This window comes from Diadema antillarum, unplaced genomic scaffold (assembly GCF_040938485.1).
Source record: "Diadema antillarum isolate AM-2024a unplaced genomic scaffold, OU_Dant_1.0 seq00001774_RagTag, whole genome shotgun sequence".
Classification (NCBI taxonomy): Eukaryota; Metazoa; Echinodermata; class Echinoidea; order Diadematoida; family Diadematidae; genus Diadema; species Diadema antillarum.
In genome coordinates this window covers 209369-490119 of record NW_027272455.1, presented here as the reverse complement: position 1 = coordinate 490119, position 280751 = coordinate 209369, and the positions used below count along the sequence as shown (strand labels likewise).

Sequence of the window (280751 nt, the reverse complement as noted above, 5' to 3'; positions counted from 1 at the left end):
AAGGGGGGGGGGGGGAATGGTATTAGCATGATTTTCAGAGTATGCCATTTAATAGGGAAAAATATGAAAGGTGACAGTAAAGATAGGCCTACAGGCATTGGAGGCATAGAGCACCTTTGCCCCCCCCCCCCCCCCCAATAGCTCAGGGACCTTCTCCCTCTTGCGGAACTCCTATGTTTGGAAATGTTCTAGGATTTAGTCCAGGACCATGCTTGTTGAAGCTGCTGTTTTTGCTGCAGTTTCATGCAAACATTAACATGTGGTGAGATTCTGCACCAAGTGCCATATGTCATGTTGTAAGACGTTGTCAGTTTTGACTTACTAAAAAAAATTTTAATTGTCGCAGTTTGCGTACTTTGCATGGAGATTTTGAGGAAGGGTACGCAATTGTAAGCGACTGAGCAACAGCTCATTTCTGAAGTGGGACAGAGCAAGAGGTCTTTGAAATGTGTGATGTGATGCTTGCCCAAACTCCACCTCTTCATTTGTTTGTATTATAAGTGTCGCGTCTTGTATACTGAAACCAGCCAAAGCTGAAGCAGAAACTTCTCGGCTCTATTAGACCGAGATCACAAATGCTCCTTGCATACAGCAGTTACCCTTCAGGACGGGCACATGGTTACTATTATAGCGCACTATTTTATGTATTACAGCGTTGGCAATCACTTTGTACCGGTTTTGTGTACATGGTATGGGACCTTCTTGTTTGAATGTTGGGCATTGGACTCAGAGATTAGGAGTAGAACTCCATTGCCTTAGTTTGCACATGATTTCTCAAGAATTAAAGTCTGCAATGATGTGTGTGTTTGTGTGTATGTGTGTGTTTGCATGCGTGAGTGTGTGTGTGTGCGTGTATGTATCAGAGCAAGTGAGAAAGTAGAAAATCATTTTATCGTCATTTTCCTTACACTTTCCAGGCCCACTGTTGGACAATGAGATAAGTGATACTGCAGTGTACCAGTGCAACTTGCTTTTTGTTTTGTTTGATTGTTGTTGTTTTTAATAGAAAAAAAAACATATTACAATGAATTTGTTGGTTAACAAGACATTATTGCAGTGATTAGCACATAATCACAATCCTATAGAATAAATTTTGCAATGTTTTCATTTTTATGTTTGTTATTGTGTACGCTTGATTTTTTTACGAGATCTCTTTCACATTCAGCAGTCCTGCTGAGAGGTTATACAGACATAATGAGCATTTTGAGTAATTTGGAATGATTTTGTGAAACAATTCAAAACGGGTTGTAAGCGTTTTCAGTCTGTAGATACAAAGTAGTAAAGTGTGCTGGTACAGAGACCAGAAACAATGTGTACCTGGTACCATTTTGTCCATTACTGTACATACTCACGTTTAGTCCCACAAAGTTAATTGTAATGCTTTTGTTACTTCATAAGGGGAAATTGTTATAATTCTGGTTCGGCAGTTCTCTTTAAATGCTCTTCTATCAATGAAAGTGATGTGTCTTTTTTATCTTTCAGAAGAAAGTTATAATCACGCGCCATTAACTAGTTTATGAACCTCTGACTTTTGAGTTGTGCCTGTACTTGGACCGGATGTTTTTCATACCATCTCTCCCTTACCCCAAGTCTGTGAAAATAAGTACCCGAAAAACTGTTTTGATAAACGTGGCAACGTCTTCACCAAGAGTAGTGCTCACACAAAGATGCAACAAAGGATGAAAGAGATTGCAGTATTACGACTATGACGATGATGATGATGATGTCAATGACGATGACGATGATGATGATTATCATCATAATCATTATTGTTGTTGTTGTTGCCGTTATTACTGTTACCATCAACATCATCATTGATATTAGGACCATGTATTGTAATAGTGTGTGGATAGCATCGGTCTCCAAGAAGCGAAACTGAATAAAGGAAGTTTACCATCCATAGACCAATATTGCTGCCACAACTATAGCCTTCCATCATGCTCATAAAGTCCAACTCACAGTTGATTACGGAAGTGTTATTCCTTTCTCTGTAATATTCCATCATTCACTTTTGATGTCAATGTTTTCGTTGTCATTGATGGTAACGTTTTATGTTAAGGATTGTGAAGTGTGTAGGGCGTTTCTTTGTTCCAGACGAAGGAAAAAAGAATTGTGCCATCTTGTAAAAATGTGTCATGGATTTTGTTAGCATTTCTGTTGCATTGTGTAGGTGCAGGAGAATAAAAAAATCATACTGTAACATTTTCTCGTCTTAGAATGATGTAGCTACATGAGACAAAATGAAACATGTGCATATCCTTCACATGCATTATAACATGTACATTTTTCTCCCAAAGTGTATCCTACCTGTCATATCAAAAAATGATGTGCACACTTGATTCCTGTTATCCACAAAATGAATTTTTCTTTGTCTTGTGAGAATGTGTTGTGTGTTGCACTATTTTGCATCTTTCATTTTTAAAAATCATTTTGCACAGAGTATGTATCTAAGCAATTTGTATGACTGCTGGTCCCTAGCTAAACAATCAAAGATAAGATAAGAGGAAGAGTGTGTGTTGATGTGTAGCATTTTTATAGAAAAGGAAATGATATGCTGTAGCTCTCATTTCTTTTAGTGTGAAATTTCTGTGTTTTTACTCCGAGAGCTCTCTTCTTATTAGTATTTAGTGTGGTACAGTGTCGCCCTGTATGCTATTTTTGTTAAGCTCCGCTCTGCGAGCTCTTATATTGGTATTTTATGTGTCCTGGTGAGACAAAGGACCTTTTTGAAATTAAAAAAAAAAGAAAGGAGACAAATTCTATGACATAATGCATACATATTGAGGTATAAATAGGCAGTTTTTTTGACTGTCAATTAATCAGAAGACATTGAGATGAATCAATGATATATATACCATTGTGTGTAAAGTAGCTTGTGAGGTAGGATCGCAAGGAGTTGGTGTTATTTATTTTTTTAAGGACTCATAGCTGCAATAAGTATCTGTAAATACATACCTCATATTACTCATACACCAGACCCATTGTCAGCTGTAGTGAAAAATGATGAATACTGATTTTGGTTTTCCATTTCTTTCTTCTTTTTTTTTTCTTTTTTTTTGTTGCTTTATTTTGTGTTTTCATTTGACTCTCTGTACATAGTATTTATTACTGAAAGTTTTACAGAAGAACAAATCTGTAACCAGGGAAAGAGTTATTTTCTGGTCAAAAACAAAATGAAAACAAACATTATGAAAAGAAATGGATTAAGAAAAAATTGCAAATATATGTCATATGTATGTCCCAACTGAATGAATGGAATATACCGATGAGAAGTAATGTGCAGATTGGATCTCTATTTTTGGACATTTGGTGTTCCATGTTTCAGAGTGTCTGGCAAAAATGTATATTTGTTACTGTCTTTAAGAAATGTCTGCCACTGTTCATACAACCATCATATGTTACAATTCGAAATGATTTCATTGAAGATGTAGTCATCAATTGCCATTAGAATTAAATCTTCTGTTATATGTGGAAAATAATGCTACCTTGGGTGTGTATGCGTGGGTGAGATTCACAGTGAAACTCAGTGGACTTTGGATATTTAGAAAAGAGAGTGAGGTAAATAATTAGGAAAGAAATAAGGAGGACGCTGCAATTAATAGTGGAAGAGGATTTTAATATACACTGACCGTATATGTCAGATGGAAATAAAGTGAATGCAAGATGTTGTTTTTTACTGGACACATTGGGCAGCTTTAGATTTGTGACACAGACGTTTAATACGACGACTGCATTGGCTGTTCTCCTCTCCCCCTGCGTCATGTTGCAAAGTAGCTTTAGATTAAGCGAGGATGCAGCTTATAAATACAAAGTAAAGTATGGCGCCCCCATAGGATCATTGCGTCAAGTAGCTCTCTGCAATGTTGATTTGAGCAGACACAAAAAATGGCCCAGAACCGACCATGCCGACTCGGACTGCACAAGGTCAATTTTTAAAAGCGAATGTGTGCATGTGCAGAACAGGGTTTTTTTTCCTGTGAATGTCCACGTCTTGAAAATCTAAAGCTCCCTAATAATGAGACAATTGGTTTGTACACAACCTCTCATTTATGAGTTATATGCCGAGTGATACTATAAAAGTGGACATTTTTGTGGTGTGGAAGTTTTTCCATGTTTCGTGCCACGTGAAACTCGTGCAGAAGATAAAGATGCATGCATTTTTTGCTCATTTTTGTTTATTTATTTTTTCATTTGTAGTTTTGTGCATGATTGCTGGTCCTGCACGGTGAGTGGATTTGCTGTTGTAATGTGGACCAGTTACCTTTTACTGTAGTATGTGCTGCCAAATCCTTTAACTGCCGTGGCAGCAATGATCTGTTTGAAGTACCAGGTATCCACTCAATTGCTGTGACCGTCCACAAATTTCATCTTACTCAGCCAAGCATGAAAAAGTTAATTGCGCAAAAATTTCCACTTTTACAGTAGTGCACATGATTCATACCTTCACGTTCGTATCATAAGAGAATCAAAAGGACAAAGAAAGAAAGCATAAACCTAGAAAAAGTTGTGAAGAAGATATGTGGCCAATCACTTTGCTTAGGTGTGAAGAAATGTGTTTAAATGTACCACAAAGGTGGAAAGTTTTGCGATACAGAAAGTTTTTAACATTTTGCGGGAGATAAAACTAGTGCGAAAATATATATATATTTTTTTTTGCTTGTTGTATGTAATTCTAATTCATGTTTTAATTCCCCAAAATTAAAAACAAGCAAAATTCATCTTACCAGGCCAAACGCAAAAAATAAAAATCACTTGTGCAAAAATTTCCATTTTTTTAGTGTATGGATACCAAAGTAGAAAATGTAAAGGAAATGGTATAGTTGTCAGACAGAGTATAGTTGAATTTGCTGTTGAAATACTTTCTGCAATGTATTTACAGTAATCTGTATTTATCAATATGGCAATTTGAATACATAGCACTTGTCTCTTAGTACATATTTGTTTGTCTGTCATGAAAATCACTTCATAGGTTTTTGGGATTCAAGCTTGATATACCACCAAAGAATGTCACTGGGTACGATATAGTAAGGTTGAGTTCATTATGTTTGCATATGTTTGAGTCCATTGCTATGGATAGCAACTTTTTGATCTGTATGGCTCCATGCCGTAGGCGGAAGTCTTTGTGTATCGTGATTTATGTCATTGCCAAGATCCCTTGCTAGGGATTGTCATAGTTTGTATCTAGTGCTTTGTTTTGGCATTAACAGGATGTTTATAATAAATGTAAACAGATTGGAATATATTCTGATTGTACAGTGAGCCACAATTTCACATGTTCCATGTGAAAGATGTGAAGAATGAAATGTATGTAATATAGAAATATTGGTAGCAGAGAAGCAATAGATTGAATTCTTTTGAAAGGATGAATCTTTTTTTTTTTCCTCTCATTTTTTTGTAATTGTGTTGGGGAAAATCATGAGTTTTACCGCAAAACGGTATCAAGTTTGGTTGAAATAATGTTTCATGAAAAGGATACCCCCTTTTAGGGTCTGTTTGATGCTTTACCAAATATATAGTGTGCTAGCATTATCAGGTCTACTTCTTTTGCCTTGCTGATAAGGTAGGGCTTGCATGTTGTTTGGTAATACTGAAGCTGAATTTTCTCGTCAACAAGTGAACCTGGCAAGGTTTTCATTGTTCTGTATGTCATCCCTTGAAGATGACTCCTTCTCTCAGTTTAAAAATCAACTGATACCAATTTATCTGCTAGTTCTAATGCAGAAAAGAAACACATCACAAATATGATGCCATTGTACATTATAGGCAGTAGTCCATGAATTTGCGCCCTCTATCAGTCGCAGTTCCTGGCACATTTTGTTTGAAGCAACTTTTGATCACATCCTGATGTTGCTTGGTGTGAATGGTAACCCCTTGGCTGCTATGGATAGTGTAGACAGTAATTCTGTCCTCATTTATGCCAACAGACTACACACTAATTCTACCCATAGACACATAAACACACACACACACTCGCTTCTTCCCAAATACTGAGTTTGCACAAAGAGAATACCCGCATGGTATGGTAATCAGCAGCAGAGCTGGTTACAATGCTTAGGTCTTTTGACTGCAAAATTCACCTTCTGTAAACAGCAGTGCATGCAACAATCATTACATACTGTCTGTCAAGTGGCTATCAGATGAGCTCTTTTCTGAAAACCAAGTACAAAGGGCATGTTCCCAAGTGATACCAGTGAACAAATTGGCAAAGGGGGACTACTGCCTGTAATGCTGATAAGTTCTGTTCATTGGGCAAGAAATGACTTGTGGGGAACATGAATGTATTAATCAATATTTTGGTTTAATACTAGAAATGAAATGAGAGCCAGACATGGTATCTGCATAATGTATATTTTTTTTTGGTTCAAAAAATTTTTGTTTTCTGAAGTTGTGTATAACATTGCGGTAGTGATTTTACGATGGAGGAAGTAATAAATTTCATTCATATGTGTTCAAATGTTTCATCAAGTTGATCGTGTCAGTCTCTACTTGCTGTTATGTTGACTCGTGTGTGTGTACAGGAGAAACTCGATATAATGAACACTGCCATAACAAGATCGGCTATTACGAAATATTGCTATAACAAGATAAATTTAGTGAATTCCAAACAGAGAAAAACATAGCTAATCAAACCTGTTATAGCGAGGTAAAGCAAAATCTCTTCGGGTAAAGCTTTAGTTCGCCCGTGCGATCATGTTCCATGATTGTAAAGCTCGATGCGAAGAAAACTGTGTCTTGTACACGCGTATTTTCTTCAGAGCCTTCCACCTGTGTTTGGAGTATTGTGCGGCCAGCCCTATGCATACATGACATCATTATGACGTATAGCAGGTGTGAGGCAATCTGATGCTTTGATTGGCTTTCTACTAGGGAATCTCCCATCTTCACACACGCAGGCATAATATATGTACACTGTACTTACATAAATACAGAATGTGTCACATACACAACATAGCATTGTGCAGAACATGTTCGAGCTTTCCACACACAACACACACTTGGCATAACCACATACCAATCCACGGACAATCATGACACGCAAGCTATACATTTACAAATTCAAACATTCATTCAGAAACACATTCTTGATATTGGATTTCATCGACAAAAATTTTACCCATACAGTGAATAATTCTCTCACACACATTACCAGGTTATCAGTATTACCTGGTAATTGAAAGGTGATGGGTAGTCCCACATGTGCGAATTAATGTCTCACTGTTATGCTTTTTCATGCCTGCTGATATATCAAGATATCAGCAATAACGAGCAAAACGACTCAGGCCCGACCATCTCATTATTTCGAGTTTCCCCTGTATATGATGACTGGTAAGAATCTTGTGGTTAAAGAGAAAGTCTATGTTCACATATGCATTTCATCTTGTTTCTGGTTTGAATTGTGTTGGAGGTGTCCTTGGGCCATTGACTTCTACAATCATACAGCAACACAGCCATATCCATGGCACAGGGGTCATCTATGCATCATCAAAATCATTACACATGTTCATCAAAAGTCATGGAAAAACTGACAACTTTATTACAAATATTTCTGTTGTATCTTGACATGCAAAGCAGAACTCTTACAAAACGATTACATTCACAATCATTGCGCACAAATTAGGCATTTCCCTCCAGTTGCTACATTCAACAGCACAGTATATACAAATCCCACTGAAATTCCACCAATTAACAATGCACTGCACAATATCGACGATTCTTGCTATCAATGTCATGTTAAGTGTCTCCTGGGTACATAATCTTGCACGCTAAAAAGTATTCAATTATCATCACACAAAAAATGTGTTGACTTTTAGAGTGGATCGGGGGGACGTTATGGAATGTGACACTCATTGCAATTCATAGAAAGTTTGGCATTTCTCTTGGTAAACTTTACAGTACACTGTTCAAATTTCACGGACAAACATCAAGTAGAATTGGGCACTTTTTGTGCAAAAAGACCCAGTACCAAGGGAATACTATGGATGGAGTGAGAAAGGCTCGCCCAGCTTGGATATATTTGAGAATCCCTGTAACAAATTGTGTAGAGCTCTATCACTGATTTCTATGTACACACACAGCTGAAGAATCTCGCCTGGAGTCGACTGTTACAGGTGAGCATACGCTTCAATGCACATATTCACTACTGGGTGCTGTTGTGGTTCTCGAATATGCCCTAGTGGGCAGCAAATGACGATTAATTCAATCAGCCCACCCATGAATCCCCACGTTGCGAGGTCTTTTAGGATGAAAAGTCCCTGTAACAATTTTCTCTTCTTGGTCCTGGGTCTCCTTATAATTTTTAAAAGTCTCAAAGACTGATTTGTCCTGAGAAATCAGGCAAAAATATCAGTTGTCTTGTCCCCTAATGCTATTACCTTAAAGCAGACATTTAACATGTGCATGTCAATAGTATTTAATATACACAAGTTGCCTACACACCCAAGTTTTGCACCCTAGTCGGTATAGTAATGCTGCACTCACAGAGAGCTGGTTCGTGATGAGTTGTCCAACATGCTCATATTTACATCGTACTTTCAAGGGATCGTACAGTTTTGGTTGAGACCTAACTTCAGGTTTTTAAAAATTTTTGGTGAGACAATGAGAAACCTCTCATGAAATGTGAAAGAGCATGTCATTCCAAAAGAAATTCAACATTTGATGAAAATTGGTTTTGAAATATCCAAAACAGAGCGATCCGAATAAAAGGTGGGACCCACCTTTTATTAGATTGGTTGTTTTACTCTGTTTTTGGATATCTCAGCCATTCGAGAACCAATTTTCATCAAATAAACATTTAATTCCTTTTAGAATGGTATGCTCTACACTATTTGATAAGTGGTTTCTTGGTATGTTGCAAAAAAAATAAAAGCCTTATCCTCATCTCCACCAATACTATACTATCCCTTTAACAGATACAATAATTTTACAATTTTTTTTAGTTTGGTCCAACACCATATTCAGCTCATTTTCTAAAAGAATTCACATTCATTGCATCAGCTATAATTCAGCAGGAAATCAAGACAGGTCTATCAAAATATATTCTGGCTTTACTTTAATAAACTATGCTCTGACTTTACATTGCCACTACAGGATAATCTTAAAATGTCGATGATCAATATCATTCATGCCTCATACAGAAGCCTGAACTCAATCCCCAGGACTTGTGACTGACATTTCTATATCAAAATCTTGTGAATTGTACCCGATTGTTTTCTGCAACTCTTTTGAATACAATATGTACATGATCTGAGGTAACCGATCTGTAAGTTATAATCTGTATGTAAAGACTCATGTACATACTTTTACTGCTACCACACTACTACCCACAAACTAATTTGACCAATCGAGTCCCAGGAACAACTTTCCTCAGTTTTGGTGCTATTTCAGTCTTTTGCTTAAAATTACAAATATTCCTTGCTAGTGTTTGATAAGGTGGAGTAAACTCTCTTTCACTCAAGTCCTTTGTTGTTCATGTATAGCTGTTTGTTTTTATTGCAGAATTACCAAAATACTTCTCACTGCTAAACTGAAGATTACAATTTCTTATCTCTTTTTCAAATGGCACATTTTTGTAAATTTCTGTTTAAGTGTGCAGATTTCAATAGTTTCACTTTCTATGGGGTGAAATCAACAGGCCCAGATTTGATGCCAAGATGACATTTATCTGCAGCAAATTCTCCCAAAGCTTGATAGGTTAAGATGCAGAAGAGGCCCTGGGGTGGCTAAACTTTCCTCTTGTTGTTAACAGTGGCCCTACAAGGGGCTCTCACAAGTTGATGTAACTGCAGCATTGACTGTTACAATAAGCCTATCTCCATTAGTTGTTATTGTGTACAGAGCAAAATGTCCATCTAACTTTTCTGGAGACACACATTCCCTCAAATTTCCATTGTTAAGTTCGATTGAAATAAGTGAGTAAATTTTGGGATTTGACCCTCCTAAGAAATGACACATTATCCTTTCCCAAATATCACTCCATCATTACCTTGCTGAGAATGATTATGAGATGATTGAATCTGTCATATCATTCCCTTTGTAGTATCAATCAGCCATTTTCAAACATGTCAATCTTGTCAGTTCTATCTTTGGTCCTCCTCCTTGATTGCCGAGTTCTCCTCGTGGATGGCCCCTCCCCGTTACTTTCCGGGGAGGGGACAGGGTGAGGGGCGGGTGGGGCTGAGGCGGTGAGTGGGGTCTTGCCACCGCCGGGCTTGGGGCTCAGTCTGGGCGGAATGACAAACTTGATGGGCTTCTTGGCCGCTTCACGCTCCACAGGAGCCTCGACGAGATTCTGCACTTTGCCCTGGTGATCGGAAGAACTCTGACCATCTCCGGCCAACACTGGACCTTGTCCGCAAGCTGGCTTGGAGACATCATGGTCTTTCCTCTGAGATGCCTGCATCTGTTCGTCTCCTGCCATCTGCCCAGAGGTGCTTGCAACATCCCCTCCCTCCATATTAGCAACCCTGGCTTGAGCAGATGACACCTCATCCTTTGAGACGCTCGCCACTGACGGCACCACAAGGATGGGTCCCTGCAAAGTTTCACTCTTGTCACTGGCAGACCCTTGCTTCACACTACTTTCCGCTGTGCAGCCTCTATCCTTCTCAAAGATTTCATCATTCTTTCCACTAACTGTGCCATCGGAGTTTTCCCTTGCGTTCCTCTGAGGGTGAGCTCCAGCACCGTCCGTGCTCGCCACCTCAATTGGCATTTCCCCATCCTTTCTGGGACCATCTTCGTTGTTCTTCTGCTGATCGTCGGCACTCTGAATTCGACCTTTGACCCACCTCATGGGCTGGGGTCGGCCAACCTGACGGCTGGTCCCTTGGTCCAGCTGTCGGAAGCGGTCTCGAGCAAGGTCCCAGTTTTCACTGTTCCTCCTTCCCAGCACCTCCATACTGTCCATGGATTTGAGTCCACCAGCACCAAGGCCAGCCTTTTTGCCATGCAAGAATACTTGTATCTGGAGGAACAAAAACACAATGAGTCTCCTAGACTTCAAGCAATTACTATGGACTACACATCCCGCTAATTTTCAGGTAATTCTTCTACAGAACAAATGTTGATCAAATCAACCTTCTTTCCTGAGTGTTAATCTAAGTCTCTGGTATTCAGTGTAAGCCTGGAAGATGCATCTTACATTACATTTCCATTTCTTTTGAAGAGTTTATTGAGGTATAAATGGATTAAATCTTTCATATCAAACATTGCTTGCTTAGTAAGAGCAACTGTTGTGAGACAGACTGACTGCATATTAGTAGTGCTTTCTTAAGCCCATGTTTCTCCATTGCAACACAATAAGCCTCATGTAAGATCACTCCAATGTAAAACCTGTGCCAGTTTAATACATGAAAGCAAAGTTCACAGAAGTTTATGGAAGGATAAACCAAATGATAAAAAACATTACAGCTTTGGAAGTTATACATTGGTGTGTGAGCAGTTATGAGGCAAGCAAACGTCCATCATCACATCTCACAAAATGTCTACATGGCGGACTGTGAATTCTTTGCCGATCACCCAGGAACAAATAAACAAGTACCTTATGCCTTCTGATTTCTTGCTTAGAATTAAAGAAAGGATCAGGCACTGATCTTAAAGGCCCAGTAGCATGGGGATACTATGGAGTGGGAAGGGCAGCCTGGCTCAAATATATTCAAGAATCCCCGTAATGAATGGTATACTGCTTTATCACTGGTCTCTATGTTAGTACACACACAGAATCTCAACTGGAAATGACCGTTACCAATGAACATAAGCTTGATGCACATTTGCGGATGAGAGCTATTCATGGTTTTCGAATGTACCCTGGTGGACTGCGAATGAAGATCGATCCCTTGGGGCCGCCCATGTCTCCCCAGTCCCACACTATTTGATCTTCAAGGCTATGTTTTTCTTCTGCCCAAAGGTAAAAAATAAGGCAGCAAAATGGAACGAATGACCAATGGGAATAATCTCTGTATTTTAGACATACCGGTTCCTTGATCCCTGAGTCACCCGTGCCTAGAGAATCCCCTTCTTTCCATCCCATCTTTTTCAGCATCTTGTGGCCCATATTGGTGTCAGATATAGCTCTGAAAGAACAAACATACAAACAAAATAACTAAAAATCATATAGAGATAGCCATAGAAATCACCATCACACATCTTCACTACTAAACACTCTAATCACTGCTATCATAGTCATCATCATTAATGAGCTTTAGATCTGTGGTGCTAATGTTTCAAGCTTGCTAATATCTTTTCATTGTCACTCCAATGTTCATCATCATACTTCTCTTTCAAACCAGCATCACCATCATTTTCAGCCAAATGCTGCCATGCAAGTAGCCTGTAAGTCATCTAACATTGTGTGCATCTCAGCATAAAATACCAGTAATCAAAAAATGTACTTTCTCCCCTAATGTTTTGTGCCCTCAAAAAATGATACAAGCCCAACATTTAGGACACTGATGGTAGATGTTGCATTGACAGTCTCGTTATCCAAATGTAATGATCATCTCTCCTTCCACACCTGTTAACCGATGCCGGTAGGTCGTCAGGTTGGTATGGGTTGTCGCTGCCGACGGTGACGCGCCTCTCCTCTGCCCGGTCCTTGTACTCTGCGTTAGTTCGGTGGTGGTCCCTCGTCCCTCCACCGCCAGCTAGCATGTACTTCTTCTTCAGCTTGCGCAGCTCGCGCCGCCGCTGCTGTTCTTTGTCTCCCAGTCCAGCGGAGGTAGCTGAAATGTGATCACATTTGGATGAGGAAAACAACTGCAAAGAATCTATACTACTTCTACACTTTGATGTACTGGTACGTAATCTTATATGCCTTCTCTTTATCACAGTAACAAAAACATATTAAAATGTCTCAGCGGTATATAGACACCTCTTCCAAATTTCAGAGTCACACAACACCATCTTAAAGTTGGTGAAAAGAAATATTTCTTAATGCCATGTGACTTCAAGAAATAAGCATTTGACAGTAAAAAATGCTCACTACATTTGCCCACTCTTAAAGCTTCAAATGTGAACAGGGGTGTTTACCTTCCAACGACTGCTGTTGTCTAATCATGGCTTGGACCTGACCTGGTTCACACTCATCACATGTCTCACTGCCGCGGTGGATATGGATCCGAAGGGTGGTAGTGCCAAAGGTCAGGTAGTCTTTGTGGGAAAGGGGCTGGGGGTCACTCTTCACACGCGACTAAAGGCGAAGGTTTGCAGGGAGGAGAAGAGTGTAAAAAGACAAACATTTGCTCATGACTTTCTCAAGAAATGCTTCTTCATGCTGCAGAAATTTATGACGCAAGTATATTTGTAGCAGTACAAAAAATGTACACTCATCAGCAAACTGGCAATGCCTACACTTTACCTTACACAAACTGTTTCTTGTGTTAACTGAAGTCTGCTCCATCAGTTTCACAAGTTCAGACTACGACCAACAAAAACTGTGAGCCATTTCATATTCATGAAGGTTCTACTCCCATGATATATTTCTTTTGAAGCATGTGAGACAGTATCCATAAAAGCTGTTCTACTCCACTAACTTACACTCAGTATACACACACACACACACACAAACACACAAATGCATACACACCATCTGCTTAACACTTTGTGACTCCATGAAAAAGAAGCTGATTGGAAAGAAGATCATGACCCTAGCCATATTTGTCCATCCAAATGCAGCTTGATCAAATATACTCCATTTACAAACATACCACATCACATTCCCTAGTCATCACTACTTTCAAAGAATCATGGCATCAGTGAGTAACAAACACACATGCACACTGCATTTCTGATTCAAATGTTAAATGAAGAAAAAGGTCAATGCGGAGGGAAGGAACTTTCCACAAAGGTCTAATGAAGGATCTCACATTTTGAAAGTTGACAGATTTTGTAGAACAATTTCCCACCCCATATAAGCACAAAAATCTGTCTGAGGTACCCAAGTTGAAGAATGACACAACCTTCAATAATATACATGTACTCACAAAGAAAAAAAAAAACATTTCACAAGGCTATTATTCTTCTTTTTCTTTCTTTTTTTCTCAAAGAGTAAATGATACCATGCAATATGAATACATCAGTTCTTCGCCATCATTCTGCAATGACCTGCTTGATAAATAATTGTATCACTGTGTTGTTCATTCTCAGTTTCACTGTGCTCACTGCACAAAAAATATCCCACATGACTTACAAAAACCTGTACCAATGTTTATTTACTCAGCCCATCTTCTTTTATTTCTTTTTTCTCAAGAAGCTCAATCTACAACTGTAATCACTGTGAAACTTTTGTTTGTTTGTTCGTTTGTTTGTACAGTGCTGACATTTTCCAGATGGACTTTTGGTCATCTACGATACCTTTTGAGTGAGAGGCACTCCATTGAGCACTGTGCCGTTCTGACTGCCCAGGTCGGTGATGGTGTAGAACCCTTTCTCCTTGTCGTAGGCGATCTGTGCGTGCGTCTTGCTCACCCCGAGCTCCGGCACGAGCAGGATGTGGTTTGATCCTTCCCTGATAGAGGAACCAGAACGGGAACGGGAATGGGAACAGGAATAGGAACACAAATAAGAATAGCATGTTACAAACAAATTGATGTTTCCTACATGCTTTACAATGATTCATTTGACACACACACACACACACACACACACACACACACACACAAAACCCACATATTTACAGAGAGGTTAATGTAAAGACAAGTGTTATACAATTGCAAGTGCTTTATTTCTTTCAGCTGTCTCTATCACAATGAAAATAGATTGCTATTATGTTTCCATAATTTACCCTGATGCCAATAGACACCTTCTGCAGGGAGAGTCTTGGATTTTATTTGAATTTGACAATTTGACGTTTATATATAGTTGGACCCCTTTCACTAGCTTTCACAACACAGATAGTAGTATAATACACACAATTTTCTGATACAATTCAAGAATAAATACATATCTTTTTTTTTAATGGATAATATTAACATACATGTAGTTAATAATCCTAATTTATAGTTAAAGGTTTATTTTAGCATTATAGTTAACATGTGCTATTGAGGTAAAGAGTTGGATAGATCTATAAAAACTTCATTAATAGCTGCGCAGCACACACATTAGTTCTCATTTGTGTGAAGTAATACATTCCCCCTACCTGCCAATGGAACCTCCGGTGCATGTGACCACAGCCAATGATCCAAGCTTCATAGACTCAGATCGAACCACTATCATTCTAATGCAGGGGGGATAATCGACCTTCGTTGCTGTGTAATGAAACAAACAACAAACAGGAAGCCATGCTGATGATAGTGAACACAGGATAACAACCAAAACATTTACGCAACAAAGACATTACAGCCAAAGAAAATTACAATCCTCTTTCTTTTTCTTCCTCTACACATGAAGAAGGTCATTTTGATACACATTTGATTTGCATTTAACAAACCATATTGAGGTTTGTTGCTACATAATAAATAAACATAATAAATCTAGACAAGCTAGATGCTAAAACTTGTCCAGCACAGGTACATAAGTACCCAATGCCCCACAACAAATCACTTCTGTGATATATATACACACACACACACACATGCACACTTACTCACATTTTAACACCTTTAACACAGAAAGAAGGTAGAACAGACAAAAAATATTACATCCTTCTCAAATAAGCAGAAACAAACCTTGTCTTACTACTAGGCAATTGGACATTCAGAGCAGTTACATCTATCATATTGGTAAGCAGAATTTAGCAAGTAATGTATGTTGATGTATCAACCGTGTAACTTGGGGGGGGGGGGGAAACTCTTCTATTTCCAGCTGGTTGCACTTCATCAGACAAACCTTCAACACTCTGGACATCATCCTCATCGTCACCAATGACCATGGATTCCTCACTATCGTCTGACCACCCCTCCTCCCCATCTTCACCAGAGTCCATTCGACTCGACGACCGACTTTCAGAGGAGCTCTCAGAAAGTTCCCCCTCCTCCATTTCGGACTCGTCAGAGTCGAGGACGATAACGTCGGGCAGTTCTTCCCCATCGGCTCTCCTCTCCTCCTCCCCTGCCACCTTCTTCCGCTTCCTGCTCGACGAGGACTTTCTCCTTCGTCTGCGGCGATGCCTGGCCGGGTCTTCCTCGTCGACGATCTCCACAACGTCGTGCCCGTCCCCCCTCTCTTCACCTTCCTGGGGCTGGCTGCCGACATCATTTCCGTTCTCGGGATAGTCCTCCGTGGGGCTGGTGATGTCGATGACCTCGCAGGTTGCATCTGCCGAGGTCGACTGCCTTTCATTGGTTGCAGAGTGCTGCTTTGATGTGTCCGTGTGGTTCCAATTCCATGCCAACACAGGCAGAGGTAATTTGCAGGCAGTTGTTTGGATGCATTAAGCAGAGGATTGCCAGAGAATGTCCACAGAAATGTGGCATGGTGGAAATTGAGATTAAGAGAAAGAGAGAGCAACAGAGGAAACAGGAGAATGTATGCAGAGAAGAGAGAAGAAACTCTTTGTGAAATTAGGAGAAGAAGAGCCCAAGTAGGGTTCAGGAATAAAGAGAGACACATGGATTTCAGGATCAGACAGAAGAATGGGGACGGGGAGAAAGAGTGGAGTTAATTTGAAGGATAAGAAACAACTTAAAATATAAGGTCGCATGACTTGCAAGTAATGGACCAATGTGTCACATGCTGCAGGTATAATGAAATGGGGGGAGGGGTAGAATTAAAAGCATGAACACCTTACGGACACATCAGGTATTTTGCTGTACTTCTGCAAAAATCTTGACACTCACACTTCAAAAGTTCAAATTGAGCCTTCAGCACATGCAAAGATTGGTCCATTACTTTGTGCATCAAATAACTGAAAGTACCTGTAATCTGAGGGCTTGGGTGGTAGGAGTAGACTCCTGGTAAAAAGTTTGACTGGGTGCCCCACCCCGAAGACTCATTTAGAGACAGACTTGTTATGCCAGCAATAAGTTGCCCCTCCTGCAGAATGAGAATGCAAGAGACCAAACAGTCGTAAGACGCTAGATACTTCAGCTCTCTGCTCATTTTCTAATGCTTTGGTTTGCTTTCTATTTGTTTGTTGTTGTTTTTTCAAACAAGAGTGTTTCACAGTAAAAGATACATATATGTTGTAGAATTGTAGCAAAAGCAGAGAACTTGTTTCCATTTATTCTTTCAAACTGACTTTCCTTTCTGGTGTTTTTTCTATTCACTCCCTGAAGTTCAAAAGCACAGATACAATAATATACTGCATGGCAATTCATGGTTCTGATCTTGCAAACCATGTGAAACCAGAGCTGACCCCATACAAACACATATTGGTGAGACTATTTTTTTGGCACAACAGCTTACTGTGGCATAGCAAGTCTGTAATCCTGACTATCCCGTACTTGGTTTTGGAAGTCCAAGCAACAGCAAAAAAAAAAAAAAAAAAAAAAATTCAACTACACATCTGCAGCAATTTATTTCTTCTGCCTTCGTAGGGTTTACAAAACTAAACAACTGTAGAAATTACTGATGTAAAAAGGCAGACAGACAGACACACACACACACACGCACATATCAAATTACCACATAAAAAGTTGTCTCTTGAAATATTTGATATTTAGTACTGCACTTTCTGACAAATTTGGTTGAAAAAAGATTTCACATCTGATGTATATGACGAAAACAGTGTGCTCAAATCCTCAAACCAAAACAGGAGACACACATTGCAATGGTCCTAATACTTAACGTCACTGGGGTGACAAGACCTTGTATTTTGGTGAAAATTACTTTTTCAGATTAATGGTCAGGTAATCAGTTAAGTGATGTCCTGTCCAAATCCTAGCTGTCTTACCCCCAAAATGAAGCCACCACAGCATGTGAAAAGAAAGACTATCCCATTCGACGCAGTGCTTTGGCTGCCATGTTTTTTTGCTCTCATGATTATTTGACATTTTGTAGATATGAGGTCTTTTCGCCACAGTGACGATAAAGGCACTGTCAATTCAAACACCTGGCAAAGCATCTCGATACGAAATCACCACCACCAACCACGACAAAATAACAAATCTTGCTGCATAACTCACATCCTCTCTGTTCTGGTCACGGTTTTTTCTCCTTGACCGTTCCCCTCTATGTCTGTCCCTGTCCCTCCGGCCACCGCTGCCCACGTGGTTCCTCTGGGCCCCCGACCGGCCCACGACGACTTCAGGCATCTCGACCCTGGAATGGAACTGGTAAGACTGGGACTGCTCATCATAGTAGTAGTAGATCCCTCGGGCAGGATCATAGTAGAGATGATTGTTCTGTGGAAACGGCACAGAGAGACAAAGATGATTTGAAACTGGGAACATTCATAAGCAAAATTCTCAAATATAATAGATGATCCCATGGACAAACATGAATCCTGACAAGAAATAATGTATAGAAGATATAATAGAAGACTACATATTGGAAAGCTTGGCATAATCTACATATTTACTGCAAATCACTGATTTCATAGCCAAATCTTTTTTTTTTCTTCTACTATTACCTTATTCATTAGGTAATCACGGGTACTAAACGGTCATATAAATGTTCTTTGACAACTGCAGGGCTGCAGCTGATTTCATGAAAACTATTTTCCACTGCACTGCTCTAAATGACCTTACTATCAAACAAAGCTAACAACTGGCTTTTAGATCTGAAATATATCTCATACAGTCTATTCCTGTTATAACGAAGACAGTTACAACGAAAATCTTGTTACAACGAAGTAAAATTTCAAGTTCCAAAATGATCATCTACATATCTTTCTATACATTATTGTTTGGCTATTACAAAATTTTGATACAATGAAATAAAACTGCTGGTCCTGAGGACTTTGTTGTAACAGGAGTAGCCTGTATCACACTTACGGTACAGATCACAACCACGTGATATACATCTACAATATACTATGAATATGACTAAAGGCCTACTGAAGAATCACAGTAATGGCTGGGTGCACAGTGTAAGATCTTAGCAACAAAAAAAAATGCAAAGAATAGCATGTTGCCACCTACAGGGTCATAGTAGTAGCCAGAGTTGTAGTCATAGTACATGCCGCTGGCTTCATCTAAAACCACTCCAGAATGAGCGAGGGCAGCCTCCGCCGTGGCACGCACGCTGTCTGCTATTGACCTAGATGTTGAAGATGACGAATGCCCCTGTAGATAGAAAAGTACAAAGGATCTACTATGCATGACGGTTGTATTCAATTACTCAATAATAAATTACAAATTCTTGTTGTATGTTGGGTATATGCTAAACACTATATTGTTAGCTTGCCAAATAACATTTGTTGTTAAAAAAGCAGTAAAGACATTTTTACTTTACAGAAGACCCATTATTTCTTATGCCAATTACAGCAGTAATCTCTACAGAGGCTCAGTGGAAAACAGCAGTGACTCCACATCTTGACGTACCAGGTTTGAATCCACCAGGCAGCAGCTGGCCCTAGGCACGGCACATTATCATCACTGCCTGGTCCAACAAGAGGACTTGAAAGCTGTCTGCCACATGCTTGTTTGCTCATATGACTTTAATTGCACACCTACTGGTAAAATGAACCGAACCTAAACTCTAACTCAGAGTACCTAAAAATTTTCTAGTTCATCCTCCAATGGACAGTTTGCATAACACACATTTTCCAAAGCACTTCCTCAGACCAGGAGATTCTTGGAAGTCACAGCTTTTACCTGTGCACTACCTCTGGCTGCCCAATCCCTTGTGCCTGATGATGATGATGGTTGATTGGAAGCATTTGAACTCTCTCCAACCTGGTAGACCTCCGCCTGATTGGAAGCTTGCTCATCCTGGATGTGGATGCACTCTGGCTCTGTCTGGATGCCAATCTCTTGCGTTTCTACGGCAACCATACCTGCTCGCCGGAGGTTGTGCACTTCCTGATGCAGTTTGCCCACCTGAAGTGAATGTCACAATACCAGATATTATTGTTCATCAGGACACCAAGTATTGATCAGAAACAACAAACACCAAAAATGATCATGATGATGATAGTATTTACAATGATCATGATTATGATGATGTTAGTGATGATGATGATACTACTAAGTACAACTACAACCATCACTACTACTTCTACTACTACTGCTACTACTACAATTACGACCACTACTACTACTACTACTACTGCTATTAGTAGTAGTAGTAGTTTTACTATTATTACTACATAACATTGCACACACAAATAAAAATAACAAAATTCTAGAGGGCCTTGCTATCTATACAAAAGTGAAAATTTCCCCTCAAGCTGTCATTAGAATAGCAAGACTGCCTACCTGCTGTGTGAGGGCAGAGTTTGCCTTCTCCAGATCTTGCCGTAAGGTCTTCTCTCCCTCCAGCTGCTCTTTCAGCTCACTAATCCTCTGCCTTGCACCATCCAGTGTTGTCACGTCAGGGAGGGCTATCCGGTCGACGCTGGGCTCGTCTTGCGGTGGGTTTTGTGCCGGGGCATCCTCCATCCTTTCTGAATCTTCTCTCTCCCTAGCTTGTGCTTCCTCTGGGGCTGGCTCTGCATCCCTCATCTCCTCCTCCGGCACTATTCCACCTCTATCATGTGACTGCTCTGGTGGCACATCGGCATCTTTTCCCTCCTGTTCCATCTTCTCCTCACCCGCCTCTTGCTGAGGCTCAACGTCTGCTGCCGATGTAAGCCCACTCTGTTCTTCCCTGCATCCTTGACCACTTCCACTAGGCTCATTTACATCCCTTCCACCAGAATCCTCTTCATCATTCCCCGTCTCTGAGCACTGTTCTGGAGCAACATCACATTCATTGTCGACATTGTCACTAGCTTTATTCTGGTCAGCAGGGGTACTACCTTGGCCATCACTAGCCTTGTCCAGTTCAACACATTCATCACCAATAATTGGTGGATCATTCTTCCCTCCTCTGCCTTTCTCTTCCTCTTCGTCTGTTACATCTTCACACTGAGCATGACACAAAAATCATGAGTCAAAGATTCACTGAAAGTTATGATATGAGACATAAATTCATCCATCAGTCAGCAAACAAACAAAAACAAAACAAAAACATGATAAGGTATGTTCATACTTAAATCTAGTTCAGTTGTTAGAATCAAAGTGCGGAATAGTAAGAGCAGAGGTATGGATGCAAGTAAAAAAGTAACAAACTCCAATTTCAGGGAGCTCTGGAGAGAACAAACATGTACATGTAACAGCACATCACACAGGGATCACATTAAAATATCCCCCGTTGAAAGCTGTGAAATGATAGCTGGGCCGCTGATTGGCTGATCGCCCGGCCGTCCGCTTCCCTGCACAGCGCAGTGTGCGAGATTCACTACTCCATGGATCGGTGTGGTGTACACAATGCCTTGCACTCAACATGCATGCTTGCCTTCGTGTTACGTAGCGCTTATGGCGGCGACCTCGCTGAAGAGCTCCCGTCAGTACACAACGCTACACAAGCCATACAATATGGCGACCAATTTGCATTGTGGTGTTGAGCTTCTTATGTGTGTCGCTCCACACCCGTACATGTCGCTACCATACATATCGCATGTATTGATACACACACACCAACGAACACATCGAACAACTTCACAAATTCACACCTTAAAATCACGTAAAAATATGACTTATCGAATCTCAAACATAACGATAGCTTCACTGAATACATGTTTACACCGAAGGTGGAAAATATTTGGCCCAAAATCGAAAATTTGATGTAAATATGCCGAGTTTGGTATCAAACTGTTCGGCTGATAGCGCTGGAAATCGTCGCACACATATGCTATAACGTTGTGGGAAAATATGTAAATGACGAGAGTAAAGAGCCAATGATGATGCAGCTTTGGTGTAGCTCCCGATTCATGAATGAAAAATGACATCATTGTGATGCATGCGAGGGGAGAAGCGAATTGCACATGCACGGTGTTCAGGGCACGTCACAAGCCATGGTGGGGATATCCACTGCACTGGCACTGCATTCATCTCACAAGATATCAACAAGTGTCATTGGAAAGGTCATATCAGTGCATGGCCCCTAAATCACTGAATTGTATTCTTTATTGCAATGTTCACTGAAGAACAAGGAAAAAATATTCTTAGCCTAGTCCATGCTGAACTGAACAGTGAGTGTGCATGAAGGAAGCGCAGCATGATACAGTCACGACATCAGACACCAGAAATCAAACAAGCCAGTCCCACCTATTAACTATGGTGCTAGTGAACTCCTTGATAAATGATAGAATTTACAACACATGTATTGATCAGAAATTAGCATACTCCATCAAACATGATAACCTATACCTTATTCACATTCCTTCATTTGAACTGTTGTGCATAGATTTAATAACTGTATGCCTCAACGTACCTCTAAACTTGTCTCTTTTCCCGCGCCTTCGCCTTCTTCAGATTCATCCATTTTGGCTTCGGCTCACCTTCACTTCTTTACACGGTAGGTTATAGCTTTTTCTTACACTTGTACGTCCGAACAAGGCACGGAGATCGCTATCGCGCGGCTTCTTGTTCGTATATCGTTCGCATGCGGGAAACTGCATATCGCGCGCACACAATGGATCAGTCAGTGGAGCTGATTGTTCAGTGCTACATGCTATGCTTGTGGAGCTCACTGTCAACACAAGCTGGCGCTATTCTACGAAACGTACCGGTAGTGCCAATCGCGGAGCGAGCGCTGGAATAGAGATTACTGTATCGCAGTGAAATAGATTTACCGATCGTTACGTTATTTACACATTAGAGTATTTTTTTTTTTTAATATTTACTCCAGGGGCGTCACCAGCTTTTTTTCAAGGGGGGTGCGTTTTGACACTAAATTACTGGCAGCAACATCAGGTGAATGGCATAGCAATTAAATGCGAGCGAGCGAAGAGAGCGAGCTTGAAAATTTTGACATTTACAGTCCAGAAACTGCCATTTGGAGCCATATTTTTTCGCTTTGGAAATAAAGGAGGGGGGGGGGGCGCACCGGGCGCAACTGCCGGCAATTACTGGCAGCAACATCAGGAGAATTGCGTAACAATTAAATGCGAGCGAGCGAGCGAGCGAGCTTGAAAATTTTGACATTTTACAGTAAAAAACAAACAAACTGCCGTTTGTAGCTATATTTCTGCGCTTTAGAATTTAAGGGGGCGCATCGGGCGCAACTGCTGGCAAATACTGGCAGCAATATCAGGAGAGCATAATGATTACATTCGAGCGAGCGGAACGAGCGAGCTTGAAAATTTTACATTTTACAGTCCAAAAACTGCCGTTCTTAGCCATATTTATTTGCTTTGGAAATTAAGGGGGGCGCACCGGGCGCAACTGCTGGCAATTACTGGCAGCGACATCAGGTGAATGGCATAGCAATTAAATGCGAGCGAGCGAAGAGAGCGAGCTTGAAAATTTTGACATTTTACAGTCCAGAAACTGCCATTTGGAGCCATATTTTTTCGCTTTGGAAATAAAGGAGGGGGGGGGGGGGCGCACCGGGCGCAACTGCCGGCAATTACTGGCAGCAACATCAGGAGAATTGCGTAACAATTAAATGCGAGCGAGCGAGCGAGCGAGCGAGCTTGAAAATTTTGACATTTTACAGTAAAAAACAAACAAACTGCCGTTTGTAGCTATATTTCTTCGCTTTAGAATTTAAGGGGGCGCATCGGGCGCAACTGCTGGCAAATACTGGCAGCAATATCAGGAGAGCATAATGATTACATTCGAGCGAGCGGAACGAGCGAGCTTGAATATTTTACATTTTACAGTCCAAAAACTGCCTTTCTTAGCCATATTTTTTTTCGCTTTGGAAATTAAGGGGGGAGGGGCACCGGGCGGAACTGCTGGCAATTACTGGCAGCAACATCAGGTGAATTGCATAACAATTAAATGCGAGCGAGCGAAGAGAGCGAGCTTGAAAATTTTACATTTTACAGTCCAAAAATTGCCGTTCTTAGCCATATTTTTCCGCTTTGGAAATTAAGGGGGGGGGGGGGAGGGGGAGGGCGCACCGGGCGCAACTGCAGGCAATTACTGGCAGCAACATCAGAAGAATGGCATAAAGATTAAATGCGAGCGAACGGAGCGAGCGAGCTTGAAAATTTTGACATTTTACAGTCCCCAAACTGCCGTTTGTAGCTATATTTTTTCGCTTTGGAAATTAAGGGGGGGGGGGCGCACCAGGCGCAACTGCCGGCAATTACTGGCGGCAACTTCAGGGAGAATGGCATTACGACTAAATGCAAGCGAGAGGAGCGAGCGAGCTTGAAAATTTTGACATTTTACTGTCCAAAAACTGCCGTTTGCAGCTATATTTTTTTTTTTTCGCTTTGGAAATTAAAGGGGGGGGGGGAACGCCCGGTGCGCCCCTCCCCCTGGATCCGCCACTGGTAGTCAAGGGTGTGGGTTTATGTTCATGACTGGGGGAGGTATGACCAGCGAGGTGGCGTCGAAGTGACCAAGCGGGGAAAGGATGTCCAAAATCTGCACTTTAGAGCATCCCCTAAACTAATTGTGCGTGTTTGTTAGTGTGTGTGTATTGTATACATGGAAAAGTTAGGAATTAGCCCATGTCAAGTCTTTTTATTGGCAATGCAAGACATTTTCATATAGACTAGTATGTAAAGCAACACTGCAAAATCATTGATCTAGCTTTGATATAACGAAGCGTAAGGTACAAAGGTGTACATTCTACATCACATTGCGCAACATTGTAGCGACTCTTCGTTCGGATGTACTGAGTACACTGCAACACATCCTGCTTATATTATGCAGAATGCCAACCAGGAATCACAATCTTTTGTCGGGTCCGGGCTTTTTGAACAATGTTTCACACTATATACCTATTTAATTATGGTTAAAAGAAATCATAGAAAAATATCTTATTTCTGGATTACCCTTTCATTCAAAAGCAGTTTACTAACACTTGAACTACTATTTCGGTAAATCTTTTTTTTTTTTACCAGCGGATTGGCAGGGGGCGCACCCCCCCCCCCCCCTCCGTAGTTACGCCACTGCTTTTGGGTGAAATAATTGGACAGATTTCTTGAATTCTAACAAAAAGCAAGAAAATCTTTTCATCGCGGGAATTATGATTATGTGGGTTGGGGCAAATGGTGCGCTTGCCTTCCAATATTTTTATGGGGGCAACATTTGTTTTCTTTCAAAAGCAAGAAAATCTTCTCATTTCGGGAATTATCAATTATGGGGGGGGGGGGAACTAAAATATGCTTGCCCCTCCATGTTTTTTTCTTTTTTTTAATGAGGCTAAGGCTTGCTCTTGGGCTGGCAATATGGATTGGTCAGAAGTAACGTACATAGACCCTACATACTTGTAAGTAGCATACGTACATGCAAACGTGTATAAGTGCTCCGTATCGTACGGATGTACAGTACGGTCGATAAATAGTAAACACTGTAGAATACTAATAGATATTGTATAAAATTAGTGCTGCCAGAACCAGGGGTGCGAATTGCTTTTGCCGACGATTTTGTGTGTGTGTGTGTGTGTGTGTGTGTGTGTGTGTGTGTGTGTGTGTGTGTGTGTCCCTGGTGCAAAATATATATTTTTTTAAAATAGAAAAGAATAATTATTTAGCGTCCGGCGTTGAGGTCGCTCGCAGACTGATTTTTTTTTTTTTAAGGATCTGAAGGGGGGTGCGTTCGCACCCAACGCACCCCCCCTGGTGACGCCCATGTACTCCAAGGTCTTAATTGAACTGAGTTCAATAAAAATGCTAACAATGATAATATCAATAAGACACAAAAAGTGACAACACCAAACAGGCAAACAAAATCAAATCTACAACGGACTTAATTCGAATGATGAAACAATGATGGATGGATAAACAATATGAGGATTTTAATGTTGACTGCGTTCACTTTGTTCATCCTTTCTGGTTTTATTTTTCACTACTTGATATCTCTACACTCCTAAATCTGATATCATTTTCATATCTTGGTCATCTATCTAGAAAAACGTACACATCCAAATTCACTGAGGGAGCAAAATTGCCAAGAAGAAGAAAAATATATCATTGTAAACCTGAAAGCAACCAGAGGATACAGTATAACGCCAATAATGCATTATTGTCTATTTCTCTATTCAATCATCTTATATCCATATACAAGTTCAAGTTCAAGTTCGAATCTATTCGTTTTTCCACAATAAAGTAATATAAACATAAATCTCACTTTCTTGAGTGACAGAAACAATGCATGTAAATTTGTACAAAGAAAACAACAATAATGGGAAAAACTAACAGTGTCAATACATTGCAATTGTTGCAGAGGTAACGAAAATGAAAGAATTGTCAATATGCACTGTGTGAAAAAAAACGGGGGACCAACTAAAAAGACAATGCTTGTAGAGTGTGGGCCCCTCTTGTATTAAAAACTCGATGCAAAATTTGACTGAATATAGCAACAAAGCAGCACGAAAAGTTTTGCATGAAAAGTTTAGCAGCCCACTAAGAGACAGACGGACAAACAGTTATACACAAAACAATAACAAACAAAATAATGAGCATGAGACAAGACTGGGACAGCAACAAGACTAATTATAGGAAAGAAAATTGACTTGACGACACGATAGGAAACAAGACTATAGCGCGACGAAGAGGTAACAAAATAGACAGGAGTATGCAACAGAGACAACGATCCTCGAAGGTTTGAGGAAGAAAGTGAAGAAGAAGAAAAGAAGAATATACAACATACCCTTCAACTGCGAGGTATAAGTTAAAGAAGATCTTATCATAATCAAAGCTTAGGCAAAAGTAGCAATGATAAAAAGAACGGCAATAAAGATTTTGCGGACGGGTAACAAAATAAGCCTATGAACTAATCTGATTCTGGGGGGTCGTCATTATAGGATTGCAAAAGAAAAAACTTCAATCTCCTTTTAAAGGAGTATATAGAAGGAGCAGATTTTATATCGTGGTTATGGGAATTCCAATAATTAGGTCCAGTGTAAATGAATGTATTCTTTGCTAGAACCGTTCGAAGAAGTGGTAAATGAAACTCGTTAGAGTGTCGGGTGGGGTAATTATGGAATGATTGATTTTTTTTTGAACATAGAACCAAAGATAGGTGGCAATAAACTGTGAGTCATACATAATCATAAATTGGCTTAAGTTGTATACAAATAATTTGTTGATTTTTAGTAGCTTATTACAGTTAAACAATACATTTGTATGTGAATGAGTGGGAGAATTGGAAATGATACGAATGGCTTTCTTTTGCAGTAATAACACTCTATTCAGCAGCGTCTGATGAGTATTGCCCCAAGCTAAAATTCCATAATGAAGGTAAGGGAGTATCAAAGAGGAGTATAACACCAGTAATGTCTTTTCAAGAATATAAAATTTTAGTCTGTTCATAACACCTACATTGCGAGAAATGATTTTGCAAATATGATCAATATGTATTTTCCAAGAAAGTTTATTATCTACAAAAATACCAAGAAATTTAAAATATGACACACTTTCTAAATTACAATCATCCAGAATTATTTCTGAATTCAAAGAATCAACAGTATTGCTGAAAAGCATACATTTTGTTTTTTGAACATTCAATGACAACTTGTTGGCTCTGACCCAGTTGGTCACTTTTTTCAATTCTGTATGAACTTGTTGAACAAGAACATCGATATCGTTATGGGAAAAAAACACACCACTGGTGTCATCAGCATAGTGTATAAAGGAAAGTACCTCTGAAACAGAGGAAAAATCATTAATATATATTATGAATAACAGCGGCCCTAAAAGACTTCCCTGTGGAACACCACACTTAACATCTCTTATAACTGAATTATTATCTTTAATTGAAACATAGATTACCTACTCAATTACTCAAGTAGAAACCAACCAAAGTCAACATAATACTCCTTACTTGGATTCACGGATTAAATCATTCCCTGTCTTGGGCAATATCATTCTGATCTAAATCTACATAAATACTATTATAAGATCCATGCCTTAACAATCCACCCACTCATCCATCCATCCATCCATCTATCCATCCATCCATCCATCCATCCATCAATCCATCAATCCATCAATCCATCCATCCATCCATCCATCCATCCATCCAGCCATCCATCCATCCATCCATCCATCCATCCATCCATCAATCCATCAATCCATCAATCAATCAATCAATCAGTCAATCAATCAATCAATCAATCAATCAATCAATCAATCAATCAATCAATCAATCAATCAATCAAAATTTGGTCATCAACAGAGATGCATATTATCTAGATTATGTTTTGACAGTCATCAGTTAATTCATGTTCTTACATTGATTATTCTGTTTAACTCACATCTAATCTGTCAATCGACCTTGTCTTTCACCTACCTAAATGGTCTGTCTACTCTCTATCAATCTACATGTATACGGAAGAAAGCATGAATCCATGTATATATGTATGTATGCATGTATGTATGTATGTATGTATGTATGTATGTATGTATGTATGTATGTATGTATGTATGTATGTATGTGGGTATGTATATACATAATATCGCCGTCGGCATCCTTCCGTCTTCGTGAGACAATGGAGTAGTTCCGTAGAGATGGGAGGTCAGCGGCAACGGCAGGAGTGGTTGAACACTCCCACCCTCAAGTGGCAGTCCCTCTTGCATTTTTTGCAGACCAATGTTGATTGTTGTGTTGTTGAAGCAGTGCAACATCGACGTCTCCTCCTGGGAGAGCCTTGCTAAGGACCGGTCTTCCTGGCGCTTAACTGTGAAATCTGGCGTAAAGGTGGCTGATGCGAGAAATGCAGCTTTGGCTGAGAAGAGAAGAAGGCGGAAGCAGAGAGAGTGCCAGCCACAACAACAATCAACATACTAAATATATACATTATACATACATACTTATATCAGCCTGTTTTTTTGCATGTTTATCAATCTTTGTATCCATCTATTGATATCTATCTAAATCTATCTTTCTATCATCCATCCATCCATCCATCTATTTATCTATCAATCTCTCTCTCTATATATATATATGTATATGTATATAAACATTGTAGTTGTTCCGCGTATTGGCAATACTAGAACTAGCAATAATAAAGTCACAACAGAGGAATGCAGGGAATGCATTAATAGCCAATCTTGATTTAATGAATAATCCAAATTTTCGAGGATCCTTCCTCTTCTTCAGGGATGACAGCACTGTCATCCCTTTGTGTGCCGTGAGTTCCTGTTTGACACAGAAAAACCTCATAATGTTTTACACACTGCCCACAGTCCCTGGCACAGACAGATTTTAAGGGTTAATGCAGGAGACAGTCAATTTCAGGCTATCCTGTTATTGGAGGTTACTTTGCTGAGTAGGGTAATGGATAGTCAACATGAACCTGGCAAAGAGAAACATACATTGAACTAAGTAACCCATCTTCTACTTGATTTTGATGAATCTTTCACTGTTCTGTTTTATGAGAAAACTCTAGCTTTTACAGTCAACTTATTGTGTTGTTCAAAACTAATTGAAGTAAAAGTAATGACCAAGAGATTATGAGTATTTACAACACCTATGAGTCATATGCCATATGTCACATGTGAACTAACCCCAAAAGATCTGTCTTGGTGTGGTGACATTTGCTTGGTTATTGCATATTCTTAAATGAAAAAAAAAAAAAAAATGGAGGAATTCACTTCTTTTGCAGAGGTAAATGAAATAAAAAGACAGGTAGGATGTATTGTCCAGTGCAAAGAAAAACTTATGTCAAACTTTGATAAATGGTGAAAATTTACAGTTATATGGAATGATGGATGTTTCATCAAAGCCTCATATACTGTAATAGATTAAAAAGAAAGTTATGAGATGTTGAAAGATTCATGCATTTTCACAAAATGTGAAAATATATGCAAAGTGATGATATCATCACCTTTGAAATCTCCTATTCACTCACAAACAAGTCTTGATTACAGCTCCCTTTTAATTTGATCGAAATAAGCAAAGAAAATGGGAATCCTTTGCATCAATGAATGGTTGTATTGTAATAATCTAAAAACAACTGGGAAGAGGTTGTAATTGCTTTAAATTTTCTTTAAATTCCTGCTAGGTTTGAAATCTGATCCCTCATTCAGGATTATTTCATCTTGAAAAGTAGAAAAATTGGCCCCCTGTTTCCCCACTCCTCCCCCCCCCATGACTGAATAGTTGGATATAATGTACAATGTAGGACACTTGAACAAAATCTTTGTGGATACTTTTCATGATATGAGCAGAGATAGGGGGTTGCATTGAGCGGTGTCTTGGGTTTAGGGGTCTCAAAGGCAAAAGAAGCCTGCAAGAAGCCCTCACACACACACACACACACACACACACACACACACACACACACACACACACACACACACACACACACACACACACACACACACACACACACACACACACACACACACACACACACACACACACACATATGATATATGATATACACATATGTATATATTCATATCTATGTATTTACTTTACTGCATTCATGTAAGTATCATTTTATGGAGTGACATAATACTTTAATCACCAAACGCTGACAACTGTTACCTGGTATCTTACCTTCCCTTGAGGCCCAATATATGAATGACTTTCTCACTTTTAGTCTGTCATAGCACCAGTATCACTCATCATATTTTGCTTAAAAAACAAAAACAAAAACAAATTTGTTGCATTTGGTTATGATACATTTGGTAAAACACACACACACACACACACACACACACACACACACACACACACACACACAATATACCCCAAACAACCCTCTTCTCTCCAGTAAATTCTGAGTTAATCTAAATCATTATCATCCAAACCCTCACTTCATATCTCATTCACTTTCATAGAGAAATCTCAGTTCTAAAGTCTCAAAAAGAGAGATGAAAGATAAAAACCTCATAGATTCAGAAATTATGGATATTAGGAACCTTGTTTGTCCCTAGAATTCAAGAGAATTCTATCATAATCTCTGGGTAATTTGACATGCTGAGCCAAAGAGTAAAATGGCACTTCATTATATTTCCATTAGGTATCAAGGAAGGTGCATTTTATATGCTTGTTTGAGAAAAATAGAATGTGAAAATAACATCAAACAAAATCAAATCAAAATGTCAGGCAAGATGTTTTGTTCTAATTAAGAAAAATACAAGATTCAAAGATATTCACCGTGTAAAACAACACAAAAGCACACAACATGTGAACAAGGCAACATGGTGACAGGTAATACATAGGTCTCCGAAGGGCTTTAAATTCATGTTCTACCATTTGGAATTTGCTTGCTATACAATTGTACATCAAAAGGATCTGCCACGAAACTTGTCTGGCTGACACAATTTGCTAGGATTATGAGTTGTTTCAGAGTATTTTGAGATCAAAAGTGTACACTAATTTTGATCATAGTAGATGACTATTATTTATGCAGCACCCTCCCCTTTCAGTAGTGGGTAGGTAGAATGTTACCTGATGATCGATCATGCCCTAGCAATCATATTTCCCCAACAAGCTGCATGTGATCTAATTCTTACTCAGATCTACGGATGCTGCTATAGCTCCAATTTGTAATCAATTATACAACATTACGCAGCAGCCAAAATCAGATCTGCTGAGATTGCAATACTATCTAACATTTTCATATTTTTGTCCTTATCCAAATGAAATTGTGTTATCACGGCATTATTTCAAACAGTTTTTTTAATGCATACAACTGTATGTCGTCGCCTGCCTGACAGACAGGCCTTAGCATGAAATTTCACCGCGAAATTTAATTTTTTTTTGTGTCATAATTTGACAGAGTTTTGAAAGCTCTTTCATATGATGCTATCTTGTACCATCATTTTTATTTATTGTGTGTGTGTGTGTGATTTTTCAAGCCTGCTTGCCCTAGGGCTGTTCTGCTGGGCAGACGACGCAGTGTCCATTTTAGAGCAAAAATAGACAGTTTCTGCAGGTGTATGGAAACTATGTTTTACCTTTATAGGGGCATTCCCGACAATTTTCATAATTTCACATCATGGAGTACATAAATCAACAGCTCCATGTATAGATCTGTAGAATATTATTGTGGTCCTTAAGCAGAGAAATCAATACTCTGAAAATCCAAAAACAAATTATACTGAACAGGGATGATGACATAGGAGCCTCACATATTTCAGAAATGTAGCAATGTAATACCATTACAATACCATGTGCTTATTAAACAAGTTCAACTGTGTAGAATTTATGCATACTTTCTTCTTTTGCTCTGCTTCCTTGAGCCCCTACTCATGCATTCTTATAGTGAGACTGCCATGTCATCAGCCTTGTTCATTGTGATTTGTTATAAATTTTGAAAACATTCTTATTCCTCATCCCAATAACTATAAATTCTGAAACTCTGTACCCAGTATAACCAATTATTAGTTGCTAATATGTAAAAGTCTGAAAATCATCCGGAGGTCTCCTCTACGTCTCTTCTACGTCATCTCTAAATCAACCCAGTCATCTAAACACATCATTCACACACAGTGAGAGACGTGGCACAGAGCAGCCTTCACGTAACAAATGACAGAAACAATACTTTCCAATGATTTGTATAATTTCTACATATTTTATTCACATTTTTTTCTTTTGACTCCATCATTTCACTCAAGCAGTAATTACGAAATAATCTTTGAACGGAGAGTGAAACAGATCGTGTCGTGTGTGAAGAGGGTACAGGAAGAGAGGCAGAGAACATATGGATACATTATCACAGTCATGGGGACATCATTTTGATTGTTTACACACGGGGAATTCTTATAGACTCAAACATATGTTCATCACATACATCTCATATATCTAGCATTTAACTTGCCCAGGTTTACATGACTAGATTATCTAGGTGTGGGTGGAGAGAGAGAGAGGTTGAGAGAGGGAGTGGAAAATTTGATCGGCTCAGAGGGAATAATAAAAAAACAACAATGAAAAAAAACCCAATTTTACGCCATATTTTCACTGTGTCACTTAGGCATTCATTCCTTACAAATGAAAGTACTAACAAAAACTGTAGAATGTGAATGTCATAAAACTATTAAACCCTTCGTACAGGCTTGTCAAACTGTTTTATCTCCATGAAAGATGAAGCAAAAAATGGTGAAGCTTTATGTCCACATATAGATCACACTGTATGCTAATGATACTACAATATTAAGTACATCAATCTAATACAAGAGATAGCCAACTCATTTGTCCAGTTTGCTGAGAAAGACTGTCTCTTCAATTTTGCTTTGTATGAAAAAGAAGCTAACTGTTCACTGACCTATTCCGAAAGGATACAAGGAAAAAATTAATAAAAGAAAGAAAATAAAATGCAGTCATTGTTTAACTCATCTGGGTAACACAGTCGATTACGCTTGAGAAATGGCTGTGAAAGTGTGGTGCTTCCGATGGTAATGCTTTTTTGGGGGGATATTTCGCCCATATCCAGTCCTCTATCTGAGTCATCACTTTTTCAACAAGTACTTGAGAGAAGGACATGGCAGGCCTATGGCTAACTCAAAGGCATAGCTGAAGTGTTTCACTGTAAACAGAATAAAAGCATCCATTTTCCCTCTCAGCCGATCACATTTAACCACTCTGCAAAGAACAAACTAATTTTCATTCCTTTTTTTTTCTCCTCATATTAACTATTGTTGAAAAAAAACAACACATTTATATAAAAAAAGCAGATGCTTGAAGATCACATCCATCTATTCTTCATATTTAAATACACAACTGTGATAGACAGAATTTTGACATAACTCCTATCAAACCACAAACATACAGTTGTATATATATATGTATGTTATGTTTGAAAGAGAGCATGTATGTGTGTGTGTATGTGTGTAAGTGTATGGGTATGTTTATTTTTCTCCCACACCAAACCTCCCACTGTGTCCCTCTTCCACCTTTGATATAGAAAACAAACAATGTTAACAGATATAATGATTTCACCATACGCATTCATCTTCTTCTTCCTTTCTTTTTTGTTTTAAATACAAAAATGCACTGAATTACAGAGATAATGCAAATTTCATTCCAAGGTGATCCGATTCAAAACAGATCACAGAGATGTCAATTCACATGCTCTTTCACACTTTCTTTGTCGTTGTTGTTGTTTTTTATTTGTATCACAGAAGTGTACTTCTCATTAAAATGCAACTTTCAATTATTATCTACATCTCGAGTACAGCTACACAGGGCAATTGTCACACTTTACTTTGTCCTCTTTTCTCTTTAGTTTGCGCGAGCTAGGAAGTTCCGAGAAAGAATACAGATTTTCCTTTCTCATTTTTCTACAACTGCACAAAAGAAACGAAGCTGGTCTACAACGCAAAACCAAAATTGAAATTTAAAAAAAAAAAAAAAAAGGAGAAGAAAAGAATAAGAATTCTCGCTGGACAAGTTGAGTCCTTTCTCCTGGATGAAATCAAAAGTATACTGTGAAGAAGTTTTACAAAATGTACAATTCATATACTGCTCTTTACTCTCTCACAGAGGCCTTTGCTGAGGCAAAACACTTCGTATGCCACAAGTCGTGGTTTATTTTACATAAGTCAGTACCAGTAATTGATAGGTAAGCATCCTTCCCAGCTTGCTTCTCTCCTTTCAGTGGAATGATGATCTGTATATCACACAACTACAACACGAGGCAAGAATAATGAAGATTTGCAAGGAAGAAGGATATTACAGCAAAAAGAAAAAAATAATCAAATAAACTAAATAAATACAGTACATGAGGGATAGAGAGAGAAAAAAATAATGCCTCCGGCACCACTTCGTGGCGGAGGCATAAAAAAAAGCTAGTGAGACAGCCAAAGAAAAGAATGGAAATATAACAACTCTCTACAGATGCATCAGAACAAATTGATGATACAAAACAATATTTCTTCCATGGCATAATTCTCTCTCTCTGTTTTAAAAAGATTATTCTGTACATGCCTTGTGTTTCCACAAATTGGGATATCAACATTCACGATGCATACTCTCTCAACAATATTTTGTCTTATTTTTTTTTAAATTCTGACCTCATTGTTGAAATGGTGTGCTGTGTTTGCAAGGTGCGAGAAAAATTGCTTTGTTGTTTGCAAGAAAAGACAAAAAACAAAAACAAAATGGAAATGTACACATGTTGCATGAACAACTACCATGCTACAACCTTGCTTCACCTTGTTTCTGCATGTTGCCTAGTGACTGTCAACGGTGTGACGTCCAGTCGCAATACCTAGAATTACTTGTGAGTGTGGTACCAAGTAAACTATACATACAGCATTGCCATGAATTTGAATCTGAGGATTGTAATATGTTGTCACTCATAAAACAATCACTCTCTTCTCTCGATGAAAAATGTACACTTATATAAGGCAATTGTGGGTGACAACATATGTTATAAATACAATGCATTTAAGATTCAAGCAATGTCCTTCCCAGGAAAAAACAAAGTAAAAAAACAAAAACAAAAACAAAAAAGCCCCTCCCCCACCCCCCAAAAAAGAAAAATATGTTCCAAGCTCAAAGTCTTGGGCCATCCCAGCTTGCCAAACAAGCTGCAATGTAAGTCACCCTTACAAAATAACACCCCAGTGCTATACCCCTCTCTGATTTTATTAAATTAAGTGTGTGGTATACAAAATAACTATAATACATTTTGCACTGGTATTTAAAAAAAAAAAAAATCAAACATATGAACTTACACGACTCTTTTTACATTTTATTCAAATATGAAATTGCTTTTTTTCTTGCAAAAAACAAAGAAAATGAAAAAGAAAATACAATAACAATATTCCACCAGCTTCACACAATCAAACACAGGCAAATGTGAGATGGTATATAAAGCCCAGTCAACATAGATGATCATTTCTTTTTGCTGGGAGGAGGGGGTGGGGGTGGGAAGAAGAAAAGCCACTGTTTTTACAAAACACTGATCAAACATGCAGTCATAGATGTATGCATATGAAAGAGAAGGTATAGACCAATGTGCAAGTACAAGAACAGCTAGGGTCAAACTTGGAGCACGGGAGCTTTTGCTGTTGATATTGTGCCACAGTGAATAATACTCTCATGAATGTAGTCATCACTTGACAACATTAGGAACAGAAATGGCCTCACCGGGGTATTGAGTGTGACTTCTTATATAATGTGCTCGACATGTGATCACTTCCTCAGCAGAAGCTCAAATTAGGTGTGAAAGGAAAACTGGTAGGTGAGAAATTTCCCATATGGTTACACCATCCACACTACAGCCCGTTCTGTTCCCCCCCCCCCCCCCCACGTCACTGCCAGAGGTGCACTGACACTACCTGCCACAGGACAGCGTTGCGTGCCTTGAACAGTGGCCGTCGGCCAACGCCAGGCCCCCAGCCTAGCAATGCATATTTTTCTTATCACTGCGATGATACAGTGGCCTTCCAGTTAATCCAGAGAGGTGGCTGTGATTGCAAGATGCATCATATCAACAGAAATCTCTCTCATCATTTATCGGGCGAACATAACTTTACGTCGACTGCATGGTAGAAATACTCTACGGAAGAAAGCCAGTTCCTATTAACTTTTCTTTATTTTTGTCTGTGCCTTGACGGACAGAAATTACAGACGAGGATTAAATAGATTTAAACAACATTGCACATACTTATAGGTGTTGAAACACAATGCCATACTATGAGAGCTAATGTCCTCAGAGGGAATGGCATTTTTTGAAAGAAGGCATAAGGGGGAACATGCATATAAAAAAAAAAAAAGAATTACAGCGAGAAGATTACACACAGACATACAGACACACACAAATCTTTACTTCCTTTGGCGTGAAGGGTAATTGTGAAATATGCTGAGAGACAGAGAGAATTAGAGCTTTTAATACACTGACATCAACATATGCAACTTGGTCACAACAGTGCCATATGGAGCTATATTACACGGACTGGCTCCATTTGCAAACATCCCTCAAGACTCTTGTGAAGAAGGGATTCTTTTATCTTACACACATGGACTTTACACGGCCTCTCGAGGGTACAAAACAAACCAAAAGAAGCCTTGCAATGCACTGTATCGGAGAAATATGTATGTCGAAATGGATATGGATTTGGATGTTGATCATGCAAGTTCATCCTAATTTCACACTGTGTTGGTGATGCAACTGCAACAAGTGGTTTTAGTTTGCCCGTCGTGTGAGGCAGATGGGGGAATGGGATGTGAAATAGTGCTACACACGTGCCTATGTGTACTCTGAGAAGTGTTCACATTCTCTATAACTCCTGGAGATGTTGTAAAGCTCTACAATGGACTCTGTATTTAATCTAAACATGAGGTAACGATACAGAAGGTGAGGATTTCTGATTTTGAAATCACCAACAACATTCTTAGAAGAGCATGAAAGTATGCAAACTACGACTACTTAAAAAAAGGGACACAAAGAATAAGATAAGACACCTCAGTCATATGAAATCTTATCTGTTTTCACCATTTATGGTGTAAACACAAGAAGATGAGCTCTAAAGAAGTCAGATTAAAGTAACGCATAATCAGCTGAACGACATAAATGTTCACTCAAGAATATCATCACCACTTCACGGGAAAAACTTCATGTAGAAAACACCATTGAACAGTCATCTTGGTAGTACACACAACGTTTGTTATCATACACACTGAAATATAGTGAAAAAAAAAAAAACTCCGTTCACAAAGCCCATCATGGATGCACTTTTTGTCCTCTTTTTTCTTCTTCTCCTTCATCTTCTTCTTCTTCTTCAATTCTTCTTCTAATGCAGGCATATAAAACTTGGGTAGCAATAGGGAGACCCTTGTGTGTGTACATGTGGTAGAGACGGGCAGACAAACACTCAAACAGATGAGAGAGGACAGATCACATGTGGAGTATGCAACAGGAAAATAGTGACTGCTTGCACTTGTGGCCTCTCTTCCCATGCTATGTGATTCTCCTCCTCCTCCTCCTCCTCCTCCTCCTCCTTCTCTACGCATGGGTTTCTGCCTCTCATCAATGAACAGTGAACAGTGTTTTTTTTTTTCTCTCTCTCCTTCTCCCTCACCTCCCCCTGGTGGGCTAGGAACACGTTGTGAGACATCCGACGTCGCACGGATCACGATGAGCGACGACAAACTCGAAAAACAAACGGGGGACGGCGAAAGCATCCTGTTCTGCCAAAGTGTCTGGCTGGCTCGCAGAAACAGTCAAAGAGTCTGGAGAGAAGGGGGGAGGGGGTCGTGATACAGAGGACGTGGATGGTCGTTCCAGGACATCGAGGGGGGCATTGGGTGGTCGGCTACTTACGCCTTCCGAGGCCCTTCTTCTTTTTTCGCTTGAAGAAGCAACAGCACCTGCACGGGGGAAGAAGCATGTGTTGGAGAAGTCCAATTAGAACATGATCAAAAATTGTCACCACAAACAGAGGCCTAATCATATCTCATAATTAACATGGCATCTTGAAATGATCCAGTGGATTCACAACTTGGCAACAAATTGTTTTACTGCTACTCTACACTGCTACTTCACACTGCTACTTCAGATAACGGCATCAGGTACTACAATTCATAGTCTCTGAACCAGACTGCAGTGCCCCTTCATAAACTACCCAACCAGTCCACTAATTGGCTCACAGGACTGGGTATTCAAAAAAATTCTACCCTAAATATAGCAGGCATGTGTAAACCTTCCATTTGGCTTCAAGCATTACTGAATGAGACTGTCCCTTGAATAAACTGCCACATGTATTCCCCAGTCCTTACTGACAACCCCCTCCCAAAACCCTTGCTGGACAGTCTGGAGTTGGGTGGTAATCCACAAATGCTAATTGAATGATCAATCTACTGCAGAGGAACCCTTTTCTCATACTGTAAAAGTGGATGTTTTCGCGCTCGGCGGGGTAAGAAGAGTTTCGCGTGTTTTGAATTCCGCGGAATCAAGACATCAACTACTGGAACATATGGCAAACAAAAATATTCGCGTGCTTTTATTTTCACACTGGTTTCGGGTTGCGCGAAATGCGCGAAAATTTCAACACCACGAAAATTTCTACTTTTACAGTACCCTATAATAAGTCATAATAGGCATGGTCCAAGACCTGTTTTTCCCCCATATACAATACAACTCTACAGCTTAAAGCTCTCATTCTTCAACTGAAGTGAAAGGATGAAGAATGGCTGGAGAAAAACTGCTCATTCCTTTCGATACAAATCTCAAAATCTCACATCCCCTCCATACAGCTCTGTATATATCTGTTCATTGATATTGAGCTCCTATTATTTTACATTAATCGTTGACATTCAAAATATGCCATTGCTTAAGGCAGCACTTCATTTTCATGGTATGACTAACACAGTGACAATGCAAAGGTGATAATGAAAGACCAGAAAATTCTGTCCATAATTTGTCCACAAACGGATGCAAAGTTGTGGATAAGTCAGATTGAGATTAACAATAAGCCCATCCCCTCTTGGATGGGCCATGGCTACAGACTGCAGCCACCCAGTACTTACTTTGTGTCTTCTACCACCTCCACCTCGCCCGTGGGCGCGGTGATGGGTGCCTGCGAACCCTTGTTGAACTCGTCGGCTGCCACCTCCCCGTTGGTGGAGCTGATGACCTGGATGGAGCCTGGCTGGTTGCCTGTCCCTGGGGGCTCCAGTCCTCCCTGCCGCTGGCTCTCCACCCAGCCTTTTGTTCCCAACTGAAATGAAAGCAGCCAGAGGACAAACTAAAACATGTATTCAGCAGCAAAATATTACATAGCTGTAGAGAAAATGGACTGTTTGCTGCTAAGACTGACAATTAATGCTGTACATGTTTTTAATGCATTTCTTTTAATTGTGATGACATAATATCTACCCCACATATCTAAATCTTAAACTATCAAGAAATACAGTGTTTTTTTCTTCTCCACTGGTAATCTCTGATCAGTGAAGGAAGCAGTAACCACAATCAACACAACAGTACCCATCAACATCATAAACACTGACATCATTATCACCATCACCACCACCAAAACAACTACCATCATCATTAGAACAACCACCATCATCACCACCACCACCATCATCACTACCACCACCATCATTATATCCACCACCACCACCATCATAATCACCATCACCATTACCACTACAACAACCACCTGACAACCACCATCACCACCACCACCATCATCAACATCATCATTACCATCATCACCATTACCACCACCACCACCACAATACCAATCACCATGCATAGACCGAAACTTTAAATCCCAACTTACCCCTCGGACGCCATGTTTGTTGTCCTTGTCGTCTCTTCGGTTGTCTTTGGGCGGCGAAGTGGGTCCACCTTCTGTCGTGGAGCTTGGCACATGCGATATCTATGATAACGTCAAATGAAATGGCCAGAGTTTGATAATAGAGTACATCACAATCAGACTACCTAACCAGAGCAAACTTCCAGCGACATAACTTGATGTCATTGAAATTGATGGATTGCGATGTATTCTCTGCCTGGATTCTCTCATCTTACTTGCAAACATTGGTGCCCATTAATTCTCGCAAGGCCAACAAAATACCAAAACATTTACACAAATCTTCTCAAATCAGGTTTATTAGCCATTAAGGTAGAGTGGTAGACATGTATGACAAACATAATGTTTGCAATCAAACATATATACAAATGGAACCTTTTTATTAAAGAAAGATGAAAAGGTAACATTGAAGACACCTTAATTCCAAGACAAAAGGTAGGTGATGTGTAAGAGATGTCATTTATGTGACTACAGCATCTATTTTGAGATACTTTATGGAACACAATTTGGTTGACTGGTGTACCTATATTTGGATAGCCATAATTTCATTGATATTTGCTGTTCATGTTAATCAAATCTATATAAACTAAATTCTTCTCTGTTCTACTACTTTCATATAAGCTTAACTCCCTCATTAGTATGAATTGACATAAAATCTCAAAAGAAAGTTTATAGGCCTACCGTCTCTTTCCCGGTCCAATCAAACTCGGGCGATTTTGCGTATCCCTTCTTCTCGTAGAGGTCGGCGAAGAGTTTGCGCAAGTAGCTGTAGTCTGGTGTCTCAAAGAAGTCTAGTCTTCTGACGTACCTGAGATATGTAGCCATTTCCTCTGTAGAAAGTTTGAGAGGGAGACAGAATAAGGATGATCAAGGAATGTACTCATCTGAGAATGGACAATCACGCCAACAAATTAAGCAATGCACGAAATGAAGCTTAAAGGCACGGCACGGAAAGCACAACATTTCTTATATAGAGGTCCTGTGTGTGTGAGTTACAACCCACGCACGTACAAGATCCCACTTGGATCCCACACAAGTACCAATGTGTTTAAGCCCAGTAGGGCCCTGCATGGTAAAGATCCAGATCCAGATCTTGACAAGACAAATCATTTTGCTGGAGGCCAAACCATCCAAGATTATTTCATCAATATCCTCACCACCACATCTGACACTAAAAATCTCACAAGAACAAAGATATCCAATGTTTCTCGCTAGATATCCAATGTTTCTCGCTAGATGTGCAATGGTTTACGGAATTTAAATACTGAAACTGGAAAAATAAATCAATTTCTGTGAATTAAACCAAAAAAAAATTGTTTGTTTGCCTTGGAAAAAGACATGGTTTCTGCAGGTGCGATGGTAGGATCTGGCATTACACAGGCAAAACTAGTGATTCAGCCAAGAGTTTCATCAAATAATATCTTAACTCTCCCCTTCATATGTATTATTCATAGCACCCAAGTATGCACGATTACATAAATGTTATTTACATTTTTTTTCTCCAATTGTTACAGTCAGAGTGGTTAGGTTGGCGGGTGAGCCATCATGTGCTCATGCATATCTCACAATGTTTTTAGATCAATTACTGAAGGAGGGAAATGAAGGTACAGATATCAAATTCATCTTGATTTTCTTGATTTTCCTAACAGGACAAGAAAGCATGACACAAATTTCGACTATCACAATGGATGACATTAATAAGCCTGACCGCATCCCTGGTGGCCCCGCCCAAATGGGTCAACAAACCTGGATAATTCTCGCACAGAACTTCAATGGGCGTGGCCCTCTTTGTGTCCCCAATCTTCTGGTATCTCTCCTTCAACGTGTCAGCCTGGGGATGCAGAAACAGGGCGACACTTGTACATTAGTACCACTTAAATATATACAGTATATCAAGAAGCATTGCGTCACATGATACACGTATTGCCAAGCCATTCCTGTGTGTTTCGCACAGAAGCATGATGTTTCTATGCAGGCGTACATGTTAATACTTGATTAATTTTGTGCAACTCAGCACGCACTATTGTTGTACTTGTCCGATGTCTTTTGTCTATGTCTCTTCCTATGTACACATCTACATTTATAAGAATTACATCAATCTATAACGCACTTGACCACTGCTTTATGCAGTAACATTTTAATTTAACACATGCCCTGTCTGCTACTGATTTGACTGGGCAGGCCCACTGAACTAGGAAAGAAATTGTACAGTGTAAACAGCCCCTTTGATTCACATGCAGGTTAATGATAAAATGACACAAACAAAACATGATTATCTCTCTAGCCATACAAATTTTCACAATGAAGTACCGCTACACTCTGTAAACAGACCAGCCAGATTCGTTGCTTCCTTTCAAAGATAGGCCAGCCAGTTCATAAACATTGAGTGCACATGATAGGGGGGCATATCTGATCAAGTCAACACGTCAGTGCAGTCGGTGATATCATGCACCAATGTGCTGTAGTTGACTAGGGTGCATGGAGTAGCAAAATCCCCACATCAAAACTATTGCTTCATCTCTTCTTTTGCTCTCGAACATCAAAACCTTGCCAATTCTTCGCTTGATTCTTGTCACTCATCTAATGTACCATTTGTTTCTCGATCAAAAGGTTGCGGGTGGTGGGGCTGAGAATGCCAGTGATGGAAAAGGGTTGGGGGAAGTTGGGGGAAACAGTCGTGATGGTGGATCGAAATGAGAAACACTGGGTAATATACTTGAAGTTTATTAACTTCAATACCACTGGCAGCAAATGAGTGGTAAAATCATGCCAGAGCTCCATAAGCCTCGCACCAATGATCACACTACAGAGTGGGATCAATTCAATGCAGACAAGCTAAAAACAAATTACAGTCAACTCCGCGTAAGTCGATCTTTCACAGGACTGGTGACATTCGACTTCTGCGTAAGTCAAAGTAAATCAACTTATGAGCATTGTCATATCATAGAACGGGAACGCCATGTGACTCAATCTGATTCAGCTTGGCAGGATCACAGATTGCACTGCAGACACAACCATCCCTATTAATGCTTAAAAGTTCGTGTTGCAAATGCAAGAAGATGATTATTTCTCACTTTACTTTCATTACAAATAAGAGATGTTCATTAAAAAGAAAACATACTCGGAACCCCATAAAACTGAAATCCTCAGTTCCAGCTGTTTTACCTAAGAGCGTCGTTGTGCTATCGGCAGGCCCTTACCCTTAATCCTAAAAAGACTGGGGTATTTTGGAGGCTGGAAAAATTGGGGGAGGGGCCTAAAGCCCCCCCCCCCCCCCCCCCCCCCCCGAGCTCTTAGCTGTTGATTGTCTGATTGCAACCAAATCTAGTATACACACAGGTCATTATGTTTTCTACATGTATAGTCAAATTAATATAATTCCTCTTATCTTTACAGATATTCTTGATTAATTATGTATAGATGGAAATTTTTTTAATTTTTAAATATTCATGCGTCTAGAAATCCCTGATCAAGGTTATTATATGCAAAAAAGAAGGTGTTCATTGTCCAATTGTGTTATTTCATGTTTGAAATATGTGATACACTTGTACAAATTAGTAATTAATGTATATGCATATGACTAATTAAGTACACATCATGTTGGCAAATGGAATGTTTGGGTACTTTTTATTGTACATATCTTATCATGGAATGATCCAAAGCAAACTTGAATGACAGAAATCATAAACAAGCTCTAATAATCTAAACATAGCATAATCAAGAATATATGCAGTGTTTCTACAGTTTGCACTAGTTCCTTATGTATTTCTTCGTTTTTCATTTTTGATGTTACTTGTAAGTATTTCTTTGTTTTTTAGTCTAATGTATGTCACTGTTTTGTGATCTAGCAGAGTTATTTGTATTAACAAATGACATTAATATAGACTGAAAAGAATCCAATGAAAATATAGTTTGAAAACAGTATCTGCAATAAACAGTGTTTATTCCAGTTCCCATTGACTTTACACACAAACAAATGCAAAATATCAAATTTTTCTGGACATGCCACGTGAAAGTGTGACATAACTCTGTAATCATGTAAGCGGGGCATGCATATTTGGTATCGAGAGTTGCATAAAACTCTAGAGTGTAGAAAAAAGTCATGAAATAAAAGCATGAAATCTCTAAGCGTTATGAAATAATTGCAGTTTATGTTGGGGGGGGGGGGGGGGGGATCTTTTAAGGTAAGACCAGCCTTTTCAGGGTTAAAATAATCTACACCGTATGCTGTGCAGTACAGCATGCATTGTACGATGACACTGTATTGATGAACAGAACAGAAAGTGCCAGAGTATTCTTGTGATTAAAAGTAGTGACAAATGTTATTCTCAACGCTCATTGGATGTTTCAAATATGACAATACAGTGCATGTAATCATGTTGCACGTTAATTACTCTTATCTTCAAATCGTCTACACGATGTGAAGATTATTCCAAAGGTTCGTTAATCCATAAATGAAATAAGTTCTATTATTCCAAAGTTTTGTTTAACTCTAGAGGGTAGAAAAAAGTCATGAAATAAAAGCGTGAAATCTTTAAGCGTTACAAAATAATCGCAGTTCATGTTGGGGGGGGGGGGATCCTTTAAGGTAAGACCAGCCTTTTCAGGGTTAAAATAATCTACACCGTATGCTGTGCAGTACAGCATGCATTGTACGAGGACACTGTATTGATGAACAGAACAGAAAGTGCCGGAGTATTCATGTGATTAAAAAAAGTGACAATTCGTTATTCTCAACGCTCGTTGGATGTTTCAAATATGACAATACAGTGCATGTAATCAGGTTGCACGTTAATTACTCTTATCTTCAAATCGTCTACACGATGTGAAGATTATTTCAAAGGTTCGTTAATCCATAAATGAAATAAGGTCCATTATTCCAAAGTTTTGTTTATCCGAAAATGAAAAAGAAAAAAAGTTTGATTATACCGAAGGTCTTTAATCCGAAAACAAAGGTTTGTAATTCCGAACGTTCGTTAGTAGACATCTTCTTTTCATATTTGAACTAACGAGCCTTCAGAATAACGAGCCCAATTTTATTTTCGGATAAATGAACCCTCGGATTTTGGGTGTTTAAGGTATGAAAATACATGTGATCATGTCGCATGTTAATGAAACTTCACATCATTTACATGATGTGAAGAAAAGCAAATTAAATGGATGCGAAAAAAATACACATCTGTTAGTGCTAATGAGTCTCGGGAGTGCATGGCAGTGTCAGCGATATACGCACCTGCGTATATTTATTAGTTGCACCCCGACTTCTGGGGACCTATTTAGAAGAAAAAGAACAGGAAGAAAAATGAAATTGGTGCAGCATCGCTTACAGTTGTCATCCCGCAGGTTCATTAGTAAGCACCTTCTTTTCATTTTTGGAATAACGAACCATATCTATTTTTGGACTAACGAACCTTTGGAATAACTAACCCCATTTCACTTTCGAACGAACCTTTGGAATAAGAAACCATATTTCATTTTGGGATTAGCAAACTTTCGGAATAATGAACCTTTGCTATGATGCTGTAAAATTTCATGTTCGGCTTAACGAACCCCATTTCATTTTCTGATTAACATTTACACAGGTATAGGGAATGCATGTGTTTTGGAATAGCAAACCTTCAGAATAACGAACATCATTTATAACATGGTGCCTTCAACGCTGCATTTAGCTTACTTGCATCAATGAGAAATGAAAAAGTGTCTGTAATTACCTTTCATTAAGTGACAAATTGTTGGTTGACAAATTTTTGGTTGATAAATTGCTGATACTTATCATGTAACTATGGTGAAAGTTTTCATTGCATTTTACCCTTTCAATTTCTATTTCAAAGACTAAACTGTGCCCAACTGCAACAGATTAAAGATTTGAACCATGGATCACGCCATCTTTATTGCATCTCAATTTAATCATGTTGCCATTTAGTGCGATAAAACTTTAGCCCAAAGGACACAATAGAACTCAATAAAATAAGGAAAATGAGTTTTTCCAGCTGATGTACATCCCCTAAACACACGTCAAAAGCCGCCTGAAAATAATGGAATCGGAATGGTCTTGTCTTGTAGCTTCACTCACTCTTGGCTTATTATGGCTTTCCAAGAAAACTATCATGAGTGTATCAACAATGTTTACGTAGCAGTAGTCTTTGTGTGCACAGGTACGTATGAAGCTGCAAACATTCATGATTTGCTTCTATGCTTCTGCTGGCTTGCGTAAGCTTGGGCGAGCCTGTGGCAAGTCTGGAGACTAAGTTTTGTGTAAACAAAATGAATGCATGGTGCAGTTTAACAGTGATTCACTACACTTTGCGGCACAATAAGACTTGAATAGGTGTTGCAAATTTAATGATTTTTCTTTGAAATTGTCCTCAGAAACTGATTGACTTAGGTGATAAGTTGACTATCAAGAAAAATGGACTTGTATGGAGGAATAATACACGTAAGCCTATGCACAAAAATTGGACTTCACCATTAGCTTTGACTTCACTGATTATTCAACATTGTATGCGCAGTTGACTTACGTGGAGTTTACTGTAATGAAAACCCACACCAATGCGGACATATCCAAAACTACACCACTGGTTCAGCACTCCAAGGGACTGGCATATATCAAGTCTGCATGGTACAGCTCTTGCTCTGCATTACAGTTTACCTAAATACGGCAACCTCAATCTTTGCAATTTTGTTACCTCTGCCAAGGGAGGAGGTTATGTTTTCACCGGTGTTTGTTTGTTTGTCTGCATGCAAAATAACTCAAAAAGTTGTGAATGGATTTGGATGATACTTACAAGAAAGGTTGAGAATAACACAAGGAACAGATGATTAATTTTTGGTAGTGATCTGGGAATTTTTATGGCTTTTATGAAGGATTTTCCATATTTTGGCAGGTAGGGTCAATGAACTTGGAGTTCAAGTTTGCATATATGCACACTAAAGTGCATGCTCTAGTTTCTGCTAGGGTGAGGGACGCCGTGTAGCTGGAAGTTGATGACGTTTTACAATAGGCTTCTACATGTATATTGGGAAATCAGCACGCATACATGGGTGGAAACCACTGATATATAAATGGAAGAACAAGATCAATGGTAGAAATGAGCTGCTTGGTGGAGGTCTGTGCTCTCAGAGTGCTTCTCTGGGTTTCAAATGCACTGAGGTTGGCAGCTTTGTATTACACAAGATTAAAGACTGTAATCTCTGGTAACACTAGGGTATAAGTTATGGAACAAGACCACTTGAGTCTAAAATGGTATACCAATGATAATTCACACCAGAAGTTGATTCAAATCACAATTGAACACCCTCTTCTGGGTTTCTTCCCCCCCCCCCCATTTTTACATATGTATCAACAAAGGATGTTAGAGCTTAAGTTAGTGTAAATGTTTCCCCTACTAGTGAGGCCTGAAAAGGTATCAGGTATATCACATTATTCAACAAAAGGGCAAGATAATTGCTATTGACAAAACAGGATGAAATTTTTTTTGTTTATGCTTTTGTATTCATTGTACTATCTGAAGTATAACAAACCACATGCTACTATCAACCTAGCCATAACATGTTTCTTAACTGCTGACAGACAGGATGTGCTTGAAGTTGTCAGGGAATTGTCAAAAGTATTGTCCAGTCCTTTTAAGGCCATGTGATGGAGACATGAGCTCCATGGTAAGTGATCATTTTTCCTCTACAAAAATGTTAGTTTCTCTTAAATATTCTGCATAATCTTATACCCAAAGTCATATGAGAGTTTTTTTTTTTTTTCTGGGGGCGGGGGGAACGGACCAACACACAAACACATCGTTTGGCGGACTAAAATGATAAACCATGTTGCACACATTGAAAAAATAAATATGAAGAAAAAAAATATGAACACATGCATCTACAAACTCAATAATCTGAAGAAATGGATGGTACCATTAACGAGGGAATCCACCCAAAAAATAAATAAACTCAAAAAGAAAGACAAAAAAAAAATCCCTACAGAACATTTTAAACATGACAATAATCAGGAAAGAAATAAAGAAGATATGGCACTTTAAAATTTCACATTTTTTCAGAAAACATTTCCTGGTGGTAGGTAGGTTTATACTGGCTGGATTTAAACTTGTGTGGTATCTCTGTCATGACTCTGATGGAGAAATCATTATCTAACAACAGGATGTAATTCAGAATATTTTTATTTAACGCATATTGGAAGACAACTTCACCTTCAAATGCCTCTAAAAAATAAATACAGAATGACACAGGGAAGAATAACGGGATATACTTCCATTTCTCAACATCCAATCGTATGACTTGTTTACCTTGAAATATGACCCATGTTCTCCTGTTACCACCAAAATGCCACCATCATTTGAAATTTGGAGGGAAAACAGTTTGCTACATTTTCCGGCTCGTGCTTGACATTTGAGAAGTTGTGTATTTGACATTTGTAACATTTGCTGTTGTGATAGCTCTTCAGTCTGTGTTTTTATGCCGAAGAAAATGAATGGACTTGAAACCAGGGAAAGGCATGTGACAGAGATGGTAAATCCGGCATAAATATGATTCTGCAGGTACAGAGCGGTCTTCAGTGAAAGTAGTGACAGTCTACGGATGTTGTCATTAAGTTAGAAACCGAGAGTATTTGTCTTGCCCTGAGAGGCAAATTCAAGGAATTGTAATGTTTTCTTTATCTTTTTGTTGGGTTGAAAGCAAGATGCTGTTACCTTTAATCCCTGCCATGGTAAGCTGCCCCGTAGAAAGTACATGAACATGTGACCTAAGGCTTCTAAGTCATCCCGCCGACTTTGCTCTGTAGGAAGAAATAGAAAGAGACACAGACAGACAGACAGACAGACAGACAGACAGACAGACAGACAGAGAAAGATGGAGACAAGAGAAAAAGAACATCCACTTTAGAGACTTGCTGGACACACAAGGTAGCACTCAGCATAAACAGAGGCTGCGGGACGATTATAAACATGATGAGCTAAAAAATGAGCACGGTGGGGGAAGAGACCGGTCTTAGCTGCACACATCCCTCCTATCCCACATGTCTACATGATTTTCTAGCATCTTCTTCACAGGAGACTAATCAGTTCCCCCCTCCCCTTAACACTTCAGAATTGTATACAATAACAACAGCAAGGGCACTGTCATTCCTGACTGACTTTCAGTAAAATTCACATTAATCAGAGAACTTTAAAAAACATGAAAGAAAATGATTTAAAGGAAGACTTGTTGAACACACTAAACTAAATTATCATCATTTTGTAAGCACAGTGAACAGGCCATAATCGAATCTATCAAAGATACAATGCTGACATGTTCAAAACAGCTAAAGCCCATTGCATTGCCAGCAAGACAGCCAACTATGAATTCATAGTGTAGGTCCTGATTATCTTTCCTGTACTGTATACATTTGACCAATTGCCACATAGCATCTTCCCTGGCTATGTAAAATGACAGCTAATGTTACCATTTCCCAAAATGCCTGTTGTTGATGTACCAGCCTGACATCATGTGTATATGAATAACATCTCATGTTACCTTTTCCTGAATGAGTAGATGCTGACATGATACACATCAAATCTATGGCCAACATTGTGTATTGATTCTCATACATAGGAGGAACCCCTTCAGAATACTAGTTCTTTCTACCTTGCCTCATAACATGTAGATACCCATACAGTCAGTCTACTCCTCCCCCCCCCCCCCATGCCAGTTTTCATAACCTTTTCTAGTATAAAGCAAGCTAATGTTCAACTGTCCACCCAACCCTTTGACATATCATGGCATTTCTTAATACCCTTACCTAAATATGAGCTCATACATTGATCTGACCCTTTCTAAATGCCAAATCTTGTAACCTTTTTCGTACATGCCTGTTGCTCCTCATAAATTGGTCTACGGAAAACCCTCTCCAAATGCCCGTCCTTGATATTACCTTTGCCTAAATGCGTGTTGATACTCATATATCTGGCCGTGCCCGTCAGGCTCTTGTGCTCCCGGTAGGGTATATGCTTGTTGGTCTCGGGGTCAATGTACTCCTTGGCCAGGCCAAAGTCGATGATGTGGATGACGCCCTGTGTCTTGCTGGAGCTCCGGCCAATCAGGAAGTTCTCCGGCTTGACGTCGCGATAGATGAGGTGTTTCGTATGTACATATTCTATTCTGTGTAGCTGTGGAGACAATTGAGCAAGAGAGAGCGAGAGAGACACAAAGAGAGAGAGAGAGAGACAGACAGATATTATCAATGTGCAATATCTATACAATCTGATATATTGTGATACAATTTAAGATAACGACAAAAAAAAAAGAATTAAATTATTTGCAGAAGTGCTGCAGATGATCACAGTCCCCTAACAAATTGCAATAACTTGATACACATCACCAGATTCCCTCCATTAAAAAAAAACACCAAACAATAATAATACAAATATAACAATACACTGACTGAATGAAATATACACAAATTCTCAGCTTCAATTCATACTGCAAAATGTGAACTGTGATTTACTGTCTTTGAATATATACATGTATGATAAATCAATTCAACTAGGCAATGTAGACCATGTGTAGGTTTGTATTCATTTTTTGTGCATACTCGTCTTGCATTCAAGATGCCATGATAATCCAAAACCATCATCTTTAAGATTTGTCTGATAAAGCAACTATTGGAAATATGCCACCTGAATTCTCATAATACAAAAATGCATTGATTTACAGCAAATACAATGGGCTGCTAAAAATCAGAGGGACACTCTCCATAAATTTGGAAAGGTGGACAAAAACTTGCCAATCACAAGAGAATCATTTGTCAGGACTGGTGAGTATTAACCCATTGAGGAAGAGCTGATTTTTTTATCACACAATTCCCACAGACACCTGCCCAAGTATAATCAGGACTAGTCTTCATTGGGTTAATAAGACTCATGAGTATGCTGTGAAGTGAGAGTCTTGCAAACAGGAAAACTGTTGCAATTTAGAGATAGGAGGTGTGTGCTCACATTGTGTTTTTGAAGCTGGATGTGGGAGGGTAGCCATTATGGCTACTTGTGTACGTCAAACTGGGTGTGGTCGAAAATACATATAACTGGAATGACTGTTCGTTCGGTATGAAATCACAAAACATGACATGGAAAAAGTTTATGGGGTAGAAAATGACCAGCTTCATGACTGGAAGAATACAGCATGTGTTTGTCACACATACACATGGATTATGAAGACATATTTTTGTATTTTTCCCCTTGGAAAACATGATAGAAAAGAGCAAATAAAGAATCCCTTCTGAAGCTCCCAGTTCCTCTTGTTAGGACATAAACAGCTACTAGTGAAATATCAGAGGCTTTCACTGAGGTTGCTGGATTTGTCAACTTACGTTTATTATTTTTTTTGGAATTGACAAAGTGTTTTACGAAGTCCATCTCTGATGTGAGGTTTGATTTTGTAAACATAAATAATTGGGGGAAGGAGTAACGTTTAATGACATATACTATTCTAACAGCCTATTTCAAGATGGCATATCCCAGAAACGGGAAGAGATGTATTGCTACTTGTTCATCCAATCGGCTGACACTTACCAGTTGTATCGACAAGAGTAGGACTGTTTTGAGGGAGAATTGTCTGTTACAGAGATCAAAGAGATCTTCCAGGCTTGGTCCAAGGAGTTCCATGACCATGGCGTTGTACTTCCCACAGGGGCCAAAGTAATGCACTTGGGGGACACCTTCTGCAGATGGGAAGAAAAGGCGATGGCAAATAGATGAGTCTAGGATCTAGTTTTCCTCATTTTATTTGTATATGAAGAGTTCCTTTCCAAAAGGTGCTAAATCTACTTTTTATAGTATAAAAGGAGAAAAACATGGATTTATATTTCACATGCTTGTAAATGTTTTCATGCACTAACTTTATGTCCCACAAAAGTACCCCATACAGGACAAAGAAAATGTGTCTTGGAAAAATGTATGTGTCTACACAGATTTTTAAAGAATGGATATTGGGGGGGGGGGGGTTGTGGATTTAGCACCTTTGGGAACAACATTTTTAACAGTGATGAACAATGTGTAAATGGTGTTTTGTCTTTATAGTGGCAAGTTTTTGAGACTTTTGTGTATTTTTCTGGGATGATTTATTATCTCTACACATTCTCCTGTTTTCTCAATCTCTCAAAGAATGTATATGCATAGATATGAAACATTTCACAGCTAATAATCAAGTACTATGTGGGTCATCTGGAAAGCTCTATACAGGCAGGAAAGTTAGCCAGCCAGGCTTATACTCTAAGGTCAAAGTTTGGTCACCCAAGCACAAGTTTTTCTCATTGGATCCTACTGGATTTGGCACCTTTTGGAGCAAAACTAAGTTTTCATTGCTCAATATCTCTATTTTCTCACAAGAAATTTAGTACTTCAAAGAGTTTACTGTATTGGACTGCTAAAATTGAATATATCCTTTTGAAAAGGAACTCTTTACAATCTATCTATCTTTCTATCTGCTCTATATATTTTTCTTCTTTTTTAATCGTTTCTCATGAACTAGTTCATTCACCCAATGATGATATTCTCCTGCCTGTCCATGACTGGTTCAGTAGTTTATTGTACAGAAAAGTTGACAGATATGATACAAACAAACCACAAAGCTCAATCACAACAGAAACCAAAATTAACTGAAATATGAACAGAGGCAATGACACCAGCAACACATGAAATTGAGATCAACATAATATTTTTACTTTCTATGTGTTCAAATTGTGAATTCTAAATAATGAATCACGAAAGCTCTGTCATGTACACGTACTGGTTTTCATCAGAGGTTTTGGCCAAATAGTGTCAATTTGCTATGATGCTCACACAAGGTTGATGCACTGTACCAAACTGCCGATACTCCATTCATTAATTAACTGTGATGCTCTGACTAGTGGAATCAATAATACCTCACAAATATTTAAATTGTGATTAAAAAAAAAAGGGGGGGGGGATCAGATTTGTGCTTTTGATACCAATAAGACCTGATGATAGTTATCTCATTACTTTTGTTATTCTTACAGATGTTTTACTGGATAAAAAATAAAAGTGATATCTACAAGGACAAGAGCATGATATCTTAATTCAGAAGGCAAATAACCCACTATTTTCCTTTACCTCTCCAATGCCAAATTCCTTCTAAAAGAGTGACACACACACACACACACAGAGCTTTTGCATATACTCTACAAGTATCACAAATGTGATACTTATTCCCATTATCAATTTGGCCAATAACTATTACATCCTTCATTAATGGAATCCTGTACTGTGATTGGTCTACACAGCATCATGTGACCAAACATAATATTGCTTGATGTTGATGACCAATGTTGAAAAGAAAATGCCAAAGGAGAAAAATATGCTATATCATGATGTAACATTTATTGTATATCGCACCATACCATGAATATTACGTCATATTGATAAATGACAGATCAATGTTTTTTTTTTTTTCATTGACAGCATGTGTTAATGCTATGGGCATCCACCTCACAGACCACTGTGTAATTCACATCCATTGGGGTACACAGATTGTCAGCACTAGAGTATCCAAACATCTTCATTTCAACAAATTTACTATCTTTTTTATGATCAGTTGGAGGGACATAAAACATATAATTCATATCATGCACTGTCTTGGAGCCATGAGTGAAATCATGGATTCCTTGGTGAAAGAAAATGCATATTTTTCTTTGGGGCTGCATCCCTCTTGCCCCGTCAGAATCTACAATTTCAACGAGAGCCCCTCAGTGCATGGTACGTTGTATGTCTGTTTACTATGCACACAATTAATATTTCCTCTACCTGCTACATCATATTACAAATACTTCCTTTGACATCAGTTGGCATGCTAAGCGGATCAAATCAGGGATGAAAGATATTTAAACACACATACACAAATTCAATCCCAACAAATTGAACGCAAAATACTAATATTCTGATGTGTTTAACTCACAGCAATTCCATCGTGTTTCCCCCTCCTTACACTTATTTGCTAGAAATATGACTAAATACTTCAATTCGTGGGAAAATATTCATCAGCTGACATTTCCAAACAAGTCCTCTACCCATAAAGACTCGTATGGTGCATCAATTCTGCCAGGCCATCATGATTTCTCAGGAAAGCATCACTTGTCGAATTTACCCACTCTCGCTCGTCACACAGGCCCCTCCTCATAAAGTCCTCCATCAGAGCAACGCTACCTCCTCTCTAATCCATCCAGTGAATATCATTTACATTGAAATCTTGATTACACTCTGCTGTCTTGGGGTATTAATATTACTGTAACTCAGCCATGTATCACCATCTCCCAAACACACACACACACACACATGTACGTTTTATACACAAAAAGACAGACACACACATTCAGCACTGCTCATGATGCATTATATTGGTAAGCCTTTTTTGACGTGACCTCTCAGTAAGAAGGGATCGTTGGAAGGGACAGGGGCAGCTTTGCAACTGGGGAAATGGGTAGGGTGACCCATTTAGCATCTCTCTCTGGTTCTTAGGGCTCACTGTAGCTCACACTTTTTTTTCCTTACACCACAGGTAAACACTTGCAGTATAGATTGTCCAGTTCCTGCAGAGTTCTAGCACAGAAGATTTATTTTGAGAAAAACCGGCCACAGTTTGTTCAAAACAGGTGCTCTCACAAATTTCTTTTTTTTTTTTTGGTCTCTCTCAATAGTGTACCCTAAGGAAAAACATAAAAACAAATTTATACTCTGTTTTTCATATGCTTTTTAACATATCCTGTCCTTATGTGTGTTCTTTTTTATTCAATTCTTGCTCATATGCCTTTGGAAATTATGTCTTCATACCAATAACAGCTATAAGCAGTAAAACAAAAATGGAGTTTTGCAACATTTTCTGATACACTCCTTGAACCATGAGAGTTCAAGCTCTCATCCATACCCGAGTTTCTTGACATGTATTGGGCAAAAAAGTACAGTACCTCTCCATGGACTTCATCACGTTTAAGTTTTTAAAAGTGAAAGTATGGGTATTTCCTGGCTGTGTTCAAAGTCACTCACTGTGAAATAATGATTAAAGCTTGATCTGTGACCCATGATCAAACTCAGCATTTGCATTTCTTGTGCAAAGGTGAAATTTGGCCTAAAATGTTTCTTTTTGTGTGTGTAAAGTCAGCTGCTTTTCAAGTCACTGTAGTAATGACGTACCATGTGTGATTTCTTAATTCCTATCGTTCAGATGATCTAAAATAGTCGTTGTGGTACCTTGTGTTACACCTGTTTGTTTATTTTCTTAACTGGAAGGGAGTGTTAATATAAATAATTGAGCCAGTCACACTTACAGTGGAATTGCGCATTATTTACGGTGGTCATATAAACTGTGCAGATGTTCTGTGTTCACCCCAGACGATGGCACGGCACAAGGCGTCTGGCGTGAGGCTGGGGTGACTCTGAGGTAAAGATCGCGCTAGATAGCCTGGCTCGAGTCTAGCAAAACCTCCAAGAGTTATGAAGACTCGCGCTAAATGAGGAGACTTTAAACGGTCTCTGGGGGTGAACACGGCACACACTTCGGTGAACCGTGCTGTTTGTGGCGGAGTGCACATATGTGTGCACAAGAAACTGCTGCCTCTCTGGAGGAGAAAGGCTTGCCAACTGGTTTTCACAGAAACGTACGCCAACGTTGCGCTAGATAACTTGGGGACTCTTTAACGTGTGTCTCTCTCATCCCCTGCTGAGTTTGTATAAAAAATGCTCTTTTTCATCTGGCATGTCCTCTGGGTGTCCTCATGAGGTCCTCCTAGACAGGGGGACTCTAATCGAGGTACACATTGTACTAGCGAGATCTTCTCTGTCGTCTCAAATAGCCCTCAAAGTACAGCAATATGGTCTTGGAGACAGACTTCATATACACACCAGGCCCCGATGAACTCCTCAATAGCCCAACTGTGATGACTCACTGCACGAATGAGGTGATGGGCCGGCTGACAAACACTGATTGGCCGTGGTCAAACACAATGAGACTTGAGGAATGAGGACACTCATGACCATCCCCCTCTAAAGAAAAACAGTTTGTGCAACTGTCCAGAGCAAGTAACTCCCCCCCCCCCCCCCCCCCCCATCACATGTACACATCACACGTTTAGACAATATTTAGTCAACACATGGTTAATTCAATCCACGGTACATATTCCAAATAACCTCAGTCTACATACATTTCTGACTAAAATGTCAAACTGACAGTGCTCAGGCAAAAGCAGCACAAAAAAAAAAAAGGACAACTGCAGACCCCATGGGATTTCCCCTTGTATAGATACACATACTCAACTTCTCACATCATGAGAGTTAACATGTGACACTGATTTGATGAGATTTCCCTGTTATAGCAGAGTTAGCCAATGGAAATTCCAAGCCAGTCTCTACGGATGAGAGAAGTCAATACAATCTACAAACTAGAAATGGAATGGGAGGGTGGGGGACATTTTACTTGGGCAAGACAAATGTGTTTGGGGCCTTCTTCAACCGATGCTTACATCATATGACTCATTCTGCGCAAGCCTGAGGAAAAAAAAACCCACACAAACAAAGACCCCAAGAAAGATAGATAATTCCATTCCGCACGAATGTGACAGAGCACATGAATGTATCGCATCGCATAAAGAGCGACCCAAGCCCTCTGCTCTGTCGTCGGGGAGGGAGAAAGGAGACGAAAACCGGTCTCGGGCAATCATTGCACTCTGGAGATCAATAACTCAAACACAGAAGCGCACTGGCTGATGCACTTTGTGGTACCTCCACAACGGGAGGAGGGAAGCACCATTCAAGTCAACCATAGTCACGGTTAACCGGCGCTCTGTTCGTGAGGACCGAAAAACTTTGCAGAGGAATCACTCGGGTAATACGAACATACACAAAGTGCCGCCAGCTGGAATAGATTTCTCCTCTATCAAGTGAGACAAATCATGTAGACGTTCCATCGGTGTAATGCGGGCGCGAGTAAAGAACTGTAAGCAGCCGAGGATTTTATGTTGCGATTCTTGATCACAAAATCAATTACCGCTCACCCGCTTGTGCCGTCAAGCATACAAATGGACATTTCATGAATCAACTCCTCGACAGGGCGACTGTCCTCTTTAAATTCAGTACATCGAATTTATGAAGGAATAAACACATAGCATCATGCTTCACGTGACAATTCTCTAACACGATTTTTACAGTCACAATGCACACATTTTCAAGATGTAAGATAACACACCAAGCCAAACTGCTGATTGTGGTGGGAGAGGACAGGATTCTACAACATTATTACACACACAAAAAAAAAAAAGGAAAAATGAAGTAAAAATGATTACAGCTCATGATAACAACACAGAAAGATATGTCATGTACATGCAGTCTCTTCTCTTTTTCTTTAGATATCTACTTTTATCCCCTGGTTTCCATGACAGGTCTCTGTCTAATGATGGCTGATCGGCAACAGAGTCAGTTAATACTACAGACATCAACTTGGCATCTCTCCCTTAATACACACACACACACACACACACACACACACACACACACACACACACACACACAGGAAATGGTTTCTTACTTTTATTTAAAAAAAAATCTTGACTTCACACAGCATAGCACATACGACAGAGAAAGAGAAAAAAAGAAAGAAAAGAAAAGCAGGTGCCCTTGTACCTGCTGCTAATTTGCCTGTAATTTGTCTCCGTTTTCCCTCCTTTGCTATCCTTCTATGATAATATAAAATCGATGAGGACAGAGGTATACAGGGGGTACTTTAGCACCAAATAAATACTTCCTGTCCTAGTTGAATTTAAAATTAGCAATCATCGGTTGTTCCAAGCTGATGCTATTTCAGAGTTTTTTTTTTTTTTCTCTCTTTTTTTTTTTTAACTGCTGAGGCAAAGAAATCAAGAGAGGAAAACGGGGTCAATGAATAATGCAACACGATTTGCAGACACTTGTTATTTCCTTACCTACTCAAGAATGCAACTGTTGCACCTATTACCATAAAGCAATTTAAACATTGCCGCTCCGTATTTTCATCTTGGTCAAATGCATCACAATGCACAAACAGCTTGACTGGATGAGAATGATAGTAACATTGCACTCACAGTTTTATCAAAATGTGGTGGCATGACACTGATGGCTTTATAGCATGCAGTCAAAGAAAGCGTAAATGTCCTATCAGATTAATACAAGTAAACATGTTCATTATCATTAAAGACATTATCTATCATGTGCAGATGCAACAAAAACCAAGCTTTAGCACTTCAAAATAATTCTAAAATGTGAGTTAGGGATAGAAACAACCAATGTAAAAATTGTAATCAGTGTATAATCTTTGTTAAGTATTGATAAATATACAAAATGTGAATAATAGTATAATAAAATTGTTTCTAGAATAAACCATCTACAGTTATGGTTTATTGAGAAAAATAATATCTCGTTATATTTAGGCTTTATTGCAAAGTTTTTATACAGTTGGATGTTGTGTGATACAACTGACCTACACATATGCATCAAATGTGATAACTGGAGCATTTTCTTTTTTTTTAATCACTGCTCCCAATGGTAAACAATATCTTTAACATTTCAGATTTCTCGATTGTAAATGACTATCAATATGACTGGAAATATGAGCCAGATACATGAACTGATCAGGAAACAATTAATCCTGAATATGAATCAGGTTTTATAAGACATTATGAACATGATATCAACCTAATAATGAAGAAGATGATGATGAAGAAGTTGACAATGATAATGATAACAATGACAATAATGATGACAATAAATGAACTGATCGCCTGTCAAGAGCCATCCACATGTATCAAAAGTAGTCAAAGGGGTGAGTCCCGCTCACTTTTTTTCCCACAATATTCATTTGTCCCGCTCACAAAGGCATCTCACACATAATGCAGGCTATCATGATTACTTCAACAATAATGCTGATAATTCATGAGGAGAAAACCTGATGACAATACCCTGCTCTGATTTCCCCTATGAAACCCCTCGCTTCTCAAAATTGCCCCTCCAATGCTGTCTGTTTCGTCATGACCTCATCAGCTCTTTTGGCAATCCCATACCATTGCTGTCACATTACTACCAATGAATGCACCGACTTAAAAAAGCTGCATAGAGCTTCATTGTATTGTACAAACACGTACACACACTGTATGTGTACGACATGAAATACGTTGGGCTGTACTGTGACAATAGCAAACACCAGGACAAGACATGATCATCATTTTGTTTTTTCCCTTCTTCTCTCCCTCAACCCTGTTCTGGAAGAAATCATTACCACTAAAGATATGTGAGGAAGAGTTGAGGAAATGCACATCGATCCCAATCGCTGGAGGCAAAGCCTTGTTGCCAGGGAGCGCACCGTGGGAATTAATGGTATGATTAACAATATGCGTATCCTCAGGTGAAGATGCATAATTCTGACTGCGAAGACGCGCGCCACGATCTGCCACCCAAAACAAGAGCTCCTTCCAGGCCGCAATCCAGCACCTGCCACACACCACACTGGGGGTGCTTCAAGTATTCAAGCTGCACAAAAGCCTAGCAACCCAGATGTATATGAACTGAGTTTCAGAGGAGAGTTTACTTCTCTATGCAGTTGAGGTCTTGCGGATGCTTCTCCCCCCCTTTTTTTTTTGGGGGGGGGGGGGGTTGTCAACTCAAAAGAGAGTGGTTCACTGTAGAATAGAGTATCATAGTAATGATACATTCAAATGTGTAAAAAGAAATATTAGTTATTATTCCTGCATTCATGGTCTCGCTGCAACATCAAACCTTATATTTTTGACTCCATCATCACAAAGTGGTTGATAAAATCTCTACGTATTCAAAGTGACTGACAACTTTTGTTTCTCATGAATAATAATGCCAAAAAAAAAGAAGCTAGAATCATAAGCAATATCATAAGAAGGAACACTTCAAAAATCCATGCAATACTCTAATAAAAAAAAGTGACTAACAAAGTATTTTTGTTTCAAGATTATTAATTAAAAAAATGCAGATCATAACGGATATCATAAGAAGGAAAAATTACAAAATCTGTTTTGTTAGCCAGTGGAGAGTCTCAAACAGAAAAAGTAGCATGAGTGATAAATCTTGTTGTGAAAGTATGACAACACTGAACAAACACTAATAATGTGGCATTAGGCACGAGAAAATCAACCAGCATTTTTTTTTTCTTTAAAGGCAATTGGAAAATCCCTGTATAGCAAATGTACTAAAATTCATATAGTGGCAGTCCTCATCACGTCATCAACTGATACGTAGCTCTCATAGAGTAATGTATCATAATGTCTTCAAGTTTTACTCTCTTTCGAACAAACAAACAAACAAACAAACAAACAAATCATTTTTTTTTAAACAAAGAGTCCAAGTATTTTTAGGACAAGTTCTTTTCATATCTTCATACACAGAGTCAGTCAATAGTTTCGCATATCATGCACATATTCACCAAAAACATATCTGTGGTTATTGTGTAGCACCTATCTGGCACAGCAACTGAGAATATTTCAGAAGAGGCATCAAAATCATATGACCTACATATTGAGACAACTAAACTACTGGGTGTTTACTGGTTAGAATATCAGAAAACGATTATGTGGCAGGCAAACCGTCTATACTCTTTGTTCTTATGTACACAGTCTGTGGCAAGTTTCCAAGAATTTGTTCAAATTTTGCAAATCAGCAATGACAAAGAGTAAAAAAGAATACCATAAGCATCCAGTTAGTGTGCAAGTCTACATGTCGAGGAAGTGAGTGTTATAATATCTAAAGATACTCATCAGGTTGCATAGCAACGATCTATGATGATCATGTCCAGACATTTAATCTGATTAAGAGTCTGTAGATTCTATGTGTTCCACACATAACAATCCTTCATGTGCATCATGCTCAACTTCAGAGTAATCACGGGAAAGCTTCACACCCTTTGAATCCATGTGACTACTCCCTTCCCAGCTTTTGTCTGAAATGACAACCTTGTAGCAATGCTCAATGATGCTCTGATGTAATACCAACACAAAATGCTATTGGTGGGACTGACCTCATACTTAACCCCCCCCCCCCCCCCCCATCCCCATCATTGATGATATGCATGGCTTATTGACTATGTTGCATGAGTGGTGGTATTGTTGCACCACAGTAAATTATCCCAGTGAAAATGTCTGGAGGACACCATCATATAATACTGAAAACCCTTCACGTTTGGGAGTGCACTGACAGCAATATGCACCAAACAATAATTGCTGTATACAATCTACTTATCAAAAGAGCTGTGTAGATTACATAGACCTGGGGGTGTTTCATAAAGCTGTTCATAAAGTTACGAACGACTTACGAGTGACTGGTGATCAGTTCTTATGCTGTATTATGGAAATTCTGATAAGTATAGCACATCAGAACTGATCACCAGTCGCTCGTAAGTTGTTCGTAACTTTACGAACAGCTTTATGAAACAGGGCCCTGAATAGTAGGGGGACATGAGGGGACAGTACATTAGTTATTGAATTGAATTTAATTGAATAGATTAATATTCTGTGAGAAGTAAGTTTACTTGAGTACACCTCAAAAACACATGATTCATTGAGTCCTACAGAGTCCAGAATAACATCTACAACATCATCCTGGAAACTCCTATTGTTCATCAATCAATGATTTAACTAGAAATGTCGCTAAGGCGACTGGTATGCCTCCGCCATAATGCATGATTCTCCTAATAGGTCTACAGTACATGTGGACAATGTGTGATTACATTTTCACAAAATTGGCAAAATACTAAAGTGACAAGTTTGTCACAAATGTGTTGAATGTTCACCTTCCTTGACCTAGGTTTAATTGGATGAATAGGAGAGCATGTATTTGGGGATTTAAGGAGTTTAGCTTGACTTTGACCCATTCATAAGTTTATGCATTGAGTAATTTTCAAGGTATGGAGAAAAAGTGTAATTTCTGTATTGAAAAGTACATTGTTACCATTTTCATCTGGCTTTTGACCCTAAAATTCATAGGATAATCACTGTCAGGAAGAACATGCATAAACATGTAGAAAGAGTCAAAATAACTTGAGCCACTTCCGAGATATGGAGGAAAAAGTTAGTTCAGCACTTTCCCTTGATCTTTGACCGTTTGACCTTTGAGGCAAAAAAGAAAAAGAAAAAAAAAAGAAAGTTTCCAGAGAATCTCTATTAGGTTATACATGCATACACCAAGTGTAAAAAAAAAAAATAATCCTGCTGGCATTGCATAAATATGAGGAAAAACATAAAATTTTGAAGTGTTGCCCTTGACCTTTGACCCCTGACCTTTGACCCCATGAACCCCAAATTCTCTAGTTATAATTACTGCCAGTCAGTACATGTATATATACTATGTTCCATGAAGACACCTTGAACAATTTCCAAGTTATAGAGAAAAAAGTGAAGCTTTAATATTTTTATTTGACCTTTTGACCGTTGACCTCATGACACCAAACTCTCACCAGAGAATCTTAATTGGGTAATACATGTATACACTAAGTTTCAAGAAAATATCTTCAGGCCTTGCATAGATATGGTGGAAATAGTGACATTTTATGTATTTGACCTTGACCTTTTGACCTTTGACCTTGAGCATGTGTACCCAAAAGTTGATAGGCACAACTTCACCCCCCAATACACATACATGCCAAGTTTCATTTGGATACCCCAAAAGGTTTTTTAGTTACGCTGTCCACAAAATTCATTACGGGGGGATGGACGGAAGGACGGACGGACAACCCGAAAACATAATGCCTCCGGCACCACTTTGTGGCGGAGGCATGAAAATACTCAGCTTTCGTCACCACATTATAGCTTTAAATGAATTCGTGTTCTCAAACAGAAGCATGGCTCTGGCATGCTATTGGAATAAAAAAGGTTATCAACTAACTGTTGAAAAACAACCCCCAGAAAGAAACAACGACGACGACGACAACAACAACAACAAGAACGACCACAACAACAAACCCCATCCATAAAGAAAATTCATGTACAGACAAGATAAAAAGCAAGGACAGGAAAATTACATATAAAGACCAGTTTCAGCAATCACAATACTTTCATTACTGAATACTATAATCCTGCAAATCCCAAAGATACATTGCATCCATGTCTCTGTTGGTGCTTCTTGGTAAACAAAGTCATTAAAATGAATCTGCAGATTTTTGTTTCAAATATCTGGTTCAGTCAATCCTGAAAGACCATCATCAATTCAGAACAAAGTTCAGCTCATTTCCTCAAAGGAAGTGCTGTCACCCAACACTTTGCCGCATCTAAAAAAAACACTGAGCTTCTATGTTTAAATAACCTTTTCTTGTGTTGTTGGGAAACTCCCTTTCTTTAAATCAGAATATTTTGATTTTTTTTTTCAGAGCTCTACAATGTACCTCATTCATATATATGCACAAGAGCATACATCACATGATGAAGGGACAGCATATGGTCACTACAGTGACCAGTAGAAATCCAGGAAAGGGTTGCTGAAGCCATTAAACTAAAGGAGAATGAACCCAAATATATATTATGTGGATTGAGTGAATGCAGAAATATTAGTACAACACATCAGTGAAGTTTGAGCAAATTGGACAATCCGTTCAAAAGTTTGGAATTTTGAAAGTTCTGGTACTACAGTCTCTGGGTGAAGACTACTGCAAATTGTGATGTCACAGTTTGACAACAATATAAAGAGAATCCCATAAATTTTCATACAAAAATGAAAAGTACACATTTCTCCCACTTGTTAATGGCAAATGTTTAGGGTAATACAATTCCCTCTGCCTTCTGAGAGAGATAAGCCAAGTGCCTTTTCATTGTGCTAAAAGAAAAAAGAAAATATGTTAATTTCTCTTTATATCTTATTCATACAGTTGTCCAACTGTGACACCATAAATTGCCATAGTCTTCTTAATCAGCATCTGTGGTAACAAAACTAAAATAAAAAAAATACATAACTTTTGAGCAGATTGTCCTGTTTCCTCAAACTTCACTGATGTATTCTAATACTTCTAAATTCACTCAATCCACATATATTTGAGTATCATTCTCTTTTAACAGATTCTCATAGATGCCTACTTTATCTGAGATGACATGTTTTCTGATGAATTTGGAATATTCTTTTCTGCTAAAACTGTTTTTGTAAAAACACATGAAAAAAGAGAATTACGTGACTTCCGCATTTTGAGTCCAATTTTGGTGAAACTTACAAACCATGATTCTGTTGGTCTGATTGCATTCTATATATCAAAGCCAGCTTGAACACACTGTGCAGTTGTACTTTAAAACATCCAAGTGCAGCTGGTTGCCAGAGGAGGAAAATGCAAACTCAGGCAGGCTGGGCGAGGTCTTCCTCACTACGTGTGCATGATCTCTAGCTGGAGGAACCATCGGGTCATTCGACGGGCAAGTTCCTCTTCATAATCACAGGAAAAACAGACATCAACTCCTGGCATCTTCATCTTTCTTTATCTATTTCTTTATATAATATATAAATACACATCACACACACACCACGCATACACATACTCAAATCTGCAATTCAATTTGGACTGAGACACAAGCTTTATAGCCACCGTAGACAATCAAAACATGGTGATGCAATACAAAACAAAATAATAACGATGCCAACAAAAACAGAAACTAGGCCTACGGCTCCATTCACCTTCCTTCTCACAGAGTCATAAATATGCTCTAATTGCCACAGAAAATTGGCAAGTTATCACACGCTTTTGGAGCTCTCATGTTCACAGTTCTTACACTTTATAATGCTCATTACTTTTAGGACCCCAATGATGATACAATGTACCTACCTGAATCTAGGGCATTGTTTTACAAAGAGATGTACAGTGTGCGATTCTCGCATTGTACTGGTTAAAAAAGCTGAAGTTACTACGGCAATGGAAAGGCTGAAGTTACTACGGTAATGGAAAAATAACACACATCTGATAGGTTTGTCACATGGCTGCTGTATAACTGTAGCTGTTAGTTACAGCTGCTGCAAAAGCCATTATGATAAATGGCCCACTGACTACGAAATAGCAAATGCGTAAACAATTGGTCATTAACCCTGACTGTGCTTCATTTGCCAACTGGTACAAATGGTCTGGAAACCACTTGTTAATGAAGAGAGATTACCTAATCCCCCTAATCCCTATTGTGTCACCATGGCCTTCCTGTTGGACTGAAGCACATCACTACACCTGAAAGGGCTTGCTAACTCTACAACTAACCTTTAGGTCAAGTTTTGATCAAGGATTACTGAATGCTGATGTCGAAGTTTGGCTAGTTATGCTAAGTGGCTGAGCCCATATAAGGTTAAAGGGACGTGAACCACGGATTCGAGAGGGCGCTGTTGAATGGACCCATTCTCAAAGGCATAATTTACCATTTGCAGATGAAACAAAAACCCAGCATTAGTGCTTTAAAATAGTTCTAAAATGTGAGTTAGGGACAGGAACAACCACTGTAAAAATTTGAATCCGTATAATCGATGTTATTGTTAAATACACAAAATGCGAATAATAGTTATAAGAAAAATATTTCCAGACTAAACCATCTACAATTATGGTTTATTGAGAAAATACTGATATCTCCTTATCTTTTAGGCTTTATTGTGAAAATTTTATATGGTATGATGTCTTGTGATGCAACAGACCTACACATATGCATCAAATGTAATATCTTGACAATTTTTTAAATCACTGCTCCCAAAGGTAAACAGGACCTTTAAGTATCTATCATGTTTTGAACGTCCCAATAAATGCAATTCTACTCTGTATTGAAAATAATCAAAATAGTGTCACTCTCAGCTTGTTCTTGAATCCAAAGTCCATGTACCTTTAACAATATCTTTTCAATGATGCTTCTTGCTTACAACTACAGTAAAAACTAGAAATGTCGCTAAGGCGACTGGTATGCCTCCGCCATAATGCATGATTCTCCTAATAGGTCTATAGTACATGTAGACAATGTGTGATTACATTTTCACAAAATTGGCAAAATATTAAAATGACAAGTTTGTCACAAATATGTTGAATATTCACCTTCCTTGACCTATATTTGTAGGTTTAATTGGATGAATAGGAGAGCATGTATTTGGGTATTTAAGGACTTTAACTTGACTTTGACCCATTCATAAGTTTATAATGCATTGAGTAATTTTCAAGGTATGGAGAAAAGTGCAATTTCTGTATTGAAAAGTTCACTGTTACCATTTTCCTCTGGCCTTTGACCCTAAAATTCATAGGATAATCACTGTCAGGCACAACATGCATAAATTATGTAGTAAGTTTCAAGATAACTTGAGCCACTTCTGAGATATGGAGGAAAAAGTTAGTTCAGCACTTTCCCTTGATCTTTGACCTTTTGACCTTTGAGGCAAACAAAAAAAAAAAGAAGAAAAAAGAAAGTTTCCAGAGAATCTCCATTAGGTTATACATGCATACACCAAGTGTTAAAAAAAAATATGATAATCCTGCTGGCATTGCATAAATATGAGGGAAATAGTAAAATTTCGAAGTGTTGCCCTTGACCTTTGACCCCTGACCTTTGACCAATGAACCCTAAATTCTCTAGATAATCACTGCTAGTCAGTACATGTATATATACTATGTTCCATTAAAGATACCTTGAACAATTTCCAAGATACGGAGAAAAAAGTGAAGTTTTAATATTTTTACTTGACCTTTTGACCTTTGACCTCATGACCCCAAACTTTCACCAGAGAATCTTAATTGGGTAATACATGTATACACTAAGTTTCAAGAAAATATCTTCAAGCATTGCATAGTTATGGTGGAAATAGTGAAATTTTACGTATTTGACCTTGTCCTTTTGACCTTGAGCATGTGCACCTAAAAGTTGATAGGCACAACTTCACCCCCTAATACACAAACGTGCCAAGTTTCATTAGGATACCTCAAAAGGTTTTTTAGTTACACTGTCCACAAAATTCATTACAGACGGAAGGACGGACGGACTTATGGACGGACGGACAACCCGAAAACATAATGCCTCCGGCACCACTTCGTGGCGGAGGCATAAAAAAAATTATAAGACAGACGGGGAAAAAAAAATTGGGCGATGTTCCTTACCTGCTTGACCCAGCATCTTGTAAAACCTGTACTCAAGATGGAGCTGTGGTGCCCTGGACCTCATTGGTTCCTGTGCAAATAATGAAAGAGAAAAAAAGAAGAAGAAAAGATAATAAAGCACTACTTAACCTGTGATACAGCTTTACACAAATAATTGTACAACCTCACGTAACTCTTTTGAACGGGGAACAAGAAGACAGCCTCCATCAGAAACTCAAAGAAAAAGAAAATCATATCATGCTGCAGAAGACTGCTGAGAAGTGTGAAATTGCTCTCCCAGGGGGGGAATCATGCACTCATCCTCGGAGGGGGGGGGGGGGGGGGAAACATGTAGCTCAAGATTATGATTTATAACAATCATCTTACAGACAGGAAGGTTTCACTCTTTTGAGGTATTGTCTGGTCTGCTTTATTTTTCTTTTTTGTACTGAATGCAGCTAATTGTTCAAAATGTAATGCTGAAATACTCCGAGATAGGTACATGGCGCCTGTCCCCTAGGGTAGTGTCATATGTGTAGTATCCTGAAAATGCCAAGGACCAGTGAACTCCTCGAACATCTTTGATTGATGTTATGCAGCAGACTGAATTAATCAGCTACGGCAGCCACGGTTGCCGTGCCAGACAGTGGCAGAAGAAACAGATGGAAGACTGAAGCTCAAATCACACTGGACGTATGGCTTCTGGGTTCCCCCATGCACGGACAGACAATGTTATTCTCCCAGGTACATGTCATAATGATGCATAAGGTGGTTTCAACTCGATGACCAAATCAGCGACATCCATTATCTCATATGTCTCATTACTACATGGTCACAGCACCACTGCTGATGAAACAAACAAGATTTCTCCAGTGCACCAAGCCGGAAAGCACTGAAAATGTCAAGTACTTGCTCTATGAAATGATACATTGTTTCCCTGGACAAATACATTGTACATTATGAACCTAACACCAATTAGTACACTAAACTCACTGTCAAGACTTTGCATTACAGATATCCATACGAAAATGACAGTAATCGGAGGGGTATCCTTTTCCATATTCCAACACATAATTTGCAAATTCAACATATTATCAGCAGATATGCATCTCCCTGCTTATTGTCATTTCTTTTCTCTTTAATTTGATGTGTTGTTTAAGTCTGTGCTATACTTCATCCATTTAACAAGTGACCTTCAGGCACACGCTCCACTTTGACCTTTGATCTCTGATCTTGGGGGGGGGGGGGATAGCCAGCCTTAACTCTCTTGATTTTGTTGGGGGGGGGGTGGGATGGTATCACTGATCCTGGCACTTGATCAAATATCTTGACTTGTTTTTGGAATAATTTCACGAGGGATATGGTATTACAATCTGACTCATGACCTTTGACCTGGAGATGTCTAAGACCATTGTTGGTCCCTAAAGTATCAATTGTCACATTCAGTCACACACCAATGTTCTTCATCTTTCTCAATGATTTTTTATCATTTTTTAAACTACTCCTAAAAGCTGAAGTTGTACATCTTCAGATGCTAATGTTTACATGTGCCTTTAACAAATTCCGTAGAACCATCAGTTAAGTTCTCTGTGAAAATTTGTTTTAGTACCAGTTTTATCTAAATTCTTCAAACATTTCATTCATTTAATAATACAGGATTCACCTTGCCTGTTGCTTCATGTGTATCTGAAGGCTGAAAGGCTGAGCTGGAGTATCATCCAATAACAGCCTTTCCTATACCAGCGTGATTTGAATTTCCTGGTGTGTTTTTTTTTTTCTGTATACCATAGCATTTCAAAATTTGGACATATCCTTGAACATTACAACCTTTGATCTTGGGACTAATCATACACTACTGTACACACATACCCCAGATTTCAAATGTAGGAAGAGCGGGAGAGAGGTGAAGATTTCATTCTGAAAGACTGCTACATTATATGTAAAATTGGTGTGAAATTAATGACAGTCATCGTTTACATAGTCTGACATGCCCTCATTACACGTGCATATAAACAGAGATGCCAGTTCCATCAGTAGGTAGGACAAACCAGGACAGTTATGTGAGTATGAGGCCATTTGACTGCTAATGATTAATTCATGAGGCTGAGTTGGCAATGCGAATTCATTAGGTGAGTAAGCTGTGCATTATTCATGGACGCTTGACTCTCCCAATTTTCGAAACAAGTCCCCTGGACATAACATTATTGTTTTTCAGAGGATGGCAAAGATACTATGCAGGGTTCGAAATTAGCGATGGTCTGCTGGCCATTGGCCACCCGAAATCACGTCGGACAAGCTAAAAATCATAAAATTCTGAAGTTACTAGTCCGTCTGGCTAGCCAAAATATTGCTTCAGTGTCAAAATTGATTCTCAGTAGTCCGCCTGGCTAGTTAAAAATAAAAGTGAAGTGCGACCCCTGCTGTGGACAAACCAGCACTCCTGAATGGCATACTGTATACGCCGAATATTTCGTAAGAGTTTTATTCTCGCGAATTTCGCGAGTCAGGTGCTACTCATGAAATTAAAGACATATGCGAAAATATTAACTCTGATCCCGATGTGAATGTGACGTACGCATGTACACTTCTCCGTTTAGTACAGGACTCCATGATCGCAAATTTAACCACTCGCGAAATCGTTGGGAATTCCCGATTCGCAAAAATTTAGACTTGCGAAATATATGGCGTATAGGGCCTACAGTATAATATGATGTCGGTTTCATTCAGTTATTTTCTTAAATTACAAAGTTTTGTTGTACCGCATGTCTACAGAACATCACTATGCACGGATAGGTTGATCTACCAGGGGGGTGTTTCATAAAGCTGTTCGTAAAGTTACGAACATCTTACGAGCGACTGGTGATCAGTTCTTGTGCTGAATTATGGAAATTCTGATAAGTATAGCACATCAGAACTGATCACCAGTCGCTCGTAAGTTGTTCGTAACTTTACGAACAGCTTTATGAAACAGGGCCCTGGATGTGTGAATACATACACTTGCTAATGCAAATAATGGTATTGTAACCGTACATATGGAGAAGATCATATATGAAAAGCATTGCTGAGATCACATCTCCATGTCAACAGTACTCATATAGCCCATTTTACAGGGCAATCTGTGCAGAAGATTAATTTTAAATGAAATATTTACTGAGTATACATGGTATTTCAACAAAAGAACTGAATTAAACTTATGTTAAGTGTTTATGACACTTCACATACAAACAAAACATGTCAACATCCTCCATCTCACATGGCTCAGCAGAGTCAATCTGTCCATTTTTGTGTGTTGCGGCCATGAAAGTCTTGTATTAAATGTCCCTCTAGTGACTGCTACATTATGACGCTTTGCCCAGTGAGAGAAACTCATTAAAGACGCGCATGCAAAGAATAGTATTCCATCCTCAACACGAAGCCAAATGAGTTTTCTGTCGGACGACACAGGACCATCCCTTGCTGCAGAGATATTGTTTGGCATAGAAAGGAGAGATGAAATACGGGAAGGATAGATTTGATGAGGTTCTACCAATTTGAAAGATTAGTTTCTGATTCCATTGTGCCATATAAATGCTGGAGGTGAAATGGTGAATTAATCAGAATTACTTTTCCTGACATTTGTAAATATTTAGGGGTGACACTATCAGCAATTGGAACATTACTGCCACTCTTGGACTGTGAATTGATTTCTGCATTTTTTTTAAATATCCTGTACAATATGAAATTTCTACAACTGTGGAAATCATTTTTGAAAAAAAAAACAAACAAACTATGCTGTAATCTTTTAAAACATGTTAAATTGTTATGTCACAATGACCTAAAAATACAAGATTGTTGCAAAATCATGTGTAGTGCAGGGAACTAAATACCCGCTTGGTTCAGCTTTTTTGACATATCATGTGCATTAGTATGAAGTCGAATTGAAATATTCAGCAGTAAGTACTGTATACGCCATATTTTTCACAAGTCTAAATTTTTGTGAATCAGGAATTCCCAATGAATTCGTGAGTGGTTAAATTCGTGATCATGGAGTCTTGTACTGAATAGAGAAGTGTACACGCATGTACGTCGCATTCACATCCATCAGGATCAGAGTCAATGCGTGTCTATAATTTCGCGAATAGCACCTGACTCGCGAAATTCACGAAAAAAAAAACCTCGCGAAATATTCGGCATGTACAGTAATCACTCATATTTACCCCGCATAATATGTATAGGTCCTGCATGGAAATCAATGCCACATACATAGACAACCCAATCAACTGCATTCATTTCTTAGATGATGAATAACATTTTTGTTTTATAACATGAAAATAGTCTACTGTAAAAGAAAACAAAAAGAAAACAAAACAAAACCAAAAAGCAAATAAACAAATAAACTTCATATATCATGAATGGAGGCCACCTCAGTTGGCATGACCTCATCAATGATCACTGCAAAACCAGAACCATACTAAAATGAAACAAAGAACTAAAGAACAGTGTGACTGAATGAGCCTTTCAGCATGCAAATACACAACCCCTCCCCCCCCCCCCACACAAAAAAAACAACAACACAAATACCAGTCTCCTGTGAACAATGTGTTCAAAACACTGACAGCTTGCATGAGTTTCAGCTATACATCATCAGTGCAGAGAAAGTATCCTTGGAGGCCCAAATCCATCCCCTTGGCAGAGGAAAATCCATCAGTGGTGGTAACGCACCATAGGTGATGCACGAAGACCACATATAGGTCAAATTGCCCAGCAAGCACACAATGCTCTGTAGCCCTGGAACACACAGTAGTTGGGAGGTAATCACCTAATTATCCTTGGGATAACCCTTTACATGTACATTCATATAATGTAAATATACACACAGAGAAATACTCACACATAGACACACATAATACTCATTTATACACACTTACACTTTAATACTCACACCTCCCTGTTCACAGATAGTTATGTAACACTCATACACACACACACACACAAACACACACACACACACAAACATAACAACACAAACATCATACATGCATAATACTGACAGATAAACCATGTACACATACAAAATACCCATGGACATATTATGGTACTAAACAAACAAAAAAATAACAATAAACATGATGCCCACACACACAAATACCACAAGTGGATGATGCACACACACATAACACTAATACATACACACATTACACAAACACATACTACACAAACACAGGCACATAACACTTCTACAATACTGTACAAACGGACATTTTTGTGTGAATAATTTTTTGAGATCAGCAGTTTCAAGTTCAGTAGAATCAAAGAGATGAACAATTTCATATAATACATATAAATGAGAAGCAAAAATATTCATTACTGATTTCATTTTTGTGCTAGTTTCATGTGACATGAATTTCTGCTCTTCCAGTACTTGTATACGTATACATACAATGTATCGTTCACACAAACAGTGTTACACATACATTCACACTCCTGCTTCTAGATATCATTCTTCTCTTCTCCCTCAATAAGTGAGGGAATTTATCCACACGCGGAATATCAAAGCTTATTACCATTCTTGGCAATTGCTAGAATAAAATCCTTAAATGAAATCTTTCTACCACAAAACAGTAGTTTGTTTGTTTTAGTCAACCATTCAAGGTAGAAAAGTAATTTCATTAACTTTTATAGTATTGGGCATTGACAGACACACAGGGGCTACATTTCCATTTCAGACTGTATTTGTTCACAATTTTCAGCTTAAACTTCGCTCTATGACACCAGAGCAGAGGAAAGAGATATGAAATGGGTGCATTTTTCAAAAACGTCCAAATCAAGGTAAACAATAATGTGGACTACTGTAAAACATGATATATTCGCATTGTGAAATTTTCACGAATTAGAGCCCATGGCCTTTTTTCGCGTCATATAATTTTTACTAAGTGTCACTGGCATTTAATGCATATAGTGCAGACAGACAAAAACTTTCGCTTGCGCTTCACTTTCATGAATCTTGGCTCTCCCGAAATTCAAGAAATTAAAATGCACGCGGACATTCGTCGTTTTAAAGCATCACTGGCCATAGGCAGCTGACAATGCTGAGCAGCATTTCTTTTTTTCTCCCTTTTCTCTCATGTCTGTGCAAGTTTTGACTGCAAACCAGCCATATTACATATGACATTCATATGCAATGATGCACCTCTGCAGTTAGCTGCATTTAATTGCTTCCTACAATGAATAACCTGACAACTACTTCCCATGATGCGTGACAAAGTGGTTTTAGTCAATCCCATCTGTTTCCTTAAATTCACTTTTTCTATTCTCTCAAATGTCATATACGTCATGTTGGTTCCTGTCGACGCCACCAAGTTTTGTTTTTCATTTTATAACAATCTGTTTGTTTATTCAAATTGTCAAAGTCAATGTGTTCTTTGGCAGTTTTTCCTAATTCTCACCACATTCTATTAGAAGACTGTTTATTTGGTAGTGACTATATAGCATGTGGCAAATCTATCAATGCTCTGAGGTATATGTGGTTGAATTAAAAACAAAGTCAAATACACAGGAAAAGACAAAAAATGGAATAAAAAAAGAAGAAGAATGTCTTCATACAAGTGAGGAAAGTCTGCACAACTTGAGGAGGGTCCTCTCTCTGATGACGATTTCTACCAATACCTAGGTACTTCTCTGGCACTTGCTTACGGTCTAAGAACTGAAGGTGTGGAGGGATCCACACACGTGTGAAAATGCATGACGCGCAGAACATTATTATGCAGGACATCTAGTCACCTCTTGACAGGACTGAGCCACCCAAAAGAAAGCCACAAATGTAATTCTCATGCTACTATAATACTAGAGTAAGAAATAAGCATAACAGCCCGATCCACTTCGTGCTCATGTGATCACTGCTTTCGGACTTGACACTCACATTCATTGCATCCATTCATGTTTACTTGAAATAGGTACATGTATATCATATAAACTCTTGATGTATTCAGCAGCAAGAAATAAGAACAGTATTCCTTACATTTCCTTTTGATTTCTTGGGATGCCCCAAGGTTTCTTCCAGGGGCCCGTTGCATAAAAGTTACAATTATGGTAACTTTGCCATCCAATGGTAACAACCATGGCAACAATACTCAACAGCCAATCAAAATCAAGAATTCCATGGAAGTTGCCTTTGGATGGCAAAGTTACCATAATTGTAACTTTTATGTAACAGGCCCCAGGTAACTATGATAATTTACTCTGCCAGATAATAATATCAAACTCACCCTGTGATCTGAATTGCCAAACGCCGACTGGTAAAACACACAAATTAATCCACTGCTTTCTTTTGAGAGCAAATGTTTTGAATTCTAAATAATGATGGTTATTTGATCCGAATTGATTTGATTTGATTGAGACTACTACAACGTCAACCCATCATGTGCCAGGGAAATTTTTATTGCAGTAATTGTCACTTTACTATCACCAAAGCGGCAAAATTCCAGCATATCTTGCACTGGAGAAATATCAGATGGCACTAGTGAACTATAAATCAAATCTGCAGAGAATCAAAAGGAAAACTCACAAAAAATTGCCAATTTGAGACAAAGACATGAACTTTAGTCTTCCAAAATATAGTTACTAATTCAAGAGTCATTTATAAATCTTTGTAATAAAGAGGCTTTTGAAAATACTGTAACCGCAACAAACAATGACATCCATTAAATAAGAACAATAAAGGCCTCCAATGAAAGAGATATACTCTTTTTGAATCATTTTAACTTTGTCAATCACCGACAATAAATATAAAGATTATAGGAAAAGATACTACATCAGACACATGAAATGAGTGGTATCTGGCATTTCATAGGCAAAGAAAGCCTCATAACTGAAGGTTCTCATCATTTTTTTGTTGTTGACAAAAACCTATTAATCATTTTTTTTTTTTTTTTTTACAAAGCCAATTTCCATAACACTCTCAGTTATGAGGACCATCAACTGCAAATATTGATGAAATTCATAAACTCTCAACAGAGATCAAAACACAAAAATTAAATAATATACTCTCAAGAAAGCGGCTTTGATGGTCTTCATCTTGGTAAACAGAAAGGCACAAAAAACTTTCATGGATTTAATTTGCTCTTTGCAATGACACATATACATATTTATATACCTGTGCATTTCTAATTAATTTTTTTTTTTTTTAAAATAGATAAGATTTCATAAAAGTGCATCTGAGAGGAGGTGTTTACATTGTATGTAGCTTCCACATATCTGGGTAACTATGTACTGTTCAAGTTTCTCTTTGCCTAACCCATCACTTATTTGAAGGATTTTTTCCCCTTCTTTTTCCTCTCCATTACCAACTCTCGGCTTATTAGTAATGCAAGGAATGTGCAGCAAAGTGTTCTGTCAATGAATAACATACAATGTACTTAAATTGTTCAACACATGTTCTCTTCATCCCTGTAATTAAAAAATTGATTGACTGATCAACACAAATAACCACTACAAAGCCTGCACGTAATCAGTGATAAATTATTGCGAAAGCATGCATTAACTTGTGAGCATGTCATCCAGAGTTCAATTGAGCTACCTGGGCGACATCGCGAAGCCTAACTCAAAATGGCAACCCTCTCAAAAAAAAAAAAAAAAAAAAAGAGAGAAAGAGAGGGAGAGAGAATGAAAGGCACTAATGAGTTAAACTACAACCACAAATACTTGATGTGAAGTGCAGCACATGCTGCAATGTGACAAAACTTTGTCAAGCTGCTTTCTTCAGAGTTAATGAGCCTGGATGGATTCTGTTCATGCCAGTTCCCTGATAGGGAAGGGGAAAGTCCCACCCCTTCTCTACATGTTTTGACTTGATCTCTGTTTAAAGCCTAGACACCTGGGTGATTATTGTTGGGGGTGATGGGGTATTCACAAGGTCAAAGTTCAAGGGTAAAGGGGCCTTTGGGTAGGGAGACAGACTTTGAAGCAACAAAATTTGTGCTTGGAGGACAATACTCGGGTAACTCCCCAGTATTCTTTCCGTTCCAGCTTGCCTTTAAACAGATACATTTCCTGACAATTCTTCAGTCTAATTATGTGATTAGCTTGCTAGTGTGCATGATCGCAATTACAACTTTACAAGCTTATATCTTAGTTATGATGTTTTAATAATGCACTTAGAGATCTTCAAGAAGATTATGGGCCCTGTGTAGCCATGTTCACACTGGTAGCTGTTTAGAGCTATGGAAAAGCTTAGGTTTGTTCACACACAAGAGATCTATTCTATCCATTAGTAATCATATCACTCTCTGAACCAAGTATAAAACGAACATTTGGCAATTTCCAACAGAATGAAGTTCAGTCACTACAAGTTTATAAGGGTCTAATTACAGCGTTTGAGAAGCTAGGAACAAGCTTTACTGGTATCTTATAAACTAGCTAGCAAACTGGCATGCTACCCAGTGGTATGATCCGTCTCTTGGCTGCTAGTTAACAGGCAGGCAAGGCACTGATACACACCCGCAGTTCACTCTGACTATGGCTTGCTGAACTGACCCCTCAGTGCCTGAGCTCACACCTGATGCAAATTAGCTTGAGACTGGGCTACCACAGTGGGGTTCAATGCTTCGTGTGGTGTTGCTAAGGGGTGACTGACATTGGCTTCATGTCAGAAGAAAGGCTGATGTTATAAACACTAATACTTTAAAAAAGGGTACTCTATTTTTAGCTGTGAGAAGAGGGGTTCACCAGCCAGGAAGCTTGCGCCTGTCTTTCACAATACAGCTGCGATGCTGGAATCATTTATGGCCTTGCAGTCGCAACTTACGAATACAAGCAATTACCCAGCTAACCTTATTTGAAATACTGAGATTGTGTGCGCGTGTAAGAGACATATTGTATCACAGCAGTTGGAGGTTACCCATGTTTACCAGTCGTGGTTGAAGTAATAAACAGCAACATAGAATTTTACAGATTAGCTCACAAAGAAACCCTTTCTTTAGGTAGGATTGAGCATCTGACATAGTTTTCACTTCACATCCCATACAAAAAAATAAGGAGGTCAAATTCATTTAGTCCACAAGTAAATGACTTATCCTTATGAACAAATCAAATAAAATTTTGTTTTTTGTTTTATTGAAGAAAGAAGTTAAGCACCTGAATGACATTTGATTGTGTGTCTTTAATCAAAGCTTGATCCTCACTAAAAATACACTGAAAAAGGCAATAATAAAGAAGACAAACTCTCCTTTTTTAAAGCACAACTACAGGCTGTACGTAAAAGCTGTTCATATACAGGTGATCACGTATCTCAAATTAAATTGATATCAAAGTCACACATATTTTCATATTTGATTAGGCATGTCATAAGTGATATACCATCATATCACAGGTTATGGTGTTGTGTAGCGGTATCTCATGTTCACAAGAGTTACTCACTGCTATCATGATGGCCAAATTCAAGCGATCCAAATGCCAATTTATCGCTGTTATGTGTTTATAGTAATTAAAACAATAATAACAATAAATGTTTTCATCATGCTTTCAAGAGCTATTACTATTACTCCAGACAATTATTCAGACAGAGATAATTTTAATCCACAAACTCAGCCCCTCTGTAGACTGACAGAGCATACATATTGTAGTGCAGTGGTACTGGTGCTGCTGCTGAGTACTGCTAATGAGCTGCACATACTCTACATGCACTGCCTATGCCGCCAGTATGACAATAAGGCATTTTTAGCATTAAATACTGTTTGCCATTATTATGAGAGAGAAAAAGAATACATGAAATTACAGGATTTCATGGGATTTGATATACAAGTATTAGCATTAAAGGACAAGTTCACCTTCATAGACATATGGATTGAGAAAATGCAACAATATTAGTAGAACACATCAGTGAAAGTTTGAGAAAATTGGCCAATCGATGCAAAAGTTATGAATTTTTTAAATTTTTGTGTTGGAACCACTGGATGAGAAGACTACTACAGCTTGTGAGTCATATGCGTACAACAGTATAAAGAAAATGTAAAAGAAAATTCAACATATTTTCACTTTTTTCGCATAATAAAAGAGCACTTGACTTGCCTCTTTTTAAAGGCAGGGGGAATAATATTACCCATAACATTTGTCGGTAACGAGTCAGGGGAATGTGTACTTTTTTCAAAAGATGGAATTTTGTGAAATTCTCTTTATATTTTCCTTATATTGTTGTATGCATGTGACATCTAAGTTATTCATACACTGCAGTAGTCTTCTCATCCAGCGGGTACTGTACAAAAACTTCAAAAATTCATAACTTTTGAACGGATTGTCTGATTTTCCTCAAACTTTCAATGATGTGTTCTACTAATATTGCTACATTCTCTCAATCCTTATGTTTATGAAGGTGAACTTGTCCTTTAATACATTGTTGTGTCAAGATCACTAACACAACAATCTTCTTGCATAAAGCACTAATAACTGCTTCCACCATTTAATTTATTTGTAACCCATGATACAGAACTGAGAAAAAACAAATCAACAAAATGGCTGATTCTTAGTTGGTACTCCAGGGTACCAAATATGTCACATAATTTGCATGGCGCACCTTCCTCCAGCAAATATTCTTGCATGCACATAATTTAGTGCCGCTCCTGTTGTCACATACTACTTGCTGCAAAACAGGTACAGGAAAATAAATAGGGTGTGCTCGATCAAGATGATGAATTGCAGGTAACACAAAAGAGAGAAACATACATTGAAAATGCAAACAGGTATCATTGTGAGTATGGCTGCTGGGCAAAGTCAGTGCATTAACTTTGGGAAGCCATCCCACCACATACTACTATTACTACAAAGTTTCAATTCATATCAATTCCATGTGAAGGTGAAAATCCTGTCGTATGGCTCGGATGATCAGTCTATACGATCAGTCTACAAGCACACACAGACAATGTTTATAAATAACCTATTACCAAATTCAAAACATTTGCTCACAAAAGAATAAGGAAACAAACACACTTCAAACTCTGCTGTTAACAATCTATGAATGTCAGATCACACAGTACATTGTTTTCAGAAAGTGTGGGCTGTTTTATTCATTGATAGGCAATCATCCAACCATCTTACCATGGGATTTATATAATACAGCATCACAATGTACCAACCATACGGTGATTCAAAGCAATGTTTTGTTTTTTTCTTCATTTGTGTATTTTTTGTTCTCTTTTCTCGCACATACAATGTACATGAACATTTGAATATCTGCAACAAAAGTTCGTAAGGTTCAGTGCCCGAGAGAAGTTCTATAACAATGCATTTTTTTTTTTTTTTGTCATAATGTCAGGTGGTAATGATAGGGTATGAGTGTATAAAAGGGTCTAGACTACAAGGTTATTTCATCTGACACGGACTGAAAGGATCCAAATAGTAAGACACATTGTTCATTGGAAATCCACAAGCAATGCCAAGTTTAGTTCCATTCACAACCTACACATTTGACACACAAACAGTGGGTAGGTATACATGTACGTGATCTGCAAGTCTGCAGGTATCCATAAAATCTACAATGTATGAGATGTGGGGTAAATCAAACATTTTGAATGCAATGTCGCCAGGTTTCAGGTTCCTAATAAAAAAGATGCTTTTTTTTTTTTTTTTTTTAAACACCTGGGATTTCACTTGTACAGGAAGTTCTGGTTGAAGTGTTGTTTGAGAGCCATACTTACCACCGACATTCTAACAGTGGTACCATCGTAACAAAAGCCTAAGTCTATTTGATAATTGACTGGCTTTTTGTTTTTGCATCACTGCTTATTTTGCAAATACCTTGGTGCCAAGGGAAAGTCCCCTGTTACAGCCAAGATATTTGGCACAAACAACCCCCTCCCCCCCCCCCCCCAAAAAAAAAAAAAAAAAAGAAGAAGAAAGAAACTCCCCCTACAAATCTCACTTCTTTACCATTATTTCAAATTAAAGCTTGGGGAAATGGTGAAACTATGGATCAAATGAGTACTGTGGGGCCTCTGGGCCTGAAATGTGTGATTTTCATTCAAAGGGACTGTTTCTGCATAGCATCGTGTTTGAGAGTTTCTACCTCTGATCAGAGTCTTATTTAAACTGATAACCTTTTAGACAAAGGGTCTGAAAAAGTATTCTAGCATCATAATGGTAAGCCACAATGATATGTATCCCACAACAATACCAAATTTTATATTCATAAAACATGAGGATATACGATGTGTTGATATGAGGATATTCAAGCACAATGTCTCGATATATAAGATACTGACATGACAGCATGAGGCCCTGGGCACTGTCTTGTTTCATGAGAAGCTCATGAATATGTATGAGTATGTCCCTTGTGCAGCACAAACTTTGCATGGGCTTTGTGCATTGTGTTTTTACATTAATTAGATTCATTTGGCAGTTCGTAAAAAAAGCCCTGCCTACTTACGGGTTAACGACATATGGATATTACAGTATTCAGACACAAATTGTATGAATATTTGTTGCATATTCATTCAATGAATCAATATACTGCCACTCAGACACATACAAATATCCCACATGCATACAAGAACTCCTCAGGTCTGAAAGGGGGCCTACACATACTATCATGATTGCTATCTTACATGCAACTTGACCTAGGCCAATGGAGTCGCAGCGGACGGGTGCAATTAACTTGCTGTTTTCATTTTGATGTGACCTCGCTTTTCTCTTCAATGAACACGCTTCGCACAAAAACCACTAGGGAAGTGTCTCAGCAAAACTGCTGCAACTTTACTATTAATTCATATTTTTTGATAATTCAAATGGTTTAAAGTGAGGTTTTTACTTTTCATAACCATTACGGTTATAAATGAAAAGTAAAAACCTCACTTTAACCTGCCATTATGTTACCTTGTTTAAACAACGACGATAAAATATTCCAAAATGGAGCAGAACTTCACTTTCAAAACGGAAAATAATTGTCAGAAACCGTTGATAAAATTTCACATTTTGACTGCGTGAACAAGTATGCTACTAAGTATGTATTTCTTTATGGAACTCCAAAATATCACATTCGAGAAGTCATGCGTCCGGATATGTCTGGAAATAATTAAAAGAGGTGCACTTTCTACCTTTGTTCTGAGCACGAAATTTCATAGTCTTTCCCACACGGGAAGACAGGGTACAGTCCCACGTACCCACATCTTTGTGGCGCTCACATCACCTGTACTCTGATCGTAACTCGTACTGGGAACTCGTAGTTGTATTGTAAAATCTACGTTAAGTCCAAATAATCCAATGTCATGAATTTACAAGTGGTATCGTAGCTGGTAAATATTCACATTTTTTCTTCTTTCTTTAGGCCAGTTCTGATAAAGTAAGTGCTTGTTTATGAGGTGGCGAAGTCCCCTGCTACTTATCGACACCCCGCGGCCCACTCTCATGTACAGTACAGTGTACCAGGCATCCGCAGCAGCCACTCGCATCGCACAGTAACAGTATGCATTGACCAGTCAGCTCGCTGGATCGGTGCAGCTTGGGAAAGTCCATTCATTGCGCAAGCGCAAATCAGTTTTTCTTAGAATATGACGTCATTATTCTTGTTTGCTGCTCCCTCACAATTTGAGATTTCTGACAAAACACCTCATTTATTTTCACTTGTAACTTCAAAAATAGGTCTTCGGCAAAGCAAACAGCACTCTGCTAACGTCCGCACATGTCCTATAAATATGTATGTTAAGTATCACGAATGTTAAGTGGTGCGACCAGATGTGTCTGGAAATAATTGGAGGGTAGTTTTCCGAGACAGCGAAACATGAAATGTTGAATAACTTAAAAAAAAAATTATTTATCCTATGCCTTGTCCGCCTTGGACTACTTAACATAACAATGTCGGAATCTCGGAGCTTGGGTATTTGTTCATCGTGTCACTGCCAGCAACCAGGGACAGCCTGGTGGTAGTGTCGCTGCCCGGAAAGCAGTAGATGACAGGTTCGAGTCCCACTGGTTCCTTTTTTCCGATATGTTTGTTAATTTACAGATCAGCAGTTACGATCTTAACAAATTTTCATTTGTAGAGGGAGATAAACTGAAGAAACTCAAACCTGAACTTAAAAAATACTTAATCGTTTCTCGGGATTTTTCATATGTGGATAGAAATCATCATTTTACATTAATACTGAAGGTTTGAGCAATTTTGGTCAGTGTATAGCGGAGATATGAGAAGGTGAAATTTTGGTGAAAATGAGAACGCCCGATTCGGACTGCCTCGATGACGTTCGAAAATTCAAAACATTTTGTGGGTTTTGGGGGAGTTAATAATAGTCGTCCGCTGCGACTGAATGCTATCACAGGCAGGAATATACACACAGTACATATGCATTTAACTCAGCCATAAGAAGGAGGTTATGTAATCATCAGCATTGGTTTGTCTGTTTGCAAAAAAGCGAAAAAAGTTAACACTAGATAAAAAAAAGTTAACACGAGATACAAGAACTTCAATGGTCTACAAGTCTTGTTTGAATACTGTAAAAGTGGAAATTTTCGCGGTGTTGAAATTTTCGCGCATTTCGCGCTACCAGAAACTAGCGCGAAAATAAAAGCATTCAAGTGAATATTTTTACTTGCCACATGTTCCAGTAGTAGTTGATGTCTTGGTTCCCAGTAATTAAAAACACGCAAAACTCTTCTTGCCTGGCCAGCGCGCGAATAATTAGTTGCGCGAAAATATCCACTTTTACAGTATTGTTATTCTGACAAATACTGTACATTCAAGATATTTTGAGGTGTGGAAATTTCACCAAAGTTTCTGCTTTGATGCCTCAATAACAAACAAACAAGCAAAAAAAAAATTCTTCTTGCCTGGCCAGCGCGCGAATAATTAGTTGCGCGAAAATATCCACTTTTACAGTATTGTTATTCTGACAAATACTGTACATTCAAGATATTTTGAGGTGTGGAAATTTCACAAAAGTTTCTGCTTTGATGCCTCAATAACAAACAAACAAGCAAAAAAAAAAAAAAAAAAACACCACCCCACATAAATATATAATATTTTTTTGCAGATATCATACATGTATGTGCAGAAATAGCTCTCTTTTGAAAAGAAAAAGGAAAAGTTAAAAATGGCATGACGCAAAAAAGTGACTACCGAAATTCTCCACTTGCAGTATTACAAAATAGAAAAAAAAAATCAGTGAAGGAAGTGACTTGGTTATTAAAGTACTATCATTATCATCACCATGGAACTGAGATTTGGTCAGGAATCCGTAAAGCGGACTGCTGGCTTCACTTACACTGAAATGGGCTTGAGTAATAATGTCACTGTTTATTAAGTAGCACAAATAGTAAATGAAATTGCAGTGCAACCCAGCGATCTCCCCTTCACATAAGGGCGGGTACGCATTGGATAGGTGATTTTTATACCCTTTGAAAGACCTTTTCTGAGGAAAATATGCACAGCACTTTGGTCATCAATTCAAGGGCATACCAGTAGCACATTCATAAGTCTGTGTCTGTGAATGTTTATAATGCACAGAGCTGGGGCAATATTGTACATCTGTGACAGTATGCAGCACTAAGGTTGTTGACTGCTTTTGTTATGAAGTATAGACCGATCCAACCTGTCAGCAAAATCTGCCAGGACTGTGGTGTCCCCATGCGCACATGCACATGTATGATAATATAATGCGATCAGCTCACACCCAGCGCGATGTACACCTGTACATCATGCATTCAACACACGTGTGCACACTAGGGATACTGCAGTACAGTGGGCTCCCTTTAAAGTCCTTGGGACCAGCAGTTTTCTTTCGTTATATCGAACTTTTGTTATAACCAAACAAATAAACAATAAAATACATAGACTGGATAATGTTGCGGCCTTAATTTTCACTACGTTGTAACAGGAATTTCGTTATAACTGAGTTTGTTACCACGGAAGTGCACTGTAATGGTGGATTTTCTGCCAGGTCAAATCGGTCTACAGATCATGAAAAAATATATCACTGGTACAGCAGGACCCAGTGGCTCGCAGGGGACTTCAGAGAGAAACATTAGCTGGATATAAGATATGGCTAAAGGTCAATATGATAAATTGTTTGATTGAATTCATGATTGTTCATTGAAAGCTGGAGCAGAAGCTCCCTCATGTAAAAAAAATAAAAATAAAAAAACAAACAAATAAAAATGAGGAAACAATATCTGACCTTGTCTCACTTGCAGACAAAGTATGGAAATTGAGGTCTATTTCAATTGAGTCCGCACTATTTCATCATAAGATCCAATGCAATTCTTGAGGAATGCACGAGTCGTCATCAGGAAATACAATCAGTCACCGAAGAATCCATGACACTGTTTTGTAATTTTGCTGCAGAATTATTGCATCTGCCTGCACATGCATGACCACGAAGCCGGATAACTGAGTACACAAGCTGTCGTGACAGCATGATGAAGAACAAGCATTTGGAACTGACCTACACAGAGTTGACAAAAAACGAAGTAACCTTGTAGAGTCATGCCACTGCAAATTGCATCATGCACAGGACACAAGCCAGCTGCTTGAAGTGTGATACATGTACCCATTCTCAAGCAACATTACCTTGCAGTTCTTTCCAGTACAAAGAATTGCACTGCGACAGATTTAGCAGCTTGTTTAATATATGGGTACAACACATGATTATTCAAATTTATGAAGTTCTTCCGTCGTGATGTTTTCATTGCAACTGATTGACAAATTGCCCTACATCGACGTAAATAAGCACTGAATTGATCAGTGTTTTAGTAGTAACCATGATAAAAAATCATGGGCGTACATACTCGAGCAGGATTCGAACCCACGGTGATCAGGAGGTCGTGGGTTCGAATCCTGCTCGAGTATGTACGCCCATGATTTTTTATCATGGCTACTACTAAAACACTGATCAATTCAGTGCTTATTTACGTCGATGTAGGGCAATTTGTCAATCAGTTGCAAACACATGATTAGTGTATACGCCGAATATTTCGTGAGGTTTTTATTTTTCGCGAATTTCGCGAGTCAGGTGCTATTGGCGAAATTAAAAACATGCGAAAATATTGACTCTGATCCTGATGTGGATGTGATGTACGCATGTACACATCTCCGTTCAGTACAGGACTCCACGATCGCGAATTTAACCACTCGCGAAATCGTTGGAAATTCCCGATTCGTGAAAAATTTAGACTCGCGAAATATATGGCGTATACAGTAACCTACATATATACAAATTGTATGTATGCAGAGGCACATGGCATCTTTCCCTTTTGTTCAAGGCACTGCAATGCCATTTTACGTTCAGTAAAACTAAAACCATATTCTCTCCAAACCATGATGACACTATTACACCTGACAGTCTGCCTTGGACATACATGTATGAGGATGCAGATTACTGAAAATCTTTATGAATAAACAGTGAAACTATTAGGCCTACACTCACACAAGAACATGTTTGCTATCAGGCTTCAAAACAAGTTTAATGCCAACTTATTATTTTGTTATTCAAAATGTAAATGCAAACTCGAAACACATTTCTGAATCACGTTTCTGATGGCTAGCTCTGGCCTGGGGATGTTTCCAAATTTAATTTGCTTGATTCTGGGTTGAGTTTAAGTGTGAAAACCCTCAATATCAGCTGAAACCATCCCTCCAGATCATCAAAATATTCAAAAGGAATACAATCGTTCACTGTGCCATGGCTGAATTTGACCCCAGACAAAAGATTATTCACTTTGAAATAAGAAACATCTGAACAGAATCTTCTATGTAAACAGATAATGAAACATATAAATCAATTTACATCATTTCTTTTAAAACATTTAAATGCTTGCAAACCTGAAAGCACACAAAAATATGGCACTACTGTAGTTACAAGAGTGAACAAGATATTACTTGCTTGACATCTTCTATGACATCAAAACCAAAAACATGCAATATTTTTCCTTGTTTTATGATCCAAGCTCCTTTCAGTCGATTTTCTTCTTGAAATGAGGCATCCATCTTAAATTTCACATTCTATTCAACATCAACAATGAATCATCTTGTCAGGCATATTGTTGCATTCTTTGTAAACTACAACAGTAGATACAGGTTTGGAACAGACAGACCTTGTGGCAGCTAACATACCTCATGAATATATCGGTTACAGCTCGTTATTCCGAAGGTTTGTTATTCAGAAGGCTCTTTATTCCTAAGATTCGTTATTCCGAAGGTTCATTGTTCCGAATTTCATTTTCGGATTAACCAATCTTCGGAATAACGAACCTTTGGAATAACGCCACAAATTTTCGGATTAACGAACCCTTTTTCATTTTCTGATTAACGAACCTCTAGGTATAGGGAATTGCGTGTTTCGGATTAACGACCCTTCGGAATAACGACCCTTCGGAATAGCGAACCTTCGGAATAACGAACAGCACCCATTATCATATATTTGACTTTTCATCGCAGTACGTCACTGCTACAGAATATCAAATGTCTTCATCTTTGGGCCACTAAAAATGTGCTAAAGGATGTGTTTACCTTCAACTATCCTAACCCCCAAACTTATATGAAGCCCTATCATCACACTTTATCTGAAACCTACCTGTCAAAAGAACAACAAAATAGGGATATCCTGGTTCAACACTTAGACAATATGTTGAGTACTTTTTGCTATAAGCTGTATTACACTGTTCTAGTCAAAATAAATACAACAGTATCTGATCAATGATACTGATTTATAAATACAGGTAAAATGATACAGATGTAGTTGGGTAAACACTCCACAAGAATACAAATGGATAACAAAGGCATGAAAGAAATAGTGTGCACTGAGGTAATGTGTTATCAGGCCAGTAGCTATAAATCAAAATTTCATTATTTATACAATATATTACAAGAACCATGGTGGCAAGAGCAACATTTTTACAGTAATTTCTATGAGCATAAACATCACTGAATCGCAAACACATGAGATATCCTGAAATTTGATGGTGTTTAGTCTTTGTTTTTGTTTTTTCCACTACTCATTTGGACCCTATTTGGTATAAGATTGTGGTACTCTTTATGTTCAGTCAGCATCAAAAAAGTATTATAACTCCAAATGACACAAATCTACGCATGGCATGCTTAATACCTTGCCGCTCCTTATGCTGATGCTTGCCATCGTCAATGCCTTGAATCTGAATGGAAAAGACTACACTGACAGACTAAAGCCATGCTATCATCTTCGCTACAGATTGATGAACAGTTGCAAATCTCTAACCATCCGGCCTCTCATTGTCCTCGGCGAGGGGAAAAAAAAAAAAAAAGGCTGGGTGTACTTGGACTTTGGTCAATTGCTCCAGGGTAAGATCTCGTTTCTGAAAGATGATGGCACAGACTTAATTGCATGTGTGGTAATCTGGTTCTGCCAACCAATGGGTGTGTCTACCTCCAGCAGGTGCCACGGGTACGGAGGCCACAGACGCAAATAAATATCAAAAAGAGGCAGAGCAAATAATGACTGGTGATTTCGAAGCCAATCCCACGGTGCATTTCCACCCGCCAGAAACGGCACATTTCCTTAGTTGATGGTTACGACATCTTGCGTTTTTTTTGAACTGTGACAGAGACCTCTCTCAATGTACACCACTAGCCCTGTCATGTTAGCCTTTTATCTATTCATTAAACCCTTCCACTCTAAAGGGCAAGACTGTGGTGCAAGATAGCAAGGGCACTTTAAGGTAGTAGTCATGAAAGGGCTACCAGTAATAAACCAGAACTATAGAGGTAGACTTGTGAGAGCACTGTGGACTTTATGCACGATAAATATTCCTCCCTATCTGTGCACAGGAGGACGAGCTACAACACATAAATTGACTGCCAGAGATCCTTCCAATTAACTCGCCTATAAAAGAGAAACATTTTGGTATTTCATGCAAGTGGGACTGGCCCAAAACACTCAGTGGGCAAAAACTGATGCTCACAGTCAGTACAATCAGCATCTATAGACAAAATATAGCAAAGCAAGAATGCACAACATGACTGAAACAATATTTAACCTTCTCTCTTTATTTGGAAAACTATCCTCAGAGGGCTAGATCCAGAAAAAAAACTGGTGACATTCAAAGATCTTTTAGGAGGAACAGCTAACATAACAATTTCCTTTCAAACTCTTCGCAAACAAGTTTGCATGTCTACATTGTAAATATATTTTTATAGTCCTCTGGAAACGTCCTAGACAAGCTGAGAACAGCAAAAGCTTGTGCTTTCATGCTCAACATGAGAGATTATAAATCTGGTACGTGTCCACAAAGAAATTTGACAAAGAGCCTGCTTCAGAACAAAGTTGGAACAGCATGATGCAGAAAATACTTTTGTGATGAAAAATAATACTAGTATCACATTTGTGCAAGTAATGTTTGGCATTGCATGTTTCTTAAAAAAAAAAAAACCCAAACCACCTAACTTCTGTTGAATGTTGTGATTCCCTATTATCAAAACTACATGAGAGTTTGTGCAATTTGTACAATTTTGAATGCACAAGGTCAGTTACGATTTTTCTGTATACAGGAATTTAGAGTTAAGCAACTGTAATTACTAACCACATTTACAGGCATAATTGTCAAATGCAATAAGCCATAATTTTTGACTCCCAAAGAAATTGCATCATGTACAGTACTTGCAGTCATGTACAGTACTTGCAGATAATTTGTACTGTGCTTACATTAGAATATTGCATAATTGTAGAGTATCAGATTATTCCACAGATAGTAAATTAATCCTGAAGAGCACCAAGAAGGATCAAATTATACTGACATATAACTGTGTAAGCATAATGACTGTCGACACTTACGTAATACTGAAGCTACTGCATCTTTGAAATATATGCATCACAATTAGAAAAGATATTATTTCCATAATACCAAACATAAGTTACTTCCAATAAGATTATCACAGTACACTAGATACAGGCAATGAATTCTTCTTCACAGAATATTGGGGTTCCGACAAGAAAGGGAAGGAGAGAAGGAAAGCAAAAAATATGTTAAAGGGTGTGTACAGTTCTGCTCGAGGTGAGGATTAAGCTTTTAATGTTTTGCAAGATATTCAGAAACCACTCTATGAGATGTCAAAGAGCACGCAATTTTAAGGGGTATCAAAAGTTTATCTGATAAAAATCCATTTTGAAATGGCTGAGATATCCAAAAACAAGGTGAAACAAAGAGGTCCTAATAAAAGGCGTGGCCTGTCGCCTTTTATTATTATCACTTTTTGGGATAACTCAGCCATTTGAAAGCCAATTTTCATCAAATAAACGTTGAATCCTTCTTGAAATTGCATGCTCTTTCATATTTCATAAGATGTTTCTCATTATCTCACTTAGGAATGTTCAAAACATGAATCACCACCTCAACCAGTACTGTACAGTCCCTTTAAAATATACCAGCACACTTGGTTTTGACCCATTATGGAAGGACTATGGGAGAGATACGATAATACATGGGAGAGAGGCACTCTTTCACTGAATCAGCACAGCTGCCTGCCCTTTCTTCTGATTCGACTCAGGGTTAATCATGGCGCTGCTACCTGTCAGTTGGCTGAATACACTGTCAACGTTTCCGTCTCACACCTGAATTCCCAAACTCTCGGTCCCTTTCCACTCCACTCCCCTCCCCCCCTCTCCCCCCCCCCCCCTCCCCCCTTTAGGTAGAGCTGATCTCCTGTCTAGCCTCACTGCGCACTTGGCAGACGACAGAATATTAGTGTATAGTGCTACAACAGAGGAGTACTTCCTAGTTCTACTTCCATAGATCTGTATTTCCTTCCCTTCATCACTATACAAGTCGTCACAGACAGTGTGATCCTAGATGTGGAGTCCCATCATGATATTCACATACCTAGGGCCTATATGTACATACTGCATACTGCAAATATTTTGCGAGTTTTTTATTTTTGCGAGTCAGGTGCTATTCGCGAAATTAAAGACACACAAAAATAATGACTAAGCTCCCGATATGAATGTGATGCACATTTCTCCATTCATTCAGTACAGTACTCCAAAATCAAGAATTTAACCACTCGCAAAATCATTGGGAATTCGCGATTCACAAAAATTTAGACTAGCTAAATATATGGCACATACAGTACCTGCTTTAGTCGTATCAACCCTTGAGGCATCACATGGACCTATAAATTTGACCTTGACTAACACTGGAACAGCTGTAAGTATGTATGTGAACATCAGTCAGAACACGCATGAAGTCTATGTCAATGACTTTGACACAAAGCTGTGTGCACATTAGTACCCTTGATAGTACAGTGGGTATTGACATCCACAACATCGCAGTGACATATACTGTAGCCATACAAAGTGACTGATGTCTATACCAGTCTAACCTTTATGTATGTTGCTGATTGTAATCTCATAAACCCATCCTCCTCCCAATCACTTCTAAAAGAGCTCCATAAACTGATATATCTGAGTCTAACTTTACCAGCCTCACCTCACACAATTGACAATTTTCTTTCATAATCTATCTATCTATCTATCTAATCTAACTATCTATCTATCTATCTATACCTATTTATCTATCTATCTATCTATCTATCTATCTATCTATCTATCTATCTGTCTGTATAATATATAAACCTCAGTACCAAAATGGCAATCTGCATGTTGTACCTGGTACCTTATTGTACTTTCATATCCTCCCTTTTGTTCAGTGGAAAAAAATAGTGATGATACTAAAGTAGAAAAAGTAAAATTACAAGGAGGTGGCACTGCATGGTTGATCATTCAAGACAAATTTCAGCTGGTTTCTCCTGATGTGCAATTCCATTATGAGACCGATACTGGGGAGATGAGTCTGTGAATCTCTTTGACCTCATCATAGGCCGTTTGTTTGCCACACATTACATAGCACCCCGAAACCAGCAACTATGTAAATCTGACAATATCTGCTCAGCGTTATTGGCAATGATCTACTGCTGACTTACATACATGCCAAGCTAAATATATCTTGATACTAAGCTGCAAAAATGATCAACAAAATAACAAAACAAAAACAAAAAACCCACAAAAGACCCACGTAAAACATATCCTTGAGGAAAAAGAGAGTAGCCTGGGTTCCCGGGCACTAAGCCACAGAAATACAGATATTGAAGCATCGTAGCTAGGCCGCACTGTAGGCACATGTTCATACATTCAAGGGGCCCCTACAAACAACTCTTTGATGCTGACATGTAAATAATTGATGAACGGGTTGGTGAGAAATCAATAGTGGTCCTCACTGTTGTACCCTACAACATAACACAGGGCTAGTCTTGATAACTAGAATACTTTGTGATGATAAAGAGGGTGCAATATATCCAAACATATCACATCAGATTGATAAAAGTTAATGTGAAGAGCTGACAGAGCAGTGGACCATATACCGGTACCAAAATAAGAACTCCTTCCATTATTCCAATAAATACAAATTTATCTTTAAGATGATGATGTACTGTGATTAATATAGTGATACATATTGACCTACTAGCCAACCTGTTATCACTGGAAATCATCAACATCCAGCTTCAATACCCCCCCCCCAAAAAAAAAAAAAAAAAAAAAAACCAAAACAAAACAAAACAAAACAAAAAACCAACCAAAAACCAAAAAACACCACCACAACAAACATACACCAAAACACACAAAATACAGGGTATTGCAAAACTTTTGTTGTTATTCTTGGATGATCTCTTATAAATCATCACTTAATACACCTACAAGTGATGTAAAAAAATAGGAGCCCTTAAAGACCAAAATGTGTACAGTCAAGTGATATTGTGTCATCATACATGAACACAAAATAGAACACAAAATGTCGTCCTAATCTCATCGATAGAGATATGCCCATCTCTGTGTTCATACATTATCATGTAAGTAAACTTTCTCACTTTCTTTGTGATATCAGTTTACATAACATTATCTAGTTTTCATTTAGGAAGTTGTGTTGCTGCCTACTTAGAACAAGATAGCTTCCCCAAAGATAAGAATTCTCACCATAAAAAATGTCACAGAGACATCCACGTTCCTGAAATGAAAACCAGCGGTTGTACGTGAGCACATTCTAACTGCCAGTCTTTAAACTCAGATTTGTGTCAGAGCTCAGTTTTGAAGCTTGCATAAAGCATGAATATCAATGTCATGGATGATGAAACAGAGATCTAATCAGTAACATTAACAGTTGTATATTAACTTCACATGCTTAAAAGCATTTAAATGATCACTCAGGACTGTACATTTCAGCCTGCTTCAGTGACATGCATGATGCAAGATGTGTTTACACAGTGAGACAGACTTAATATCAGCATAGATTTCCTCTAAGAACGTGCTTCTCTACCGCTGGGCCACAAAGCTGTCACAGGTGGACCACAACGTTGGCCAAAACTGGAATTTTTTTTTTTTTTTTTTTGGTGTCTAACTGGGCCTCAAAAACATTTGTAGGAGTCAAAGTGGGCCTCAGGCTAAAAAAAAAGGTTGAGAAGACACTCAACCCAATCCTTCCATGCAGAGAAACAGAATTGCCTTGCAATTATATTCTGGCTCATTGCAATTGAGGCCTGAGAGAACAAACTACCTGTTTCCAAGGGCAGGGGCGTGGTCAAACCCCTCTGAAAGAGAATGGTCCCCCCCCCCAATTTATTTTACCCTTGTGCCTTTAAGCTGTACTTTGTATACTACATGGAAGAGTACATAACACGTTTATTCACTGATAACTACAGGTACAAGTACTCTACAACATACAATACACATACAACACAAATACACAACTAGGGAATAGAACAAAACAAAAGTTACTATGGTCTAATTTAATAGTGGAAACCACTCAATTATCATTTGTGCCAAACGAGAACATTTTTGTACAAACACACTGAGGCAACCTCAATGTGATATACACACAAATCATTCTGTAAAGTTTCCCATACATTTGCTTATGAGTGTGTGCATGTGTGTGGATGCACGTTTGTATTATTTGTTTAAAACTAAGGAAAATGGGAGACAAGACAGGAAGTAGAAAGGAAAAGACTGACCTAGATAGAATGGGGTATGAGTGTTCATCAAATAACTAAACAGAGATGTACCAGGTACAGTAGATTGTTGAAAATAAGAATACCACATCCTTTCGTTGTACCAGCTTCACAACATAGGGCATAAACAGTTTCAATTTCTTTTGTTTGTGCTTGAAAACAATGACTGCTAATGGTACATGTATGCTCCATTAATTCTAGACCACACATACATACTTGAATAAATAACATCAAATGACTACTGTAAAACACAATATTTTCGCATCGTGAAATTTTCGCGAATTGGAGCCAACAGCCTTTTTTCGCGGCATGAAATTTTCGCAAGTTGCCTTTAACATTCAATGCATATAGTGTAGACAAGAACGTTCGCGTGCAATTTTAATTTCGTAACTCTTGGCTCTTGCGAAATTTGCGAAATTAAAATGCACGTGAACATTCCTCGTTTTTCAGTATGTTGTGTGAATCTAAGCCAGCAAAATATTGGCACCTCATACTCAGTGAACGTGTGTCTACAGGCAAGCTCAGTGTTGGATACATACATGTGCCTCCTATAAATGTTCATTATACAAACTAGGACTGGAGAGTTGTGGTTTCACAAACCTCTTTGCCTGCTTGTAAGGTATGCTTCATATATCATATTACTCCATTGGATGGATACACCACTGGTGAAAGCATTCTATAAACAAAAGATTGGCGGTACTGCGTGGTGTCATGTCATCTGTCTGAAGTGAAAGCTTCTTAATCCTAGAACCCTAAAAAACATTTCCAACAAAAGAATACGCGCATGATTGTAAACATGGTAATGCCTTCATTTTGTTGAATTCAAGACCCACGCACATTTGGTTTGATGTGTGAAAAAATGCACTCTTTGTGCGATACAGGCCCTGTAATCCCAACTCTCTGTTTCAATATGCACAAACATACACCTATCTACAACGTGTATCTATTATTTTATAATTTTACCTATCTACAAACTGTATCTATCTACCAATCCATCCACCTATAGCTACACATCTGTGTGTTTGTAGTGCAAGTGATTGAAATGCAAGTGACACTGTTTAATATTTTTGTCAGTTTTCGTTCTCTGATTGGCATACATACATGTGCAAATGAGCTGTACTTAGAGCAATACTCTACATTAAAAATCCCCATGCCTCAAATAATAAATTGGGCCTGAATGACTGTTGTGTAACAAGATGAAAAATGCAGTGGGTTGTCGTTGCTTACAAGGCTGTATAGAGTCCTCATACACATTCACTTATTGGGCATGAGCTGATCATAAACATTTTTGGTATATTATGTGCATTTTCATCTATAAGACCTCACCAAAGTACAAGTCCTGAAAACTTTTAACATTAATACTGAAAACAAAATAATCACATTCACTATTACATAACGGAGCTTTCAAATGAATCTGTCCAAAGATTTGAGAGCAACTAGGTGAAATGCTCACTTCCATTTTCTGATGTACACTGTACATGGTATCCAATCTACTGCTCATCTTTCTAGCCTCAGTTAGTTCAGAATGCCGAGTTCAATTTGCCTTCGGCCACAAAATCTTGACCTTTTTCGGACATAAGGTGTCATGAATCCTGCATAATATGCATAGGACTTTTTTTTTTTTGTATTAAAACTAAAGCCATGGTTTAAGGAAATGGACATTGTACATTAGCAAGTGTCTGATACACGTCTCATTGCAGTACGTGTAAATCATGTCCACTCACACTTTGACTAAGGTCACACTTGAAAGTGAAACAGAAGTATGTGTCCAACAAGACAAAAGGTTGAATTGTCCATAGGGATGTGTTGTATAACATGGCTTAACCCACAATTAAAGACAATTTGTGAACCATTGCCGACAATCTGACATGGTGTGTCCTCTTCACTCTATTCCTAAACCTATGCATACATGTACATGCATGCATGCATGGTAGTACAGTCAAAGTGTTAATCTATTAAAAAAAAATATCCATATGTCTGGTAAATAATATTGTTATCCTATTCTGGTATGACTAGGAATCACACATTCACATCGTTGTCACAAATCGTGGTACTTGCTGTAAGTAGCCGCTTGACCAGTGCACTTGGGAAGTGCCAAAGATGAACGCAAACTACTGTTCCTATACATTGTAGTCATCGTTCAAATTACCTTGCATCTGAGAGGCATCGCAGCCTCTCTATCTAAACTAACATGTGATGTGCACACACAGTGAGCAAATATGCCGAAACACATGAAGGATGGCTCAAATGTTGTGTATCTATCTGTCTGACTCTCTGAATAGGTACGGGGTGAAATATGACTTTGATAGTGTGTAAAATCAGATCACATCAGAGCCTCAGCATAATGTATACTGTGTACCAACAGCCCTCTCTCTCCATCCCTCATTTCTCTCTCTCATTCTCTCTCAATACCCCTTTTCTCTGTCTCTCCCCCTCTCTCCCCCCTCCCTGTCTTCATTTCTTCTCTCTGTCTCTCTCCTGTCTCTTTCACATACACACACACACACACACACACACACACATACACCACACACACATACTGTACATACACTAATACACACATTCCAGCTTACGGAAAGCTAGTTCAAATCATGTCAATTTGCTTTCCACTCCTTATTCTCCTCATGAATATGGCATGATGCGTCCGTTGCAATATCCTCCCTAATGGCATATTGCGCATCTGCACGTGAGCCGACCGCACACCAGAATGCACTCCATAATTCAATGGGTGATCCATGCAGGGCTATATCAAGGAACACTCACATGCCAGTGTACACACAGACTGATAAAGCCAAAATGGCAAAACAAGATGACTTTTTCCTCTCTTACTACATACATCCCTCAAACATGAAATATAAAAACAACATCCCTAGATAATGGAAAGACTGTCTTGTCTTAGAACATGGCTAACCAAGCAGAGCACCGAGCTAATTTACTCATTACTGGCCACAAAGAGGCTGATGCATACATCCACACATGCATAACGTATGTGAAATGTAGGGAAGTATGTCTTCAGTTCACTGTGCATGCATCTTTGCTACTGGTACATATCACTCTCATACGACGACGAGATGTGGTGCCCTGTTCGGATGGGTGCCGCCTAGAATTCTCTGGCACATGGCAAAAAACTGTACAATTTGCCCCATCGATCTAACGAGCATCTGGCCGAGACCAGCCAGTAAGAGGATTCAAGTGATTTGACAGGTGCCGGCACTGAAATTAACACCCCATATGTGAAGAGGCCACTCCCTAATAGTGGACTACAGACATCACATTTTCAGTCTCCAGGAAGTCAAACACACTGGAGAGAAAGATGGCAGAGAGGAGAGAATGAATCACATTGGTACCACAAAATGAAAAATGTTCATGGGCACTTTAATTTTGTGAATTTCGCGAGAGCCAAGATTTGTGAAATTGAAATACACATGAAAATTCTTGTCTACCTCATATGCATAGAATGCCAGTGACAATTTGCGAAAATTTCTTGCTGTCTGGTATACAGTGGACTCCCGTTATACCAAAGTCCTCGGGACCGGCAGTTTTCTTTCGTTAAATATCGAAATTTCGTTAACAACAAATAAACAATAAAAATATATAGAGGCAATGTGTGTTGTGGCCTGCATTTTTATTTCATTGTTACTGGAATTTCGTTATAACTGTGTTCGTTATAACGGGAGTGTACTGTACTAGTATACACGTATGCCAAGATTGTCTACAACAACATATGTATACACACACAGACATAAAGTATGTGTGTGTGCATATATACATACATAAGATGTTATCATATATGTGACATATTGTACACACACACACATACACACTCACACACTATATATATATATATATATGAAAGAAGGAGAATTTAAATGAAAAAAAACCCCACACAAATGCCATTTTCAAATTTTCTAAAGGAAGGTCATCATCAAATATAAAAAATACAATCTTTTCAATGATACTTCACCTTACATATTTCTGAAGATATTATTACGACTAGATCACAAAATCTGAATCATTTTCTTTGTTTTTCAGCAGCATCAATATCAAATATATAATACCACACTGATAAAAATGGATTTGTAAATGTTTTTAATATGATATATATACTATACTACACACACACAGAACACAGACGGACACATATTGACATCAACACACACAATTTCTTGTAGAGAAATACTTTTAACAATTCCTAAAACTCTTAACAGGAACCTGTGTTCTTTTTTATAATCTTTAATAGGGCAATTGACAAGACAGATATTTGTGTAATGCTTGTGTAATGCTTGTTAATATTCTCTCTCACAATTTGGGTGACAAAGCACCTTTAGGCAGATTACGAGAAAACCAAGGTAACTGTGTTCCAGTGAAAATTCAGAAATCACCTTCACCTATTCATCAGTAATTAGCCTGTCACATGAATTCCCTGAGTTGTTTCAGCTTCTGACATGGAAACATTAATTCCAAACTATCAAATGCATCTGTATAACTGCACATTTGGTTATGTTATGTAATACTTGCAATCATATCTACAATGGAAAAGAAAGGAATCAAAGCTTGAAAAACAGAGAAAAAGAGAGAAATGAGATTGAGGGTAATTGAGGATTAGTATGGATTTTTTCTTAGTTTCACAGGATATAGATATAGGACAATCTACAGATAGCTTATGAAAGTAAAATTCTCTTAAATTTGGCAAAGTTTTCTCCCTGTACATTGCTTGTTGATGGTTAAAATCTGGAAAACTCCCTTGGTGTATACTCTGTTGAAATGTTACTTGTGTTATTTTTCACGTGTACAATTGTTGCTCAATAGTAGGAAGCAGAAGCTCACATCTTGGTATATATGTGCAGAACATTTACAGCCATTGCATGGGTTGCCATGACATGGATTAAGATTATCCTGTTAAAAAAAAAAAATGGTAACTTGTGCTCTTCATGGTCATTTATTCAAAGTCCTACATATTCTTGACTGTGTGGACTATGTGCTATCAAAACCATCATTATCAAATTTATCACATGCTAGAAAGGACCAACATGAATATCAGCATGTGGGACTACATAATCTTCACCAAACTTAAGATACAAATGTGTATGTATGATATTCCTCCGCTCAAAAGTTGGGTCAGGTGGTGATGCCTTTTCCATTTGTATTATCATTCTAATTTTTCAGTGGATCATGACAGAAGAGGTAAAGTGTTGCAATATTTCTTTGCTACTTTCTGAAAGTAAATAGGAAGCAATTTTAGTATAAACTAGAGAAGCACTCTGAGAGCGCAGACCTCCGCCAAGTATGCAGCTCATTTCCACCGTCCCACTGATCTTGTTATGTTCTTCCAAAAAGTTAGAGATATAGTGATTTCCACCCATACGTACTTAAATGCATTGTATTGTGTGCTGAGCGTCGCCCGATTTTCCAATATAGAAGCCTTTGTTACGCCATAAACCCTCAGCTGTGCGGCGCGCCTCGCCCTATCCTAGCAGAAACTAGAGCACGCACTTTAGTGCGCGCATGCAAACCTCAAGTACGCACAGCCTGAACTCCCAAGTTCATTAACCCTACCTGCCAAAATATCAAAATCCTTCATATATTGCCCAAAAATTCTCGGATCACTACCAACAGTTAATCGTTTGTTACTTGTGTCATTCTGAACCTTTTCTGCAAGTTTCAATTGCACACGGACAAACGAACGAACGAACCAACAAACGAACGAACCAACTAACCAACAAACGAACCAACGGTAACAAAAACATAACCTACCCCCTTGGCAGAGGTAATAAAGGGATGGTACAGTATTGGTGGAGATGAGAATTGGGCTTAAATCAACTTTTTGCGAGATACTGTACCAAGAAAACACATGAAATAGTACAGAGCATACCATTTTAAGAGGAATTCAGTTTATTTGATGAAAATCGGGTTTGGAATGACTGAAACATCCAAAAACAAAGTAAAACAAAGCGATCGTAATAAAAGGTGGGTCCCACACTTTATCAGAATCGCTCTGTCTTGGATATCTCAGCCATTTCAAAACCAATTTTCACCAAATAAACGTTGAATTCCTCATGGAATTACATGCTCTTTCATATTTCATAAGAGGTTTCTTATTATCTCACCAAGAAATGTTAGAAACCTGAAATTAGGTCTCAACCAAAAGTATACGATCCCTTTAAGAAGTGATTTCATATCTTGCTTCATGAATACTTTAGATTAAAGTACTGTTGGTCTGGGATACATTTTTCACTAAAAGTCAATGACAGCCTTACATCACTTGTATGTCGATCATCAAAAAAAAAAAAAAAAAAATATATATATATATATATATATATACTTTTTTTCTCCCCACACATTCACATAAACTGCAAAGTGCAAGAAACAATTACAATCTAAACATGGGCATATATGATAAAAGCTTGCCACACCTTATAACATCTTCTGCTTTAGTGAGCCCTTTGACACAATGCATTTTATAAACATTCTTTTGAAATGATACCATATTTTTCTTCATTCTTGCAAACCTACTACTACTGTAAAAGCGGTTATTTTCACATGGGTTTGATTTTTCACGAATTTCGTGAAGCACTTTTTGGCCGCAAATTTAACAATAACACACAAAAATATTGCCACCTGATCTTGACCACATAGAGTGGTGATGTAAATGGACAGGCATTTGTGCACTTATGATAGCTTCTGTGTCAAATCACAAAAACAACATTTTGGAAAAAATGTCTGTGACCTCCTCACTCAAAAAAATATCTGTATGCAAAAATAACAGCTTTTACAGCATTTTACAGTCATAGTCTTAATCACAGGCTTTTTTATTTTTCAGCACTATTTACTCTGAATGACTCTTTGCATCCATCGGGTCACAGTTTCACATCAGCTCTCTATGCATATCATTCATGTACAGAAGAGGTAGGACAAGGAAGCCAATGTACACACAGGAGACAGGTCTACGTTGGTAGTCAACTGATAACTGACATTTTGGCCATTGGGTACAGGAGCACAGTGCATACATAATCTAACAGCATGGAAATCAGGCTAGCCCTGCATTGGGGTCCCTCCTTACAGACTGGGAGTGCATGCACCCTTTGCAGGTTGCCCTGTAGAGATTTTGTGTACAATACTGGTATGTGTGTGTGTGTGTGTGTGTGAGCATTGTCCCAGAGCTTGTAACCCTACCGGCTCTCGGGATCATGTTTGATGGGCATTTCCCTATAGCTGGGTTACTACGGTTACACCTGAATTCAGCGGAGGATTCGTTTATTACCCAATCAACTGGCCAATGCAAATTGGGCATGATTGGTGGACAGCTACCGTGACCGGGTTCATAATGGATGAATTGTATCATAGAGACCTTCACTACTCTCTTCGTTCATGCCATCTTTACTTAGCAGACCAAGACCAGGAAGAAACGCAGGGATGCGCAAACTTTTTGCCACAATCATGTAAATGGATTAAAACAATCTCATTGTGGATTTTAAACTGATGAAATAGCACGAGGATTTTTCTGGAGGCTAGATGTAGATTTTGAATGTGTACAACTCCTAATAAAAACTATTCATCATGTCCTTTGGCCAGTGAACATTGTTCTGTTATTCATAGATAGAGGAGGCCCCTTCGTCCATGGATAGAGTAAAACCCTTTTGCACAGCATTCTCTTCGAATATTGTGCTGAAGTACATAATGGGAATATAATTAAAAATACATCATCTACACATATCATTCCTTTCATTTTGCTAAGTTGAACTTGGTAAAAATCTGTTCTTCTTTTGTTGGCTGGGCAACAAAGATATCACACACATGAAGTTTTAGTTGAAAAACACTTTTTTTGTGTGTGTGTTGTCCTGGTAGCCTGGCCATGGCAGATCCACGAAAATTTTGACCTTCTTTAACGGACAGATACAAATGTACCTTTCAATGTCAGAGAGAAGAATTGTGATCATCACCATTCAAAAGGTTTAGAATATTACAATCTAATGATGTCCCATCTAAATTTTGGGGGTGACAGAAACTCAGCCATAAGATGACAATGTAAATATGCAAGACTATTTTGAGGAGGCTTCTATATAGCTCTTCTTTGCTGTTAACCTTTTAACAACCCCTGTAGAATCATGAAAAATGACAGCATATGGTCATTATCAAAGTTGCTTCTGACAATGGTATTGTTTGCCAGCGGCTATCATTCAAATCAGCATTTAAATTTTGATCGAGACTGACTAGTAAATCTGGGATGCAAACACTGCACATTTTAATTTCACTTGATTAGGTTGAATGTTAATAAGTGTCAACATCTATTGCATCATATCAACTTGACATACCACAGTATCATACCTAATTAACGAGCATGACCTCGCCCTGCCAAGGAACAAATCCTACTCAAACAAACTTAATGTAAAAAAAAGGTTGATCTAGTTAGCTGGAACAAGTACAACCGGAAGACTTCACAAGCAAGGCTCCCGTCTACCATCAAAGTAACATGCAATGATTGCGATTACCATAGCAACAACTGATGGGGTTCCCCAGTCGTTGCCGTGGTTGCTGCAGTTTAGTTAGTTACTGTATCAACAGCTCCTGTGGTGTATCTTCTACGATCTCTGACAGTTTCAGACACGAGTCTCCCTGCTAATATTACAGAGCATGCATGATGTGCGACTGTCGTGCACCATAATCTTTTCACCTGTCAGAACTAATGAAGCCAATGCATCAAATGACATGTTCATTCAGCATATCTTGTTTATTTTCCTCTCCAAGCTTTCACTTCCCTCCACCTTCTTTTTTTTTTCCCTCTATCTCTCACTCTCTTTTTATAAAGGAAGAGTCTGTGGTACTCACCAATTTGATTGCAACGTGTTCATTGTTGTATAAATTTTTACCTGCAAAGTCAGAAAGAAAAAGAAAATACAGTCATTAATCATTAGCATATATGACATACAAATGTAGGTCATCACAAGTATTTCACATCTTTAATGAAAGTAGAAAAATATCAATAAAAAGACGGCTACACACATTTGCATCACAAAAATTCTGCACATTATTAACATATTAATCACACCTAAGTGTACAGTGCTTGAAATAGGATAGTGAAACCCACAATTAGCTAATGGTATTGATCCAATGACAAGAAAAAAAAAAAGGAGAAAATTTATGAAACGCGCAATACGCTCAGCATTGCCTTGTAACCTTTCACTTGGTCCGTGACTATGATGAGAGAGCCATGTATTTTTGCACAGACTATAAATGAGCTGGTGTGCAGACATGCGTTAACAGTATCATGAATTACAGTCACAACGCATCATGTGCACGATGCTGTCCCTGACTTCCCATCCCAGAGGACTGCTTCAAGGCTGCGTTCACATTCTGTCGTTGCTCAGAATTGCTCATTCATCAGCGGCTGTCTACAGACGTTGATGATGAATTCTTAAACACCATAAGTTAGAGTTTAAGTTATTAATAGTGGTCCTCTATATTTTTACATCTTAATATTGCAGATGGTTTGAATGAGAAATGAACTACTCATACTACACACGTACAATGTATGTGTAGCTTGATGGTGAGTGATATGAATAGCTTTAGCCCCCACATGCACAATCAGATGATATTCAAAACTCCACTCAAGCCATGCGTGATGTGTACACTTTTCATACTTGCAGCAACTTTTCAGCCTTGTGTTGGTATCACCGGGATTGTATAAAATGTATTTTGTTTGGCAATGTCTCTAGTTCTGAATAATTAACTACAAAAGAATGCTTTCTTGTGAGATTTCTTCCCCTTTGACACTATTATATGGAATTCTTTCTCCATAATTACTGTCCTTCAAGTACACCATTGTGGTGCAATTTCAACCGAACAACACTGATGGTTGTAATTAAACAAGTCCCCCCAAACAAACAAAAACAGACTCTACTTGAGTAGGTTTTTGTAGTACAACAGACCTACAGGGTGCACAGATATGCATTAAATGTCATATCTTGAAATTCTTTTAATCACTGTTCCCAAAGGTGAACAGGACCTTTAATATGTAATAAACATCACATGGACTTGATTTTAACATAGAACTTCATGTTCACACTGACTACCAGTGGAGAGGAGATAGAGGAAGAAATTGAAAGTGAAAGAGGAGAAGAAGCGATGAAAGAAAAAGCATGGAGTTTGTTTCATCAATGTACGACACAGGAAAAACACCAGAACCCCTGGATAAAAGGCATGGGATTGAAGTACCGCTGCAGTGTGGCATCCACAGGGAAGAATATACAACTGTACACAGGCATTGAACACAGAATCACACAGCGCAGGCCACAGCTCTGACACAAGCTGTCTTCTTTATGCTCAATCCCCCCCCCCCCTCCCTCCCTTTTTTTTCTTGAACATGAGAGGCACATCAGAGGCTAGGAGCTCGCCATATATACATGCTGCTGCTGTGCGACGGTGGCAAAAGGGATTAAACTTACTAGGAGCGTACACGGACAAAATGGAAGAGAAAATGACAGCTACAGGCGGGGAAGGTCACTGGCAATATCTCTATACTTCCTAGCTAGCTAAAGTAAAGTAGATCATAATGAAGCTTTTTTGGCCTAGGCAATCTCTTTTCCCCTCCCTATCTCTTTCTATCTTGTCCTCTACGTACTTTCCTGTACATAGTGCAAAAAAACAATGGGAGGGCTTACAGTATATGTACCTACTGTTGTCTCTGCCCAGCTGCATTGACCATGCAGAACAGGTTTGCATTCAAGTATCAATGCTACTTCAAGTGCTGTCTCTTTTTCATCTGACAAATGTCATGATAAATGCTGACAAAAGTTCTCTGAATCATGTAGTTAGTCAGGCACTCTTATACAGTTACAAATATAACGGGATTCCTACCATGCTGACTTCAACTTCAAGTTGCCTTGAAGTAAGGCTACCTTCAATGATTTGTTTGAACCCCTACTGATTTGTAATATTTAATTGAAATAGGGAAGTCTAAGTGATCAATCTTGAACAAGTTCAAGTCATCCTGAAGTTGACTCAACCCTCTTAACCCTCCACAAGCCAGGATTACATAAATGCGTTCACATAAATTTTTTAAACAATAAAAATTACAGGAGAAACAGATATATAATACCATAGTACAGTGTAGTGTATGTAGGTGCCTTGTCTACTTCACTATGGAGAATGTCATTCCCCAAGAATGATGTGTAACATATATCAAAAAACATGGCTGACACAAGGCTAGACTCCTGACTTAAAACATTAAGTGTTGCACATTGATAAAAACTACAAATACTATTTTCAACAATAAGCAAACTATGAAGAAGCTCATGGTTAACAGAGCATTAGTGCCATTCACACTTGCGCTAATTAGCTGGGTCCACAGTGAAATTTGCATTGCTATCCATATATTAAGAATTTTGCCAGAGGGACATAAAAAATCTTGCTTAATAGCGTCATCAGGATCATGCTCCAATCCGCACAACAAATCTTGCAAAAATTTTTGGAACTATCACAATTAATAGAGTGATGATTTGCTCTACGGTGGGTGTCTGAATGATAGAGCAAATTAAGAAGATGTATTTTCTATCCCACCATTCAAGACACACGTGTGAACACAAGGGCAAGGGTCATCGTTTTGGTATATTTGGTATACGTATCATTATGTATCACATACATTGAATGCATAATTTGGTCTACAAGGTATCGGCAATCAGCAAAATACAAAGTTGTATTTCTGTCCATCTGAACAAGCACAAAAATCTTGATATTTGGATCACGATTGAAATCCCGCTACTTTGTTTGTGTAAATATCTGCCATATGTCCTCAAGCATTAATGGTAGTTAGCACTGGTGATAAAGTGTCGTCAAAGCATAGCCTCTACACGTATGATATTATCGTATTAACGGATGATTATCATCTTCATTCTTCACCTAATGCTACACACACGTGTACACCAGATGCTATCCACTAGTACTAAGGTTAATGTAAAAAGCCAAATGTTATGACAATAAAATGAAATAGGTATATCATGTATCACATCAAAGAGGTACTCTGGTGCACATGTGCTTCACTGAAAGGTGAATTACCTGCACTGTTCAAAGTCAATGAAGTGTTATGGGTCCTTGCCTGATAGTGACAATAATATATGCTTGTGACGTGGATACCAGTAACAACCGGTGACATCATTATTAGCTTCTTTTGATCAAGTTATTTGATCCATGTACTGCACAACAAGAGATATTTAAAAAAAATCTTAGCAGCAGCTCTTTTCTGTAATAAAACAAGTCTAACATGCCTCTACTGGTCTACGTACGCTTTAGTGATGAAACTTACTTTGCAAGAACAGTAGGCAGACAGAATCGATTCCTTACTTTTTTTATATACAGAGTGTACAAGTATGTACAAGGATGTGGTAAATTTGAAATACAGAAGGTATCACAGAGCCTTACACATTTTTGTTTTTTTTTCATGAAAGTCAGTGTACAAGCCTACAAGCCATGGAGCCACTGTATCCAAATCATACAACATTGTAGGAGATGCACTGGTACTCGTACCTACAGTGTAAAGAGCGAGTAACAGACACACAATGCCGGCTACAACTTTTAGCTGAAATGGTTGTGCCAAATGAAACAATTATGATTATATTATAAGTAACACTTTTTTTTTTTTGGGGGGGGGGGGGGTGGAGTGGGGTGGTATACCCGTACACTGTAGGTGGTGGTGGTGGTGGTGGTATTTGGGGGGGGGGGGGGAGTGGGTGACTGAAACAAAATCCAGTAAGTTCTACCTGGGTCCTACTTCATAAATAGATTTGCCATTACTGAAACTTGCAAGTACAAATCATATTGCCATATTACTAGAAAATAATGTTCAATAAGGAAAAAAAAAGGTACCAAGTGTACCAAGGTTGTTGCTACAGCAACTGCAATCATTGCAACTTCATGAAATTGCAGATGTTTTATAAAGTAAGAGGCCAAAGACGCTTAAGACTGACATACTACTGTAGTTACGTTCACACGCAGTTGCCAAATTTGAAGTTTACATGTAAGTCGAAAACCTAACTGTCGATGAATATAACTGTACATTGTAGCTCCACTCGTGAATTCACGACGCAGGTCCACACGCGCACCTAAACTTTAAGATACACTGTACAACGTACGAGCGAATCCAACTCAATGATTATACCGGAAGTGCAGAGTCTTTGCTAGATGACCCCATGCCCATACAAATAGCGCATTGCCATAGAAACAGGTTCTAAACAACTTAACCTGACACGAATATCTGTGAATGCTATTGTTGCTAACCATGTTCACACCTGCTTCCAGCCAAGCTACAGAACTGCAAAAACAAATGACTGTGACATCATCACTTTGGTTCTCTGTTCCTTAGAATATTGCACAGGATAGCACTTTTTCTGAGCGAGATTTGATCTCCTTTCAAGTAATGTTTTACCAATTTACATAATACCTGCACTGTAAAAGTGGATATTTTCGCGTGACTAATTTTTTGCGCTTTGCCGGGTGAGATGAGTTTCGCGTGTTTTTAATGCCGCGGAATCAAGACACCAAGTACACGAACATACGGCAAGCAAAAATATTCGCGTGCTTTTATTTTCGCGCTGGTTTCTGGTTGCGCGAAATGCGCAAAAATTTCAACATCGCGAAAATTTCCACTTTTACAGTAGTTTGAGAAGAGTGCTACTTTTTTTCCCCCAAATGTTTGTGTTATTTTGATGTTGTTGCAATTATCACGAAAATGAGAAGACGTACAGTAAAAGCATGAAATTAACAATTTGTAAAAATGTCCGATTAACTGCCATTTGCAAAAATATCTGCAAACGAAAATATTGGCGTTACCATTTGCCTTCTGCTGGGTTGTCTATAAAAAAGCCTGGCTACAAAGATTGCCTTTGGCTGCCTACTGTCCACATCCACGTACAGTAACACGCGAGTAAACACGGTTGGCTGTATTGGTACCGCCCTGCCCTCTCGAGTATAGACTCACATTTCACCAAGTATTTGATACAGCGTAATCAATTACTCTGAATGGGCAATCAGCACTTAACTAATTGGCAACCATTATTTTTCAGGAGTTACAGGTCAGTTTGCTAATCAATTGACCACAACTGCTGATTATACGGTACTTCAAAATCCTCCATGTATTTATATGAGAAGGTGGAAAAGACTATACTGTCAATTGTCATATATCTTATATGTACACTAAAGACTGTGTACACTCAAGGCGCAAAAACTGATACAGCCACCATCACAAAAGATCGTAACATTTCTATCTCTTTTAACAAGGATGTACCACATGCAGTTCATAGAAATTATTGATATTTAACAGACTTGGTTTCATAGCAACAGACAATATTTGCACTGTGTAATGTACATCCTTGTACCGTGCAGAAGTTACATGTACCATGGAACAAACAAGTCCCCGCCAATTTCAATATCAAAGGTTGGGCCACATTCTACTTGGGCAAACATCCCTATCTACAATTTTCTGCATCACTACCGGTCTCCATTGAAGTTTGGTATGAAATATACAAGAAATGTAGTCTGCAAATCAACTAGCAGTAACAAGGATTAGGCACTGCAGCCTAGCAGGTTGTTCTCTCATGACTTGTCCATGATTTGTGCACACACACATGCAATCTAATGACAACTTTGTTGGACATATAATGCTATTATGTGCACGTTGCAACTACAATGCACATTTTACATGTAGCCACCACAACCCCTTCCCCACAATGTAATCTATGCAAATGTTTTGTGTTTAAAAAAAAAAGTTTTTGTGCACAGGTCAATTGGACATTTTCTTTTCATGCAATAACTTTATCATATCATCTACTGTCACTAGCATATTGCAAGTAGATATGGCTGCGATTACATTATATGTGAAACCTGTGATATTTCTATGTTACTATGTCTGGTTTTACTGAAATTCTCCTAATCTACAATGTTTCGTTCGATTCTTCTCTATTTTTCAATCCAACAGGCAGAGACAAACAGACAGAAAGATTGCGAGACACAAACACAGAGTAAAACACACGAGGCACCCTGCTTTGTTCATGTGTGATTGTCAGATATGTACATCAGCTTGTAGACACTTTTCCAACACAGAACACCCATGACTTGCTTAATCTAAAACATGGTGTCATCTTCTAGCCACCCCCACCTCCCCAACACACACACACACACACACACACACACACACACACACACACACACACACACACCTTCCTACAATAAATTCAAACACTAGGGCAGCTAAGTATCAGATGACCCACACATTATGTGTGAAAAAAACAAACCAATACCGGTATATTGCAACACACATGTCCCTACAATGTATCGTGTATATAACTCTGAATTTGTCAGAGACAAACAAGGAAATATCCCTAATTCATGAATCACTGCAACGTCAATCACACGCCCTGTGTACAAGTACTATCACACTACGAGAGTAACATTATGTGCATTGTACATTTCCAAAGCTACACAAATGATACCTTTTGCACTGGAAGTCATGAACCTTTAATAACAATGAGAGTCTTTGCTCAATTGTTGGCTTTTCAACTGTGTGCGCATGATGAACACAAAACTGAGGGAAGTACAGATTCATGAAGACTAGTTCTGATGCACAACTGCATACATGCAAAATTTATTAAATTCAGGAGAGTGAGCTTCTGTTTGCTTTGCTCTGAAATTGTATTTTGTCAGTAGTTATCTGATCTGCACACATGTGATTTTTACTTGGAATTGGTACAAAACTGAACCACAGGGTTTGATGTCTTCCTAAATCACCGCAACCCAACAGTATTGTTCCTGACCTTGCATGACTTCTAACAGCTGAGCTCACATGTGAGGTAACACAGAGCACTTTGAGAAAGGACATGGAAAAAAAAAGAAGAAGAAAAAGAATAAAGAAAATACAGCTTCCAAGCCTTGATGCATAATGTCTGCAGGTTCTAGACTGAGTCGACAGGCTGTTTGTATTATTTCATGTAGGATGAACACTAGTCAGGACTGGACTTTGTCCTCCATTTTTGCTCGCTGTAAACTGGATGCAAACAAAAACTGATAGTTGCACAAACATAGAGCCCTTCCCAGCCACAGGGAAAAAGGGAACATGACGGTCACTGGACATTAATACTTGCTATCGACAACAGGGTGTTCCTGGGCTCAGGTGCTCATTTCAACAAAGCAATTCCAAAATGTAAGATTTATAATTTGATGGCCATATAAAACCTTTAAAAAAAGACTACTGAGGTCTTAAAATCTGCATACACCATACTTTGTTACACATGGTAAAGTAAAATTACATATATTTTTTAAAAATCTCTGATATTTTTATTATGGTTGAGCTGCTCTAATTTTCTCTTCAGAAAATATGGTAACTTTCACTTGAAAATGCAGATCATGGCAGGCAAGTGCAAGTGCAAGTGCCGTTCAAAGAACTGGCACAGGTTCTTCAAATTTTTGACAAATCCTGAAATGCATCTTTCTTCTTGTGACTTGCACCTATAGATACAAGAGAAATATTTGTAAAATGACTGAATTGATAATCTATAATTGTACCTACATGTAGTATTGCAGGCATATATACAGCTTATCAGTTTGCATTAATTTAAACACACAATGACCAAGACAAATAACTGTCTATTCATAGTACAAGAACATTGTAGGTGTCCGATATTGTGTATCACCTAAAACCTCCCGTTCGCACCAGAGCCTGAACATCCCACCGGACTCGTAAAATTGCTAATAAAACATTTATGGATAAGGGAAGGTAAACTGAGTTTCAATGGACAGCTTGTCATGTTGAGTTAATCTGTATGTACAGTCCATGTAGGTGTACAATGCTTATTAAGGCACTTAAAGGACAAGTTCACCTTCATAGACAAGTGTGTTGAGTGAATGCAGCAATATTAGTGGAACACATCAATGAGAGTTTGAGGAAAATCGGACAATCCGTTCAAAAGTTATGAATTTTTGAAGTTTCTGCTCAGTCATGGCTGGATGAGAAGACTACTATAGCTTGTGATGTCATATGAGTACAACTATATAAAGAAAGTATAAAGAAAATTCAAGATATTCTCACTTTTCTCACATAATAAAAGAACACTCGACTTCTCTCTTTCAGAAGTCAGGGGGAATTATATTACCCCTACATAAGTCAGTAACAAGTCGAGGAAATGTGCACTTTATTCAAAAAGTCAGGTTTCGTGAAATTCTCTTTTTATTTTCCTTATATCGTTGTATGCATGTGACATCATACACTGTAGTAGTCTTCTCCCCCAGCAGTGATTGCACAGATATTTTAAAAATTCATAACTTTTGAACGGATTGTCGGATTTTCCCCAAACATTCACTGATGTGTTTTACTAACATTGCTGCCTTCACTCACTGTTGTTGTTGTTGTTAGTACAGTAGTAGTTTTTTTTTTTAGTTTAGTTTTGTCAAGTTGGTTCTTTTTTTTTAGGGGGATACTGCTAGATGTACACTGTACCTTGTAATAGGAGTGAGACAGATCTTTCATCATTGTATGCTTATATTCCTTGGTGTTATAAATCATAAAACAAACAAAGACTAAGAATCATACAGACACAGAAACACATAATACATACATGTGCATGTGTATGTTATGTTATTCACACAAAATCAGAATAATTCCTACAGGTGTATTTTATTAATTGGCACTAGTTATCACTGGCATTCCAGTGTTGTGCTCCTGAAGGGTTAATGAAAATTCATCGTGGTGCATGTACATGTAGAATAACAGGGAGTCACTTAAATTCTTAAAATGAATTGGATGTACAATGTCTTTTCCCTCTGGCTAGGGAACAGAAATCCCCCTTCAGCATATACACAGAAGTGTGCTGGAAAGTATAGTTGCCTTGTAAAGAAGATACATATATCAGCTATTTATGTATTCAGATGGTCTCATCACAATGCCGACTCATTCTTCGGTTCTCTCCCCATGCCCACATCTCCATGGAAATGAAGGGAACTTCTGTGTGAATACTGCACAGTGCGCAGAATGGATGCATGCCCCATTTTATACACCATACACAAACACGTATGCCCACGCATCTTGTGCAGGGTTACTGTATACTAGTACAACATGTACCTTTCTGTACTGTGGGGCACAATCACTCACACACTGCACAGTTTCAGTTTTCAACGCATTGCAAAGAGCAGAAAGTGTGTGCATGCACACAGTCATTACTAGTATGTTCTACAGTTGTCTCCATTATAGATACATGCACATTGTACAACCAAACTGTATGAGGCACACACACACATAAAACACATTTGAAAAATTGACTCATCAACAGTATTATGTGGGATACATCTCTAATATAAGATGTGACCCTACAAGAAAATGTCACCACCCCTACCACACCTAAATCATACTTTTATCCTCAATCATAAATTTTTCTATGGTACTGATACAATTTACTTAATATTTCATAAAACTTTCATGAAACTCGTGTGTTGATGAATATCATTAAAAAGAGAGAGTGAGAGAGATCAATTACCGGTATTTATTGGCAATAGATGGTTAGTTGTTTTTTTTTACAACTTTGCTTATGAAGTACAGTGTAACTCGATGTTTTGCAAGGATCATTCAACAGATCAGTTTCTCAGGATTTTCAAGCAGTTACGACACAAACCTCCTTTGCTGCATGTAGGCCTACACAGTTGTATACTTTGTATAAATGCCCATTAAAACCATATTTTGAGACCCATGTCGCAAATACAATGTAATGCAGTATAGGCCTATATTACTGTACTGACACATTTATGCAGGAATGAATATTACCTACCTACAGGTTGTATGCAATACACCTTTCAAGTCTGTGTATTATAAGTTTACAATGTACTTAACTTCAAATGCCATGTTAGCATGTACAATACAGTACGCATCCGTGAAACTGGGTACCCCTGCCCAGCCCATGAAATAGTAACAAACACACACACAGTTTTATAATGTACAGTAACACAGTCGCACTCAACAGTACCAACGGTTCATCTGGCATTCATAGCATTTCACTGGAGGTATTGTGTGAGAAAAGTGCAGCTACAGGTTTGTACCACACACGCTAACCCATGGGATACCGCCAATGGTTCGTGAGATCTCAACTGTCAGTTTCGCGGCAACCAGAGGGTAACCACACGAATCATCACCTGTCTGGCATGACAAATCCTGGTCAGAACATTAGGTCCATGTTCAACAGCATTTCCTTTCCATGGAGAATAGTAAGCAAATAATCAACGTTGGTGAAGGTGATGGGAGAAACTATCACTTCCGAGGCGATCTGGATGTAGCTATCTTTCTGAAGCGTAGCTGAGGAAAGATAGCGTACACATTCAGATTGCCGAGGAAGTGATAGTTTGTCTCATTGCCTGAAACTAAAAGTTGATTATTTGCTCTATATTCCACATCTAGGGTCCTAGATATTCCCATTTTATTCCACATATGAAACAATTTTAGCTGTCTTTAGGGTATCCTTAGGGCTTAGGCTACATGTACGTACCAACTGTAGTTTACTTCAGACGTATGTGCGTAGATGACAAAACAACAAATTTGCTCCGCGCCCTGCGCATGGTACCGAAATAAAAGTGCGTTGCACTGTGGTCTATCACTTGACCCAGGTCAAATGATAGACCACTAGACCACAGTGCAACGCACTTTTATTTTGCGCGTACTCAAAATTGTAAGTTATATCACGCATAATATATTAGGACTGTGTGGTCTAATAGATCAGCGAAACAAATGACTATCATCATAGAGTGTAACGAACTTTTCTTCTCAGGTGATGTTATGAGTAAAACTACGCTTTACCCTGAAGTAGCACTCAGACAGGTCGATCATATTGGGTGTTATCAATTTGAAAATCTAATTGTAATTTTTGGGGCGACTTACTGCAGTATGTCCCCAAAAAATTACAATCAGATTTTCGCATTGATAACACCCAATATGATTAATTCTTTTAAATGCTACTTCAGGGTCTTAAAATATAACATTTTAGCTCTATTTTGCAGAAAACCCCATTCAATTTGGTTAAGCCGTCACAGAGAAATGTGGATTGTTGTAAAGCATGTCATGAGTCTGATTCTTCCAATTTTAGCAATTCAATGCTCTTGTGTGTGAATAATAGACAGAATTTGGATGGAAGAGATTCCCGACATCCTCTACAAAATTCCTCATTTCCCTTTGACCACTGAAGCAAATCGAATGGGGTTTTCTGTAAGATGTGGGTAATGAGTTATAGTTTCATACCCTGAATTTGTATTTAGATTGATTCACCATTTTTAAAGATATCATTGCAGAGGGCCCCGTTGTAATTTTTTTTGGGGGGACATACTGTATTACTGTGTTTGACTGTGAGTTCCGTTGAAAAGTTTTGCCTTCTGTTGTATAGCAATATTTGGAAAAAAAAAAACTTTTAGCAAGTACTGTTTTGAAAAGGTATTGACATGGACATTTGCACAGTACAACTATCTACAATCTGTACATGATAGCATGTCACATAATCAGCATACATTTAAAGAAACAAGGAAAAGTAGAAATTACGCGGTGCGTAAAATATGTCCCCGCCGGAAGTAGCATTTAGTAGCAAAATGTACAATATCGGTAAAAAATCAAGGTCAAAGGTCAAAGAAGTCAAAGGTCAAAATTCTGTGTAGAAGTTTTGAAGCCCTCACCTAGTGCCATCACAAAAAGCGAACGGAATCGAAATCGGGTTAGAAATGGCGAAGGAGTAGCATTTTGTAGCCAATGTACAATATAGGTCAAAAATCAAGGTCAAAGGTCAAAATTCTGTGTAGAAGTTTTGAAGCCCTCACCTAGTGCCATCACATAAAGCAAACGGAATCGAAATCGGGTTAGAAATGGCGAAGGAGTAGCATTTTGTAGCCAATGTACAATATAGGTCAAAAATCAAGGTCAAAGGTCAATGAAGTCAAAGGTCAAAATTCTGTGTAGAAGTTTTGAAGCCCTCACCTAGTGCCATCACATAAAGCAAACGGAATCGAAATCGGGTTAGAAATGGCGAAGGAGTAGCATTTTGTAGCCAATGTACAATATAGGTCAAAAATCAAGGTCAAAGGTCAAAGAAGTCAAAGGTCAAAATTCTGTGTAGAAGTTTTGAAGCCCTCACCTAGTGCCATCACATAAAGCAAACGGAATCGAAATCGGGTTAGAAATGGCGAAGGTGTAGCATTTTGTAGCCAATGTACAATATAGGTCAAAAATCAAGGTCAAAGGTCAAAGAAGTCAAAGGTCAAAATTCTGTGTAGAAGTTTTGAAGCCCTCACCTAGTGCCATCACATAAAGCAAACGGAATCGAAATCGGGTTAGAAATGGCGAAGGAGTAGCATTTTGTAGCCAATGTACAATATAGGTCAAAAATCAAGGTCAAAGGTCAATGAAGTCAAAGGTCAAAATTCTGTGTAGAAGTTTTGAAGCCCTCACCTAGTGCCATCACATAAAGCAAACGGAATCGAAATCGGGTTAGAAATGGCAAAGGAGTAGCATTTTGTAGCCAATGTACAATATAGGTCAAAAATCAAGGTCAAAGGTCAATGAAGTCAAAGGTCAAAATTCTGTGTAGAAGTTTTGAAGCCCTCACCTAGTGCCATCACATAAAGCAAACGGAATCGAAATCGGGTTAGAAATGGCGAAGGAGTAGCATTTTGTAGCAAAATGTACAATATAGGTCAAAAATCAAGGTCAAAGGTCAAAGAAGTCAAAGGTCAAAATTCTGTGTAGAAGTTTTGAAGCCCTCACCTAGTGCCATCACATAAAGCAAACGGAATCGAAATCGGGTTAGAAATGGCGAAGGTGTAGCATTTTGTAGCCAATGTACAATATAGGTCAAAAATCAAGGTCAAAGGTCAAAGAAGTCAAAGGTCAAAATTCTGTGTAGAAGTTTTGAAGCCCTCACCTAGTGCCATCACATAAAGCAAACGGAATCGAAATCGGGTTAGAAATGGCGAAGGAGTAGCATTTTGTAGCAAAATGTACAATATAGGTCAAAATCAAGGTCAAAGGTCAAAGAAGTCAAAGGTCAAAATTCTGTGTAGAAGTTTTGAAGCCCTCACCTAGTGCCATCACATAAAGCAAACGGAATCGAAATCGGGTTAGAAATGGCGAAGGAGTAGCATTTTGTAGCCAATGTACAATATAGGTCAAAAATCAAGGTCAAAGGTCAAAGAGTCAAGGTCAAATTCTGTGTAGAAGTTTTGAAGCCCTCACCTAGTGCCATCACATAAAGCAAACGGAATCGAAATCGGGTTAGAAATGGCGAAGGAGTAGCATTTTGTAGCCAATGTACAATTTAGGTCAAAAATCAAGGTCAAAGGTCAAAGAAGTCAAAGGTCAAAATTCTGTGTAGAAGTTTTGAAGCCCTCACCTAGTGCCATCACATAAAGCAAACGGAATCGAAATCGGGTTAGAAATGGCGAAGGAGTAGCATTTTGTAGCCAAATGTACAATACAGGTCAAAAATCAAGGTCAAAGGTCAAAGAAGTCAAAGGTCAAAATTCTGTGTAGAAGTTTTGAAGCCCTCACCTAGTGCCATCACATAAAGCAAACGGAATCGAAATCGGGTTAGAAATGGCGAAGGAGTAGCATTTTGTAGCCAAATGTACAATATAGGTCAAAGGTCAAGGTCAAAGGTCACGACTGAAATTCTGTGTATAAGTTTCAAAGCTCCATGTAGTGCTATCATATAAAGCAAACAGAATTAAAATTGGCTCATAAATGACAGAGAAGTAGCAAATTGAACATTTTGATCACACACGGACGCACAGACAGACAGACAGACGGACGGACAGACACACGGACACACACACGTACGGAGCCCGTTTCATAGTCCCCTGCTCGAACTCGTTCGGCGGGGACAACAAAACTTTTCACTATTTGCCATATCACATACAGTGCTCACCTGTTAATTGGGAATTGCTGTAGCGGTAGCCCCGCTCAAGTGCAACAAAACTTGATGTAACAATTTTTCACGTGTTATTTCTGCCATTTCATCAGAACAATAAACAAATTTGGCTGACAAACTTCCATTGTCCGTCATTAATGTCTAAAAAAAAGTAAGTAAATCCCTAGAAATAATCACAGGGATTTCATTTCTTTCCCAAGGGTTATTTTCTAACCAATTCAAGATAGATTATGCTGATTGCACAGTCTAAACATTTGCCGTTACATACTGTAGCAGGAGCATCATCAGCTTCTCCACATGCACCTTCAGTGCGACACGGAGAGTCACCTTCCCCATGTGTGGCCCACACTCTCCCTGTTTGTGCATACACGTAGTACACGAGTAGTGTACAGACAGTACAAGGAGGAATATATGAGAAAAATGTGTTTCTTGCAATCAGTGTTGTCATAATGTGTGTTTATGTTAAAATTAGCAGTGCTGCCTTTCTCCTCATTGATAGGGTCATAGGCATCACGACTTGATACAGTGTATGAACTGTGAACTCTAAAAAGGGTTTTTTTTTGTGGATTGACTGAACGAAGATGTCTGCTGGATTTTCCATAGGGAATGCCTTCTTCACCTCAAATCCGTATAGCCTTTGTGCTTGAAATATAGTCGACACATGTGTGCATCTATTTCATTTACAATAATGCAACTTATGACTAATTCATTGATTCATATATTTTTGTAGAAGCTTTGTCTTCGCTTCATGACATTTTATTTCTACAAATTCTCCTACGCAGATAATAGTAGTAACCATCACTAGTACTGTTCAGTATCAAAACTCTTATGTTGACACATCACTTACCTGATATACACATCAAACATGTTCATGTTCAACAATTTCAATAAGATGATAAAACTGGGTGTGTGATTGTGTGATTGTGTGATTGTGTGATTGTGTGATTGTGTGTGTGTGTGTGTGTGTGTGTGTGTGTGTGTGTGTGAGTGTGCGCATGCTTGTCTGTGTGTTGTCGTACACAAATTCAATGAACCACAGTCGCAAACCCTGATATCTGTACTTACCAAGTCTAAGTTCACCAAAGTTGCCGCATCCGATTTTCTTGCCCACCCTGAAATTAGGTCCCACCATAAGTACTCCTGAATTGGATGGGTTAGTGCCAGTTCTCGAGCTCGAGACAGTCCTCGCACTGCTCTTCTTGTTCCGGTGGCGATTATCGTCATATCTGTGTGTCCCACTCATCTTGCTGCGCTTGTTCCCAGACTCCCTGTGCGTACTTCCAGTTTTCTTCACTTCCTATCTGTACATGCGAACACACACATCAAAACTAGCACCTTTTTTGCCCTGCGACTAATATAAGCAGTAGAGGCAGGGAAACATGGATAAAATACAATGCAATATTCCAACTGACTCAGTGTTACTCCAAGGTTATACTCCTAAAGGTACGCAGAAGCTGTATCACTTATAAATGTTGTATTCCACAAATGCTTTCACCGTTTGTTGGAATGCATATTTGTTATTTCCTTGTTGTCGGTGTTGTTCTTCAGCAGGTTTCTTTCTCTTTTTTTTTTTTTTTTTTAGTTTCCACTTGTGGATCAATTACGAGGCAAGATGGGTTGATTCCTTTGCGACGGGACGGCTGGACACCTGCCTGATCTTCACGCCGGCGTGTGTGATCCACTTATCACCTGAAGGGTCCGTCCATTTGTTACGCCACCATCTAGCACCGGGTTTTGTAGTCAGATCAACAGCATCTGTGTGGCAAGCACAAGCATACAAACAGATGTGAGACACTGCATGCTATGCTATCACCTCACATGACTGAGTGTTATGGCTGACCATGGACACACACACACTCCATGGCATGCATTATGTGTGGTCTTCTTTACAGTTTATAATTTGTTATCCTTTTTTAAAGAATTAAACGCCACTAGATATTTCTCACACCACAAAATCAGAGATGCTTCCTCCTACTGTATAGGACCCAAGGTAAGGCGACTTAAATCAATGCATTCTAGTGCACACTAATTATAATAGCGTACCACTACTTTGACTTATTCTGATAAAGAATATTGTGACAAAATGTGACTTTCTGGTGGTTGGAAATCTAGTTTTTTTCCCCTCTTTGTGAGGGGCAAAAAAAGAAGAAGAGAGAAGCTTGACAGGTGTTGAGCATGAGAAAGGCCCTTGAGAGGTGAGTCTCACTCCAAAGGCGTGAGACTTGGTAGGTCCCCAAAATTGTTACTACTGGCCCGATTTTAAAATATAAAGTTTATAATAAAAAATGCATGGGAGATCATTATAAGCTATTACATACCAACAGATTTTGACCAGATGTGTATTTACATCACAAATTTCTGTAGTTTCGAAAGAAACTTTGGACCACTTGATTATCAATATCATTCAGCATTAGGGAAGAAATATCACTGAAAGTTTGCATAGCATATGTTAAAAGATGATGTGTATAATCATTATTAGCTCCTTCTCCGCCAATTCATATCAATACAAAATGAGCATGCAATCTTACAATTTGCAGACTATAGTAACAGCAAAAAGGAACAACAGTCTTACATGTGGAACAATGTTTTGAATCAAAACTTGCTATAGGTACTATAACTAGGGAATATAATGCAAGAAATCTGTGATACTAAATCATATTTGATCTTATTAGACTAACATCAAAAGAATGTCGCATCACCTCCTAGGGTCTGCGCTAGGTAATAAGTTTAACCGGTAGATAGCGTAATGCCCTGTGATTAATCATGGGTCACCAAATCAGTGGACAGACAAGTATACATGTACTTGTACATCAGTCATCGTCTAAAATAAAGGAGACACAGGAGAAGGCTGAGGCATAATACCTGTATTGACAGACATGATGCATGATATGGATCAGTGTGTGTGTGTGTGTGTGTGTGTGTGGATAACTGTATGCACTTCACGAAGCAATCTACAAAAATTAAGTAAAATTAACAATGCCCTTTCGGTGTGTTTGGATACAGAAATCAGTTTTCCCAATCACCCGACTGGACGAGTGGGTTGATACTTGTAACCCACATTGTAGCTGCTGGTCTAATTACAAAGCTACGTTTGTAGTTGGCAATTAAATGTTCCAGTACCACATGCAACCAACACTAGCATATTAATCAGCTAAGAATGGAAAGTATAATGTAATTCTTAAAAACAGCAATGAAATAAAGTAACAGATTGATGAAAATTTGACTAACTTGAATCAATGTCAACAGAGTCATGATTATTTGAATACCAGTGCATCAACAACAAATCCAAAGGGAACTGAACAAGAACTGCATGGGTCATGTAACAGTAGCATTACTTGCCTAATTAGAGACTCTTCACGATGAAGAATGCATTCACAATGTCACAAGTAATTGACTAAACTGATTTTCACAAGAGGCATTTTTTTTTTTGCCATGGCTGTATTCAAGATGTTGTGCCAAGACAATGTTTTCTTGCACAGTGTCCACAGCAGGGGACATTAATTTCTGCATACAAAATAATTAAAGTGAAAAAACAAAACAAAACAAAACAAAACAAAACAAAACAAAACAAAACAAAACAAAACAAAACAAAACTAGAATTATCACTGAAGGTGATTAATATCCCCGCCCCTAGTGCTGCTTTATAGTATGTGATACAAAATAATTAAAGTGAAAAAAACAAAACTAAACCCCAGAGGGTGTGTCCTTCTGTAAACAAGAAGAGAGAAACCAATATGAAAGATATGTTTACAGTGAAATGACAAGGACAACAACATGGACATTTAATACTGATCATTATTCTGCATGATCTACAGACAACGAAACGGAAACTACTTCCTTTGCATACAATGTACGGTATGTATCTCTATCTCTCCCCCCCCCCCCCCCCATCTTTAAGAAAAGAAGAAGAAGAAAAGATTGTGTCACTGCCTGTATTACTACATTATATTTCTTTGGGGTAAATCACCTGTTCTATGCTCCACGACACTACAGTTGCTTCCGACCCAGGAATACATGTTACCTGATGTGAGACATACTAACGGCATCCCTTCTTGTCTTCCAAGTGGCTCAGTGACTTTGAGCATCTTGCCTGCATCGCATGCACACGTCTACATCACTACTATTTTGACACTGTCTCTCTCAACAGTGTTCTATCACCTTATAAATCTGTTGAATGAAGACAACAAATAACTTTCCACGCCAGAATTTCTGTTTCCAGTTGGACACAATGTACGTACACACTTGATACCACAAGACCATGTTCCCAAGATAGACTAAGAACGAATACATACTGTACATGTTGAAATTCAAACACATCCAATGTACATAATTCACACTAGTGTGACAGTCTCTCACACACAGACTACATTGTGATTCTTTTGTGGTATAACATGGCAACATCCGCACCTGTGCTACCCTGGTGGTAACTACTGTATGACCCCTGCAGCTCGGTACAATCGGGGACAAAAAAGAAAATGGTGTTTTTGTCTTTCCTACAGTTGACAGCTTAATGTGTCAATCTGAGATTACATGGCAGAAGTACAACTAGTCCTTGCTAAGTTACAGACTACATGTACATATATGGCTATGGTGTCTAGACCAAACCTGGTGGGTAATGTGCAGTTAACAGTGTAATGTATGTGGGCTCTCATAAAAACCTTTGTGTACCCTAGACACACAAAGATAGAAACACACAGACAGGAAAAGCTCAGTACCCCCACGGTTATGAATACAATGAGTACACAATTGGAACTAGTGAGTGGGCAAAAATCGCTCTTTTCCTGTTATATATTCTACTCCTTATCCAGAACAAGAGTGTGGCGATTACAGGCCACCAAGCTTTGCATGGAAGAGAGGGAGAGAGAGATCATGTCCCACTGACATAAATAGATTGGTGATTCATAAACATTCTCTCTTCTCTGGATCAAATTCAATTCAGGTTTACATGTAACTGGTTACCAAACCTCCCAAACGGTGCACACGATGACTAATGCCCCGCTAGAAATTGTGGGCCACGCCGGTCAACACACCCACGACAAAACAGTTTGTTTGTTTGCTTGTTATTTTAATAGGAGATACTTAATTTTGTACAGCTTCCTTACAAAGTGCTGGGTACTACTATGTATACTGTGGATGTAGTGGCTGCTCAAGGCTTGAGGGCATTAGAGATGTGCATTGTCCATTGTCTTTTTCTCTCTATCTATTGGTAACTCCATACACTGTAACTATGCATCTCCTTAGGGTAAAAGAGTTCCCTAATGCATAGCGAGTGTGCCAGTTAAGGCCACTCTACATGTTTTACTAGTCACATGCTATTGGTCAAGCTTGAATTCCCATACGTCACATCTTTCAAGTAGTGCTTAGTCTCTTGACACAGCCATGAGCAACATGTGAACAGAATAAAATGAAACAACCACAATCTGCTTGTTTTTGGATGAAAATATGAATTCTTGCTACTGACACATGATACATTATTGTTGGATAGCTGATCACGAGAAATGTACACTGCACATGCAAGTACCTGGTATATACAGGTGTACTGTAGTTCCTTATTTTGCAAGAGAAATGCTAACAACAAATTAAATACTGTACATTCCTAATTTGTTAGACAGATTAGCTTGTCAGCTGCAGCAATTCACAGCAATTCGCAAAAACAGTAAGTTCAGGTAAAGATGGTGCACTGATACATGCAAATGAACAGTATGTATGTACAGTGTATCTTCCACATCTCTACATTGATAATTCTGAATGTGGTTTCTGAATACATAAACAATGTTTTCTGTTACTGTCATGAATGACTTAACTAAATACAGGCACTGCAGCATCCGGTATCATAAAATGGATTGATATGGATACTAAATACAGTTTGCAATGCTTATCCCACTGATGTCAACAAAATGTAGCTCTATGATTAGCAAACTGCCCACATGTATACATGCATTGTATACAACATCAGTTTACAAGACATTACGGGTAGAACAGATACTGTTATTGTTATGGATACCTTGTCGGCAAGGGTACAGTGTACTGTTGTTTTCGTGTGGGTTTAATTTTCGTGAATTTTGTGAATCACTATTGGACAGCAAATTTAATACACAAAAATGGCACCATATGTTCAAAGGATAATAATGTACAAAAACCTCAGGGTCAAGTTGCAAAAACAACATCTTGCAAAAATGTCTGTGACCTCCTCATTTGCAAAAATATCTTAAAATGCAAAAAATAACAGCTTACACAGTACCATACTGACCGTCACACATGCTCCTATAATATGGCACTCATATACTTGTGCTCACAGAATGCTTATTTATGTAGAGCATTACAATTTCAATTACTACATGTAACATAATATTTCAACCTTTCAGCCATAGCATAAACATCAAGAGTTGAGAATATTACTTACACCTTTCATCCCAATAGTTTTACCATTATTTTGATCCTAATTTACTAGTCTATTGCAGTAATATAACCAAGCATGTAACCATGACCACAGGATGACCATACCACTCCACCATGTCTGGACCACATGTTGGACTTTTCTAGTACTTTACTCTAAGAAACTGACAACCACAAGCAAATGTCTTGACAAAGTAGTCATGCAAAACCAAAACTTGGTAGTCTCTTAGCAAAACATAACAAAACAGCAAAGCACAGAATATGATTTCATGGCATGTGACACACGATAAATTTGCTATTCAATGATGCTGCTGTTTTGCATGACAAACCCTGTGTTTACAGTTTCTGTTTGCAATTGCAAACGTGATCATTAGGGCATCTGTAAAGGTTTAGGGGAATTTCAGAATGCACTAGGACGCAAAAAAGAAAAAAAAGAAAAAAAAAAAGAATTCAGGGTAGGAAAGCATGTAATGTATCCCATAACTGAGATTTGAGAACATCCTCCCTCACAATTACCATGGTACATACACTATACATTTATGTACGTGGGTCTATCATGTGATATCCCTGTACAGTAAGTACCAAGGGAAACCAGAACAGAATTGTGCCTTCACTACCTTTGAACATCAGCAAGGTGTCTGGTTTGTCCTTCATATAAGAGTATGGAGTATATCACAGATCAAACCACTGTATCCCCCTCCCCTCCTCCTGTAATCTGTCCAGACACAAAATTTTAAGCACAATGTATTTAGTAGTGGCTACATGAATGTCTGAAAGCAGTCTTGTACAAATTATTTTCTTTACTTTCATTTCTGGGCAACCACAATATGAAATGTGATGACTTGCCTGTATATGCCTAGGAAGACGAAGCAAAGTTATTATCATTTTGTGTTTATGTGTGTGTGTGTGTGTGTGTGTGTGTATGTGTTGATTCATCTACACATACATGGAAGTCATAGTTTTTCATGTAAGCTGTTGCTGAATGCTGTAAATGATATTCTCCCTTTCAATACTTTACTAATCTATGACGGTGATCCCTAATTTGTTAAAATGATTTAAATCCATCTTTATAAGCATTGAATACCAAAAAGTGAACCAATGTCACAATTGTACATTGGCAATTATTTTGAAAGGGGGCATGATTCCACATGAGACACACTAATAATGAATTGCTACATACATGTATGTAGGTATGTGTGTAAAGCAATCACAGTGGCTCAAAATACAGCCAACTTGAGAAGCAATGCTACTCAGCAAATTCATCTACTTTTAATACATTAAATTGCATATTTGGAAATGAGAATTAAGACACAAACACCAATAAACAAAAGAATATCTTGATGGGGGGGGGGGGGACACAAAATCTTCAGAAGGCCAAATATCTGCACAATGGACACACTGATCACTCCTTTTAACTAAAATTCCTACAGCACTAATGGAGCACTGCATGTTGTCATTCTAGTTCATTATCATGCAGGTCTATGTAAAGTCACTGAAAAATTTATTGGGAATCAGGCAAAGCTAGCACACAGTGTGCCTAATTATTGAAGTGTACCTGCCTCGACTTTTGTCTTTGCCTTACATGTATTTCACATGCACCATTGTACATGTACTCTGTTTACTGTACCTTTAACCCTACTAATCCCAGAAGCAATCTTAACTTACGAATGGAAAATACACCAACCAATCATTAAAACTTACAACATGATGGAAATATCTGTAGATCTGATTATTATTTTGATACTGATGTCACTAGAAGCTGTGGAAGCAGTTATCACATGAACATTTTGATCATGACAAATGGTACAGTCTAAACACACAATCTAATTTGCATTTTATATTTTTTCCAAAATATTAGTACATTTTAGCCCTGTTCAGTTCCACTGTCTATACTTGGTCCTGTTTCATATGCTGCTTGATTTATTGTATATAACCATGTACACTTGTTGTACCCTAGCACAAGAAAAGCCAAAAAATCAGTGAAGCAGTCTTAGCTACCAACCGCAATTCTGTGAGCAGTAGTTTGTAGTCTACATTCATGTTAGGCTGCTCCTGCTTTTCAAACCAAACAATCTTGTCAAATCACTTTTGATTGTTTGCAGAAAATGTGTTATCACAGCTTAAATCAGTATGATGATCCAAATCAAAGCGCAATAAGCATTATATTAAAAGTTCTTCATACTATTTTGAAATATGTTACAAGTTCAAATGCAGCAGCAAAAGGGCAAACTTGTCAGCATTCCAAATGACATGCATCCTTACTTTTATACAGTGTACAGACAGTATCTAAATGGTCTACATACAAACAACAAAGCACACATTGTACTAGGAAACCTATAAAGAGAACGCTACACTTAGAATGGATTGCAATACAGTGGACTCCCATTATAACGAAGTCCTCGGGACTGGCAGTTTTCTATCATTATATCGAAATTTCGTTATAATCGAACAAATAAACAATAGAAATACATAGAGCGGATAATGTTGCCGCCATAAATGACAAATAGAGTTCTACTGGTTATACTTTCACTCGCTACTCTTCATATGTGCAAGCACATTTGTATGTAACAGAGATCCATGAGCATGCCCCATGGAAATGTATCAATGTAACACAATACAACAGATCTATTTCTTAATGTCATGAAGTGTGCCCGGCCCCTTGAAACCCTGAATTGCATGAATTTTTTGATCAATTCTTAGGTCCAGCTTAATATCGTAAAATGCAAATTAACAAAGTCTTATAAGTTTTAATAGTAGGGTAAGCCTACCAGTATTCGGTCACCTACCGCAATTCAGTCATTTATCACTAATCACAAGCCAGTAAGTATACTGTCACAATTAATGTTGTACATGCAAATCACATCATTTCACATACTAGCACTGTCATTCACAACAGGAAAGTCCCTTAGTCCCCTCCAAAAATCCAACCAAAATCCCAAATTTCGCCATTAAAATGCAAAAAACTTTTCCAAAGCACACATGAATGAAACCCAGTTTTAAGAGTCAGGGTTGCCGAAAAGGAGCTAAAAATAACAAATACGAAATAAGAAATACGCCATTTTCTTGCGTAATTTTTCACTTATCACAAGCTCAGTGTGATGGTATGCGCAAAAACGCAGAAGAAAAACAAAATGTCTGTACGTGCCCGTGTAATGTTCAGGGGTTGAATGCAAGTGCCGACTTGCCAGAATTTGGTCACAAACAGGCGTCGCAATGTCCCCGATGCAATTTTGTGCCAACAAGGTACATCGTATGGTGCGGCGCATTTTTCAGTCATCTTGAATGCACATTGACAAATATATTTGTAGGAATATCGCCTGACCGAATTCTGATCGCGTTGATCGTATTCTGGGGGATTATCAAAGTGATGTTTATTATATATTTATTTTGGGATTTTGTGAAATTCCACGATGTACTTCAAAACATGATATATTCGCGGCGCGAAATTTTTGCGAATTGGAGCCGATGGCCTTTTTCGTGGCATGAAATTTTCGTGAATTGTCACTGGCGTTCAATGCATATAGTGTAGACAAGAAATTTTGCATGCATTTTAATTTCGCGAATCTTGGCGATCGTGAAATTAAAATGCACGCGAACATTCCTTGTTTTACAGTATTTAACAAAATAAGAATTGAGATAAAAGAAATTTGATATATTTAGAATACATTTTTGTAGATATGACTTTGGGCCTAGAGTATTTCATAACAATAATACCATCATTTTAAATTTTGAAAATATCGCAGAAATGACTGAATACAACACAATGTAAAGTAGTTTAGACAATCAATCCAGCCCCTTCAATCTTTATTAAGATTCAAAATGTTTTTGTCTTACCATAAAAAGGTACAGTAACATACCTAGGTTCTAGATTTCTAACTAAATTTTGAAGTGCATTTGACATTCCTAATTGCTAATTGGCCTTTCTAAATTTGTTACGTCACTCTCACTCTCTTGCGTCAGGTGGTTTCATGTTAAAATTCAAAATTCAAGAATGGGAGAGACACCTCAGTGCAAATATTGCCCAGACATAATTTAGACATAAGACTTCCACTCTAGAGAAATTCAAACTGAAAAGAGTGAAATTTTTACACTCATTTTGCGCGTAGCGTACAAAAGCGGTCGGTGCAGTGGAGAGCTCTTAAACTCCTTTCTCGCCGAGCGAGAATACACGCTGTTGGATGGTCTCCGAGTATGACCAGCTGAGCGGGTTGCTGCTGCTCAACTTGCTGTACATCGCAGCGCAATTCAAGTGCCGAGACCCGAGTGCATGCATGTTGCTTGTGTTGGCCACTTCCTGTTGCCATGGGCGGTAGACTGATCAAATATACCTGCTTTATGCGTACAAATACATCAGATCATAGTGTAAATTGTTGAAATCCGACATCATGTTTCTACTACTTGAATTCAAGGAAGCTAAAATATCAATGCTTTCAAATTCTGAACATTATAAACGATAGTACGTTACCTGAAAGTATAATTCCTCCATTGAAAATCACGTACGATTCATCGACCCGTTGTTCGTCTAGTTCACAATAACGTCACTTCCGGCATACGATCCTTATTTTCATGTTACTGCGCGTGCGTGAAGGCTGATAAAAATGGCCGCTAATTTTGAAGTTCTTGTTTACACATCGACGACGACCCTAGCAAACGTCTCATTGTAGAAGCTGATATCAAGCAACAGACATCACTATGGCCGGAGGAGACCAGTATCTCCTTGTCGTATCTATCATAAATGGTAAGATGTAGATATTTGAATATATAGTGTACGATTTGAACTATTCCGGTGGCGTTTACTCGGCAAGATCATAATTCGTCAATACAACAGTCCCAGATGTTCGGTTTTGTGCTGGTGAATGACATACTTAATAGTAGTTACAGTTGTATGAGATGAGATGAGACCTGCATCTGAGAATGGAGATTGTTTCTTTAATTTGCCCTAATTTAACTCTAACTAGATCTATAGTATTCATGGTCCTGATCCCTCATGATTGCATGTAAAGATGGCGAGTGAGCTGATTTGAGGACGTTGTAGAACTAACTAACGTTAGAATCTAGGATGTTCGTGAATCTTTTCTTAAAATTAAATTTAATCAAATAGCTATTAGAACGTCAGTGCAGTGTGGAGTAAAAAAAACCCCATTTTCGGCCGGCCTCCAAAATCGTATCCGTACACTTCTCACTTATCACAAGCCAGCAAATTCTACTGTCACAACACACGCATATCAGTTTTATCACATCGTTTCACATAATACTGGCACACTCGTTCACCACAGGATAAAGATACATTTAAAAAAATCCCAAATTTCGCCGTCAAAAACGCAGAATCGACGCAACTTTTCCAAAGCACGCGCGAGTTAGGTCCCGTGTCAAGAATTAGTGTCGCCGAAAAAGCGCTAAAAATTGAAAAATCAGGCCATTCTGTTGCAAGATTTTTTGCTTATCGCAAGCTCAGAGTGTGATAGTATCCTCAAAAACGCAAAAGAGAAACAAAATATCCGTACGTGCCGATGCAGTGAACAAATGTAGAATCTACAGGGGCTGAATGCAAGTGCCGAGTCACCAAAATTCGGACACGAACGGGTGCCGCAACATCCCAGATGCAACTTTGTGCCAACAAGGTATGGCGCTCGCACATTTTTCAGCGGCCTTGTATGTGTATTGACATTGAACGCGCATAGTGCGTGTCTGAATTTTGCACATGCCGTCCGAAATTTGGGGAATTATCAAGATGATAATATTTGGGGATTTTGTGAAATTTTATGATGTATTTAACAAAATCAATATTGGGAAAAAGTAGTTTGATATATCTAATATACATTTTTATAGATATAATTTTAGGCCTATATGTATTATTTGAGTTGAACAAATATTGCAGAAAATCTGAAGTGTCCGAAAATTGGTGATTTTACTCTGTTATGTACCACGTAAAGGTTGTTTCGAAAAACGAAGGAAGAATGGGGGGTATGGAAATGATCTTGTAGAAAAACATCTTTTCACGACCATGGGATCAATCTGGAAATGAGCAAGTGCACAATGGGTATGAATTGAATATGGAACATATGTATAGTTTAAAGTAAACCGTTTGCTGGTAAAATAGGACACTTTTAGAGGCGCTTAGATTTGTATAATTTCTTTTTTCATCGTACAGAGACACCACTCTGCTGACTCAGGGTGCTCCTACGTATACAGTATAACTGTGTGAAGGAGCGCCCCGGGGTTAGTGCTAGACCTAACATCGTTAGTGCTAATGCTATCTCCCAAACAACTGCCCTAGATAGTGCTCCACCATTGCACCAATGGTCAGATTGACACAAGCGATACAAATCAAAATGATCAATCCCAAAAAAGCCCAACTTGGTACTTGGTACTTGGTACTTTGAAGGTATCCTCCAAAAGACCCCAAACGGAGTTTGAACTGGAGGTGGCAGCAGAGAGTGGACTCAATTTGAGAAGACAGGTGGCTGAGTTAACTCGAGAGATTACACTTTGAGGAAGGCTATTCCATGTCCTTGCGGTTCGAGGGAAGAAAGAGTTCCTATATATATCTGTGTTGCTAATTGGTACTGTACTTCAAACTGATTTGAATGCCCCTGTCTACTTCTATCCAGTTTAGGATGAATGTGATCTGCATAATGTATGTCATTTTCCCTGTGGAGCATCTTGTGAAAACAGAATAAACATCCCCCCCCCCCCCCCCCCAGGGTGCCATATTTGGGAGCAATAGTCCAATGATTGACGTACTATAGATTTGTAGAGTTGGATAAAGTTTTAGATGTTAATTAAGGGAAGAAAACAATTTAAAGGCTTGATGATTCCAATCTTGCAATTTGAGTTTGCCACTACTTTGTCCAGTGAGCTGAAAATATGAACTGGCTGTCATGTGTGACTCCCGGATTCTTTTCAGTGGTAGAGGATGAGATTGGGGATCTTTGAGATGTAAGACTGTAGTCTAAGCCTGGGTTATTCTTCCCGTAGTGGACAACTTGCACCTATCTTTGTTGAAGGGGAGGGAAGCTGCCGTGTATCTGCCCATTCATTCAGATTCTTTAGATTGCCTTCCAGAGCTGCATGATCTCTGGTGTTGCTTACTAATGAGTAGAAAACATGTCATCAGCAAAGAGCTTGACTGTTCTCATTGGCGAACCAATGGTCTCCAACATGTCGTTGATGTTATGAGAAATAACTCTGGATCAAAGATACGTCCCTATGTTATGCCATTTGTTACTTGTGTTGCTGTACAATGTAGATGAAGTAACATTAACTACAGCTTGTTGTCTGCAATTTTGCATTGAGGACTTGATCCAATTCTGTAGTTTTCCTTGAATACCAAAGGCATGGATCTCAGTTTAGAGTCTTTTGTGTTGGACACCATCTAAAGCTTCTGGGATGTCTACTCATAGGTAATAACAATCTATGGAGTTGTTATTACCCAAAGCCTGCGCCCAGTCTTGTGATACCACCAGTAAATGAGTGATGCAGGATCTTCCCTTTCTGAAATTATGTTGAATAGATGCCCTGTGGCATTGATTTCATCTCAGAAGATTTTTTTCCATGAGTTTGCCAATAGTACAGCTCAGACTGACTGTATAGATGATGGTTTCCTGGGTTTCATTTGTCACCTTTTTTTTTTTATAGTGGTGTTACATTTGCAGTCCTCCAAGATGCTGATTCGATACTAAATATTGATTCATTGAAAAGATCTGAGTACGGTTGGATGAATACTTCCGCCAAGTCCTCGGTTACCAGGTACATGATTGTGTACTCAATCTTGACCTGACGGCTTAGAGCAGTCTAATTTCTAGGCACTCTTTAACCATTTCTGGATGAAATATGGTATTGTCTAGAGTTGTCTCAAAAGATCTGTCTTTACACAAAGTCATGCTGAATAAGTCCTCATGTGTAAAGACTGTAAAGCAAAAAGAACAAAAAAAAAAAAAGATTCAAAACATCAGCTTTTTCATGACCTGATTTAGGAATGGGTCCACCCAGTCCATTTCACCATTTTTTTTTTTTTTTTTTTTTTTTTTTTTTTTTTTTTTTTTTTACTTGCTTTGATTAATTTCTAGTTTTGTTTAAATTTGCCAGTAGAGGTTGCATTAACAGGTTTGTGGAAGAGGAGATGATTCAAAGCCTGGAACTTTGTCCTGGAAAAAAACTATATGGACTCTTTCTTTAATTTATCTATTTGTTTTTGTTTTTGTTTTTGTTTTTGTTTTTTTTTTGGGGGGGGGAGGCTGATTTGGCAGGAAAAAAAAATACTGTAGGAGCACTGTCAGTATTATCAAATCCCTTGCATATTGTGAAAATGAGGATGAGCTGAGCTTTTTGCCTTCTGATTGCCAGGCCCAAGGTTAACAACTTACTAAGGATTTCATGAGGCTCCAGATATTCCAGTCACCATATCACCATAATTAGATTATAAATGTATTCTTTGTATGTTTTCCCACCCAGCTAGAGCAGTCACATTATATGAAGCAACCTAACCTTTTCAATGATTATCACATTGTGCAGGGAGAAAATTTCCCAAACGGCCCAGTCAGGAGCTTGTGGTGGAGTCCAAATTTGACGGCGAGCTCCTGGCCACAGACCCAGTGCAGCACAGTGAGTCTCCAGAGTTCCACACTGAGCTGGCATGGGAGCTGAGCAGGAAAGCCCTACACCAGCACCGACTGCAGCGCACCCCTGTCAAACTTCTCTGCTACGCTGTGAGCGTGCAGACCAAGGCGAGGGAGAGCATAGGCTACGTTCTGCTGGACCTGAGATCTGCGGCTGTGAAGGAAGCGTCGCCAGCCAAGTTACCAACAGTGAGAGCTCTTCTTCTCTCCCTCTTCCTTTCTATTACTTTGTGTTCATTCCTTATCTCTGCACTTTGTTGTTCCAACTGTATGCTACTCTTTGTGGGGATACACACAGTAACCCCAGGATTGTTTTGATTGTCATATTCTCAGTAAGATTAAAAATAAAAAGAAGAGTAAATTAACTGCATTGCTAAGAAACAGACAGCCATCACTTAAATCTTGGGGACAGAAATGCTGAAGGGTGATAGGTCATCAATTACCAGAGAAAGTTGTTTTTCAGGAAAAGCAGTTGAGATAAATTCAGTCTGCTCAAAAGATGATGAAAATCAGACAGGATTTGATAAAGTTGTTAACACACTGACAGTTAGTAGCACATGATGCCGAGTGTGACGTATTGGACGGTGTAAACAGTACTGCACTTGATATACCACAAGCATAGTAAATTAAGAAATGTGTCTATCGAGAAAACATTTATGCGATAAAGCATCATGCTGCCAACAAAGGATGGATACTATTTGTGGGTGGCAAAAGTACAGTGATTTTAATCTCTTGCTCATGTTCTATTCCTTCACCACCCCACTCCCAACCCAAATTAAGTGACAAGGAGTGTGTAATGATTGGCTACTCAAAACATTGTACTACATTTACATGTTACTACTATGTGCATTGCATGGCCTATATCATGTGGGACTCTCGTCACCACTTTGGCTCTTGCTGGCATATAAGTTTTCAAAAATTCAAGTCCTCTCTTATCTCTCTGCTCAATGTTGTCATCATACCAGGAAGTGTAAAGAGGCACAGTGTTACTGACGGAGGATGTTATCAGCTTCACTACCATACCAATTGACGTACATTATTCCATCATTGAGATATGAGAAGACATGATTCACTCTGCCCTTTTGTCCCTGCATGCATTGTCTGCCTGCTTTGCTTTGCAGTCTGGCAAGTGGTACACCCTCCTCAACACCAAGTATCACCGTCACAAGCCAGAAATACACGTGGGCATTTCGTTAGAAGTGGATGCCCATGCCAGCAGGGATGAGAGTTTCAGAGCCAGGGCGGCGCCACCACGGCGCGGACAAGGTAATTCATTCTCTATCCTTTTTTTTTTGTTGCATAAATTATGGGAAATTAAAGTCTTTGACAAGGCTTTTATTTCATTTGTAATCTCTGAATTGGTAAATCTGCATCGAGATCCTTGATGCAGGAGACCTGTGTATAATCAGATCAGAACCTGCTGCGAGATGACGGCCATTCTCTCGGAGTTATTAAAGCGCTTTGAGATACTTAACAAGTGTGAAATGTACTATATAAAAATCAGCTATCATTATTATTATTATTATTATCATTAATATTTTCAAGTTGTGAGGTCATGATGATGTCAGAAATGCTCTTAAGAGAGGAGCTTGCAATCAAAGTTGAATGACATTAGATTTCTGATTATATAAATTTGGGTCTGACTGTGTATGTTCTAAGTTGCCACATTGTTTATTGGTGCTGCTTTAACTCTCTTCCTAATCTACTGTAAACCAGTTTTGCCAGTGGCATTCAATGCATTTTGTAGGGGAAAAAAAAACAACTTTCACATGCATTTTACTTTTTGCCAATCTTGGTATGCGAAATTAGCTATTGTGGTTTAATGATATTTTGCTGTATCAGCATCATACTGATTATTTAATCGGAAAGAGCAATGTATGAAGTTATTTGATGCTCTGTGATTATATGTACAATGTTGTATGCCGACCTATTCATTCGTTGATGAAATCTCCCCCCTGCTGCAGTATTATACATTGCTGTGTGTGTCATCCTATTGATTTCTATGTCTTTGGCAGTTCCTTTGAAGCCAGAGGAAACAGGTCAAGTGCCCAAGATAGAGCCAGAATCCCTCTCTCCACGGCTGAACAACGAGGAAGGGTTCTACCAGATTGGACCAGCCGACACCTGTAGGGAAAGCTTTGTCCTCTCGGTCACCATAGCCTTTGCTGCGAACCTGTCAAAAGTATGTTTGTGTGTACAGTGTATAGTGTTTGCATGTATTTATTGAACGTTTTTTTTCTGTGATCTGATGAGATTTACTCAGAATTTATTGTATAGATCTCATTGTTGTCATTCAAGCAAAGCATTTTTTCATCGTTTAAATGTGTGGACTAAAAATGGCATCATGGGGAGACATTTGGAATGATCATTTGATGTCTGCTAAAGTTCATCACTTTAGATTTAAGTGGACACTGATGGTGGTTGAGACTTCTGCTCAGTATCGCTTTGCAGAGTAGAATATCAAGAGGAAAATGACATCTAAACTTTGATAGTGACGATCGACTTGCACGTTCTTTTATCATTTTTTTTTTTCAATTTGGTTCTTGTTGTCATGTGTTATGTAATAATGACATTGGTCTGATTCATTTCATGAGATTCTTAGGCAAAAGGTCCAGCCCAGCAATGGCTTTAAAGTGCATTTATCCCATTTAGGACGTGCTGATTTTGTTACAACACGCATTTCCCATAGACACTTGCCTGAGTATACCCGGGACTCATCCTCAACAGGTCATAATCATAGTATATTCAAAATAGCCATGGAACATGAAATAAAAAATGAACTTTACATGATATAATGCAACAAAATGACTGACATTAGATACATGAGAGAAAGATGATACTGTGAAGCCTCATGCATTTGCGACGTGAAACTTTGGCGAATAGGAGAATTGCCAACCATGTAAAAATTGTTAGTATACTACATGTACTAGTAATACAAGAATTTGTGGAACACACGCTGCTGGTTGATTGAAAACACACAACAAAACTGAATGCATGGTTAGTAAACAAGAACAACAAAAAGAATGCACACTACTAGGAAGCATATTAGTGCGAGTACTTGTATGGTGTGCAGCAGTGTACTGGCATTTAATGCATTGTGTAGACAAAAACTTTCACATACATTTTACTTTTGCAAATCTTGGTTCCTTGTGAAATTCATGAAAATATCATGCATGCAAACATTTTGTGTTTTACAGTACTGTATTGCTTCTTTTTATTTCCAAATGTTTTCATGCAGTTGGTGCCTACAGACACACCGCTACCAGCACACCATGAGGGCTTCTTCTTCTTTTACTCGTTGCTTGGCAACCACGTGACCAACGACAGCTTTCAGGACATTCTAAACCCGGTGTTTCCCGCGGAGAGAGCGTCCGTCAGAATCAAGAGTAGCGTAGACACGTTACGGGCGTTCTTTCAGCGAGAGCCTTTGCTTCAGGTATTAAGGACACAATGCATTGAAAATAATGTGATATGCTTCAAGAACATATTATGGGCAATTTCATTGAATAAGTTAAATACAGGAACTACATGTAGCAAACATGGGGTTGCATGTAAGGCATGCAAGTGAGGATATATTCCATAATGTTACAATGCCAATACATATTTTACATATTTCAGCTGCTAGACTGCCCGTTCATGGCATTAGCAAATGTGATGCACGTTCCCAATGATATTTTGACAAAATAAGGCTAAAAATGGATATTTTGTGATTGTGTGTAATGAGGGATTCTAGCATCCAGCATATCAGAGACAGCAGTATAAGAGTATGAGTTACTGTGAGACAAATGAAATGCCAAAGCATACAACAGGTCAAGAAAATTTTCACATTTTATTGGGCGAGAGCTGTGTGTTGATTTTTACTGGCCACATATTGCCTCAACGGCAATAGTTATTGTAAACATGCCATCGCACACTTGTAGCAAGAGTTTGTACGCTTAGCAAGCGTCTGTGAACTTAGTAAGAGATGCCTATCAGCTTGCTAACCATGCATCCAGTAGATTTACCGTGCAACCAGAACTTAATAGATGCATGGCTAGAATTACTGGATGCACGGTATGGCTAGCCATGCATCTATGGCTAGCCAAAAGGAAATTCATCCTGTAAATTTCCCATCAAGTTACATGACTGAAAATTGACCTGTCAAAAAACCGCTCCTCATTCTATAAAGCAGGTGATGTACATGTCTTTTCATTCATCAGTAGGAATAGTGCGCATGCAGTAACCATGAAATCTATTCTAAACCAACATGGCTTTACCTCGTGGGTTCAACAATTCCATAGTTTAACTCATGCACACAATGCCTGCTGACATACTCAGACCTGTGCATCATTTTGTATACCATACTAAAGCCCGCCGCACACTACACGATTTTGCCCCGATTCACCGGTCTTAAGACCTTAAGACTAGAAGTGTGACGTCACAGTCTTGCCCTTTTCTGGTCGTACGACTGGGTCTTAGCGCCAGTCGTAGAGATTTGACATGTTGAATTTCTACGACTTGTCGTAAGCTTTCAGCCATTCACAATGCAGTAAAATGCAAGCGCACGCAGTGCGCACTGCGCGCGCTTTCAGTCGGGTCGTATAGTGTGCGGTGTCCGGTCGTACGACAAGTCTTAAGACCCAGCTTGGCTTAAGACTTTAAGACCAGTCGGATCGTGTAGTGTGCGGCGGGCTTAAGTCAGCCATTGTTTCACCTCACACAGGGCCTTTCATGTAGTGATGAATGTACAAAAGTATGAAAACACTGATTCCTCGCAGATCCATCTCTGCTGTGGAGAGAAGACATTGGGGACAGCTGACGTGCGACTGAGTACACTCCTCCAGCCGGGCGACGATGCCATTGACCGCCAGGCGCTGGTCACAGAGGGCGCTTTCCAGATCCTCAGCACCACCCAGCGCCAGCAGCAAGAGCCCCCCGTGGCTAGCAGCTCCTCCCCATGTGTCGGGGCCTCGGTGGCTCTGCGGAGAGAGGAGATACCACTGCAGCCCCAGCTGAGCCAGGCATGTCATGAATGCATATCGCACTATGAATTTTTCATTTACTTACTTACTTGTATTTACTTGGATGTAGTGATGTAAAAGCAGTGCTTCTTTGCCCCTCAAAGCATCACTATTCCTTCAATATGGGCTGTACCATTGGTATGTTAAGGAACACGAAATGTATACTATGGTATGCAGGGCAAGAAATGTACCAAATATCTCAAAACTGCAGACACTAGTAATGAAATGGTTGGCACGTGCTGATAATATAGCATCATAAAAATGAGTGTGTGTAAATCTCATATTCCACTGTGTTTACAACTACAGTTCAGGTTTGACAGGGAGTGTACAGTCCAACTCAAAATTAAGAATACCGGTACTTTTATCGAGTTGATACTTGATCTATTACTGTGGGGCTGCCTAATCAGAAATTGCTGAAATGATGTCCAAAATACTGTTAATATGTGTGTTAAGGTGCAGTGAATCCTATTTTATTTTAAGCACATACATGTATCTATGTTGGTAATAAGCTGTGGAATCTGGTTATCTGTAATGAGGATGTTCGTGACCAACTCAGCTACGTTGTATAAGAGCAAATATTTACTAGCCTTCTTCAGTGATATTGTTGGGTTTTTTTTCTTTCTTTCTGGCTTTTATGTATGCAGTAATGTGGTCTCTTTTTCTTTCAGGCTTTAAAGTATGCAGCAGGCTAGAGTTGAAGATTTTTGAAAATGATATTGCATTGGTGGTGTAAATTTGCTAGACAGCCTGTTTGCCAACTGATATAAAGTATTCTCAATATCCGATGATGTTTACTTAGGCTGATGACGCTGGTCAAAAAGAGCAAGGACAGATGGCGGCAGAGAAGCCATCGACTCCCACCAAGGCTCCCCCGATATCCCCACCTGAGTCGCCCCTCGCCGTACCCCATGAAGAAACTCCCTCCAAGAAGAAGCGCACTGAAAAAGGCAGGCAGGTAGCCTCTGTCCCCAAGGACCCCGCCCAAGGGTCCCCCCACGGGTCTCCCCGTGGCTCCAGTGACAGCTATGGCGGATACACCCCACCGCAGGAAGAGTCAAAAGCCGACACTGATGCAGACACGCTGCATGATGTGGAAGATGTGGAGGCGGAGCCGAGGAAAAAAGTTGAAGGTGAGAGTGAAATGATTTGAAGGAGTTGTTTTTGCCCCCCAAACGCTTATCTTTTGTGTGTTTTGGTTTGTGTTTGTTTTATCATTTTTTTGTGTGTGTACGTGTCTGTTTTGATCACAACTGCTCATGGCCTTATGTCAAATAATTTTCTTGTGTGGGGTTGGATAATCAAGTTGCGGAGTTCTTAGCTGTCCCACAGATGTGACATACCCAGTTGCTGAGGTGATGGAATCCAAATCCATGTCCACTGCAGCAGTATTAGTTTAGTTGAACAATTGATAGTGTTTGTGATTGGAAATTATTTTTTTGTTCTTGATCTCAACTGTTGGATTAACAACTCTCAAGAAAAGTTTCTTGATGATGAGTGGATACCTATGTGCTAAGAGCTCCAATCTCCCTCTTTGTCCATCATATCTCAAAACGTGTCCATCTTATTTTGTTCTTCCCAGATGCCAAAGCTGCCAAACCATCTCCAAAGTCCAAAAAGGCAAAAACTACTCCCGTCGTTAAGCAGCTTGACTTTGCCGACGTGTCTGTCCACCACTTCTGCTTCTCCATCGATCTCAGGAGCATCAAGGATGTCCTCACATCAACCAACCTCAGCATCTTCTTGAGGTCAGCCTTGCCTTCCTTCATTACTTCAACTGAAGAACATACTATTTAAGACTGCTGTGACTTTATCACACAGTGTTTATTCATTTATCTATTTATTCCGTCATATTTAAACAGGGTAGTCCCCTCAGTTTCTCAACTGCTTTCCAGGGGAGCCCTGTGTACATATACGTGTACATGATAAAACACTTGATTACAATAGACTTCATAAAAAAAATCAGATACAAGAGGTTAGTATAACGCATGCTTACGAAGTTACATTTATGAAATCTTGCATGAATGTCAATCATACACATGTCTGAATATCAGATCTTGCATGCATGAAAAGTGTAGATTTGAACTCTGAATTATTTCTCTTTGGCTGAAACAGCAAATCTTTGAATGTCAATAGTGACCTAAAAGATCTAGGCACTCAGATTGATTGGGAAGTTGATTTAGCATTATGAACATGGTTTGTGCATTTTCATGGCTGTCAATGATGTGTGTACATGGCATTATATTAAGCAAAATGATTACTTAGTAGTATACTTTGCCACAGGACTTACTATACTCTCAAGGAGGTTTGTGCAAACCACTTTACTGGGTATCCATACCATGATTTTGAATCTATGACCTGCAGGTACACGTACCCCTTCTTCGGCAGCTCAGCCCCCATTATGACTCACCCCCCAGTAGAGGTACGTCGCCACACTGAAGTGTTGCTGCCACACTCCTTCTGTGCCTTTGACTTCGCCACAACCCCGCAGCAACTGAGGGAAACATTGCTCAGGTAACACCGGGGAGTTTGTGTACCATGTGATTATAATTTCTTGTGATTTCTTGTCACATGTTTTTTGTGTAATGGTGTGGATTTGTGCATTTATGATATCCTGATTTTGTCATTGTAACAAATTTTAAATCCAACTTTTTCTCTCCCTTTGTCTTCAAGAATATGAAATAAGCAGCATGTCTCTTTTATTTTCCATTGAACAGATTTGCTCTACTTTATGTGGAAGACCAGCTCAGAATCCTCATATATATTCGGCTTATGCTAGGTAGTCACTCAAAAATTTAGCGGGACACAGTATAATGAATGAAGTCAGTGACTATGAAGTAGCAAAGATATACTACCGTAGAGTACCTGTGTTTTGATTTTGATAGCTCTAGGAATCCACTGCAATTGTGTAATAGATCAGAGAATAGTAATGTTGTGGAATCATGTCATATCCTAAGGCTAACAGAGACAATTACAGTGATTTAATGCAAATTTCTTCATTGATTGCTGGAAATGTCATAAGTATACAAAAATGTTTCTTATACAAATTAACTTCTGTATATGGCATTGTTTTGACTAGCAAAGGAAAGCTGACACTTGTTAGAAAAGTATCAGGAGTGTACAGATTCTGTGGTGGGAATGGCTCATTGATTCATACGTGACTCTGCAATGGACAATGCTGTTTGTGAGACGGGTATCACAATGTATCCAATGGCAAATGCATGTTTTATGTGACTGTTAATTTTGTGCGACATAAACGTGGGGTTTAGTGGTTGTTCAATATCATTCACAGAACTATTGCTGGCAAGTTTGAGACAGTGCACTAGTATGCACTAGTTATAGTTGTTACCCCTTTCCTCATGCAAAGTTGGCTAGCTGTGAAGACATGCATTTACTCTGTATGTAACTTGAATACTAAAGGAACTGCAGTGGGTCGACATTGAGCAGTACTTGGCACAGTACCAAATATTGATAAATTGATTTTGCCATAAAATTTGATTGATTGTGTTGACTAAAGATGTGGATTACAGTTTCTAGTTATCAGGGTAAGCGAAAATCTGTATATGGGTGACCTTATAAATCAAGTAGTGCTCAGTTATAAGTTTACAGTTTTGAAGTGATGCCGCACACTATATAAGGGTATTTACTTCAGTGCAAAATGCATGAGGACCAACTCTTTCAGCTCATTTCGCATAAATGAGAATCCACTACCTTTATATGATTGCTGCATTGCATCAACACACTCACACTTGTTCATCACTTATGTAATTGACGTCAAGTTTAAGTGAGCTGGAATAACTGTATTGTTCTATCTTTGTCTGCTTCCCTGCCCCCCCCCCCCCCCCATACCCCCAGAGTACCTCTTCTGGTGGAGGTGTGGCACAGAGACAAGATGACCAAGGACCAGCTACTGGGCGTGGCCAGGGTGCCCCTTGCTGGCATCCTCAATGCAGACCGTGCTCGGATAGCTGTGAGTTTTTCCATCTTGAGACTAATGTGTTTGTGATTGGATCATTTTCTATAAGCCTTCCCTCTGCCTTTCATGACCCCGCCATTTGTATAGTCTGTTTTAGTTTTGGTTGATGACTAACTTCACAATATTTTGTCATTTTCTTTTCAAGTGGAAATAGATTAAAGCACATGCAACGGCTTTGTGGCATTTCTATTTCAGCGTATCAACAAGACCCATTCTTATAAAAGCAATAGCTATGATATTTTCATCTTTGTTTTGTTTCAATTTGAAGAGATGAGTACACAGAATGTGTAGGAATGATTTTTCATTTTTGCATATCTTAGACATAAGAGAATGATAAATAGCTAGAAAATTGTTTGACATCCCATGTTTTGTGCTGGTAATTTGACATTTTATGATTGGTCAGTAGGAACATGTGAGATGATTTTAGAGTGCATGTGAGTGCACTAGTAAATGGTTTATATTTGTTTTCTTCATAATGACCTATCTGAACCACAATCCAGGCAAATACAGCAGAAGGAAATGAAGGGTGGCGTCAGATCTTCACTGAGCGTGTTGCCGTGGAGACAACAGAGGGCAAGCTAACCAGACTGGCGGAGCTGCAGGTAGTCCTGGGTCTAGATGACTACGGTTCAATCAGGATGCAGGAGGTTTACATGGGGCCTGGTGATGATGTGTCACAGGTGAGTGGAGAGTGACAGTGTAGCCCTGACTCCCTTCCAAGCCTGCAAAGTTTTCCATCATTTTCCAGTGAATGCAATGAATATACAAGAGTTCAAAGAGATCGGGGGTGGGAGCATTTCATTGGGCGTTTGGTCATAAATATTTTTCTGATAAACTGTTATAAGCTGAAATCCTTGCATCTGATTGGTTGAGAGCAATTTTGTCAGAAAGAAAAAAAAATCTGACAAAACACTTGAACAAATGCCCCCCTTGAGTTATGCATATAATTCTCTTTCACAGTGAGTTGAATGGAAATCATTTTCCTTTCCTGAAGGGGTGATGTAAAGTTGATACAAAAGCTATCATGATGATGATTATTATACCAATAGTACTGTCAATCATATTCATCACCAATCATTACTAATTATCACCTGTCATCACTTGGAATATATGGACCATATCCATTCTTTTCATCTTATCCCTTTTTTAAATCCAGACGACGACCACCAGCAGCTCGCTTCAGCCACCTCAACCTCCACCTGCCAAACATGCCCCGCCCCCTCCTCCAGCTCCAGCTGACCCAAGGGAGACGGCCGAGTACAAGGCTGCCATGGAGCTGGAGCTGTGGAAGGAGCAACAAGCTGGGGCCTTTGAAAGTCAGGTAGTAGAGCTTGAAGAAAAGGGATCATTCCCATGGTTACCACAGATATGTTATCTATATTACTTAGTAGTGACTTTATGTCAGTAGTTGACACCAGAGTGCCCAAACTTGTGTGCACTAGCCTATGATGGAGTGCAGCTCATCATGAAAAAAAAAGATCAAACAACTCTTCATGAAATGCATTAACTCCTTATGTACCACGTTCGCACGTCCGACTCAGGCGACGGCGTGCCAACTTCGCATATTCCGCTCAAACGCACAAACCCACCCAAACCAATTGATAAATCGCCAAATGCCACAATACGATGAAACCGTTTCTCATGACTCCATTCCTCTCGTCTATAGCTTCCATTTTATGTGGTGAATGACTAACAAGCAGTGTTTCATTCTGGATTTGCATGCATGTCACTGCTTTGTGTGCAAAAGTCATATATTTACAGTGAATGTAGCTACTGAGCATTCGAAAGAAAAGCAATTTTAGATTTGTCATAGAATTTACATCAATGCAAAGCTTGGCATTTTCTCTACAACTTTGCTCACGTACAGATTTGAAGAACAGAATGTTTTCTCAACGCTTGACTACGTTGGTGTCTCAGAATAATGTGGCACACCGGGGGTTTTCACCATGGCACATAAAGAGTTAAGTGCATGGTATATAATGGGAAACCTCACTATGACAAGCTGTTTGGGACCACTGAAATCTATAAAAGAAGAAAGAAAAAGAAGAATGGGACCTGCAAAATCATCTTATATCAGGTACCTTCAAATATCCAACCTTGTTATACTGAGGATCCACCGTACATCTCTCTGTACTTTCCCCCTACTGGATTTCTCTTTCGCACACAGCTGAAGGAGAAAGAGCTACGACAGCTGCAATCTCTGGCGGAAGAGTTCAAGCGGAGGGACAGAGAAAGGACTTTACTCCTCAAAAAGAAGGTGATGATGATGGAGATACAGTTTGAAATGAGATCATCATCTTCTTTGTTTCCAGAAATGTAAAATCTGCTCACCACAGCTGGGCTGAGTGTGCCTATTGGGTCTGCTTTGTTCACCAATTACCTAGTAGAACTGATGTCTTGGAACTAATTGTCATTGAACAGAGATTACCTGATCCCTCTAATCCCTATTAGCCTTCCTGTTGAACTGAGGCACTTTGGTTACACCTGAGTGGCCTTGATTACTTTGCAACTAGGTTAATAGGTTTGGAGGGATTGCTGAATGGCAATGAAAAAAGTTTGGCAAGTGAATTAAGCTAAGTCTAAGTGCCTGAGCACATAAAATGTAGAATGCACAGCATTGAGGCAGTCATGTGGGGTGGCTGTAATAAAGTGAAAGCATCAAATCACAGCCACTTTGGAGGGATCAAGCTAATGTGGGACTATGACATTTAGATGTCAATGATACATATAATGCAGAGTCTTGTCAGGACACCAACAGGAGGCATTTGGTACCTGAGACTGTAACATTTATTGTCTAATTCTTATAACTGTTGCATGAGACTGGTAATATGTCATTTTTTTTTGTTTTTTTTTTTGTTAACAGAGTATGGGTTATCTCACCTGTTACGGGATAAGCTTCTCCATGGTTACTATCTTCAAGAAGATGGTGTCCAGAAAGTTTGGTAGACCTACACCAGTAAACTGGCCCATTCCGTTGACCAGCTTTTTATGTGTATGTTCAATTTTCTGAGCACCCTTCAAACAAAGGTTGCCCCTAACAAACAAAAAGCTTATCTGAGGCTTGCCTAACATGGCAAGAACTAATGCATGCAAGATGTATTGCAAGTAGTGAAATTATTTGATATAAACAGGTTAATTGAATAGCTCATAACCATGCATCGGGGGGGGGGGGGGGGGGGGGGGGGGAGGAGGGATCTGTAGATATGAACACATCAGTAAACCATGATGTTGAATTTGCCCGATGCCAACAGACAGAGGAGTACAGCTCCCTGGAGGAGCAGCTACGGCTGGCTCTGGCCGATGTGGAGAAGCGGGAGCGGCAGCTGGCAGCCAACGAGGCCGAGGTGGTGCGGCTGCGGGCCGACCTCCAGAGGGAGCACCAGCTGAAGATGGTGGAGATGCAGGAGGCGTCCAGGAGACTCAAGGAGGACTGCCTCCACCAGATTGAGCTGGAAAAGTGAGTCAAGAGCTGCTGATTTGTGGAGCTCTCTCATCACCAGGTATCACTGGTGTCTTACCATAGTGGCCCCAAGAGACCAGAGCCATCACAGTTCTGAGAATTTTGCAATATTTGATGAGTCAGTACCACACATTTGAAGCGCTTCAATATGAAAAAAATGTCGCAGAATCCATGGTATGTGATTTGGTTTTGGGGGTATTTTTACAGAGTTTATCCCCTCAGGATCATTAGCATCAAAAAGCAGTCGACATTGTATAGAAATATTAGGGTAATAGTAATGAGAGAGTTTATCCTGTCCATGTTGCAGGTAATTGCCTTTTTATATAAAGCCTATATTTCCTCTAAACCCCTTCTTTGCCAATTGGCACACGTGTTGGAGTGTTTTATATGCCTGGAAACAAATTGTCAATGAATAGAGATACCTACATGTATCACCCTAATCCCTACTGAATCCCTATGGCCCCCCTGTGCTGTTGGATGGAAGAACATTGCTACACTTGAGTGAATGTGCCAACTGTACAACTAGGTCAATAATGGAGGAATTGTTGAATATGCTCTGTTGAAAAGGCTTGGCTAGTTAAAGATAATAAAAAGTTTTGGTACCTCAAAAGTTTCCTTGAATTTCCTTGTCTTAGTTTGTGTTTCAGGTTACAGTACCTTTCATATAACTAACACTGTGAGACTTACTCGCCCCAAAGTGCTCTCATGTCTTAGTAATCATGCAATTAACTGCAACCAGCAGTCCCATACGCATAGCGTAATCTGGCTTCGCATTGTTGCATTCAGGATCATGACAGATTTAGTATTGCAGGGCAAATGTCAACTTAAAATCCCAAAAATTCTTCAATTTGAAGACTTACCAATTAAGTAGAAGTATTGAAGACAGGCTTCGGGCAACGTTTGGTTCTTCCTATAGTCCCTTTCTGTTCGAATTGATGACTGAATGTGACTCGGTCGACAGGACCTTGGGAGAGCTACATACATTGAATACTACAGCCAGTGCATGCGAACACATCACATGCGTACAAATTTCAAATCCATGAACGGATAAGATGTTTGTGTGCGCATGCGCTGGCCGTAGTATTCAGTGTATGTAGCTCTCCCAAGGTCCTCTCGACCGAGTCACATTCAGTCATCAATTCGAACAGAAAGGGACTATTGGCAGAACCAAACATTGTTCGAAGCCTGTTTTCAATACTTCAACTTAATTGGTAAGTCTTCAAATCGAAGAAATTTTTGGATTTTAAGTTGACATTTACCCACGATACTAATTCTGTCATGATCCTGAATGCGACAATGCGAAGCCCCATTACGCTATGTGTATGGGGCTGCTGGTCGCAGTCAGTGGTTTCGTACAATAGTTATCAACGCGGTACCGCAACGGCTCTGGTACGAAACCATTATTGCATGATTACCAAGACATGAGAGCACTTTGGGGCGAGTAATTCTCACAGACAACGTACTTTAACCTGAAACACAAACCAAGACAAGGAAATTCAGGGAAACTTTTGAGGTACCAAAACTTTTTATTATCTTTAAGCAGAATGCCTTGGCAGGTAAAGGGTTAACATGGCAAATGGTATCAGATAATGACATCTAATGGAATCCTAACTCAAACAGGCTTTGTTAGTTATGTTGATTTTTTTTTAAAACATAATGCCACTGCATGCTATATTCATGAAGATAAAAGAGTAATGTGTATCATTCACTTGTTCTGTAATATACATAATGTTAATATTAGATAATACCACACCATTTGTGCACTGTAAGCAATGATGAACCAATTTATTCGCTATCCATGAATATTATCAATTATGTGCTATTGAGGTCTATTACTTCCTGGAGATAGTGTATAAGACAACAAGGTAACAGATGTGTTTATTTTCTGTCATTTTTTTATCTGTCTGATTCAATACCACCACATTCATCTCTGAATGAAAGGTCACTACAGTGTGTAAATTATTATAACCGATCATTGTTTTTCTTAGTTTTCCTTGTGTATTTGTTTATTTCCCATAGGTCAAGAGTTCGGATATTGGAGGAGGAGAAGCAGCGTCTGGCCAACCAGCTGACCGAGGCTGACCAGAGGCTGGCCAAGAAGGACCAGGAGTTTGAGCATTTCCGGCAGGAATCCAGCGGCAAGCCTGAGATCCATCTCCAGGCCCAGATCAATCTTCTGACATTGGAGAAGGTATCATGTTCTATTCTTTCCATCATCTGATTTGTGCATACACAGTCTGGGAACAAATTGATACTCTAAGAATGCCATATCACTGGATGCCCCAATCTACTGCTAGTGCCCTTAGTCAAACAGATACCGTAAAACATGACATATTCGTGGCATGAAATTTCGCAAATTGGAGCCGACGACTTTTTTCGCGACATTAAATTTTCGCGAATTGCCACTGGCATTCAATGCTAATACTGTAGGCAAGAACTTTTGTGTGCATTTTAACCCGTTCCATACTGAATTCTAAAATCCTAATAGAGTTAATACACAGGCCACCAGGTTCCCGTACGGAACGGGTTAATTTCGCAATTCTTGGCTCTCACGAAATTTGCAAAATTAAAATAGAGTGAACATTCCTCGTTTTACAGTAAACTAATGTCTGGATGATGCCATTTAATGATGAATCTCCATATGCAATCACACTCTTATGAGAATGAATACACAAACACAAACTTGTGTTCTTCATCTATGTCAGGTTTAGGTGAAATGGATGCTGATTTATGGAAGAGCTGAAAAAATAATTCTCCACCATGAAATCCAACAGAAAGGCATAGCATGTGCACGATATCGAGACTGAATTGACCTTCACACAAGAAGATACAATGTAAATTGCGTTCATTGTTGAAATTGAAATGCCACAGCTTTAAAAACCTTGACTGTTTATCGATAAACATAATTCTTGCTTTGTTTTGTGTGTAATGATCTGACCTTTGTGTCATACATCAAGAAAACTCAACGAGAACATTGCATGCCTATTTAAAACAAAAAATATGCACTCCTGTTGTCAATATTTCCGTGGCTTTGTTTTTTCTGAACAGCAATTTGAGATTTTTCTTTAAGAGGAAACAAACATACAAAAGGGTTAAAAAATACAAAAATGTGTCACAGAAATACAACTTCAAATTGATCATCCACTTTGACATTCCTCACCCCAGGTGGAGGTTGAGCGGAAGCTGGAATCAGCCACCAAGTCCAAAGTGCACTACAAGCAGCAGTGGGGTCGGGCCCTGAAGGAGCTGGCCCGCCTCAAGCAGAGGGAGGCCAGCGAGGCCCGGCAGCGGCTCAAGCGTCAGCAGCAGGAGCTAGAGCACATGAGGCTGCGCTACCTGGCTGCGGAGGAGAAGGAAGTGGCCAAGGTGGAACAGAAGGAGCTACAGGAGATTAAGGGCGAGCTGGACAGGTGAGCTTGGACATTTGCCCCTTGCCCCCTCCCCCTCCCCCCTTTGTAGAGTCAAAAGCTACATTATGTGACTTGTTGACCTCACTGAATAGAGTAAAATGTAATATATCAAATAGTCTAAGTTTGATAAAAGGTAGTCGTACAAAGAAAGTTGTGATAATTTGTTTTTAGCAACTGGACCCCCTTTCCTCAAATGTAATTTGTAAGCGTACGGAATATCCTTGGGAAAGAGACATTGAAGAGACACTTTGTCACACACTTATTTCTTCTTGATATAGCACAAGACTTGAAACATATGTCATTGGAAGGTAATTCTTTTGGGATTTACTAGCTTTGTTGTTTGCTCAAACTATAACCTATCCAAGCTTGTTAAGTGCTTGGTCTAATTGCAAGATATTTTTGATGTAGGTAATTCCTCTGCACTATGCTGGTCATAAACTGTTTTAATGGTGACTCTTTCTCTCACTCGCCCCTTTCCTGAAAGACTGAAAGAAGGGGATAAAGCCAAGAGCAAATCTCCTGACCGGCCGACCTCGCACCCAGGGACTGATGTTGGTACCGGGGAGACAGAAGAGCGTATCGAGGATGCAGGGATGGAAGAGCACGTGGCAAGGTTGATTGAGGAGAGGGACACGCTGCTTAGGACGGGGGTCTACACCCATCAGGACCGCATTATCAGTGAGCTAGACAGGCAGATCAGGCAGGCCATAGCCCAGAAGGCATCATGACAACAGGAAGACATCAATCTCTGGTTTTCTCGTCAAGGGATGGAGGAATGTACGTGAGGGCAGAGAGATGAATGAAATGTGATGGGAGGCATTTTTAGAATTTATTTTACACATGGCCTGTCTGTATTTCTGCATAGAAAATGTTGGCAGCAATGAGACTCGTATGTTTATAGTGGAAACGATACTTGCAGCTTACTAAACTCATGTGAATTGTATATGAAGTCCTGTTTACTGTATACATTGCATATTTTGTGAGTTTCTTATTTTCGTGAATTTCACTAGTTGGGTGCTATTCTCGCATTCAAAAAGATGTGAAAATATCAACTCTGGCGCAACTGATCCCAACATGAATGTAAAGTGCACGCGCGCATACATTTCTCCATTCATTGCTGTACTCCAAGAAATTGTTGGGAAGTTATTAGACTCTCAAAGCATATGGCGTATACAGTATTTCTCACCTTGAATCCTTGATTGGAAAAATATATATAAATGTATATTTTCATATTCTTATAGTGTGGCCTCAACTGGCATCTATTAAAAAGTGTCTTGGGTCTCAGTGAGCAAATTCACTCATTTTTACTATACAGCATTTCTAAGCAGGTATTTCTCAATATTTACCAGACCAGATTATACATGACTATGTGTGATTTCTATACCATTTAAGTTTTAAAAAAAATCAAGAGTACACCAATGCTTTCCTTAAAGGGATGGTATAGCTTTGGTTGAGATGGGGGATTCAGATTTTATCTTTTTGTGAGATAGATAGAAACCACTTTAAAGAGCATACAATTCCAAGACAAGTGCAAACTTTATTTGATAACAATTGGTTTTGAAATGGCTAAATATCAAAAAAACAAAGTAAAACCAAAAGGGTTTTTAGATATCTGAGAAAATTCACAACCAATTTTCATCAAATAAACTCGGAATTCCTCTGAGAATTGCATGCTTTTCATATTTTGTAAAAGGTCTCTCATTGTCTTAAAAAAAAAAAACTGTTAGAAACCTGATACCCCACCTCAACCAAAACTATACCATCCCTTTAAATGCATGATAAAAGGCCAAGTAAGATATGAGACTGATGGTTAGTCTTGATGTCAGTCTTGTCTATTCTAGACAAGGAGCAAGAATCACTCCAAGCTGTGCCTCAGTGTTGAGTGGAGTATACTATAAATGCAGTTATTCTTCACACATGCAGGTCACAATCCAGTTCACTTACACCTTATGAGTTGTATTTGCTGTTATGAACTCTGTGTACTCAGCATACTAGCAATAAGTGTACATGTGTATGCAGTGCAAAGTGAAAACATTCCAAACCAATCAAGTTATTTCTGGATCGTTTTTATATCATGAAATGTTCAATACATAGTTTGATAGTTCGACTTGAATATTAATACCTTCTAACATGTAATACAAGAAAGCCCTGTTAGAACAAGGCTACTGGGACCACCGATTACACCTAATTTAAAACTGATACCTTGTTGTAAACATCCTAAAAAAAAGGAGACCAACTGAATACAGCTGTGGTAAATTAGACCGCCATATTCACCTGATTAAAAGCAGAACATTGTTGTCAGTGAGCTTGTTAGAACAGAGTTTCCCTGCATTTTCACTGCTGGAAATATTGCATGTCCCTTCTAGGATGGAGATGGTGAAAGGTTGGTCACTGCAGTTTTGTTTGCAGTCCTTTTGATGCTAATGATGCCCCATTTTCTGTTAAATAGAAAAATTCCCATGAGCAATTGCAGTTTTAATCTGTGCATTTGCCACACAGTACAATGTAATTCTCTGATTTGAAGGTGTTTTACTTCAACATTTTTGTCCATCTTGCCTTATTGCATAGAGAGTATAAAACCAATGTGAAACATGTTCATTTTGTTTAGAAAAAAAAGAAAAAAGATATTCATTACAGGATGAACGTCACATCTTGTATATTCAGCATTGCTACTTAGAACAATGAGTGTGAAAGTTGTGCTGCACATTTGCCACGGTCTTTACCCACCGACTTCATACTTCACAGGTGTATGTCCTTATGAACTGTGCCGTAGGGAAGGACTACTGCTCATGTCTGTGGAACTGTTACCTAGAAAAGAGAGCTAGTTCCCAATGAAATTAATGGAAAAGGACCAGCAGATGAGGTCACACATACTTCAGCTTGACATGCAAGCACTGACTATTTGAAAGCCTTTAACTGCCTGTAAACTATTCAACACAGCTGTCTTGGGTACACATCTCCATTTTTTAGTTGGTCTCCCTGGCTTGCGAATGAAATGCCACTTGTATCGAATGTGCACCCAAGTAATGTAACTTCTCTGATATCCCTCTACATTGCATTTTAATAGTCAATCACCATTCATCATATTCTTACAAAGATATATAAAACAAAAATCTAGGTAAAAATGAACTTAGGAAAAGATTTACAGGGCTGATTTAGGATCATTTAAATTGATCCCAACATTCCCATTGCGTCCCTGTGTTTAGTTCAAAATGTTCATGATTCATGACCATAATCTTGCACTTCAACCCACCCCCCCCCCCCCCACACACACACACAGAAGCCATTTTCATTGGAGGGCACACCCCTTAGGAGTCTCTGATCACCATCTATAAGTTATGTAAACATTGTGCCTGTAGCATTACTAAAAGGTGGAGTGCAAACCACTTGAATGGGTGACTTGTTGTATATTGTTATTATTACACTACCCTTTACTGTGATATGAACTTTGCAAGCAAGTTTGAATGTTTTGCATTGTACTATATGTAAATAATAAAGTATACTAATTAGCAACCTGAATGTACAAATTTGCTGTCTTTTTGCACGAGTGTATACATTTTGACACCCTCTCTGTTGGAGGAATGTTGTGTTGCAGTGTAGAATGTCATGAATTTGATGCAATACATTTACTGCAGGGCCCCATTTCATAAAAGATGTTAGGATGACAACTCTTGCTGGAATGACAACTTTCCATAGCAAACAGCCAAACAGGAAGCTGTATTCTTGCCGTTACCATGACAATAGTCATTCCAGCAAAGAGTTGTCATCAAATAAACTCTTTATGAAATGGGGCCCAGGTCATGAGCTGGTGGGGAGAAACTGTACAATGCAAAAATTATGAACAATCCTCAGACCTCCCAACCATACTGAATTTGGAGGAAAGAATCTGAATCTGAATTTGATCATTCCCAGCTCTTGTTTCAACAGGAGTTTCCTATTTTTCTGGATGACTTTACTACACACTCCTATGGGAACTGTGCTTTCTTTCCTACCTTTAAGCCAAATCATCCCTATTTTTCAGTCAGAAAGGTTGGAAGGTCTGGAACATGCTCAGAGCAAACTAGCTGGCCTACATTCTTAAAGTACATGAACATGTATTTTTATTCTGTTTGACTGCAGTGTACTGTACCAGAGTAGTGTTCACATGCACCCTAGCTCAAAGCCGTCTTCAAACATGGCATGTTGTTGCTTCAGGAAGTACCATAATGACAGCAGTTACAGTAACACACACTTTGAACATGACTCAAAAGTGCAATGCTGTGAGATCTATCGTTAGCATTTCTACACAAACCATACTCTTTCTCTGGTACTCCTACTGAAAAATGCTTAAGAAGAGAAGAGGTGATGTGATTTACATGACTTAGAAAGAAACCTCCAAACAAACACAAATTTGTAAAGTAGGACAAAATTTGCTCAGGAAAACTTGGCGTAATAATGAAGCATTTCATGTATGATACAAATGATCATTCAAAGACAGATTGACAATTCAAACATCCACACACAAACATGAATACCACTGAAACTTGTGGATGGCCGTAAGAACACACACAGGCCATGATACTGAATTAATTAAAAAACAAATTTAAGTGTAACTAAAACATGAAAGTAAAATTGACACACAGAACTTTTTTGTTCAACATGTTGAAGGTTTTAATTTGAACTGAACATGTTTGTCTCTGCATATTGAAAGACTTCAAATTCATTTCAAGAACAATAAATAAAAATCTGACAATAACCATACAATATGAACATTTGTACACTGCACAATAAACATTCGTCCTGAATTCTTTGATAAATCAACTTTTTACATATGAATGTCACAAGAATAATGAAAAATGTACACTATTGCCCTATATATCACATTTAATTAAAATGAATCATGGAGATAATGAAAACTGGTAGTTATGTCCACATTTGAAATTCAAAGAACTTCTACAATCTGTCTTGTGAGTCAGACGACATTATCCTGCTATTATTATAATAATATGTAATAAATATCCCCAAGAGTTGATTTGACATGGATGCACATTTGATGGCTATGGAAGATTCAAGACTGAAGTTTTACCAACATGACTATTGTGTATGTCTTCGTATCTCAATACGACTGCAACACATGTACATCATAAAAGAGAAAATTCATCGTGATAATCTGTTTACAGAGACTCCTCGGCCAAGCTGTCCTCATTTCCATTCATTCAATGCAACTCCTTGGATATCATGTGTGCCGTCTCATGAAGTCACTTGTACAGCATTCCTTCAAAATACTCACACCCTCGCTTATGAGTTGACTATAGATTGCAAGGCAAATATTCCAGTGTAGCTTGCTCTTGCGTATAATGTATCTAGATTGATCTCCCCCCCCCCCCCCCCCCCACTTCTTCTTCCTCTATCAGGGCTGGAGGTGATCAGTAAGTAATCTTTGGAGTGCCTTGTCTAATACCAGCAAATTCGCTGGTCTTTTGTCTTCATAAATCTGCACAGATTTCTTGACACTTTAACATCAGATAAGGATTATGTAATCCTCCTTTATAATACTATAGTCACCTGTCACTTTGCTATATCTCAGCAGGTTGTCCTACTTACCTCAGGGTCAGTTGAATTGGAAGTAATCATATTCCAATGTAATAGCATGGCAAGTTTAAAAAAAAAATGAACAAAAAACAAAAACAAAACAAGAACAAACCTGGACACAGAGGCCCGAATTCACGAAGGTGGTACAAATGAAACCATTGTTTAAACCATGGACAAAAACCATGGAGCGCCAAGTGTCGCATGGAATATTTCGTTACGAAATCAGTCATTTCGTCGATGAAATGATTATTTTGTAAAGAAATAACAAGAAAATGAACATTTCGTCCACAAAATTATAATTTTGTTAACGAAACGGTCATTTTGTCGACGATATGATCAATTTTGTAACAAAATATTTTGTGCGACACTTGGCGCTCCATGGTTTTTGTCCACGGTTTAAACCATGGTTTCATTTGTACCACCTTCGTGAATTCGGGCCAGAAAGATTAAACCCTGGAATCAAACTCTTTGATGCTTAGGAATATAATGCTTAGTTTTAGGCCATGGGCAAAAATAACAGATAACATCACTTCACTGGCAAGATCACTGATTACCGATTACAGAAATAGAGGAGACATACATTTAATCACATTTTAAAACAATCATAATTTGCATATTGTCTTTCACCACTTTATACAGAATATAAAGATTTCATGAATTGTCCCTTGAACACATAAATACTTGTAGATTGACTCAATTTTATATGTTTTCATGGCCACAGATTTGGTGCAGATAAAAAAGGACTCTTAAACACATGTACTATAATTCAATATGATACTGTTGACACTTTAATACTCTATACTACAAAACTTCATTAATATCTTTGATGGCTTCCATAAAGCAGTTGCTTTATATTTCAGAAATTATTGGTGTTTGGACCCAGTTTTCAGCATAAATGCCATATGAACAATAATTCCTCCACTGAAAAATGCATCATACGTTTAGGAAACTTTTGTGAAGTGACACAAACACGCACACACACACACAACTCGCACATGCACAGTGAAACATTCCCCCAAATCAGAATCAAACCCAGTTTATCCACTGATGTTGACGATGCATTCACACCTTTGCCAGCAATCCAATACACACACAAATGCAATCTAGGAGAATAGTGTGCTAAATTCAACACATTGATTCATCGATTGAGAAAGAGCATACCTTCTCAATTCAGAACGTCCATTATTTGTGAGCTCAGTTAGCTGTTAAGAGCCATACGGGCATTTAGACTTTACAGTCTGCAGAAATTAAGCCTTTCTGGTTCCAAGGTGACATTACCATGTATCACAAAGGATACTTAAAACATGTGAAAATACTGCTTAAAGTCACCATAATCTCATTTTAAACTTGCATATCCACCATAAACTCTGTACAGTAATATTGATGAATTCAGACCTCACATCAGATACTGGTCATAAATATTCTCAATACAGCTAAGCTGCCTTGCAAACAACACTCTGTGCCAAGGAATGCACAAACTTTGGGCACTTTGGCAATGCTAGAACAAACACACCACTACAAGATATGTGCAAATGAGAAGTTACTGCTTAAATTTATTTGCAATCCTAGCAATATGTAACAATGAACTCACCTGAATACTGGCAAGAATATGCAGGATGCGTATATCTTAGTGGCTGTGTTGCACCAAGATAGTTACCTATGGTGATGATTATTACAATTTTCAATCACTGTACAAGATACTATAGGCAGCAGCATAACAAATCTTCATATTTTACATGGCCACTGGACTGATGTGTAACAGTGACTTCATCTCCTCTTTGACATAAAATGTTGAAAACATCATTGAGCTTGTTCTTAACAAAAGCAAGCGATATCCCTGTAAGACATACTGGAAGGTAAATGAGATTTAACAGACATAATGGAATTAAAAAAAAGTTGATGATAACCTGCAAAAAAAAAAGAAGAAAAAAAGGACAAGACTCAGCATGCTTACTACATACAGGTATGATATTGAGGTTTGTTGAAAAAATCTGAAATCGAAATTCTCAGGTGCTTTTGATACATGGAAAAAGCAAAAGGTGTAAAGACTTGAGAAGAAGAAAAAAATCTGAAATCAGATTTAAATCTACAGAATATCATGCCTGTACATACCATGACAAAGATGAAATCATGGCAATATTTTAAGAAATAAATGACTGTATACAAAAAAGTATAGGTGCAAGGTGACTCTTCAGCACATTACTCTGTGTGTGTGTGTGGTGTGTGTGTGTACGTGTGTGTGTGTGTGTGTGTGTGTGTGTGTGTGCGCGCACGTGTGTGTGTGTGTGTGTGTGTGTGTTTGTTTTCCTGAAACTGTAAACCACATATTGTCACCTCTGATAAAACAATGCAACACAGGATAACTACTGGAAATATAAGAAAAAATTTAAAATTTGGTGGGGTAAAAAAGTTTGATTTTAAAAGCATTATAACAATAAAAAAAGGAGTCGGGTTAAACTGTCCCTTTTGATGATGAGTAGATGAAAATGCACCATTGATCTGCAGTTTGTCATGGACACAGTACAAGAACAAATTTGCCATTCACTGTTCTTAGGCAGCACCAAATGGGGAAATCCTCTCTCAAGCTTAGAACTGTTGAAAGCCAGGTGGAGGACGCACCGCTCCTTTGGGCTTGAAGCCTGACCCGTGGAACTCCTTGGCATGGACATTGAGCCCACGGGAGGACCGGTAGTTACCTCCTCCTCCTCCTGGTGAGTTCCTCTTCCCACCACCGCGAGACGATGATGAGGACTCCCTGTTGCCATGCGGGATGGGGGACATGCGTTCCCCTCCGGAGGGCCTGAAGGAGTGCGGGGGCCCCATCTGGAAGGCTGGAGAGGAGTGGGCAATCGGGGAGAACTGGTTCCCATCCTGAGTGGACCATGCAACCTGGGAATTGCCAGAGCCTGCTTGGCGGAGATCCTGTGGCTGGACCACGGAGCCAGCTGGTGGTGTGTTCCTTTAATCAAAGAGAAAGCTTTTATTAGTTAACGTTGCTTTGGTTGTGTTTTTTTCCCTTTCAATTTATGAGAAGCAAGCTCATTTAAAATGTGTAGTGATTAGGCTTCCATTGTTTAAATGCACTCTGTGTCAAAATAAAATGAATATTGTTCTCTGACAGTTTTGCAGATACGCAGTATTTCATTGTTCCTATCCCCCTTTTTTTCTAATCAAGAATCAACATAGCTTTAATTGGCAGTTACATTATACACACCATGTGTAAAAAAGGGTTACCTTCAGCATTTACGGTAAGTTCAACATAATATGATTTTCAATGTTTATGGGTGTGTGTGGAACCACTTGTGCTTTTACAATATGCCTCAAAGTGTGGCACACAACTTTTGAGCATGAGCTACTTGTGTACATGCATAAAATACATGCAGGGTTTAGCAACGTATACAGGTAGGTGGATTCTCATCACGTACTTACCTCTGCGAGTTGTTCCAACGACCCCCACTCCCGGATTTGGGGGAGTGTCTCCAGTTTGTTTGATTGTGTCCCTGGGGGCCCCTGAAACCCCCTCCACCCTGGTAGGAGGGGCTGGAAGGAGGTTGGGCTCGCCCCCCTCTACCAAAGTTCTGACCTGTCAACACAAAATGACCCAAGAGAGACCATGATCGACGATGCTATGAGTACTTGGAAATGTATTTGTGCTCTTGATATATCTATCACATGTCCTTGCAAGTACATGAATTATTGGTCTCTTGAAAACATATTATCATTATTATTATTATTATCATTATCATCATTATTATTAGTATTATCATTATTATTGTTATCATTATAATTATTACTATTATCATTATTATTATCATCATCATTATTATTATTATCAGTATTATAATTATTATCATTATTATTATCATCATTATCATTCTCATTATTATTATTATTATTATCATTATTATTATTTTTTCTTTCTTTCTTTTGCATTTTTATCCTATCCACGTGCTACCAGCTTGACCAGAAACATTTTATTTCCCCTGTTCTTTTTTAACAGCACAATGCCACTGTAAGCTCTAAGAAATAGTCCTTTATTGCTTGGGATAAACCATCTTATGATTTATGAAGGTATTACAAGTGACGTTTTAAGTTGAATCACCCACCTCCTTGACGCTGATCATTGTTTCTCATGCCTCCCCTGCCGTGGCCTTGCTGCTGGATCACAAAAAAAAGGCAAAACACAGACATTAGCAATTTGTTAAAAGATCATAATTTCACTTTTGATTACCAGTCCTCACCAAACAGATGCAAGGAGAATGATATTTCAGGGTGCCATTTGCTTTGCAATTAGGTGATACACATTGAAGTCATGGTATTCTCAGACACTTGGGCAAATACTGATTCCTTAGATAATGAAATGAAGGGAGAGTGGTCCCATAAAATCAACAGAATAAAAGACTCTCCAGTAATGTCACTAAAAATAGAGAATACTACTCTGACCTCAAATATAAGCTCTAGTCTTCAAAACATATGCAAATCTCCTTATACCATTAGACCAAGCTTTCCGGAGTTGTTTATTCAACTTAACTCTGAAATTTCAGTTGAAGAAGCTCTCCTTAATCACCAAAAATACATTCCTGGGGATACCCATTCCTATCCATGATCAAAATTCCAGAGGATTGTCAAATCTTACCTGTTGACCAGAAAATCTCCCTGAGATACTGCCATGTGGAGGGCTGTTGAACTGCTCAATAGCTGAAAAAAAGAAAGAAAAGAAAAGAAGAGTGATGTACATTGTTATTTGATTGTTGAAGGTTATAAAGACCAGAAGCAAGCCAAACTCTGACTGGTATACATTTTTTTTTACACGGACTGAACATTCAGCTGCATGGTATTCACGCAAAAAAAAAAAAATAATAATAATAATAATACAAAATAATGATAAAATACCTTCATGAGTGAATGATACTCTGAAATCAATGCTTTTAGAATCATTTCCTTTTCTTTTGTCTCTGGATTCTCTATACATTATTCCCATTTGCACCACATATACTGACACACTCAGTATAGTTTGACATTTGTGATGTTTATGATGCAAATCAAACATCATGCTTTGTGATGAGATCATTAACCAGTTGAGGACGAGTCCAGAGTATATTCGGGCAGGTGTCTAAGCACCAGCACTATGTAGAATGTTATAACAATTTCTCATCAAGTCACATCCAGTACAATTCATCTGGAGAAAGGTAAGCCTTACCCATTGGTTTGGGTCTCTGTCCCACCCCTACAGGTTGCTGAAGCCCCAAGGCTTGCTCCTCACTGGTCAGTACGTGGATGATGGTCTTCAGGACTGCCTATAGGTGGGGTAAGAACCAAAGATACATCACCGATCTCAAACTTCACTAACTCACTCATTGATGTGTCTTATTGGATAATGGTCTTCAGGACTGCCTACAGGTTGGGTAAGTACCAGAGATACACCAAACATCAGAAACTCACCAATTCACTTATCAATGTGTTCTAATCATTCCAATACATTCAAACATACACGCACAAGTACCACCACTGATTCACTTATATTTTGATTATTGAATTAACCTCCATTCTCTTCTCTTTTGTAATTCATTCACTCATTATTACTTTCATTAAGTTTATACATCCATTCATACATTAATAGCCAGTTGATATGTTCACCCACTCATTCACTTGTTCAGCCGTATACAATTGCTGGTTTCACCAGAAATAAATCTTGGAGATATAAACCATTCCTCCATATATCTATTCATGGATTCATCAACACAAAATTTACTGAGGGTGGTGGATCTCACTGCAACAAACAAGAGATTTATGTCTATCAACCACAGCACTGCCTACATGTCACATAATCATCTAAAACAGAATAAAGATTTCAAAAAACAAGAACAAACAAACAAACGAAAAACACACAAGAGAATGCTCACCTGAGTATTGCAACTTCATCTTTCATGCATTCTTGCAGACTATTACCTAAGACAAAACATAACAAACTTTGGGGCTTTGGGGCCTCCAGGGGGGCATGGTGTTCATTTGAATATTCTATCAAACTGGTGACAAGAACTGCCAAGTTTGAAGAAAATTTGACCATCCATTTTCAAAGAGAAGATGAAAATACAAAATTGTTGGGTCCCCCTCCAATCCGCTCCCCCACAATAAACAAACACACAAACACACCTACAAACAAAACACACACACACACACAGATATAGCATGGTCCACAATCTACAGCAGAGAGTACCTCATCTGCCTGGGACCAGGGCTTGGCTGGGGTTCTCATTCTTCTCAGGAACAGTGTGTGCCACTTGGTCCTCAGCTGCAGGGTCAAACTGGCAGCCTGGAGACGGGAAACAGAGCAGCTTTGTGAGAGGGCTTGAATGGATCCAATTGAGTTGTTCAAATCACACAGTAAACTGTTTCTTCTTTACAAGCTGACAGTATGCATGCACTCTCATAGTGGTAGTTGATTTGACTTTTTTTCTCTCACCCTTCAATTGGTCAACTACAGCTACCAAGGATATTTGATATCTATTTAACTATTTAATCTTGATATCATTTATGATGAGTGTAACGTACATAGGCTTATATCATACTTCAGTATTCTTTTTATGGTATCTGATATGAACTCTCATCTCTAAGCACTTGCATAATACTGACTATGATTATGAGAATTTAATGAAATTAGACAATTACAATTGTTTGTGGTCATGATGATAATTATGACAACGATAGATGTAGTAAAAATAACAGTGATATTGTAACCAGTGTGGACACTAGAAAATTCATGAGTGCACTTGAACGTAATGTACTGAATTGCATCCTGGCATTATGGACATTATGCAATAATTGGAGGTTCTCTGGTGGACACTTAAGGGGACAGCTACATTGAAGTGACCTTGCTGCACACAAAGACAACATTTTATAACAACTGCATACCAGAGGGTCAGCCTTGATGACCAGCCATTCATCCAGCTTCAGCGTTGCCTTGGCAACTGCTCCATCCTCATCCTCTCCCTCGCTGGAGTCCTCCGCCGCCCCGTCCCCACTGGGCCCCATGCGCATTGCCAGGGAGGCTGCTGTGCCCTCTGGCAGGACCAAGGCATCAAAGGGGAGCCGGGCAGGCCCGCAGAAGAGGCCCACTGTAATGGGCGAGATGAGGGTCACGCAGCGTACGCTGGTGCGGAAGTGAGAGCTAGAAACGAGAACGCAGAGGAAGAGAGTGAAATTGAGGAAATCAAATCTCTGAACACATTCATAGGTCTTTTTCAAGATGAATTGTGAAAAAAAAAGTTTTCTAATCTGGTCACAAATTATCTGGCTCTTCAAGATGATTTGTTCACATGATTTTTATGACAAAGGCACACAGATGCTTGATTCCTGACACATCCAGGTATATCTGAAGTGAATTTGAATGTGGCTTTTTGACACTCTACCAACTTCATCATTTTCTTTACCCATTATTTCATTTAATATCTAAATTGACAAATCATAATTATCTGTTATCAGAATAAAGGAATTCAATTATAGTGAACTGACCACCAAACATTGAGAATAGCAAGATACTGTTTTCGATTCAAGATACTATATCTATGGTTCATGTTCATGTTCAGACTTTTTATTACAGGAATATCTTCTGTTTTTCTTTGCTTCTTTTGGTAGAAAAAAGGAATCACAGTCTTTGTCTCATTCCTTAGGAATCTTCTGGTTTTTAATCTTAATTACATGGACATCAAACAAACCTAAAAGAAGCAGACTACAAAAAACTTGATATTTATGTCAGTTTGTTCAAATATCTTTTGATCTAATGATAATGATAATGATAATGAATAACACTTTAATGTATAGCGCCTAATATTGATGTTTCTAAGCGCATTACTCGTATTACTCATCTCTCCCTTGTAAATGCAAATTGAATTGCAAATTCACATCATGATTTGGGGGTTTGCTCGTTTGTTTGTCTGTTTGTTTTATTCCCAACCATCCATTACATGCAAACTTTCCTCAAAATGATGTCTCTGTTTCTCCAGCACATATTCTGACCTTGTGAGTTCATCATATATCATCCAGTCAGAAGGCAGGCCGTCCACAGTCTTCATGTGTTCTTCACTCAGTGTTGTCTTTCCCCTGGCCACCTCGTGCAGGACAGAGTTGGGATGGAAGCGCACCTTGGTCTCCATCCTAGCATTGGAAACACACAGGATGATTTTATATTGTGGTCCAGTCAAAAAGTATAATTGAGCTCATTTTTTTTTATTTTTCTGGGCGGTTTGAAACAAAAATTGTATTTTGCAACTGATGTAAGGCTGCCAATTAAACAAAGATAAAACCATCTTATGCAAAGTCAAAACATATTTTGAAGGAAACAGTCACGGTTTGGTTTAAATGTAAATGTGGCACTTGCTAAGCATACTAAATGAAATTAAAAAAAACCCACATTTTCTTACTCTGTGAGATTAAAACAAGCTATGATATTAAATTGGTAACCTCACACTTGAATTTTGACAGATAACAAGTCAAAAGTATATCACTTTCACCATAACTGCATATGTGGGACATACATTCTACATAATGTCATTTGAAAACAAAAGGAGCATCCAACAGCCATACAGTTAAACATCCTTCATATATTCCGCTAACAATACAGTAAGGTAACTCTGTCTTTCTCTAAAAACTGCTACATGTAAGGTAGCATTATTGATTAGGACAGGTTTTCTGTGGCTGTCCTATCAATGGCGATTGGGACACAACTCACTGAGTGGTCAGTTGCCTGCGTTCTCGGTCCACCTTGAGAATGCTGGGATACATGCCAGCACAGAGACACGCCTTGACCACAGCCCAGTTCTCGGAGTTGGTGTTCAGATCTCGGATGTCTCCAGGACCTCTGGCCCTGACGAAGCCAGATGCCCTCAGCTGACCCAACAGCTGGGTTCTGCACATGGGTGTAAAACAATGCTTCATATCCACTCTTTTCATGTGTGTTGTCTTCATATCTTGCCGAGTTGATAGGACCATTTCATCAACATGATTATCAAGGGCATAAACTCAAAATTTTGTGTGCGAGCATGACTCTCAAATGTAGCTGACACTAATGCCTACTTGTACATGTTTAACACTGCTACAATGGTCATCTATCTGTGGACAACAACTTTTCTGAGGATCAGAGAAATTCAAAAGACCTAAGATAATGAAGCTGGCATATGCTTGCTTGAATAAATCTCAAAAAAATTGAACATGGTCTTATATTCTATGTCTACTTTGACTCAAGTTTGATGTGTATCCAACAATTAACAGTTATTTACAATTTCAGTGTCATATATTGCAAAGGAAACATTCTTGAAGTGTTATCTTGTTACAAAAAAAACAAGGAAAAGTAGAAATTACGCGGTGCGTAACATATGTCCCCGCCGGAAGTAGCATTTAGTGGCAAAATGTACAATATAGGTAAAAAATCAAGGTCAAAGGTCAAAGAAGTCAAAGGTCAAAATTCTGTGTAGAAGTTCTGAAGCCCTCACCTAGTGCCATCACATAAAGCAAACGGAATTGAAATCGGGTTAGAAATGGCGAAGGAGTAGCATTTTGTAGCCAATGTACAATATAGGTCAAAAATTAAGGTCAAAGGTCAAAGAAGTCAAAGGTCAAAATTCTGTGTACAAGTTTTGAAGCCCTCACCTAGTGCCATCACATAAAGCAAACGGAATCGAAATCGGGTTACAAATGGCGAAGGAGTAGCATTTTGTAGCCAATGCACAATATAGGTCAAAAATCAAGGCCAAAGGTCAAAGAAGTCAAAGGTCAAAATTCTGTGCAGAAATTTTGAAGCCCTCACCTAGTGCCATCACATAAAGCAAACGGAATCAAAATCGGGTTAGAAATGGCGAAGGAGTAGCATTTTGTAGCAAAATGTACAATATAGGTCAAAAATCAAGGTCAAAGATCAAGGAAGTCAAAGGTCAAAATTCTGTGTACAAGTTTTGAAGCCCTCACCTAGTGCCATCACATAAAGCAAACGGAATCAAAATCGGGTAAGAAATGGCGAAGGAGTAGCATTTTGTAGCAAAATGTACAATATAGGTCAAAAATCAAGGTCAAAGGTCAAAGAAGTCAAAGGTCAAAATTCTGTGTAAAAGTTTTGAAGCCCTCACCTAGTGCCATCACATAAAGCAAACAGAATCGAAATCGGGTTAGAAATGGCGAAGGAGTAGCATTTTGAAGCAAAATGTACAATGTAGGTCAAAGGTCAAGGTCAAAGGTCACAACTGAAATTCTGTGTGGAAGTTTCAAAGCTCCCATGTAGTGCTATAATATAAAGCAAACAGAATCAAAATTGGCTCATAAATGACAGAGAAGTAGCAAATTGAACATTTTGATCACACACGGACGCACAAACGGACGGACGGACGGACGGACGCACAGACGGACGGACACACGGACACACACACGTACAGAGCCCGTTTCATAGTCCCCTGCTCGAACTCGTTCGGCGGGGACAAAAAATAATAATAAAATCAAGAATGGTCTTACTTACCAAAATATCTTGCATTGCTATTTGTGTGGTTTCATTGTTCATTGTTTAATAAGCCCTTACAGACCACAGAATGAAACATCTTCTGTAGCATTTTTTAAAAGATCCTGTGGAAATTTCATTTCTCTGCAGCTCACCTCATCCCAACAATCATCTCCAGCGTGGCCCTGGACAGGTAGTTTCGCTTGCAGAAGGTGCTCTCCCAACCGTCGCTGCGAGCCCGCTGCCAGGACTGGGTTTCAGACGGGGAGCAAAACAGGGGCAATGATCAGAATGTGGCAATGATCAGAAGGCACAATTCTTTCACATAAGGGCTTCCTTGAAGAAAACTATGTTATCAACTTAGAGTCAATGGTAACCAATAAGGGTTTCTTGGCTTTGATTGGCTATGGGAATAGTGTTGCTATGGTAGCAACCATTGAGTGCAGAGTTACCGTTAATTCTTAAGTTACCACAGTCTTTTACAAAGGCGCTCGGAAAACAAGTGGCAAAATCAAAAACATGTGAAACTCATCTTACCCAACCGAGTGTGAAAAATTACTCATGTGAAAATATCTACTTTTACAGTAATACTCCCGTAGTCTTGTCTGTAGACACATTGACGTCATTATGTTCTAAATTGAGAAGATGGAACTATATCATCATGCCTAACAATATGCACGACAATCAATATTCAATATGTCACTCTTGAGAGCAAACATGCTTATGGAATTTTTTTCTTTTTTTTTACACATGTTTAACAAGGAAAAGTAGAAATTACGCGGTGCGTAACATATGTCCCCGCCGGAAGTAGCATTTTGTAACAAAATGTGCAATATAGGTAAAAAATCAAGGTCAAAGGTCAAAGAAGTCAAAGGTCAAAATTCTGTGTAGAAGTTTTGAAGCCCTCACCTAGTGCCATCACATAAGGCAAATGGAATCGAAATTGGGTTAGAAATGGCGAAGGAGTAGCATTTTGTAGCCAATGTACAATATAGGTCAAAAATCAAGGTCAAAGGTCAAAGAAGACAAAGGTCAAAATTCTGTGTAGAAGTTTTGAAGCCCTCACCTAGTGCTATCACATAAAGCAAACGGAATCGAAATCGGGTTAGAAATGGCGAAGGAGTAGCATTCTGTAGCAAAATGCACAATATAGGTCAAAAATCAAGGTCAAAGGTCAAAGAAGTCAAAGGTCAAAATTCTGTGTAGAAGTTTTGAAGCCCTCAACTAGTGCCATCATATAAAGCAAACGGAATCGAAATCGGGTTAAAAATGGCGAAGGAGTAGCATTTCGTAGCAAAATGTACAATATAGGTCAAAAATCAAGGTCAAAGGTCAAAGAAGTCAAAGGTCAAAATTCTGTGTAGAAGTTTTGAAGCCCTCACCTAGTGCCATCACATAAAGCAAACGGAATCGAAATCGGGTTAGAAATGGCGAAGGAGTAGCATTTTGTAGCAAAATGTACAATATAGGTCAAAAAATCAAGGTCAAAGGTCAAAGAAGTCAAAGGTCAAAATTCTGTGTAGAAGTTTTGAAGCCCTCACCTAGTGCCATCACATAAAGCAAACGGAATCGAAATCGGGTTAGAAATGGCGAAGGAGTAGCATTTTGTAGCAAAATGTACAATACAGGTCAAAAATCAAGGTCAAAGGTCAAAGAAGTCAAAGGTCAAAATTCTGTGTAGAAGTTTTGAAGCCCTCACCTAGTGCCATCACATAAAGCAAACGAAATCGAAATCGGGTTAGAAATGGCGAAGGAGTAGCATTTTGTAGCAAAATGTACAATATAGGTCAAAGGTCAAGGTCAAAGGTCACGACTGAAATTCTGTGTAGAAGTTTCAAAGCTCCCATGTAGTGCTATCATATAAAGCAAACAGAATCAAAATTGGCTCATAAATGACAGAGAAGTAGCAAATTGAAGATTTTGATCACACACGGACGCACACACGGACACACGGACGGACGGACACACGGACGGACGGACACACGGACGGACGGACACACGGACGGACGGACACACGGACACACACACGTACGGAGCCCGTTTCATAGTCCCCTGCTCGAACTCGTTCGGCGGGGACAAAAAAATATTACTGCTATGAAGACAGTAACATGACCGTCCAGTTGTTTTCCAGCCCAATACTTCCATCATTTAAGCCATCAAATCCAACACAACTAATCCAAACTTTGTTAAAAGTCTCCGACATGTAATGCTGAGTAACACATGGAAAAAAGATTTATCAAAATTGTTAAAGTTTGAAAAAGTTTTCCTTATTAATTCTATATCTAGGAGGGACACAAATTTAGAATTAGATTCAACTCCCTCACAATATAGATACTTACATATATTAAGAGTCATATTTTGTTCAGATAATTATTTATTTTTCAGATACAGGTATTCTTGTTGCATGACACATGAGCAAAGGGTTAAGAAAGAAATCAATGAAACAGAAAATAAGCTTCTCTTTTGTATGGAAAATTTACCTGGAATGCTCTGAGCAGCACCATGTGATCGCTAAAGGTGTTCGCTGCATACTTCTTCCTGATCTGCATGGCTCCCCTCTTTTCAGATGGATGGCTTGGAAGCACAACTACAAGGGCACATCAAGTTCAACATTGGAGGTATATCAGAGACCAGGAAGTAAAGTTTACTGCAAGAATGATTATGTCATAAGAATGAGCCCTTATAACAAGGGAAATCAGCATATGTGATCTCTCTCCAGCTCACATTAAGTTTTATCCAGGCTCAAAATGAGCGGTGGCCCAGGGGTCCAAGCACCACCGCAGTCTGGAGTGGCCACCAAATTTCATTGTCAGGCCACCAAGAAATGACAGTTCATGATATTAGTAGCACAAAAGATATTAAGCAAATAATCAACGTTGGTGAAGGTGATGGGACAAACTATCACTTCCGAGGCGATCTGGATGTAGCTATCTTTCCGAAGCGCAGCTGAGGAAAGATAGCGTACACATTCAGATCGCCGAGGAAGTGATAGTTTGTCTCAGTGCCTGAAACTAAAAGTTGATTATTTGCCTTATATTCCACATCTAGGGTCCTAGAAATTCCCATTTTATTCCACATCTGAAACCGTTTTAGCTGTCTTTAGGTATCCTTAGGGCTTAGGCTACGTGTGCGCGTAGATGACAAAACAATGAATTTGCTGCGCGCATGGCGCGGCACCGAAGTGAAAGTGCGTTGCACTGTGTACTATCACGTGACCTAGGTCACATGATAGTCCACAGTGCAACGCACTTTTATTTCGCGCGTACTCATCTTGCGTTAGGACTGTGTGGACTGTGTGGAGATCAGCGAAACAAAAGGGACTATCAACATAGAGTGTAACAAACTTTTCTTCTCAGGTGATGTGATTGGCAAAACTACGCTTCATCACGTGATCAGCTCTGGACCAATCCTTTTGCAACATTCTTAGTATGTGGAATATCATAAGCAATAGCTGCTTCTTCAGATTAATAATTTATTCTTTCAAAGCTATGACATTATCCCAAATGACCTAAGACATGGAAAGACATGGATTCAACTACTGCATTCCTCTGAGTGACTCTGGGAAACTAGAAATAAATGTCAAGCGATCATTTTAAAGAAATTATATTTTTGGTGGTCCAATCAGTCTGACAAAAATTTTTAGTGTTTACATTATTTTCATGCTTTTTTTCTCCTCCAGAAAAGGGAAGGCTAACTTGTGGCTCAGTAACTGCATGCATTTCAGTCAGATGAAGCGCCAAGGGTTGCTACATCACTGCTATTTCTATGGCTCAGCCTATGTTATGACCAATTTGGCCACATCATTTTTTTTTCCTCACAACCAGATTTTATCAATCTGAAAATGGAAGTAGGTATTCCCCTATATTAAATATCATGATTTCATGAATTTGTGGTGTGATGGAAAAAAAAGTTTATGATGTTTATGCATTAATCATTATTTGATATGTTAGACTCAGTGAACTATGAAAGTCACAGTACTTGGCATTTGGAGCCCTTTATGATGCCTGTCAATTTTAACATGATTATCATGGTTGATCATTGTTTTCAATTTATTAAATTATCTCATTTTGTATTGTTGTTCTTTCTTTATTTCCTATTCACAGTATGTTGTATTTGAAGCCCTTTTCCTGCTAATTTTCAAGTAATCATCATGATTTATAATTGTTTATGGTTTCATAACAAGTATGTTATCTTATTTCTTATGTCTTTCTTCTCTTTTTTTTTCAGGTGACATATTCATTGTCGTGTCACTAAAAATAATATTTGATGATTTTGGTGGCCCAAAAAAGCTACCAAGAAAAAAATTAGTGATGAGCCTTGGCTGTATATTATGCAATAGCTGCTTCTTCAGACATATGATCTATTCCTTGCAGATATGACATTATGCCAAATAAAGACATGGAAAGATATGGATTCAAAAACTGCACTCCTCCGAGTGATGTTTGTGCATCAAATAGTTTTATTAGTTGGTTGCGGATCAAAACATGTCACATAACAATCCGAGCGTAGTCTTAGAAGCAAGGGCCTATTTACAATAAATTTTCTGTGTAGCACATGCAAATCGGGTTTCATTACTTTCATCTGATTAATAGTTGCTTCCCACGACAATAGGGAGCTTCTAATTCTGGATGGTAGGACACAAGGGACAGAAAGTTTAACAGAACGTGACTGTCTGCCAACACTCGCTCTGCCCTAACTGAAATGTAAGCTGTTTCAATTCAAGGACGGGGACAAGTTGTGTCCATGATACTGTGTGAATGCCCTCAATCGCTTTACTTTGGTTATTATTCAGTATGGCAAATCTGCACAGACTGTTAGCAGTGCCTATGTTTGTGACATTTTGGATGACGATGAGTTCATTCTTCTGGATGACATCAATGCAACAAGTAATCTTGATCTCCAGCATGAAGACGATGGTTATCAGTTTGAATTGGACAACTCCAAAGATGACGACTGCAATAGTTGTTGTTGTTATTGTTCTTTTAATATAATAGAAATTTCATTTCCTGTTTTTCTAGTGTGTGGCTAAATTGCTTACAATTGCATATGAATTTTTCTTGTTTGTTTTGTAGTTAAAAAGGAATGATCGGATAATTCATTCTATTTTCTTTCTTCTGTTTGATTTCTGCCTTAAAATGAATTGAATGATTATTCTTGTTTTATGGACTATGGATTATGTCTCATAACTGTTGGAACATTTACATGATTTATGACAGATGTTATGTAGAATGTGTGTATTTTTTTTTTTGAATTGTTATATTCTCAAAGGAAATGGAATTAATAAAAAGATCACTGAAAACAAAATGGTTATTTTAGGCAAGAGAGCTGAACTTGAGACCAACCAAACACTAAAGACTACAAAGCTGCACGCCTAAGAACAACTGAACAGATTAACATAAAGAAAAAATGACAAGATGCCATGGACTCTGATATAGCAACAAATTTAAAAGACAAGGCTCAAGAATCTGCGAGTTCACAGGGATAATAATTCAGTGCCTCTGAGGGATGGCTGTGTAGGTGGAAACAGAGACACAACATCGTCTTCACACAGGAGCATGGGGAGATGCTGCATGCTGACATCGCCACCACTGATGGGTGGAAGAAGAGTGGGTTGGTGAACACCTAGCAGAATGACCAATCCCAGGACATATTCAATGCAGATGAGACTGGGCTGTATTTCTGCGGTTTTCCAGACAAGGGGTACTGCGTTAGAGGTAACAACCTACCAGGTGGGTATTCCCACGAGATCATAAGAAGCTCCCCGTGAAATATCATGCTTCGAAAAATGCCTGGATGACTAGGAGCATCTTCAAAGAGTGGCTGGCGGAGTGGGATGCCCAATTACGCGCCCAAGATCGGAAGATCTGTCTCCTAGTAGACAACTGCTCCGCTCATCCGAGTGACATCAAGCTCACCAACATGGAGGTCAAGTTCCTGCCGCCAAACACGACCTCAATCATGCAGCCCATGGATATAGGCGTTATTTGTAACTGGAAGGGCCATTACTTAAACAGCAGGATCATTGCGGCTCTTGACAGCCATGAGAGTAAGCAAGCCATCGACATAGCAGCAATTATATTCCACATACTAAGAATGTTGCAATAGGATTGGTCCAGAGCTGATCACGTGATGAAGCGTAGTTTTGCCCATCACATCACCTGAGAAGAAAAGTTCGTTACACTCTATGTTGATAGGCCCTTTTGTTTCGCTGATCTCCACACAGTCCACACAGTCCTAACGCAAGACGAGTACGCGCGAAATAAAATTGCGTTGCACTGTGGACTATCATGTGACGTAGGTCACTTGATAGTACACAGTGCAACGCACTTTTACTTCGGTGCCGCTGTGCGCGATGTTGTTTTGTCAGCTACGCGCATCGCCCATACCTCTAAAGTTGACTCGTATTGTATAAGTACCGCGTAGACGTAAAACGTAGACAAGGTCTATAATCTACACATAGACATCTACGTAGGGCCTACGTAATTTGTTTAGCATCGCGTCGACCGTAGCTCAATCAACAAAATGGCCGCAGAAATCAGATTAGACCTGCTTAGCGAAGCTGAAATTGATGACTTGCTGCAGGACAGTGAAAGCAAGAATACGAAACGACAGTTGAAGTTTAGTCTTGGAATATTTAAGGATTTTTGCGGTGCTCTAGGGGACGTCGATTTCGTGGATATTATGACCCATTTTGCTAACCGAGGAGAAGAAAATTTATATGATATGAAGGCTGATGACTTTATTCTTAGTGAACAAAATGGTCACCGTTATTTTCGCATCGTCGACAAAGCTACAAAGAATCACCCTGACGACGACTCGAACAGCCACAGAGGACGTATGTTTGAAATACCTGGGAGTAATAGGTGCCCTGTGGAAACACTCCTGAAATACAAATCTAAACTAAATCCCAAATCACCATTTCTTTGGCAAAAACCAAAAGGAGCTGGACGATATGGTGATGGACCTTGGTATGACAACATTCGAGTTGGAATTCACACTCTTGGAAGTATGATGAAGACGACTAGCAGGGAAGCAGGATGCTCGACTGACTACACTAATCACTGTGTAAGAGCAACATCCATTACCACTCTTGATCATGCCGGTTTTCCTTCAAGGGACATAATGACTGTTTCTGGGTATAGATCTGAAACAACCTCAAACATTACACGCAAACGAGCGACCAACAAAAGATGAAAATGTGTGAAACAATATCTAATGCACTTGGCCATGCACAACAAGAACCAGGCCCATCTCATCACAGCCAGCAAGACCAGCGATGCACACAAAACCAAACACAAACTGCTGAAGTTAGTAATAATAGTGGTAATATTGATGATGATATTGATGACTGTTTGGATATTTCAAACAGTCAAGTGAAACGTTTGCTAACAGCAGTGGAAAACACTGAATTGTTCGTTGCTCAGCCTCCGGTTGAGAACAGAAATGTGCAAGTTCAGAACCAGAACAGAAATGCGACATTTCAGTTTAACAACTGCGTTGTGAACATTTACAACTAACGACCACGTTGGACATCCTTTTAGCAACAACATGACTGGTAAGTAAACTACGTGATCCTAGTCGTACTGTAGCCTAGCCTAAGCCCCGAAATCCCCCAAAACCACGTATGAATACCACACTCTCAGCCGAATCACGGACCGTATCGCAGATCGGATTAATATTTATAGTTGTTATCGTGTATCGGCAAGCGTACGCTCCTTTCAGAGCGATTTGCGCTCTCCGTGATTGGTTGCCGGTATTCTGTAATTTACCCCTGAGGATAACTAAAGACAGCTAAAACGGTTTCAGATGTAACGTTAGATTCTGGAATGAAATGAGAATGTCTAGGACCCTAGATGTGGAATATAAAGCAAATAATCAACTTTTAGTTTCAGGCAATGAGACAAACTATCACTTCCTCGGCAATCTGAATGTGTACGCTATCTTTCCTCAGCTGCGCTTCGGAAAGATAGCTACATCCAGATCGCCTCGGAAGTGATAGTTTGTCCCATGACCTTTACCAACGTTGATTATTTGCTTACTATCACCATCCTAGATGCTGTCTACCTGGCGAAAGAATCATGGAATAAGGTGAAAACGCAGACCACCGGAAACTGCTACAAGAAGGCACACTTCAAGAATGATGGCGAAGATGACAAAAAATTTCATAAAAACATAGCGTATCAGTACTAGGTGATACATACATAGTCACTGCAAACTCATCGCATATTGATTGATGAGGTGAAAAGCACGTGGGGGGGGGGGAAATGTTGTTGTTGTTTAGCGTAATGTAATTCATTTGGATACCTGGTGTGCATAACGAAAGTGCCAGTAACCATGGAAAAGAATGTTTGCCGCTCCCCTCCGCAGTTCGTAGACTTAATGTCTATGTTGTCTACATTGCTGGAGATTATGGTGAACGGGGAAAGTATGTTCCCATCAGATTTCACAGGGCCTACTATATATGCATTGCAAATGCGGATCGTAATTTCATCACCCAGCTACAATGTCACTGTAATCATACGTGACGCATAATTGCGTAACAAATTCTAGCTAACAGGTAGCGTTAATTGCCTATCAAATTTCCGTCATGGCCGGAATATTGTGTCTGGATATTTGTGAACTCCGAAGAGGACTATGCCAAAACAAATAAAGGTTTGTTTAAGTGATTTGTATTTTTTTGTCAAACTATGAGACTACCATGTATTTTCCCTCCTTTTTTTCTGCACTTTGTTTGCGAGTGTCGTTTGTAGCCATTATCATGAATGATTGACTGCTGTGGGTGGTGTACACATGATGCCCACGTACTGTGATCTGTGTGTGGTACTTTATACAAGCCAATACGAGCACCACATCAGCGGGATCTCCGCTTTAACGAGAGAAAAACTTGGCTCCCAACCCCTCCCGATTAAGCGGGGAGAACTTATCATTCTTATCATTATTATCATTATCATTGTTGTTGTTGTTATCATTGTTGTTGTTTTTATTATTATTATTATTATCATTATTATTATTATTATTATTATTATTATTATTATTATTATTATTATTATTATTATTATTATTATCATTATTATCATTTTATTTATTCTTTTTTTTAGGGCTCCCAGCATTTCAATTCGTTTATTCTTCTTTCTCCTCTTCTTCTTATCATCATCATCATCATCATCATCATCATCATTATAATAATTTTTATTATTATTATTATTATCATTATCATTTTATTTATTTATTTATTTATTTCAGGGCTCCCAGCATTTCAAGAAAAAAAATTCCCTGACTTTCCCTTATTTTTCCCTGATGAAGTCTCAAAATTCCATGTTAATTACTTCAACCCATTTCAACTATTTCATTTAATTTAATTGATTTATTTAGTTACTTAATTACTTATTTATTTATTTATTTATTTATTTATTTATCTATTTATTTATTTATTCATTCACTTATTGATTATTAATTTATCTATTATTTATCTATTTAGTCATACAATTGCAATATCACATACATATAAACGTTCATGTATAAAATTTAAGGGAGAGACACATGGGCCAGGGTTCACAAAAATAAGACTCTTTACTACTACCCGCAAGCATGTGAGCCCTCATGTGCCACTCCCTAGCACACAATAAAGATGTTTATGATAACAAATCTGATGCATCAAAATTTTCAATAAAACAAAAAGTTAATAAGTACTTCTGGGAATACAAACGTCAAGCTTACATGGGTCCTTGTAGGCGAGGGCACACACGATAGTCAGGACGGGGTCAAGGCACTTGAGGACAATGGCATAGAGGACCATCTTCCCTAGCCGGGGGTCAACCGGAAGGTCAGCAAGGTGGCAGCCCAGCTCAGTCAAGTCCTCCCATTTGTCCATGGCATCGATGGACTAAGACGCAGTGGACACACAAGGTTGCGGTGAGAGTAATCAACAGAGAAATTACTGGTAAGGGGCTCATCAACACGAAGCGGTGATGGACTATATCTTGTGGCTGATTGAATGTACTACTACTTTGGTAACTTAACACCTCCCCTCTCCCCCAAACTAACACCCAACTTGATAAATTTTGTGCAAAAAAAAAAAAAAAAAACTGTCAGCACAAGTCACGTTTCATGAGAACATAGGTCATATATCTTATCGAAACTTGTAACTCTTTGACCTACGACTGCTACGATATTTGGGTTTTATTTTGATTTTTTTTAAAAACAGAAATTAAAAATGAGGAATATATAAATACCTCTACCAAGAGTTGAATGAGCATCATTAAGTAAACATGTTGTCAATGATGCTGTGCTGTATTCTCTGCATTCATACACAAAAACAATCAACATTTTCTATCAAAAACAGCAAATTAAGAACAGCAGTCTTTCCTGTACCCTGTTATACATACTAATCACTACCATATACGTAATCCTTATATCTGACCCTAAAAGTCACTGGTAATTCTCAACATTTCAGCACTTCAACTCTGATGTAACCACTGGCAACTGAACTGCACATGGTATGGATGACATTTTTGAGCAATAATAAAACCCAGAGCGTCACATTGTGATGAGTGGATTAACTCACCTTAAGGAGCTGGATTGCATTCCTAATGGCTGGAGCAGCCGGAGGCTCTGGGGCTCTCCTCAAGAAGTCGCCCACCGATGTCTCGTTGGGGGCCAGCAGCTTGGTGTGTAGACACAATTCCTATTATGTGGTAAAGTAAGGCAAGTTGGTGGGTTTAATGATTCTGAACAATAAAGCAGCGATACAAAAACAGGCTGAACTACTGCAGTGTATTGTGGGACACAACAATCCATTAAAACCTTGATGAATGGAGTGACACATTTGTCAAAATTATGTAAAAGAGAGTTACATTGCATTATATTTATTTCCACCTGATGACAAATACTGTATAAGTCGAATGTTTCGCAAGGTTATTATTTTCGCAAATTTCGCAAGTCAGGTGCTATTCTCAGATTTAAAGACACACAAAACTATTGACTCTGATCTAAACATGAATGTGATGCACACGCATTCATTTCTCCATTCAGTACTGTACTCCATGATCGCGCATTTAAGCACTTATAAAATTGTCGGAAGTCCAAACTTGCAAAAATTTAGACTCGCAAAATATATGGCGTATACAGTAGTGCATGGCACAACCCGAGGTGGATATCACTGGTGGAACAATTTCTCGTGAAAGCCGCCTGAAAGACTGGGCCTACTCACATGAAGCTGAGTCCTGAGGATCTCTGGCGTCTGGAACTCTGGCAGGGCCTGGAACCGGACTCTGCTGATGAGATGGAAGCACATTCCAGGACGACATCTACCAGCTCTGCAGCAGGCAGGAGAAGAGAACAAACATCACTAGAGCGAGGATAATTAATCACGGTGATTTATGATGCAGGAGCATGGGAGTAAAATTAACAAAAAGAGAACCTAAAGAGGAATGAAACCCAAATATATATGCGGACTGAGTGAATGCAGCAATATTAGTAGAAAGTATTAGCACAGTTTGAGGTAAATCAGACAATTAGCTCAAGAGTTATGAAATTTCACAATTTCTGTGCCGCCACTACTGGATGAGAAGACTACAACAGTTCATGATGTCACTGCAGTACAACTACATATTAAAGGGATCGTACAGTTTTGGTTGAGACCTAATTTGGGGTTCCTAACATTTTTTGGTGAAATAATGAGAAACCTCTTATGAAATATGAAAGAGCATGTAATTTTATGAGGAATTCAATGTTTATTTGATGGAAATTGGTTTTGAAATGGCTGAGATATTAAAAAAAGAGCGATTCTGAATTAAGTGTGGGACCCACACTTTATTACGATCGCTTTGTTTTACTACGTTTTTGGATGTTTCAGTCATTCCAAACCTGATTTTCATCAAATAAACTTTGAATTCTCTTAAAATGGTATGCTCTGTACTATATCATAAGTGTTTTCTTGGTATCTCGAAAAAAGTTAAAAGCCCAATTCTCATCTCCACCAATACTGTACTATCCCTTTAAGAATATAAAGACAATCCCACAAAATCAATTCTTTATGAATAGCACACATTTTCTTAACTTGTTGCTGACATATGTTAAGGGTAATATTATTCCCCCAGCGTTCTGAAAGAGGCATTAGTCAGGTGACTGTGCTTTCATCATGCTAGGAAAATCAAAGTATGCTGAATATGTAGACCCATTTTGTGTTTGCAAGGATTGTCATGGCATGTGCATTCTGTCCCACAATCTACCTGTTTCTATCCTTTGATGGACAGCAACATGCTAAAAAACAATCAGAAAACTTGGTGGATGAGAAAGACAATATACTGTATTCGCCATATATTTCGCGAGTCTGATTTTTTGTGAATCGAGACTTTCCGACGATTTGGCGAGTGGTTAAATTCGCGATCGTGGAGTCCTGTACTGAACGGAGAAATGTGTACGCGTACGTCACATTCATATCAGGATCCAAGTCAATATTTTCGCGTGTTTTTAATTTCGCGAATAGCAGCTGACTCGCAAATTTCGCGAAAATAAAAACCTTGCGAAATATTTGGTGTATACAGTAGGCAGGAAGATCCCATATGGGACAGACAGAACAAGAAATTTGAAAAAGACGTATGTACTCATATATGTACTTACATAAATGAATATACATATACACTCTGAGGGAAGTAAAGTATGGAAAAGAAAACTGCACTTGTACTGACCTTCCTCTCCTCTGTTTGGCACTAGCCTTTGAGATCCAGTTGGACTTCAGTGAGGAAACGTTGGCTATTGCATCAAAGGATTTCTGATAGAAAGAGAATACAATGAATAAATATATCAGATAAGTTTAAGACTTGTTTCCCACAGCTCTCTCAACATCAACAATCCCAGAGCAATTAATGAAAATATAACCTTGATACATCTTGTTAAATTATTGAAATTATCAGGCTTATTCTTTTTCTGCCACATGGAACTGAGTATCTGATGAAAGCGGCCAATCTGGAGATATTGCAGGGGCGGATCCAGGGAGGACCGCAACTGGCGCACAACCCCCCATTATTTTTTGTTGAAACAAAAGAACTAAAAAGAAAAAAATGGGGGGGGGGGGGAAGGGTGCGTGCGCCCCCCTTTAATTTTGTAAACGCACCCCCTCTTTACAGAATTCCTGGATCCGCCCTTGTATTTTTATGATTTCTCTAAAAGTTACAAGACATCAAACTCATCCTGACCGAATACATTTTTCAATACTACCGCACAGCCAAACAATAACAGATGGCGAACTTGTAAATAAAATTGTTCATAATCGTGCACATGAATGCAAATATACATATCTTCATAGTTTGCTAGGATATTTTTGGCATAAGACACGTCCAGCTGTATCTATTCTTGAGACATGAATGCCTGCTAGCTTTTAAGGAAATCAAGAAAACCAACACAAAACCAGCTCACCTCCTTTACTTTGCCTGAATCTACGACGAACACAACATCATTGATGGTGACACTTGTTTCAGCAATATTTGTGGATAAAACCTGTGGAGATTATGAAATAACAGTCCAATCACATCTTTAGTATTTGACAAACAAGCATGAATATGGGATTTGCTATGCCATTTCGTTCTCTTAACAGTCAGAAAGTTCAAAGCAGTCCATTTTAGGACATGTAGATTTACATCAAAAGCATTTTGTGTTGGAATGCTTCCCAGCATGGTTTTACTGCAATGACCGCCTTTTCAGGGACAGATAAACCTGTACCTTATGCAATATCTAGTGTCACTGTGGCCTGTATATAATGACTAATTTCAATTATGGTTTTGTGAGATGTGAATCTCGTATAACGTTCCATATTTTCATTTCAAGCATAATCTCATGGGCTCACGAGCAATGTGCTCAATTTCTCTGATCTATAGATAAACAAAACTTTCCTTATCATCATATGAAACATATAATAATAATTAGCATTTTTACAAGTCTAATTATTTGAAATCGTCTTGAGCTCAGCATGGAGATTCTTAACAGACTCTAGGCTTATGAAAGCGTTATATTTCTGTAGCATCACAAGGCAATAGTCACAGCTTTCCAAGCTGTGGCATAGGAGATTTGAATTATAAGGCATCAAACTACTGACTATCTTCCTTATTCCTGGCCCCGGGGTGCGGAAAACTTTCTTCTGATCATGGCTCTGCAAGTTGGAGTGAAGCATGTAGACCTGGAAGGAATTGCTGTCATTGAATGCTTCGTCACTGAGGAGCATGTCACGCAGGGTGACAATGTCATCATAACCAGGCAGGAACACAAGAATAGCACCTGATGGGATAACAGGGTATGGAAAATGAGCTACCCGTAAGACTATACAAGTTGAAATGATGGTACCCTTTTTCATGTGCACACTCAAGGATTACTTACTGTAAAAGTGGATATTTTTGCATGACTAATTTTTTGTGGTTGGCAGGGTAAGAAGAGTTTTGCAGGTTTTTGATTAAGCAGAAGCAAGACATCAACTACTGGAACATATGGCAAGCAAAAATATTTGTGTGTCTTTATTTCCGTGCTACTTTCTGGTTGTGCGAAAAGCACAAAAATTTTCACTTTTACGCTTATGCATAAATAGAAATGTTCCTTTTAACTGGGAATGATAAATGTCCCCTTGAAGCCATGTGTAATCATACAGTGCAGTGATTAGTTGATCCACACAAGAAAATCAGCATCTGATCTTTAATTGACTAGAAAAGCACACAACACATACAAGTACAAGTACAAAGATAATGAAATTTACCAGACCATGCTTTACATATCTTTACCATTTTCTTTATGTATCAAGGTGTACTTCACTAAGTTTTGTTTCATGTCAGTGTGTGTGTGTGTGTGTGTGTGTGTGTGTGTGTGTGTGTGTGTGTGTGTGTGTGTGTGTGTGTGTGTGTGTGTGTTTGTGGGTTAGTGATGAGCTCACCTTCCTGAGAATGGCTACAGATGTAGTTGAGCAGAGCTAGAATCAGGTTCAGGTCCACCTTCTCATCATCAAAGCTGTGGTGGTAGGCCTGGAGGAGTTCCCGGTCCTCTGCACTGATCTCATTGTGGCTCTTGAGTAGCTCTTCCTCATCTTCAATCCCTGTCTGTGCAGTCTCACTACAATATAGGCACATATACACAAGTTAAACAACAAAGTCATTTTCATAAAACAAATAATGCATATTGCTGCCTTTTGCATCTTTCGTTCCCCCCCCCCCCCCCCCCCCTTCTGGAAATACTGAAACGGTTCAGTGTCGAAATATTGCAAATACTGCATGACAAGTTACAGGATATCTAATCACTGATTGTTTCTGCAAACATTTGATAAAGTTTCTGAAAGACATTTGCCAAAAATTAACAACAGGCAAAACTTTACATTGTAGGGTAATGTAAGTGTGAGAGGCACATTATCTTTCATGTAGTTGCATGAAAGGTGAATAAATTTACATCATACAAACAACTCATCATATTTAGCCATGATTTGATATGATTTGTGAAAAAGCTAGATTGGCGTAGCAAGTCCATCTTGGTGTCAGAGTGCCAACATGGCATGACAAAAGTGTCATAGAACAATCACAAAACACATTTCCATGAAACCTGCACTATATTTGCCACCTCCCCCTAAAAACAAACAAACAAACAAACAAACAAACAAACAACAGTACACATTATTGCAAAAAAGTACCACATGAGTTGACATCTCTGCCACTGCATATATGCATATCAATACAATATTTTTGCTATAGTTATCCCAACTCACACAAATGCTGTAAGTAATGCCATGATCTCAGTCTGGTTGAACATCTGAGCGAAGTCTGACGCTGTCCTGGGAGGATGAGAGAGAAAGAAAGAATAGGCAAATGACAGCTCCTTGTACAAATCTCTCTGGCAAGTGTAGGACAATGTAAGCAAAAGTGATTAGCATGATAAAATGCTCTTGTACAATTACACATACAGAAAAGAAGTACAAGCAAAACTCCTACTGACTTCTGGGCCCCATTTCGTAAAAGATGTTAGGATAGCAACTCTTGGTGGAATGGCAACTTCCCATAGCAACAGCCAATCTAGAAGCTGAATTTTTGTTGTTACCATGACAATTGCCATTCCAGCAAGAGTTGCTATCATATCATTTTTTGTTTTTAAGCAAAGGGGCCCTGGAAACCTACTGTGGAAGGAAATATTTCTTCTAAATACAAGCCAGCAGAAAATGAGTCTCCAACACTGCAAGATTCATAAAGAGAACCTTGCTGCACATTTTGCGAGATCAATGGGGAAACGAAAGCAACTTCATCAGAAAAATAAAATAACAAAAACATATTACCAAAATTAAAAGAAACCACTGACTCACTTTCCATCTGAGGCTTTCAGAGAGGGGTTTGCTCCAAGACTCAACAGCTGTTCTACCATCTCTCCATTTCCCCTCCCAGCTGCAACCATCAGCGCTGTCACACTTGACTCAGAGTTGGCATAGTCAACTACGTACAGGATCATGCATGAAAGAAAACAGAGATTATTCACCAATAAGAGGATTACTGTTGTATTTGGGCAGTAGAAATGAAAAGTATTCTTAATTTAGCAATGACACTTGATTTAATAGTGTGATACAAAGCACATTAAATCTTTGACAACTTATACATGAATAGCCCTTTTTCAAAGATACAGCTGATGGAGTGCATGCTAACATTACCAATTAATCAGCTAAAAAAAATATGCACCTGCAAGCTTGTAACTGATTTCCCACTTCATAGAAAAATCATAGAACTTCATAATAAAACAACTTAAGTACTGTCTTGTCTAATGTTTGTTCAATTATCTTTAACATGCTAACGCTACTTTCAAATTGCATATGAAGCTTGAGTATTTGAAGGTACACTGATATTTCTTTCCCTATTACTCACAGTATTCTACACATGTACTTTCAAATTATGCAAAAGGCAAAACCAAGAACCCCACACAATCATACTCCTTGATATCATCTGAACTGTACTACAGCATTAGTTATTTGCAGCAGTCTCTTTCTGATCTAAACACGATTGCTCTCACATGACACTCACATATACTCGATGCCTCACAGAGCATGAAAATGCTGCTGTCTTACACCAACAATTACTGTATACGGTCATTTATTTCGCGGGGACATTATTCTCACAAACGAATCAGGTGCTTTGCACAAACTGAACAACACGCAGAAATATTACCTCTGATCCTGACAAGAATGTAACATGTAGTAATGTACGTTTCTCTGTTCATTACTGTACTCCGTACATGTTACGTTTCTCTGTTCATTACTGTACTCGGTACATGTTACGTTTCTCTGTTCATTACTGTACTCGGTACATGTTACGTTTCTCTGTTCATTACTTTACTCGGTACATGTTACGTTTCTCTGTTCATTACTGTACTCGGTACATGTTACGTTTCTCTGTTCATTACTGTACTCGATACATGTTATGTTTCTCTGTTCATTACTGTACTCGGTACATGTTACGTTTCTCTGTTCATTACTGTACTCCACAATAGTCAATATAACCACTCGGAAGTTTGTTGGGAAGTCTCGAGTTGTGAAAACTTAGACTTGCTAAATATATGGCGTATGCAGTATCTATCATTTTCTTTCTATAATAAATGACATGACTTGAAAACTGATGGATATAACCCAGATTACAACTTACCGCTGACATTCTCATTGAGAATGATGTACATGAGTTGCGCAAAGGCATCTTCACTGCCCGTCTTCCAGCAGTCGGCGAGGGCATTGTCCATGTCATGGACCAACCACTCTGGCATGTCATCAGCATCAATGGAGGTCTAAAACAATAGGAGATCAGGGAGAGGTATTAACTTTCGATCAGCACCAAGAGGTTTTTCCCCCCATATCAATCTTGACTAACTTTACAACGACAGGGATGAGGCTCAGTCTGTAACGCATTTGCCTTGCAATCAAAAGGCTTGGGTTCAACTCTAAGGGGGTGAATTGAGATTAGTGAGATATAAATGTTACATGTGATAGAAATCCCCTGCAGGTGACAGCATGTAATATGAGAGAGTACACACCTTTACAAAATTTACAGACATAATGTAGACAGATTACTAAACGTAAAGATAGATATATGAAAAAATATATAGATGGATAGAAGGATGCATAAATCTATACAGATATGCAGATGGATATATACATAGATGGGTAGATATATAACTAGATAGATGAACAGATACACAATATAAAAATCTATACATAGATATGTGGATGAATATTACATAGATAGGTAAATATGTAGATAGATATATAATTGATATTTAAATATGTACAGCTGTAGATGGATAGTTGGATAGTTGGATACATAGACAGAAAGCTAGACTGCTAGATGAATACAGGTCTGAACACAGAGATAGAAAGCAAGAATTGAGAGAGACAAAGGAAGGGTAAGAGAGGAGGAGGAAGAAGAAAGAGAAGATAAAAAAGAAGAAAAGATTACAATACCCATATTTACTGGTAACCAGTCTAGAAACATTTGAACATTTTGTATAATGTTCAATACAGATTTCAATGCAATAAATAAAAGTTATATCTCTGAAGCAACTTCAGTTCAGCCGTATGCTTACATCAGCGGAAGGTCCCAAGGTGACTGCCTGGAAGTTCTGTGTGAGTGTGGCGGTAGCAGGATTGACTGGTACAGGTTGATTTGTTGTAGCTCCTCCAGAGGCTGCAGCGTCGTCCTTATACCACTTGTTGAGTTGTACTTGTTGCTTAGCCACTGAATCATACAGTGATGTGCGTGAAATCAAGGAATGTTTTTCACATGAATATCACGACTGAAATCTTGTTCTCTTCAAGATTTGTTAGAAGCTATGCTTTATCTATATCATCTACCAATTGACAGTAGTGCTCTGTAGATCAAGCCTGTTCTTGCAACTGATCGACAAATTGCCCTACATCGACGTAAATAAGCACTGAATTGATCAGTGATCAATTCAGTGCTTATTTACGTCGATGTAGGGCAATTTGTCAATCAGTTGCAATGAAAATATCTCGACAGAAGAAATTTATGAATTTGAAGCCTGTTCTTGACTTTAAGATGTCATTCCTAGATGTGTAGTGGATCACCATTATTACAGTTTGAAAAGCAGAGTAATTGTGGCTTGACACACAGGAATTGATAATTGATAAATAAAGGGTGTGTAATAATACTCAATTCTGACCAAAAACCAAAGAACAGTTATCAGTTCAAAATCTAATCTTAATTCTGCTTGAGGTAAAGTCTTGAGGCACTAAACATTCTGAAGGATGTTGAGCTTTGATTTTTACAGCAATTAAAAAAAAAAGGACTTACATATTAATGTACCTTACAATGTTACCAGGGTATATCAATGGTTAAATTGTCCCATTAATCATAAAAGTTTGATGCTTTCTTGCAACTTCAGTGGCTGGAGGATGTCTGAAGAATTTGAAGAGCATACTAGAAAACATATGGCGAACTCATTTTGCACAGGTAACCAGTTAATCATTTAAGCTGATATTGGGCAGAATTGAACATGCTAACCATAAGTTTGTATCTTTACAGTGATTATAACTTTTTGCTGACATACCTTTTGATTTCTCTTTCTGATATTCCAGCATCTTTGCATTTGTGTAGCCAGTACTATGCAGAAATTGGAGATAAAAAGGGGTGTGAGTCTGAGAACAACTTTATACACTTAAGTCTATTGCCAGCAAGTTGCAAATTATAGTTAAAGGTATTTTGTCACTTTATCTGCTCAAAGTAAACAATATAACTGTAACAATGTCAGTTTATTATGATCTTTTTTTAAAAACAATGTCATAATACTGCAAATAATGAGAAAGCACAGCATCAGAGGATCTCATGTTGCTGACATGGCCTATTCATTGGACAAAATACAGAATACTCAAAAGTACACATAATCATACAGATCTATTTTCTGCAATATGTATAATTTGTTCAAAAATATGAATTGAAAACATTATACCACTAAAGGCCCATTGTTATTTATCACTGTCATGTCATGACAAGAGAGACTATATCAAGTGCTTCAGAAACTTAAGTCATACATTTGAAGGTATGGTCACCACAGGACATCACTAATCACTGGTTTTGCAACAGAAAACACATTTCTCGCAGCTGTACAAAGATAAACAACTGGTCGCTCTTTAGATAAAAGAAAACATCAGCATCTCAAAACAAAAGCTTACCACTTTAATGCATCTTCCAGGAACAACTCATCAACATCATACATGTTACCAGGAACTGCAAAAGGTATGGATAAACAATACATGATCTCAGTTTTTGAGTGTAATGTAGTGAAAGAACATAAATAATATATGATTATTCAGTTTACAGGGCACACGTACCCACACGCACGGGTGCGCGTACGTGCCCGTACAGTTATAATGTATGTATTGTTTGGACAACACGGACAATCATTTCCGAGGTGTTGTGGGGCGGATCGGCTGGACCCATCCCGACAACGAGAGGAGCTACGCCCTAGACAACTGACCGCCCACGGAGTTCGCCAACCTGTGCTGTGAAAGTTACAAGCCAAGTGACCAAGTGGACGGACAGTACGGGAGGTGAGTGGGCAAAATCGGCCATTTCAAAACAGTGGCGCTGCGAGTCCACCTTCCCTTTTCTGCATGGATTTTTCTAGTCGGTTTGGATATTATCAGTATTACTGCGATATACAGATTTGGATTTAATAGTTATTTAGTAGATACACTTATTCTTTCGCCTTTTCTGCGTATAATTGCCGTGGCATTTAGTGGATTTATTCGAGGATATTGCGGGGATAGGGGAATTATTCGAAAATTGTTCCGTAGGATTAATAAGAGCATTAGGTTAGGATTAGTTGTTTTCATTATTTTGTAAGTTATTTATGTGTCCCGAACTTCGGAAACCTTATACGGCACTTTCCGATGAACACTCTGTAAACCTTTCCGCCGTGAGAAACTGGACTCAAAATGAACGGGAGCTCAAGAAGTGCCTGGGCCAGTGAATTGAGTGGAAGACTGTCCATCCATGCTTCATGATTGAATTACATGGATATAAAGAGGAAGAACAACCTTTCTCTTGCGGCTGTGCAAGTGCTCTGTGCTTACGTGTCAGGACACTACGCCAAACTATTTGTAAAGGCCGATAAGCCTAAGGTTAAACAGCGCCGGGATATTGCTTGGGATAATGCAGTTTTAGCTGTAGAGTCACAAGGCTTTCCACCTGGAAGAAGTGGTACCGAACTCCGTCTGCTGTGGAATACTCTATCATCATGGGCGAAACGTTACCGTGATTTCAGATGTAGGACAGGTGGTGGAAAGAGACCACACCTAAGTGAGAAGCACGAGGACGTTCTTGAGGTGCTCCTCCAGCAGACGAAATGTGGCATCAAGCCAGAGAGAGAGAAGCTACGCCCTAGACAACTGACCGCTCACGGAGTTCACCCACCTTTGCTGTGAACGTTGCAAGCCAAGTAACCAAGTGGACGGACAGTACGGGAGGTGATTGGGCAATATCGATCATTTCACAACAGTAAGTTGTTTATACCCACTATTTAAAATATATTAATGTACAAGTGAATATCCAAGCTACGGAGATTCTTACAAGCTAACTGATTTGACATGAACTACAGTAGGATTAACAACAAAATATTGGTCTTCATTTATTCATACTTCATTCAGAAGACTTTGTCAAGTAGTATTATGAAATTTCATTGAATTTACAAACTGAATGAACATCACCCATTAGCTTTATCTTCATGGTAAGTTTACTTCTTGGTTGCTCATGTATATTATTATTCTTCATTTGCTTTTATTCATTTATAAAGACTATAATACTGTCTTTCTAACAGTGCTTCATACTGGTGTGATATGGCAATTGTAAAGATGCTGTTACATCAACTTCATCGGAACATCAATTTTCACTTGATATCCTCTGGTAAAGAGATGCACTCTCAGGGTATGGTATGGATGGTATGTACTTACTCTACATAGTAAATTAGTTTTCCATATTAAAACCTATAAAAATCCCTACATTAAAACCACTGTAAATGTTGTATGAAGAGCTGTTGAAAAAGAGATTACGACCTACCTGACACAAGGGGACAATTGCCAAAATAGCGCACAAAGAGCTGAACATCGAGGGCAGCGCTCATAAGGATCAGCTTAATGTGCCTCTTCTTTGACATCAGGTCCCTGAGCTGAGTGAGCAGGAAGTCACTAAACCTATCTCTTTCATGGATCTCATCCTGCAAGGAAAAGAACGGCAAAGTGGATGGGATTTCCTACGGGCAGTATCCCCTTGGTGTTTTCTCAGGTACAAAAAGAATTTGGGTGGCTTATTGAAACAAAAGCATTCAAGGAATAAACGAATGAAGAATGAGCAAAAAACTGAGCTGTCTACTTCAATTTCTTTTCAGAACTATAGCAGGAGTTCAGTGATAAGAATTATGATTGCATTGAGTTCTGGGATTATGCACAGCCGTATATTCAAAGCTCTGGATTTGAGTCATATTTGTGGTTGGACATTTCAGACTTGATATACTGGACAAAGTGAAAAGACCAAACAGGATAGGGTCACATGGCCACAGACCAAGTAGACAGAGATTACAATGCAGACTTTTAATACCACAGCCTTCATATTGTCTTTAAGAAATACACAATCTGGCATACAAAGAGTAAGAACAGTGACAGGGAATTGAATACATTTTGTGCTGTGTCTTTATTTTGCTGAAAAACAGTTTTCATGTCATGTGGAAAATGAAAATGATACAAACACACATGCCCAAATATAACTATAGAGTACTGGTACACACCACATGCATATATGCTCAGTAAAAAGTATACAGCTTCTCAACAGTATCACAACAATGCTTCATTTCATTTTTACAAGAAATTAAAGTCAGCAAGAGAGCTCTAGATTTCAATCATGTTGGCACATTTGGCATGATAGGTGTGATCTGCTTTGTGAACCCCTCACTGGAAGATATTAGAAGATTTTTCCAAACCTCAATATCACTGCACTATACGTTTTTGTAAAACTGTATGGATCAAGTCAATCAGTACTTTCAAACATTTTCATAACAAATAATGAGACTTACCACGATGACATGCGTGATAACATCCAGAGCAGTGTCGCCCGTCATCAGTGTCCGCAGTAAGACACCATTTGTGCAGAATGTGAGAAGGGTCTTGGGAGATACCCTGATGCACGAATGGGAGAAATGAAACTTGCAATGTGTTTACAATAGTATAATTGGGATGTCATTGGTTAAAACACGCATAAAGTGTGTAGAGCATTCTACTATAAAGAATGAATTATACTATTTTCTTCTGTTTCCAAACTGAGAGCATGTCATATCTGTTAATTATTCTTGGTATGTACTATTACAAGAAATATGTTTTTCCATGTCTTCCTCAACGGGTAAGTTCAGTCAGTGCCCAAATATTTGTTAAAAATGAAAATTAGTGAAATTTTGTGTACGATACTAAAGGAGAGCTCCACAACACCTTGATCACATAGAGTTGCCAATTTGTCTTACTCTCAAAACTTTTTACACATTACATAACTCTTTGTGTGTCCAATAATTTTCCCAAATTTTCACTGATTAACTTTGCAGACTTGTCTGGCATCATACAGAGCAACATAATATCACAATGGAAGTTCCCATGAATAAATATGGTTCCCTCAGAATGTACAGGTACAGTATCTGCCTCTGAGAGTATACCAGGTACCTGCTTTCCAGCCTGATCTGATAGCCCACTGTCTGCCCTATGGCCTCCCCTCTCTCTACCGCCACTCTCTCCGACACGGATAGGGCTGAGATCCGCCGTGGCTGGGTGCAGATGATGCGGCAAGGCTGTCTGGACTCGCAGCACTGATCCAAAATGAACTGTGGAATCTGGATTGGTTGCCAAGATATACAGTGCCAGTGAACTAAAAAAGGTACTTGACACTTATCTTCGATATTGTACTCTATAATCCAGTACAAATGCTGCCATACATCAAAGCGATTAACTTATGGCACAGTTGAGTGATGATACCAATAGAATGTAGGGAAATTCATGATGCTTTACCACGATCTGAAACTGGTCATCATTGCAAGATACCATTCATATGAAATACTTTGTAGTCACATAATTCTTACTTCACTTGCCATGATTGTGGAAAGAAATTACATTCTACCCTGAAACAATAAAATGTCTGAAAGCAAGATACTATTCAGAGGAGTGAAGGTTCAGGTGTGAGTTTCAAATTGTCTCTACAATTTCAGAGTTTGGGTATTTCTTCCATGTTCATAGTGTCACTGCCGGCAACCAGGGACAGCCTGATGGTAGTGTCGCTGCTCGGAAAACAGTAGACGACAGGTTCCAGTCCCACTGGTTCCTTTTTTCTGACATGTTTGTTAATTTACAGATCAGTGGTTGCGATTCTAACAAGTTTCATTTGTAGAGGGAGATAAATTGAAGAAACTCACACCTGAAAATGTCTGATTGTCCTTCATTGACTGACTGCCACTAGCCTTAAGGGCAAATCCCTATAATGTATATAGGCAATGGTTCCTTGTGTTAGGTTTCAAGAGTCACCTGAAAGTAAGGAATTCCCGAATCCCCGCTCTTGAAGCTTATATAAATTTCAGGCATGTTCAACATCTCAACTGTATGCTAGCAAATAGGGTTCGAATTTCCATCATATTTGTGCATACAAACAATATCCTAGATATCCTTTGCAAGATATTCTGGCCTTTTGTAATTCTTTCTTTTTCCTTAGGCAGGTAACACTACAAACCACCAGTTTCTCATTGATTTACTGTTTACTGACACTATGCTAAATTTACCTGGGTAGTTTTTCCGGAGCCAGTGTCTCCAGCAATCAGCACCACACGGTTGTTATTTACTGCAGTCAACACCTCATTTTGCATCGCATAGACTGGCAGTGTCTGGCGGAAACTGTCGAGGTCCGAACGATTCCTCCTTCCAGGGACTTGAGGAAGACTGCTGTTTAGTCGTCCAGTTGCCTTGTTCATCTCACGGGCTGGATTGACTTCAAAGTAAATAATCACATCCAAGTGCAAATTTATCTCTATGCTGCAATTAATTTGATTTAAATTTCATAAAACCTATACATTTTTTAACAATTATAGCAGCATTTTCTTTTCAAGATAAAGAACTGGTTGTAATTTGCAAAATCAATTTTAGTGAAGTGATGGTTTCAACTAAGAGACAGGAGGATTTCAATATGGGATTGGGAATATCCAGATTTCACTTCAGTTAACAAGGACATATGCAACACACAGAATAGTTTGTAAATAGCTTCAAACATTCAAGTAAATAGTAACAGTTGTAACTTTAACATTCATTAGTTATCCCTTCATTACCCCTTTTGCCCATCTATGAGATTATAACAGACAGAGATATTCTGACTTTAAATCTTTTGTGACCATGAGAACAGATAACAATACAGAAATCATGGTCAGGGAAAGTGTTACTTGTTGTTCTCACCACATTTACCCCTAGGACAAAAGTCAAGTTGCAAAAGAACTGAATCAAATTTCCTACAACTTTAAGGGAGGGGGTGATATTTCATCGCTCAATCATAAGCCCTGGCGTAGCCAATAATGATATGTAATGCCAATGCAATCTTTTCATTCACAAAACATAAGATTTTAGTCATTGAGTTACTTGCACACAAAACTAGCAAGGTCTGCATCATTCTTGCAAACACTTAACCAGTTTTTACACTGACTGTAGCCTACTCACCATCACTTGGCCCAAATCTCCTACGTTCTGCCTTGGGTTGCAGCTCCTGCCTTTCCTTGGCAGTGACTGGAAATTGTTGCAGCAATCCCTGCAACTCATTGCAGGTTGTTGGAGCCATCTGGAACGTAGAAGAGCCATCATCATCCCCATCCCCATCAATCTTGTTGATTGCTTTCTTGGTGAGGGTCAAGTAGCGATTTGATCCCTTGCTGCAGGACATAATAAGCAAATATACACAAGCTGTTCAAACCTACAAGAAATTCTAAGAGATTTCAATCTCCAGTTGTTTTCAAGATATAATATTTCCATTGCAGACACTAAAACATATACAAAATACTACAACTGAAAACTCCTAAAATATCATTTGAGTTTTCATTCCTTGTGAATATTAAAGCCACTTATTAAAAGCATTCAATGTGTGAATCTGATAGCATGAAATCTTGTAAGGTTGGGTTTATAATACGGTAATACTTCCTGTAGCTGTTGGTTATGTGGATTTCACAGCCTGAAAGCCAGCAAGTCATTTCCACGTCCTACTAGTGAGTTCCTGCAGGCTGTAAATTTGCACAGCAGACTGGGAAAGGGGACTGCGAGTTATTGCTCAAGCACATACATGTCTGAAATACCACATGATAGTAAGGCAAACATACATTGTAACTGTAAGGGTATGTTATTGGAGTATAAACAGAAAATTTTCACTCACTATAGTGCATGTGAACAGAAAGGCTGACATCAACTCAAAATCATTATTGTCTCTGAAGGAAATTGCCACATGTAATTTTAAACCAGAATCAAGAAGACACACTGATAAGACATTAATACAGGATTGTGAGGTTTGGAAACAACCGATATCATAAAAGTGAAGAGAGACTTCTTTTTTCTTATACCTTGTTTGGATAAAGAGAAATGCAATAAGACTTTTTATTTGATTTGTTGAACAGTAATGTGACTCAGTGTGCGTGCCAAGTCAAAATGTGTTCCATGAGGATATCAAGAAGAATGTTTGAAGACAATTTCTACTGCTGTTAACTGATAAATATTCTGCTACTTCAGATACAATCCACAAAGATACCAGTACAGAACTTTTCCATGAATTAGAAAGCTGCTGACAGATGGTAACTAGAGTTTGCACAAACTGAGGAATGATAATACTCACCCCTTGCTTTTTGACTTCAGACCAGCTGTGGTTGCCAAACGGTGTATGTATGCCCTTTCTGTGTTGCTAAATGATGCCGGAAATTCCAACACTACACAAAAGCAAACACATCCATTACTCAGGATATCCTGTCTACCACAATGCAAGGTAAATTTTGAATACTTGTATCTTATGTACTGACAAGCTATAATGTTTCTCCCTTGTGCAAAAGCAACAAACAATATTATGATATACAAGGATGAGATTGTACTTAATGCCAATGCAATCAGGGTAATATGATGACATTACTGCAAATTAACATTTATCAGAATATGTTTCCTGTCATGTTTCAAATATATAAACTCTGATTGCACATGTTTTGTTGAACATATTCACACAGATATCATTTGATCTGATCACTAAAGGTACAGTATTAATTCTGCAAAGTGAGAAGTCTGACAGATCTCATCAACACACAAAAGCAAGAGCCCGCAAACACATAAAACTGTACATTTCGCATATCACTGTAGATACCCGGTACATTAATAATTCTGAATGGCAACATGGACATTGTTCTCCAAGACATGGAACGTCACAGAAAAATATGATAAGAGCATACCTGTTTCAGCCTCATTGTACCTAAATTCTTGTATGGCAATGTCCACAGAAATTTTGAATTCCTCTCCTACACATATTTCCTTCTTGACTTTCCTTGACTTATTTCTTCCTCTGTCTGCCATGTTATTGTTACCTAAAGATAGAAAGAGACAATGATGAAACAGAACAAGGTTAGACAGACAGGTATACAAGCACAGGCAAAGAGGGCTGATATAAAAATTCCCATGCTACCAGACTACAATTCTCATTTACATGTACCGTAGTTAGGGGTAAACTTGGTCCCCAGCGCGCACATTATAGCAAGTTGTAATGTGCGCGCTGGGGGCCGAGTTTACCTGCTAGGCTGAGTCTACCCATATATGTGACCATGCATCAATAAACGAACAAAAAGTCGCACCCCTTGATTTTATGTTACAACTAAAAAAATGGTGAAATGGGTCAATCGGGTCAATCTTGAGTTTTTCATATTTTCTGAAAGAGCTATCCTTCTTCTACATTATTCTTCAGTTTGGAATCATAAAATGAATGGGAAAGAGTATTTTTAGCAGTTTTTCTACAACATTTTTTTTTTTTTTGTGAGAATAGAATGATCAGGTATGCCTTAGATTCCCCTTTTCAGTTCTTGAAATCCTTTACACACTCTTCACTTTCAAGTCTAATAACTTTTGAAAGGATACCTCTACTACTGTGAAAGTTGGCATTAATAATGGATAGTATGTGTTAATTGAACATGCTCAATTTCAGCTTAATCTGATAATCCCTGCATTGTTGTTGCTCCAGTGGTTTACATCCGTGTTTTGTCCCTTTCACTGCACAGCTAGCCCATCTTGGCAAAGATTAAGCGCTTGAATAGACCCTAGAGCTTCAGAGCCTCTTTTCTCAGTTTTCACTTTTCCAGAGTGTGCGCTTTCTTTCTAGTATTTAGATAGGCGAGGGGAGTCCATTTGAATTGAGTTAGGGTCTATATATCACTCTAAAGCTAGTTAGAGTCTGTTCTTCAAGAATCTGCCCTTATTCGAAAATCCATGTCTGGCGACTTTTTGTTGGTTTTGTGATGCAGGGTCACATATATAGATAACTATGCCGGTACCATACCTCAGCTCACTAGATCCATTATGTTACATGAAAAACAGGTAGGGTAAGAGCACCAGTATTCGGTCAGCTACCGGTATTTGGTCACTAGTCGCCAGCCAGTAAGTTCAACTGTCACAACACACGCAAATCACATCAATTCACATACTTGCACACTCATCACAACAGGAAACTCCCTTAAGCCTCCTCCGAAAATCCATCCAAAATCCCAAATTTTACCGTCAAAAGTGCAGAATCGGCGCTACTTTCCAACAGCGCGCGCAGATAAGGCCCAGTTTTAAGAGTACCGAAAAAGCGCTAAAAATCGAGAAATAGGCCGTTCTCTCGCAGGATATTTTGCTTATTGCAAGCTTGGAGTGTGATGGTATCCTCAAAAACACAAAAGAAAAACAAAATTTCCGTACGTGCGGATACAGTGTCTCAATGTACAAGGGTTGAATGCAAGTGCCGAGTCCCCAGTATTTAACCCTTGTCCGTCCTCACCTTGATTATGCTACCGCTGCTTGGGACCCATACACAAAGAAGAATATTTCCTCCATCGAATAAGTCCAAAGACGGGCTGCTCGTTTTGTTACAAACACATACGACCAAGAAGCAAGTGTCACCCAGCTGCTTAGTTCACTCAACTGGAACTCACTCCAACACAGATGGGAAATACACCGGTTATTCTGTTTTCATAAGATGCTCCACAAGGAAATTGACATAGAGTAAGAGCCCCAATTTTTGGACACTTAAGCTTTATTGCAATATTTATCCAACTCAAATAATACTCTCCAAAATTATATCCATAATAATGTATGTTAAATATATCAACCTAATTTTTCACAATATTTATTTTGTTAAACAGATCATAAAATTTCACAAAAACCCCAAATATCATCACCTTGTCAATTCCCCAAAATTCGGACAGCGTCTCCAAAATTCGGACACGCGCCCAATGTCGATACGCATACAAGGCAGCTGAAAAATCCGCGCGCGCCATACATTGTTGGCGCAAGGTCGCATCGGGGATGTTGCGGCGCCCGTTCGTGTCCGAATTTTGGGGACTGTGCACTTGCATTCAGCCCCTGTACATTTATTCACTGCATCGGCACGTACAGAGATTTTGTTTTTCTTTTGTGTTTTTTGAGGATACCATCACACTCTGAGCTTGCGATAACCGAAAAATCTCGCAACGGAACGGCGTAATTTTTCAATTTTTAACGCTTTTTCGGCGACCCCGATTCTTCACACGGGACCTAATTCGCGCGCACTTTGGAAAAGTTGCGGCGATGCCGTGTTTTTGACGGCAAAACTTGGGATTTTAGGTGGATTTTTGGAGGTGACTCAGGCACTTTCCTGTGGTGAACGAGTGTGCTAGTGTGTGAAACGATGTGATATGCTTGTGTTGCGACAGTCGACTTTGCTGCATTGTGATAAGTGGGACGTGTCCGGATATTGGAGGCCGGCCGAAAATTGGGGTTCTTACTCTACATCACACAGACCATATTTGCCCTAAACCGGATAGAAGTAGGCGGGGGCATTCAAATCAGTTTGAGCTACCAACTAGCAACACAGATATGTAATGGTTACAGGAATTCCTTCTTCCCTCGAACCACAAGGACATGGAATAGCCTTCCTCAATGTGTAATCTCCCAAGTTAATTCAGCTATTTTTAAGACCATGGTTTCAAACCATATTCTCCCAAACTGAGTCCACCCTCTGCCGCCACCTCCAGTTTAAACTCCGCTTGGGGTCTTTTGGAGGATCCCTACCAAGTACCAAGTACCATAACTTGTCTTGATTTAACAAATACAAATTACAATGCTTTTACATAGTTTCTTAGGGCCCTATCGTTAGCAGTAATACTAATTAATTTTATAGACGTTCTAGAGTCTACCATACTCCATAGTAAACTCGAGTAGGCCTAGCAAGCAAGTTTAAGGTTTAAAATTACTTCTTCAAATGCTCGTTTAAACTTTAACCACTGCTACCAGGTAATTTTACACTTAAAATTAACGTTACAGCACGAATCAACATTACAACAACAACCTTTTTTTTTTACTAAATTGTTAATGTTAGAGTCTAACGGTTAACGTTAGACTAGGTCTAGTCTAGTTTTAGTTTCACTGAAAAAAAATTCTATGTCATGTAAGTAACCCGTAAATTAGTTACATTGTACCAACCACCAGACGCGGCAGCTTCACCAGACTATTGTACATACAATGCAAATTATTTCTTTATGCAATTGGTATACCATGCAATTTATAATATTTAAGTAAGACAGTACCGTAGAGCTGTTAACTTACTGTGAAACGGCCAGCCTCGGGCATACACGTATTTGAATGTGTGGGGCCGAGGAAGATCCTTCAACGCCAGTTGCAGGACGACGAGGCACTACAAGCCAGACGAGAGGGATTCCTTCTCCACTCACTAGCAAACCACCAATGAACGCACTTGTGTGTCGAGCGCGCGCTCTTCAAAATGTGTGACCTGTAAAATCTCTTTGGACAAAAGCTGAAAGCCGAACTGGTGCTTCGATATATCCGCGAAATACTTAACCTAGAATACTATTTTCGGTTTCAATCTTTACAAATTGATCGTCAGGGTTCTATTTGGTGAAAATCGATATTACACATCTTATGGAACTCTTTTGTTTAAACATTTTTCGTGAGACATTTGTGAGAATTGGTTGTTGAGCAGACGACAGGTACGTGTGTTGCAGAGTGTAGGTGTGTGATCGCGAACTATCGGACCTACACGTTGCGTAGGCCGGAGCCGTGTACTAATAGCATGCAGTCTCGTGTCTCGCGCGCACGCACGCAGTCAATGCAGTGCATGCAGCGTAAAAGTGCAAGTTCCGACCATGTCGGCTGCTAGTAGTTGACTTGAGAAGTTGAGAGCAGCATGCAGCGTATCGAAGAGGAAAACTTACATGAAACCTGTTGAGGTTAGTGCTGGAAACATTCTTTTCAGTTTTTGAGGTTAGATTTTCTTGGACGAGTAGGAGACTGAACTTTGAAAGAAAAATCTTCAACCGATACTACCCCTAGACCTAGTTCAGAATACAAGTAATCGAGGCTAATTCTTGAATTCCTTTGTGATGTCGTAAGAAGACGTTTTCTAATCGAGTCGGGCACCAGTTTGCTGTAGGGGTCCAGTTTGCGGCACCCCTAGGTCTTAGGAATATTTAACCATATCTTCAAAATTAGAAGGGCAATTTTTATCTTCTAAATTGTTTTATTTGAAGAGCAACTGAAGAGCTTTCTTTTGATACCAGAATCATGAAAATAACTCGGATGATGGCCTTCATAATTCTAATTTGAACTGTACTCGTGTAATTGTGTTAAATATTCTAAAATTCATTTCCTTGTCAGTTTTGAGGATTGCAACATCGCAACAGTGACCAAAATGTTGGGATGGGTCCGGTTTGCGGCACCCCTATGGGATTTACACACATTTCATAGCGCTATTTTACATGTTAAAATGGGTGGAAATTGATGAAATACATACGATCTTGAGAAACTATATCGTGAAGGATCGAGCTAATGAATCCAAATAAAGTGTTCTAACAAGCTGAAAACTACTTGGACCATCAAAAAATTTTTAATGTTTAACGTAACAGTTAAAGAAATCAGCAAGGGGCATTTTTGTGTGGAGTGCTGCAAACTGGACCCCATGCCGCAAACTGGGTCCTCTTGGTGGTTGCAAATTTTCTGCATAAAATTGATTATTATGACTAACGTTAGAACTAACGCGTTAGGGTAATTGTCCACCATATAAGATTGTGATGCAGTGTCAAGAGGCCTTTGCGTTTGGCTTTGGTACCTTTTCCAATGAAAGAAAAAAAAATTTCTGTTGCCCGTTTTACCAGAATACTAACGTTACTGTTACTAGGTCTAGATCTAAATACCCTTGAAAAGGCCTTAACCTGCCGCAAACTCGGTCCGCTACTTAAATATCTATGCATGACCGACCTATGGTATTACACCGTTGCGTTGTTACTAGAACTGTTAGACTAAAGTTTTGTTATTGCGAACCCAGATAGGCATGCAGTTCTAACAATTAAACAGATACCGGTACCAGGTAATAAGCCAATAATGTTCATTACACAACAATACTAACGGCCTATTTAGGGTTTCTATGTTTTTAATACAATTTTTAATACTTCTGAGACTCGAATACCTAGACCTCTAATGTTATTATTTCTTTGCAAAACAGAAGACAACATGACATCAGATGTTGAGCAGGTGTTCCAACATTTGAAAGCATGGTTCTCAAGCAGCGTCTCACAAGACAAAAAGATATCATGGAGTGAGTTTACAAGCCAGAATTGGAATCCTATAATTTTCCACATTTTATTTTGTTATAATATAATGGATGCCAATCTGGACTACTTCTGGACTGGTTGTGGAATGCCCATTTGTGCAGATGAAGCCCTAACCAAAAATTGTAATTTTATGAATAAAAATGGCTCTTGTCTGCATACCATTTATACAAAGCAAAAGGTGAAGTTTCCACATTGTAAGTTGTAATGTAAGTTACTTTTCTTGTAATATCTGCAATACGCATAACTGTTAGAGCTATCTCGACTAAACCATACAAAATTTAGGATTATATTCTCAAAAATATCAATAGATCTACAGTGTTTATGGTTGAGTGTCTAATACATCGATACCCTAAAATTTTTCTATCAATAGAAACTTAAGATATCACACAATTTGCCTGAAATTGTAGTTGTACTCACAGTCACACATGGAGAAAATATTCTGAATTCACAAACATATCGATCTATCTATTGAAAATGTGATTTGAGATACGCGCTTTTTAGATTAACTGCTTCAAATGCGTTGGATGTTGTTTTCTTTGCACTCTGTGGCGCTGTACTTTGAAATCGACACCCCTACCCTCCATTACCAATACATGAGAATTGCACATTAAGCAATGTGAAGGCCTAGGTTCTAGATCCATATGGTATCATTGTGCTGCTGTTGCTATTTATTATAATTTTTTTTCAGTAGTATTTGGATATAAAGAATTAAAGCCCCACTGAACACTGTGCGTAGTCTCATGCGTGCATTTTCGTTCTTTATGCGCAATGCTATAAATAAAGGGGTGTCAGTTTCAATCCAGTGTCGATGTGTTGGACACCTACCACAGGGCCTACACGTGTATTTCACATAATTTTTATGTATCAAGATTTCCATAATATGGTAGACATGATGTGCTAATATAAAGGGTTTCTTCATAGGTGGGTACACTTTTTTTCTGCATGCATGGATGTTGCAAAAAAGAATGTGATATGTGTATTCATATAGTAACTAAATTGTCTACAGACTTTTTATTTCAGCTTCCAATACTCATTTTCTCTGTTACACACTTCCAATTCGGTTTTCTCTCTTCCCAATATTACAGTTAAACATGGAGGCAGAGAAGTGTCTACTATCAAAGATGCAAACTTTGTTTTCACAGCCAATGCCAACTGCCATGATACTTTGAGGTATAAAGTAAATTGCATCAGAATTTATCCTTATATGTCAATTTACATTCAACCTACAAAGTGACAGTTTTTAACCAGTACTTTTTTTTCCCCTTATTGACATTATGACTGTACCCAGTTGATGAGGACAGACATGATCATTTCTTCTTCTTCTCTCTCTCTCTCTCTCTCTCTCTGAGTGAAAAGAGGGTTGTATCATAGAGCATCCAGGCTTTTTTGGTCTTTTTTTAAGGGATTTCAAATTATGTATGACAAGTTCAGTTTGTATGTGGGTTGCTTCATGTAAAATAAGAATTATCAGTTCATGGTAATATCATAGTTAGACTCTATCCAGCACAAGTGCCTAGGTTGGAATTTTTGTTTTGTTTTTCTGTCTCCAATTGATACAGTCTAGTAATCTCATTGAGCCAAAACAAAATTTTGCATTTTACCAAAAGAAAAAAAAAATCGGTCTTCTGTGAAGATATCAAGATTTTAGAGAAAGCAATCAATATTTCAGAGTGGTATGTGAGAATTATCTCCATAGTTGCATTTTCTTTGCTTTTTTTCTTCCTTTCTTCCTTTTCTATTTTTTCCTGTAGTGCTTAGAGAATTTTCATATGATAATGCACTACCGGTATGTAAATGTTGTGAATAATCATTATTGTGATTGTAATGCTGACAGTAATTTTTTTCTTTCCACTGCATAATTTACAGGATATTTGAAAGTGAGGACTTTCTGCTTGGGTTTTTGAGCATCTTCCATGTGAGCTACATTGATGCTTGCCTGGAAATGCAAACTGCCCATGAAGTAGCTGCGGCAAAATTCATTGTGCTGCCTCCTGACATGTCTGCAGGTGAGATGTGACATTCACTTTTTGATTCAACCTTTATACAGTATGCCCAGGCACTTACAATGTGTAGCTTATTTGACTTGCAAAACTTTTTCATCAATACAAATGTATTCAATAATCCCTCCAAACTTGACCTAGCAGTAAATGTGTAAATGTAGCAAGCCCACTCAAGTGTAGCAATGTGCCTCAGTCCAGCAGAAAGGCTGTGACAACCAATAGGGACTCTAAACGTAGGACTGTAAATATGAGAAAAAAAAATAATGTGTGGGCATTTCCACGGTAACTCACGTTACATTTTGAACTCAAAATTAGGTCGTTGAGATCAATATCCTTAAAACCTAATTAGTGATATGAGTTACTATATGTGAATGAGTATCATGCACCTCCATCCTACCTCACAGCAACATTACATCCACAGACTCCTATGAGAACTATGAGAAAAAACACTACAAATGTCGGTAACTCACGTTACATAATTTGGACATGCAAAAATTTGGCATGTCTTATATTCAAAAGTTTCCTTAAACAAGAAACAGAGAGACTTTAAAGTCTATTGTGTCAAAGTCATGGACTAACAACATACATCACCGAGTATGGTAAAAATTCACATTGTCTTACATTCTCCAGGTATCGTCATGTGAAGCGGTAACTCACGTTACGGTAACTCACGTTACAGTTTGTCCACATGATCACAAGACGATTTTTTGTCTTAATAATCCAAAGAAACCTTACCAAGACAACTTTTTTTTCACAAACAAACTCCATGAATAAAGAATCTAAATTGATTTGAACATTGATCTGACAGTAATTAATCCCATTTTATCCATGAGATTACCAAAAGGCAGGAAACTTTACATTTAGAATACCAACTTGAAGATAAATTTCATTTTTAATGGAGTCATTTTCCAAGCTTTCATTTGTACTGAGACAAAAATTGTATTCAACAAAATGATATGAAACAGAGTCTATTTCATTAAATTACATTCTTTTCCAGTTAACAAATGCATCAGAAATTGAGGATTTAATTGAGAATTTGATTTGATTGTTTTATTTTACTAGATTTAAATGGATTTCAGGCTATCTAGATAAAACAAGTCATCCATAAACTATTGGGCAAGTCCAAGATAAGGTCCCCTCAGAAGACAAAATTTCATCTCTGCTCAATATTGACATGTTTGGTATCATTTTGAAGCTTATGAGTTGAAGTTTTGATTTCCATGGAAGAAAAAATTATATTACGTAAATTTATGCAAATTTCAAGGGCTTCATTTGCATAAATGTGAAACACAGCGTTACGTATGGGACATTTATAAAAATTCATATTAATTCAAAGGAAAGCAAATGATAATTGATTAATATGTGGACATAAGAAGTTCATCAAATAGTTTAACTTGGTATGAAAATTTAGGGATTATGCAAAGGATTATGCAAATTAGCTCGTGTCCTATCATGAGATGTCCCATACATAACAAATTGAGGTCATTTTTTTAGGTTTTTTCTGAAATTGCTAAGGTTATATTAATGCCCTTTTCGAAAGTTCTAATTTATTGTTTAGAGAAATTAAATACCACAGAAAAAAGAAAAAACAGTAAAAGGAATATTTTTTATAAGGCATTGAAATAATGTTACGTATGGGACAAATGCGTTACGTATGGGACATCCTCATACATAATGCATGTGAAGGCATGTAGCTAGCTGGGAAGGTCTCTCAGTACACAAATGGTCAATCATCCTGAAGAAAGCATCCCAACATTGTCGCTACTTTTTGAGTTACAGACACTTTAAACAATACATGTACTTGACTGAACAATTTTCAGAAAGGGGGAGGGGAAAATGGCAAAATACACAATGAAAAAACAGTGCATTAAAGGGATGGTATAGTTTTTTGTAGAAATGGGGATTCAGTTTTCAACATTTAATGAGATGATCGGAAACCAATTATATGAATTACTAAAGAGCATACAATCCTAAGACTAGAGGAATTCAAAGTTTAGTGATGGAGATCCAATTTGAAATGGTGTGATATAAATATTTAAAAAGAATATAAAGTAAAATGATTTTTTTTTTTCATTGCAAGTGATACACAAATTGTCCTTATTCAGGTTTCAATAATAGCCACGACAAAATTCATGGGTATACATACTGAGGTGTGACTCGAATCAATGACCTGACTGCTAGACAGACATCATATATCTACTCGATCACTGGGGTTCCACGCAGCAGGTATTATGATGGCCTCGGATTTCTAGGTAACACTAGATCCTATCCAGTCAGCTAACCGCCGTACACACAATGTACAACAAGAATAAAATTGCAGACAGTCGAGTCGAACATTGCACTCTTGTCTTTATTGAATTCTCCTTCTTGCTGTGCATGCGCAAGCCCAAGTGCGTGTGCGCATGTATGTGATGAACGAACGAACGGTAAAAAGACTTGTGATCTTCCAAGCCTAGAAGCTTAGCCCTTCTGGATGCATTCTGATTGCGATCCTGTCCCAAGCTGTGAAATAATACAGTAAGTTGCAAAGAATTGTATGGAAAATGCAAAATAACTTCCATCACACATTATATGCCTACATATGTGGCACTACGCTTGCCTTCGTACAATTAAGCAAGGTAAATGATAATTTCCCCTTAGCCAGAGCTGCTTAAGATGCTATGATAACGTACACTTCATATCACACAAAAATGTAAAAATATTTCAGCCTGTACGCTACCATACATCAAACCACATACTTATGAATGTAATACGTAAAGCACGTACCTCGAACACAAAAAGACAAAAGACAGTCTTTTATTCATCCTGACGTCCAAATGCATTATTTAAACTGAAACTGTCCACACAGCAAAATTATCACTAATCTTCATCATTACTGATATCGAATCCAACCTCATATCTACTTTTAAATCTTCACCTGGAAGTCCTACTCAACAAACTGAGTTGCTCAACTGTATAAATCAAACTCTATCTTTACAGAAGTTGTGAATTAATTCTGAATGTATTACCACCATATAAATCAAGTTCTGAATACTGCTCTACACATCATATCAGCTCACGGCCAAGTGATAACACAAAGAGCCAATGCGAATCTATACGACGCTACAACTACAGTAACTCTACACGCAACGTACAATGCACAATGCGAAGCTGTCAATCCTACGCTATATCAATATGCACCGTACATAACCTACACTAGCGTCACTTACGCTAGACTGTTCATGATATCCGGACACACAAAAAACATTTGAATTCTCTTTTATCAAGAACTGTGAACAACGTAATAATCGTAAACTTACGCAGAACCATCAGATGCAAGACTTCCATCCGGGATTCTGTGATTATCGTGTGATAATCTTGCACATTTTCTGCATTTTTGCTAGACTCACGAACCAGCAAACCGTCGGTTCGTGCGCCATCTTTCTAGCCCATTATAAAAGGCCGAAAATCACACTACTATATATTGCGCGCGCGCATACATTTAACACACAATCACTGCTACATTTGAAGCGCTAACACTAGCCTATGTATGAGAAGCCGAAATTGCAAAAACAAATTCAGCGCGAACAGCACACTCCCCCCCAACGTCCGATGGACGTTGAAATTCCAGAACTTAAAATGTTACTTAGGATGTCCACAACACATCCGCTATTGATTGAATACAAATACCCATAACTTATGGTACATATTACATGCAAAGTGTAAACTCTAAAACTGCACAATTGTCAACAAGTGGCCTTCAAACTGACCATGAACAGGCGTTTACTCCGCCTCAACCAACAAAATTAACTCCTGGATTGGCCTACAATAGGTTTTTCCAGTTGCAGGCAGACGGACTTCAACTTGACGGACTAAACCATCATCTCCAGAACCAACACTCTCAACGATCCCAAGAGGCCACTGATTTCGTTTGACCTCCCTGTCTCTCAACAGGACTATGTCACCCTTCATGACATTCCTCTCCGTACTTATCCATTTGCGCCTCTGCTGGAGGCTTTGCAAGTAGCGGAGTCTCCATTGTTTCCAAAACCTGTCGGCCAGGATTTGGACGCGTTTCCACTGAGCAATGTACATGTTACGCTTGCAATCCTCGACAAGCACCTCTTCTATGCTCCCATGTTTCTGAGTCAAGAGCACCGAAGGTGAGAGGAAAGACGTGTCCTCTGGATCAGAACTCAGTGGAACAAGAGGTCGAGCATTCACGATGGCCATTGCTTCCATCATGAATGTGACCAAAGTCTCATGAATGAAACTTTTCTCTCTAGTCTCGAGCAGAATGCCATTGAGAATTCTCTTGAATAGTCCTACCATTCTTTCCCAGGCTCCTCCCATGTGTGGGGCATGGGGTGGATTTAGCTTCCACTCTATGTTGTTCCTCTCAAGAAAGGTGCGAAACACCTTGTCGTTCAAGACTCCCACAAAATTTGATCCTCTATCGGACCAAAAGGTTTCCACTTTGCCTCGCACAGCCATGAATCGCCGCAGTGCATTGATACATGACGAAGTGCTCAGTTCCTCAAGAACTTCGATATGAAGAGCTCTGGAGGTCAAACAGGAGAATATCATTCCCCACCTCTTGCTTTTGGCAGCGCCTCCTCTGGTCTTCCTGGTGACCACTTCCCATGGTCCGAAGCAATCAACGCCAACCTGGGAAAAAGGAGGTCCGATCTTTAGACGCTCTTGAGGGAGGTCAGCCATGCGTTGGAGCACAGTCTTCCCTCTGAGTTTGCGGCAGATCACACAACGGTGGATAACGGCAGATATGACTCTCTTGCCCCCGATAATCCAAAACCCAGCATCACGCAGAGAACCTTCTGTCAACTGTCTGCCAGGATGCCCGTTATTGTGATAGTGCATCACAAGGAGCTTGGCAATGTGACTCTTGCCGGGGATTAATACCGGGTGCTTCACTACCACAGGAAGTGAGGACTTCCTCAACCTCCCACCAACGCAAATCAAACCATCTTGGTTCAGAATGGGTGCTAAGTCCCGTATTGAGGAGTTAGAAGGTAGAGGTACTCCCTCTCTGAGACATTCATATTCCTCATGAAAGGTCTGCTTCTGTACTTCCTTCAAGATCATCATCTCTGCATGACGTACAGATTCAACATCTGTGTTGCTACATGTGTGCCAGCCATGGCAACCATTGCCACTCCTGGAGCTGAATGAGTGAGCAATGTGTATGAGCAAACGAAACGCTCTGACTAGGCTTTTCCAGGTTGAGAACTTTTCAAACCTTGGAACAAGTCCTTGCAGTTCCAAACTGGTTTTGGTGACCTGGATGTTCACATCTTGCTTTATCTCTTCATCTAGGTCAGGATCTACAAGTGGAAATTCTGACACTGGATTCACTACTTCCTGAGTAGCTATCTTCTGAGGACCTGTGAGCCATGATGATCCTTTCAAAGACCGAGCTGAAACCGGGCGTGTGCCACAGTCTGCAGGATTGTTGGCCGTAGGCACATACCTCCATTGTGAAGGTTGGGAGAAGGTGAGAACCTTGTGAACCCGGTTGGCCACATAGGTATGAAATCTTCTGGTCGTGTTGTTCAGGTACCCAAGAACAATCCTACTGTCCGTAAAGAAAACTACTGTTGCGGCTTGAATGTTCAACTCTCTACACACAACACTGGCAACTTCCGTGGCCAAGACCGCAGCACAAAGCTCCAGTCTTGGTATGGTGTGACCCGACTTTGGAGCCAGTTTGGACTTTCCAAAGACAAAACTTGCACTGGAGTTTTCAGCATCCCCATCTATCAGGTACGCAACAGCAGCGACTGCTACCTCAGAAGCATCACAATAGACATGCAAGATCCCTTTCTCAGGACAGGTAAGGTAGTTGCGAGGAATCGATAGTGACTCCAACTCTGACAATCCTGAGGTCCAAGACTCCCAGATAGGCCTGTACACCTCAGGGAGCACAACATCCCACTCTACCTTGTGAGTTATCATTTCTCTGAACAGGACTCTTGCCTGAATCATAACCGGGGCAAGGAAACCCAATGGATCAAACACTCCATTGATCATGGACAAAACTCCTCTCTTTGTGTAGGGCTTTGTCACCAACTCGATTTGGAACCTGAAAGTGTCATCAGTCAAATTCCATTGAACACCCAAGCTCCTTTGAGTTGGGGTACCATCGCTCAATGTGAGGTTCCTGATGTCTTTCTGAACCTCTTCTGGATCAAACGCATCAAGTACTGTCTGGGAGTTTGATGCGATCTTGTGCAAATGAATGCTAGCTTTCTCCTGCAGCATGGCCCGTGTCCTCTTCATGAGTGAAACGGCTGTTTCTGCATCCTCACATGAGGTGAGTCCATCATCAACGTAAAAATTGCCGTGGATGAATTCCCTAACGTCTGGCTCAGCATCTCTGGCCAGGTCCCTTAAACCATAGTTTGCTACGGCTGGAAAAGGGGAATTGCCAAACACATGCTTGAGCATACGGTACTCGATAAGGGGCTTGTCAAAGTCATTGTCTTCGTGCCAGAAAAATCGGAGGAAATTCCTGTGCTCTTCAGCTACTGAAAAACAGAAGAACATTGACTCAATGTCTCCGCAGACTGCAACAGGTCCTTTCCGAAACCTCAACAGCACTCCAACCAAGTCATTGGTCAGATCAGGACCTTTCAACAAAACCTTGTTCAGGGAGTGTCCCATGAACTCGGCCGAGGAATCGAAGACTCCTCTGATTTTGTCCTTCTTCTTGGGATGATACACCCCAAACAGTGGTAGGTACCAGCACTCTTCATGTGCATCAAGAGGTGGTGCCACCTCTGCATGGCCTTGGAAAATGACCCCTTCCATAAACGTCAACATGTGTTCCCTCTTGATTGGATCCCTCACCATATTCGTCTGGAGGATCTGAGCTCTCTTCAAAGCTTGTGAACGATTGTTGGGAAGGCGATCCCTTCGCTCTTTGAAGGGTAGTGGAGCTGTCCACTTGCCATTTTTCAGGCCTCCCTTCTCTACCATCAAACGGACAAACTGTTGTTCCTCGATTGACAGACTGATACTGTCATCTTCATTGTCAAAGAGGTGTTTCAACCTGAACTCGTTCGGACAGGGTTCAAGACATGTGGGCCGGCCTGTAGAAAGAATCTGAGTGCGCAAGGGAGAAATCCTCACTGTCTGTCCAGCACTCCGGTGGACCCCTCGAAGGCACACATCACCAATGATAACCCAGCCAAGGCATAACTTCTGTGCAAATGGTGAGTCAGGTGGCCCAATCTTTTGGTCTAGGACATGGTGCGCCTCAACTACATCCCTGCCTATCAACAGAGTTGCTGTGCAATTGTGATCAACTGGTGGGATCTCAACGCTCCTCAAATGATCATATACCTGGACTATCTCCGGAGTAGGAATCTCATCCTTGAAATCCGGAATGTATGAACACTCTGTGACTGTTGGCAACTCCAAACAGACAGTGCCGTGGATGTCTTCCACCACAAAATCGTCAGCACATCTGCCGTAGGCAGACACCTCTCCACTGCATGTGCGTAGAGTGTAGCTAATCTCGTCATAGGCAACATCGAACTTATTTAGGAGTTTAGATGTGGCTATGGTCTTATTGCTTTGGTCATCTATGACTGCATATGTCTTGACCACAATACTCTTATCCCTCTTTGACCTCACAAGTACTGGTACAATCTTTGCACAGGATTTTCCTCCTATGCATTTAGAACCCTTCATCTTAGAGCATGCACTTGTGATGTTGGTTCGAGGATTGTCTTTGGGAGGGTCTTCAGGTTTCTGCGTACTCTTCGCAGATTCGTTACTATACTCCCAATGAAGAATCGTTAAGTGGCGTTGACTTCCACATGATTCGCATTTCACCCTTGCCTTGCACTCCCGGGCTGCATGTCCCGGGAGGCAGCACCTGAAACACAGTTGGTACTGCTTGAGAAGATTCTTCTTCTCAGGTACCGTTTTTGCAAGGAATACCTTGCACTCAACGATCGAATGTGGCTTCTTGTGGATAGGACAAAACTCCTTTGAAGCCGAAGGACGAACCTCCTTCACGTCAGTAGCCCTGACACTGACCGTTTTCTTCGCCACCTCCTGATGCTTCATGTCACGAGGCAACATAAAGCTGGGATCATTGCGAATCTTCGCGTGATAGCGAACAAACTCGCTGAACACCTTGAAAGGAGGGAAAGTCACCCGGTACCTTTCCTTGTACCGGGATCCCTCCATTACCCACTTCTCCTGGAGATTGTACGGCAACTTCTGCACTAAGGCCTGCAACCCTCTGGCAGAATCCAGATGCAGCAATCCTGGGAAATCCCCATTCTCTTTAGCATACTCGATCTCCAGGAGCAAATGACCAAACTGCTCTAGTTTTTCGTTCTCCCTATGTGTAAGTCTAGGGAAGTCTTCAATCCTCTGTTGAAGATCATGTTCTACTGCCTCTGGGGAACCGTACTTCCTGTCAAGGAGTTCCCACATTCTACTCACACCAACATTCGGTCGGTCAACATGAATGTCATGAATGGCAGAGACCAGTTGGGAAAATTCCTTACCCAACCACTTCATGATCAAACCCATCTCTTGGGATTGTGTCAGCTGGAGCTCTGTGATAACACGTCCGAGCGTAGCTTTCCAGGATCTGTAACTGAATGCACGGTCATTGAATTTAACCAAGCCACTTGACACCAATTCCTTCTTAAGCAATACATTACTTATGTCAAAAACTACGTTTACAATGTCTAAGTTAGGTGGGAAAGCAATGCCTTCCCTACGATTAACACTCTTTGTTTCATTGTCACACTTGGACATCCCAACATACTGGGATGAATACACACCATCTTCAGGAGGTACGCCAAGTTTTGTTTGTACTTGACCTTCCTGATTTTCTTTTACAAACTTAGGGGAGGGAATTAAACTCCCCTGGTTGATGTGATTTCCATTAACTGGAATCTTACCATCTACCTCAAGTGAGGACAAATAATCCTCCACACGTTCATTGACATCTTTTTGCATAAGATTCAATTCAACACGCTTTACAGACTCTTCGCTTTCATTTAAGCCTGCTTCGAGTACAGAAACTTGCGCTGCTGCTACAGCAGCATCTCTTTCTGCCTCTAATACTACACGTTCTGCATCCTAAGCAGCCCTTTGCTTCGCAAGATCTGCTTCTTGAGCAGCCCTTTGCTTTGCAAAATTTGCTTCCTGAGCAGCCCTTTGCTGTGTAAGATTTGCTTCCTTTCTAGCAAATTCTAATCTAACTCTAGTTGCCTCTGCTTTTGCACGAGCTAATAAAGCCTCAGAGGTCACCGACAAATGTCTACTTGCATTAGACGGTCTCGAAGACACGCTCCCCGTCTCACGTCTGTCACCCTGCGTGGACAGCGAAGGCATTTGCGGTGACTCCGCTCCTTGTTGTCGAGGTTCTGTTTTCGTCGACATGATGAAACCTTGCGTACGGTAAGCGATGTGAAATCTCTTCACTCTGCCTGACGATGAAGTCCTTTTACTCGGCCCGAAGAATAAGTCTTTTTACTATGATGGCCTCGGATTTCTAGGTAACACTAGATCCTATCCAGTCAGCTAACCGCCGTACACACAATGTACAACAAGAATAAAATTGCAGACAGTCGAGTCGAACGTTGCACTCTTGTCTTTATTGAATTCTCCTTCTTGCTGTGCATGCGCAAGCCCAAGTGCGTGTGCGCATGTATGTGATGAACGAACGAACGGTAAAAAGACTTGTGATCTTCCAAGCCTAGAAGCTTAGCCCTTCTGGATGCATTCTGATTGCGATCCTGTCCCAAGCTGTGAAATAATACAGTAAGTTGCAAAGAATTGTATGGAAAATGCAAAATAACTTCCATCACACATTATATGCCTACATATGTGGCACTACGCTTGCCTTCGTACAATTAAGCAAGGTAAATGATAATTTCCCCTTAGCCAGAGCTGCTTAAGATGCTATGATAACGTACACTTCATATCACACAAAAATGTAAAAATATTTCAGCCTGTACGCTACCATACATCAAACCACATACTTATGAATGTAATACGTAAAGCACGTACCTCGAACACAAAAAGACAAAAGACAGTCTTTTATTCATCCTGACGTCCAAATGCATTATTTAAACTGAAACTGTCCACACAGCAAAATTATCACTAATCTTCATCATTACTGATATCGAATCCAACCTCATATCTACTTTTAAATCTTCACCTGGAAGTCCTACTCAACAAACTGAGTTGCTCAACTGTATAAATCAAACTCTATCTTTACAGAAGTTGTGAATTAATTCTGAATGTATTACCACCATATAAATCAAGTTCTGAATACTGCTCTACACATCATATCAGCTCACGGCCAAGTGATAACACAAAGAGCCAATGCGAATCTATACGACGCTACAACTACAGTAACTCTACACGCAACGTACAATGCACAATGCGAAGCTGTCAATCCTACGCTATATCAATATGCACCGTACATAACCTACACTAGCGTCACTTACGCTAGACTGTTCATGATATCCGGACACACAAAAAACATTTGAATTCTCTTTTATCAAGAACTGTGAACAACGTAATAATCGTAAACTTACGCAGAACCATCAGATGCAAGACTTCCATCCGGGATTCTGTGATTATCGTGTGATAATCTTGCACATTTTCTGCATTTTTGCTAGACTCACGAACCAGCAAACCGTCGGTTCGTGCGCCATCTTTCTAGCCCATTATAAAAGGCCGAAAATCACACTACTATATATTGCGCGCGCGCATACATTTAACACACAATCACTGCTACATTTGAAGCGCTAACACTAGCCTACGTATGAGAAGCCGAAATTGCAAAAACAAATTCAGCGCGAACAGCACAGGTATTGCTTATTTATAAAAATTAATATTTCTTGTGTCAAGTTGTTTTTTATTGAAACAAAATGGCAAACTGCCCTTCATCAATGGAAGTAAACACTTTAAACTATTCAATTTTTCAGTAGTAACTATCCTGATAAAAATAGGGCATACCCCATACTCAGGTTGGTCATGAAAATATAGAATATGATTTAATATGATTATGATGGTAAATATTTGGGGAATATTGTTCCCTTATCAATCTGGATCAGTATTTGAGTAGTTTCAACTGATTCCATTTCAATAATTATGCAAAAATTTGTTTATGGGTATTTTGCAAAATTATTTTGCAAAATACCCATAAATGTGTCTCTCCACACACTAAACGAATGGGGGACAAAGGGCATGCATACTCAGGTTGGTCATAAAAATATAAAAATATGATTGAATATGATTAGGATGGTGAATATTTGGGGAATATTGTTTCCTTGACAATCTGGATCAGTATTTGAGTAGTTTCAACTGATTTTACTTCAATAATTGTGCAAAATACCCATAGACATGGTTCTTCACACACTAAATGAATGGGGGACAAACTGTCCCATACGGAACTGTCCCATACGTAACACGTCATGTCTGTCTTTAATTAGAACCTGTAATTAGAGCTTTTTACCTAATGACACGAAACTTACCTATGATAATCTTGAGTGTTGTGACTTTTATCACAGTGAGTTACAAGTTGTAAAATGAAATACTTTCAGAGAGTTTTGAGGTTGAAAAAAATGTTCAAAAAAACAAAATTTTTCTGGTCCCATACGTAACGGCACATATTTTCTCTTCTAGAATATAATTGTGAAGGTCATTTTTCTCCATTTTTTGCATGATTATACTTCTCCTAGATATCAATCACCATGATAAAGTTTGATATGATCAAAAGCCATTAACACTATTTTTCAGGTCATAAAAGTCTCTGAATGTCCCATACGTAACGCGCGTGTTATCTTGGACTTGCCCTATTCCATTTAATACACTGAGTCACGAGACTAGAGACCTGTACATGTAGTCTGTGGAGAGTTTAGAGGTTCAGAAATGAATATTTCAATAAATCTTTTAACTTTTAAACAATGCAATTTATATTCCAATTATTTGATAATTGTTTGAATTACTCAATAATCAATTGTTTGTATGTTTGATTTGTTTACAAATTCTTATACTAAACTGGTACAGAAATTAGACTTGAATTACAGAAACTGCAGATAAATTTTAGTTATCTGCTACCAGTATTGATCAGTTTAATAAAACATATTCATAAATGTTTAAGCCTTAAAAAACAATGGCTTTGGTCTATGAAATGTCAAGTAGCCATTATTTAAATTGTACATAATGTAAAAAGTATACCAGTATTTTCTAGAGTAATCAAGCAGACTGAAGCAGTAAATCCCAATGAAAAACATGAATAGTAAATATTTTGTGATCAGGAGGCTAACTATTAATATCACAAAATGTTGATAGTTTGCTTTAAGGTACATGACTGTCCAGCTCTTAAAGAAAATGTCTGATAATGAGGTTCACATTCAACAAGTTTTTGGTAATAGATCAGCATGTAAAGTAAATTATAGTAAACATGGAAAAGTTTCATTGTAGGATTTTGCAACAATATAGCTAAAACCCCAGAGTAGAATAGTATAAAACACATAAACGTGTCAAATTCACAATGTTCAGTTCTCAAAAATCTCAGAAAAAACAGCAGGAAGCGAGCTCCAATCTTAAAATTCTGTTCACATGTAAATGTTTCAGCCTCATAAACAATGGCTTTGGCCTATACAGGTAGGTATAAACTATGAAATGTCTATAGTAATCACTTGAATTACAAAAACAAGAACTTTTCAAGAGTAATCATGCAGTGATTATCCCAATTAGGAGGCTATTAATAGTTATCACAAAATTTTGATAATTTGCTGGAACAAGGTCCATGCAGCTTTAGAGGAAATGTCTTTTAACAACTTTCGTAACAGATCAGTATACATGCACTGTAATATTAAATAGTAAATTTGGAACCTGTTGAAGCACATGTGATGAACATGTGTAATTAATACAATGTACATGTAGACCAGTTGGTTTGGTGATAGAGAGAGACCAAGAGAATAACAATCTACTGGAAATACAATCTTAATACAAGAGTTCAGTAATCATGTACTCATTGGTTACTTACAATCACAACCTTCATATCATTTCTTGGTATTAAAGCAAAATAATGTCGGTAACTCACATTACATTGTGGTAACTCACGTTACATGGTAACTCACGTTACAATTTTAAGACCTCTGTTCTGAGAATTTGAAGCAAAGACTATAAGTCCCATCATATTTCTTGGATGTGTGCTGCATAGTTATTTGATAATCCAAAATACCATGTCTCAGTTGGGCATAGTAAAATTGCTAGGTTAAAAAGTTCATGTTTCGGTAACTCACGTTACAGTAGCTTCTCGAGCTATGTAAGAGCACGCTGGTGTCCGAAGTACATATCTTATATCGAGGTCTCCACTTTATTCACTGCTAGATTAATATATTTTTGATTTGTAAAACCAAACAAAGTTTGATTTGAGCCTCAAATATAAAAAATAATCACAAAGAGCAACAAAAATGCATTTTTAGGGATTTTTAGGTCAAAAAATGCTTTCTGGTTTCAAAAGGTATAAAAATGCACAAAAGGGAACTTTTCTTTAAGGTAAAGTTGGTTTCACACACTTCAAACTATGGCTAACAAAGTAAGATTATCAGTTGTCCTTAAATATGCGGGTAAAATTTTGGTGGTCATGTCGCACAACTCACGGAAATGCCCTGTATACAGGTATCTGTGGAAACTTTTTTTTTTCTTTTTTCCTGAGGGAAGGAGTTTGGAATGATAGCTGCTGTTTTTACAGTGGACTCCCATTATAGCCAGGTCAACAAACAATTAAATATTAAAAAACAAAGTGGACAATGTTGCAGCTAAGTTTTTACTTTTTTGTAACCGGAATTGGTTATAACCATGTTCCCTATTGAATAACAAGAGTGCACTGCAATATGAAGCAGTGGTTGCCGTAATGTCTCAATTATACTGTCACAGGACAATTAACCCACCCCCTTCAATTGCTCTCATATTCATGACTGTCTGATGATCTATAGCTAGAGTGTTATTGTTCTGGACCCTTCACATACACTGTAATAAAGCATTTAGGTAATTCTGTGCAATGCTGTTATCTACTGCAGATGTGAATGTTCACCCCATGTATGCACGAAAAGTATGTACTTGAAATCTGCAATCCCAAACTCCTTCCCTGTGGTAATGAGCAGTGGATTTTGATGTCAGAACATTTTCCTCTATCATTTTGCAAATTCTTGTGTTTGTGTGCATGTGTGTGTGTACATTGTATGTTTTGATATGTGATTACCATGCTGTATCAGCGTGTGTGATTACCATGCTGTATCATCATGCAACCCCCCCCCCCCCACCCGCCCATGGGGGGGGGGGGGGGGTTTGCATGTTGCCGTTTGTGTGTGTGTGGTGTGTGCATGTGTGTGTGTTTCTCGCAAATGGCCTCGATTTCTTTTTTCTTTTGAGAAGCAATGGAATATGCCCCGTTTGTTTTGAACACAAACTATCTATCATGTCCCCGTTTTGCGGGCATTTTGGGAGAATATATGTGTGTTTAAAAAGACAAAAAGCGAATTTTGTTTCTATGGTTAAAAAAGTTACAATATAAGTTTGACATTATTTTGTACAATGTTGTGTATAATGCAGTTTGTCTTTGCATAATGTTTTGTTTTTGTTTCTGTGAAAGTGAATTTTGTGATGTGAAATTGAACGAAATTCGAATAAAGAATTAAAAAAAAGTATCAGGAATGATACAGTCCCCTTTATCTGAGTCTTTCTGAGCACTATGCACATGATAGAGATTACACTTTGTTTCATGTTCCATTTTGCTCACTTCAGACATACAAAGACTTGCATTTGTGGATTCAACCACACAGTCTGTCAGTTCAGGGCTACCAATATGCAAAGATCAAACAAGAACTAGTGACAATGCAGTACAGGGCTGTCAGCAGGGAAAAAGGTATCACATCCTATTTCCTCTACAATGTAATTGCCACATTCTATCTATATACCGGTATATGTGAACATTCAGCATGATTAGAGTTTGTTATCTCTGAACAAATGTGATTAAAGTACAAGGTCAGTTGTCAGATCATGATACGGAAAGGCATATTACTGTCTTTTGTCAATGGCCAAAGCATGTCACTTCAATCTGAAATGCTTTGGTATTGCCTCAAGCTTTTATTATCCCCCGAGGGAACTTGTGGTTACAGAAGAAGTCCACCTCAAAAATAAATGAGCCGCACTAGAAAGAGAAAAATGTTCCCTACAGAATGATACATTTTTTAGGAAAACATTTCTTGATCAGAACTTATGAATATTCAAACTACCAAGTGGATAATGTCATACCCTCACAATTTTTTATACATACATGTATATGAATATTCCGATTTTTTTTTTTTAGCTAATACAAATGAAAGTACAATTTACCGTTCCAAGATATATCGGAGTTAACATTTGTTTTTGTTTTTGTTTTTTTCAGTGCTTTTAAGGCAAGTTTTATGTTCAAACAGCTGAAATATGAGATTTTTGTCATTTCAGGATATGAAATGAATAAGAAATTGTGAGAGCATTACATCATCAACTTGCTGATTTGAATATTTATAAGAACTGGTCAAGTCAGCAAGAAATGTTTTTAGAAAAAAAAAATTGAAATTTCAAAATGTCATCTTCTTAAGTTCTTATCCAATCTTTGTCACTTTTGTATCGTCCTTTACAGAATATTTGTCTCTTTCTTTTGAAATTAATTTATTTTTTGGGTGGATTTCCTCTTTAATGCCCATACTTATAGACAATTAGTGGCTTGTATAATATCAATATTTATGTGATATGGGGTTCACTGAAATAGTATCCATTCATTCTCCTTCTATTTCGTAAGTATGATGAGAAAATAGATCAGGCATTTTCAGGCATTTGAAGACTGGTCTGTATATTATGCAGGTAACAAAAATGTCCTTGAACAGTTTATAGATTGGGTAAATAGGGTCCACACTGGGTTTTGTAAAGTAAGTGCTCATGCATCTAAAACAGAGTGCAAGCATTGCAAAGCTTTACTGTGAAGATTGAAGATGACATAGGGATGTGAAAATGTATACATTTTAAATGCCAAATATATGATAATTTTTTAATCACTAGGTCAGCCACAGATAAAGACCATTCTTGCAGTCACAGTGAAGCTTTTGTCGGTGGACTGGAAGTGCGACAGTCAGGTATGATCATCACCAGCATTCACTCAGCTTCCTCAAACTTCAATTTGGTTGTCAATGTAAGATGATGGCAAGAGTGCTGGTTCAACGTGCCAGAGGCTGAATAGGATATATTGCACCTTTGTGGATTTTTAAAGTTATCTGTGAGTTACAGTGTCAGAATTAGGCAGGCATACCCCAGGAACCAACCAAGGATAAAATGAGATCTCACTATAGCTAGATTTTTGGAATGGATTTTTGAACACATGTCTATAACACAAATCTCTCAATGTACATTTAGCCAGCTAATGTCCAAAACACATGACGTAATCATAAAAGGATTTTACTGGAAAACAGTGACTATTATCCCTACATGCTCTGCTCATTACAATATTGACAGAATGGTAGAAACTGTTTGACCTTCCGTACAAACTTCCGAGTACTGATAGTAATTTTGGTAAGGGGTAAAATGCAGCATACAGCGTGCTCTCTGAATTTACACACATGGTTGCAGGAGAGGGTGTGACATCTGCTGTGATTAGTGGTTACTTCCACTCCCACATGCATGGTAGGAATTCATACAAAATTGGAAATGTGTAGAATATTCCATCTCTCCCCCCCCCCCCCCACCCATCTGTCTCTACATGATATTTAAATAAATTGAATATTTATACTAAATTATCAATGGTTTCAATGAGGGTTTACAAATACACATTGATTAATTTACTTTTGAAAATAATCTGTGTTTGGCATTTCTCCCCTGCAAGTGGAGTTCAATGTGTAGCAACTATCTGTAGTCATATAGGCCTATGTGTATGATTTTGTAGCAACCCATGGGGGTCTGTTTTGACAAAATTTCATAATAGCTACAGAACTCTTGCAGTCTTTAGAGCCTTGTAATGTTTTGATGATGTTCGCTTGTGTTGGTCTTGCCTGAGAGTATCTGTTCTTGGCCTGACTTCTACTGAGTACTGTATGAAAACAAAGAAACAAGCAAACGAACAAAGACTTAAATTATTCAACTGAACTAAAGAAGTATAAATCGGCAGCAGCACTCATGTTCTTCTGCCTTGAAATGCCTGAGATGATGCAAGAATGTTGTACACCTAAGTTTATTTGTATTGGGATATCATTGCACATACAATTTGTTTATGTACTGTCATCTAATATGTAATTGTGAATAAGTTCAATGCCTTCTGCTGGAATGAACCCAATTTCTAACTCCAAACAGACTACTTTACACCAACACAGGGACTTTCTGTCAAAAAGAATGTATTACATCAAGGATCTTTGTGTTCAGGCATATAACACTTCTCTTTTTTATATCTCTGTGTTCTTGCACTGACAGACATCAATTTCACCATAGGTGACCTCGACAGCATACCACATGTCGACTCCTTGCCAAAATGCAAAGGTGAAATTTGTGATTTCATCCCAGGAGTCAATGGCTTTTCTGTGTCCTTGAAAGCTTAGCCTCACTTCAAGTCATGCCAGATAAATGACCAATTTACATTCCTACCAAGGGACTCCAATCAGGGGCTGGAGGTGAGGCCTACCCATAGCAGAAATTAGGTTTAATGTCCTGTAGACACCTCAGTTTCAAAGGCACATTACAGAGCCACAATGTTATGACTGTGGCAGTGTAAATAATTCATATGTCATACATTGTACGAGAGAGACAGTCTATTAATAATTTTCGCAACCTACTCTCAAGCATTCCACTGGTACATTGTATTACATTTCATTTTTCTTTTAAATTAACCAGTCGTAAACTACTTATTTTCTTTTATTACCTCTGCACTCTGACCTCGTTATGCAGGAAGGGATCTTCTGCCAATGTGGTCATTAATGTTTATCTTTAATTTTTTTAAACAGGTATGGTTATCACCAATAACTCTATGTATAGAACTGACATTCTAAGGCACCACTGCCTTTTGTGGAGCCTGAAATCTTGGATCTAATTTCCACTGCCAATACCACAGCTTTAGAATGTGTTCATGGTTAGTCTCTAGCTTTCCGAGGACAGAAGGGTGAATGTGCCATACATTAGCACATGTGATGGCTGCCCACGAAGTCATAATGTGTGTGCACATTACTATGCAAATGATCTACCATACACAAACCCATACTTCATGTGTTGTCACACACAACAGCAAAAATGTAGCAGTCTTGTCGGCTGGCACTGCACGCCACTGTCATATCGGGTCTCCGAGGTGTTTTTTCATTGGTTCTCTCCTCTAAAATTCTAATCTGCGTCTGTTTTTAACTTATTTGTATAGTGTAGTTATCTATATGTTGTTTGTCCAAACTCAGCTGAGCATAGGTCTTCCCTACGTCGTATGTATCTGAATGGTAATGTGAAATGGTCTTTGAAAGTTGGCTGTTATTAAATTGTAATGCACAATAATTTAATTCAATTCAATTCAATTCAGAAAAATAATTTACATGCTTATTTTAGAAACACTGTGTTACAATAAAAGTGAAGCTACTGTGACTTAATACGAATGTGCTGAAGTTTTCAAATAATCACCAATAAAGTGGTCCTTTATGCCACTTAACTGTAGAATACTATCCTATTGAAATGAAAGCTTCATCTTGAAACCTTGTACTTGTATTTGAATTCAATTTTGCTGTAACTTGTGACAATAACACAAGTGTAACGATAAGATCATCTCATTGACTTGAGACACAAGTGTATTGATATTGGTGTGGTTTGGTGCTGATAATGTAAACACTGTCTGCAAAGTTGTAATAAGAGATGGTAGTAACAGTATGTTAAGTGAACACTGGCTCAATCAATTTTGCTCTTCACTGATTTTCCATTACTTAAATACAACTCATATAATGTTACACACATGTAATGTTCTTTTATTGTTTCATGTGTGTTCATGTGTGAATGTAAATGTGTGTTTCATTTTAAAGGGAAAGTACAAATTCTCTCTTTGAAAATGAATGGGCACTTGATTTCAGTAAATTCATATTTAATGACATAAACAAATGAAAGTCGACAACATTTCATATCATGACAATAGTATGATAATATCAACATGATAAGTGACACAGCAGCATATAATGCTTCAAAATGCCTTCTTGTCATAAATCATGAGAAAAAAAAAACCCATCTTGTCATCTTAAAGCATTGATAAATTGGAATAATACATGTTTATTACTTCAGTTTCTAAAGAAACAAAGCTGTAACACATGTTTAGATCTGCACAAATAACAAGAATCCATCTTAACATACCGGTATGCTACTACAGTAAAACAACATATGACAACCATATTTGGCAGTTATTTTCTTTAAACTTTGTATTAATTGTATCACATCCTTCCTAAGTTTGGATTTTAAAATGATGAAACTTGTAACTGCAACCTTATCTCTGGCACAAAAGTATTCATGTTATTCATGTTTTTCTTTAAGCAGAAAGCTTGCAGCCAACTCCATAATGATTCCCTTACAATTACATATGAAGGTAATTCCTTCGATTTGTGTTTCACACTGATATTTTTTTATGCCTCCACCACAAAGTGTCACCAGAGGCATTATGTTTTGGGGTTGTCCATCCATCTGCCTGTCTGTTGTACCATCCTTCAATTGGCAATTGATTTTGTGTACAGTGTAATTCAAGAACTGTTTGAGGTATCCAAATGAAACTTGGCATAAGTATGTATGAGTAGATGAAGCTGTGCCTGTCAGCTTTTTGGTGCAAACGTTCAAGGTGAAAGGTCTAGGTCAAATTCATGAAAAATGTCACTATTCTCCCCAAATCTTTCAATGGCAGAAGGTATTTTTTAAACTTGTGTATACATAACAGGTAAAAATTCTGTAAGGAAAGTTTTGGAAAGTTTGGAAAGTTTTTGAAATGAGAATGCTAAAATGTCATTCTTTTCTTCATATCTTGGAGAAGGGGCAAGTTATTTTCTTTAAACTTGAGGTATATATATGCATGTACAGCTTGACATTGATTGTCTTGAGAATCTGGAGGTCAAAAGTCAGGTGAAAATGCGAACATTTTGCTAATGCTACATTACACTATTTTCTCCATACCTTGAAAATTACTCAATGCATATATTAACTTAAAACAGATATTTACATGCATATATACTGCACAGTGATTCTGTGAGGAAAGATTTGGGCCATGGGGTCAAAGGTTTAGCGATACTGTCAAAACGTCATTATTTTCCCCATATTTTGAAAATAGCTCAAAGTCTTGTCATAAAAATTGGCTATTACCAGTTAGTAATTATTTGAAGACAGTTGTGGGGCCATGGGGTCAAAGTGCAAGGGTCAAAGGTTACAGGGGGAAATGCCGAAATTCCTAAATCCTTGCTCTCTTAAACTGTTCAGCCATCCAAGTAAAATCCAGTCAAGGAATGTATAAATACTCAACACATTTTCAGTTGCACCATCAAACTTTCAAACATGTCATTTCAGTTTTTTACTGATCATGTGAAACTGTTGTCTAACTCTGTCAAGATGTACTAAAGACATATTGGGCGAATAATGCAATATGGTGGAGGCATACCAGTCGCAATAGTAACATTTCTATTTTTTTTTTTCAGATTACAGCAATCTAAAAGGAAGTGCCTTTAATAAAATGTTTCACAATAAGCATTTAATCAGACAATGTGATATCGAAGTACCTGTATTAAGTTGGTATTCTTGATTACTTACATGCATGAAAATTTACAAGAGTGAGCAAGGATGCATTTTTCAAATTTCCCTCAAGTATAATACATGTCACATAATTCAATAAAATCATCCATTCAATGAGATGGCCACCATGAATCTTTCCTGGATGATTCCTATTCTGTTATTCACAAACCTGTGATATTCTATATTTCATCTTTATTCTTTGTCAATACTTTTGGCATTTTTTTCTCATGATTTATAGAAACACTAAATTAATATATTTCATCAGAGGGAATTTTTCAATGTATGATCTTTTTTTTAAATTTACATATTTTTAACACACATCCCTTTGAGAACAAGAGGGCCTCTAAATGGACCGGTATATGAAACATTTTTGTTTCCTGGTGCCTAATTGGTAATTGTTCTCATGCCTTGTAACCACTCATCATTTCCATGATAAGGTATGATACTCTTCTATTGGCCTTCAAAATTCAGTAAAATTTCATACGTAGCAAAACTGTATAGTCATACGGTACTCATACCTCAGTTTCGTTTGCATATCACAATATGAAATTATTGTTTTTTTTTTTTCAGAAAAATGTTCCTCTAGATGCAGTGATTCTGGCACAAACATACATGACCAACCAGGAGTTGAATTTGATGAAATTCTCCTATGAAGCTAGGCTTGGCACTGTGCCAGGATGAGGTAACACCAACGACACAGATGAGTAAATTCACACTGGCTGTAAAGCCCACTTCATGCTTATAACAGATTGAGTCCACTGGGCTGATGCAAAATATATTATGTACATATAAATATAGGCTATTAATGGAGTGGTTTGACAAGTAATTGCTTCTTCCACTAAATACACAACAGATGTCTTCCTCTCCCCATCTAATTTTTTCCTAGTTGTGCGATCCAAAGCATAGCTTTTACATAATACTTAAACTGAACAGGAGTACCGTAGTTAGGGGTAAACTCAGCCTAACCGGTAAACTCAGCCCGTATGGGACCCCTTGAAATGGAGTTGGAAGAGATGCTCAAATGCATTATGCTTACACGTCGTAACCAACTTTGATAATTCATTACCACATACGCTCTCGATTGCGTGCTTGTGATCGCTGGTATCCTGCTCGTTGCCAAGGTATCTATGTCATTGTCAACGACGCCATTTTCCGCAGTTGCCTGTTCATTGCATTCGTTGATGGTAAGTTAACTCAATGACTTCTTTTAATCTAGCCGGAATTCCGTTAAACGTTTCTGAAACCACACAATTGTATATGAGTGGGACCGCACAGCCCTTACGTCCGTCCTCGACAGAAGCTTGCTTCCAAATGGTGAGTTTTGGGCAATTTCACTGCGCATTTGGCGACGCTCGCCTACAAGATGGCGCTGAACCAGTAAACTCGGCCCCCCAGAGGTCGAATGTATGAGCGAATGTCGTGCGTGCAATGAGTCGATTTGTAAAAATGGTGCAATGGACACGCTCATGGTGTAGTATTAAAAGCAAAATATTGAAGAGTGTGATTAATAGTTACATCAGTTGTCGTTATGTTTACAGTAATACAGGACACATAGTAATATGGAGAGAAAGATATATAAAATAATTTAATAAGTTTCCAGCCTTCATCATATATCATATGAGAGACTTTAATACTATCTCTACTTGGGGTAGGTGCCCCCTCCTCCATTTTCATGAGTGATTTTTCGTTGTTATCAATGGTCGGATAGAACTTTCTATGTGTTTTTTATATTTTTGAATGGAATAACCGATGATATATTAGATCAACTAGCTCATTAGTTAATAAGGATAGGGGTAGACTATGGCCCCATCGCATTAAAGTTATGTTTGAACGCATTTCTGTAAAAATTCAATCACAAATTAATTACAAACCACTCTGAATCGAGCAATTCAGAATTATTGTATTATCTTGTGACTTGCATTTAAATCTAAATGCCACTGGGATTAGGCCTAGGCCTAATCTTTAATTATCAAAGTTTTTATTCTCCACCGGTTATGTATTGTCTTCTCCTGTCCAAATATATTTCAGACCACCCCCCCCCCCCGACACAAACACAAACATGCAGGCGCCTTATCTCTTCCATGATTGCAAACAATATTCTAACGTGGCGCAAAACGATCAGAGTAATTACTTTGTTTAAAATTACAGTTTTAACTTGTATGCAGATTTACTAACTTCAATAGACTTCTTTTTTTAATCTTTTTTTTTTTAAGGGAGGTTAATCACCTGTTAATATTAGTAGTTGTAATATTAGTAGGCCTTATGTTATTTTTGTATTACTATTACTACATAATTAATATTACTGTTATTATTAGTATTTCTTATATAGTTTTGCCATAATGTCAAGGCGGAACTTCAAATCATGGAGTCAGGAGTCCATGCAGGTGAGGCTCCACAGGATTCAACTGGGGGAACTCGGTCTGAGAGCTGCAGCAAGGATGTATGACCTCCCCCAATCCACCTTGCAGGATAAATACCATGGACAGACTCCTGTTTACAGCAAACAAGGACTGAGCCCAGAACTCGCTACAGAAGAGGAGAATAAGCTAGTAAAGTGGATTATCGAGATGGCAAGAGTAGGGCTATGTCAGGACAAGAAGAACATCTTGGATGTAAGATAGATTGAGGTTTGTTGTTTTTGTTTTTTGTCGTTAATAAAAAGCAAATAAAGCAAACAAACGAAGGACATACATTAAAACGTGCATAGGCCTACTAATTCAAATCACAAATCACATTTCAAACTGGACATTTTCCTTTTCTAATAATCTCTGTGGTACAACTCAAAAAACCAGCCTGAATATGCAGTGCAGTAAAGAATAATATTCGACAAATCCATACATGGTTATCAATTTTAGTGTATCCAAAGGGAGGGGGCCATGAGTTTTTTTCCCCCAAAGACCTTTGTCGGTACACTTAGGCATCAAGTGGTCAAAAGTACCGACAAAATAAACTCGATATCGGGTGTTTACCGGTAACAACACCTGGTCCCTTATGAACTTCGCAACGTATATGACATGTGAAATAACTGGCTTTTAATGCCGTACACAATGTGTAAGTTTGGAAACATAAGTTTACCAAGAAATGTCAGTTCAGAATAAGCAGATTATAAATGGAGATGGTTGCCATGTTTCAAAATGTAAATGAAATATTACAGTACCTCTAATTCCATATAAGGTTTAATCATTCACCACATAAAGAAAACAAAATATTCTTGGAATTAATGCTTAAATGTAATTATCCGACACCTCTAATTATTATAGTTATCAGACTGTCCGTACAAATTATCAATAAAATTGTTGCACAACTTTTTAGATGCATAACAATCAACATTTGAATAGATATATAAAATATTTTGAGCATCTGATGTATAGGACCTATCACCACTAAGCATGAATAACACCTAATCAAACGTTTTTACTGAAGCAAATCTGCATGCTATTTTTTTTTTTCATGCATATATCTTACAACACAGTAATATTATCACAGAAAATAGTCAATGAAATTTCACCTCTTACTGTCATAAGATTTTATCAAGTATACAGAAAAAAACTGACATAGGTCATTCACTACGGATTGGCCACTCAAAAATAAATTTGTCTTTTCATTTGTATAGGTTGTCCAAAAATTCCTCAAAAGAAGCAAGCGGGAAAACCCTTTCAAGAAATGATCGTCTAGGCCAGGCCTGGTGGCAGGCCTTCATGAACAGACATCCGACCATTTCACTTAGAAAACTTTAGCCAATTGGAAAGGAACGGTCTGTAGTTGTGACAGGAAGAGTTGAAAGATGGTTTGGTGAACTTGAAGAGCACTTGCATGAGAACAACGCAACATCAGTGTTGATAGAGGCGAAAAGAATCTTCAACTCTGACGAGTCTAGTTTCGCCTTGGGAGGAAGAGTGGGTTACAGAGTTCTGGCTGAGAAAGGGCAGAAGGTGGTGCATGAACTGAAAAATTCTGACAAGACTCAGATGACTGCAATGGCAACAGTATCCGCCACTGGCGAGTTCCTACCTCCGATTAATAAGTAGAGCTAGTCATTGGTGCAGGACATGTGCTGGTAGCGCTCTTGTTAATCTGGTCAACAAACAACTTTCCTGGAATCAGCTGATAACGAAAATACACACCCTTCAAGAGTTTGGAGCTTGGAATCCTCTGGAGGTGTCAATTTTCATTTCAGAACAACATTGAGTGAGTTATCATCACTTTTATCATACTTTTGTATGGTTTTTGATCGTTGGACTCTTGGAAAGGTTCCTTTCAAGCCATAACAACTTGTTATTATCAAGTCCTGGCAACAGGTGCCTGTGCTCCGGAAACTCACACAACGCGCACTTATCCATCCAGCTGCGATGCAAACCACCATTGTGACGTCACCCGGGTTAAAGAACTTTGAACTTTGGAAAGGACAACACCACGACGCTGCTTTTTACAACGATAGTAACACTTACAGGCGTAAACATTAGAAACATGCGCAACCAGTGCGCAACCAGTCAACAAACTTCATTACGACGTCACCACTTACAGTCAATGCAGCTTTCAGTGTAACACGCTAGCGGAACTTACTCATGATATGATCCACGCACTGTCTTTATGACGTCATCAAGCAATTCATCACACGCTGGCTGGAGCTCTACACATGGCACCTACCTACAACTACTAGTTTTACACCTGCACCCGTCTCTCACATGTGGTCCCTACGGATAGCTGTTTGCATGCAACAGTAACCATGTGAGAGGTACCGATGGGTCTCAAAGAAGACTGGATCCGGCGAACCACGCGGAGGAAACCACCAGATTGGTTCAACGGGCAGGAAGGTGGATACAGCACAGCATTGTGGAGCGCAACAAGAGCACAGTAAGACACGTAAGACACTGATGGCCATCCACTGCATCCTGACTTATCACCAGCTGTCTTGATTAAAGTCTTGCCACTGGATATAGATGGGCCAGGACGAGAGAGTGAGGCTGACGACCCTGCGCAACTCTTCCTCACTTTAATCCAATTCACACGCAAGTCACAACTTCCCTCATTTCACTCAGGAATGTAGTGTTACTAGAAGTTGTGGTCATCTTTGCCAGCTAAGGAGGAACATCATCATCATCATCACCTGCGATGATTGTCTTGCCAGGCCAGCGAGCAGGGAGAGATGGAAATCCAATGGCAGAGCACCAGCAGGAGCATTCTTTGCCTGTACTAAGAGTGGATGGATTGACTCTGCCGCCTTTTTCGGCTACATTGCCAACGTCTTCCACCCGTTCTTGGTACAAAGAAGAGTGCCACTGCCCATGCTCCTGTTCGTGGACGGCCATGCCTCTTACCAATCCCCTGAGGTGTCGGTGTTTACCGTCTCCCTCCGCATGTCACACAGATCTTGCAACCATGCGACGTGTCAGTCTTCCATTCCCTGAAGTCTGCGTGGTGTGACACCATGCGGCAGTCCAGGTTCGAACATCCGGGTGACTTCGTCACAAAGACAACGTTTGCGTCGGTGTTCTGCATGGCATGAGAGAGCATCTCCAAGAAGACTGCGTTTCCGAGAAATGGTTTTAGGGCAGCCGGCATCTATCCCTTCTCTAAGACCTGCAACACAGCCCATGTCCTGCCGTCTTCTATCTATCACTTTGGGCCTCCCACATCCCCAACTTGTGAAGATGACCCTTCTGTCTCTTCGACGTGTACTTCATCTCGTCTTCGTCCACCTTCTCATTCTTCTGGACGCGCAGTGATGGACCATCGATGGAGACTCCCTAAGAGATTCCCTTCATTCCACCCTCCATGAACGAGTACATCTCTTTTCCCAAGGTTGAGGTAAGAAGGAAGCGCAAAAGAGAACAGCTTCCAGAGGTAATTTCTGGAGAGGAGCTCCTTCGGTTAGTGACGGAAAAGAAATAGAAAAAAAAAAAGAGGAAGCCAGGAGAAAACAGAAGAGGAAAGGGAGGAAAAGAGAAAACTGAAAGATCAACAAGCGAAAGAAAAGGAGGAAGGGAAGCGGAAGGACAATATCAGAGGAAAGAGAAAATCCAAGAGTAGAAAGGACGCCGACTCTGAGTGCCCCAATTGCACCTCTCACCCCCTCAACCATGTAGACTGGGTAAAGTGTGATGAATGTGAAAGGTGGTGGCATCAAGCTTGCACATACTTATGTAATTTCTCTCCAGACTAGGTGAAGGATATGCCGTTCACATGTAACAAGCAAAAGTGAATACAGACTGTATTTTGGTCTGCACCCACTTTCATCATACTCTTGTTCAATGCAACCAGCTTTTGTTTAGTGGACACTTCCTGTCGGCCACATAAATTCCCAGGAAGTTTAAATCGAGGAAATTGTGTGCATGTCTTTCTTTAATTTAATTTCAAAATGTTACTTCTTGATATAGGTTGAGTTTATCGTCATACGGCAGCCTGTACTGTTGTGTTGCCTGTTTTACTGCTGTAATCGGAATTATGTTAATTTATGTGTTGTAGTACCTCATAGTTTAACGGTCTGTTTCATTTGAATATATGTTAGAATATATGACTTAGAGTTGTGTACTAATTACATATGTTATTATGTTCATACGTATATATCGACAGGATCTACCAATGGTTTAGAATCACCATATGATGTAGAAAAATGTGTGGTGATATTTCAAAAGTACTTTGTTGAAAATGATCTCATTACAGACATGCCCCTTTTGTATTAGTGCATAAATGAAGGTATATAACATGGATAAATAATGATAATTTAACACTACCAAAAACAAGGTATTACAGTAGAAAACACAAGAATCAAACTAACATCTTGGTGGCAAAAAAAAGAAAGAATGTTTTCGATAAAGGGCAAATAATTTGCTGGCTGAAATGACCTATGTGTTGCGTCTTTCATGGCTGGAATCCATCAGAAGGCCCAGCCTGCAGAGATGCGTGTATTTTAAGTGTGCATCAATACCGTGAAAGCATGTGAAATTTTTAGTTGTTGAATTTGTGATATCTTCACACTTCACATCAGTATGTACAATGTAGAGATTGCATTTATAATGGACCTGTGCAATAAAGTGCTTATGGCATATGATATTCAATTATATTCAACTACATAATTTCACCTGTTGACGGTTTGATTTTGCTACAATACGCAATTCCCAAAGCACCTGCCTGAGTATATTCGGGACTCATCCTCAACGGGTTAAGTTAGACGACATGCATTTTAGCTCTAATTGGTTACATGTGTGAAAGCCAATCTTTGAACTACCTTTGAATATTGTTGTAAGAAAAAAACAGATGTGACGTTCTCCATGCATCTGAAATGAGGTAAAATGAGATACATGATTGCATACAACTGTCCATGAATATTTAGGATTCTCTATTATCTAGCTACCTTCTACAAAGCATTAAAGCCAACACTTAATGCCTCATCAGTGATGTACTGAATGTATGATTAAATGAATTTGAAATACTAGCTCAAGTTTTACATGCAACAAGTCAGACAGCTTAACGTCTGCATCATATGATTGAGATTGAAGTGTAACGTTTAAATCTGAAATTTTATGTCACGATATTGCTAAAAAAAGATGAATATAATAAAAGTGCATTCAAAGCACTCAGAGATATGAATACATGTCCAGTAAGCTAAATGTGTAATTTGTTTTGCTTTGAAATACATGTACATATTTATGGATGATGGCGATATGAATTTTTTTATGAGTGAAGTACAGATGGGCAAGCAGTCCCTATCACCTCCTTATACAGGCGAGGAGTGCATGAATGTACTCCTAGAGGAGTGCATGTTTTTTGAAGAATATTGAACTTGGGCTGCATTATGAGGCATGAAAATCAACATGTTGATGCTGATTGTTTTCATGTGAGACTTTGCATACAAAGTATTGAATTATTATTTTAAAAACAAAGTTATATAAAAATGAGCAACACAAGCGACTGAAATAATCAAATGCACTTGGTCCAGGATTGATACAGAAAACGAAAAAGAAAACATGAATACGCAATGTAATAAATGTTCATTCGCAGTTTATCAAATTTACTAGAGTTTCTAAAAATTACCAAGTGTATTTGACTCAACTAGCACCAGAAAAGGGATCAAGAGAATTTTTGAAATATAAATTGGGGAAAATGTTGAAAAACGTTTAAATGACACAACCATTTTCAAACATAGGTAAACTTCAACATAGTGCTAAAAATAAATGAATATCAGAATAAACAACAGCAATAGCAATAGCTTTAATCTCATGTTGTATGCCCAAACACAAAGAACACACCACGGTCACAACATACAAATTGCATAGCGCCAGTTAGTGGCCGAGTTTACCTGTATGAGCTTCCTATTCCTTTCTACAGCAAGGTTTCGGCACAACGCGTATATAGCAGCGGGATGATCGCTTCGCCACAGTACACACCCCGCCTATCGCAATCGCCACAATTTTCCCTAGTTCACGAGAGGGTACGACATTCAACGATTTTGTAAATCAGTAGCCTAGCTACATATTTTATCTTAAACGGACTGTACAGTCCTGGTTGAGGTGGGGATTCATGTTTTGAACATTCCTAAGTGAGATAATGAGAAACCTCTTATGAAATATGAAAGAGCTAACATGTGATTTTAAGAAGGATTCAACGTTTATTTGATGAAAATCGGTTTTCAAGTGGCTGAGATATCCAAAAGAGTGATAATAATAAAAGGCGACAGGCCATGCCTTTTACTAGAATCTCTTTGTTTCACCTTGTTTTTGGATATCTCAGCCATTTCAAAACTAATTTTCATCAAATAAACTTTTGATACCCCTTAGAATTGCATGCTCTTTGACATCTCATAGAGTGGTTTTTTAATATCTCGCAAAACGTTAAAAGCTAAATCCTCACCTCGACCAGAATTGTACACACCCTTTAAGGGGCCGAGTATACCCGTAACTACAGTAATACCAGTGAGTTTGTTTCTTTATCAGTCATAATGTCAAAGTTGAAAAAAAAAATGTCTGGATGAGAACTTTCTGTCGGGTGGGCTAAATGCTCTATCATCACCTAGACTCCAAATGATGCAACTTCCACTTTTGGTCTTCTGTCAGTTTAGGCGGTACCAAGACAGCCAGCTCTTCCTTGCTGAAGGTTCTCTGTGGACCACCTAGGTTTGCCATACTCGCCACAATGCTGTTGGTAGTGGCATGGGGCCCAAACGTCTGTAGAGTGATGAATGATCAGTGATTACAGCAGGTGACAACTTGGGTTTTGAACATTAAGAATTAAAGGGGGAACTCAGCTCCACATATCTTCTCACTTTAATGAATAGAGTTGTAAAAACTAAGAAAGTTACACTGAAATCAGACTTTTTTTTTGAGGGGGGGGGGTCCTAAAAGGCTAGTTTTTTTATTATATGCGGAGTTTGAAATTACATATTTTTATGTAGAACAGTGTCTTGTACATTGACAGAAAACCTTCTTCTTTGCCAATAATAAACTCTAGTAAAAAATGATATAAATGAAAAATTAATCTTTATAACAGCAAATCTAGGACATCTTCTAAGTATACAGTGTACTCCCATTATAATGAACACGTTATAACAAAATCTGGTTACAATGAAGTAAATATTCAGGCCACAACAATATCTGCGCAACGTTTTTTATTGTTTGTTTGACAAATGTGACTGCCCAGCTCAAAGCCCACAAAAAGTTGGCCAAAATGAATTTCCACTTTTCTACAATTTAAATAGAAAGCTCTAAGATTTCTAATGATAGTACGTAACTTGTTGAAATTGACCATCCTAGCCCATTCAAGAAGTGATCAAAATAAGAGGGAATTATGAGGTGCAGTTTCATAGAAAAGGGAGAAAAGAGGATTTAAAGATTAGGGTTACTGTACTGTGCAGAAGCATCAATGAACAGTGAAAAAAGCCTGGCCTGGTTAGGGTTACAAATTTCAGTTACTAGTAGTTAACCCGAATAATGTATTTTGGTCCTTTACAGAGAATTCTAATCTGCAACTTTTTGTGGGATTTGAGCTGGGTGGTCACGTATGGTTCCTTCTGCCCACCTGTGATGAGGCTTGGTCGTTCAGCGGCTTGGTTGGCCAGATCTCTTCCAGGGAGGATGCGAGGAGACTGAGCAGACTCTGGAAGTCATCCTGTAGCAACCTCGCCTCAGCCTCGGAGTCGAAGCGTACCAACATCCTCAGGAGGAGGCTTATTTCGTCTGCCACAACAAAGGAATGAAACAATCAATGTCCAGTTAAGTCACCATCCACTGGAAATGAGGAAGATATACTAGTACATTCACTCACAAAGAACTGACTTCTGTATGTGCTCATCTTAATGATGACATTAAACTGGTCTGCTGGCCTGGTTCCTAATTTTGACTTGGATCATTGTAAGCCCTTTGTGTTCAACAATGGGTGAGATGAATACTAGGGTACTTGCATTTGAGGTCTCTAAAGCGAACCAAAGTGAACTGAACCAAAGTGTACCGTACTGAACTGTGCCAGATTTGGAGCTTTCAAGCGCTCTGTGGAGGAAGCGTACCTCATGAGTTATTTTTAGACTCAAGCTAGAGGGTCACAAGTTGTGTCGTAACGGGGTCATTTATCTGTGTGCTATGCACTCACACCTCATTCCGTGCACTGTGTATTATATAAACAGTGTAAACAAGTGTGTACTGTACCAAACGCATCATCACTTTCAACATCAAGCAATTACAGGGAAAGAGGACAAGTTCCGAAGTCATTTCGTAGCTTTCAGACAAAGATGATTCGAAGCTCTCTCGATCACTTCTTAATAAGTTCATCAAGCTGCGAGCTCGAAGATGGCACAAATTTCTAAGAAAATTGATGCAGCTGTGACAACTTCTTTGCCTTTGACATGGACTTTCATTTCGCGAGTGGACTTTGTGTCCGACACTGTGGACAGGGGCTTTTAGGGACATAGTCAAACATTCATTTTCTGATGAACACTGGAAAATTAATTTCTGAATGGACAGAGTACATTCGCATACATTCAACAGTAATCAACTGCAGCAGGCTCTCGCGAAGAAAAAAGAGCCAGCAAAAATCGGAGAACGCATTCTGTTGAAAAATGGCTTTACTACAAATACCGAGTTCCACATGATCAGGCATCTTTTTGGAGTCGGTAAATCTTCTGTGTGTGAAATCACTCATAAAATGTGTAGCATTATTGTTGATTAACTCGGTCCACATGTGATCGCGTTTCCGAAAATTGAGCATCTGCGTGAAGTTGTCAATGGTTTTGAGCGAAAGCACAGGTTCCTTCTGTGTGGAGAAGCCATCAATGGGACACACATCCCAATAATTGCCCTGCCGGAATATCCATCCGACTATTACAACAGGAAAGGTTGGCACAGTGTTGTGCTACAGGCCATTTGCGACGATTCTTACAGGTGCCTTTGTTCTTGCATACAATTTTCAATTACTAAATCATAAAAGGATGACTATCATTTATATCTGTCGGTAGTGTCTTTATTATATTGTGTTAAATGTATTCTACCATTTCTACTATAAATGTTCAATCTCTCTTCTCCTCTCCATATACTGTTTCCACTCTCCCTCTCCCTCTCCAGACCCATATGTGTGGTAGTAGAATGCTTATATTTCTCGCAATTTATCTCTTTCTAGTAATCCCATGGTCAGCAATGTTCAATCTCATCCTTCCTCTCCATATACTGTATACACCACATATTTTGCGAGTCTAATTTTTTCGCGAATCGGGAATTCCTGACAATTTCATAAGTGGTTAAATTCGCCATCGTGGAATCTGGAACTGAACAGAGAAATGTACACGCGTACGTCACATCCACATCGAGATCAGAGTCAATATTTTTGTGTGTTTTTGATTTCGCAAACAGCACCTGACTCGCGAAATTCACAAAATATTTGGCATATACAGTACTCTTTCCTCAACACATTTTTCTATACTCTTTCCTCTTCCCCTCTCTCTCTATTTCTCTCTAGACATAATGTGTGCTAGTAGTACACATACTGTAGTAGAATGCTTATATTTGTCTGGGTATACATTTTCACTGCCTACCCAAAAAAACATTTCTTAGAAACATATATTAAGCGCCATATAAATGCATTGTATTATTATTATCATAACACTCTTCTTATCTTCTTATCTGATTGCCTACGGAAATATCCTCTATCTGTTTGTACAGAGCACTTTATTATACTGGAATGAAACACAGACCCATTATTTTCTTACATGAAACGTGTGTATTCTTCAGATTACAGACTTGAAATTCAGATGGCCTGGGAAGGTACATGATGCCAGGACTGGCAAATTCGGCATCTATCATCGTGGACAAAGTGGGAGGCTTTTGGGATCATCATGTGAGTTTGTATGTGCTTCATTTGGCATTCTTAACATTTTTTAAATGCCTTTTTTCACTAGTTGCCAAACTTTTTACTGAATACTTGTACATCAAAATGAAACCAATTTTGTGTGTGTGTGTGTGTGTGTTTACATCAGTACAACAACTTACACTGTTAGTGATCATGATTAGAAATTCACTGTTGACTTGAGAAGACTTGTACTTAAACATACTGCTCAGGAACAATTCATAATAATTCTTAACATTTATTGTCATTGTTTTTAACCAGGATTACCAAAACAATAACATACAAAAGAATTCTGGACTTGAGTCCTGAAAAAATTGGTAGGTCATAACAAATGCTTTAACACATTTCAGAGCTTTAAGTAGAGCCTATGCATCCAAGGAAAACAAGCTTCTAAGAGTGGCTGTACACTCTAAAAGCTTTTCTGTTTTTTTCCCCATCTTATTTCTGTGTAGACTACATGGAGGCTGGTTTGGGTGGATGTGCCGATCGTGAATACTGAAGGGGTATCCAGACAACTAAACAGCAGCAGCAAACGAAGTTCAACACGCATCTTAAAGCAGTGTATGAATGGCCATTGAAGGTACTTTCAGTCAGCTAAAGGGAAGATGGAGGTGCCTGCTAAAGAGTAACGACACAAGTCTGCCAAAACTTTCAAACATTGTCCTCCCTTATTGTATTTGGCATATCACATTTGTGAGACCATGCGAGACATGCCATTGGGAGAATGGATTGACCTAATTCGACATAAGGGCATCTACTAACCAAAGAATGGTCATGAGCAGCAGGAGATGGCAACTACCCATGATATCTGTTATGCTTTTGTTATCCACCTCAACATGTAACATTTGAGCATGCTAGTACATGTCTATCCACAATGGCAGCAGAGAATGCACTATTTTTCTTTTTCAAATTGAAGTTTTAATTGAACAAAAGTGCTCTGACCACAACAATGGTCCTTATGAACAATGGATATTTGCTTGTCTACATGACAAAGTTAGAATACTAAACACTGAGAAGTGAAAATTATCTGGAACAATAAATGCCTGAACATCATCTTGAACAATACATGTATGAACAAACAAGAAAATAATCAGAATGTAACATTACATGTCTATGGCAAGATCTCTTGGCTAACTTTAATGATATAATACTGTGCAACTTTCTACATGTAGCCAATAGGAAAAACTTCAAAACAACAATGGATTCATCATGTTAAATGCTCGTTTTCTGTATAGGCTCCTGATTGCAATTAACAGTTAAGATAAATACAACCTGTTAAATATGTATATCATTTGCGAAAAAAAAAACAACCCACTGATGCACTTATTAGATGCTCTATAATAAAAAGGAGAAACAAAAACATGTATAACAGTACATTATATTATTTTTGAAAATAATTAACTTTTTGATTTCTTGTACCATTATGCCTGTCAAATCTGATGTTGAATTCATTCCTATATACATTTCAGCAACAGGGGGCTTTGAAATCATTAAAAAAATCGTTCAAGAATGTAAAGAAATCTGACATTATTTGATTTGTCACCTGATAGCACAAGTACACCTATACATGAATTTAATGAGGTCCAATTGGAAGCAATTTATCTATTGTTTTGTATTTGTTTTTGTCAGTGATAAACGTAGGCAAGATACAGTACTTGCTAATTCAAACACATTTCTGGGTCACAATTACTTTGCTATACCTATGTTACATTTCATATTGTACAATGTGTATTACATTGATTATTAAGAACACTGATAGATCGGTACTGCCATCATAAAATGATTTTCTGGTATATATACATGTTTGTATCAGCCTAGGAATATACTACCAGCTACTTAGAACAGACAAATGCAATTCAAAATCTCTAAGAATATCTGAAAATGTGGCAATGTTGTGACATAATATTTCTTTTTAACGATTTCACTTACTGACGTTAAATGTTCTTTCTCCCACAGTAATGTCACACCAAGGACACTCAAATATAATGTAGCACAACTATGAAAGATGATAACACATTATTTGTGTGATCCTATAGTATATTGTATTGTTTAAAATGTATACAACTTCTAAATTGAATGAATTTCATGTTTTCAATACCCTACTCATCAGACATACTCACTAACCATTACATGAAGTATGAAGTAAATGCATAATTAATGTACATGCACTTTACCACGTACAATGTGCAGTGTATGACTTAATTCCAAGTACAATTGCAACTTAGCTTTTCCACCTAATACATTTTGTAAATGTACCTAGGATAGATTGTGGGATGACAGTACATTTGTTTTAATGCTATACAGCAATGTAGATGTCAATAAGACACTACAAAATCATTGTGCATGAATAATTCAAGCATTTTTTTCTCTGGAATGATGACTGTACAGGAGAAGCAATGTTTCCATTTGCTTTCAAACATGCTTTTTGTTTGCTGGGAATACTCTCATCAGTCTCTTGTAGTTGGTGTGGTATTTCAAGATATAAATGAGACGTAATTAAAATATAAACCAAAGACAGCTTCATGTCCACAATCATAGGTTATTGTGGTAAAATTGAGGATGGGGAACTAACCCTTCAGTCTTCAGCTTGGGAAGTGCTTTGCTTTAGCTCCTTCATAATGTTGCTAAGACCCAACATAATACTATCAACAATAACTATGTTTCTTTGGAAATTATTGTTCTTTCTCTTTGCCTCGCATTCCTCGGCATCTCTTCTTAGTCTCTCTTCTCTGGCAGCAAGTTCTTCCCTGTGTTTACATTCCTTGTCTTCAAACAGCTCCAACAGCGTCTTAGCCCATTCCCTGTCTTTTTCTTCCTCTTTGCGTGGTATTTCAAGATATAAATGAGAGATGATTAAAAAAAAATAATACAGTGCACTCCCGTTATAACGAAATGCTCGGGACCGGCAGTTTTCTTTCGTTATAACGAAATTTTGTTATAACCGAACAAATACAATATATAACGAAAACAAGAAATCCACGCATATCTGTTTGCTGAATAGTCATCATACACTGGAAAGCTATGTGAAATGGGATGGGATTATTGTATTAGCATATTAAACGAAGTTCCCCTCAGAAACTGTGCGTGACACAAGGAGCGAATACACAGTGATGTGAAGCATTCGCCCGTGCAGAGACGCTATAAATGCTTGTTCCGCTACGTACTTTCGAAATCAATTCTCATTTCGTTATAACGGAGCACATTTCTTTTGTTTTTCTTTGTCAGTGGCGCTCGGAAAAGACTTCGTTATTACGAAAATTTCGTTATAACCCTGTTCGTTATAAGCGAATTTTGTACCATAGACTTTAATGGTGTTAATTTTTGGACCAGAAGTTTTACTTCGTTATAACGAATTTTCGTTATAACCGTGTTCGTTGTAACGGGAGTGCACTTTAATAAGACAGCTTAATGCCCACAATCATAGATAATTATGGTAAGAAGAGGATGGGGAACAAACCTTCAGTCTTCAGCTTGGGAAGTGCTTTGCTTTTGTATGGGCTGAGATGAGAGTGTGGGTGATTATGGAATAAACTGATCGTGATTACATTCTAATTTCTTCAGTACTTCTTCTTCTAACACCAAGCACTCCGTCGTTCCTCTATCGTCCGACAGTTCGTAGAGCATTTCGTAATACATGCCGGAGACAAACAAAAAGAACTCAATTCTTGTGTTTTCGATGAAAGTATATTTTGTTAGCGCAAGAGCCGCATTCTCCAGTGCCCTCTTAAAGACGCTCATCATCTCATGTTCATAATTTGTTGCCATCTTGATTGACCTCACTGCATCTAGCAGTTTGTTTTTTATGGGGGAGTTTGTGAAGCGGGTGGAGATGGCTCGTTGAAGGACATCGACGGGATGGGGGGTAAACATGAGTGGCCCTGTGGGGGTTGAGTTTCTGGAAATTCATACCCTCAGGGATGCGAAGATCAAGATGGGATAGATGGATGGAGGGGTGTGTCGAGCGAGCTTGGATGGATGGATGGATGGATTGGCAAATGATCTGTTGAATGTCTAAAGGATGAAATGTGAAAAAAAAAAAAAATTGAGTTAGGATGTTACATGTATATTTTGACCAAACCACAAGAAAGTTTATAAATATATCATATATGTTATATAAGGTTAATCAGTATCTAAAAATATTTGTCGTATATTTTAATCCTATATACTGCTACAATTTTATGTATGTACGATGTACAAGGAAAAATGTATACCTTCATCGTCCGTCATTGTTTATATTTACATCTTTAAATAAACTTTCCTGAACAAGGAATTTCACCCTGTAGTCTAATCATTATTGATCATTTGGAAATATGCTGTATACCTGCTGGAATTCACAGATGTGCAGATGGTTTTGATGATACGATGGTTTAACCATAGATCTCTTCTGACCACTGTGGTTATCTCTGAAAGGGACATATGACATAAATGATCCGCACTAAGGAGTAAACGAAACGGAAATGGAAGAAAAAAGTGTATCTTCATCATCGCATCATCTTTATCATCAACATAGATCATAATCTTTTATGTACATCATCATCATCATAACGTCACTATTATCGTAATTATCACAATTTCAATTATCACAATCATCATCATCCGATTATCATCACTGTTATCATCATCATCATCCAATCTTCATCATCACCGCCATCATCATCCGATTATCATCATCGTCATTAAAATCTTGTTTATTATTATATTCATCAATGTATGAGCATCATAACCATTACCACACTATACCACTACAATCATCTTCATTTGGCAGTACATGTGTACACTAAGTTTCAAGAAAATACTTTCAGGGATTGCAAAGATATGGGGGAAATAGTGAAATTTTTAGCATTTGACCTTGACCTTTGACCTTGAGCATGTGCACCCAAAAAGTTGACAGGCACAACTTTGCCCACTCATACATATACATGCCAAGTTTCACTAGGTTACTTCAAACAGTTTTTTAGTTACACTGTCCACAAAATTTATTACGGACGGACGGACAACCCAAAAACATAATGCCTCTGGCAACACTTCGTGGAGGAGGCATAAAAATCCCAGAATTTCTTCCACACATATGCATCACAATGAGGCAATGCACCCCCACCCAAAAAAAAAGTATATATATATATATATATATATATATATATATATATATACATAATCAAAATTAAGGCCTATGATCAGTACCAACAGCTGTATATTACAAAATGAATGTACATGTTCATTTTCTTTGTAAATAGTATTTACCACTCACTGCAGCTTCATCAGTTGCCTATGGAGACTCTTGAGGAGCAGTGACCACCTCCTCCTCCAGCAGATGGACACCAAGCTGTGAAGACACAACTGGTTTTATTTCAGGTCAGTGCCCCAGTATATGATCAAGGAGATCACAGTACAGGAAATGTTTCGGCCTTGCCTCACTTTTCCCTACATTGTCCACTACCTTTGATAGGTTTGGCACAGCTTTTATATTTATGTCCAGACCTGCAGGCTTCGGGGAATTTGCTGTAACCTGCTTCTTGCATTTTCTGTGATATTTCCCGGAAAATGTGGATGTTGCGGGTGGTACCATCCAACTGTGCCTGAATGTTTTCATTAATCCACAGTGATATGAGGCAATGGATTTCTCCATAGGTCCAAGACATACTCTTCTCCATCATTTGAGCTGCACAAGAACAAAGAGAGAATGCATGTAGAATGGCAATAAGAGTTACTACTGTCCTCACACACTTTACGTCGGGGGCCAGACTCTCCAGTCTCTAGTTCTATACTGGTCTTGGTTTTGAGCCTGTCAAATCATTTTCATTTGCCCCAGGCAGCAGATGTACACAAGGATGTATGCTCAGTCAGACATGCAAATCACAATGTAACTTGCACTGCTATAACTTTAGGCCTAATACAAATTGTATAATTCATGCATCAAAGCTCAGGAAATTCAGATGTGGGCCTAGGCTATCTAGATCTTCTAGGCTCTGATAGGTTTAAGTATAAGTACAACCCATGAAATTGTGAGCTAGCACTAGTATTTAGTAAAGTTAGACTACCTCTACGGCTATAGTACGGGTCTGCCTAAAGTTTCTGTACCCCTCAGGATAGGCCATATGACATACTAACAGTAACACTGTTCAGGGCTCAGCCCAACAAACTTTACAACTGCCAAATTCGCCCATCACAAACAGATCAGGGCTGTCACCGTCAGATGCTACATGGAGCAAAGTCAGATCTAGAACTACCATCTACGGTAGAACTCTTTGAGGGGACGCAACATTTAAACGCCTACTTTGCTTGAAATCATGACACTACACAAGTTCAACGAGCAAGAACTTCTAATGGGGGGGGGGGGGGGTCTAGCTAGCCAAAAAAAACAGAAGTAGATCTAGCAACATGATTTTGCATGTGTGGGGCATTGACGCTATGCGTTCTGCTGCCATCAGGGCAGTGTAGATCAGTTTCTTTCGTAAAACATCGTGAGTGACATAATGTCAACTGCACAAAGCCACGTAGTGTATTAATTAGTTAATGCTAATTATTAGGATATCTATACATGTATCTGTGGGATTTTGGTGATATATTTCAATTTTGCACTTACATGTTGGTGCTTCATTGCTGTCACATCCAAAATATTCACCGGCGGCTTGAAATCAACGCATATTATAGTGTGTTTTCAGCGACACGCTTTTGAACTCTCACATCATTTCCTGTTTGGGGACACTTTTGGTACCCTTTTGGAGCACATCGGAAAGTGGTCCACTTTTGGCTCGGTTCAGTATGGTACAGTACACTTGAGGAGCATTCCAGCGCTCCTCTGGCAGGGGTACATCAAGGTACAGTTCGTTTATACCTTGAGGATACGTTTTTCCTATGATAACCACAGTTCATTCATTTCAATGTCTATCTTGCCTCTTTTCACTGAGACTAATGTACAACCAGCATTAACAGTACATATATGGGAAAGAATTATGGCACGCGCAGGATTACATTATTTAAATGCTTAAATAATTTAATTGGGATTGGGTTTTTTTGGGGGGGATTGAAAGGATTTATGACAAGTCATATTGTGAATTTTCTCTCATTAGTAAAACACATCATGTGGCAAAACATTAGAATGGGATGTATGAATAAATAGCATAGATCACCCCTATTTTGGTGTTTAGAATAATTGTGACCACACAACTGCAAAAGCACACACACATACACACACATTTTCACATGTCCACCTTTGACAGTAGATACTCTTTTATCCATTTCCTTGAAGATTGTGTGAATAGAAAAACAGGTCACACTGCATGCTGTCCATCCATGTATCTTAACTTCCATTTTGATTCTGAAGAGAGTGATGTCCTACCTCTCAAGCTGTCCACATTTTTAACAATCAGTGCCAAGGCTTCCATCAAGGCCAGGTCCTCGTTACGACTCCCTTCTTTCAGACTGTTCTTCTTCCTCTCACCTTTCCTCCTGTTCTTGCCAGAACGACTGTGTGAGAAACAACATGATGTCCCCATCAGGCATAGCGCACATATGACCTCACAAATCGTTAGCAATCACCAGTGAAGTTTATTCTCTAAAAATTTCACAACCTGGGTCCGGTTTCATAAAACTTCTTATCAGTAACAACTGCCACATTTCTATCAAATTTGCTCTCAGCCAATCAGATGCAAGGATTTCTGTACTTACAACAACTGTCGTAACTTGTTATTGATAACAAGTTTGATGAAACGGGGCCCTGATCACAGTTTTTCAACAACAACACTGTCATATTTGCTTCACTTACAAAGTTGAATCTAGAAAATTATGCTCCCACCAAGTGCAGCATAGAAATTATCTCACAAATCATTGGCAGCACCTTTGAAGTTTATTCACCAAGAATTTCAAAGTCTGGTCTAACTACAGCATTCAACTAGAAATGTCGCTATGGCGACTGGTATGCCTCCGCCATAATGCATGATTCTCCTAATAGGTCTAGATAGTTCATGTGGACAATGTGTGATTACATTTTCACAAAACTGGCAAAATATTGAAATGACAAGTTTGTCACAAATGTGTTGAATGTTCACCTTCCTTGACCTTGGTTTAATTGGATGAATAGGAGAGCATGTATTTGGGGATTTAAGGACTTTAACTTGACTTTGACCCATTCATACATTTAATGCAATGAGTAATTTTCATGGTACCGGTATGGAGAAAAAGTGCAATTTCTGTACTGAATAGTATTTGTTACCATGTTCATCTGGCCTTTGACCCTAAAATTCATAAGATAATCACTTTCAGGAAGAACATGCATAGATATGCAGTAAGTTTCACGATAAATTGAGCCACTTCCGAGATATGGAGGAAAAAGTTAGTTCAGCACTTTCACTTGATCTTTGACCTTTTGACCTTTGAGGCAATAAAAAAAGAAAAAGAAAAAGAAAAAAAACTCTCCAGAGAATTTCTATTAGGTTACACATGCATACACCAAGTGTAAAAAAAAGAATACTAATCCTGCTGGCATTGCATGAACATGAGGGAAATAGTAAAATTTTGAAGTGTTGCACTTGACCTTTGACCCCTGACCTTTGACCCCATGAACCCTACATTCTCTAGATAATCACTGCCAGTCAGTACATGTATATACTATGTTCCATGAAGATACCTTGAACAATTTTCCAATTTACAGAGAAAAAAAAGAAGTTTTAATACTTTTACTCGACCTTTTGACCTTTGACCTTTGACCTCATGACCCAAACTTTCACCAGAGAATCTAAATTGGGTAATACATGTATACACTAAGTTTCAAAAAAATGTCTTCAGACATTGCATAGATATGGTGGAAATAGTGAAATTCTATGTATTTGACCTTGACCTTTTGACCTTTGACCTTGAGCACGTGCACCCAAAAGTTGATAGGCACAACTTCACCCCCTAATACACATACATGCCAAGTATCATTAGAATACCTCAACAGCTTTTGATAGTTACCTTGTCCACAAAATTCATTACGGACGGACGGAAAGACGGACGGACGGACGGACGGACGGACGGAAGGACGGACGGACGGATGGACGGACGGAAGGACGGACGGACGGACAACCCGAAAACATAATGCCTCCGGCACCACTTCGTGGCTGAGGCATAAAAAACAACACGAGCAATACTTGTTCGGCATATAAATTGAATTAGGAACTGGTATGGAAGATCAAACACATAATAAAACAAGAAGTACGCCAGGGAATGATAACATTGTAAATATGATGAATTCTTTCGGCAATGCTCAAAAATATTGGTGGAGCAAGACACAAAAAACATTTTGATTTCAGCTCTTGTTTCCAGTATTATTATCCTCCTTGAAATATGATCATGATATTGATAATTATTGGCAATGTAACTGACGACAATTATATTCATTACGATTATCATCATCTTTATCATTATTACTTTTACAATCATCATCATTATTGGCATCATCACAAGGGTCGTAATGTGGCTCAGTAGGTAGCATGTATCCCTTGCAATTAAATGGTTCGGGTATAATTCCAATCAAGTCCAGCTGAGCACTCTGTGTGTGGTCATAATGTCCCCTCTAGTTAGAGGCAGTAACACTTTGTCTCTTGGATTGGACATTAAATGACGGTCTTCTGTGTAAGGGAGTCACAACTCACAGATGCAAAAGATCCTACTTCATTCATTCATCATAAAGAGGGGAGTGCTACGCCAGTGAATTGGTCCACTATACACATACCCACACCAGAAAAGGGGCAAATGATGCCAACCCCTGGTGGTTTGCCCTAGGCGAAAAGCAAGTCAGGAAACTATATCAACCAGGCACATTGTGCCAACACAAAGAAGACTATCATCACTCACCCCTGCCTCTTAGGCCTCCCTTCAGAGTATGCTGTGTAAGCACTAAGGGAGGAACCTGCACTCTGGACACTGCCCGAGGTGCTACGGCCGGTGACACTGCCCGTCATGCTGCTGGTGTCCGAGTAGAGGTCAGCGTCGGGGTCGTGGCCAAAGTCTCCGTCTCCCTCGGCCGCCTCCTGCAGCTGCTTGAGTTTGGTTTCCCTGACGACAGCCAGGCGAGACTTGTAGTGCTGGAAGTTTGATCGGAATGTGCCTAGACTAGCTATCTTGTTCTCAAAGTCTGAAGGACAAAAAAACAAAAAAACATACAAAACTAGAGAGGGGCCGTCAAAGGCGGCAGACCCACGCCTGAAGTACAAAGTCGGGGTAAACATAATGTGCATTCGGTCATCTACCAGAATTCGGTCACTTAATTGTCAGTGTGCTTTATCACCAGCCAGTGAGTTCTACCAAAGATCGTACACTGAGGTGTACGATCTTTGGTTCTACAGTCACATCACACGCAAAGTCACATCATTTCACATACGGTAACACTCATTCACAATAGGAAAGTCCTTTAGTCTCCTCCAAAAATCCATCGAATATCCCAAATTCCACCGTCAAAAGTGCAGAATCGGAACTTTTCCAAGCGCACGCGAATTAAGTCCAGTTTTAAGAGTATTGTCTACGCGACGGGTCGCCGAAAAAGCGCTAAAAATCGAGAAATACGCCGTTTTCTTGCGGGATATTTTGATTATAGCAAGCCGAGAGTGTGATGATATCAAAGGTCGTATGAGTGTACGATCTTTGATGGTATCCACAAAAGCGCAAAAGAAAAACAAAATTTACGTACCCCCCAGGCAATTACCCCTATGATTAGTGTCTACGGGAATTATTCAATGCAAGGGTTGAATGCAAATGTCTACTGCACCAGCATTCGGTCACTAACGAGCGCCGCAACGTCCCCGATGCAATTTTGCACCAACAGTGTAGAGCGCGATGCATTGTCAGCGGCCTTGCACACGCATTGACATTGAGCGCGCATATCGTGCAGTGTGACTGCGACCGAGCAAATACTCCTCCAACGAAAAAAACAATCAATGTTAATTTGAAAAATCATCAAAATACGGGTCAGTTTGTGACGACGGAAAACGAACTTTCATAAATCTAGAAGGACATAGTCCCTCAAATAGGCCTAAACGTAAATTTCGGAATTCTTACGAACATTTGAGCAGCGAAGTCGGATCGTTTGGGAGTTTATGTTTTCGTATGGTAGCGGAAAATCGCAAAGTGAGAAACGAAAAATTTTCGGAGTGGTCACTACTAGAATATACCATGGGGTCAAAACTTCAAGGTCACACAGAATTTGCAAGGGTCAACCGATTATCACCAAAATCTAATCGATTCTTTCCTGCCATTATCCAAACATCCCCTGAACATTTCGTGCAAATCCGTTTACCCGTTCTCTTGTTATCTTGTACACAAACAAACAAACAAACAAACAAACAAACAAATAAACAAAAAAACAAACAAACAAACAAACAAACAAACAAACATACAGAACCCTTTACATAACCCCCTGCCGATTTTCATCGGCGTGGGTAACAAAGGAATCATAAATCATATTTGACTATAATGTGACTGTATAAACAACAACCAAACAAACAACCAAACTGCCTATTTGAATCTGCAATTGTTACTTTTACTTCATGATTTCTTCCTATTGCATGATCATCACATTGTTAGTTTACGGTCCATAATCAAAATACAAGTTCAATAAATGATCGTTCATTTGCAGACTCCTGAAATTCACCTGTTGAGGACAGACTGATTTTCTATAACACTTATTTCCCATAATAGACACCTGCCTGAGTATACTCGGAACTAGTCTTCGGCTGGTTAATACAGGCTGATGGTCAGTAGTTTTTAATGAGAACATCATCACTCAAGTCTACACTACTGTAACCCACAGCACATATGTGTGAATGCCACCACTATCACTGTGTCACGAAAACATGAGAGACGGCAACATTCTGTGACTCAATATTTATTTTCAATAGTACTGAAACATTTCACAGTCTTGGTTTGTTTGACGCTACTCATATTCCATACCGTCAATTTAAACATGGGATGGGATTTCCTTTTAATGTTGTTATGGAGCATCCCTTTACGGATCTTTGTGGCCACAAGAGTGGTGATAAAGATAATGGACAAACCCTCACCATCAGCAAGTGCAGGTTTCAAAGTTGTCTCAATGAAGTCAGTTCTGTTGTGCTTGTACATCTGCCGACAAAATCAACACATCAAATTGAAAAGGAGAATGTTTTCTCATCTCTACCATCATATCAAACCAAACTCAAAGTCAAGAGCTTTACAGCACTGCTACACGTGTACCGAAACAACAAAATCACAATGGTAGTGTCCAATTTAGACACCTGATGTTGGTCACACTATGGGTACCGAGGTACTTATTCTATGCACAGGATTTGCAACACTTGCTTCCATTATGACCAAGGTGAAAAATGGTGACCGAGAAATGAATGTTATTCACTGTGCATTAAAATCAGCAAGATATCCACACCACCAGGGCAAACTTAAATATGCTTTTTAGCACTGAGTGAATTAACTTTTCAAGTTAAGAAATATCACATAAAATCTCAAACAAAAAGTATCAAAATCGGGTCTCAGCAGATGTTCTATTGACTGCTGCATTTAGCAATTGCTCAAGGAGTTAAAGGAAATGGGCAAGTCTTGTAGGTTTCTGCCAAGGCTGGCTGAAATAAAATCTACTTGAACAGTCAATTCTGCATAAAGCAGTCAATCAAGGGAAGCATACAGTAACAAGAGGACCTTTCAGACACATGGTCATCATAGGCTGACAGCCGACATGACTTTATCACAACACCTATATTACAGCACACACTTCTCAAATACACGAAAGCATTTTGCTGCTAAAATGAATGGAAAACAAAAACCAGCATTATTTCCCCTTGCCATTTGTAATTTGTTTTGCCACAAATTGTAAAGCAGGTGGCCGCTACAGATTACGAATACTTGAAATAAGTTTGGTAACAAGGTCAAAATACTGTTGCTATCACAATGATTATGACAATAATGGTGAATCCTTACCAATCGCAGAGCTTCATCCCACTGTCCACCAGCTACCAGTGTGGTGATGGCCTCTTCTAGGTCATCTGCATACTCCATTAGGACGACGGCCGCCTCCGAGTGTCTCCGATTGTCAGCTAATTGACCTGGAAGTTATCACACATGGAGTTACATAAACATTGCCCACCTTGGACTATTTAACATAACAGTATCAGAATTTAGAGCCTTTGTGTTCATTATAAGTTCATTTATGATATCAGAGCCTCATCTTCTAAAAGAGAAATACGCTAAAATGCATGAGTCAAAGTCACAGGGTCACCAAAAAGTTTAAGTAAATAAATAAATGACCTACCTGCAATTTTTCTGGCAAGGTCTATTTCCTCCTTGGGGCTGTACTCCAGACGACGGACAATGCCAAAGATCTCTCGCCAGTTCAGGTTTTTCTGGTGCATATCTAGTGCCCCCTGGAGTTCATCACACAGCTCGTACATGAGGGCGGCTTCTTGGTAGCGGTTCTTCTCAGAGAGGTAGCCAGCATACTCTTTGGCAATAGCCTGATGAGAAGACAGACAAATGTCCAGACATCTTGAAAAAGCAGACATTCACATCAAATGTGTGGTATTTGATTTATGTCCTGTTTTAATGTAGGACCTTACAAAAATATTCTGAAATCTCTACCATCTCCAGACAGGAATTCAAGGTGTGCCAACATTGTAAACAGGTATGCAGTATTCCAAGAGTTGAAAAGGTGTATTTTTTGTGGAAAACCAGGATTTTTACCTTTCCCTTTTAGCAGAAAACAGTTCAAAAGACTGCAAAAAACATAACAGCTGGCATCTCTACAGTATCCACTAGGTTCCCAGAGGGAAGAAGCTAACAAATGAATATCATGTGACTCTTGCATGACACCTGCTGCATAGAAGGTATAGAGCTGCATAGAAGGCTGTCTCAATGTGCATTGACACAAAAAAAGAAAAAGAAAAAGAAAAAGATTTTTGACATGCTGTATTAATGCTTTTCTGTGTCTTTTCACTACTGTTCACTGAAGAGCATTAGCCCTTTTCCTTTCATTCTGCTTCTTTTTGACGTCTCTGTAGATAATAAATTACAAGATGGTAACCCTGTGAGGTGTGTCCATCAATGACGATCTCTTCAAGGGGCCAAGTCAGAAACATAATGACATGTGTCTTTAATATAACCTGGAACAAGTGGGACAAGTGACACACAATAATTTATCATACTTGCCACATAAAAAAAAAAAACACACCTTAAAGTTTTACAGTTTTTCATACATACATGTATTCACTTTATTATTTCTTTCATGCGCGCAGGACTGTTTTGGATTAATGCCAGATCATATCATCCCACACTGATTGATTCATGTGCTAACGAACAAGATACCCCCAAGGACATCACGATAATCTGACAATTATGAATACAATACCAATCTGGAGTGAAACATCTCACTCACTCATGCAGACAGACAGCCAAATTTTCTCTAAAGCATCAGCTGCACATATATACATACTAACTGACATACACATAGTGACATACTGTAAAACAAGGAATTTTTGGGTGCATTTTAATTTCACGAATTTCGCGAGCGCCAAAATTCACGAAATTAAAATGCACATGAAAGTTCTTATCTACACAATATGCATTGGATGCCAGTGGCAATTCGCGAAAAATTCATGCCGCGAATGTATCGTGTTTTACAGTACTCGCATTAATATAACCGGTCAGCACTAACTGACATACCATGGTACATATAAAATAATTGACATACACACACATACTTTACTGACATACATACATACTAACTGATATACATGTATACACGCACACACTAAATGACATACATATACACATATTATGAGACTGATACTATACACAGTGTACACACACACACACACACAGTAACTGACATAACACACTCTATACTGTACTTTGTACTGATTGCTCCCTCGCTTGAACAGCCTCAGTGCCTCGGGATACAATCTCTGCTCTTTGACAAGCTCAAGGCACTCTGGGAAATGTTCATGACACCTGCTGAGGTGGCCCAGGGCCTTGACGTAGCGCTTGAGATGCAGGTCAATGGAGTACCGCTGGTAGTCTGGCTTCATACTGCGGAGCCGGTTTAGGAATGGGAGGTATTCTTTCGGATCCTGTAATGTTTTGACAGGGTCGAGAAGATGTTGGAAGGAAAAAGAACAAGACAGTGGGCGCAGTCCTGGAAACCATCCTACACTTTCTTTCTTTTTTTTTCAAAAGCTCTCTCAAGTTCCCCCAAATATCTTCCAGAGATGATGTTTAACATACAGTCAAACCTGTCTATAGCGGCCACCCAAGGGAAACGGAAATAGTGACCGTTATAGACAGGTGGCCGCTATAGACAGGTAATCCAACTTTATGTGCATTGCCTATTCATGTACATGTATCATCGTTGGATACATTGATAAGTATTTTATGTACATGTACATGCGTATGTATGCACACAATGTGTTTCAAGCATTGAACAATGCCGGTGTTTATGAAATTGTTGCACAGTAGCATGTGTACAATCGTGAAGAAAGCTTAACACTAGTGCATTACTATGACTGAATAAGTGATGAATGCAGCGGTGGCGATCACTGAACGTTATAATTGCCCATGAATGTCTGGCACGGCCACAAATCAGAAAAAACACGCTGAATTACCGGCTCTGTGGCCGCTATAGACAGGTTAAAATCTACCGCGGGAAACAAAATCTGTGGCCGCTGGTCGCGTTAGACAGGTGGCCGCTATACACAGGGTCTTTAACAGGGCTTTTCTCTCGGGGGGATTTTTCAGTGGCCGCTATAGACAGATGGCCGCTATAGACAGGTGGCCGCTGAGGCAGGTTTGACTGTACATGTAAATCAGATGTGTCTATTGCAGCTCAAACTACCCAAGATCAATGCAGGGAGAAACAAATGTATTCCTTGAATTCTATTTCATCCTGTAGTAAAGCTGAAGGCATCTTTATGCTGCTACAAAATATTGGTCTCACTTGTCTGATATATGTTCCATAATTTTTCAAAATGACAATAAATTCAAAGCACATACTTCTACACGAGTTCTCCATTTAAGCAGCAACATCCACCCCTGAGCATATCTAACTTTCATAATCTCTACAGAAAGATGCAGATGAGGTCTCCTACTGTCAAAAGTCATGCTGTACACATAATATATCACACTTTTTTCCATTATTAATCAAGTGATATTCACAAAGATAATAACTTCCTGTAACATAAATGTGGTTTCCAACATCGCTAAGGTGGGAAATCATAATTCTTTACTCTTGAAAACAGATAATAAATATATCTCATTCCATAACTGGTTCTTGACTGAGAATTCAACCAATTTCCATAATTGTCTTACCAGTCCAAATTCATGAAATATATGGCATACATACAGTATGCAACACATTAGAGAAATGGCAGCTCCATACCTTCTGTGATTTTTCAGCTACCATGATGACCAAGTCAAAGTCGTAGGTGCCAAGCGCGACATTAAATAAGTCATTGACATCGACAAGGTACAGTAGGTAGCGAAGGGCCTCGTCGGCAGATGGTTGCTCTGACTCACCATCCGACCCCTGACCTTGGAGTTGCTTGATCTTCTCCAGCGCCCTCTCTAGTTCTGGATCTGTCTTCTTGGCATGGCAGGCCAGAATGGAGAGGAAGAATCTGCAAAGAATACCAGTGTTGCCCAAGTTTAATATCACATACTCTAAAAGGGTAAATTTCAGGTGAGTAATTTATTGCACTCCACCAGGCAAGATGACTTCATGCGTGTTTTATAATTCTGCGGAATCCAAATATAAAATGTTGTGTAACAAGCAAAAAATTTGTGTGCTTCTATTTTTGCATTGGTTTCATTTTGCAAAATGCATGAAAATTCCTACTTTTAGAGTACCCCATCAAAATGTAAAATTGTATTCCATATATCAAAATCTGAGTGCTTTTATTTTCGCATTGGTGTCATTTTGCGAGATGCATGAAAATTTCCACACCATGAAAATTCCTTCTTTTACAGTACCCCATTCGAGCTGCCCTGTAAAACAGGGTGGATTCCTTACGAGCCCCAAGTTGAGTCTTGACCAACTTAGGTGTTAACTAGCAAGGCTCAGGCTCTTCAAGACTGTGTCTTGGTGACGAATGGTTTTTCATTCCAGCCATGACCTATCCCAACCCTGCTTTGTGGGGATATGAATGATCCTCAGTGCATTCTTGGCTTGTCCATGCACAGATCAACTCGTAAGTGGCTATCAAAACAATTGAATTGTATCATAACAATTAAACTTGCAAGTACAGTGCACTCCCATTGAAATGAATACAGTTATAACAAATTCCGGTTACAACCAAATCAAAATGCAGGCTGCAACATTATCGGCTCTCTTTTTGATTGTTTATTTGCTTGGTTATAACAAAGTTTCAATAGAATGAAAGAAAACTGCCGTACAAAAAGTTCAGGAATTTTTAAATCTAATCTTCGCCTGTGAAAGGCTGTTGCAGTGCTTATGTTGTAAAATTGGTATAATTCTTTCTTTTTCAAACAGGGCATGTGATACACTTTCATATCTTAAGTAGATTCCCATATGATACTTGCATAACTTACTTGCTTTATGCTAATAAACCATAAGCCATAGTACATGCCACTTATGGGGTCAAGGTAAAGTGAGAGAGGTGGGGGATGGGATGATGTATATCCCACATTCTTTTGCAAAATGTAAACTTCCACTTCTACTGAAAATTGATTTTTTTTTTTTTTTTTTTTGTCCATGGAGGTTTTTAATTTCTAACAAAAATATCAGTGCCTGCACTTATATGGAACAGGTCATCTCAATTTGCTCCTGTATAACTCACTTGTCTCGATTCACTCTATTCACACTCTCCATGACAGCGTCGCATATGACGTCAACCTTGCTGGTCTGTCCCGCCCCCAGGGAGAGGGGCGGGGCGCGGCTCCGGTAGGCGGCTGCATACATGGTCTGCGTCACATTTTCCTCCATCAGGTCCATGAGAAAGAGATTAAGACTGGTGGAGGAGCCTAGCTCTGACACCATAGTGTCCACATTGTCAAGAAATAGCTGTTGAATGCACACAAGAAATGCAGGTATATTGTTGGGCTCTACTATATAGACTTTACTAAACGGCTCCCTTTCCACATCAATCACATCTGAGTGATGGAGCTTACAACTGATATGAAAGAAAAAAAAACAACTACAAGATACAGTATTTGTTAGGTTTTATTTATTTGATATGCTAGTCATGCACTTAAAGAATTTATGAGTTTATTAGACTTTATAATTGCAAATAGATTATTCTGGACTAAAATTATGCATTGTTTCAGTTGTGAAATGTCACTGTATCCACCTACTCAGATTAATTTCTGTTAAGTTGATTTTGCATATTGTGAAATATTACTAGTACTTCAGACCTGAGAGAAAGAAAAGACGGCAGGCATTTGAGTATTTCTTCCAAATCAATTGTGTCACTAACAAAATTGAAGAACTGGGCTTCAGCTCTGCATGTAGTTTTACTGCTGGGCAAGCAGTTGGTGAAGGTTAACATTTTGGTCTAATTTCTTCTTTCACTTGATCTATTTATAACATGCAGATCAAACAATGTCACCTACATTAGACATAGCAACTGAGAAAAAAAAGGATATAATTTCATGAATCTACGGTCATTCTTGTCTATCTAGTTCCTCATTCACAGAGATAATGGCTTTCTAAAGACTTGAAAATATGTTTGTCAAGTACTAACATCTCAATGAGTGCTTCAAGTAGATAACTTATGAGCACCTATGACACTTAGCCATGAAGATATAGATCTAAACTATGTATGAAACAACAAATTTTGATATAAACAGATCTGCTTTTGACAATGGCAAAACAAATATCTTGAAACTCTTTATTGCTGTGATCATCCACTGAAACCAGAGACATGGAACAATGTCAAGCAAGGGTAATCCAATTGTGACCACGCATCACAAAATGAACAAAAAGTCACACCCCTTGATTTTACATGAGGACTCAAAAAAGGTGAAATGGGTCAACTGAGTCAATCTTGAGTTTTTCATATTTTCTGAAAGAGCTAGCCGTCTTCTACATTATTCTTTATTTCAGCATCATAACATGAACGGGTAAGAGTGTTTTCAGCAGTTTTTATACAACCCTTTTTGGGGTAGAATAGAGTGACCAGGTATGTCTTAGAGTCCCCTTTTTCATTTCTTGAAATCCTTTACCCACTCTTCTCTTTCAAGTCTAATAACTTTTGAAAGGATAACTCAACTGCTTTGAAAGTTGGCATTAATCAAGAACAGAATGTGTTAACAGAACATGCTCAATTTCAGCTTAATCTGATAATCCCTTCATTGTTGTTGCTCTGGTGGTTTACATCCTGTGTTTTGTCCCTCTCATTGCACAGCTAGCATGGCTTGGTAAAGATTTAGTGCTTGAATAGACCCTGTACTTATGAGCCTTTTTTCTCAGTTCACACTTTTCCAGAGTGTGTGCTTTCTTGCTAGTATTTAGATAGGTTAGGGGAGTCCATTTGAATTGAGTTATACATCATTACATCAAAGCTTGGAGTCTGCTCTTTAAGAATATGCCCTTAACTAGAAATCTATATCTGACGACTTTTTTGTTGGTTTAGTGATGCAGGGTCACAATTATGCCTTTCCTACCTGAGGATTGTGATCCACAAAGAGGTTCATGTTAATGCGGTGTCTCCTCATCACACTGAAGGCTGCTGCATACTCCAGTGCATCTAGGGAACTCTTGATGGACGACAGCACCAGGGCCCTGGGGTGGATTGTCTCCAGATTCCCCCGCGGCATCTGCAGCACCAGCCGCGTGTCCGCCGCTATCGCGGTGACGATGCGGGATCCGCGCTCGACTCTGCGCACGCTCTCATCCAGAGAGACTGTTTTGCCTTCACTAAGGGCTGCAAGGTCTGGGGATGATTCGACAGTGGGACATTATTTCAAACACTGAAAAATCTCATCCATGATCTATTCTCTATAATCATTCACTAAAAAAAACAAACAAACAAACAAACAAATACGTGCTACCAGTTTTCCAGGAAAACGTAAACTTTGCTCATTTCTTCCCAACAAACCTACACTCTGGACTACATCTCTATCTCTCTGACTCATTCCTGTAATCATATGTGAAGACACTATCTTTCTTTGACATTATAGATCACAAAAAAGTAAATCCTTCAATTCAGGCTTGTATTGGCAAATACCACGGCATTATAAGTTAATATGCCAATGTAGAAATAAGAAATGTTACAATCTTTGACCCACATGTTTGAGAATGTCACAAGACTACTCTTTTTTAATTGCAAAATTTGACCTCACCACTCTGATTTGCCCTCATTTCTTACATCTGTCTCACATTTTTCATTTTATACAGATTATCCTTCAACCATGCAAAAACTGCTTTCGTACCATTCTGAATTACTTGACCTTCAGATTAGATGTGAGTACATTCTTTCCAAGATCATCTGGCAGACTTTGGCTCAGAAGCAGGGCAAAATTTTTCAACATTTATTGCATACTGATATGTAGTTGGGGTGTGTTGTGCCAGTAAAGTAGTAACTAGTGTAAAAAACATAATTAAGATTACTTCACATCACAAACATGTTCAAATTCAAAAGTTTCAAGATCTGCAACAAATGATGATTCTTATTCAAGCAAGATAGGATAACCAATATATTCCAAAACTTTAATGTAGTAGACATTTTTCATGATAGTGATATAAAAGAGTTAAGCATTGAAGCTCATATTGAGTGATGAATATTCATATGCACCTTCTAGGCTTGTTTCAAGGCTGATGCACCGGCAAGTGTGGCTGTGAGTTGTTAATATCAAGAACTCCCTTGTGATAGCAAAAGATGTGCAGTTTGAAGCAATCTCCATCTCGTTGACATAGAAACGATATCTCTCCGTCAGACCAAGAACCACTTCCTGCAGACGATTCAAAATCATGCTCATATTTGAACAAACTGATGTTTTGTACTTCATTTAGATGCAAACAAACCAAGAAAAGGCTCTGATAGGCTCCCTTGAAATATTTTCAATGGAAATATTCCAGAACTAGAAAGGCACTCTGAGAGCGCAGACCTCCGCCAAGCATGCAAATCATTTTCACCACTGATCTTGTTCTTCCGTAGAGATATCAGTGATTTCCACCCATACGTACTTATAGCATTGTGTGCTGAAAGTTGTCAGATTTCCCAATATAGAAGCCTTTGTTACGTCATAAACACTCAGCTGCATGGCGCGCCTCACCCCAGCAGAAACTAGAGCACGCACTTTAGTGCGCGCAGGCAAACCTCAAATACGCGCAGCCTGAACTCCCAAGTTCATTGACCCTACCTGGCAAAATGTCAAAAATCCCTCATAAATTCCTCAAAAATTCTCGGATCACTACCAAAAGTTAATCGTTTGGTACTTGTGTCATTCTCAACCTTTCCTGCAAGTTTCATCCCAATCCGTTAACTACTTTTTGAGTTATTTTGCACATGGACAAACTAACTAACTAACTAACGAACTAACGAACTAACGAACAAACCAACGGTAACGAAAACATAACCTCCTCCCTTGGCGGAGGTAATTACATCAACGATGAATTCAGAGCAGATATTGAATTTACTTCAATTGGATTTTTATCTAACATTATGGATTGCAGTTCGAAGGCTAAACCACTCTTTATTTCCAAATAAAAACTTTACAAGACATCAAATACAGACCTCCCAACTTTTCAGACTGAAAAATAGGGATGATTTGGCTCAAAAGTAGGAAAGAATGAGCAGTTCAATTCCCATAGGAATATGGAGTAAAATTATCACAAAAAATAGGAAATTTCTACTGAAACAAGAGCTGAAAATTGTTAAAATTCAGATTCTTTCCTCCAAATTAAAATAGTTGGGAGGTCTGTAAACACCATCACATTAGAATACCTGGTAATAGGTATTTGTATGCCGCAATGTAGAAAAAAAAAATATGATTGCACGTTATGTCAATCCAGAAAACAAAAGTTTGATCACTTAAATCATGTTCCCAGAAATTAATACTACTAATACTGTAAAAGTGGATATTTTCGCGCGACTAATTTTTCGCGCTTGGCCAGGTAAGAAGAATTTCGCGTGTTTTTAATTCCGCGGAATCAAGACATCACACACAGGAACATATGGCAAGCAAAAATATTCGCGTGCTTTTATTTTCGCACTAGTTTCTGGTTGCGCAAAAATTTCAACACTGCGAAAATTTCCACTTTTACAGTAAGACATCAAAAGATCTGTAACACTATGTTGCTGGCAAAAAAGATTTAGGTGAGATCTCAAAGAATATTTATGAACAAAAGATCATCATGTAAATGGACAAATAACCCAGCTATGTTACCAGTAATTTTGGCAAAATCTATTCATCTTCTTATGAAGTGTTATCATGCAAGAGTCTTTACACGCACCTGTCCTCCCATCTGACTCACAGCAATACGAGAGCATCGCTGGGGGAGCTTGGTGATAAATTCATTCTCCTCACTGACGATAGTACCATCATCAAGCTGGACTGCGAGCAATCCCTCGTTGCCACGGCAACACACAGAGACGACCTCACCAAAAATGGGTTGGCCTGCCGCTTGGTCACTGAGCAAACAACAAGCATTCAAAAAATAGAAGCAACACTTTACGCTTGTTATACAGTTCATTTACAACACAGTAATTGATTTGCTTGAGAAGTATTTAATGTTGCATAATCAAAATGATATCAGAGGTAACTGAGCATCAAACAAATGTTAAACTCAGGATTTTTTTTTTTCTTCATGAAGGTACGGTCTCTGTTCCATCCGATCTTGGGTCTGATCTTATGCATGGTTCATGAAACAGATTAAAAATTGAATACTTACACATATTTAATTCAAAGTATAAAAGATGAAATGGAGAATTTTTTTTTCTGAAACTGCTTTTTGAAGTTTATAAAAATCTCCAATTTGTTTGTGTGCTTGCTATTTGCAAAAAAAAAAAAAAAATATATATATATATAATATATGCATTGGTTTTCAGTGACACGCATAGCTAGAAGAGCTTTAGAGTCATAAAACAGCTGTTACCATAACTGTTGGTTTCATAGCACTGAAACTTGACAGCAAGGCACCCCAGCTTTAATATCAATCTATTGTTTGACAATGGATGCTGGAAATGAAGTGACTGAAAGTTTAAAAAATTGTTTGAAAAACTGTAACCGCGATAGTTACATCACATCTTTGGCTCTCTTTGGTGCTATAAAATCTCCATTCTGGATAATCCTCCATCACAACCTACATATGTATACTCACCATACTAATTTCACATCACCACTGTCCAGTCCCTCGCATTTGATTTGGTGTAGTGAACTGACTCCATCTTCATCATTGTATGTCACTGCCACAAGCTCGTTTTCTTTGACCCACACAAAATGGTGGAAATGGAAGGGTAGATCCCAAGAGATAAGATCACCAGAACCATCCACTAATCTGAGAAGCGAATTGACAGACCCAGAAAAATAATGTGGAAAGAAATGAAATACATATTTAAAATCACATACCAGACTACATGTTTCTTTTTCTGTTTCTATTGGCCAAGAAAATGAATGAATAAATATGTAACACTTATTTGACTGATCATTGGCCTCCATAAAAATAAGATTCAAGTTACAGACAACATCATTGAGATATTGGCCATTTTATATTGTCTGAGAATAATATCAGCAAAAAGTAATGTAAGGGCAAATATATAAACATATATATAATATACCATGTGTATATATATATATATATATATATATATATATATATATATAAACTTGAATGGGCTTCAAAATACATACAAACAGTACAGTTACCTCAAACCACCCTCCCTCCACATGAGGAATACAGCTTTGCTTGTTGCTGTATTTTACCACTGACATATCCCCTCTTAATAGGACATAAAATGGAGGTCCTGTGTGTGAGAGAGTTGCAACCCACGTATGTAAAAGGTCCCATTTCATTCATTCATCACAAAGAGCAGGGACCATAACCTCGTGAAGCGGTCCACCCCAAGTACTCACAACTGTATAAAAGACCAGCTAGTGCAGCTGAATGTGGGCTATCCAGCCAGATGGAAAAAAAAAAACCCTACAAAAAACAAACTATAAATACTATCCACTTTGAATAGATACTAAAGTCAATGTCACTGACTCAACAGACAGAGTAAGACCCTTCTGCTTTATCTGACCGTGCATACCTTGCAATGCCCCTGAGCCTTGGTGGAACTACCATTGATTTGAAGCCATTGCCCCCTGCAGCAACAAGTTTGACCGTTGTGTCCTCCTTCTCCTTGTCATCATCTATGAGGCAGGATATTCAAAACAATTTTTCAAAAACAATAAGGTTAACAATAAGGTGAAAAAGCACTTTCCACAAAGATGAAACAATGGGAAACATTATGACACTTTCAAGCAACACATTATACGACACTTGTGTGAAAATGATATTTACACAACAACTACTTGCAATGCTATTTAAGCCGGATTTTCCACTCACTTGCTCATTCCCTTGAGAACGGCGAGAACATGCTTGCCAAAACGTCGGGATTGGGTAGGCCCTTTTCAGGGCCACTCACATACTCCAGAAAGAATACAAGGTGCACCGTGAAGCCTTCTACCACCCAACGTTCTACCACCACGGAAGACTTCAAAGATTTCATCACAACAACTACTGCATATGCCATACATGCGTGCATTTAGCGAGTCTAATTCTTTTCTTGTGAATCAGGACTATACATTGTAAATTGAGCTATTTTTGAACATATCCAGGAATTGCATTGCAAGCTACTCATAAAAATATTGATATTTTTGTGTACAAACCTACGGGAAAACTGCAAGATACTGGCATCATATTGCCCAATATTCATAAAGGCATGCAATCGATAAGACTGTTATTTTATGAAAAACATATGAAACTCAGTCAGAATTCCACAACTCATTTATTTCATGCCCAATTGTAATTTTAAAAAAGAAAACAATATGTAAACTCAAAGATAGCATGATACCACATTCTATATCTAATCTGTGGTAGAATTGTAATCTATCAAGAAAGGCTGCTTTTAGACATACAGAGTTATCATATGGTTGTATCAGTTCATTGTATGGATATACAGCATATTGATATGAGACCAAGACCGTTTACACAATACATCCATATGAATATGTATTGGATAAACAATGTACTGATATGAGAGAATTTACACACAATGTCATGATATATGTGTATAATGGCAGCATCTGATCTTGCACACTGTCATGTTGCAATAGAAGCTCATGGATATGTATGAGTCTCTCCCTTGCGCAGTATGAACTTTGCATGGTCATTGCACAATGTGTTCAAACTTTGTGGTGCATTCACCTGGCTGTTCAAGCTAACCTGGGGAGTGCCACAAATAAAGCCTCGCTCACTCATACAGTGAATGGATATGAGAGCATCCAGACACAAATAAACATCATAATGGATATATGCCAAACCTAATCTATCTAATACAGGTTTATACAACACCTCAGAATGATGTCGAATTGTGATTGGCCAAGAGCATGTCACATGACATTCAATAGAAAATACCTATCAAACTCATTGAGAGTGACAGCCATACAATAGGCCCCTGGCATGGGCCTATTGCATGGCTCGAAGGTACTATAGCACCGCTTCGCGGGGGGCTACTAATGCATGGCCGCTCACAGAGTTCTGTGGCTCACACCCACCCGTAGCAAAGCGCCAGCAAACTACAGTGTACATTGTACGTGCTGGCCGGCTGCGCTGCGCTGCCGGTAAGTCTCCCATACCAGGCGCGGCGGAGTACTGCAACGCGCAGCTACTTTACCTAGCTAGTTGCATGTATCGCGACCTTTACACCTCCTGCTGTGTTTTTACTTTTGACTCTGATCTGCTACGTGGACCACAGTGATCCCAAAATCAAGACTTCATTTCAAGTTGAGAAACCGTAATTTGATTATTTTTCTGTGTTTTTATACAAAATCATTTTCGGAAATAGACAAAGTCTAGACCTACTACTAGATCTACCGACATCTCAGATCGGCCTAACAGTCAGGCCTAACTCGATCTAACGTAAGCGTAATAAATGAGGTATACTAGTAGACCCTGCGGAGTTTGTGATTCCTGTGTCGTGGTCGAATCATGACGAGTGTTTGAAAGCAGTACACAGGGTGGTTTACAATTCTCTGCCTGATGTTACATTTATTTTTGGGCCTTCCTGAGTAAGCGGTCACTAATTTAGTACTGTGATTGTGGACAAGGTGTTGTATAAAACGAATAATTTATGATTTTGTTCGTGCATTGGGGCACGTAATACCGCACTCGGCGCGAGATTCGCCACTGGCCTATTCAACGCGGCGCTACGCGCCTTGTTGAATAGACCAGTGGCTTATCTCGCGCCTCGTGCGATATTCGTGCCCTATGCACTCACAACTCATAAATTATTCGTATAATATCTAAACAATGCTCAAACAATCGTTTAGATGTACGATACATATCCATACAGTGTACCTATATACAAGCATTTAGACACACATATTACATTATGTACAAACATCTGATACATGGCCGGCGGAACTGGGGGGGGGGGGGTGGTGGTGGTAGGTGGGGTGCATCATAAAAAGGAATAAAAAGGAATACATAAGGTGTCATCACTTTGGGCCCGAGCCCCCACCCCCCACTTTTATACCCGAAAGTACGTAAGCGGCACCAGAAAGAAAAAGATAGAGATCTTGAAGTGTGAGCACGGTAAGGTCTTTTTTTTTTTTTTTTTTTTTTTTTTGCTTGTCAGCTAAAGAAACCCGGAAGTGGAAGGAGAAAGATGAGCTGAAGACCTTTGTTTGTTTTGCTAGCTCATGAAACTTGGAAGTGGGCCTCCCACTTCTGAAAACGCTCCGACGGCTTGTGATATACATACATAGTAATGTACTGTATGTATATCCATAGTCAATTATCACAACAAGAACTCTCTATGCTGAAAGGGGGGAGGAGGTTAATATTGCTGATGTGTACTCACAATTCCCATGAGTGTAGAAGGCAATTCTACCATCCTGCAAGACAACAGCAATGTTGTTGCTATGGGATGATGGCCCTAGCAACACTTGATTAACGAATGTGGGCATCTGAAGAGTGTAGGCTGATATGGGTGGCGGTACAACCATTTTCCTGAAGGGCGTGACCAAGACATCCTCTGGGAATCAGAAGAAAACAAAAGAAGAAAATGATTTTAAATTAATGATGTAACAATATTTGCTCTACTTTAGTAAATTAATTTAATACTCAAATGGGATGGATAAAGATAAAACTCTTCAATTCCTGCACCTTGAATGATCTTATTCAAATTTATGACAATCAACAGATTATTATTGCATCAAATCTATATTCAGTTTACTAGGCCAACCTCTTTTAAATTTCTGCATAGTCCATTGTATTTTTTTCCATATAAACATACATGTATACACATACACACATTGTTTTCCTCTGGAGGTTATTTGTTTATAATTTACTAGACACTTCATGACATGAAAAGTCAAAGGATATCAATGAGAGACAGCCAAAACCTGGTGCATGACTTACAGCAGTCATGAAAAAATCAGTTCAAGTTATGGTCTCTCATAATACCTCAAAGAAAGCTGTATGAGTAGGTTTTGCACACTTCCTTACTGCTGTCCATTCTCATTTCCCAAACCTCTTATCTGTCATGTGGGATCATGCAACACAGTTAGCCCATGTGGCATGAATTCAAACTAGTACACCCCCCCCCCCCCAAAAAAAAAAAAAAAAAATCTTTCGGCAAGAGTCAAGAAGTTTTGTCATTCCACAAGAAACAAATATTGACTAGCAACATGCTGCATTACTAAGCACATTTCTGGAACATCAAAACATCCTGTTTCAACTGTTGTTGTTGCTGACTCTCTAAGAAAACATGTACAAAGAGAACACAAGAAACCTGAACTCCAAATGTGGTGACTCAATGCTTCTGCAGTTGTTAGAAAATAACCCTCCAGATACTTCATTAAAACCTTTTACAATGGAGGGAAAAAAAGACACCCTGAAAATTCCTCTAAAATGTACGATACCGCACTGCGGTATCTGTGCAGACGATGGCTCACTTCCATCAATGACAGTCACTACGGCCTGGTCATCCTCATCAAGCCCCCGACTGTGTGCAGTCTGCCAGGTCCAGGTGAAGCGCAGATACCGGCCTGCCTCATCGACCAGGTGCAGCTGGTTTGAGTGCTCGGGGTCAAAGGTCAAGGCCGTCACCCTCTGGCCACGCGAGAAGTGGAGGCTCTGTTTCAGGTACCAGTGATAATTTGACATGCTCCACAGCTGAACTGTTAATCAAGAGGGGTGAAAAAAGAAAACAAGCATGTCATGCCAACCATTTTGCTAGAAGGTAAACTATATTTTTTGTCATCTGTAACAGCTAGACTTGCTATTGTTCATCATAATAATTCTTGTGATTAAACCATGATTAAACCTATTCTACCTGGGGGGGAGGGGAGGGGGTCAAATTGACCCCCCTTGACAATTTGCACTATGATTCAGCAACGCACAAAGATGGTGTCACCTCATTTTATGACCCTTTTCATTTAAGTTTCCCGCATATTTTGAGACTAAATTTGTGACGTTCGGGTATACCATTCTGAACTTACTTAAAGATTTGCATATGCATGTCAAACTGAAAACAGCTCAAATTCACGATATCGTGTGCAAATCCAATGCAAATTGTGTTGTTGTGTTAATTTGATATTAATTAGATCATTTCCACTTTTAATCATTGAAATTAATCAATTCTAATGCAGATAAGCTTGAGAAAGTGCCTGCAACAAATTTTGGTAAAAAAACAATAGAAAATATAAGGTCAAAAAAACAACAAAATACATGAGAAATTATCAAAACAATAAAAAAAAAAGAAATTGATTTTGATTGTGCTATTTTTTTTTACAAGAAAATTGTTTGATGTGTCTTAAGGAATTCTGGCACAAAAATTTAGCAACCCTTCAGTCTTTTTAATGGAGTTACAGGTGAAAAAACAAATTCCATGTATAAATTTACATAATTAATTTATAAAAAATAGAAAATCAATATTTTTCTATTATGTGACCATGTAATCTTGTAGTTGTCATCCAGCTCTATGTTCCGGCAAAATTTTGCGGCGATCGCGCCATCAGTGGCAGAGATCTGAAGGGGGGGTCAAATTGACCCCCGTAAACACTTGGTCTCAAATAGCCCAGTTAGAATAGGGTTAAAGCATCACAGCCTACATGGACACGACTTTTAAAACACGTGGCTATTGGCTATGTAATTCTTCCATCACTTCATATGAGATCACTATTACAAAGAAGAAGAAAACATACACATTTTGTAGGTAAACAGCATTTTTCTCTAAAATGGGCTAAACGTGTAGTGCATACAATTCCCTTGTTACATCCTTAATGCATCAACAAAAACATAATCATTGATTGATAAACTATCGATCTAATACTTGCATATATAATTAAATATGTTCACTTATTGTCAAATATTTCTCACCTAGTGTACTTGAGGCACCTGAGGCCATAGGTTGAGATTCAGGGGGTAGTTCTTCCAACCATAAGGCTAGAATGCTGGACTCTGTGTTCCAAAGTATTTCTTTCACCTGTCCCCAGAGAAGATAGCACGATATTAAGATTGTTAGTTAGAGGCGATAGTGGCAATCAAATTGATCAAATTTGAATGTCTGATGTGCGTATGTATGTGTATGTGTGTGTGCGTGTTGAGTGCATTGTGCGTGTACGCATGTGTATGTGTGGTGTGTGTGTGTGGGGGGGGGGGGGACTGTGAAGATGTAACAAAATTGCAGGCCCTGTGATATGGTACAATTAACTCTGCGATAAGAGGCGAAAGCTTCTGAATTCGTAACGGTCATCGAAGCACTGTGCGAAGCGAAGGACAAAAAATCTAGAAAGTTCACCTCCTCATATCTCCCCTATTTTACCACCAAATCCCTTAATTTCACTTGGGTGTGCACTTGGGTATCCAGCTGGAAGTATGGAATGTCATTGTGGTTGGATTTGGCACCTGTGGGGCTAAAAGTGACCTCCTGCCTGGTATGCTACTCTAAGAGTCAAGCGCGTCTACTGTAGGTATACACGTAGGTTTGAGAATAGTGATTGGAGTAAGATTCAAGATTCAAATTTCTTTCATTTCCATCAAATAAACAGAGAAATCATATACAATGTATAAGCAGAACATATTTGTAATAATTGTTAAAAAAAAAAAAAAAAGATGTAGAAGCATGCATGTAGAATCATGCATGACAAGTGCTTTGGTGGGCACAACATGGGGGAAAGCTGCTTTAACAAATTGCCAAAATAGTAGCTATCTACAGGGTTATTTGGTCTTGACATCAATGGCAGACTTAAAAGTTGTCATGGGATATGAATGTAAAATTATTTCCATCGCTCAAAACCACACATGTGCCATGTATTTAGGGAGTCTAACTTTCCATGAGTTGTGACTTCCTGACAATATTGTGGTTAAAAATTTTCGACCATGCAGTACAGCAATAAACGGAGAAATATACGCATGCACTTTACATTAATGTCTGGATCAGATTTGATATTTTTGTGCATAGTGTAATTCACCAATAGCACCTGACTTGCAAAATTCACAATTACAAAAAACCCTTGAAATATACTGTGAATACAACAGTAATGAAGTTGGACTTTGCAATGTGCTGTTCACACTTACAATCTCAACTGTTCATAAATGCTTCCTTTTTTGCTTCAAGGCGGATCTGTCAAAAGAAAGCTATATCCTTCCTCTACACTTAATATGAACAAGCTTTTCATATACTAGTAATTATTATAAATGACAACTGTGATGGTGGCCTCACATGACATGGGTACAGATTTAGACTAGATAGCTCATTGTGGCTTGGCTGTGTCCTAAAAAACAATGCATCTTTGGTCTTTACTTTTAATGACATTTCATTCAGTTGCAAAAATGTGCAAGTTTAGAATGCTACAAAACATTGGGCAGTTATGGGCATCACAATATCCTTTGCAGACCAACACTTGTCTGAGGGAGTTGCATAAAAATTCCTAAAGAACGAACCAACCTTGACTTGGTTCCTGTCAAACTGCAATGTGAATTCCCCGTGCCGGAGTCCATTCTTCTCGAAGAACACGACGTCTTGACGCTGAGGAAGAGTCTGGCTTGAGGCAATGAGACTTCCTGATGGTCTGATGGAATTTTAAAAGGAAAAGAAAGGTTTTTATTATTTTTTTTTATTGTGAATCGATGATCAATTCTGGGCCCCATTTTATCAAAAGATATAATCGATTATAAATTTCCTTACATGTACCACACAGGCTGCCATAGACTTATGATAGAAATCAACTATATAATCAATCATAACTCTTCATAAAACAGAGTCCTGGTCAGATAGTCTAATTTTTTTTTTTTAGTGATAGTGTTCTTTCACAATGCTTTAATATACGTGCACAAACAGTGGAAAGCTTGAAGGGGTGAATTTCTACTTTGCATGAACATGGAGGCATGGTTACTGTGTTGTCTATGTTGCTTTGTAGTCTACAAAATACATGTTTGTAAATATTTATTTATCTTTATGTGTGCATGTGGTAAAATAAGCATAGAGGTGGGTCATATCATGAGCAAGACATTACAATGTTACCATTCACCAAGCCATTTATGTATACTTTGTACACACACACACATAACAACAAACAAACAAAACTTAAAGAGATAAAAGGAGTGGTACAGATTATTAGAAAATTACATGAATCTGAAATACTAAAGTTTATATGATCATAAACCACAGAGTACAGCAATAAATTAACTTCTGTAGATTCTTTCACCAAGGCAAAATGACCCAGATAAGACATCTTTTTCTAATACGTGTTAAAATGATTTAAAAACTCTCTTCCATCTCTTCCAACTTTCTCTTTAAACTCGAATCCTGCCCTACCTTGGAGCTCACTACTGAAACATACAAACAACAACAAAAGCAAAATAAAAGAGGAGACATGCACTTACTTCCAAGCTAAGGCTTGCTCTAGTCCATTCACAGTTTCACTTGTACTCTGCAACAAACACTCCCTGTTCCACACACGAAGCTGTCGGGCACCTAGGAATTACAAAACATAACCCAGTGGATATGAATAACACAGAGTACTGTATTTATCTTGATTTGACAGCTTCAGCTTTGGGAAAGTGCTAGGAATAGTTCGCAACTTTTGAGAAAGACAAAACTTTCCTGAAGCATATGATATGTCTGGATGAATTCTTTAGCACATGACTGAAATCCACCATGGCAAATTACCTATCATATGGTGACTGTGTAACTTTTAGCATTAGGGTAACTGCAATACTTTAGTACCCTCACTCCTATATTTGACTCTTTCACAGGCATTATATGACCTTTTCAGCAATGGATCTAGACCAGAAGCACAGAAATGAACTTTATATTTCTACCTTCTTTTTGTCTTTCTTTCCTGTTCCATTTCTTTATTTCTTTCTTTCTTCCTCTCTTTCTTCATCTATTATTATTCTTCTCTTCAATCGATCGATCAATCAATCAATCAATCAATCAATCAATCAATCAATCAATCAATCAATCAATCAATCAATCAATCAATAATTCATTTTCTTTTTAAGTGTATCTGTACACAGAAATATAGTTTTCTGACATTGTAGGTTATTGTACTGGTAATATACCTATTTCACAGGCATTATATGACCTTTTAAGCAATGGATCTAGACCAGAAGCACAGAAATGAACTTTATATTTCTACCTTCTTTTTGTCTTTCTTTCCTGTTCCATTTCTTTATTTCTTTCTTTCTTCCTTTCTTTCTTCATCTATTAATATTCTTCTCTTCAATCTATCGATCAATCAATCAATCAATCAATCAATCAATCAATCGATCAATCGATCAATCAATCAATCAATCAATCAATCAATCATTCAATCAATTAATCAATCAATCAATCAATCAATCAATCAATCAATCAATCAATCAATCAATCAATCAATCAATCAATCAATCAATAATTCATTTTCTTTTGAAGTGTATCTGTACACAGAAATATAGTTTTCTGACATAGTAGGTTATTGTACTGGTAATATCCCTATTTCACAGGCATTATATGACCTTTTAAGCAATGGATCTAGACCAGAAGCACAGAAATGAACTTTATATTTCTACCTTCTTTTTGTCTTTCTTTCCTGTTCCATTTCTTTATTTCTTTCTTTCTTCCTTTCTTTCTTCATCTATTATTATTCTTCTCTTCAATCTATCGATCAATCAATCAATCAATCAATCAATCAATCGATCATTCGATCGATCGATCGATCAATCAATCATTCAATCAATCAATCAATCAATCAATCAATCAATCAATCAATCAATCAATCAATCAATCAATCAATCAATCAATAATTCATTTTCTTTTTAAGTGTATCTGTACACAGAAATATAGTTTTCTGACATTGTAGGTTATTGTACTGGTAATATCCCTATGAAATATAATAGTGCAACGTTACTCACATACAGAGATATAGCAATATATAAAGACACATAGAGCAATCTCTAAAATGCCAAAAATTACATGCACCTTGATCTAAGAGTAGTCTTCTGGCCTTATTGACTGCATTCGATTGCGTAGTTCGATAATTTTCTGTACGATCAGTGTACTACGATACTCTCAAAACACGCAAGCGCACGCAAATGTCCATGTACGCAACTAGGTTGGTGCTACCGTGCCACGCTGCGCCGCGCCGGGCCACTGACCAGGCAGCCGCGGCAGCCTCTACTCATGCGGATGCATATATGGCTCGATGAGGCGATACTGATAGACAGTAGTCGATATAGCTGTGTGAAGATGGAGGCGAACGAAGGAAACGTGCACACATCGATGGTCTACGTGCGGCTACTATTTTCAGATTTGGCTACTATTGCAGCACGCACTAGTTCGTGCTGATTTATCAAAATTAATATTTCACAGTTTTGAGACATTTTTTGTGATGGGATATAATTTTCTCTAGAGTTCTTAGGACATGCTCTCACACCTCTCAAATTTAAATTTTAGGGGAGAGATTCCCTTTCATTCTTTCATTCATTCGTTCATTCATTCCTCAGAGTTTTTTTTTTCCTGTGACATAGGGTTCCATTCATATGATCTATGTCCTGGACTTAACATTAGCGGTGGCCCGGCGGCTTGGGGCCAACGTTGTGCCACCAAATTTCTAAAAAGGCCTTCTTTTGGTCACCCAATCGGGCAACTAAAGTCTAAAATGAATCTTTATTTCCTTCATTTTGGGCCACTACATTTCTTTTTCAGGCCATCAAAATTCTAAATTTTAAGATTTTAGTGGCTCGAATGGGCCACCGGAGAAAAATAGTGTCAAGCAGTGATGTATATTTTTGATGGGGAGATAAAAAAGTAAAATGTTTGCGTTTGTCAGACATGATTTAATGAGCAAAAAAAAGAAATAAAATAAACAATAATAATGATGATGTGAAGTATTAGTAGCAAAAAATATATATAGTGCATGGTTAGAAATTTTAATGAACATTAACATACATAATTGCCTGTCCTTCTATTTTTATACATGGAATAAAATTCACTAGCTGGGGCCTTGTCGCACATATTCATGCCATCTACAGAATTGCTGGTATCTTAGTAGACATATTATTTTCATCCCTCTCATTCTACTGTATCCATCCACTTCAAATACATGTACCTATCTTTAAAAAACCCATGGTTACTTTATTTTCCCTATACTCTACCTCGCCCATGCCCTCCTTGACAGGGGAGCAGATATCTAAATCAAGATCATATGCCTTTTCCTCACAAAGATCAAAAAGGTACCTTTTTTTTCTCTTCCTCTAGAAAACAATCAATATGCAACTGTATGTCAGGAATATTACACAAATATCTAAGTACACCTTCCTATGGGTATTGAATGGCTTACAGTTAAAGGGATTATATAGTATTGGTGGAGATGAGGATTTGGCTTTTATCTTTTTTGCGAGATACCAAGAAATTGCTTAAATGAAATAATACAGAGCATATCTTTATAAGAGGAATTTAGTTTATTTGATGAAAATTGGTTGTGGAACGGCTGAGACATCCAAAAACAAAGTAAAAACAAAGTGATCGCAATAAAAGGTGGGTCCCACCCCTTGATTAGGAATGCTTGGTTTTTGGACATCTCAGCCATTTCAAAATCAGTTTTCATCAATCAAACATTCAATTCCTCTTTGAATTACATGCTCTGTCATATTTCATCAGAAGTTTCTCATTATCTCACAAAAAAATGTTAGAAACCTATAGTTAGGTCTCAACCAAAACTATATGATCCCTTTAAAGCCCTTTTCAGATGAACAAAGGAATGAGAGGGGAGAGGTAGTACATATGGCTCATAAACTACCTCTGTCCTCCCATTCCTCGATAGAGAAAATACCTCTCCATCAAGAAAAAGTCAGGGCACAAACATATCACATAACATTAACCATGACAATAACCATGTTAATAAAATGTGCAGTACAACTTTTATTACGTCTGATCATCAACGATGCGCTGGTAGGCAAGAATGTGCTGAATGCTGGTGCAAAGCTCACCATTGGCTAAATACACAAAACCGATACATTCCTGTCACATGCCCTCACAATTGGTATGCTTTCATCTGAGACACAGGAATTCTGCTGGTACAAGTGCACTCGCTACCAATACCAAGTGCCTCTTCAGATACGTGCCTGCTAATATACAATACTCATATACTGTTTCTCCCTCTTCCAGCGCTGGTGAAACACTTCACAAGGTAATATTTTGTTCTTTAATCTTTATTACAGATCACGGATGCTGCATTCCGCTGAGACACTTTGATTTGCAAGTCATAATGGACTAGCCAACAACAGGTATTTAAAAAAAAAAAAGACTCTTTTTTCTTTGAGGAGCTTTCAATAAGCTATTTCATGTACTTACACATAACTTTGCCATGCAATTCAACAGCCGGAATTCAGTTTGCATTATTACTTGTAGCTATGCCAGGCAAGCCTTAGGCAAGCCTATCGGGAACAATCATTGTTAACAGTCTGTGTATTAAACCTGAAGACTCATAATCACTAAATTTTGAATTGTTGATAGAGCAAATCATTAATCAAGAGTTCTCCCACTGCTAGTAACACAGGTTTCGTGAAGCTGCCAGCCCCCCCCCCCCCTTGATATGCAAATGACTAGCTCTGTGTGGATAAAAATTGACACTTACATGGATTGATGTATGAGGAAAAAAGTTATAATGTGACTTTTGAAATATAGCATTTTGTTTACTTTTAACCAAATTCTTTGCATGTACACATACATCATTTTCTTGGGGAGGGCATAATTGGCAATGTAGACAAAAAAAAAGTCTGTTTTTATGATCGGCATGTGCACAGAAGCTTGGAATTTGGTTATTACTGAGTAATGGCAGTCAGTCATGAGTTAAAATGATATTTGCTGATTTTTCTTTCACATTCTTTTATCATTTCAATTTGATTGTAGGAAACCAAATATCTACACTGATCCATTGCGACCACGGTCATCCAAGAATCTTACTCCCAACCCAGTATGATAATGTCAGCAAAGCGCAAGTTCTTAATCCTTCTCGTCACGGCAGCAATCACTCTGTTTGTCTCCCTCACATGGCAAGGACTTGTCAGGATCCCACTCTCAAATGCTGCAGGTTTCTCACTTCGTCATTCCAACACTGAAGCCGGTAGAGAACATCAAAGCTCAAATCGTAATTCCGTCAATGCTCAAAATGGCGGCAAACCTATCCTGCGGAAGATAGTGGGTGATACGGTTGCCTATGCCATTAAAGGTGTGCAGGCAAGCCACTTTTTGAGGAAACCAGCATTTATGAAGCAAAAGACGGTTCCCAGCAGAGAGATGATGTGGGAAGCTGGTCTGCTGTCAGATGAGATCGTCAATCCTCATGACTTTGAAATGTCCATCAATGAGCCCAGGAAGTGCATGAACCCTGATGGTAGCCAGAAGCCTGTCTTTCTCCTTGTATTGGTGCTATCCACGTACCATCACACAAAGTTGCGCGCTCTCGTCAGAGACACCTGGGGCAGTATCACGTCCGTTGACGGCAAGAGCATCATCACGCTGTTCCTTTTAGGCAGGAGCCATGATCCGTATCCGATGCAGCGATTGGAGCTGGAGAGTCGAGAACACGGGGACTTACTGATGGAGAACTTTGAGGACACCTACAGGAATCTCTCCAGAAAGACCATTATGGGAATGAAGTGGGCCGGGAAGTATTGCGGCCACGCCAGCTATGTTATGAAGACTGATGACGACATGTATGTTGGCTACGAGAGTCTCATCAGGCACCTCGCAAAGCCAGGCACTCCGAGTCAGAACTTCATGACAGGTTTTCGCATCAATGGGGGACCATTCCGGAACATCAGCAGCAAGTGGTATGTCCCGCCATCTGTCTATCCTTTCGACATGTACCCCCCGTTCTGCTCAGGCTCTGGATACGTGCTGTCTGGGGAACTCCCTCACAAGATTTATGAGATCTCACTTCACACTTTCTACCTGTACTTGGAAGATGTCTACATAGCTATGTGCCTCTACCAGCTGGAGGTTAAGCCTACCCATCACAAGGGCTTCAATAATTTCAAGGTGGATTTCTCTGTCTGTAAATACAGGAATATCTTTACATCACACATGCCTGTATCAGTTGCGGTCAAGTACAAACAGTGGCATCAGCTGCATGACCCTACCAGTGCGGACTGCCTACCATGATTACAGGACGATTACAGTATGATCACAGATTATCTACAATAATCTCTTGGAGTGAGGAAATACGTGCATCATCCTCAAGCTAAAGTTTAACTGAATAGAATGAGAATTAAGTTTTTCTGTATTTCTGCTTGTGCATGCTCTTTTTGTTGTCATACTATACAGCAGATATATCATGGTTCACTCTTATAATGTCCATGGATGCAATAAATATTTGCCATACAATATCTGTGCTACTGTAATCAAAAACCTATTCCTCCCCATAACTCATTTTGGCATACTGTTAATCTATGAGATAGAGGAGCACAAGTACACGGTTGTAACCTCTGATTTAAAGAATCTTGGCGCTAACGATGAAATGGTACTTAATCTTTACTGAGATTTATCAAGCAGTTAATACTCCATAACTTCCCTTCTTTGCTGATTGGTACAGATATCGTGACATTAACTGTCTAAAAACAAAGATTATATAATGTTTCCTTTTGCCTTCAGTGGGACTGTGGCACTGCCCAATGCAGTTAAAAGCCAATATCATGCAAAATGCTTTGAAAATAATTTACTATCATTAGAAGATAAACCCAGATACTTTATAGGGTCAGGTCTGTTGGCCTGTCCTACAAAAACATGCTTGATGATGAATACACCCAGTGATGAATACCTGCCTTCTACAGTGGGACCTCGACTATCCGGCCATCCCTTATCCAGATTCTCTGCTAACCGGATGTTGACTGGCTGATATATATTTTCATGTTTTCATGTCTTTTCAGTGCTAAATCTCACTCAAAACAAAGACATGTTCAACCATTATCGTGCAAATACACGACAGGACATATGCCAATCATTGCAGTGTACTGTAGCTTTTAAGTCACTTTGCGCTTGTCAAGGGCACTGGGTGCACAGCAGTGGTTACATTACATTGCAGCAGCAGTATTCGACGAGTCGCAATATTGATCTCATTGTCGGGCAATACCAATCAAACGAACAATACATGAAGAGACATTTCACTTGTATTTCGTTTTATTTCCATATCAATTTCTGAAATATGAAACATGACAATGCCATACAGATAATCATAATATTAGTGAATTGGTAATAACATGTGTACACCCCTTGCATGATATGCTACAAAGTGCTATATTTGAGCATATCCTTCTCTCTTATCCGGCCAAATCGATTATGCGGACGCAAAACCCGGGCCTCGACAGGGCTGGATAATTGAGGTCCTATTGTATATGAATTTGAGGAGGACTGCATGGAGACATACCTGTCACTGAGTTAATTGAGCTGACTACAAAGCACTCTCCATCTCCCCGCCAACTGATGCGTATCTTGCGATCATCCCAAGCGAGGGCAGGCTTGGCACTCTCTGCTTGCCGCGTGGCTGCCTGCTTGCCCTCCGATCCATGAAACTGGGTCTCCTTCTTGCCCCATCCCACAGTGATTGGTGTTTCTGTTTGGAATAAGATCACAACTTTGAGATGCACTGAAATCGACAGCACATGACATAAATGCATGTGAAAAATATCTACTTGTCGCTACTGAGAGAACCTTGGTAATATTTAAATATGTACATAAACATGTGATGTAATGTCATCATTAACTATATACTTCCCATGGTGGTGACTGTTATGACTATTTTGTGAAATCACATAAAACTTAAAGATCCTATAACTGTCTCTTAAAAGGTAAATCTTGTAATGAATCTCCAACTATTCTGTTTGTCCCTCAATTTTGCTCATTATATTTACTTTAGATGGAGTGGAATTGTACATGAAGTACTTAAGTACAAAAGTACCTGATCTTGGATAATATCACAGAAATAAGATCTTCAGTGGAGCTACATTGTATCACATTGTACATTTCAAGCTTTGATTTCTCAGCATAAAATACAGATGAAAACAATTCTGTTTCAGAAAATAATGATGGAATCCTTCATATTCAAGTTTAAAACTGCAGATAATTGCATGAAATACAACTTGTATATATACACAAGTTGTATCTCATACATTTGTCTGTTTTAAGATTCAGACTGTAAATATTACAACACTTATGTACATGTACTATTCTCTGTTGTGCCATCATTGATCCTTGACTAGAAATACATTGTGTTTTATGTCATTGATAAAGATGATTTGCAGGTACATACTGTAACTTCATACATATGTGACCCGCTACAACAAAAGGATCCGATAGTCGGGGGAGGACATTTTTCTGAAAATGACATGACATAATTCCCTTACATGTACTTTTCCACTTTAATTTCATATATAACATATATGAAATAAAAGTGGAAAAGTAATAACACAACTCATCAAAATACTCGGTTGCAGAGATATCGATGATTTTATACCCGCATGTCAAGTGGTTGAGGAAATCAGAGTTTTGAGAAAAACGGCTTCAAATTTTTCCTTCCGGACGCTATCACGATCAAGGGGAGGCGAGACAGTTTTCACCGCTTGACAATAGAAGGTATGCTCCTAGCAACCTCCGCGATGTGCATTCAAGCTTAGCGCCAGCGGTCTATGCACGACCAATCAATAACCAGGATGCCACACACTGACCAATAAGATCACTTCCTCGTTGCTAGGGGCGGAGTCTAGCTGCGACGCTTAATCCAAATCCTCGGACACGATTCTGTTATGCTGAAAGTCGAAAAATCATGGTCCAGAAAAACGCTGATTTCTTGCCTTTCCTTTGATTATTTAGCTTCGAAATTTCGGCAGATGATAGACAAAACATTAGACTACGAAATTATGCCAAAAACAGAAAAAAGATTGTTTTGACCAATTTTGACGATGTAACTTCAAACTTGATTTTCTCGGCTCAGCCGTCAGCGACTTCAGGATCCTTTTGTTGTAGCGGGTCACATATGTTTTCTCAGTCACTTTCCTCTTCACTGATAGGGTAGAGTATGGTAAGGCAAAAATCTGTTTCTAATCAAAGTTTAAATCCTACAGCTACATCATGTAATGTTTATGTAATCTTGCCTTTTTGAGACTGTTAATACGACACATTATGAGAAATTATAGCAGAGGTTCACTGTATGTTTGTAAAAGAAAGTGGAGTGCTGTCTGCATCCTATGTTTTGAAAACCTGAAATAGCATGTGTTCGTGATTTGATATCTAACACTGGAAAAGAAAAAAAAAAAGAGGTCTAGAGGGCTAGAATTATTTCGAGACAGCTAGAATGTGTAAACTGACTTGAAGATACTATGGAGTATGCCAATGTAAACTTCATTACATTCAAAATTTCCCGAATAGATACCATGAAAAGCATTTATATTAAAGCAAGAAAATAAAGACGGATCATTTCTTTTTCTATAGATTTTTACAAGTATTATAATGCAGAAATAGCTTGTTGAGAGCCTTTTCAATAAATTAATTGTAAATATAACAGTTGAATCTTTCACAGCCCTTTCTGTACCCTATAGTTCCTGAAATCATTTTGTGTTATTCAATAGTAAACAAAAGATGGGAATATTATACATGCAGTGGTCTGTTACTAGTTGGATTGCAACAGACTGACTACTCAAATGATTAATAATGCAGTGTGGCCCCCTCTCTTATCTCTTGGCTATTTTTGTCTAATTACAAAAAATATTGTGAATGAGAAAAACTCCACATTTCTTTGTACCCAGTAGACATCTTTTAATACAGAATCCTTTGTCCCTTGGTACATGTGAAATCAAAGTCCTAATCACCATCTCTTGTTTAGCCCGTTTGTTAATACACACCAAAATACTAGCATTTACATTGCACCTTTTTATTACCAGTTACACTAGCACTGTAGCACAACATTCATATATACATACTGCACCATAAACTGGACAGAAATGAGAAATAAAGATACATGTGTGATTGGCATGAGTAGAAGTAAAAATCTTAAGGCATTCAGTGAAACAGGTGACTTTTTAAAAAGAGCTTTCTACATACATTAAGTGCATTTGCATGAAGTTGTTTTGTTCAGAGACTATTCCAGTGACTAGGGACAAATGCAGAAAATTAATCCCCAATGGCTATGTGTGTTTGAGAGATTTGAAATAGTGGCTGTGATGAGGAATGAGTGCTTTACACAGAGAGGTATAGAGAAAGGCAGTCAGATATTAAAGGGCACTGATCTCTATAGGAAGATCCAGGCATCTCATTGGCTCATTCAGGCTGTACAAACAACTGAAGCTGCTACGCCACCATGTTAGCACACACACTCTATGGGGATTTGCATTCATTTTCCAGCAGAGACTGTCGCCAAGATCATGTGAAGATGTGGGCTCTGTATAAAAGTGTATGGCAATGTGAGTGGTAAGATGGCGGCAAGGTGGCTTCAAAGTGATTGGCCCATGACATTTCCAGATACTTCCTTTAGAGATCGTTGGAAGAAGGTCCTATGATCTCTCTTTAATATTATGTGAACATTTCCTTTCATGAATTGTACAGGCTTTGACAGTGGTGTGGATTTTTTTTTTAATATATGACCACAACTAGTGGCACAAAACTGTAAAACCAGAAACTTTAACGTGCATGAAACTCTTGCAAATTTCACAAAGAGCCAACATTTGCAAAAGTAAAATGCACACAAAAGCTATTGTCCACAAAGTGCATTGAATGCCAGTTGCCAATTCCCGAAAGTTTCATGCAGTGACGTCGGCTTCAGTTCTTGAAAGTTTCACGCCGCAAATGTTTATGGTTTTACAGCAGGTAATTACACTACCTGGTACACTACCTGGTATTAAAGGGACTGTACAGTACTTGTTGAGGTGAGGATTCAGGTTTATATCATTTTCTTGGTGAGATAATGAGAAACCTGTTATGAAATAATTATGAAAGAACATGTAATTTCAAGAAGGATTCAACATTCATTTGATGAAAATTGGCCTTGAAATGGCTGAGATATCCAAAAAAGGCGATCCTAATAAAATTGACAGGCCATGACTTTTATTAGGATCTCTTTGTTTTACCTTGTTTTCAGATATCTCAGTCATTTCAAAACTGATTTTCATCAAATAAACTTTTGATTCCCATTAGAACTGTATGCTCTTTAAAATTTCATAGAGTGGTTTTTAAATATCTCACAAAAAAGTTACAAGCTGAATCCTCACCTCAACCAGTACTGTATACCGTAGTCCCTTTAAAGTAGAAACTTACGTTCACCAAACTCTTGTGGTTCTAGGCTTGTTTCAAGAACAGGCACAAAGTCTTTTGTCATCAGTAGCAGAGTGTTTGCAGCTGGATGAAAGAAAATCAAAGTATTTAAATCCATTCTATTTTAAACACAAACACACACAAAAACAGCTGGAGACATAATGCACTAAAAAAAGCACTCAATGTTTGGGTTTACCATCAAAGCTGGTATCAAAATCTCCTAACATATCTGATGCTGAACACTGACTCACAAAATGAACAAAGTTTTATGTAGGTATCATATGCAATTATACATTCATGCATGCATGGCTTTTGTCTATACAAAATATATGAAAAAAAAAGGTTTCCCCCTAAAAAAACAACAACAACAAAACAGGAGACAGCACATTATGCCATCATGGCACTCCACATGGGGCAAAATATATCACAAATCTTGATATTCTGGGATTGCTGCAAGCTTCCTGGGTAATGTCTGCCTACTCTTAGTATTTGGGCCCTCCCTAACTAGCTTGGGCTATTTCAGTAGATGATAGAGCTGGGGGGCACTCCAGGCCATCGACCGCACGATCGCAACAAAAACTAGCACGCACATTGCCCGTGACGTAATCTAAAAAACTGCATAGCTGATTTTGAAAAAAAAAAAAATATATATATACATCTTTTACGTGAAATTATGCTAATTTATGCATAATGCTGCATGAATATCAGATTATTTGCTATAAATCACTACACAAAGCTCAAAACAGGCACATTTTTTGTGTAAATATATTTTCTGGTGTCCTTTGAAATAGCAAATGTAGATGAAAAAAATTGTGCCATCGGAAAAATTTCTTCAGTATTTTATCATTTTTTGAATTTTGAATTTGTTTATTTCAACTTTTTGTTTTTCATTATTTTTTCAATGAAATTTGTCTGCAGCATTGTATTGAACATGAAAATAAGTTATCAATTGATTTTAATCAATGAAACCCCCCGAAATAATCATGCTTTTATGAAATTTGACCATAAGCACAGCTTGCATTGAAATAGTACAAGGATTCACATTTTATCCGGCATACTTGGGGTTAGCAACTACCGTAAAAGTGGAGATTTTCGTCAATCGTGGTGTTGAAATTTTAGCGCATTTCACGCAACCAGAAACTAGCGCGAAAACAAAAGCATGCGAATATTTTTGCTTGCCACATGTTCCTGTACTTGGTGTCTTGATTCCGCGGAATCAAAAACACGCAAAACTCTTTTTACCTGGCCAAGCGCGAAAAATTAGTCGCGCGAAAATATCTACTTTTACGGTACCAGTTTAAAGGAAGATGAAAATATTGAATGTGCCAATTTGGGATACTCTGGGCCCAAAATCAAAATATTACATGTAATGAGTGTGTCAGAAAACATTTGAAAACAACATTTACCTGTTGCCATGACAACTAGCTCCTGGTCTGGACTCCAGCTCATGCAGCACAGACCATTCTCCACACTGCCGACACACTCCAGCTGTGAAAAGGGATGATGAGTTGGAAGTACATTTACAAGGAAAAGTAGAAATTACGCGGTGCGTAAAATATGTCCCTGCCGGAAGTAGCATTTAGTAGCAAAATGTACAATATAGGTAAAAAGATCAAGGTCAAAGGTGAAAGAAGTCAAGGGTCAAAATTCTATGTAGAAGTTTTGAAGCCCTCACCTAGTGCCATCACATAAAGCAAACGGAATCGAAATCGGGTTAGAAATGGCGAAGGAGTAGCATTTTGTAGCCAATGTACAATATAGGTAAAAAAATCAAGGTCAAAGGTCAAAGAAGTCAAAGGTCAAAAGTCTGTGTAGAAGTTTTGAAGCCCTCACCTAGTGCCATCACATAAAGCAAACGGAATCGAAATCGGGTTAGAAATGGCGAAGGAGTAGCATTTGGTAGCAAAATGTACAATACAGGTCAAAAATCAAGGTCAAAGGTCAAAGAAGTCAAAGGTCAAAATTCTGTGTAGAAGTTTTGAAGCCCTCACCTAGTGCCATCACTTAAAGCAAACGGAATCAAAATCGGGTTACAAATGGCGAAGGAGTAGCATTTTGTAGCAAAATGTACAATATAGGTCAAAAATCAAGGTCAAAGGTCAAAGAAGTCAAAGGTCAAAATTCTGTGTAGAAGTTTTGAAGCCCTCACCTAGTGCCATCACATAAAGCAAACGGAATCAAAATCGGGTTAGAAATGGCGAAGGAGTAGCATTTTGTAGGCAATGTACAATATAGGTCAAAAATCAAGGTCTAAGGTCAAAGAAGTCAAAGGTCAAAATTCTGTGTAGAAGTTTTGAAGCCCTCACCTAGTGCCATCATATAAAGCAAACGGAATCAAAATCGGGTTAGAAATGGCGAAGGAGTAGCATTTTGAAGCAAAATGTACAATATAGGTCAAAGGTCAAAGGTCACAACTGAAATTCTGTATACAAGTTTCAAAGCTCCCATGTAGTGCTATCATATAAAGCAAACAGAATCAAAATCGGGTTAGAAATGGCGAAGGAGTAGCATTTTGAACATTTTGATCACACACGGACGCACGGACAGACGGACACACGGACACACAGACACACACACGTACGGAGCCCGTTTCATAGTCCCCTGCTCGAACTCGTTCGGCGGGGACAAATAAAGGGAATTTGTTGAATCATACCCACAAATGGGCAGACTATAAAATTCACACAAGCAAGCAAGCACACACACACACACTACGATGCTACAAGCTGAACATTATTGCAATTTCCAGTACATGTTATTGAATGACCTGGGCAAAGCTTTGTTGTTATTGGGGTTTTTTTTTTTGGGGGGGGGGGGGTGGTGATGGCATATGGGATGTAATTACATCTCGAGAACTAAAGATATCAGTGATAACAACACCTTTTCAGATTGTCCCATCCCAAAGGCTCCTAAAAGAATATAACCTTAAATATGAATCCTACCTTGATTTGAATCCTGCCTTGATCAGATAAATTCCGTCAAAAAATGAAAGGAGCCTACGTGCAACTCCCCTATATCTCTACAGAATTACTCTCTTTGATAGAAATACCATCATTTCCAAGATGAACTTGGAAACCTAACCTCCTCTGTGACTGCGTTGTACAGCAGAACATCGCCATTGGTGACAGTGATGCAGATGGCCAGAAGACCAGGCAGATGCTGGATGGACACCACGCTGTGTCCATCTGAGACATAATCAAAGCCATGAGATTTGAAGTCCACTGTCCACTCCACCTTGAATTGAGATAAAAATGGTATCAGACAAATCAATACAGCAAATTGTAATAAGATATCACATTTCCTACATATCAACTTGCCATACACAAACGTTTCTGATGCTTTTGGAGAGTTTTCACTCATAATCTATAGTCTACATGCTGCTTTGCGACTGAAAATAAATATGATTTGCAAAACCTGCACTTAACATGGTGATGATAATTTCAATATCTGTAGCTGATCAGCCATTTGTGGCTGCTGTAGTGACTGCATTCAGTGCTAGTTGCATTTGATATGAAGTCTTTGATCTTTGTTTATAAAGAGTTGAGCAATGATCAATACCAAACATTCATAACTCTAGTCAATATCATCTTGTATGCAACATCAATGTCAATTAGCATGGTGGAGGCACTGTGGCCCAGTGGATTTATTTAGACTCTTAATTTAGACTATGTTGACTAATTTATTTAGACTATCACTTGAAGGTCTCAAATTTGAACCCCATCAAAAGCTTACGTCCTGGGCCAAAGTGATTTTATCTCCATGTCCCTTTCAACCCAGGTGCATATGGGTACATGGCAACGAGAGGGTAATGATTATGGCAGGGCCACTATCATTACCATTCAAGAGGGATGCTTTTTGCAAACAAGAAGAGCCCAGAAACAACTGGATCTTTCCCGAACAGAGGCCTAGCTCAGCCTTTTCATACAAAAACTTCAAACGACAACCAGTCTCAATGTCAACCATAATTCAAAGCCCCGATTGCGCCCCCAATATTACTAAATGTCACTATCGCTATTGTCTGACGTTTATATCCTTACACCCTTATCATTACTACAGGTATTGTTATTACCATGGTATCATTTTCTATTCACGATTATCATTATTATTATTTCTGCTACTATCATTATCATTAGTAAGTAAGACACACCTCTTGGGTTGCAGGATTCAAGCACACAATGCCTTCATTGTTGGCTGTATAGACTTTGCTTGTATCAAAGTCGATGCTCACAGAGTGTGAACCACAGAGTTCCTTTTTCCCGGAGATGCAACGACGCTGGGTCAGAACAAGATTTCTCATCTTGATTGTGTGAATGTGCAGTAATACCAAACCAGCACTCCAAGTTATTTAGCCACCTGGTTGAAGTGAACAACAGCCAACATCAATGTAGAATACCCAGCAGCAACAACCTCTTGGCTTCAGACAGCTGGTATCAGATCACACATCCATTCATCATGTAATCACCTTGCGGAATACAACATTGAGAAAACAAAACTTGTATGAGTGCAATGGCCATCCAATGACATCAACATGTTGAAATAAAATGTTGTAGGCCCCTTACAAAATATCAAAGCAGAGTCAACAATCTACAATGTGTACATATATTGACCATCTTTAGCATATATGACATAACATCTGTGAGCTCACTCTGCTTATCTAAAAATATGGCATGTTGTAGAACAAGTACCAGTACCGGTAACAAAAAAGATTTTAAACCTAAATTCTATCAACAGAAGGGAAGATCAATGCAGATTATTTTGCAACACTTTGATAGTTCAACTTTGCACATGAACAGAAAAAGGTCAATTATACCAGCAGCGCAAGATGGTTTTTAAATCAACCGAGATATACATGCATCTGTGATGTAATCATTATTCAAGTAATCCTCACAAATAGTGCTTGCCAGCACATCCATCTAACAGCAAAAATGGATATTTGGCAATACCAACCAAGATTGCTAAAATACATTCAATGCAAAATGATGAAATGGATGCTTTCTCACATGTTAATCATGGTTAAGTTTAACCTTTGTTCAATTTGTTTGAACATTGAATGATTGATGAATTCCATTTTGAATTATTTCAAGTAAGCTCGATCTTTAATACATTCCGTCACTCTGAAAATGAGTGAAGTGCCTAACCAACTGAGAAAAAATAAAAATAAAGGTCATTTGTACACATGTGCACGTCATGAGCTACCTCTGAACTGGCTTATTCACAACAAACCCCATTTCCAAACATATGGCACTCAGTTCCGAGTATAAGGCCTACTGTAAACAGCATCTTTTTATTTAGAACATTGGGACTCACCTGCCAATTTTGTGAGTGATTAAATTTACAATCGAGAACCACATTGATGGAACGAGAAAGTACTGTAATAGTGGAAATTTTTGTGCATTTCATGCAACGAGACACTAGCACAAAAATAAGAACACATAATTTTCTATTGTTTTTTAATTCTAACTAGCTGTATGTAATACTATTTGATGATTTGACTCGACAAAATCAAAAACATGCAAAATTCATCGTAGTATTCTTACTCATACAATATGTTGGCAGGCAGAAAAAAAAATAAATAAATACTAGCGTTTGATTTGATTTGCACTTTTACAATTAGACTCCAAGAGCATCATCAATCTTTCCTTTTTTTTTCTTTTAAGAAAAAAGTTAGTGTGTGGTTTCCCACTTTGTAGACGATATCTACTATCTACATTCACCTACAATGAACTTGTTGTAGGCGACAGTGGTTGCGCTACAGCCTAACGGCCTACAGTACAGCACAGGATTGCATGATCGCAGAAGGCAATATTTTTGCAAGTTGTGAAATTTAATGTTTGAATGACAACACCCGAAAAAATAAAAACGCCACAAAAAAATGGGCATGTTTTGTATGATTACACTAGACTGTGTACTAGATCAGATAATGTCCAAAAAAAAAAAAATGATGTGCAATCTGCTAAAAATCAGTTAACAGTTTCATCAGAAATCATTATAATTTTACAAATTTTTTACGTTTGATCCTACTCCTAGTTCTATTCACAATGATTCAGATCATCCTCTGCATTCATTTTTCATTCTCTATCTTGCATGCCATGCAAATATAAATTTGCAATTTTATAGTGTGGTGATAGATACATTGCAAAGTAATTTAATTTACATTTCAGTCCTGTATGTATCTAGACCTAGACCATCTTGTACTGACCATGTAGACTATCATCAGTCAGTTCAATTGCAAATTTTAGCAGGTATTAGGCGTAAATATTCATAAATGAATGACACACGCCTTTAAATTAGTCTACATTGACACCATTTGGCACTGTTTTCTTGTTCCAAGGAATTCCACACTAAAATCCCACACCTCTCCTGATTGAATTTGAATGACCACTGTATGTTACCTGCAACTATAACAACCTTGATTCCAAGACTTCCGAGCAACAAGAAGCTGCAAGCATGCAGAAAAGGCATAAGATCAGCAGCACACCGTTTCTGTACAAGTAAAAGCGGTTAAGCGTAAATAGCGAGTGGAGCATCTCATCGTGATCGCACCGGAGACCTGCAAAAGTTTCAAGCCGAAGCTTCGGGGACGATCAGAGCGAATTG

The 280751-nt window shown here is 38.7% G+C and overlaps 6 protein-coding genes and 1 pseudogene across 6 annotated transcripts; 2 read left to right on the top strand and 5 right to left on the bottom strand.

Annotated features, from left to right (window-relative positions):
- Positions 1-9858: 9858 nt before the first annotated feature.
- On the bottom strand, positions 9859-22410 carry LOC139712216 (uncharacterized). The gene is made up of 12 exons (XM_071624054.1): positions 22354-22410; positions 20295-20945; positions 19692-19916; positions 19017-19160; positions 18060-18278; positions 15823-16288; positions 15134-15242; positions 14350-14503; positions 13027-13186; positions 12512-12719; positions 11972-12071; positions 9859-10963 (listed from the first exon to the last, which is right to left on the bottom strand). Exons 1-12 carry the CDS (start codon positions 22402-22404, stop codon positions 10043-10045), a joined length of 3408 nt encoding a protein of 1135 aa, XP_071480155.1. The 5' UTR covers positions 22405-22410; the 3' UTR covers positions 9859-10042.
- A 15315-nt stretch (positions 22411-37725) lies between these two features.
- LOC139712236 (casein kinase I-like) lies at positions 37726-127189 on the bottom strand. Its single transcript, XM_071624073.1, has 12 exons — positions 127131-127189; positions 117335-118024; positions 102168-102208; positions 67382-67451; positions 51817-51965; positions 50181-50415; positions 48961-49046; positions 42008-42092; positions 40943-41091; positions 40229-40327; positions 39471-39661; positions 37726-38312 (listed from the first exon to the last, which is right to left on the bottom strand). The coding sequence occupies exons 2-12, from the start codon at positions 117510-117512 to the stop codon at positions 38258-38260; spliced, it is 1338 nt and encodes a 445-aa protein (XP_071480174.1). The 5' UTR covers positions 117513-118024; positions 127131-127189; the 3' UTR covers positions 37726-38257.
- Positions 127190-127276: 87 nt separating this feature from the next.
- Positions 127277-147854, top strand: LOC139712223 (centrosomal protein of 120 kDa-like). Its single transcript, XM_071624059.1, has 17 exons — positions 127277-127403; positions 131180-131472; positions 132405-132549; positions 133299-133465; positions 134522-134719; positions 136041-136283; positions 137083-137413; positions 137863-138028; positions 138645-138794; positions 140136-140250; positions 140757-140936; positions 141413-141577; positions 142424-142513; positions 143508-143713; positions 145736-145907; positions 146882-147126; positions 147611-147854. Exons 1-17 carry the CDS (start codon positions 127358-127360, stop codon positions 147852-147854), a joined length of 3156 nt encoding a protein of 1051 aa, XP_071480160.1. The 5' UTR covers positions 127277-127357.
- A 7429-nt stretch (positions 147855-155283) lies between these two features.
- Positions 155284-194165, bottom strand: LOC139712234 (3'-5' RNA helicase YTHDC2-like). Its single transcript, XM_071624071.1, has 32 exons — positions 194046-194165; positions 190667-190798; positions 190069-190159; positions 188913-189121; positions 187991-188196; positions 186888-187054; positions 186254-186356; positions 185245-185401; positions 183360-183414; positions 182738-182790; positions 181754-181905; positions 180823-180958; positions 179499-179625; positions 178911-178976; positions 178092-178267; positions 177270-177448; positions 176594-176674; positions 175867-175949; positions 174387-174492; positions 173742-173861; positions 172895-173060; positions 165658-165764; positions 163333-163427; positions 161426-161602; positions 160714-160851; positions 159610-159865; positions 158915-159010; positions 157898-157994; positions 157334-157395; positions 156804-156852; positions 156127-156280; positions 155284-155656 (listed from the first exon to the last, which is right to left on the bottom strand). The coding sequence occupies exons 2-32, from the start codon at positions 190785-190787 to the stop codon at positions 155284-155286; spliced, it is 4158 nt and encodes a 1385-aa protein (XP_071480172.1). The 5' UTR covers positions 190788-190798; positions 194046-194165.
- Positions 194166-201828: 7663 nt separating this feature from the next.
- LOC139712221 (uncharacterized) lies at positions 201829-206514 on the bottom strand. The gene has a single exon (XM_071624058.1). It carries the CDS (start codon positions 206512-206514, stop codon positions 201829-201831), a length of 4686 nt encoding a protein of 1561 aa, XP_071480159.1.
- Positions 206515-221209: 14695 nt separating this feature from the next.
- LOC139712220 (uncharacterized) lies at positions 221210-224273 on the top strand (annotated as a pseudogene).
- A 3370-nt stretch (positions 224274-227643) lies between these two features.
- Positions 227644-278451, bottom strand: LOC139712229 (putative elongator complex protein 1). The gene is made up of 25 exons (XM_071624067.1): positions 278302-278451; positions 277236-277388; positions 275564-275645; positions 274161-274241; positions 270283-270468; positions 263258-263348; positions 262320-262443; positions 260729-260855; positions 259324-259548; positions 258228-258401; positions 255411-255513; positions 254483-254659; positions 253616-253793; positions 251955-252111; positions 250825-251093; positions 249000-249223; positions 247583-247820; positions 246060-246278; positions 244466-244667; positions 244135-244259; positions 243228-243288; positions 241027-241306; positions 238532-238659; positions 228880-229037; positions 227644-228029 (listed from the first exon to the last, which is right to left on the bottom strand). The coding sequence occupies exons 1-25, from the start codon at positions 278449-278451 to the stop codon at positions 227871-227873; spliced, it is 4071 nt and encodes a 1356-aa protein (XP_071480168.1). The 3' UTR covers positions 227644-227870.
- Between the last annotated feature and the right edge of the window lie 2300 nt (positions 278452-280751).

Coding starts and splice junctions, on each gene's coding strand:
- LOC139712223 (XM_071624059.1), top strand. CDS start 127,358: ATGGCCGGAGGAGACCAGTATCTCCTTGTCGTATCTATCATAAATG. Junction 140,251..140,756: donor CAGACCGTGCTCGGATAGCT/GTGAGTTTTTCC, acceptor ACCACAATCCAG/GCAAATACAGCAGAAGGAAA. Junction 143,714..145,735: donor CACCAGATTGAGCTGGAAAA/GTGAGTCAAGAG, acceptor TATTTCCCATAG/GTCAAGAGTTCGGATATTGG.
- LOC139712236 (XM_071624073.1), bottom strand. CDS start 117,512: ATGAGTGGGACACACAGATATGACGATAATCGCCACCGGAACAAGAAG. Junction 50,416..51,816: donor TACTCTTGTCGATACAACTG/GTAAGTGTCAGC, acceptor TTGTCTCCACAG/CTACACAGAATAGAATATGT. Junction 39,662..40,228: donor ACAAACATGGCGTCCGAGGG/GTAAGTTGGGAT, acceptor CTTTCATTTCAG/TTGGGAACAAAAGGCTGGGT.
- LOC139712234 (XM_071624071.1), bottom strand. CDS start 190,787: ATGGCAGACAGAGGAAGAAATAAGTCAAGGAAAGTCAAGAAGGAAATA. Junction 160,852..161,425: donor CGCAGGCAACTGACCACTCA/GTGAGTTGTGTC, acceptor TTCCAATGCTAG/GATGGAGACCAAGGTGCGCT. Junction 155,657..156,126: donor CGTTGGAACAACTCGCAGAG/GTAAGTACGTGA, acceptor CTTTGATTAAAG/GAACACACCACCAGCTGGCT.
- LOC139712216 (XM_071624054.1), bottom strand. CDS start 22,404: ATGGATGAATCTGAAGAAGGCGAAGGCGCGGGAAAAGAGACAAGTTTA. Junction 20,946..22,353: donor GAAAAGAGACAAGTTTAGAG/GTACGTTGAGGC, acceptor TGTCATGCTCAG/TGTGAAGATGTAACAGACGA. Junction 13,187..14,349: donor GAGTGCCTCTCACTCAAAAG/GTATCGTAGATG, acceptor CTTCGCCTTTAG/TCGCGTGTGAAGAGTGACCC.
- LOC139712229 (XM_071624067.1), bottom strand. CDS start 278,451: ATGAGAAATCTTGTTCTGACCCAGCGTCGTTGCATCTCCGGGAAAAAG. Junction 252,112..253,615: donor TGAGTCAGATGGGAGGACAG/GTGCGTGTAAAG, acceptor AATCGTCTGCAG/GAAGTGGTTCTTGGTCTGAC. Junction 249,224..250,824: donor TTGTGGATCACAATCCTCAG/GTAGGAAAGGCA, acceptor TGCATTCAACAG/CTATTTCTTGACAATGTGGA.
- LOC139712221 (XM_071624058.1), bottom strand. CDS start 206,514: ATGTGGGAACTCCTTGACAGGAAGTACGGTTCCCCAGAGGCAGTAGAA.